The sequence below is a fragment of the Pelophylax lessonae genome (assembly GCF_965119305.1).
Source record: "Pelophylax lessonae genome assembly, chromosome: 3".
Lineage (NCBI taxonomy): Eukaryota > Metazoa > Chordata > Amphibia > Anura > Ranidae > Pelophylax > Pelophylax lessonae.
Genome location: NC_138770.1, coordinates 74161389 through 74449746, shown reverse-complemented (window position 1 = coordinate 74449746; position 288358 = coordinate 74161389). Strand labels below are relative to the sequence as shown.

The window sequence follows — 288358 nt, the reverse complement described above, 5'->3', positions numbered from 1 at the left end:
CCTCCTCCTCTCGTTATGTGACAGCAGAAGAGGTTCTTGGAGCGGAGGAGGATTTCAAATTCCTCTCCTTGCCGCCTAGCATTGGCTCCGCCTCCACCCCTCCATCTTTTTCTGGCTGCTTCGCTGCTCAGCTGAGAGCCAAAGGAAGTAAAGCACGGGGGGGGGGGAGAAGAAGAATGTGTTTGCCCGAGGGGGGGGGAGGAAGAAGATTAGTGCCTGAGGGGGGGAGGGAGGAGGAAGAAGGTTAGTGCCTGAGGGGGGGGGAAGAAGGTGAGTGCCTGGGGGGGGGGGGAAGGTGAGTGCCTGGGGGGGGAGGAAGAAGGTGAGTGCCTGGGGGGGAAGAAGGTGAGAGCCTGGGGGGGGAGGAAGAAGGTGAGTGCCTGAGGGGGGGAGGAAGAAGGTGAGTGCCTGAGGGGGGGGGGGAGGAGGAAGACGGTTAGTGCCTGAGGGGGGGAGGGAGGAGGAAGAAGGTTAGTGCCTGGGGGGGAGGAAGTAGGTGAGTGCCTGAGGGGGGAAGAAGAAGGTTAGTGCCTGATGGGGGAGGGAGGAGGAAGAAGGTTAGTGCCTGAGGGGGGAGGGAGGAGGAAGAAGGTGAGTGCCTAGGGGGGGGGAGGAGGAGGAAGGTGAGTGCCTGAGGGGGGGGGAAGAAGGTTAGTGTCTGAGGGGGGGAGGAGGAAGCAGGTTAGTGCATGAGGGGGGGAGGGAGAAGGTGAGTGCCTGAGGGGGGGGAGGAGGAAGAAGGTTAGTGCCTGTGGAAGAAGGTGAGTGCCTGAGGGGGGGGGGAAGAAGGTGAATGCCCGAGGGGGGGAGGAGAAAGAAGGTGAGTGCCTGAGGGGGGGAGGAGGAAGAAGGTGAGTGCCTGGGGGGGAGGGAGGAGGAAGAAGGTTAGGGCCTGAGGGAGGAGGAAAAAGTTGAGTGCCTGAGGGGGGGGGGAGGAGAAAGAAGGTGAATGCCCGAGGGGGGGAGGGAGGAGAAAGAAGGTGAGTGCCTGAGGGGGGGGGGGGAAGGAGGAAGAAGGTAAGTGCCCGAGGGGGGGAAGAGGGGAGGAAGAAGGTGAGTGCCTGAGAAGGGGAGGGAGGAGGAAGAAGGTGAGTGCCTGAGGGGGGGGGGAAGGGAGGAGGAAGAAGGTGAGTGCCTCAGGGGGGAGGGAGGAGGAAGAAGGTGAGCACCCGAGGGGGGGGGGGAGGAGGAAGATGGTGAGTGCCTGAGGGGGGGAGGGAGGAGGAAGAAGGTTAGTGCCCGAGGGGGGGGGTGAAAAAGGTGAGTGCCTGAGGGGGGGGGGGAGGAGGAAGAAGGTGAGTGCCTGAGGGGGGGAGGGAGGAGGAAGAAGGTAAGTGCCCGAGGGGGGGGAGGGAGGAGGAAGAAGGTGAGTGCCTGAGAAGGGGAGGGAGGAGGAAGAAGGTGAGTGCCTGAGGGGGGGAGGGAGGAGGAAGAAGGTGAGTGCCTGAGGGGGGAGGGAGGAGGAAGAAGGTGAGCGCCCGAGGGGGGGAATGAGGAGGAAGAAGGTGAGTGCCTAAGGGGGGGAAGGAGGAGGAAGAAGGTTAGTGCCCAAAGGGGGGTGAAAAAGGTGAGTGCCTGAGGGGGGGGGGGGAGGAAGAAGGTAAGTGCCCGAGGGGGGGGAGGAGGAAGAAGGTGAGTGCCTGAGAAGGGGAGGGAGGAGGAAGAAGGTGAGTGCCTGAGGGGGGGAGGGAGGAGGAAGAAGGTGAGTGCCTGGGGGGGAGGAGTAAGAAGGTTAGTGCCTGGGGGGGAGGAAGAAGGTGAGTGCCTGAGGGGGGGGGAAAGGTTAGTGCCTGAGGGGGGAGGGAGGAGGAAGAAGGTTAGTGCCTGAGGGGGGAGGGAGGAGGAAGAAGGTGAGTGCCTGGGGGGGGGAGGAGGAAGAAGGTGAGTGCCTGAGGGGGGGGAGAAGGTTAGCGTCTGAGGGGGGGAGGAGGAAGCAGGTTAGTGCATAAGGGGGAGGGAGAAGGTGAGTGCCTGAGGGGGGAGGGAGGAGGAAGAAGGTTAGTGCCTGAGGAAGAAGGTGAGTGCCTGAGGGGGGGGGAGGAAGAAGGTGAATGCCCGAGGGGGGGAGGAGAAAGAAGGTGAGTGCCTGAGGGGGGAGGAGGAAGACGGTTAGTGCCTTGGATGAAGGTGAGTGCCTGGGGGGGGGGGAGGAAGAAGGTTAGTGCCTGGGGGAGAGGAAGAAGGTGAGTGCCTGAGGGGGGGGGGAAGAAGGTTAGTGCCTGAGGGGGGAGGGAGGAGGAAGAAGGTTAGTGCCTGAGGGGGGGAGGGAGGAGGAAGAAGGTGAGTGCCTGGGGGGGAGGAGGAAGAAGGTGAGTGCGGGGGGGAGGAGGAAGAAGGTGAGTGCCTGAGGGGGGGAGGGAGGAGGAAGAAGGTCAGTGCCTGAGGGGGGGGGGGGGAGGAAGAAGGTGAATGCCCGAAGGGGGGAGGGAGGAGAAAGAAGGTGAGTGCCTGAGGGGGGAGGGAGGAGGAAGAAGGTAAGTGCCCGAGGGGGGGGAGGGAGGAGGAAGAAGGTGAGTGCCTGAGAAGGGGAGGGAGGAGGAAGAAGGTGAGTGCCTGAGGGGGGAAGGGAAGAGGAAGAAGGAGAGTGCCTGAGGGGGAGGGAGGAGGAAGAAGGTGAGCGCCCGAGGGGGGGGAGGGAGGAGGAAGAAGGTGAGTGCCTGAGGGGGGGAGGGAGGAGGAAGAAGGTTAGTGCCCGAGGGGGGGGGTGAAGAAGGTGAGTGCCTGAGGAAGAAGGTAAGTGCCTGAGGGGGGGAGGAAGAAGGTGAATGCCCGAGGGGGGAGGAGAAAGAAGGTGAGTGCCTGAGGGGGGGGGGGGGTGAAGAAGGTGAGTGCCTGAGGGGGGGGAGGGAGGAGGAAGAAGGTGAGTGCCTGAGGGGGGGGAGGGAGGAGGAAGAAGGTTAGTGCCCGAGGGGGAAGGGGGGTGAAGAAGGTGAGTGCCTGAGGGGGGGGGGAGGGAGGAGGAAGAAGGTGAGTACCTGAGGGGGGAGGGAGGAGGAAGAAGGTGAGTGCCTAGGGGGGAGGAGGAAGAAGGTGAGTGCCTGAGGGGGGGGGGGAAGAAGGTTAGTGTCTGAGGGGGGGAGGAGGAAGCAGGTTAGTGCATGAGGGGGGGAGGGAGAAGGTGAGTGCCTGAGGGGGGGGGAGGAGGAAGAAGGTTAGTGCCTGAGGAAGAAGGTGAGTGCCTGAGGGGGGGGAGGAAGAAGGTGAATGCCCGAGGGGGGGAGGAGAAAGAAGGTGAGTGCCTGAGGGGGGGGGCGGAAGAAGGTGAATGCCCGAGGGGGGGGAGAAAGAAGGTGAGTGCCTGAAGGGGGGGAGGGAGGAGGAAGAAGGTAAGTGCCCGAGGGGGGGGGGAGGGAGGAGGAAGAAGGTGAGTGCCTAAGAAGGGGAGGGAGGAGGAAGAAGGTGAGTGCCTGAGGGGGGGAAGGGAGGAGGAAGAAGGTGAGTGCCTGAGGGGGGAGGGAGGAGGAAGAAGGTGAGCGCCCGAGGGGGGGGAGGGAGGAGGAAGAAGGTGAGTGCCTGAGGGGAGGAAGGAGGAGGAAGAAGGTTAGTGCCCGAGGGGGGGTGAAAAAGGTGAGTGCCTAAAGGGGGGGAGGGAGGAGGAAGAAGGTGAGTGCCTGAGGGGGGGGAGGGAGGAGGAAGAAGGTAAGTGCCCGAGGGGGGGAGGGAGGAGGAAGAAGGTGAGTGCCTGAGAAGGGGAGGGAGGAGGAAGAAGGTGAGTGCCTGAGGGGGGGGGAAGGGAGGAGGAAGAAGGTGAGTGCCTGAGGGGGGAGGGAGGAGGAAAAAGGTGAGCGCCCGAGGGGGGGGAGGGAGGAGGAAGAAGGTGAGTGCCTGAGGGGGGAGGGAGGAGGAAGAAGGTTAGTGCCCGAGGGGGGGTGAAAAAGGTGAGTGCCTGAGGCGGGGGAGGGAGGAGGAAGAAGGTAAGTGCCCGAGGGGGGGGGGAGGGAGGAGGAAGAAGGTGAGTGCCTGAGAAGGGGAGGGAGGAGGAAGAAGGTGAGTGCCTGAGGGGGGGAGGGAGGAGGAAGAAGGTGAGTGCCTGGGGGGGAGGAGGAAGAAGGTTAGTGCCTGGGGGGAGGAAGAAGGTGAGTGCCTGAGGGGGGGGGAAAGGTTAGTGCCTGAGGGGGGAGGGAGGAGGAAGAAGGTTAGTGCCTGAGGGGGGAGGGAGGAGGAAGAAGGTGAGTGCCTGGGGGGGAGGAGGAAGAAGGTGAGTGCCTGAGGGGGGGGAGAAGGTTAGTGTCTGAGGGGGAGGAGGAAGCAGGTTAGTGCATGAGGGGGAGGGAGAAGGTGAGTGCCTGAGGGGGGAGGGAGGAGGAAGAAGGTTAGTGCCTGAGGAAGAAGGTGAGTGCCTGAGGGGGGGGGAGGAAGAAGGTGAATGTCCGAGGGGGGGAGGAGAAAGAAGGTGAGTGCCTGAGGGGGGGAGGAGGAAGACGGTTAGTGCCTTGTAAGAAGGTGAGTGCCTGGGGGGGAGGAGGAAGAAGGTTAGTGCCTGGGGGGGAGGAAGAAGGTGAGTGCCTGAGGGGGGGGGAGAAGGTTAGTGCCTGAGGGGGGAGGGAGGAGGAAGAAGGTTAGTGCCTGAGGGGGGGAGGGAGGAGGAAGAAGGTGAGTGCCTGGGGGGGAGGAGGAAGAAGGTGAGTGCGGGGGGGGAGGAGGAAGAAGGTGAGTGCCTGAGGGGGGGGAAGAGGAAGAAGGTGAATGCCCGAGGGGGGGAGGGAGGAGAAAGAAGGTGAGTGCCTGAGGGGGGAGGGAGGAGGAAGAAGGTAAGTGCCCGAGGGGGTGGGGAGGGAGGAGGAAGAAGGTGAGTGCCTGAGAAGGGGAGGGAGGAGGAAGAAGGTGAGTGCCTGAGGGGGGAAGGGAGGAGGAAGAAGGTGAGTGCCTGAGGGGGAGGGAGGAGGAAGAAGGTGAGCGCCCGAGGGGGGGGGAGGAGGAAGAAGGTGAGTGCCTGAGGGGGGAGGGAGGAGGAAGAAGGTTAGTGCCCGAGGGGGGGGTGAAGAAGGTGAGTGCCTGAGGGGGGGAGGGAGGAGGAAGAAGGTTAGTGCCCGAGGGGGAAGGGGGGTGAAGAAGGTGAGTGCCTGAGGGGGGGGAGGGAGGAGGAAGAAGGTGAGTGCCTGAGCAAGTCTCCCTGTGTGACTGGATAGGAGGGGCATCCTTGGAATCCATCCACATAAGCTTGTAAAAGACCCCCAATCAGTGGCGGCCGGTGTACAGAGGGCGCAGGGGCGCCGCCCCCCCATCCATGCGTCTGGCCCCCTAATCTGCATGCAGGGGCGCCGGACGCATGGAGTTCAATGGGATTTTTTTTGGCATCACCTGATTAGAGCCAGAGGCTCTAATAGGGCGATGCAAAGGGTGGACCCGGGGCGCAGAGCAGTGCGTCCCGAGCCCACCCATTGCGTGACAATAGCAAATGAAAATTCGCTATTGTCACACCGATCCTCCTCCTGGCCAATCAGGATGCGCGTCCAATACGCGCTTCTTGATTGGCCGCAAGGCAAACCCCTTGCCATTAGCCGAGGAGGAGGCGGAAGCAAAAGGACTCGTGGAGACGCGCCGCCGGTCACCGGGACTCAGAAGAAGCCGCCCGCCGCTGCTGCTGGGAGGATTTGTGGAGACGCGCCGCCGGTCACCGGGACTCAGAAGAAGCCACCCGCCGCCACTGCTGCTCCAGGTAGGTAAGGGGGCACGCACGCTGATCTCTGCATTGGGGGCATGTACGCTGGTCACTACATTGGAGGCACGCACGCTGATCTCTGCATTGGAGCATGTACGCTGGTCACTACATTGGGGGCATGCACGCTGGTCACTGCATTGGGGGCATGTACGCGGGTCACTGCATTGGGGGCATGTACGCGGGTCACTGCATTGGGGGCATGTATGCTGGTCACTGCATTGGGGGCATGTATGCTGGTCACTGCATTGAAGGGGGCATGTACGCTGGTCACTGCATTGGGGGCATGTACGCTGGTCACTGCATTGAAGGGGGCATGTACGCTGGTCACTGCATTGAAGGGGGCATGTACGCTGGTCACTGCATTGAAGGGGGCATGTACACTAGTCACTGCATTGAAAGGGAGCACGCTGGTCACTCTGCATTGAAAGGGGGCACGCTGGTCACTCTGCATTGAAAGGGGGCACGCTGGTCACTCTGCATTGAAAGGGGGCACGCTGGTATCTCTGCATTGAAAGGGGGCACACTGTACCTTAATTACTGAAGACCCCTTTCACACTTTTGCAACCTCAAAGTCACGCAATTTTTTACAGCGTTTTTTGCCGCAAAGCAATGCCTATTACATTTTTCTGTTTGCGCCCCCCCCCCCAAAAAAATTTGGAGCACCAGCCACCACTGTCCCCAATATACCTAGAATAATGTGCACATATTAATCTGCAAGTATTCACAGATATGTATAGGTCAGAGTGTTTAACTGACAAAGAATGATGTGCCATAGAACTGCTGATGTTGATGTATTTTTCTGCTCTGTATCTAATAAATGCATACTTTACACCCCCCTTTCCAGTACCCCCCAGAGCTCTTCAGGCCCCCCCCACCAGTGCTCTTTAGCCCCCCCCCCTCCCCCAGGGCTCTTCAGCTCCCCACAGTGCTTTACAGCTCCCCCCCATGCTCTCCGACTCCCCCAGTGCTCTCCACCCCCCTGTGCTCCCTGGCTCCCCCCTCAGTGATCTACAGCCCCCCAGTGCTCTTCAGTTCCCCCCCTCCCCCGTACTCTCTGTCCCCCTGGTTTTCCCTGCCCCCCCTGCTCTCCACCCCCTTACTTTCTAACCCCCCTGCAATGCTTTCCAACCCCCCCCCTATTTATTTCCAGTGCCCCCCATGCCCTTCAGCTCCTTCTGTGCTCTCCAGCCCCCCTAGTGCTCTTCTATCCTCTATCATGTCTGCAGTCTCTGACCATCCCCTGTACTATGTCCGCAGTCTCTGACCATCTCCTGTATCATGTCCACAGTCTCTGACCATTTCTTGTATCATGTCCACAGTCTCTGACCATTTCTTGTATCATGTCTGCAGTCTCTGACCATTTCTTGTATCATGTCCACAGTCTCTGACCATCTCTTGTATCATGTCTGCAGTCTCTGACCATTTCTTGTATCATGTCCGCATTCTCTGACTATTTCTTGTATAACGTCCCCAGTCTCTGACCATTTCTTGTATCATGTCCACAGTCTCTGACCATTTCTTGTATCATGTCCACAGTCTCTGACCATTTCTTGTATCATGTCTGCAGTCTCTGACCATTTCTTGTATCATGTCCGCATTCTCTGACTATTTCTTGTATAACGTCCGCAGTCTCTGACCATTTCTTGTATCACGTCCGCAGTCTCTGACCATCTCTTGTATCACGTCCACAGTCTCTGACCATCTCTTGTATCATGTCCGCAGTCTCTGGCCATCTCTTGTATCATGTCCGCAGTCTCTGACCATCTCTTGTATCATGTCTGCAGTCTCTGACCATCTCTTGTATCATGTCTGCAGTTTCTGACCATCTCTTGTATCATGTCTGCAGTCTCGGACCATCTCTTGTATCATGTCTGCAGTCTCTGACCATCTCTTGTATCATGTCTGCAGTCTCTGACCATCTCTTTTATCATGTCCGCAGTCTCTGACCATCTCTTCTATCATGTCCGCAGTCTCTGACCATCTCTTCTATCATGTCCGCAGTCTCTGACCATCTCCTGTAGGATGTCTCCAATCTCTTACTCAAATTTAAACACATTGCTAATAGTATCAGCGATCTGTTTATGCCAAAGGTAGGACTGTGCAGGGAAGGCAGAGAGTGCAAAAGGGGGCACTGTGATTAGAGAGATGGGGGGCTGTGAAATGTTTGCAATAAATATTCTTGAAAACATTACAAATTTTTTTGGGTGTTTGTACATTTTTAAGTTTGGGGGTGGGGGGGGGGGGGTGCCAGATATAGGATCTGCCCCAGGTACACCACTGCACAGATGGCTGTGGGTGGGTAACGGAGGGCTGATTTTTGAAACCTTAGCTCATATTAGCCTTTTAACTTAAAGTGGAGTTCCACCTTGGAAATACTTTTTTTAATAAAAATACCCCCGGGACAGTCAGGGCTAGTACATTCCACAATGGCTAGCCTCTGATCTGTCCCGGGTTGCACTTACCTTTTAGGACGAATACTTGCCTTGAAAAAGTATTGTCCAGCGCTGCCATCTCAGGTGTGGGCAGCTTGAAGCCAGTGCGATCCTCTTCTGCATCCTCTTCCGTCTTCTTCGGTCCCACGATGCACTGCACCAGCCCCGCCGTCACTTCCGGTGCGCATGCGTCATTCCTCCACAGCTTCTGGGCATGCCCAGAAGCTGTTTAGAAGGGAATGACGTGTGCGCACCGGAACTGACGTCGGGGCCGGTGCAGGCGCATTGATTCCTGGGAGCGATGACGTTCAGCTCCCAGGAATCATTGCAAAAGCCAGGAAGTGACGAATCGCCGTGGCCGCAGAGGGGAGGAAGAAGGAAGTAAGGTAAGTATATTTTCTCTACGAGGTAAGTAAAAAAAAAAAAAATTGCGATTATCCATTTGTTTTTCAGGTGACCCGGAGCGAGAAGATGGAGGTAAGTATCATTTTAGGGTGGAACTCCACTTTAATTTACTGAAACTGTACAAAGGCACCCTAAACCCTGTGGCAACCAATTAGAATTCATCTTTTGCTAGTGTGATGTCAGATAAGTAAGTGCTGATCGGTTACTCTGGGTTGCCGCATTTTGCACTTAAGATTTTGCTTTGTGCACGGTTTCTTGAAGAAGCCCTTGATGTTCAACTTTCCCAGGAAGTCATAGAGGAGCTGACTCACCATTTTCTGGTTACAGCTACTTTGGAAAGATTTGGTGTTAGTGCTTAATCTAGACTACTGGGAAATAATTTCTCTTGTGTGTTGTGGATGTTCTGGGACCTCTGCTATTTCCAAAATGGCTGAAGAAGTTCCATAGGAGCCTCCAGAAAGGCTTCTACATGGGGCACCCTGATTGCCATAATTGGTGCTCTTAATTGCTTTATGGGAAGAGTTACAAGTAAAAGTGGAGATTAGAAAGTTGACAGATTAACATGCGTGTGGTCACATTTTATAACATTTTATGGTGGGGCATTGGGCAGGGTTGAGGGGAGAGGGGCATTGGGTGGAGCTTGGGGCGGGGCTTACTTTGAAATGTGGGAGGGGTTATCAAATTTACCTTCGGGTTGAAGCCCCTGGTCTTTTTCTCACCTAGCAACAGGGCCGGTGCTAGACTATTCTGCACCCTAGGCAAGACCAGCTACGTGCGCCCCCCCCCCCCCCCCCGCCAATAAATGAAAAAAAAAACTTCAACATTTCCCTATACTCGCACCACACTCCATGCATTCCCCATACTCCCACCCCCCCTATACTTGCATCACTCGCAGTGTGTCAGAGAGGAGGGAGCAGTGTGTCAGGGGGGGGGGAGCAGTGTGTCAGAGGAGGGGGGAGCAGTGTGTCAGAGAGGGGGAGCAGTGTGTCAGGGGGGGGCAGTGTGTCAGAGGGGGGGAGCAGTGTGTCGGGGGGGGGGCAGTGTGTCGGGGGGGGCAGTGTGTCAGAGAGGGGGGAGCAGTGTGTCAGAGAGGGGGGAGCAATGTGTCAGGGGGGGCAGTGTTTCAGAGAGGGGGAGCAGTGTGTCAGGGTGGGCGAGCAGTGCTCTATTAATGCAGAGTGACCAGTGCCCCCATCCAATGCAGAGTGACCAGTGCCCCCATCCAATGCAGAGTGACCAGTGCAGTGCCCCCATTAATGCAGAGTGACCAATGCCCCCATCCAATGCAGAGTGACCAGTGCCCCCATCAATGCAGTGACCAGTGCAGTGCCGCCATTAATGCAGAGTGACCAGTGCAGTGCCACCATTAATGCAGAGTGACCTGTGCAGTGCCCCCATTAATACAGTGACCCATGCAGTGCCCCCATTAATACAGAGTGACCAGTGCAGTGCCCCCATTAATACAGAGTGACCAGTGCAGTGCCCCCTTTAATGCAGAGTGACCTGTGTAGTGCCCCCATTAATGCGGAGTGACCAGTGCAGTGCCGCCATTAATACAGAGTGACCAGTGCAGTGCCGCCATTAATGCAGAGTGACCCGTGCAGTGCCCCCATTAATACAGAGTGACTTGTGCAGTGCCTCCATTAATACAGAGTGACCAGTGCAGTGCCCCCATTAATGCAGAGTGACCAGTGCAGTGCCCCCATTAATGCAGAGTGACCAGTGCAGTGCCGCCATTAATGCAGAGTGACCAGTGCAGTTCCGCCATTAATGCAGAGTGACCTGTGCAGTGCCGCCATTAATGCAGAGTGGCCAGTGCAGTGCTGCCATTAATGCAGAGTGACCAGTGCAGTGCCCCCATTAATGCAGAGTGACCAGTACAGTGCCCCCATTAATGCAGAGTGACCAGTGCAGTGCCCCCATTAATACAGAGTGACCAGTGCAGTGCCGCCATTAATGCATAGTGACCAGTGCAGTGCCCCCATTAATGCAGAGTGACCAGTGCAGTTCCGCCATTAATGCAGAGTGACCAGTGCAGTGCCCCCATTAATGCAGAGTGACCAGTACAGTGCCCCCATTAATGCAGAGTGACCAGTGCAGTGCCCCCATTAATACAGAGTGACCAGTGCAGTGCCGCCATTAATGCATAGTGACCAGTGCAGTGCCCCCATTAATGCATAGTGACCAGTGCAGTTCCGCCATTAATGCAGAGTGACCTGTGCAGTGCCACCATTAATGCAGAGTGACCAGTGCAGTGCCCCCATTAATACAGAGTGACCAGTGCAGTGCCCCCATCAAATCCAGAGTGACCAATGCAGTGCCCCCATCCAATGCAGAGTGACCAATGCAGTGCCCCCATCCAATTCACAGTGACCAATGCAGTGCCCCCATCCAATCCAGAGTGACCAGTGCAGTGCCTCCATCCAATGCACAGTGACCAATGCAGTGCCCCCATCCAATGCAGAGTGACCAGTGCAGTGCCCCCATCCAATGCACAGTGACCAATGCAGTGCCCCCATTATTGCAGAGTGGAAGTATTCCCAAATGTTTACCTTAAACTCCTTTGGCGCCTGATCCTTCCTTAAGTTCCTTTCAATACTGAATACAGCCTCAGAGAGTCTCAGTCCTCTGCAGTGCTAACGGCGCGGAAAGAAGTGGGTGGAGTGGAGGCGGAGCCAAACTGGAGAAGGCGGCGAGGCGGCGACACGGCGGTGTGCAGGAGGAAGGAGTGAGTCACTGGTTGCTAGACGCCAAGCGGCTCTAGCAACCAGTGCTGTGTGTGTGGGCTCCCGCCCGCCTCCGCGGCAGAGAGAGAGAGCGCGGCCACAAGCAGATCCAGCGGGGTCAGATCTGATGCGGTCCGGATGATGATGCATTCCAGAAAGTCTAGATGGTGACAGGTTCGGGTCACTGAATAGCAGGTGAAACACGCAATCGGTTCCACTAAATCCAGACAGCAGTGCGCCCCTAGGCGGCAGTGCGCCCTAGGCAGCTGCCTAGTTCGCCTAGCGGGAGCGCCGGCCCTGCCTAGCAACGCCCCTGAGTGGAACCATGGAGAGGGTGGCCACATTTAAATGTAAACACTGACTCTATACATGTAAACACTATAACTTTTGGCGCAAACCAATTAACCACTTAAGCCTTAGGAGGATTTGGCTGCTCAAAGACCAGGCCCTATTTTGCAATTCGGCACTGCGTAACTTTAACGAATAATTGCGCGGTCGTGCAATGCTGTACCCAAATGAAATTGATGTCCTTTTTTTTCCCCACAAACAGAGCTTTCTTTTGGTGGTATTGGATCACCTGTGCAATTTTTACTTTTTGCGCGATAAACAAAAAAAGAGAGACAATTTTGAAAAAATAACAATATTTTTCACATTTTTTTATATAAAATTCTCAAAAAAAATGTAAAAATCAAATTTTTTTTAACATTTTAGGCCAATTTGTTTTCTGCTACATATTTTTGGTAAAAAAAAAGTCGCAATAAGCGTATTTTGATTGGTTTGCTCAAAAGTTATTGTGTTTACTAACTACGGGAAAGATTTATGTCATTTTTATTGTTTTTTTTTTTAACTAGTAATGGCGGCGATCTGCAATTTTTTTGCGGGACTGCGACATTGTGGTGGACAGATTGGATCCCTGACTGACATTTTTGACACTTTTGGGGGGTACCAGTGACATTACTACAGTAATCAGTGCTATAAATATGCACTGTTACTGTAAAAATGACACTGGCAGGGAAGGGGTTAAATTTATTGGTGATCAAGGGGTTAAATGTGTCCCTAGGGGTGTGATTCTAACTGTCAGGGGGTGTGCCTTGTTAGATCATAACAGAGACATACGATCCTACATAGCAGGATCGCATAGCCTCTGTGATGATCTAAGGGAGAATGTTTATATCAGCCGTCTGCCTTTCTCCCTCTCCAGCGGGAGATTGTGAGTAGCCGGCGGAAATCGGAGCCGCTGGTCACTCGCGCAGTGATGTCAGGGAATGAGCGGGGGCGGGAGCGTGCCGGCGGTGGCGTCTTCTCGCCCCCCACAGGCTCGTGGGCAAGTGACGTACCCATACGTCACTTTGCCAAGGAGGGGCTGACCGCCGCCGTATATAGTCGTGCGGCGGTCGGCAAGTGGTTAAAATACTCTTTTTGGGATTTTTTTTTTACCAAAAATATGCAGCAGAATACAAATTGGCCTAAACTTATAAAAAAAATAATTTTTAAATAATTCCCCAATAATTTCCCAATAATTGTTTTATTGGGAATGTTTTATAGCAGAAAGTAGAAAAATATGGCGTTTTTTTTTTAAAATTGTCGCTCTTTTTTTTGTTTATAGCGCAAAATCTAAAAACGGCAGAGGTGATCAAATACCACCAAAAGAAAGCTCTATTCGTGGGAAAAAAGGACATCAATTGTATTTGGGTACAGCGTCCCATGTCCATGCAATTGTTAGTTAAAATAACGCTGTGCCAAATCGCAAAAAATGGGGCCTGGTCATTAAGGGGGCAAATCTTCCAGTCCAGAAGTCCTTAACCACTTTACCACCGGAGGATTTTGCTGTCTTACGTCCAGGCCACTTTTTGCGATTCGGCACTGTGCGACTTTAACTGACAATTGCGCGGTCATGCAACGCCGTACCCAAACGAAATTTACGTCCTTTTTTTCTCACAAACAGAGCTTTCTTTTGGTGGTATTTGATCATCTCTGCGATTTTTATTTTTTTCGATATTAATAAAAAAATGCGACAATTTTGAAAAAATAACAATATTTTTCTACTTTGACAGTTAAAAAATATCCAATGTATTCGATTTTTGTCATATATTTAGGCCAAAATGTATTTAGCTACATGTCTTTGACAAAAAAATTTTCAATGAGCGTATTTTTAACCGCTTTAAGACAGGAAGATTTTACCCCATTCCTGACCAGGCCATATTTTGCGGGACTGCGACATTGCGGCGGACATATCGGACCCTTGACTGACATTTTTGACACTTTTGGGGGTACCAGTGACATTACTACAGTAATCAGTGCTATAAATATGCACTGTTACTGTAAAAATGACACTGGCAGGGAAGGGGTTCATTTTTATTGGAGAGGGAGGGGTTAATGTTTGCCTGGTGCTTACTGACGTGTGTGGGGGGAGGTGACTGAGTGACACAGGGACAGATCGCAGGTTCAGCTATGCTGAATCCTGTAATCTGTCCCTGCCTGGAGATCCTAAGTTTACACAAGCGGGCGGATTTCCACACTCGATACCCGACGATCGGGGAAGAGCGGTGGTGATCACCGCCGCTCCTCCCCTGGCCCGACTCCCGCTGTGACTGAATACAGTGGGAGCGAGCCTCCGGCGGCGCGCGCGCACCGCTGAGAGACGGGAATTTCTGGTGACGTAGGTCTACGTCGCCAGACAATAACGAACCACTGTGCCGCAGTAGCAGCGGTTAATAAATACAGAGCACTGATTGAATGGTTTGATGGCTGAAGTTTGTTGACCTAAATTGGGTTGCCAAGGACCCTTTATTAGCCATCCAGTGAGAATGGAAGCAGAGCATTGTTGCGCTAATCCCTAATAGTGATCCCTAATATCGACCATCGAAAACACCCAAAACCGCACGTCTATACTAACTACCATAGGTGATGGTGTAATCGGTCAAACCGTTATTATAGGAACCCATATAGCCAAATTGGGCCCAACTAAGCTGAGGTCAACCATATGATCCGTGCCGTGTCAGGAGATAACGTTGATCCTCTTAAGGTCTCACCTTACCGGCAGAGTCCATTTCACCATTGTTGCATCAGTTAATGTATTCCTGGCTCCGCTGATTCATTCAGGAACTCTTACCGCCTCATAAAGTGCTCCCCCCAGCAGGCAACACAGTTAGAACATCATAAATCATCTATGTATGAGTGGAGGATAGAGGAGGGGATGTCTTCCTGGGTGACATCAGCCAAAGTGCCATCATCGTCTGGACGGCACGTCACCCTCCGGGCTCCCCTATATCCTCCCCATCTCTCCAGTGTCGTCATCCCAAGTCTCACAGCATGCCGGGCAAAGATTGCATGCCTATTACATCATTACTAACTTTTTTTTATTTTATTTATTTTTTTCTCAAATATAACTTTATTAAGAAATCGGGAACATATTTTACATTTTGTTCAAATCCAGAAGAAAAGAGAGAATTACAAAAAATCAATACATCATCAAGATTCATACAAATACCGGCTCAATGTATTCTCCTCTTGTGCAAACTACAATATTCTCTCTCTCATAACCATCAGTAATATAAAATGTCTACTACATATTTATTTTTTATTTTATTTTAGGGTGTGTTTTATCTGTTACAGTGCCTTGAAAAAGTATTTACACCCCTTGAAATTTTCCACATTTTGTCATGTTACAACCAAAAATGTAAATGTATTTTATTGGGATTTTATGTGATAGACCAACACAAAGTGGCACATAATTGTGTGGAAGGAAAATGATAAATGATTTACCAAATCTTTTACAAATAAATATGTGAAAAGTGTGGCGTGCATTTATATAAAGCCCCCTCTACTCTGATGCCCCTAAGGGTCCTTTCACATGGGCTTTCCGCATTTGTGAGGCCAGGCACTGATGTTGCACGAGAAGGCCTGGCTCGCAGTCTCTAATTCATCCCAAATGTGTTCTATCGGGTTGAGGTCAGGACTCTGTGCAGCCCAGTCAAGTTCCTCCACCCCAAACTCGCTCATCCATGTCTTTATGGACCTTGCATTGTGTACTGGTACAAATCATTTGGTGGAGGGGGGGTAATTGTGTTGGGGTTGTTTTTCAGGGGTTGGGCTTGGCCTCTTAGTTCCAGTGAAGGGATCTCTTAAAGTGTCAGCATACCAAGACATTTTGGACAGTTTTATGCTCCCAACTTTGTGGGAACAGTTTGGGGATGGCACCTTCCTGTTCCAACATGACTGCGCACCAGTGCACAAACCAGGTCCATAAAGACATGGATGAGCGAGTTTGGGGTGGAGGAACTTGACTGGCCTGCACAACCACAACCCGATGGAACACCTTTGGGATGAATTAAAGCAGAGACTGTGAGCCAGGCCTTCTGTTCCACATCAGTGTCTGACCTCACAAATGCCCTTCTGGAAGAATGGTCAAACATTCCCATAGACACACTCCTAAACCTTGTGGACAGCCTTCCCAGAAGAGTTGAAGGTGTTATAGCTGCAAAGGGTGGGCCAACTCAGTATTGAACCCTACAGACTAAGACTGGGATGCCATTAAAGTTCATGTGTGTGTAAAGGCAGGCGTCCCAATACTTTTGGTAATATAGTGTACAGTCACGGGCCACTTTATTAGGCACACCTTGCTAGTACGGCCGGGTTGGACCCACTTTTGCCTTGAGAACTGCCTTAATTCTTCATGGTATAAACTCAACAAGGTATTGGAAACATTCCTCAGAGATTTTGGTCCATAGTGACATGATAGCATCACGCAGTTGCTACAGATTTGTCAGCTGCACATCCATGAAGGGAATCTCCTGTTCCACCACATCCCAAAGGTGCTCTATTGGATGAGATCAGGTGACCGTGGAGGCCATTGGAGTACAGTGACTTCATTGTCATGGTGAAGAAACCAGTGGTGAGATGATTTGAGCTTTGTGACATGGTGCATTATCCTGCTGGAAGGAGCCATCAGAAGATGGGTACACTGTGGTCATAAAGGAATGGACATGGTCAGCAACAATACTGGTGGTGTTTAATCTATGCTCAATTGATACTAAGCGGCCCAAAGTTTGGCAAGAATATATGCCCCACACTATTACACCACCACCACCAGAATATCCCCCACACCATTACACCACCACCACCAGAATATCCCCCACACCATTACACCACCACCAGAATATTCCCCACACCATTACACCACCACCACCAGAATATCCCCCACACCATTACACCCCCACCACCAGAATATCCCCCACACCATTACACCCCCACCACCAGAATATCCCCCACACCATTACACCACCACCACCAGAATATCCCCCACACCATTACACCACCACCACCAGAATATCCCCCACACCATTACACCACCAGAATATCCCCCACAGCATTACACCACCACCACCACCAGAATATCCCCCACACCATTACACCACCACCAGAATATCCCCCACACCATTACACCACCACCACCAGAATATCCCCCACACCATTACACCACCACCACCAGAATATCCCCCACAGCATTACACCACGACCACCAGAATATCCCCTGTCAGGTTTATTGGGGTGATTAAATAATAGAAAAAAATGGATTTAAAAAGCCATGTATATTCCATCTTATGCATATAGATTTTGAACAGTGCAGCTTCCATCTTGTTTGGAGGTGAATGAAAGTTCATATATGTTCTTTTGCAAAATGTCTCTTACAAAAGAGTCTAGAATTTCAACAGAGATCTTTGTATTTCTCTAAAATCGTAAATAAGTGGTACATGGACATCTCATCAGATAAGACATAATGGTATTGCCAGTCTGTCTGTAAGTATTGCAACAATAGACAATAGCTCAGTGTATTCCATTAGGTTCATTTAAACTATATTTTTTAAAGATACGTTATATCGTATGTAAGAAAATATGAGTAATAATCATGTCATTATATTATGTAAGGCATATACATATTTAGAAATTATCTGTATACCATATGTTGGATTTATATTCTTGCTAAATAACAAATCTTACTTAGGTAAAACTAAGTCCATTTAAATTACTTCATTTTAAGGCATGTGGTAGGAGTGTTTATATAAGAATTGCTTTAGACTGGACTAAGTGATATAAATCCTACAAGCCAGACGCTTTTCCACCACCAGAATATCCCCCACAGCATTACACCACCAGCAGCAGAATATCCCCCACAGCATTACACCACCACCAGCAGAATATCCCCCACACCATTACACCACCACCACCAGAATATCCTCCACAGCATTACACCACCACCACCAGAATATCCCCCACACCATTACACCACCACCACCAGAATATCCCCCACACCATTACACCACCACCACCAGAATATCCCCCACACCATTACATCACCACCACCAGAATATCACCCACAGCATTACACCACCACCACCAGAATATCCCCCACAGCATTACACCACCACCACCAGAATATCCCCCACAGCATTACACCACCACCACCAGAATATCCCCCACAGCATTACACCACCACCACCAGAATATCCCCCACACCATTACACCACCACCACCAGAATATCCCCCACACCATTACACCACCACCACCAGAATATCCCCCACAGCATTACACCACCACCACCAGAATATCCCCACAGCATTACACCACCACCACCAGAATATCCCCCACATCATTACACCACCACCACCACCAGAATATCCCCCACAGCATTACACTGCCACCACCAGAATATCACCCACACCATTACACCACCAGAATATCACCCACAGCATTACACCACCACCACCAGAATATCACACACAGCATTACACCACCACCACCAGAATATCCCCCACACCATTACACCACCACCACCACCAGAATATCCCCCACACCATTACACCACCACCACCAGAATATCACACACAGCATTACACCACCACCACCAGAATATCCCCCACAGCATTACACCACAACCACCAGAATATCCCCCACACCATTACACCACAACCACCAGAATATCCCCCACACCATTACACCACCACCAGAATATTCCCCACACCATTACACCACCACCACCAGAATATCCCCCACACCATTACACCCCCACCACCAGAATATCCCCCACACCATTACACCCCCACCACCAGAATATCCCCCACACCATTACACCCCCACCACCAGAATATCCCCCACACCATTACACCACCACCACCAGAATATCCCCCACACCATTACACCACCACCACCAGAATATCCCCCACACCATTACACCACCACCACCAGAATATCCCCCACACCATTACACCACCACCAGAATATTCCCCACACCATTACACCACCACCACCAGAATATCCCCCACACCATTACACCCCCACCACCAGAATATCCCCCACACCATTACACCCCCACCACCAGAATATCCCCCACACCATTACACCACCACCACCAGAATATCCCCCACACCATTACACCACCACCACCAGAATATCCCCCACACCATTACACCACCACCACCAGAATATCCCCCACACCATTACACCACCAGAATATCCCCCACAGCATTACACCACCACCACCACCAGAATATCCCCCACACCATTACACCACCACCAGAATATCCCCCACACCATTACACCACCACCACCAGAATATCCCCCACACCATTACACCACCACCACCAGAATATCCCCCACAGCATTACACCACGACCACCAGAATATCCCCTGTCAGGTTTATTGGGGTGATTAAATAATAGAAAAAAATGGATTTAAAAAGCCATGTATATTCCATCTTATGCATATAGATTTTGAACAGTGCAGCTTCCATCTTGTTTGGAGGTGAATGAAAGTTCATATATGTTCTTTTGCAAAATGTCTCTTACAAAAGAGTCTAGAATTTCAACAGAGATCTTTGTATTTCTCTAAAATCGTAAATAAGTGGTACATGGACATCTCATCAGATAAGACATAATGGTATTGCCAGTCTGTCTGTAAGTATTGCAACAATAGACAATAGCTCAGTGTATTCCATTAGGTTCATTTAAACTATATTTTTTAAAGATACGTTATATCGTATGTAAGAAAATATGAGTAATAATCATGTCATTATATTATGTAAGGCATATACATATTTAGAAATTATCTGTATACCATATGTTGGATTTATATTCTTGCTAAATAACAAATCTTACTTAGGTAAAACTAAGTCCATTTAAATTACTTCATTTTAAGGCATGTGGTAGGAGTGTTTATATAAGAATTGCTTTAGACTGGACTAAGTGATATAAATCCTACAAGCCAGATGCTTTTCCACCACCAGAATATCCCCCACAGCATTACACCACCACCACCAGAATATCCCCCACAGCATTACACCACCACCAGCAGAATATCCCCCACACCATTACACCACCACCACCAGAATATCCTCCACAGCATTACACCACCACCACCAGAATATCCCCCACACCATTACACCACCACCACCAGAATATCCCCCACACCATTACACCACCACCACCAGAATATCCCCCACACCATTACATCACCACCACCAGAATATCACCCACAGCATTACACCACCACCACCAGAATATCCCCCACAGCATTACACCACCACCACCAGAATATCCCCCACAGCATTACACCACCACCACCAGAATATCCCCCACACCATTACACCACCACCACCAGAATATCCCCCACACCATTACACCACCACCACCAGAATATCCCCCACAGCATTACACCACCACCACCAGAATATCCCCACAGCATTACACCACCACCACCAGAATATCCCCCACATCATTACACCACCACCACCACCAGAATATCCCCCACAGCATTACACTGCCACCACCAGAATATCACCCACACCATTACACCACCAGAATATCACCCACAGCATTACACCACCACCACCAGAATATCACACACAGCATTACACCACCACCACCAGAATATCCCCCACACCATTACACCACCACCACCACCAGAATATCCCCCACACCATTACACCACCACCACCAGAATATCACACACAGCATTACACCACCCCCACCAGAATATCCCCCACAGCATTACACCACAACCACCAGAATATCCCCCACACCATTACACCACAACCACCAGAATATCCCCCACACCATTACACCACCCCCACCAGAATATCCCCCACAGCATTACACCACCACCAGAATATCCCCCACACCATTACACCACAACCACCAGAATATCCCCCACACCATTACACCACCCCCACCAGAATATCCCCCACAGCATTACACCACCACCAGAATATCCCCCACACCATTACACCACCACCACCAGAATATCCCACACACCATTACACCCCCACCACCAGAATATCCACCACAGCATTACACCACCACCACCAGAATATTCCCCACACCATTACACCACCACCACCAGAATATCCCACACACCATTACACCACCACCACCAGAATATCCACCACAGCATTACACCACCACCACCAGAATATTCCCCACACCATTACACCACCACCACCAGAATATCACCCACACCATTATACCACCACCACCAGAATACCCCCCACACCATTACACCACCACCAGTCTGAACCTTTGATTCAAGGCAGGATGGATCCATGCTTTCATGTTGTTTATACCAAATTCTGACCCCACCATCTCATCTAAATGTCGCAGCTGAAATCGAGACTCCTCAGACCAGGCAACATTTTTCCAATCTTTTATTGTCCAATTTTGGTGATCCTGTGCGAATTGTAGCCTCAGTTTCCTGTTCTTAGCTGACAGGAGTGGCACCTGGTGTGGTCTTCTACTGCTGAAGCCCATCTGCTTCAAGGTTCAATGTGTTGTGTGTTCAGAGATAATACTCTGCATACCTTGGATGTAACGAGTGGTTATTTGAGTTACTGTTGCCTTTCTATCATCTGAAACCAGTCTGCCCATTCTCCTCTGACCTCTGACATCAACAAGGTATTTTCCTCTACACAACTGCCGCTGACTGGATATTTTCTCTTTTTCGGACCATTCTATGTAAACCCGAGAGATGGTTGTGTGTGAAAATCCCAGTAGATCGGCAGTTTTTTAAATACTCAGACCAGCCCGTCTGGCACCAACAACCACATTCAAAGTCACTTAAATCCCCATTCTCATGCTCAGCTTGAATTTCAGCAAGTCATTTTCACTGCGTCTAGACAGGGCCGGTGCTACCAGTAAGGCAACCTAGGCAGCCGCCTAGGGCGCAACTTAGCAGGGGGCGCCGGCGGAGCCTGACCTGAGGTAAGTGACCTACCATAAGTCACGGAAGGGTTTTTAACCAGTTGCGGCCGCCCCTTCCATTAGGGGCGCTGTCCCCCCCTATCCATACGTCCGACCCCATAATCTACATGCAGAGCACCGGATACATGGATTCCAATGAGGGTTTTTTTTTTTTTCTATGAAGCACGTGATTAGAGCCAGAGGCTCTAATAGGCTTCAAAAAAGAGGGGGCTCGGTGCGCAGAGCCCACCCAGTTGTGTGACAATAGCAAATTAATATTTGCTATTACCACACTGATTCGACTCCCGGCCAATCAGGAAGCGGGCCCTAGGACCTGTTTCCCAATTGGCCAAAGGAGATGGCATCCATTCCTATTGGTGGAGGAGGAGGGAGGAGACGGCCGCTGAGAGGGGATATGGAGGAGACTGAGGGGGAAGCCGTCGCCGTCTGGAGGAACAAGGTAAGTGAACTGGCGCCCGGAGGGGGTGGGGAGAAATATGGTGTGGACTGGACTCTGGAGTGATGGGGGGGTCCGAGGCCAGGTCCATCTGCCGCCCCCCCCCCCGACTGATGGAGCACTAGCCACCACTGGTTTTAACCCCTTCAGCAACTTGGGAAGGGGGGTGAGAGAGCATATTGGGTGGCGGCAATTTTTATTTTGCCTAGGGCGGCAAAAATCCTTGCACCGGCCCTGCGTCTAGATGCCTAAATGCATTGAGTTGCTGCCATGTGATTGGCTGATTAACAATTTGTGTTACCACGCATTTGAACAGGTGTACGTAATAAAGTGGCTAGTGAAAATATACTGTATATAAAGCGCTGCTTAAATTAATGGCGTTATAAAACTACCTGTAGTAAATATTAAATAAAAACAGATCATTGTAATAACCCCGTCAGTGGTAAATGGTTTGTCTCAAACCTGTAACTGCCATTTTTGATGGACAGCTTGTTCTGTTAAAGGGAGTTGAAAAATAAAAGAGTTAGTGGCAGGATCAAAAGCCTACAAAAAAGAAAACGAATGCAGCCATCACATCTAGGATCTGCTTTTTAGGGTTGTAAATGCTCTATCTGTGTAAAGAATCTGTTTAAAACTCATATGTAAAAAAAAAAAAAAAATATTTACAAATGATTGCAGACAAAATATTGCTTTTTAACCACTTGCCGAGCAGCCGCCGCAGTTATACAGCGGCAGGTCGGCAGGTTCTCGCCAATCGCTGTACATGTATGATGGTCCACGGTAGGGCTCCTGTGGGTGCGCATGCGTGACCATTTGCCAGCGGGGAAGCCGGTCCACGTGGCCGACGGCCGCGATTGCCACCAGGCATCCGCGATCGCTCCCCGGGAAGAGAGAACGGTGGTCTGCTGTTGTAAACACAGCTGACCGTTGTTCTCTCTGGAATCAACACAGAGCCCTGTGATCCTCCTATATAGGAACACAGGTCTCTGTGTTGATTCCACAAGTACATTCCTACCTCCAGAAGTATTGATTTTACAAGTCAATCCCCCCTCACATTTAGAAAACACCCCCTAGGCATACATTTACCCTTTGATTGCCCCTGGGTTAACCCCCTCCCTGTCCTGATTACAGTAACAGTGCATATTTTTAGCACTGATTACTGTAGTAATGTCATTGGTCCCCCCAAAAGTGTCAAAAATGTCAGCTAGGTGTCCGATCTGTCTGCCGCAATGTCGCAGTCCCGATAAAAATCACAGATCACCGCCATTACTAGTAAAAAATAAATAAAATAAATAAAAATGACATAAATCTTTCCCCTAGTTTGCAGACGCGATAACTTTTGCGCAAACCAATCAATATACACTTAGACTCCATTCACACCTGGGCGTTTTCAGCTCCAAAAACGCTCAAAAGAAACGCTTCCAAAACGCCCAACAAGTAAAACCCCATTCATTTAAATGGCCCCTGTTCACATCTGAGCGTTTTGCAAAACGCCTGTAGCTGAAAAAAGTACATGAGCTTCTTTTTGGGCTGATTACCAGCGTTTTTGATAGATGTCAATGAAAAACGCCTGAAAAAATCGCGGTAAAAATCGCGGTAAAATCGCGGTAAAAAACGCTACGCTCAAGTGTGAATGCAGCCTTATTGCGATATTTTTTTACCAAAAATATGTAGCAGAATAAAAATTGGCCTAAAAGGATGGAAAAAATTAGATTTTTACATTTTTTTAATTTTGGAATTTTATATAGCAGAATGTCAAAAATGTTGGGTTTTTTTTTTTTGTTTGTTTTTTTTAGAATTGTCGCTCATTTTTGTTTATAGCGCAAACAAATAAAAATTGCACAGGTGATCAAATACCACCAAAGGTAAGATCTGTTTGTGGGGAAAAAGGACATCAATTTTATTTGGGTACAGCGTCGCATGACCGCGCAATTGTCCGTTAAAGTCACGCAAAAAATGGCCTGGTCATTAAGGGGTAACTCCACTTTCGTTGAGAAAAAAACCTTCCCCTCTGGGTGATCTCTGTACATTACAAGGATTTTAACAAACTTTGTTGCAGATTCCTAACTTTTGTTATTCTGAAGAAATCATTGTTTGTTCCTCTGTGCTGAGTGGGTCTAATGGGAGTGGTTTCATAATTATCTATCAGCTGTGGCAGCTGCAGGGCTCTGAGGAAAGCTGCTGGGTCTGCATCCCTTTAGACGTGTTCCTATTGGAAGTATCTCACCAAAAATGACATTGTTGTTGCAGGGGATGCCAGAAATCTGACTTGTATCTAAGGCAGACTTCTGGGAAAATTGGTGAGCCAATCACACAAGCAGGAAATGATGTTTCTGGGGGTGTGGTCAGTATACATTCTGTGTACAGAACACCTCCAGGTGGCCATATTGCATTGCATATTCAGAAAATTACAACAGCTGCAGATTGAAAAGGAAAGGTCATTTTTAATAACATTCAATTACAATATGATTTGTGTTGCAATTGTATACGCTATATTGTTTTTTATTTATTTGCTGATTTTCCCCCCTACGAAAGTGGAGTTACCCTTTAACTGCTTTACGAACGCCCGCCGCAGTTAAACTGCGGCAGGCAGCTGCTCCCAGGCAAATCGCTGTACATGTACGGCGCTCGCTCTCGGTAGTCTAGGGGGTGAGCGCGCGCGCGCTGCCAGCTGCGCGCTCCTGCTCGTCAGCGGGGACACCGATGCATGGAGCAGGCGGCTCCGATTGCTGCCTGACACCCGCGATCGCTCCCCGCTGAGAGAGAAGATCGGTCAGCTGTTCTAAACACAGCTGACCGTTCTTCTCCCTAGAATGATCATAGAGCCCATGTGATCCTTCTATAGAGGATCACAGGTCTCTATGGTCATTTCAGAAGCCACGCCCCCCCCACAGTTAGAATCACTCCCCTAGGCTCACATTTAACCCTTTGATCCCTTCCAGTGTTATTATTACAGTAACAGTGCATATTTTTAGCACTGATTACTGTAGTAATGTCACTGGTCCCCCCAAAAGTGTCAAAAATGTAAGTTAGGGGTCCGATCTGTCCGCTGAAATGTCACAATCCCACAAAAGAATCTCAGATCGCCGCCATTACTAGTAAAAATAAAAAAAAGAAAACAATAAAAATGACATAAATCTTTCCCGTAGTTAGTAGACGCTATAACTTTTGCACAAACCAATCAAACGACGCTTATTGCGAAAACAAATTAGCCTAAAATGTTAAAAAATTTAGATTTTTTTAATTTTTTTTTTTTTGAAAATGTCATATAGCAGAATGTGAAAAATATTGTTTTTTTTTTTTTTTTTTCCAAAATTTTGTTTATAGCGCAAAAAATAAAAATCGCAGAGGTGATCATATACCACCAAAAGAAAGCTCTATTTGTGGGAAAAAAGGATGGGTACAGCGTCGCACGACCGCACAATTGTCCGTTAAAGTAACGCAGTGCCGAATCGCAAAATATGGCCTGGTCAGGAAGGGAGAAAATCCTTCTGGTCTTAAAGTGGTTAAATTGTGCTAAAAGAATGTAATTTCTTGTTTATTATATGTTTGTATGAAGGCAGAGTGGCCCAGGGCCATTGTTCCCGGCACTGGTTAGAGAGCTTGCTGGATAGATCAGCATTTCTGGATTGATTTTTCTTTTTTCTGATGTTGGTCATAAATGTTTCAATGGCGTAAATATGGACATGGATAGGCAGAAAAATGCCGCATACCCAGCTCCCCCCCCCCCCCCCCATCATAAAAGGAGCTCAGTGTGTATCTAAGTCATTGTTAACTGAATATAAGAGAGATGCTGTGATGGGATTGCTGGCACTTACCACCAGGAGACCTTCACATTGCTGACGGATAGCGGTATATAGAGTTGATCCCAAATTTCAGAAGACAGGAAATTTGGATTGAATTTCATGGATTTCAATGGCCAGATCCTCAGGAAGAAACCTTCAGCTGGAATAGGCAAGCCCTTTCCTCTCCTCCATGGCATCATCCGAACCCCCCTACCTGCCTCTTATGTGATTGTAGACGTCGGGGGTGTGTCCTGGGAAGCTAAATGCACATTCATTCTGTGTGAATGGGGGCAAAAACGAATATTACTAGGCTGTTTTTCCCTCCAGGTCAATGTTTTCCATTCGTGCAAAATACATTGTATCAGGAAAATGCTGCAATATGACCACTAGATGTCAGCACTATCTAATGTCCATTGAATGTCAGCACTATCTAATGCCCATTGATTGTCAGCACTATCTAATGCCCATCAATTGTCAGCACTATCTAATGCCCATCAATTGTCAGCACTATCTAATACCCATCAATTGTCAGCACTATCTAATACCCATTGATTGTCAGCACTATCTAATGCCCATTGATTGTCAGCACTATTTAATGCCCATTGATTGTCAGCACTATCTAATACCCTCTGATTGTCAGCGCTATCTAATGCCCATTGATTGTCAGCACTATTTCTCTATCGCTCATTGACAGACGTAGTCTTCTTGATTCTCAAGAGCTGGGTTATGTTGTCTCCGCAGGAGTAGGACTAGGCAGAATGACAAAAACGTTCTGGCTCCACCCTAGGGGCAGTCCCTGAGGGTATATCCTCCCTCTCTCTGCTACAGGGAATCAGTTTTTTTCTGTCTAGTCAGGAGTAAGGACCTAAGCTCCTTGCTGGGATCTTTTGGTCCTGGCAAGACTTTTTTTCTTTAAGAAAAAGACATTTTTTAGGTAGTTTTCTCCAGTGTTTTTTTCCTGTGAGATCTTCAAGCAAAAATGCCGGACTGGGCGACACTTGTGGTCACCCCAGCCGGCCTATGAGCGCGTGCAGACCATGGCATTGCGCTTGGTCGGCCGCGACATATTCAAGTAAGTATGCGGGGCCGGGCGACGGGCTGGATGTTGAGATCCAGTGGTCACCCCGGTTTCTGCCTAAAAGCGCGTGCAGACCAGTGCGCTGAGTCGGCCGCGACGGAGTCCCAGTAAAGGGACTGACTTTGCGAGTTAAAAGCTCGCTTGGACGCCAGGACCAGAGAGTCGAGGCGTCCACAAACCCCCACCCCGGTGGAGAGGGTATTGTGAAGAGAGGGTGCCTGTCGGTTCGGTATGGTGAGTAAACGTTCCCTTTTTTCCTCATTATGAGGCAGTATATATTACGGGCCCCTCCATATATGGTCAGTATATATCTGATACTTACAAGTCCCCCTTGTAATACAGCATGTGTTTGTGGGAAGTGGACTTGGTTCAAGAGCTAACACTCTACCCAGCAGACTGTAACATTACAGCAGACATAGGAGGTATAATCCTACCTTATGTGCAGTGTATCTCTGTAGATCCATATGTCACCTCTCAGCAGAGTGCAGGTGGATGTGCTGGGAAGACGATATCGGCGGTCCGCCGCCATTTTGCCGTAGACCGAATGCATATATGTCCTCAGGTCACGCCGGCCGCCATGTTTTTGGAGTCTTATGTCTCTTCTATGGGGGCGGCCATGTTTTGTGAGCCCAGCTTCCTCGTGGAGGGCTGGGAACGCCGGAAGGCGTACACAGGGGGCGGAGCCACGCCTTCTGCCCGGGAAAAAGCAAACAGCTCCTTCCAGTCTGTGTAAGACAGACGCTGGCTGCAGTTTGTTGGAAACTGCACTGCATCGGTTGGTGAGCCTTGGGGGTCCCTCTCTCTCTCTCTGGGATCGAGAAGCAGGTACTCTGAGGGGCGCTATTGCGCTAGGGGGAGACACACAAAAAAAAAAAAAAAAAAAAAGTTTTTTTGTTTTTGCTGGCAAAGGTGTCCTGTATTAACATGGACCCTGCCACTCATGTATCTCCTCCGGATCCCCTCGAGGGGTCTGCGGGATCCTCCAGCACCCCATTGACAATTGAATCTTTGTCAGCTATTATGGAAACTTTTGTGTCCCGGGTGGAAGTGGCTTGTCAGGGACAGGGCGCAAGAAAGCGACCCCCGCCTAACCCCTTATTATCTGAAACCTCGGATTCAGACTCTGAGCCTATTTCTGCAGTTGCAGGTACTTCATCTGGTATTGGTGTCTCGGGTCCTGTCTCTTCAGACAGTGAGGAGGATGTTTCGGCATCTGCCATAGCCCGAGAGGAAGCGTTGGTAAACGCACTCATTGTATCTGTTCAAGAGACTTTAAGGTTACAGGGTACTCCATCAGAAATAGCTGAAACTGAGATCCCTTTTGGGACTAAAAAGCGCATCAAAGTGGCAAAGGTTTTTCCATTGCCCAAATGTTTTGGCAATCCAATCGATGAAGAATGGCGTCTGCCAAAACGCACTTTTAATATTTCCAAACGCATTGACAGGCGTTATCTGTTTGAGGAAACCCTTATTAAGAAATGGACAGAACCACCTGTGGTGGATTCACCTATTGCTAGATTGAATAAAGCCACGGTTATTCCTTTAGAAGACGCTCCGTCTTTTAAAGATCCAGTGGATCGCAAGATAGAAGCTATGTCTCGCACCATGTTTTCCTTGATTGGATCAGCTTTCAGGCCAATAATTGCTATTGGTCTGGTTTCGCAGGCTGTAACTGAATGGACCAAGTGGTTACGCCGGGACTTAGAAGAGGTCCCTCAGGCGGTATCAGATTTGTTGGAACAAATGATACAGGGGTTACAGTTTGTATGTGATGCGGCGTTAGACGCCACTCCATCAATGGCGCGAGCATCAGTCTCAGCAGTGGTTCTCAGGCGTACACTGTGGCTAAAAGGTTGGATAGCCGACCAAGGTTCCAAAAAAGCATTGGCTAATATCCCCTTTTCAGGAGAGCGTCTATTTGGAGCCAACTTAGATGAGATCATTAAGGATCTCACCGGTGGAAAAAGCACCTTTTTACCGCAAAATTTTAAAGGTAGAGGAACTCGTCAAAGACGAGGGCCTTCTTTTTCTGCTCACAAGAGGTTTTTTTCGTCCAGCGGGTGAAAAAACTAAGTCCTCCAAAGCTCCTGCAGGAGGCGTCAGGGGTCGTTGGTCGGGCAAGCAAAAGCCCGCCCCCTCCAGACCTGAATATAAACCATCCAAAGCCTGAAGGTGCGCCCCCACCCATAACTGGGGTGGGGGGACGTCTTCGCCGGTTCCCGGATCCATGGCTTTCCAGAATCCCGGACAAATGGGTTTGCGAAGTCATAAAGTCAGGGTACAAGATCGAGTTTCGATCTCTCCCACCGGCGCGATTCTTCCCTTCCAATATCCGACTATCTCCGGATCGTCTAGAAGATCTGCGGAGAGCAGTCACAGATCTACTACAACAAGGAGTGGTAGTCCACGTTCCTTGGACAGAACGGTTTCAAGGGTTTTATTCAAACCTGTTTACAATACCCAGGAAAGAGGGCAAAGTGCGTCCAATTCTGGACTTAAGAGCGCTCAATTCTTTCGTCAACATAAGAAGATTCAGAATGGAGTCCATTCGCACGGTAGCAGCCTTCCTGCATCCAGGGGATGTCCTAGCATCCATAGACATCAAGGACGCCTACCTTCACATTCCCATTTTCGCAGGACATCAGCGTTTTCTACGCTTTTCCGTAGAGGAGAACCACTATCAGTTTGTGGCGTTACCTTTCGGTCTCGCCACGGCTCCGCGGGTCTTCACAAAGGTGTTGGCCCCTATGTTGGCACTTCTGCGCCAAAGAGGTATATCGATTCTAGGTTACCTAGACGATCTTCTGCTTCATGCAGAATCTCCTCAGACCTTGCTACAAAACATAGAAATTACTATGATTTCTTTACAGGAATTCGGGTGGCTGGTGAACCAGCAAAAGTCATTTCTGGTTCCCACCCAGAGGCTCGAATATCTGGGTCTAATTCTAGACACAGTCAGGACGAGAGTTTTCCTTCCGGTAGGGAAACTTCGAAAGATTCAATCAGCAGTCCAGTTGTTACTGTCCAACAGCTGGTCTTCCCTTCGGACGTGCATGAGGGTTCTGGGGTTGATGGTGGCTTCATTCGAAGCAGTCCCATTTGCCCAGTCCCATACCCGAATTCTTCAACAAGAGATTCTTCTCAGATGGTATCGGAATCCGGAATCCCTGGACAATCAGATACGATTGAGCAAACAGACCAGAGAGTGTCTGGTTTGGTGGCTTCGGTCTCCAATGCTCAGCCAGGGAAAGTCATTTCTGCCAATATATTGGACGATAGTGACCACGGATGCCAGTCTATCCGGATGGGGAGGAATTCTTGGTCAGTTATCTGTCCAGGGACTTTGGTCCCCGGAAGAATCCAGATTACCGATAAATGTATTGGAACTGAGAGCGATCAGACTTTGTCTGATTCACTGGACCGAGCAGCTTCAGGGCAGCCCGGTTCGGATCCAGTCGGACAATGCCACGGCCGTGGCTTATGTCAATCATCAGGGGGGCACCAAGAGTGTCCGAGCGGCCAAAGAAGTGGCTTGCATTCTTCGCTGGGCGGAACGATTTGTTCCAGCAATCTCTGCGGTGTTCATTCCGGGGGTGGAGAATTGGCAGGCAGATTATCTCAGCCGTCAGACCCTGGATCAGGGGGAATGGTCCCTCCATCCAGACGTTTTCCACCAGTTGTGCCTACGGTGGGGCACCCCGGATGTGGATCTGTTGGCATCACGATTCAACAGGAAAGTTCAGAGATTCGTGGCTCGCTCCCGCGATCCTCTAGCAGAAACCGCAGACGCACTGATCGCCCCGTGGGGGCAATACCAGCTAATATATGCCTTCCCTCCTCTCGCGTTACTGCCAAGACTTCTTCGCAGGGTAGAGGAGGAAGGAATCCCAGTAATCCTGGTAGCTCCGGACTGGCCTCGTCGAGCTTGGTACGCCGACATGGTCAGACTGGTGGCGGACGTCCCATGGAGACTTCCTCTCAGAGAGGATCTACTGTCTCAGGGACCGATCTTCCATCCTGCTTTACGATCGCTGGCTTTAACGGCCTGGCTATTGAGACCCAGGTGCTGAAGGACAAAGGTTTGTCAGTTATTCCTACTCTAGTTGAAGCAAGGAAAGCGACTTCCAGAAAGATTTATCATCGCACATGGAAGTCCTACATTGCATGGTGTGAACCTTTGGGGTTCCGTCCTCGGTCTTATTCGATTAGTCGAATATTGGCTTTTCTGCAACAAGGGGTTGAGCAGAAACTGGCCTTGAGTACTATCAAGGGTCAGGTCTCAGCATTAGCCATCTTCTTTCAGAAGCCTTTGGCTACTCATTCCTTGGTGCGGAATTTCATCCAGGGGGTGCGACATCTGGCTCCGCCAGTGCACGCACCGTTACCCCCCTGGGATCTTAATTTAGTGTTGTCGGTTCTTCAGAAACCTCCCTTTGAAGATATTAGGGAGATTCCTCTACCCACGTTGTCCCAGAAGGTGGCCTTCTTGGTGGCTATTACTTCTGCATGCAGGGTGTCAGAACTGTCCGCATTATCTTGTCGTTCACCATATCTGGTGGTTCATAGAGATAAGGTGGTTCTTCGTCCGAATCCATCCTTCCTACCAAAAGTGGTTTCAGAATTTCATCTGAATGAAGAAATTGTATTACCTTCCCTGTGTCCTAAGCCCAGTCATCCTCGGGAGTTTGCTCTACACTCCTTGGATGTGGTCCGGGCGATCAGGGTATACTTGAAAACGACAGACTCGTTTCGCAAGACGGATTCACTTTTTGTGATCCCAGATGGACCCAAAAAGGGGTTGCCTGCATCTGCCGCGACCATTTCCAGATGGATCAGACAGACGGTAGTACAGGCTTATCCTATTAAGGGTCGGGAGCCCCCGTTCCCTGTTAAGGCGCACTCCACTCGGGCACTTAGTGCGTCATGGGCCTTTCGCCATCAGGCGTCAATGGTCCAGGTGTGCAAGGCGGCTACCTGGTCGTCGGTGCATACCTTCTCTAAACATTATAAAGTTGATGTAATGGCATCGTCTGATGCCTCATTTGGCCGCAAGGTTTTGCAGGCCGCAATTTGAGGAGACCAGTGGTCTACCTCGAGGGTTTTTTTCCGTTGGAAAATTTTTTCTTTTAGTCTCATTCTTTGTTTATAATGAGCCTTTAAAACTTCTAGTTTGGCACCGGTTGGGCCTACTAGATTGGATTTGATTTTGTCAATCCCACCCCTCATTTGTGGCACTGCTTCTGGATGTCCCAGCTCTTGAGAATCAAGAAGACTACGTCTGTCAATGAGCGATAGAGAAAAATGGATTTTTGTAAGAACTTACCGTAAAATCCTTTTCTCTTAAGCTCATTGACAGACGTAGTACCCGCCCCTCTATCATTGAGTTGGGTTGGGTTAAATTCTCTGTACTGCTTTAAACAGAACTGATTCCCTGTAGCAGAGAGAGGGAGGATATACCCTCAGGGACTGCCCCCTAGGGTGGAGCCAGAACGTTTTTGTCATTCTGCCTAGTCCTACTCCTGCGGAGACAACATAACCCAGCTCTTGAGAATCAAGAAGACTACGTCTGTCAATGAGCTTAAGAGAAAAGGATTTTACGGTAAGTTCTTACAAAAATCCATTTTTAATGCCCATTGATTGTCAGCACTATTTAATGCCCATTGATTGTCAGCACTATCTAATACCCATTGATTGTCAGCACTATTTAATGCCCATTGATTGTCAGCACTATCTAATGCCCATTGATTGTCAGCACAATCTAATGCCCATTGATTGTCAGCACTATTTAATGCCCATTGATTGTCAGCACTATCTAATACCCATTGATTGTCAGCACTATCTAATGCCCATTGATTGTCAGCACTATTTAATGCCCATTGATTGTCAGCACTATCTAATGTCCATTGATTGTCAGCACTATCTAATGCCCATTGATTGTCAGCACTATCTAATGCCCATTGATTGTCAGCACTATCTAATGCCCATTGATTGTCAGCACTATCTAATGCCCATTGATTGTAAGCACTATTTAATGCCCATCAATTGTCAGCACTATCTAATACCCATTGATTGTCAGCGCTATCTAATGCCCATTGATTGTCAGCACTATTTAATGCCCATTGATTGTCAGCACTATTTAATGCCCATTGATTGTCAGCACTATCTAATACCCATTGATTGTCAGCACTATCTAATGCCCATTGATTGTCAGCACTATTTAATGCCCATTGATTGTCAGCACTATTTAATGCCCATTGATTGTCAGCGCTATCTAATGCCCATTGATTGTCAGCACTATCTAATGCCCTTTGATTGTCAGCACTATCTAATGCCCATTGATTGTCAGCACTATCTAATGCCCATTGATTGTCAGCACTATCTAATGCCCATTGATTGTCAGCACTATCTAATGCCCATTGATTGTCAGCATTATCTAATGCCCATTGATTGTCAGCACAATCTAATGCCCATTGATTGTCAGCACTATTTAATGCCCATTGATTGTCAGCACTATCTAATGCCCATAATGCAGTATTGTTCTGATTCACTATGAACTTATAAAGGAATAACATTCATTGTGGAGAGAAAACTGCCTAATAATATTCATTTTTTTCCCCCATTTGCACAGAACAGATGTACATGCATAGAAATTCTTTTTTTTTTTTTTTAATTGTAGCGCCCTCCTAGATAGGTGCTAGTAAGACAAGTATAGTTTTTGGCTCTGTCTGCCTATCAGAGGAGCAGCAGGCAAACCTATATTGTTCTCTGCCTATTAGAGAACAAGATCTGTTAGTGAGGTCTGCTCAGTGTGCTCAGTGTGCGATTCATTGGGTCTAGAGAGTGTTTAACGCTGGTCCAATAGGGAGGCACGTTGGACAGTGGGAGGAAACCTGACAAATGGATGCATAGGCTTTGGTAAAGTCCTGGTGATTGGCGCTGGCAGGTCGCCTCGGTGCATTCTAGGATACTGTATAAAAGCCAGGAGCACATGTGCTGTGGGGTCTTTGGCTGGAGAGCAGAGTCCCGGAGGGAGGTTGGCGGCTGCCTCCTCCTCTGTAGCAGTGGCACGTGGCCTCAGGCGGTTGTCCTGAGGGCAGAGGAATGGAGCTGTTCTCAGAGGTCCTGGAGAACTGACTAAGAGGAAGTCACTGGAGACCACGGAAAAACAGTATTGTGAGTACACGGGATCGTGTCAAGGAGCCTGACCTGAGGGGGGCCACCCCAAGTGTAGGATTGTCAGTGGACGAGTGTCAGCAGTGAAGGAAAGAGGATGCCAGGGAGAGTGTCCTGAAGATAATTTTCAGCAGCTAAGTTCAGCAAGTCATCTTATCAGTAGGAAAGAGACTTAATCTAAATTCACCGTATTGGCAGGGTGATTTAACAGCCTGGCTGTACCTGAAGATCGGAGTCCTCCACCAATTGTGCATAGGTAATTTGGAGTATCCCACTAATCCCTTCTCCCATCCCTAATTTATAAAATAAAATACAAAACATCTACATACCGCTGGATGGATTATTGACAGAGCCAGGAAGTGAAGTGATAGACTGTGAATGTCAAAGTTGTTAACAGTAACCCAGGGAGACTCTTTCATCTGCTGTCTGTGTGCCCCTTTTCCCCCGCAGCGCTGCCAGCTGCCCTCCAATCCCACTGACAGCTGCTGCAGGCACACAAGGGGATGTCATTTACTGGAATGAAGACAGTGAGTGATCAGTACCAATCACTCCTGTGTCCATTCATCATTGAAGCATAGTAATCTGTGTTTACTATGCCACAGTTGGTCTATGACCATCTCCTGCAGCATGTCTGCAGTCTCTGAACATCTCCTGTAGCATTTCTTCAGTCTCTGACCATCTTCTGTAGCATGTCTGCCATCTTTGACTGTCTCCTGTATCATGTCTGCAGTCTCCGACCATCACCTGTAGTATGTATGCAGTCTCTGACCACCTCCTGTAACTAATAAACAGTCTCTGACCATCTCCCGTCACATGTTGTTATTCTCTGACCATCTCTTGTAACATGTCTGCAGTCTCTGACCATCTCTTGTACCATGTCTGCAGTCTCTGACCATCTCCTGTACTATGTCTGCAGTCTCTGACTATCTCTTCTATCATGTCTGCAGTCACTGACCATCTCCTGTAGTATTTATGCAGTCTCCGACTGTCTCCTGTAACTAATCCACAGTCTCTGAAATCTCCTGTAACATGTTCTTAATTTCTGTCCGTCTCCCTTAACATGTCCAGTCTCTGACCATCTCTTGTAACATGTCTGTAGTTTCTGACCATCTCCTGTAGCATTTCTTCAGTCTCTGACCATCACCTGTATCATGTCTGCAGTCTCTGACCATCTCCTGTATCATGTCTGCAGTCTCTGACCATCTCCTCTATCAAATATGGAGTCTCTGACCATCTCCTGTAGTATGTCTGCAGTCTCTGAGCATCTTCTGTAACAAATCTGCCGTCTCTGACCATCTCCTGTAACATACTAACAGTCTTCTTGTAGCATTATGTACATTCAGTATAATGTGAACCTTCCCGGGAATGTTGGGGTCTGCAGAGAGGGCTCCCATAGTTCAGCATCTCGTCACTGTTCTAATGTATCAGGCGTCATCCATAAATAGACTGCTGATCTATAGAAATGACATTAGTGAGTGGTCAGCGCGGGGTTAATTGTTTCCTGAGCTAAATGTATCCTTCCTCCTTTATTTATATCCTCGTCCATCTAACCTTGTCCAATATCAGCCCCGCTCAGCCGAGGTCACCTACCTACACAGGATTACCCCCAGCACAATGGGAGATTGTCCTTCCACTGGTAACGCAGGTAGGTACACACACTGCAATCTACAGCCCTTCATATTCTAGGTGACATCCAGGGTTCTGTATATGCAGGGAAGATTTTTTATGGGATTTGAACGGTGCCATAAATACAGTGAAGCCAGATAGTTTATATTAACCACTTCTGGACCGGAAGGATTTCCCCCTTAAAGAGGAAGTAAACCCTCCTCAGGAAGTTGTACCTATAGGTAAGCCTATGATAAGGCTTACCTATAGGTACTGTAAATATCTCCTAAACATGTACGGTTTAGGAGATATTTACCTTTAATGCAGCCAGTGACGTCACTGGCGCATGCGCTCTGAAGGAACGGCTGGTCGTGCCGTTCCTTCAGAGCCCCGTGCCGTGACCGTCGGCTCCCGCGCGCGTGCGCGGGAGTGACGTCACCGCGGCTCCGGCCAATCAGATGGCCGGATGCCGCGATCCCGGAAGACGGGCGACTGAACATGTCGCTCGTCATACAGGTAAGAGAGCGGCACGGCGGGGGCTCGTTCTAAGGTAAGTATTTCATAATGAGTTAGTATGCGATGCATTATGTCTCATTATGTCTTTCTCTTGCAGGTTGTAAAAAAAAAAAAAAATTTTTGAACGAGTTTACAACCTCTTTAATGACCAAGCCATTTTTTGCGATTCCGCACTGCGTTACTTTAACGGACAATTTCATGGTCATGCAACGCTGTACCCAAATAAAATTGACAACCTTTTTTTCCCACAAATAGAGCTTTCTTTCAGTGGTATTTGATCACCTGTGCGTTTTTTATTTTTTGCGCTATAAACAAAAAACAGAGCGACAATTCTGGAAAAAAAAAAAAAAACAATATTTTTCTACATTCTGCTATATAACATTCCCAAAATGTTTTTTTAAAAATCAATATTTTTTATCATTTTAGGCCAATTTGTTTTCTGCTACATATTTTTGGTAAAAAAAATTGCAATAAGTGTATTTTGATTGAAGTCACTAGTCTACTAACTACGGGAAAGATTTATGTCATTTTTATTGTTTTTTTTTTTTACTAGTAATGGCGGCAATCTGCGATTTTTAGCGGGACTGGGACATTGCGGTGGACAGATCAGACACCTAACTGACCTTTTTGACACTTTTGGGGGAACCAGTGACATTACTAAAGTAATCAAGTGCTAAAAATATGCACTGTTACTATAATGACACTGGCAGGGAAGGGGTTAACAGTGTGGGTGATCAAGGGGTTAAATGTGTACCTAGGGGCGTGTTTCTAACTGTTGGGGGCGTGGCTTGTGAAATGATCATAGAGACCTGTGATCCTGTATAGAAGGATCATATGCACTCTGTGATCATTCCAGGGAGAAGAACGGTCAGCTGTGTTTACAACAACTGACCGTTCTTCTCTCTCAGCGGGGAACGATCGCAGGTGTCAGGCAGCAATCGGAGCCACCTGCCCCGTGCATCGGCTTTCCCACTGGTGAGCGAGGGCAGGAGTGTGCCGCCGGTGGCGTGCGCTCGCCCCCTAGCTCCCTGCACGCAACCGTCGTATACCTACGCCGGGCGGTCGTAAAGTGGTTAAAAAGACACATTTTATTAACACATTATTAAAAATATCTTTCTATAAACAAAAAAGATCGAAGTTTAAAAATAGGCAACTTGTCTCTTTTAGTTCGGTCCCAGAGGGTATTTTCGAAAACGTCAGAAGGAGAAGAGTTTGGGACCATGTGCCTCCATCCGTATTTGTATAGAAGGAGGGGAAGCTTTGGGCCTCTAGATGAGGCACATGATACCATGTGCCTCCATCCCTATTTCATACCACCCAACTATTAATTCGCTATTGTCACACAACTGGGTGGGCTCATGGCGCAGTGCTCTGCGCCCCGAGCCCACCCTTTTTTTAAGCCTATTACAGCCTCTGGCTCTAATCACGTGCTAAAAAAAAAAAAAAACCCATTGGAATCCATGCGTCCGGCGCCCTGCACGTAGATTAGGGGGCCGGATGCATGGATAGGGGGGGCGGAGTCCCCAATGGACAGGTGGCCACTGATAGTTTATATACTCTATATACAGTGCCTTGCGAAAGTATTTGGCCCCCTTGACCTTTTTGACCTTTTGCCACATTTCAGGCTTCAAACATAAAGATATAAAACTGTAATTTTTTGGGAAGAATCAACAACAAGTGGGACACAATCATGAAGTGGAACGAAATTTATTGGATATTTCAAACCTTTTTAACAAATAAAACACTGAAAAATTGGGCGTGCAAAATTATTCAGCCCCTTTACTTTCAGTGCAGCAAACTCTCTCCAGAAGTTCAGTGAGGATCTCTGAATGATCCAATGTTGACCTAAATGACTAATGATGATAAATAGAATCCACCTGTGTGTAATAAAGTCTCCGTATCAATGCACCTGCACTGTGATAGTCTCAGAGGTCCGTTTAAAGCGCAGAGAGCATCATGAAGAACAAGGAACACACCAGGCAGGTCCGAGATTGTTGTGGAAAAGTTTAAAGCCGGATTTGGATACAAAAAAATTTCCCAAGCTTTAAACATCCCAAGGAGCACTGTGCAAGCGATAATATTGAAATGGAAGGAGTATCAGACCACTGCAAATCTACGAAGACCTGGCCGTCCCTCTAAACTTTCAGCTCATACAAGGAGAAGACGGATCAGAGATGCAGCCAAGAGGCCCATGATCACTCTGGATGAACTGCAGAGATCTACAGCTGAGGTGGGAGACTCTGTCCATAGGACAACAATCAGTCGTATACTGCACAAATCTGGCCTTTATAGAAGAGTGGCAAGAAGAAAGCCATTTCTTAAAGATATCCATAAAAAGTGTCGTTTAAAGTTTGCTACAAGCCACCTGGGAGACACACCAAACATGTGGAAGAAGGTGCTCTGGTCAGATGAAACCAAAATCAAACTTTTTGACAACAATGCAAAACGTTATGTTTGGCGTAAAAGCAACACAGCTCATCACCCTGAACACACCATCCCCACTGTCAAACATGGTGGTGGCAGCATCATGGTTTGGGCCTGCTTTTCTTCAGCAGGGACAGGGAAGATGGTTAAAATTGATGGGAAGATGGATGGAGCCAAATACAGGACCATTCTGGAAGAAAACCTGATGGAGTCTGCAAAAGACATGAGACTGGGACGGAGATTTGTCTTCCAACAAGACAATGATCAAAAACATAAAGCAAAATCTACAATGGAATGGTTCACAAATAAACATATCCAGGTGTTAGAATGGCCAAGTCAAAGTTCAGACCTGAATCCAATCGAGAATCTGTAGAAAGAACTGAAAACTGCTGTTTACAAACGCTCTCCATCCAACCTCACTGAGCTCGAGCTGTTTTGCAAGGAGGAATGGGCAAAAATTTCAGTCTCTCAATGTGCAAAACTGATAGAGACATACCCCAAGCGACTTACAGCTGTAATCGCAGCAAAAGGTGGCACTACAAAGTATTAACTTAAGGGGGCTGAATAATTTTGCACACCAAATTTTTCAGTTTTTTATTTGTTATAAAAGTTTGAAATATCCAATAAATTTCGTTCCACTGTATGATTGTGTCCCACTTGTTGTTGATTCTTCACAAAAAATTACAGTTTTATATCTTTAATGTTTGAAGCCTGAAATGTGGCAAAAGGTCGAAAAGTTCAAGAGGGCCGAATACTTTCGCAAGGCACTGTATAATATATATCTATCTCTCAATAGAAAGAGAGTATAAGAAGCCAGTTAGTTCTGACAAGGAGCATGCTGAGCTTATCACTGTGCTGCTTCTCCTTTCACTGCCCAGTTACAGGCTGGGGGTGGACTTATTATGAAATAATGGTTGAATGATGCTGGAGGACATCTAGTAGCAGAAAATAATAATGCGTGGGAAATCTCTGGGATAAATGGTGAATATTGCAGCAAAAGCTGGTTTTGGTATTTTATCTTTTATTAAACTATTCCGAAAATTCTTACCTGGGGGAAAATACTGCTACAGGCCCCTTTCAGTGACACTCACAGGACAAAAGCCTAGGTAGGACCATGCAGTCTCTGATTATGGAAAAACAGAAAACTCCCCCATTGTGGTTGGGACTTTAACCTTCCTAGCGGTATTCCCGAGTGTGACTCGGGGTTAGATTTTAGAGCAAAAAGCGGTAAGGAAGATCGCTGGATGCTGGAGGAGGTTTTACTTACCTTTTCTCCGGGATCCAGCGAAGTATCCCGGCGGTGTGCGGCGGCGGAGCTTCCTCCTGATCATCTGCGAGCCCCTGCTTCCGTCTCCGGCGACGTGACGTCCGCCGGGGGGTGGAACCGGCGGCAAATTTGAATGTAAAACACACCAAACACACTGATGCCGTTCAAAATAAAAAAAAAAATCACATTACATTGCCCCCCAGTGCCCTTTCCTGCAGTTTTACTGTACTTTTTATGTAAATATATGTATATATACATATATACATATATATATATATATATATATACATACAGTAAATATATATATATATACATATATACTTATATACATATATATATATGTACATATATACTTATATACATATATATATGTACATATATATATATATATATATATATATATATACACTGTGTCCTTTCCTCAGGGGTATATAGCAAGGAGATGTATATGTTCAATCGAAGGTGAAAATAGGTTCTGACCAAGTGGTGGTGTATGGAGGGTGAAGTGTTGTCCCCACCTGGGCATGGTGGAATGACGGGGAGAGGGCTTGTGTAGTGACCTCTAATACTTCCACAAAGGTCCCTCCAAGAAAGAGGAGGTTGCTTGTATGCGGATGAATAATCATTTAAAGTAATAGTGGAGGGGAACAAGGGGCGCAGAGAGATTGGAGAATCCCATGTATCCGGAGCACTTTCCAGCTACCTGCTCCCTCAGTAGACCGATCTTACGTTGGCCCACTAGGATATTGTCCTAGGAAAGCAAGGTCCATAAAGACATGGTTGAGCGAGTTTGGGCTGGAGGAACGTGACTTGGCCTGCACAGAGTCCTGACCTCAACTCAATAGAACACCATTGGGAGCGCAGACTACAAGCCAGGCCTTCTCATCCTCGCAAATAGACTTCTGGAATAATGGTCAAACATTACCATAGACACTCCTAAACCTTGTGGACAGCCTTCCCAGAAGAATTGAAGCTGTTATAGCTGCAAAGGGTGGGCCAACTCAATATTGATCCCTACGGACTAAGACTGGGATGCCTATAAAGTTCATGTGCGTGTAAAGACAGGCGTCCCAATACTTTTGGTAATATAGTGTATGTCTAGAGTTCGGATTTCTAGTAAAGGATAAGTGCACTTTCGGAAAAAGGGCACTTATCCTGTCCTTTAAAGTGACCTAATCGATCCCACCCCCCTCCTCAGAGATCCATACTAACCTCAATCTGCTGAAGCCTCTGGGAATTGACTTCCATGGGACTCTACTCTGCAGGCACGGCCAGGAGACAGAGGACTTGTGGAGAAGGATGTGCAGAATCCCTGGAGGGGTCAGATGGAGGTAAGTATGCATCTCTGGGAAAGATGAGGGAGGGGGGGTCAGTTGGGTCACCTTAAAGGGGAAAATAGGCACACTTAGAGCCGGTTCACACTGAGGCGACACGGCTCCTTACTACTTCGGGGGCGACTTGTGCATTACCATGCACCACGACTTCAGAGCGACTTGCAGGGACTTCACATAATGGAAGTCTATGCAAGTCGCTACGAGGTCGACTTGTGCCGCTCCTATTAGAACAGGTCCTGTAGCGGTCAATGGACCGCGAGGGAGCGCGACTTGTCAGGCTGACAAGTCGCCTGACAAGTCGTGCTAGTGTGAACCGACTCTTAATCTTCAACTATTCAGTATCGGTCCAAAATGAAGTTGTTGATAATCTTGCTGTAATGTATAAATTATTGCCACACTAATATTTTTGGGCTGGTAAAGCCAATACAGATCTATACATCAAGCATGAGATAATTGTGGGCAGGAAGACAGGCTGGGAGACTAAAAGAGAGACAGCTGGGAACTGCTGTAAAGAAAAACAAATAATAACAATATTACATCTTCATCTTCTATTTTATAAATAATATAATAATAATAATAATTATTATTATTATTATTATTATTATTATTATTAATAATAATATTAATCATATTATTATTATTATTTTTATATTATATTTCTTCTTTATATTAATAATTACGTAAAAATAATCATAAGGATAATAATAAAATTAATATTGTTATTATTATTATTAAAAAATAATAATAATAATTCTTTTTCTATTTTTCAAATAATAATAATATATTATTATTCATTATTTTTATTATTATTAATATTTTTTTTAGTGAATAATAAAAACATCAATAATATTAATATTTGATAAATCATAATAATATAACTATACATTTTTTTTGGTATTATTATTATTATTGTTATTATTTATTGTTTTTTTTTTTAAATAGTGATAATCATAATGATAATAATGCTGTTATGCAAAAAGTTTATAGTGAACTGTGTGTTAGCTGGGTCTCTTGTACTATATAAACTAACCACCAGATGGAGACAAAGTCCACTATCGTATACATAGACCCGGTAATAATTATAGAAGGAATAAAAATAGAAATTGTTACCTTATGGTGGAGCAGGAAAGCCTGGGGTCATCTTTGGCCAAAATACCTAGGACATTACTGTTGCCTAAAGTCTGTGTTACTCTAATTCCAAACCTCCTTGCAATATGACTTTTTTGTAATCACGCCGATGAAGCATCCATGGGTGTGGGATTATTTTTCGTGGACGAGCAAAAGAGGTCACCTTGCCACTTTTTCTTGTACATTTTCTTGCTGTAATTAATATCAGGATGTTCTGTTCTGCAATATACAAGAGTCTGATTTAAATTATAAATATAAATCGAATTCACACCAGATAAATTGCTACGTTTCGCCATAGATGTCTAAGGCAGGTGGAGTGACTTTAAGGCCTCATGCCCACTGCTGCTCTTAAACTCACATATTTGGAGCTTTTTGGCTTTTTTTTTGCCAAAGCCCTTGAACCCAACTCAATAAAAGCCTATTTGTCTATGCACACACAGGCGTTTATCAGAGTGTAGGAGCAGGAGAGCTCTGAGGCAATTAAGACTCCTGTCCTGAACGCAGAAGAATTGCATTTAGGAGAGGAGCTTTTGTGCATAAAAAAACGCCAAATACACCTAAATGCACCGAAACTCTAAGGGCGTTTAGCAGTTCAGCATTTATTTATTTCAATGGCCAGAATAAATTCAAATTCTGGCCAACGAAACAAATAAACACCCAAACACCAAATGCTGAAAAACTCACCTAAATGGTTTGAAAATACGCTCATGTGAGTTTTTAATGCTGATTTTCCCATCAGGAGAAACAGAGCTTACAAAAAGCCAGTGTGCATGAAGTCAAAAATGCCAATGGATGTAAATTATCGCCTTCATCAGGGCTTGCTACTGTAAACAAAGCTTGTTTACTGTCGACTTTAGGGGGGCCAGTCTGTGGCCATCGGGAGTAAAAAGTGTCCCAGCATCAGTGGGAGTAAACAGTCCCCCATCATTGGTGTCAGTGGCAGGAATTGTGCCCCATCACTGGTATCATTGGGCCCCATTATGGGTGTCACTGGAAGGAATTGTGCCCCATCATTGGTGTCATTGTGTCCCATCATTGGTGTCATTGGGAGGAATTGTATCTTTTATTGTTGTCATTGGGCCTCTTTGTTGGTGTCATTTGGAGGAATTGGGCCCCATCATTGGTGTCATTGTGTCCAATTGTTGGTGTAAAGGAAGAGTAGTGTAGAGTGTAAAGGAAGAGTAGTGTAGAGTGTAAAGGAAGAATAGTGTAGAGTATAAAGGAAGAGTAGTGTAGAGTATAAAGGAAGAGTAGTGTAGAGTAGCGTATAAAGGAAGAATAGTGTAGAGTATAAAGGAAGAGTAGTGTAGAGTGTAAAGAAAGAGTAGTGTAGAGTATAAAGGAAGAGTAGTGTGGAGTATAAAGGAAGAGTAGTGTAAAGTATAAAGGAAGAGTAGTGTAGAGTGTAGAGTATAAAGGAAGAGTAGTGTAGAGTATAAAGGAAGAGTAGTGTAGAGTATAAACGAAGAGTAGTGTAGAGTATAAAGGAAGAGTAGTGTAGAGTGTAAAGAAAGAGTTGTGTAGAGTATAAAGGAAGAGTAGTGTGGAGTGTAAAGGAAGAGTAGTGTAGAGTATAAAGGAAGAGTAGTATGGAGTGTAAAGGAAGAGTAGTGTAGAGTGTAAAGGAAGAGTAGTGTAGAGTGTAAAGGAAGAGTCGTGTAGAGTGTAAAGGAAGAGTCGTGTGGAGTATAAAGGAAGAGTAGTGTAGAGTATAAAGGAAAAGTATTGTAAAGTATAAAGGAAGAGTCGTGTAGAGTATAAAGGAAGAATAGTGTAGAGTATAAAGGAAGAGTAGTGTAGAGCATAAAGGAAGAATAGTGTCGAGTATAAAGGAAGAGTAGTGTAAAGTGTAAACGAGTAGTGTAGAGTATAACGGAAGAGCAGTGTAGAGTGTAAAGGAAGAGTAGTGTAAAGTGTAAAGGAAGAGTAGTGTAGAGTATAAAAGAAGAGTAGTGTAGAGTATAAAGGAAGAGTAGTGTAGAGTATAAAGGAAGAGTAGGGTAGGGTATAAAGGAAGAGTAGCGTAGAGTATAAAGGAAGAGTAGTGTAGAGTATAAAGGAAGAGTAGTGTAGAGTATAAAGGAAGAGTAGTGTAGAGTGTAAAGAAAGAGTAGTGTAGAGTATAAAGGAAGAGTAGTGTAGAGCATAAAGGAAGAATAGTGTCGAGTATAAAGGAAGAGTAGTGTAAAGTGTAAACGAGTAGTGTAGAGTATAACGGAAGAGCAGTGTAGAGTGTAAAGGAAGAGTAGTGTAAAGTGTAAAGGAAGAGTAGTGTAGAGTATAAAAGAAGAGTAGTGTAGAGTATAAAGGAAGAGTAGTGTAGAGTATAAAGGAAGAGTAGGGTAGGGTATAAAGGAAGAGTAGCGTAGAGTATAAAGGAAGAGTAGTGTAGAGTATAAAGGAAGAGTAGTGTAGAGTATAAAGGAAGAGTAGTGTAGAGTGTAAAGAAAGAGTAGTGTAGAGTATAAAGGAAGAGTAGTGTAGAGTATAAAGGAAGAGTAGTGTAGAGTATAAAGGAAGAGTAGTGTAGAGTGTAAAGAAAGAATAGTGTAGAGTATAAAGGAAGAGTAGTGTAGAGTGTAAAGGAAGAATAGTGTAGAGTATAAAGGAAGAGTAGTGTAGAGTATAAAGGAAGAGTAGTGTAGAGTATAAAGGAAGAGTAGTGTCGAGTATAAAGGAAGAGTAGTGTCGAGTATAAAGGAAGAGTAGAGGTAATAAAGCCTTTGTGGGTTTAACCAATCTTTTTTTATTTCCGTATAATTCTCCTTTAAGGGGGCATAGTAGGGGGTGTGTGCTTTGCCTACATAGTTTTGCTAATAGGTGTCCCTCGTTCCCATCGTTCAGACACTGCAGAACACAGTTTGAGGTAAAGAGGCAATCAGCGGCTCCTTACCGCATGTCCAATCACAGCTGATCATGTTGTCAACAGAAACCAATTACCAGCTCTCTTCACCTCTCCGTCTCACGCTGTCTGTGTGGAGGAGAGGAGAAAAGAGCTGATAATTGGTTTCAGCAAAAGTGGGTCCACCGCTGCTGCCAAGTAGTGGCCACCACTGCTGCCAATCAGTGCCCACCAGTGCCTCCTCATCAATGTCACCTATCATTGCCGCCTACCAGTGCCCATCAGTGCCACCTACCAGTGACGATCAGTGCCGCCTAACAGTGCCCATCAATGCTGCCTACCAGTGCAGCCTCATTAGTGCCTCTTCATCAGTGCCCACCAGTGCAGCCTATCAGTGACCATCAATGCCGCCTCATCAGTGCCCATCTTTCCCCCCTTAATCAATGTCACCTATCAGTGTCGCCCACCAGTGCCCATCAGTGTTGGCTACTAGTGCCTATCAGTGCCCATCAGTGCCGACTATCAGTGCAGCCTCATTAGTGCCTCTTCATCAGTGCCCACCAGTGCTGCCTCATCAGTGCCCATCAGTGCAGCCTATCAGTGCCCATCAATGCCTCCTCATCAGTGCCCATCAGTGCAGCCTATCAGTGCCCATCGGTGCAGCCTATCAGTGCCCATCAATGCTGCCTCATTAGTGCAGCCTATCAGTGCCCATCAGTGCTGCCTCACCAAAAATTACCTGTTTGCAAAATTTTATAACAAACTATGAACTTTTTCAAAATTTTTGTTTTTTATTTGTTTATTTAGCAAAAAATAAAAACCCCAGTGGTGATTAAACACCACCAAAAGAAAGCTCTATTTGTGTGAAAAAAAAACCTATAAAAATGTCTTATGGGTACAGTGCTACATGACCGCGCAATTGTCATTCAAAGTGAGACAGTGCTGGAAGCTGAAAATTGGCCTGGGCAGGAAGGGAGTGAATGTACCCAGTGGGCAAGTGGTTAAGCTAGGCTGTGTGTAGAAGAGCAAATGTAATAAAAGAGTTTTATTTTTTATATAATGAGTGTGCTGAGGTTTATGTGTGTCTCTTACGCTCTGGCCTGTGGCACAGTCATTAAAGCATATTTTGTAGATACATGGACTGTGTATATATGGGAAGTAGGTTTTATTTACCCATGCCTCATTAAGCTCCTCCCAATGTTAATGCAAGGTGGCCCCTCCCATCTAATTTGTGTGTATGGGTTTGGGTTATCTGTCAAAATACATGAGTGGCCCTGGGAGCCAGATTAGCTAAGCACAGCAGATATGCTGGGTACTTACCTTTTCCCCACCTTCCACCCACAGTCCCTAGGCCAGCTCTAGGAAGGGTAAAGCACTCTAAACCATATGGAGAAGACTATCCCAGCACTGTGTGACAGCGTCTTCTCCCAAGAATATGGGTGCTCACCATTGGGGATCTTACTGTTAGGAGGATGATGTCACTTCCCTGTTTGTCCCCAGAACAGGAAGTGAAGGTAAATCATTCCAATAGAACACAGACGGCAGTACATAAACACAACAGGGGTTTACCAACAACCAAAACCAAAAGTTTATAATAGGACTTTACTGGTACACTTTATTATGTTAAAAATCACATTTTTTTTTTTTTTTTTAATAAAATAAAAAACTTTGATCACAAGGCCCCACATAAAGTGAGGGACCAGCATGACACACTTGTACTACTCATTTATCGTATAGACCCCATAAAAGGGGGGTTGACCAGGAGATCAGAAGCGTTTCGATTTGACAGCTTCCTCAGGGCTCAGTGCTCCTCCTGGATATAGGGGGTGAGTAGTAGTCAGTACAAAATCATCTTTATAACAATCAACAGCAAAAATGACATGTCTATATTATAAGACTATTATATGCATATGTTAAGAGGCGCACATACACTATATTGTTTAAAGTATTGGGATGCCGACCTTTACTCGCACATAAACTTTAATGGCATCCCAGTCTTAGTCCGTAGGGTTCAATATTGAGTTGGCCCACCCTTTGCAGCTATAACAGCTTCAACTCTTCTGGGAAGGCTGTCCACAAGGTTTAGGAGTGTGTCTATGGGAATGTTTGACCATTCTTCCAGAAGCCCATTTGTGAGGTCAGGCACTGATGTTGGACGACAAGGCCTGGCTCCCAGTCTCTGCTCTATTTCATCCCAAAGGTGTTCTATCAAGTTGAGGTCAAGTTCCTCCACCCCAAACTCGCTCATTCATGTCTTTATGGACCTTGCTTTGTGCACTGGTGCACAGTCATGTTGGAACAGGAAGGGGTCATCCCCAAACTGTTCCCACAAAGTTGGGAGCATGAAATTGTCCAAAATTTCTTGGTATCTTGACGCCTTAAGAGTTCCCTTCACTGGAACTAAGGGGCCAGGCTCAAACCCACACCACAATCCCCCCTTCTTCAAATGATTTGGACCAGTGCATAAAGCAAGGTCCATAAAGACATGGATGAGCGAGTTTACAGTGGAGGAACCTCACTGGCCTGCACCTCAACTTGATAGAACACCGTTGGGATGAATTAGAGTGAAGAGAGTGCTAGCCAGGCCTTCTCTCCAACATCAGTGCCTGACCTCACAAATGCGCTTCTGGAAAAATGGTCAAACATTCCCATAGACACACTCCTAAACCTTGTGGACAGCCTTCCCAGAAGAGTTGAACCTGTTGTAGCTGGTCCCTTTCACATCAAACCATCTAGGAATAAAATCGAAATCAGCATACCCAGATCCAAGTATTTATACTCCATCTCTATAGAATACATATTTACCATGTGTTCATCCAAGATTCATAATCAGTAAGGCAGCCTTAGGCTTAGATATATCCTGCTCCAGGTTCTAATGTTCTTCAGATATACTGGCAAAAAACTTCATAGATACACGGGATCCTACTTGGTATCCCCATAAGTATAATAACCAGATAGTAGAGCCAATTTCACCTCAAAACGGGCCCCGATTGAAAGGATATCAAAAGAGAGCCCAATTGGAACCATGTAAAAGGATTATATCCAGCCCTTCTTAGCACTCAACAATTGAATATATTACCTCTTGGGTACCATATTTTCTGCGTCCCCCACTGGCCGAGGCACACAATGCACAGCACCACAGATCAGCTATAAATAGCAGTAATTGGTGCCCAAAATTTCATCAAACGCTTGCCTTGCAGCGCGTATCAGCCAGTGACGTCAGCAGGCCACGCCTCCTGGCTTCTCCTTTCCTAAAATGAAGGGTCTGTCCAATCTGTACCAGTAAAGTCCTAATATAATATATATATATATATATATATATATATATATATATATTGTGAGGGGTTAGCTCGGTAGCGAGAGAGGGTGACCCCTTGGGGGGGGGGGGGGTTCGTTTACACAGAGAGATAGCCGAGGAGTAGTTGAAAACAACAGTCTATGGTTTATTCTTGCAATTTTCTTCACACAAGTGCAAGCATCAAAAACAGCATAATTCAAAATAAACATAAAATAAAATAAACCCTGGCCACTGTGGGCGTCTACCTTCACACACAGGAACCTACCTAGGGAGTCTGTCCCAACCTACTGCTGGGCAGACACTGCTGGTCTTACAGCAGACAATCAATAGTCCATTTGTTTTCCTTTCACACAGAAAAAGTCCATGACCTCACCTTCAGAAGTCTTCAGCTGACTGCTCTCCTCAGCGTACATCGCTTCAGGAGGCAGCAATCAGTAGTCATCCTCTGGAAAACTTATAGAGGCCTTAATTGCCTCATCCTGAACAGCTGAAGTCTTTTCAACATCCTTACACCTTTCTGGCTACCTCTGCAGCCGACACCCTATAGTAATTGGTGAATTTTCTAAACCAGGTGGAAATGTATCTCCTGTCTGTGACAACACCCACAGATTTACCTGACTTCCTGTCACAATATATATTATAAATATATATATTATAAAATATATGTATGTAGTACATTTACAAGCAGACAGATTTTTTGCATAGTTTAACAACGGGGGCTTAGCCATTTCATACTTTATACAAAACAACAATAACAAAAAAAGTTGGCTGTAAACCCTAAATCCAGAGATGCCAATTTAAAGTTTAATTAAATAACTTTTTTTTTTTGGTTTTCCTGAGCAAAAGGATGTCTTTTCAAAATTAGGGGAATTCCCCTTGGAAAGCAAAGATTTCCCATAACTTACAGTTCTGGGGCAACTACTAAAATTTGGATGTCCTATCATTTGCTGTCCTGATGGTAACTGGAAACCTTTGGATTTTCTAACACTTTCTGTCCTGTTAAAAAACTGTAAAATTTTGTATCTCCAAATATTTTCTGTCCTGGAGACAACTAAAAATGTTGGATTTCCTATCACTTACTGTGCTGATGGCTACTGTAAAAAATGAAGATTTCTCTTCATTTTGTGTCCTAGAACAGCTGTAAAATTATGGATTTCCCATCACACACTCTCCTGGTGACAACTGTAAAATGTTGGATTTCTCTTCATTTTGTGTCCTAGAACAGCTGTAAAATTATGGATTTCCCATCACATACTCTCCTGGTGACAACTGTAAAATGTTGGATTTCTCTTCATTTTGTGTCATAGAACAGCTGTAAATTTTTGGATTTCCCATCACTTACTGTCTAGGTGACAACTGTAAAATTTGGATTTCCCATCACTTACTGTCCAGGTGACAACTGTAAAATTTTGGATTTCCCATCACTTACTGTCCAGGTGACAACTGTAAAATTTGGATTTCCCATCACTTACTGTCCAGGTGACAACTGTAAAATTTTGGATTTCCCATCACTTACTGTCCAGGTGACAACTGTAAAATTTGGATTTCCCATCACTTACTGTCCAGGTGACAACTGTAAAATTTTAGATTTCCCATCACTTACTGTCCTGTTAAAAACTGTAAAAGTTTGGATCTCCAAATATTTTCTGTCCTGGAGACAACCAAAAAATGTTGGATTTCTTATCACTTACTGTGCTGGTGGCAACTGTACAATTGTGGATTTCTCTTCATTTTGTGTCCTAGAACAGCCTTAAAATTTAGGATTTCTCATCACTCACTCTCCTGGTGACAACTGTAAAATTTTGGATTTCTCTTCATTTTGTGTCTTAAAACAGCTGTAATATTTTGGATTTACCATCACTCACTATCCAGGTGACAACTGCAAAATTTGGATTTCCCATCACTTACTGTCCAGATGACAACTGTAAAATTTTGGATTTTTCATCACTTGCTGTCCAGGTGACAACTGTAAAATTTTTAATTTCTCTTCACTTTGTGTCCTGGTTACAACGGTAATATTTGGGATTTCTCTTCACTTTGTTGTCCAAGAACAACTATCAAATTTTGGATTTTCCATTGTTTACTGTCCTGGTGAAAACTAAAATTGTGGATTTCTTATTACTTACTGTCCTGATGACAACTGTAAAATTTGGGATAACTCTTCACTTTTTGTTCTGGTGACAACTGTAATATTTGGGATTTCCCATCACTTACTGTTCTGGTGACAACAGTAAAAATGTGGATTTCCAATCACCTACTGTTCTGATGACTATAACATTTTGGATCTCTAATAATTTTCTGTCCTGGAGACAGACACACAATGTTGGATTTCCCTTCACTTTGTGTCCTGGTGACAAATGTAAAATTTTGGATTTCTCTTCACTTTGTGTCTTGGTGACAACTGTAATATTTGGGAGTTCTCTTCACTTTTTTGTCCAAGGACAACTGTAAAATTTGGGATTTCCCATTGTTTACTGTCCTGGTGATAACTAACATTTTGGATTTCCTATCATTTACAGTCCTGATGACAACTGTAAAATTTGAGATTACTCTTCACTTTTTATTCTTATGACAACTGTAATATTTGGGATTTCTCTTACCTTTGTGTCTTGGTGACAACAGTAAAAATATGGAATTTCTCTTCACTTTGTATCTTGGTGACAACAGTAACATTTTGGGATTTCTCCTCACTTTGTGTCTTGGGGACAACTGTAAAATTTTGGATTTTTCATCACTTGCTGTCCAGGTGATAACTGTAAAATTTTGAACTTCTCTTCACTTTGTGTCCTGGTTACAACCGTAATATTTGGGATTTCTCTTCACTTTGTTGTCCAAGAACAACTATCAAATTTTGGATTTCCCATTGTTTACTGTCCTGGTGATAACTAAAATTTTGGATTTCTTATCACTTACTGTCCTGATGACAACTGTAAAATTTGGGATTACTCTTCACTTTTTGTTCTGGTGACAACTGTAATATTTGGGATTTTCCATCACTTACTGTTCTGGCGACAACAGTAAAATGTTGGATTTCCAATCACCTACTGTTCTGATGACAACTATAAATTTTTGGATCTCCAATAATTTTCTGTCCTGGAGACAACCACACAATGTTGGATTTCCCATTACTTTCTGTCCTGGTGACAAATGTAAAATTTGGGATTTCTCTTCACTTTGTGTCCTGGTGACAATTGCAAAATTTGGGATTTCTCTTCACTTTGTGTCTTGGTGACAACAGTACAAATTTGGAATTTCTCTTCACTTTGTATCTTGGTGACAACTATAAAATTTGGGATTTCTCTTCACTTTGTGTCTTGGTGACAACTGTAAAATGTGGGATTTCTCCTCACTTTGTGTCTTGGTGACAACCGTAAAATTTTGGATTTCCAATCACCTACTGTTCTGATGACAACTATGAAATTTTGGATCTCCAATAATTTTCCGTCCTGGAGACAACCACACAATGTTGGATTTCCCATTACTTTCTGTGCTGGTGACAAATGAAAAATTTGGGATTTATCTTCACTTTGTGTCTTGGTGACAACAGTAACATTTTGGGATTCCTCCTTTCTTTGTGTCTTGGTGACAACTGTAAAATTTGAGAATTATGTTCACTTTGTGTGTTGGTGACAACTATAAAATTTGGCATTTCTCCTCACTTTGTGTCTTGGTGACAACAGTAAAATTTGGGATTTCCAATCACCTATTGTTCTGATGACAACTATGAAATTTTGGATCTCCAATAATTTTCTGTCCTGGAGACAACCACACAATGTTGGATTTCCCATTACTTTCTGTCCTGGTGACAAATGTAAAATTTGGGATTTCTCCTCACTTTGTGTCTTGGTGACAACTGTAAAATTTTGGAATTCTCCTCACTTTGTGTCTTGGTGACAACTGTAAAATTTTGGATTTCCAATCACCTACTGTTCTGATGACAACTGTAAAATTTTGGATTTCCAATCACCTACTGTTCTGATGACAACTGTAAAATTTTGGATTTCCAATCACCTACTGTTCTGATGACAACTATGAGATTTTGGATCTCCAATAATTTTTCGTCCTGGAGACAACCATACAATATTGGATTTCCCATAACTTTCTGTCCTGGCGACAAATTTAAAATTTGGGATTTCTCTTCACTTTGTGTCCTGGTGACAATTGCAAACTTTGGGATTTCTCTTCACTTTGTGTCTTGGTGACACCTGTGAGATTTGGGAGTTTGTCTTCACTTTGTGTCTTGGTGACAACTGTAAAATTTTGGATTTCTCTTCACTTTGTGTCTTGGTGACAAATGTAAAATTCGGGATTTTTCTTCTTTTTGTGTCTTTGTGACAACAGTAACATTTTGGGATTTCTCTTCACATAGTGTCTTGGTGACACCTGTAAGATTTGGGAGTTGTCTTCACTTTGTGTCTTGGTGACAACTGTAAAATTTGGGATTTCTCTGTACCGGGACAGCTGTAAAATGTTGGATTTCCTATCACTTACTGTAAAATGTGGGATTTTCCATAGCTCCGGAGATCTCACTATAGAGTCCCAGGGACATAGAATAATCTGTCAGCTGGTTTACCTCTCCAGCATCTGCTGAGATATCAGCTCTTGGTGGACTGACCCTGTAAGCAGGCTCCCGCTATGTCCTCCAGTCCCCCTCCTTCTTCTTCTCAGTATATGAATGCAATTAGCTGTATGTTAAGCAACAGGATCCACTTATGTGATTTAAATCCTCCTCGTCCCCCCACCTCCTCCACCTCTAACGAAATCCTTCTGGAGGATCGATAAGAAGAGTTTCTATTCCCTCTTCTGATTCCGGAGGAGGCGGACAGGTAATTAATGGCTTAACCCCTCCATTGCCTCTCTGAGCAATAAAGCCTTTATTTAAAGGACCCTGCCAAGAGACAAATGAGGGGTATACCATTGTTGGGGGGGAAAAGCCTCAGTGCCGACATCCTTAGTGATGAACAAATCTGTCCAATCTGAATAGGTTCATAAAATTGGTGAATGATGACAGGCTGGATTCCTAGAATGCCTCATTCATAGCAGATTGGGCAAGTCTACTTTTTAATATTCAGGAGAATAGAATAGCGATGAATTGGCTATTCTCCTGATTTGACCATCTCTAGTTATTACTATGCTTCCTTGATTTCTTGGTCACTGGTCACTGACCCAGCAAAATGGCTTGTTCAGATCAGGAGCTAGTGTGGAATGTTTGTTTTTTTTTTTCATTTGTGCCTAACTAAGGAGACTTCCCTCCATAGCCTGGCCTGTAGACATATCAAGAAGTAAGCAGAAATCTCTCCAAAGTGAAGGAAATCTTTTGTAATGGCCCATGCACACGATCAGAAAATCGTACACAGCTTTCGAGAGCCGATCAGGAATGGTCGTGTGAAATTTTCCAATGGGACAAACACGAAAATACGATAGCATAGGTATTGAATTTGGCCTAGGTGACTATGGTCATGCAAATTGGGTGAACAGACTGGAGAATGCCGATGCCAAGGTGGCAAGCTGGAAAGTTTGGCGGTCTTCCTTGAGGGAAAAGGTTGATCTGATCAAGGCTTACCTGATTCATATTTTTCTGGATGTCAGTTTTGTTTGCGTTTTGCTAGTGTCTCTCTATACCAGGATCTATAGTTTTTTCTTCCAGTTGTCCAATAAAAATTGTCAAAGGAGTGTGACTTACCTTCCTAAGTGGGAGGGTGGTCTAGGAACTATCAACCCTGTAGTATTTTTCTGTCTGATGTTTGTAAAGTACAACCTTGGTAACATGTTTATATAAAGACCACCTGGATAGGTGGGTATTCTCCAGTCCTGGTTTAGGCCTTTTTCTGCGAAACTGGGAAAAGGGTGGGCCAGGGAAAAGCTTGAGGGTCAAGCATGAAAAGCTCCCGGCTTATGTTGCCCCGTGTTTGAAAATACTTCGGCAGTGGCAAGTAATGGCAGGGGAGGTCAGATCTCTTCCAAGGAAACTTCTTGAGAAGCGGATTATGAGCTCAGTTTTTTGCGAACCACTGGCCTTAAGGGATTGCCCAAGCCTGGTTTTGGGGGAGGGTTTGTGATTGATTAATTTGGAGAGAATTCTGATGAAGTTTAGGGATCAGGCTTGGTTCGCTTTCCATGGAAAACTATTTGTGAAGGGCAACCTGAAGTTTCTTTCTATGAGTGATCAGGGCTGCCCGAGAGTAGAGTGTGGTGGAATCCATGGATGAGTGTACCCTTCCTCCCCCATATGATTTATGCAGAGTGGGTGTATGGGGCATTCCAGACTCGTCCGGATTATGATTTGGAAACACTTTTTTTAGTTAGTCTAGTAGTCCGTTATTTCACGTGGAATGCATGGTGCCAGGTATCCTTATGGAGTAAAATCCTCCCTGTCGAGGTGGTGGTGCAGGACATTCTGTGTGAGGTTGGGAAGATTCGGGGTCTTGAGAAAGACAGGTGGCAGCAGGAGGCCTGGATAAAGGCGTGGAGGAATATCAGGACTCTGTAGCTGCTGCCTGTTGATCTTGGGGTGTGCGGCTTTTCTTTCTGTCCTTGCTTCACTCCCCTAGATTTTCAGATAAAATATATTTTTGATAAAAGGCTACATGCATGGTGACGGTGATGTTCCTTAGTCTGGCTCTCTCGTAGGGTTTATGCTGTGCACAATTCGGTTTATTTATTATGTTCTTGTTTGTTTTGTTTTTTGGTTTGTATAGTTATATTCAATCATTTTGTAAATATGTTATTTATTAATTTATTTATTATGGTTTTATTGTATATAAGTTGTTGTTTGTAAGATTTTTCAATAAACAAAATTAATCCCTCATAATGGGCACAACAGGTGTACAGACCTGGGAACTCAGCACAGGGATGACGGAAACCCCTCATAATGGGCACAGTAGGTGTACAGACCTGGGAACTCAGCACAGGGATGGTGGGAACCCCTCATAATGGGTGCAGAAGGTGTACAGACCCAGGAACGTAGCACAGGGATGGTGGGAACCCCTCATAATGGGCACAGGTGTACAGACCTGAGAACTCAGCACAGGGATGGTGGGAACCCCTCATAATGGGCACAGCAGGTGTACAGACCCAGGAACTCAGCACAGGGATGAAGGGAGCCCCTCATAATGGGCACAGCAGGTGTACAGACCCAGGAACTCAGCACAGGGATGGTGGGAACCCCTCATAATGGGCACAGAAGGTGTACAGACCCAGGAACTTAGCACAGGGATGGTGGGAACCCCTCATAATGGGCACAGAAGGTTTACAGATCCAATAACTCAGCACAGGGATGGTGGGAACCCTTCATAATGGGCACAGAAGGTGTACAGACCCAGGAACTTAGCACAGGGATGGTGGGAACCCCTCATAATGGACACAACAGGTGTACAGACCCGGGAACTTAGCACAGGGATGGTGGGAGCCCCTCATAATGGGCACAGAAGGTGTACAGACCCAGGAACTTAGCACAGGGATGGTGGAAACCCCTCATAATGGGCACAGCAGGTGTACAGACCCAGGAACTTAGCTCAGGGATGGTGGGAACCCCTCATAATGGGCACAGTAGGTGTATAGACAAAAAGCCGCACATCTCTGCACCCAAAAAAAAGGCACAGGAGCTTTTTTGGAGCATTTGCCACGCGTAGGGCAGTCCATTAAAAAAAAAAAAAAAAAAACCTCACGAACAAATGCACGCGCCTATGCAGGTGCAATGGTACACGCGCGTCTTTGCGTGTTTTTTCACTCTTAGGGCAGCCCTTTCGTTCCTACGAGTTGTACAGTATATTTGTGGAGCATTAAAATGCATGGGGCTTTGTTACCTTGTGTTTTGGCAATGGCGGAAAATGCGCACAATAGCAAGGTGCATTGGGATGCCATTAGGAATTAATGGAATGGAAATAATGGCTGCACTGTGTGTGCGCGTGCAAAAGGGGATGCGTGTTTTATGCATGTGATATATAATATTCCCATCGCACACGCTTCTGGAAAAGGCGTAATGTAAACGGGTGCCATCATTAAAGTCATGTCCAAGTATTTATTCGGTGATCACATCATGGTGCGACTATTCAGGGGCACGCAAGACCCCTTTACATGCCTGGCGTAGAGGTCCCGTGTGGCCCCAAAACGCACTTTACCACGGTGACCATACAATAGACATTATTCCAATGATCCTTTGGTGTGCTAGCTTTTTTTTATAGCATTGCAGAAATGCGCTCGATGTTGCATGCATTTCCCGGACGCACAAATGTGAACCTATCCTTAGTCTGCATTTATAGGCGGGAACGAGCACAAAATTACTCGCCATACTTGCGGCGCTATTTATTATTAATGGTCAGCAAGACACACACTTTTGCACTCAAAAAACGCATGGCTCAGGGATCATTTACACCACAATCTCTGCGTTCACTGTGTGTTTCCGCATGCGCACTTTTAGTGCATTTATATGTATTTGCATTGCTTTTTTTAATTTATTTAAATTTATTTTTTACAAAGTTGCATTTACACGTGTTCAAGTGTGTTTTTGGTGCGTTTGTATGCATTTTCGCACACTTGCGATTCGTTCCAGTGCAGGAAAAATGCAACATACTGTACTTTTTTTTTTTTAAATGCCCATTCAAGCACTGCTATGATGTAAGCTAGGCTCATTGGAATACATTCTTTTTTTTTTTTTTTTGCATATGCGTTTGTATTGCGTTTATGCTGCGTCTATGACTGAATCTGGTCTGGTTCACATCACAAAAACGCACTGCAGATCAGTTGCCGGATGCATTTCTGCATGCACATTTTTAACACGTTTCAATGCGTTTTTTGATGCGTTTCCGGGTGCATTCCAGATGCTTTATTTATTCTTTTTTCCTTTTTTTTTTTTCCACTGTACTGGATCTAGTGCATTTTTTGATGCGTTCCAGTGCATTCTAGTTGTTGATGCGTTCCAGTGCATTCTAGTTGTTGATGAGTTCCAGTGCATTCTAGTTGTTGATGCGTTCCAGTGCATTCTAGTTGTTGATGCGTTCCAGTGCATTCTAGTTGTTGATGCGTTCCAGGGCATTCTAGTTGTTGATGCGTTCCAGTGCATTCTAGTTGCTGTTGCGTTCCAGTGCATTCTAGTTGTTGTTGCGTTCCAGTGCATTCTAGATGTTGTTGCGTTCCAGTGCATTCTAGTTGCTGTTGCGTTCCAGTGCATTCTAGTTGTTGTTGCGTTCCAGTGCATTCTAGATGTTGATGCGTTCCAGTGCATTCTAGTTGTTGATGCGTTCCAGTGCATTCTAGTTGTTGATGAGTTCCAGTGCATTCTAGTTGTTGATGCGTTCCAGTGCATTCTAGTTGTTGATGCGTTCCAGTGCATTCTAGTTGTTGATGCGTTCCAGTGCATTCTAGTTGTTGATGCTTTCCAGTGCATTCTAGTTGTTGATGCGTTCCAGTGCATTCTAGTTGTTGATGAGTTCCAGTGCATTCTAGTTGTTGATGCGTTCCAGTGCATTCTAGTTGTTGATGCGTTCCAGTGCATTCTAGTTGTTGATGCGTTCCAGTGCATTCTAGTTGTTGATGCGTTCCAGGGCATTCTAGTTGTTGATGCGTTCCAGTGCATTCTAGTTGCTGTTGCGTTCCAGTGCATTCTAGTTGTTGTTGCGTTCCAGTGCATTCTAGATGTTGTTGCGTTCCAGTGCATTCTAGTTGCTGTTGCGTTCCAGTGCATTCTAGTTGTTGATGCGTTCCAGTGCATTCTAGTTGTTGATGAGTTCCAGTGCATTCTAGTTGTTGATGCGTTCCAGTGCATTCTAGTTGTTGATGCGTTCCAGTGCATTCTAGTTGTTGATGCGTTCCAGTGCATTCTAGTTGTTGATGCGTTCCAGGGCATTCTAGTTGTTGATGCGTTCCAGTGCATTCTAGTTGTTGATGCGTTCCAGTGCATTCTAGTTGTTGATGAGTTCCAGTGCATTCTAGTTGTTGATGCGTTCCAGTGCATTCTAGTTGTTGATGCGTTCCAGTGCATTCTAGTTGTTGATGCGTTCCAGTGCATTCTAGTTGTTGATGCGTTCCAGTGCATTCTAGTTGTTGATGCGTTCCAGTGCATTCTAGTTGTTGATGAGTTCCAGTGCATTCTAGTTGTTGATGAGTTCCAGTGCATTCTAGTTGCTGTTGCGTTCCAGTGCATTCTAGTTGTTGTTGCGTTCCAGTGCATTCTAGTTGTTGTTGCGTTCCAGTGCATTCTAGCTGCTGTTGCGTTCCAGTGCATTCTAGTTGTTGATGCGTTCCAGTGCATTCTAGTTGTTGATGAGTTCCAGTGCATTCTAGTTGTTGATGCGTTCCAGTGCATTCTAGTTGTTGATGCGTTCCAGTGCATTCTAGTTGTTGATGCGTTCCAGTGCATTCTAGTTGTTGATGCGTTCCAGGGCATTCTAGTTGTTGATGCGTTCCAGTGCATTCTAGTTGCTGTTGCGTTCCAGTGCATTCTAGTTGTTGTTGCGTTCCAGTGCATTCTAGATGTTGTTGCGTTCCAGTGCATTCTAGTTGCTGTTGCGTTCCAGTGCATTCTAGTTGTTGTTGCGTTCCAGTGCATTCTAGATGTTGATGCGTTCCAGTGCATTCTAGTTGTTGATGCGTTCCAGTGCATTCTAGTTGTTGATGAGTTCCAGTGCATTCTAGTTGTTGATGCGTTCCAGTGCATTCTAGTTGTTGATGCGTTCCAGTGCATTCTAGTTGTTGATGCGTTCCAGTGCATTCTAGTTGTTGATGCTTTCCAGTGCATTCTAGTTGTTGATGCGTTCCAGTGCATTCTAGTTGTTGATGAGTTCCAGTGCATTCTAGTTGTTGATGCGTTCCAGTGCATTCTAGTTGTTGATGCGTTCCAGTGCATTCTAGTTGTTGATGCGTTCCAGTGCATTCTAGTTGTTGATGCGTTCCAGGGCATTCTAGTTGTTGATGCGTTCCAGTGCATTCTAGTTGCTGTTGCGTTCCAGTGCATTCTAGTTGTTGTTGCGTTCCAGTGCATTCTAGATGTTGTTGCGTTCCAGTGCATTCTAGTTGCTGTTGCGTTCCAGTGCATTCTAGTTGTTGATGCGTTCCAGTGCATTCTAGTTGTTGATGAGTTCCAGTGCATTCTAGTTGTTGATGCGTTCCAGTGCATTCTAGTTGTTGATGCGTTCCAGTGCATTCTAGTTGTTGATGCGTTCCAGTGCATTCTAGTTGTTGATGCGTTCCAGGGCATTCTAGTTGTTGATGCGTTCCAGTGCATTCTAGTTGTTGATGCGTTCCAGTGCATTCTAGTTGTTGATGAGTTCCAGTGCATTCTAGTTGTTGATGCGTTCCAGTGCATTCTAGTTGTTGATGCGTTCCAGTGCATTCTAGTTGTTGATGCGTTCCAGTGCATTCTAGTTGTTGATGCGTTCCAGTGCATTCTAGTTGTTGATGCGTTCCAGGGCATTCTAGTTGTTGATGCGTTCCAGTGCATTCTAGTTGCTGTTGCGTTCCAGTGCATTCTAGTTGTTGATGAGTTCCAGTGCATTCTAGTTGTTGATGCGTTCCAGTGCATTCTAGTTGTTGATGCGTTCCAGTGCATTCTAGTTGTTGATGCGTTCCAGTGCATTCTAGTTGTTGATGCGTTCCAGGGCATTCTAGTTGTTGATGCGTTCCAGTGCATTCTAGTTGCTGTTGCGTTCCAGTGCATTCTAGTTGCTGTTGCGTTCCAGTGCATTCTAGTTGTTGATGCGTTCCAGTGCATTCTAGTTGTTGATGAGTTCCAGTGCATTCTAGTTGTTGATGCGTTCCAGTGCATTCTAGTTGTTGATGCGTTCCAGTGCATTCTAGTTGTTGATGCGTTCCAGTGCATTCTAGTTGTTGATGCGTTCCAGGGCATTCTAGTTGTTGATGCGTTCCAGTGCATTCTAGTTGTTGATGCGTTCCAGTGCATTCTAGTTGTTGATGAGTTCCAGTGCATTCTAGTTGTTGATGCGTTCCAGTGCATTCTAGTTGTTGATGCGTTCCAGTGCATTCTAGTTGTTGATGCGTTCCAGTGCATTCTAGTTGTTGATGCGTTCCAGTGCATTCTAGTTGTTGATGCGTTCCAGTGCATTCTAGTTGTTGATGCGTTCCAGTGCATTCTAGTTGTTGATGAGTTCCAGTGCATTCTAGTTGTTGATGCGTTCCAGTGCATTCTAGTTGTTGATGAGTTCCAGTGCATTCTAGTTGCTGTTGCGTTCCAGTGCATTCTAGTTGTTGTTGCGTTCCAGTGCATTCTAGTTGTTGTTGCGTTCCAGTGCATTCTAGTTGTTGATGCGTTCCAGTGCATTCTAGTTGCTGTTGCGTTCCAGTGCATTCTAGTTGTTGTTGCGTTCCAGTGCATTCTAGTTGTTGTTGCGTTCCAGTGCATTCTAGTTGCTGTTGCGTTCCAGTGCATTCTAGTTGTTGATGCGTTCCAGTGCATTCTAGTTGTTGATGAGTTCCAGTGCATTCTAGTTGTTGATGTTGCGTTCCAGTGCATTCTAGTTGTTGATGCGTTCCAGTGCATTCTAGTTGTTGATGAGTTCCAGTGCATTCTAGTTGTTGATGCGTTCCAGTGCATTCTAGTTGTTGATGCGTTCCAGTGCATTCTAGTTGTTGATGCGTTCCAGTGCATTCTAGTTGTTGATGCGTTCCAGTGCATTCTAGTTGCTGTTGCGTGCCAGTGCATTCTAGTTGTTGATGCGTTCCAGTGCATTCTAGTTGTTGATGCGTTCCAGTGCATTCTAGTTGTTGATGCGTTCCAGTGCATTCTAGTTGTTGTTGCGTTCCAGTGCATTCTAGTTGTTGATGCGTTCCAGTGCATTCTAGTTGTTGATGCGTTCCAGTGCATTCTAGTTGTTGATGAGTTCCAGTGCATTCTAGTTGTTGATGAGTTCCAGTGCATTCTAGTTGTTGATGTTGCGTTCCAGTGCATTCTAGTTGTTGATGCGTTCCAGTGCATTCTAGTTGTTGATGAGTTCCAGTGCATTCTAGTTGTTGATGCGTTCCAGTGCATTCTAGTTGTTGATGAGTTCCAGTGCATTCTAGTTGTTGATGCGTTCCAGTGCATTCTAGTTGTTGATGCGTTCCAGTGCATTCTAGTTGTTGATGCGTTCCAGTGCATTCTAGTTGTTGATGCGTTCCAGGGCATTCTAGTTGTTGATGCGTTCCAGTGCATTCTAGTTGTTGATGCGTTCCTGTGCATTCTAGTTGTTGATGCGTTCCAGTGCATTCTAGTTGTTGATGAGTTCCAGTGCATTCTAGTTGTTGATGCGTTCCAGTGCATTCTAGTTGTTGATGCGTTCCAGTGCATTCTAGTTGTTGATGCGTTCCAGTGCATTCTAGTTGTTGATGCGTTCCAGTGCATTCTAGTTGCTGTTGCGTTCCAGTGCATTCTAGTTGTTGTTGCTTTCCAGTGCATTCTAGATGTTGTTGCGTTCCAGTGCATTCTAGTTGCTGTTGCGTTCCAGTGCATTCTAGTTGTTGATGCGTTCCAGTGCATTCTAGTTGTTGATGAGTTCCAGTGCATTCTAGTTGTTGATGCGTTCCAGTGCATTCTAGTTGTTGATGCGTTCCAGTGCATTCTAGTTGTTGATGCGTTCCAGTGCATTCTAGTTGTTGATGCGTTCCAGGGCATTCTAGTTGTTGATGCGTTCCAGTGCATTCTAGTTGTTGATGCGTTCCAGTGCATTCTAGTTGTTGATGCGTTCCAGTGCATTCTAGTTGTTGATGAGTTCCAGTGCATTCTAGTTGTTGATGCGTTCCAGTGCATTCTAGTTGTTGATGCGTTCCAGTGCATTCTAGTTGTTGATGCGTTCCAGTGCATTCTAGTTGTTGATGCGTTCCAGTGCATTCTAGTTGTTGATGCGTTCCAGTGCATTCTAGTTGTTGATGCGTTCCAGTGCATTCTAGTTGTTGATGCGTTCCAGTGCATTCTAGTTGTTGATGCGTTCCAGTGCATTCTAGTTGCTGTTGCGTGCCAGTGCATTCTAGTTGTTGATGCGTTCCAGTGCATTCTAGTTATTGATGCGTTCCAGTGCATTCTAGTTGTTGATGCGTTCCAGTGCATTCTAGTTGTTGTTGCGTTCCAGTGCATTCTAGTTGTTGATGCGTTCCAGTGCATTCTAGTTGCTGTTGCGTGCCAGTGCATTCTAGTTGTTGATGCGTTCCAGTGCATTCTAGTTGTTGATGCGTTCCAGTGCATTCTAGTTGCTGTTGCGTTCCAGTGCATTCTAGTTGTTGTTGCGTTCCAGTGCATTCTAGATGTTGTTGCGTTCCAGTGCATTCTAGTTGCTGTTGCGTTCCAGTGCATTCTAGTTGTTGATGAGTTCCAGTGCATTCTAGTTGTTGATGCGTTCCAGTGCATTCTAGTTGTTGATGCGTTCCAGTGCATTCTAGTTGTTGATGCGTTCCAGTGCATTCTAGTTGTTGATGCGTTCCAGGGCATTCTAGTTGTTGATGCGTTCCAGTGCATTCTAGTTGTTGATGCGTTCCAGTGCATTCTAGTTGTTGATGCGTTCCAGTGCATTCTAGTTGTTGATGAGTTCCAGTGCATTCTAGTTGTTGATGCGTTCCAGTGCATTCTAGTTGTTGATGCGTTCCAGTGCATTCTAGTTGTTGATGAGTTCCAGTGCATTCTAGTTGTTGATGCGTTCCAGTGCATTCTAGTTGTTGATGCGTTCCAGTGCATTCTAGTTGTTGATGCGTTCCAGTGCATTCTAGTTGTTGATGCGTTCCAGGGCATTCTAGTTGTTGATGCGTTCCAGTGCATTCTAGTTGTTGATGCGTTCCAGTGCATTCTAGTTGTTGATGCGTTCCAGTGCATTCTAGTTGTTGATGCGTTCCAGTGCATTCTAGTTGCTGTTGCGTTCCAGTGCATTCTAGTTGTTGATGCGTTCCAGTGCATTCTAGTTGTTGATGCGTTCCAGTGCATTCTAGTTGTTGATGCGTTCCAGTGCATTCTAGTTGTTGATGCGTTCCAGTGCATTCTAGTTGTTGATGAGTTCCAGTGCATTCTAGTTGTTGATGCGTTCCAGTGCATTCTAGTTGTTGATGAGTTCCAGTGCATTCTAGTTGCTGTTGCGTTCCAGTGCATTCTAGTTGTTGTTGCGTTCCAGTGCATTCTAGTTGTTGTTGCGTTCCAGTGCATTCTAGTTGTTGATGCGTTCCAGTGCATTCTAGTTGCTGTTGCGTTCCAGTGCATTCTAGTTGTTGTTGCGTTCCAGTGCATTCTAGTTGTTGTTGCGTTCCAGTGCATTCTAGTTGCTGTTGCGTTCCAGTGCATTCTAGTTGTTGATGCGTTCCAGTGCATTCTAGTTGTTGATGAGTTCCAGTGCATTCTAGTTGTTGATGTTGCGTTCCAGTGCATTCTAGTTGTTGATGCGTTCCAGTGCATTCTAGTTGTTGATGAGTTCCAGTGCATTCTAGTTGTTGATGCGTTCCAGTGCATTCTAGTTGTTGATGCGTTCCAGTGCATTCTAGTTGTTGATGCGTTCCAGTGCATTCTAGTTGTTGATGCGTTCCAGTGCATTCTAGTTGCTGTTGCGTGCCAGTGCATTCTAGTTGTTGATGCGTTCCAGTGCATTCTAGTTGTTGATGCGTTCCAGTGCATTCTAGTTGTTGATGCGTTCCAGTGCATTCTAGTTGTTGTTGCGTTCCAGTGCATTCTAGTTGTTGATGCGTTCCCGTGCATTCTAGTTGTTGATGCGTTCCAGTGCATTCTAGTTGTTGATGAGTTCCAGTGCATTCTAGTTGTTGATGAGTTCCAGTGCATTCTAGTTGTTGATGTTGCGTTCCAGTGCATTCTAGTTGTTGATGCGTTCCAGTGCATTCTAGTTGTTGATGAGTTCCAGTGCATTCTAGTTGTTGATGCGTTCCAGTGCATTCTAGTTGTTGATGAGTTCCAGTGCATTCTAGTTGTTGATGCGTTCCAGTGCATTCTAGTTGTTGATGCGTTCCAGTGCATTCTAGTTGTTGATGCGTTCCAGTGCATTCTAGTTGTTGATGCGTTCCAGGGCATTCTAGTTGTTGATGCGTTCCAGTGCATTCTAGTTGTTGATGCGTTCCAGTGCATTCTAGTTGTTGATGCGTTCCAGTGCATTCTAGTTGTTGATGAGTTCCAGTGCATTCTAGTTGTTGATGCGTTCCAGTGCATTCTAGTTGTTGATGCGTTCCAGTGCATTCTAGTTGTTGATGCGTTCCAGTGCATTCTAGTTGTTGATGCGTTCCAGTGCATTCTAGTTGCTGTTGCGTTCCAGTGCATTCTAGTTGTTGTTGCTTTCCAGTGCATTCTAGATGTTGTTGCGTTCCAGTGCATTCTAGTTGCTGTTGCGTTCCAGTGCATTCTAGTTGTTGATGCGTTCCAGTGCATTCTAGTTGTTGATGAGTTCCAGTGCATTCTAGTTGTTGATGCGTTCCAGTGCATTCTAGTTGTTGATGCGTTCCAGTGCATTCTAGTTGTTGATGCGTTCCAGTGCATTCTAGTTGTTGATGCGTTCCAGGGCATTCTAGTTGTTGATGCGTTCCAGTGCATTCTAGTTGTTGATGCGTTCCAGTGCATTCTAGTTGTTGATGCGTTCCAGTGCATTCTAGTTGTTGATGAGTTCCAGTGCATTCTAGTTGTTGATGCGTTCCAGTGCATTCTAGTTGTTGATGCGTTCCAGTGCATTCTAGTTGTTGATGCGTTCCAGTGCATTCTAGTTGTTGATGCGTTCCAGTGCATTCTAGTTGTTGATGCGTTCCAGTGCATTCTAGTTGCTGTTGCGTGCCAGTGCATTCTAGTTGTTGATGCGTTCCAGTGCATTCTAGTTGTTGATGCGTTCCAGTGCATTCTAGTTGTTGATGCGTTCCAGTGCATTCTAGTTGTTGTTGCGTTCCAGTGCATTCTAGTTGTTGATGCGTTCCAGTGCATTCTAGTTGCTGTTGCGTGCCAGTGCATTCTAGTTGTTGATGCGTTCCAGTGCATTCTAGTTGTTGATGCGTTCCAGTGCATTCTAGTTGCTGTTGCGTTCCAGTGCATTCTAGTTGTTGTTGCGTTCCAGTGCATTCTAGATGTTGTTGCGTTCCAGTGCATTCTAGTTGCTGTTGCGTTCCAGTGCATTCTAGTTGTTGATGAGTTCCAGTGCATTCTAGTTGTTGATGCGTTCCAGTGCATTCTAGTTGTTGATGCGTTCCAGTGCATTCTAGTTGTTGATGCGTTCCAGTGCATTCTAGTTGTTGATGCGTTCCAGGGCATTCTAGTTGTTGATGCGTTCCAGTGCATTCTAGTTGTTGATGCGTTCCAGTGCATTCTAGTTGTTGATGCGTTCCAGTGCATTCTAGTTGTTGATGAGTTCCAGTGCATTCTAGTTGTTGATGCGTTCCAGTGCATTCTAGTTGTTGATGCGTTCCAGTGCATTCTAGTTGTTGATGAGTTCCAGTGCATTCTAGTTGTTGATGCGTTCCAGTGCATTCTAGTTGTTGATGCGTTCCAGTGCATTCTAGTTGTTGATGCGTTCCAGTGCATTCTAGTTGTTGATGCGTTCCAGGGCATTCTAGTTGTTGATGCGTTCCAGTGCATTCTAGTTGTTGATGCGTTCCAGTGCATTCTAGTTGTTGATGCGTTCCAGTGCATTCTAGTTGTTGATGAGTTCCAGTGCATTCTAGTTGTTGATGCGTTCCAGTGCATTCTAGTTGTTGATGCGTTCCAGTGCATTCTAGTTGTTGATGCGTTCCAGTGCATTCTAGTTGTTGATGCGTTCCAGGGCATTCTAGTTGTTGATGCGTTCCAGTGCATTCTAGTTGTTGATGCGTTCCAGTGCATTCTAGTTGTTGATGCGTTCCAGTGCATTCTAGTTGTTGATGCGTTCCAGTGCATTCTAGTTGCTGTTGCGTGCCAGTGCATTCTAGTTGTTGATGCGTTCCAGTGCATTCTAGTTGTTGATGCGTTCCAGTGCATTCTAGTTGTTGATGCGTTCCAGTGCATTCTAGTTGTTGATGCGTTCCAGTGCATTCTAGTTGCTGTTGCGTGCCAGTGCATTCTAGTTGTTGATGCGTTCCAGTGCATTCTAGTTGTTGATGCGTTCCAGTGCATTCTAGTTGCTGTTGCGTTCCAGTGCATTCTAGTTGTTGTTGCGTTCCAGTGCATTCTAGATGTTGTTGCGTTCCAGTGCATTCTAGTTGCTGTTGCGTTCCAGTGCATTCTAGTTGTTGATGAGTTCCAGTGCATTCTAGTTGTTGATGCGTTCCAGTGCATTCTAGTTGTTGATGCGTTCCAGTGCATTCTAGTTGTTGATGCGTTCCAGTGCATTCTAGTTGTTGATGCGTTCCAGGGCATTCTAGTTGTTGATGCGTTCCAGTGCATTCTAGTTGTTGATGCGTTCCAGTGCATTCTAGTTGTTGATGCGTTCCAGTGCATTCTAGTTGTTGATGAGTTCCAGTGCATTCTAGTTGTTGATGCGTTCCAGTGCATTCTAGTTGTTGATGCGTTCCAGTGCATTCTAGTTGTTGATGAGTTCCAGTGCATTCTAGTTGTTGATGCGTTCCAGTGCATTCTAGTTGTTGATGCGTTCCAGTGCATTCTAGTTGTTGATGCGTTCCAGTGCATTCTAGTTGTTGATGCGTTCCAGGGCATTCTAGTTGTTGATGCGTTCCAGTGCATTCTAGTTGTTGATGCGTTCCAGTGCATTCTAGTTGTTGATGCGTTCCAGTGCATTCTAGTTGTTGATGAGTTCCAGTGCATTCTAGTTGTTGATGCGTTCCAGTGCATTCTAGTTGTTGATGCGTTCCAGTGCATTCTAGTTGTTGATGCGTTCCAGTGCATTCTAGTTGTTGATGCGTTCCAGGGCATTCTAGTTGTTGATGCGTTCCAGTGCATTCTAGTTGTTGATGCGTTCCAGTGCATTCTAGTTGTTGATGCGTTCCAGTGCATTCTAGTTGTTGATGCGTTCCAGTGCATTCTAGTTGCTGTTGCGTGCCAGTGCATTCTAGTTGTTGATGCGTTCCAGTGCATTCTAGTTGTTGATGCGTTCCAGTGCATTCTAGTTGTTGATGCGTTCCAGTGCATTCTAGTTGTTGATGCGTTCCAGTGCATTCTAGTTGCTGTTGCGTGCCAGTGCATTCTAGTTGTTGATGCGTTCCAGTGCATTCTAGTTGTTGATGCGTTCCAGTGCATTCTAGTTGTTGATGCGTTCCAGTGCATTCTAGTTGTTGTTGCGTTCCAGTGCATTCTAGTTGTTGATGCGTTCCAGTGCATTCTAGTTGTTGATGCGTTCCAGTGCATTCTAGTTGTTGATGCGTTTTACCATATTCCAGTACTGTCCAGTGCAGGAAAAATGCAGCATGTGCTACTTTTTTTTACTGGAACTGGAACGCCTTGGAACTCACCACACTGGTTTGAACTATGTCATTGGAAACCATGTAACCTACTTTCCATGCGTTTTTGATGCAGATGATTTGATGCATGTTGTGTGAACTGGCCCTAAATGAGCCCTAACAACAAGCAAACCCGAAAAAAAAAAAAAAACTACAGTCAAGGCCAGTACAGCACACGCAGATCAGTGCATTTTTTTTTTTGCATCAAAAATGCATAAACAGTATGAAAAGTAGGTTATCTTGTTTCAAATGGCATAGTTCGTACTAGTGTGGTCAGTTTCAGGGCGTTCCAGTTCCATTAAAAAAAAGTAGAACATGCTGCATTTTTTCTGCACCGAACTGTACTGGAACATAGTAAAGTGCATCAAAAATGCACTGTAATGCACCAGAATGCATCAATAAACAGGAAAAAAATAAGAAAAAAGCATCTGGATGCATCTGAAAATGCATCAAAAACGCACTGGACCCCAGTACAGTGGCAAAAAAGAAAAAAAAAAAAAAACAGGAAAAAAGAAAAAAAAAGCACCTGGAATGCATTGGGAAATGCATAAAAAAAGCATTAAAAACGCATTAGACCCTAGTACAGTGGAAAAAAAACAGGAAAAAAAGAAGAAAGAAACCACCTGCAATGCATCTGGAAATGCATCAAAAATGCATCAAAAACACACCTGAAATTCCAGTACAGTGGGAAAAAAAAACAGGGAAAAGGAAGAACGAAACCACCTGCAATGTATCTGGAAATGCATAAAAAACAATGCATCAAAAATGCACTGGACCCCAGTACAGTGGGAAAAAAACTGGAAAAAAGAGGAAAAAAAGCACCTGGAATGCTTTTGGAAATGCATAAAAAATGCATCAAAAACGCACCGGACCCCAGTACAGTGGGAAAAAAAAAGAGAAAAAAAAGCACCTGGAATGCTTTTGGAAATGCATCAAAAACGCACCGGACCCCAGTACAGTGGGAAAAAAAAGAGGAAAAAAAGCACCTGGAATGCTTTTGGAAATGCATCAAAAACGCACCGGACCCCAGTACAGTGGGAAAAAAAAAGAGGAAAAAAAGCACCTGGAATGCTTTTGGAAATGCATCAAAAACGCACCGGACCCCAGTACAGTGGGAAAAAAAAACTGGAAAAAAAGAGGAAAAAAAGCACCTGGAATGCTTTTGGAAATGCATAAAAAATGCATCAAAAACGCACCGGACCCCAGTACAGTGGGAAAAAAAAATGGAAAAAAGAGGAAAAAAAGCACCTGGAATGCTTTTGGAAATGCATAAAAAATGCATCAAAAATGCACCGGACCCCAGTACAGTGGAAAAAAAAAAAAAAAAAAAAACAGGGAATAAGAAGAAAAAAAGCACATGGGATGCATTTGGAAAGCATTAAAAAAAATCAAAAAAATGCATCAAAAATGCACCGGAACCCCAGAACAGTGGGGAAAAAAAAAAAAACAGGAAAAAAGAAGAAATAAGCACCTGGGATGCATTTGGAAATGCATAAAAAATGCATCATAAACACACCGGACCCCAGTACAGTGGACAAAAAAAAACGCAAAAAAAAAAAAGGAAAAAAAGCACCTGGAATGCATTGGGAAATGCATAAAAAAAGCATTAAAAACGCATTAGACCCTAGTACAGTGGAAAAAAAACAGGAAAAAAAGAAGAAAGAAACCACCTGCAATGCATCTGGAAATGCATCAAAAATGCATCAAAAACACACCTGAAATTCCAGTACAGTGGGAAAAAAAAACAGGGAAAAGGAAGAACGAAACCACCTGCAATGTATCTGGAAATGCATAAAAAACAATGCATCAAAAATGCACTGGACCCCAGTACAGTGGGAAAAAAACTGGAAAAAAGAGGAAAAAAAGCACCTGGAATGCTTTTGGAAATGCATAAAAAATGCATCAAAAATGCACCGGACCCCAGTACAGTGGAAAAAAAAAAAAAAAAAAAAACAGGGAATAAGAAGAAAAAAAGCACATGGGATGCATTTGGAAAGCATTAAAAAAAATCAAAAAAATGCATCAAAAATGCACCGGAACCCCAGAACAGTGGGAAAAAAAAAAAACAGGAAAAAAGAAGAAATAAGCACCTGGGATGCATTTGGAAATGCATAAAAAATGCATCATAAACACACCGGACCCCAGTACAGTGGACAAAAAAAAAACGCAAAAAAAAAAAAGGAAAAAAAGCACCTGGAATGCATTGGGAAATGCATTACAAAATGCATCAAAAACGCACTGGACCCCAGTACAGTGGGAAAAAAAAAGAGGAAAAAAAGCACCTGGAATGCTTTTGGAAATGCATCAAAAACGCACCGGACCCCAGTACAGTGGAAATAAAAAAACAGGAATCCCAAAACTTCTAGGCTTATTACCATAGCTTTTAACAGTGAAATTGACTAAGTTTATTTGATAAATGGCAATATGTAACTGTTTTCATGTTTTACCTATTGTATTTACGCTGTATGAAGTCATGTATCTGTACCTGTTATGTTTTGTATTTTTTTCAATAAAAGTTGTTATGGATAAATAAAAAAAAAAGCATCTGGAATGCATGGGAAAATGCTGAAAAAATACATAAAAAACGCAGAGAACCCCAGTACAGTGGACAAAAACCAGGGGAAAAAAAAAAGAAAAAAGCACCTGGAATCCAGAAAAGCAACAAAAGCGTAAAAACGCGCATGCAGAAGGGATTGGGAGTGCGTTTTTTTGTGGCGTGAACCGCCCCTTAGGTTGCACGTTATGAATCGATTCTGCTTGCGATTTTAAAACGCCCAGGTGTGAATGACAAATCGCACAGCGCACATTTCAGATGCCATTCCTTTGAATGTACAGTTCTGCTGCGATAACTGTGAAATCCTGAACCTAGAAAAGGTAACAAAATAAAAGCTACTTGAGCTCCTTGGCTGCTGAAATGATTGGGTGTGCGAAGAAGACGCGCATAGGCGCGCCGTGCCGCTGTGAATGGTGGCTCAGTCGGTGGCAGGCCAGCATGGCACGGGTTACAGGTCTGTGTTTTATGAATGAGACTTGTACCCTGCAGGGTTTGCAATCACTTTCTGCCCTGGATGCTCCCCCCCCCCCCCCTCACCCCAGGGCGGAGCGCGGAATAGCATCTCTGAAAGGAACGATCCCAGTGGAGCGATGGAGTGAGTGGGAGAGGAGGGGGGGGATGGGGGTGGTGCCTCCCTCTACTTGTCCTGTAGAGAAATCTATGAATGTAATCCAGCAGCTCGCTGGGAGCGCAGGAAGCATGGCACAGTGCGGAGCAGATGGTTCCCCCCGCCGTGCCCGGATGGTGACGGTGCTGCCATCCCTGGTGCTGATGCTGCCGGTGGCGCGGGAGGTGGCGTGTCTGGATCCCTGACTTTCTGCACTTTTCTTTTTTTTTCTCTCTTTTTTTTGGGGTATGCCGGATCCCCGGAAGCGCCATGGAGAAGATAACCGCCGGCGTGTCGGAGCTGGGATGGAGCTCGGTGTCCTTACCCCTGGACGTCGTTGTTAGCAAGTTCCGTCTGCCCACCCTGGTGAAGCTCGGCAAAGGTACCCCTTGTGTCCCTTCCTGGGATTATTTCACCCCCTTCACAGTCACCCTAATCAGCCACTTCTCTGATTTGGACTACAAAACTCATCCCTCCTCATTATAACATGGGTGGAGGTGTTCTGTAGTTCACAGAAGAGAAGGCTGGTAACGCCGCATGATATTTCATTGTAATACCCTTCTTTTTCTAGAGTTATGAATCTCACTCACCGTACTGTATCTATGGAGGAGCACCCTAGGCTGGGCTTCTTATTTGGACTACAATCACCTCCCCCTTACTACTCTTTATAGCACGTGGTGAAGGTGTTCTGTAGTTCACAGAAGAGAAGGCTGGTAACGTCACGTGAGATTTCATTATAATGCACTTCTTGTTCTAGAGATATGAATCTCACTCGCCATACTGTATCTATGGAGGGGCACCCTAGGCTGGGCTTCCTATTTGGACTACAATCACCTCCCTCCTTGCTATAACATGGGTGGAGGTGTTCTATAGTTCACAGAAGAGAAGGCTAGTAACACTGCTGGAGGTTTCAGTTCAGTGCGCTTTTGTCTGAGGGTGACAGCTCTCACTAACCATCCTGTCAGTGAGAGTTCTCTTCTGATGTGGACTACAAACACCTCCCTTCCCCGTTCTCCAATTTATAGCACGTGGTGAAGGTGTTCTGTAGTTCACAGAAGAGAAGACTGGTAACACCGCTTGAGATTTCATTTCAATGCACTTCTTATCCTTGGGTTATAAATCTCACTCACCAGACTGTATCTATGGAGGAGCACCCTAGGCTGGGCTTCTTATTTGGACTACAAAACACCTCTATCTTCGTTATACCATGGGTGGAGGTACTCTATAGTTCACGGAAGAGAAGGCTATCAACACTGCGAGAGGTTTAAGCTCAGTGCGCTTTTGTCTGAGGGTGACAACTCTCACTGACCATCCTGTCAGTGAGAGTTGTCTTCTGCTGTGGACTACAAACACCTCCCTTCCCCGTTCTCCTCTTTATAGCACATGGTGAAGGTGTTCTGTAGTTCACAGAAGAGAAGGCTTATGACACTGTTTGAGATTTCAGTTTGGTACACTTCTTGTCCTAGGTTGACAAATCTCATCCTGTATTGTTGAAAGGAGCACCCTAGGCTGGGCTTCTTATATGGACTACAATCACTTTCCCCTTCCTCCTCTTTATAGCACGTTGTGGAGATGTTCTGTAGTTCACAGAATAGAAGGCTGGTGACACCACTGGAGATTTCATTTCATTGCACTTATACCTCTTACTCACCATACTATATCTATGGAGGAGCACCCTAGGCTGGACTTCAAATTTGGACTACAAAACACCTCCACCCTCGTTATGACATGGGTAGAGGTGTTCTATAGTTCACAGAAGAGAAGGCTGTCAACACTGCTAGAGGTTTTAGTTCAGTGCGCTTTTGTCCGAGGGTGACAACTCTCACTGACCATCCTGTATTGTTGGAGGGGCTTCTCTTCTTATGTGGACTACAAACACCTCCCATCCCCATTCTCCTCTTTATAACACAAGGTGGAGGTGTTCTGTAGTTCACAGAAGAGAAGGCTGGTTATACCACTTTTATTTTCAATGCACTTCTTGTCCTAAGGTTATACCTCTCACCCACCCTCCTGTATTGATGGAGGAGCACCCTAGGCTGGGCTTCTAATTTGTGCTACAAAACCCCCTCCTCCTTTTAAAAGTACAGGGGGGAAGGTGTTCTGTAGTTCATAGAAGAGAAGACTTCTTGAGACCGCTTGAGATTTCATTTCAAAGCACTTCTCGTCCTAGGGTTATAAATCTCACTCACAGTACTGTATCTATGGAGGAGCACCCTAGGCTGGGCTTCTGATTTTGACTACAATCACCTCCCCTTTCCTCCTCTTTATAGCATGTGGTGAAGGTGTTCTGTAGTTCACAGAGGAGAAGGCTTGTAACACTGTTTAGGATTTCAGTTCGGTACACTTCTTGTCCAAGAGTGACAAATCTCACTCATCGTTCCTATGTTGTTGGAGGAGCACCCCAAGCTTCTCTTCTGATGTGGACTACAAACACCCCCCCTCCCCCATCCCCACCCTCTTCTTTATAACACAAGGTGGAGATGTTCTGTAGTTCACAGAAGAGAAGGCTGGTGACACCGCTTGAGATTTAATTTCAATGCACTTCTTGTCCTAAAGTTATACCTCTCCCTCACCGTACTGTATCTATGGAGGAGCACCCTAGGCTGGGCTTGTGATGTGGACTACAAGCCTCTCCCTATATAAAAGCAGGGGGGGGGGAGAAGTCTTATAGTTCACAGAAGAGAAGGCTGGTAACACTGCTTGAGATTTCATTTCAATGCACTTCTTGTCCTAGGTTTATAAATCTCACTCCCCCTCCTGTATTGTTGGAGGAGCTCCCTAGGCTGGGCTTCTGATTTGGGCTGCGAAACCCCCTTCTCCTTTTAAAATTACAGGGTGGAGGTGTTCTGTAGTTCACAGAAGAGATGATTGATAACACTGTTTAAGATTTCAGTTTGGTACACTTCTTGTCTGAAGGTGACAACTCTCACTGACCCGCCTGAATCTATAGAGAGGAGCACCTTAGGCTGTCCTAATGAAGCAGACTGCAAAAACACCCTCCTCGTAAAAGCACAGGGGGGAGATGTTTTGTAGTTCACAGAAAAGAAGGCTGATAATACTGCTTGAGATTTCATTTTAATCTACCCCCTGTCCTAGGGTGAAACTCACACTCACCGTCCTTGATGTATAGAGAAGCACCCTAGGCTGTTCTGATTTGGACTACAAACACCCCCCCTCATCTCTATAACACAGGGAGGAGATGTTCTGTAGTTCACAGAAATGAAAGCTAATAACATTGAGATTTCATTTAAATCTACTTCCTGTTCTAGGGTGACAGCTGTCACTCACTGTTCTGTATCTATGGAGGAGCACCCTAGGCTGCTCTTCTGATTGGGGCCACAGACACCCCCCCCCCCCTTCCTATCCAGCCACCACATGGAAGGACCGGTAAGCTGTAATATATTACATTTGTATTCTTGGGATTACATATCCTTTAGCCCAGAGGTCTCCAAACTTTCTAAACAAAAGGACAAGTTTACTGCCCTTCTGACTTTAGGGGGTCGGACTATGGCCAGTGGGAGAAGAAAAGGTCTAGACGGCAGTGGGAAAAAACAATGCCCCATCATTGGTGTCAGTGGGAGGAATTATGTCACATCACTGGTGTCATTGGCCCCATTGTTGGTGTCATTGGGAGGAATTGTGCCCCATCATTGGTGTCATTGGGCTCCATTATTGGTGTCATTGGGAGGAATTGTGTCCCCATCATTGGTGTCATTGGGCCCCATTGTTGGTGTCATTGGGAGGAATTGTGTCCCCATCATTGGTGTCATTGGGCCCCATTGTTGGTGTCATTGGGAGGAATTGTGCCCCATCATTGGTGTCATTGGGCTCCATCATTGGTGTCATTGGGAGGAATTGTGTCCCCATCATTGGTGTCATTGGGCCCCATTGTTGGTGTCATTGGGAGGAATTGTGTCCCCATCATTGGTGTCATTGGGCCCCATTGTTGGTGTCATTGGGAGGAATTGTGTCCCCATCATTGGTGTCATTGGGCCCCATTGTAGGTGACATTGGGAGGAATTGTGCCCCATCATTGGGAGGAATTGTGCCCCATCATTGGTGTCATTGGGCTCCATCATTGGTGTCATTGGGAGGAAATGTGCCCCCATCATTGGTGTCATTGGGCCCCATTGTTGGTGTCAATGGGAGGAATTGTGCCCCCATCATTGGTGTCATTGGGCCCCATTGTTGGTGTCATTGGGAGGAATTGTGTTCCATCATTGGTGCCATTTAACTTTACATTTCCGAAAACTGTGTTTTATGAGGACCTATCTAATCTATCCAATCAATTTGTATTCAATCGGGCAGGCCCTTGTATTACATAGCTGTTGGTAGATTAAAGGAGATTGTGCAGTCAGATTTGAACCTGTGGTGGTGGGCTTGAGATGATGGTTTTAGTTCTTGGCCAATCATTTTTCGTCCCTTCTTAGATTGGTTTCAGGGACTCACGCAGGGGCAGACTGGCAACTTTTAGCCCAGGGGGCAAGTGCAAACCAGAGGCCCATGGTGCAGCGACTCGGCCCCCCTCCCACTCTCCCTCTTCCTGTCCTCCTCCTGAACCCCATTCCGGGCTGAAGCCCTGCTCCAGGTACTCTCTACTCACCGGCTGAATCGAGGTTCCCAACTTGGCCAGCAGGGGGCGGTTGGGGGGGGGGGGGGCTGGGACAGCTTAATTGGGGCTGGCCAGGGGAGGAGAGTCTCAAGTGGGGCATGGAACCGGCCTCTGCTCAGACAGTTTACACCACCCATGCTGGGGAGGGAGGCCTGGGCTCTGTTCTGGTTTTCATCCCGCACTCAGTAAGTCAGTGGCAGAGACTTTTTGCTTCTCTTCACCAGGGATCCTTTAGGCATGTCTGTGGCAGAAGCGGTGCAGCCTTTTTACAGGACATCAGAGTGGCCCAGAGGGCAATTGCCCCCCTGCCCCCTGGCCCAGTCCTCCCTCTGGACTCATGCTACCCATACATATACTGTACCAATCCGATCATGCAGGGATACACAGAAACTTTGTAGCAGGTATAGCAATACCTCAAGTCTTTTGGCCATCAAAACATTGATGACAAGAGCTAGAAACCCCCCGACGAAGCAAAATAAAGAGTATAATTGGATGTAAGACTTGTAAAATATGCCTCTTCGTACCTATTTATTTGACCTGTAATGCCTGTTTGTGGGGGATTTACTGTTATAGTGTTAGTTGAGGCTTCCCAATGGCCGCGATGTATCATTTATGTGCTCTTCAGACTGGAAGGAGCCAGTAATAGCTACTGTAGGTGACTTCCTCCTGGTCAGCTATCTGTGGTTCTGATCTTGCCTGTAATACCCGTTTATGGGGATTTCATGTTATGGTGTTAGTGATGGGTCCTCTATGAATGTAATGTATAATGTATGATATGTGCGCCCTCCAGGCTGGAAGCAGTCAGTAATAGCAGTGGGACGTCCTTGCTGTCCGTGGTACTGACACAGCTGGTAGCCTCACTCAATGACAGTCTGCTACAGTGAATGGTCTCCAGCTCTATTGCCTTGTAAAGCTGGAGACTGTATGAAGACCAATGTCATTGATCACTATAATAACCAATACATAGATAACCAAGATGGAAAAACCTCAACAACGTACAAAACCTTCCGTGCCCCAACAGAAAAAAAGAAAAAAAAAAATTATACTCACACAATAAAAGTATGGGATTGCAAAATATGTATTGAAATTCTGGAAGACTCTGGGTTGAGCTTGATGTCACTGTGGGGGGGCTGGAGTTTCTGGGGGGGATTAGAGGACTCTGCAGCAGACTTGGTGGCCCAGTGGGGGATGAGGATTCTGTAGGAAGCTTGGTGGCAATAATGGAGGATGAGGTCTCTGGAAGGGGCTGAGGGTCTCTCCAGAGGGGGTTTGCAGGGGCATTGTGGGATAATGTTGGGGGCACTATGGGGGGTGGAGCCTCTCCATCAAGCTAGGGGAGGGCTGGGGGCACAGAGAGGCTGGCAGGAACTGTAGAGACTGAGGGCTCTTAGGAAGCCTTGCGGATACTGTGAGAGGTTGGGGGGGCACTATGGGCAAAAATGGGAGGTTAGGTGGTACTAGACTTAGAAGAGAGAGAATCTCTTCTAATCACCAAACTCAGAAATGCAGGGCACCCTCTACTGATCAGAAAACTCAGGAACACAGAGCGCTCTCTGTCGATCATCAAACTCAGGAACACAGGGCGCTCTCTGCCGATCATCAAACTCAGGAACACAGGGCACCCTCTGCCGATCATCAAACTCAGGAACACAGGGCACTCTCTGCCGATCATCAAACTCAGGAACACAGGGCGCTCTCTGCCGATCATCAAACTCAGGAACACAGGGTTCTCTCTGCCGATCATCAAACTCAGGAACACAGGGCACCCTCTGGTGATCATCAAACTCAGGAACACAGGGGGCGCTCTCTGCCGATCATCAAACTCAGGAACACAGGGCACCCTCTGCCGATCATCAAACTCAGGAACACAGGGCGCTCTCTGCCGATCATCAAACTCAGGAACACAGGGAGCTCTCTGACGATCATCAAACTCAGGAACACAGGGAGCTCTCTGCCGATCATCAAACTCAGGAACACAGGACGCTCTCTGCTGATCATCAAACTCAGGAACACAGGGTGCTCTCTGCCGATCATCAAACTCAGGAACACAGGGAGCTCTCTGCCGATCATCAAACTCAGGAACACAGGGTGCTCTCTGCCGATCATCAAACTCAGGAACACAGGGCGCTCTCTGCCGATCATCAAACTCAGGAACACAGGGTGCTCTCTGCCGATTATCAAACTCAGGAACACAGGGCGCTCTCTGCCGATTATCAAACTCAGGAACACAGGGCGCTCTCTGGTGATCACCAGACTCAGGAACACAGGGCGCTCTCTGCCGATCATCAAACTCAGGAACACAGGGTGCTCTCTGGTGATCACCAGACTCAGGAACACAGGGCGCTCTCTGCAGATCATGAAACTCAGGAACACAGGGCACCCTCTGCCGATCATCAAACTCAGGAACACAGGGCGCTCTCTGCCTATCATCAAACTCAGGAACACAGGGTGCTCTCTGCCGATCATCAAACTCAGGAACACAGGGAGCTCTCTGCCGATCATCAAACTCAGGAACACAGGGTGCTCTCTGCCGATCATCAAACTCAGGAACACAGGGCGCTCTCTGCCGATCATCAAACTCAGGAACACAGGGTGCTCTCTGCCGATTATCAAACTCAGGAACACAGGGCGCTCTCTGCCGATTATCAAACTCAGGAACACAGGGCGCTCTCTGGTGATCACCAGACTCAGGAACACAGGGCGCTCTCTGGTGATCACCAGACTCAGGAACACAGGGTGCTCTCTGGTGATCACCAGACTCAGGAACACAGGGCGCTCTCTGCAGATCATGAAACTCAGGAACACAGGGCACCCTCTGCCGATCATCAAACTCAGGAACACAGGGCGCTCTCTGCCTATCATCAAACTCAGGAACACAGGGTGCTCTCTGCCGATCATCAAACTCAGGAACACAGGGCGCTCTCTACCGATCATCAAACTCAGGAACACAGGGCGCTCTCTGCCGATTATCAAACTCAGGAACACAGGGCGCTCTCTGCCGATTATCAAACTCAGGAACACAGGGCGCTCTCTGCCGATTATCAAACTCAGGAACACAGGGAGCTCTCTGCCGATTATCAAACTCAGGAACACAGGGCGCTCTATGCTGATCATCAAACTCAGGAACACAGGGCGCTCTCTGGTGATCACCAGACTCAGGAACACAGGGCGCTCTCTGCCGATTATCAAACTCAGGAACACAGGACGCTCTCTGCAGATCATCAAACTCAGGAACACAGGGCGCTCTCTCTGGTGATCACCAGACTCAGGAACACAGGGCGCTCTATGCTGATCATCAAACTCAGGGAGTCAGGGTGCTCTTGGCTAATCAAATGTAGGAACACAGGGTGCTCTCTGCCGATCACCAAACTCAGGAACACACTTTGTGATGTCTGGAAGGGTTAACAGCCTCTGACCCTCAGCTGGCTGGTATGGCATGTAGTTCCTCTAATCTAAATTTCCTAGTAGCGATGGATGCAGAGCCTCAGATCGAAGTAACGGCCCGGATCATTGACTTTTCTGTCAGCTTCAGGAAACGTAGAGCAAGCTGATTAAATATGACCCATCCAGCTGTGTGACCAGAGGCGGCACTGAGCACTCTGCGCGATGATGGTCCCAGCAGAGTTGGTTGTGCTGAATGAGGATGAAAAATAACTTTGGGAGGTCGCCAATCAGATTATTGGGGGGATCCCCAAATGAACTAAGATCAGCCAGAAAGTTCCAAATAAATCTGTCTATCTATCTATCAATCTATCAATCTATCTATCTATCTATCTATCTATCTATCTATCTATCTATCTATCTATCTATCTATCTATCTATCTATCTATCTATCTATCTACATTGAATATAATAGAAATCGTAGCTTCGAGCATTGACGTGCTGCTGATAAAGCTTCAAATTGCTCAGGTGTGAACAGAGCCGCATTGACTAAGCCATCACCATCACCAAAGAGGAAGTTTGGGTCTGTTCAGAGGCAGAATAGAAGTTGGGGAGGACCAAAATATCCAGGAGACTGAAAAGATTCATATTGTTCTAAGCCAGGGGTCTCCAAACTTTCTAAACAAAGGGTCAGTGTACTGTCTTTCAGACTTTAGGGGGGGAAGACTGTGGTCATTGGGAGTCGAAATTGCCCTGGCATCAGTGGAGAGAACAATGCATCATTGGTATAAGGGGGAGGAAGAGTGCCCCATCATTGGTGTCAGGGGGAGAAATAGTGCCCCATCATTGGCGCTAGTGGGAGAAATACTGCCACATCATTGGTGTCTAGTTGGAAAGGAATGGTGCCCCATTATTGGTGTCAGGGGGAGAAATAGTGCCCCATCATTGGCGCTAGTGGGAGAAATACTGCCACATCATTGGTGTCTAGCTGGGAAGGAATGGTGCCCCATTATTGGTGTCACTGGGAGGAATAGAGCCACATCATCTGTGTCAGTGGGAGAAATAGTGCCCCATCATTGGTGTCAGTGGGAGGAATACTGCACCATTATTGGTGTCAGTTTGAAGAATAGTGCTCCATCGTTGCTGTCAATGAGAGAAATATTGCCCCATTGTTGATGTCAGTAGCAGGAATATTGCCCCATTGTTGGTGTCAGTGATTTGTATCAGTGAAAGTAAAAGTGCCCCAAGGGCTGGATAAAGACAAGCAAAGGCCCTCACCTGCACTCAGGCCGCAGTTTGGAGACCACTGTTCTAAGCGATGGTGAGAAACCCTCCGAGGTCAACCCTTCTGTAGAACACTTTATTGAGTAACAGTGGGCAGAAAGCCATTAAACGCAAGTTGATGCTTGGACCTAGTACTTGAAGATCTACATTTGAGTCTAAAGCCCCATGATATAGTAATTTCCCATTATTTGGACTGGGTTTCAGGGAAGAAAATTCTTACAGGACCCATTCCTCCTCCTGATCTGTTGGACATTGTGGAGTTATGTAACTTTTCTCCAAGCTGCTTATGATGCCAAGCGACTTGCAGATTCCCGGCTGGTGTCCAGAGACCTGTCAGGGTTTTTGTCACCAGTAGCTGAGTGTAGAATGGACTCCTAATGGAAACTAGCAATGGCTCCTTGGATGCCTCTCCTGTCTAGCAACTTTCAAGTGGTGGGTTGTTGATATACAGTATTATTAACCTTTTTTTGGGGGTATTTTGTGCCTTTCTGAACAAGCCATTGCAGATAAGCTTTAAGTGAATTCAGAATTTCTTTCTCGGACAGTTTTATAGTTCTTGCAAGCCATGTCCCCTCTTTGCCCCCTAAGAGTAAGGAGAGGAGAGAGACATTTTTATGAAACTGTGGTGTTTTGGTGACATTGGTGTATCAGGTGATCACTGTCACAGGATGGTGATCACCACACAGGAACAGTTATGATTGTTTCATTGCTGCTGTGTTGTGGTCATTGTTGAGTCACAGAATGCATGTGAACATTTCAAACTTAACAAGCATCTCCTTCCTGATCCTTGGCTTCCATTTGCTCCCCTGCTGCTCCATTTGACTGCCAGAGCCCCTTAGGATACCTGGTACTCCTGGGTATGGGGTAGAATGCAATCTTCTATTCTTCCTACCATGATGTGTTTGGTGTCTGAGTGGTCATTTGTCCCCGGGTCAGATATTTAGCCTTTTTAAGGTTCATTTGCATATGGTTTTCTATGCCAGGCAAGGTGAGTATCGATGGGAGGAGAATGGACTGTCAATTTGCCCTGCATGGCATTAACCTGCATGGTGAGACTAGGTTGCTGCCTGCAGCCAAGATCACAGAGCAGCTGCCAAGACAGAGTTTACCTAAAGTGCATCTAAATCCAAAAACAAAAATGTAATATGAAGTGTATCTCTAAGGCTTATAAAGCAAATTGGTGTTGGGGCTTCTGGTGCCAGCACTGTGCCTACTGATCTAATGGGAACTGGGGCTTCTGAAGCTAACTGGAGCCAGCTCTGGTCTACTGGTCTAATGGGAACTAGGGCTTCTGGAGCTACTGAAGGCAGCAGTGAAGCTTCTGGAGCTAACTGGAGCCAGCAATGGGGTTTCTGGAGCCAATTGAAGCAGGTGTTTATGCTTCTGGGGCTAATTGGAGCCACTGGCACTGAGGCTTCTAGAGCCAATTGGAGCAGGTTTCTGGGTTTCTGGAGCTAACTAGAGCCAGAAGTGGGGCCTCTGGAACCAATTGAAGCAGACACTGGAGCATTTGGAAGCAACTGATGTAAGCACTAGGGCTTCTGAAGCGAGCACTGTTTGTAGATTGAGTGAAAACTAGAGATTCTTGAGCCAACTGGAGCCAGCTCATGGGCTTCTGGAGCCCACTGGAGAAGGTGTCAGAAGTTCTGGAACTAAATAAAGCCAATGCTAAGGCTTCTGAAAGCCAATTTGAGCAGATTCTGGGGCTTCTGGAACTAACTGAAGCCAGCAGTGGGGCTTCTGGAGCCACCTGGAGCAGGTACTAGGGCTGCCTGCACTAACAAAAGCCAGAACTTAATTACGAAGAGCGTCTGCAATCGCTCGATTTATTCTCCCTGGAGAAGAGACGCCTGAGGGGGGACATGATAGCAATTTATAAATATCTCAATGGGGATCCCAACTTAGAAAAAAAGCTGACAGTCGAAGGGATTCCATGAGGACAAGAGGGCATACAATGCGATTAGAGGAGAAGCGTTTTAACCTCAGGCAACGTGGGGGGTTCTTTACTGTTAGGGCTACAATTGTGTGGAATTCTCTACCACAAGAGGTGGTTTCTGCGGGAAGTATGGTGGCTTTCAAAAGACTCTTAGATTTACATCTCAAGGATCAGGACATTCAGGGCTATGTGAGATGATTACAGCCACACACACCTACACAGGTTGAACTGGATGGACTATTGTCTTTATTCAACCTCAACTACTATGTAACTATGTAACTAAGAACTTGGGATTTGGGAGCCATTTGGAGAAGGTTCCAAGACTTCTGTAGCTAACTAATGCCAATATTAAGGCTTCTGGAGCAAATCTGAGCATGTTCTGAGGCATCTGGAGCTAACTGATGCCACAGTAGGACTTCTGGTGCTGGTTGGAACAGGTACTGAGGATTCTGGAGATAACTAGAACCAGCACTGGGAGTTCTGGAACCAACTGGAGAAGGTGCTGGGGGTTTAAAGCTAACTGGGGACAGCAGTGGGGATTTTGAAGCAGGTTCTCAGGCTTCTGAAGCTATTAGAGCCAGAAGTTGGTCTTCTAAAGCCAATTAGGGCAGGAACTATCAGGAAGCAAAGACGAAGAGCCACTAGGGTGGTAATGTGGAGGCTCATCTTGCATACAGTTCCACAGTGCCAAATCCCAGTTTTAGAATAATAATTAAAAGTTTTAAGAAACATGGACTTTTTAGGCGCTAACCACAAAATCGTAAAAAGATACATTTTATTGATACAGATTCTTAAAATCAGTTAAAAATTAGCCATGAACATCATTGACAATGTACTCCTTTAGCTTAGAAGGAACCACCCCCTTGGAAAAGGTATTTGTTTACATATTATTAGTGCAGATGTTGGGGCTTCTGGAGCCAGCTCTGGGGCTTCAGGAACCAACTGGACCAGGTGCTGTGGCTTCCAGAGCTAACTGAAGTCAGCACTGGGGGTTCTAGGGCCACCTGGAACCAGCACTAGGGTTTCGGGAACTAACTGGAGCTTTAGGAGCCAAGTGGGGGCCAGCTCCTACTTACAGCAGACACTTGTGCCTTGAAACCACCTACAGCAGGCACTGGGACCTCTAGAGCTGAGGGTTTTTTATTTTTGAAGCTATCCTAGAACTAGGGCTTAACTGTTACAGCCATCCTGGAGCAGGAGGGTGTAGGCATGGAGGAATGCGGACAGTCACAAATAAATAGTCACAAATATGCTACCTTTAAATTCTCCTCTTGGGTATTTCATTAGTATCAAAAACAAACAAAAATTCCCAGCTCACTTTACCAGCCAGCCTGCAACAAAACCGAATTGTCCCGTCTTAACAGTTCACGTTAAAAACAAGGGGGTTATTTTGCGCACATTTGCAAATATATGTGTAAGCCGCATTGGCCACGTCACGGTATCCCAAAGTACTGTAGTCCTCTCAAATTGGAGCACATATAGCAGTGGATAGATTAAGGCTAGATATGCCTAGAGGGAGCCCACCCCTTCTTAAAGGTACAGGGACGCACAGGACACCCAGCAAGAGCACAATGGCAGCTGAAGGTATCCTGTGCATCCCTGCACCAATTCACCATCTATTTTAACAAATGGCAACCACCCCAACCTATAACTATTGTTTGCAGCAAGGTGCACATGGAAGGGCAGCGCACATCAAAAACAAACAAAAATTCCCAGCCAGCCTGCAATAAAACCGAATTGAGTCGCCATTTGTTTGTATTTAATTAGTACAAGAAATGTTTTTTTGGAAGTTGGACCCCAACTTAAAGCGTTTTAACCTCAGGCAACGAGGGGGGTTCTTTACTGTTAGGGCTACAAGATTGTGGAATTCTCTACCACAAGAGGTGGTTTCTGCAGGAAGTATGGTGGCTTTCAAAAGACTCTTAGACTTACATCTCAAGGATCAGAACATTCAGGGGTATGTGAGATGATTACGGCCACGCACACCTACACAGGTTGAACTGGATGGACTATTGTCTTTATTCAACCTCACCTACTATGTAACTATGTAACTATGTAACCCCCATGGGCAATGCTTCCATTTTTTCTCTGCACATTCTCTAACATTTTATGAAAAACAACAAGCGCCGAAGCAGACCCCCAGCCCAGCGCTCCAGCGCCGCAAGCAGCTCACGTTCCAAAGAGTCCTCCAACTGAAGCCGATTATAAATGAGTCACTTGCGCTGAATAGGAGAATTAGTCAGAATGTGGCCTGTTTATACAGCCGACGAGCACAAGGAGACTGAACGACTAATAACTGATAGTTAGAGGCAAGCCGGGCGGGCACATATATATCAGCTATTTTATGCATACTGTACATTTCCATTGAAACCTTGCTACTTATTTTGTAGGCTGAGATGTGTATAATTAAACCATAATCCTTCTTCACTCTAAACCCCAATCACCCCCCACACACCAGCTGGATTATTAAAAATGATGCTGACCATGGAAGACCCTGCATGGGGTCACCAGAGGGGGCAAATAATGGGTGCAAGCTGTATTTCCAGCCTCTGGAGTGGGCTGTAAGAAAAGGTGGGGAAGAAGGGGGGTTCTCACAGTACAGGAAGGTACAAGTAGCATTGCGAAACATCTAACCCTTCTCCACTCTTCCACAAATGTACTTTTGTCTATGTGCCCGTTGAAGAGATTTCCCATCACTTCCAGCCAAGACAGGAGTTGGGTCTTCAAACTGAACTCCATAACGCCACTGCCACTGATGGGTTGGCACTTGCGCAGTACAATGTGTGTGCTACGCCACCAGGCGGCCGGGGCGCATGTTTACTTGGGACAGAAATCTCAAAATGCCGATTGTCCTTAGGAAATGGAAACGGGAATATAGGGTAACCATATTCAGGGCCGGATTGGGCCGGGGGGCAGATGCCCCCTGGGCTGCCCTGATGCTCCGTAAAAAGGCTGCTACGCTTCCACCACAGACATACCTAAGGGCGAAAAGTGTAAAGAGTCCCTGCTGCTGTCCTACTGAGTGCAGGATGGGGACAAGGACAGAGTGCAGGCTGCCCCCCCCCACCCCCCGGTGAAAGCCATGTCCGAGCAGAGGCAGGCTCTGTGCCCCACCGGAGGCTCTCCTCCCCTGGCCAGCCCAGACCAAGCCACCCCCGCTCCCCCCTGCAGCTACTGCATGCCCCCTGCTGGTCAGTTCGGGAACCCGGAGTTAGTGCAGTAGGCACTGTCTGACCCGGTAAGTTTTTTTAACGAACCAGAAAAGGCAAAAAATAAACAGATTCATTCTGAGGACAGATCATACCGGGGTCATTCACTTCAGGAAAAGCTGGCAATGAGCGATGATCAAATGGGGAAAATTATTATTTTTTGCAAAATTTTGGTCATCCTAAATATTTAAACATAGCCAAATCTACAGGCAATCAGGAATTGTATGATTCTCTGCAGGCTGCTGAAATCCGTGTGCCCATTTCCCTTCAAATAAAAATGCCAAAAGTCAATTCACTAGTTTCTACCGGCTTCGATGCCAACAACAAAACTTCAGAGTCAGATTCTGTTTTAGTGGCACAGAAACTGTTATGAAACAGTGAAGGGGGACCCCCCCGTATTCCAGGACCTCCCTGCGGACATCTGATGCCCGCTGTGCCCTCCATCCCCCAGCACAGAGGTTCATTGACATGCAGGGTGGCAAGTGCTGCTGGCAGAGCTGGCGATTCTTCACAAACACAGCAGAGCCTTTCTCACTCCCCTCCCCCCCCCCCCCCTAAACTCATCGACCCCCACCAGATCTCATGTGGAAAATAGAGGCTGATTAACCCCTGCCGTGCCAGCTCATGTGGAGCAACACAACAGAAATTAAAGTTTTATGGAGTATCCAGAGAGCTGACTTGTAAGCCGCTTTCGGCAAAAACCATACTAAGAATAGTTCAATTAATTGTAACTTTGCAATTTATATCTTTGTATTACGGTGCCCTGTGTTCTCCAAAAATGTTGCTTGCTGCAGTTTTGGTAAAGCCCAGGTTGAACGGCGCGACTCTTAAAAGCAAATTAACGGTGTTAGGGCTGCACAAAAAACGCATTCAAAATGCATACCTGCTAATTATTAGTAGCTGGCGGGACTGGCTCCCATTCATGTGACCACTGCGACAGCCAATCACAGTTGTCAGCTAATCCGTCATCCCCCCTTCCTCGGCATAAAGACCATGTTAAAGGGATGTCAAAACTGGGCAGGAAGGGGTTAAAGAATGCATTAGAAAACACACTTAGGCTAGGTTCATACATGTGCGGTTCGGGAACGCATGCCTTATTGTGTGAGTCCCAACCCGCACAGAAATGCGCCACTCTTTAGCCGACGTGCTGGGGCACCGTCAATTCTTAATGGCCCCCGTGCGCAAAACCAAATGGTGCCAACACCAAGCATTTTCGGGGGAAGCGAAGGGTCGAGGATTTGTTTCCCTGTGTTTCTCGTGGGCACACCAGACCCCCCCCCGACATGTGCGCACAAATGGGCACGCACGTATGTGAACCCAGGCTTAAAGCGTTCGTGAATTCTAACAATAAATTTCCCTTATTTTCTCCCTTTACGATCCAATAAATATACAATTGAAAGTGTTTCTTTATATCTGTTCAACAAGTGTAGAAAAAAAATATCTGTTCATCCAGCCAGAAATCTTGTAAGCTGCCTCTGCACTGGTATCAGCTAACATTGTTCCCTGCTATCTCTGTAGACTCTAAAACACCTCCTCTGATGTTATGAAGATGGGAAGATGTTATATATTCATAACACATTCAATAAATCTATAAAAAGAATACACTATGTGCTTAAATTATAAAATAACAAAGTGCCTAGAGTCTGTCGTAGTCTGAGGCCCCTTGGAAGACGTCCCGTAGGACAAAACACGTAGGGAAGAGCAATGCACTGACGTCATCCATCCATCTGGTATTGGAGCATTTCTTACAGAGCACTATGAGACCTCCTCTTAAGTGAGATCTAATGTTCAGGTAAGCAGTCTGGTTTGTTGGTGGTTGGAGCCCTGGAGTTGGGGTGGCACAGTCCTAACACATTCCCTTCCTAGGGTGACAACACTGCTTCCCCTAAATACAGTACGGTTGTCACTCTTGGACTGGAAGTGTGTTCCTGGCAGGATCACTAAGTTAAAATAAAGAAAAAATTAGTGAAAAGAAAAAGACATCTAAGGATACATTTTTAGCTTGGATAGAGTAGGGGAAGACCCCTGTGTCTCCTGTCTTGCTCTTTGGACAGCGCATCAAGTGCCAAGATTCATGACTAGAAAGTGATCTTCCTATTATTAAGTTATTAAAGTAATTTATTTAGAGCCCACAATTTACACATAAATCCCACCAGCTTTATTGTGAAGCAGCTCACAATCTAAAGTCCCGATCCCACACTGGGGCCATTTTAGACAAGAGTCAATTCCCTACTAGCATGTCTTTGAACTGTAGACATAAATCAAGGCAATCACAGGGAGAATGCCAGGCTGGGATTCAAACCGAAGAGCTCAGTGCTGCAAGGCAGAGGTGCTAAATATTAAGCCACTGTGCTGCCCTAGTAGGGAGCATATCCTATGTATACTGAGCCAGGATTACATATTCTTTGACAGGTAACACAATAGATGTACAGTTTATGTATTAGAATTGTGTGTAGGCGGGTGTTAGTGTAGCCCCTGGTAATCTGATGGGCGACACTGCTATTAGGGCTAGGAGGGGATGCAATGATTGCATGACTGCTAATGTTAATTACTGGACACTAAAGAAGAGCCTGGCATACCTGGCATAGGACTAATGTGTCCTCTGCCATGGACTCGGGTTCCATCTTGGCAGAGCCTGAGTTTCATTGGACACAGAGCTCTCTTGAGACTTGGGCAGGCACCTTGGATTCATAAGAGATTATATATAGGCCAGCAGACCAATGTGTCTCCTGCTATGTGCTTGGGTGCCATCTTTGGAGAGCCTGAGTTTCATTGGACACAGAGCTCTCTTGAGACTTGGGCAGGCACCTTGAATTCATAAGAGATTATATATAGGCCAGCAGACCAATGTGTCTCCTGCTATGGGCTTGGGTGTCATCTTGGGATAGCCTGAGTTTTATTGGACACAGAGCTCTCTTGAGACTTGGGCAGCAATTTTGGACTCATCAGGGGTTATATGTAGTCCAGCAGACCAATGTATCTCCTGCCATGAACTCAGAGGCCATCTTGGGAAAGTCTGAGTTTCATTTGACCCAGAGCTCTCTTGAGACTTTCGGCAGCTATCTTGGACTCATAAGGGGGTTATAATATGACCTTTTCTGGGTCACTTGGGTGACACCTGCAGTGGGGGAAGTTTGAGACAGATACCTGATTGTGAGGGAGGTGTAGGCCTAGCATTAGGGACAGGTTCCTGTCAAGTAGGAATGTTCACAGCAGGGGCGTACCCACAAGGGGTCGCAGAGGTTGCAATTGCAACCCAGCTCCATGCGCCAGGGGGCCCATGTGCCCCCCCAGTACACCTGGATAGGAGGGGCGGGGGCATATAGAGGAATGGGCTGGGCTGACATGTTTTGAGGGAGGACCCTCTTCCTCAGAGCACATTTTGGCTCTGAGGTAGAGGGTCCTCCCTCGAAACGCATCAGCCCAGTCATACAGTTGCTGACACAGTCACGTCATCCAGTACAGGGGCACCCTGGATACTTTGAAGATGACCGGTTCCATTGTATTTTTATGTGTCATATCATCACTCGTATGTGAGTATAATATATGTTGTCTTTGGATCTTAATAAACCTTTTTTTGTGGTGTAGCACCCTCCATTGTAGGTATTAGGTAAAGTATAGTGAGCCTTGTCTGCTTATGGGCCAATTTTTTTTTTAGCTAGGCTGGCATGTGTTCCCAGGTGTGCCTGTTGTGTTGGGAAGTCTCCCCACTGTGTCCCAATGAGGGCTCTCATTGGGCAGTGGAGGAAATCTGACCAATAGCACATCAGGGCTTGTATCCATCCTGGAAGGGCAGATTCTGTCGCACAGCATTCTGGGAGGGTGTATAAGTCTGTGGGGAGCAAATGACAAAGTCCCAGGAGGGAGGTGACGGCTGTCTCTCCTTCTGTCAGGAAGAATCGGGTGTCCCAGGCGGCTGGCCAGAGTGGACACAGGGCTGAGCTGAGCTGCAGTGAGGATCCAGGTGTGCTGAGGACCAGTGGAGCGTTGGGGTCGAGTTTCAGGAAAGCATTCCGAGCTGTGAATACTGCAAACTTCATCTGGGGGTCTGCCTAGCAGAGGGGACCACTCTGGAGAAGGTCAGAGGGATCCAGGCACTAGTAAAGGGGGTTGCCAGTGATAACCCAAAACGTCAGCCTTGAAATCGCTTGGAGAGGATCTGCAAAGAGGAGTGGGACAAAATCCCTCCTGAGATGTTCAAACCTGGTGGCCAACTACAAGAAACCTCTGACCTCTGTGATTGCCAACAAGGGTTTTGCCACCAAATACTAAGTCATGTTTTGTGAAGGGGTCGAATACTTATTTCACTCATTAAAATGCAAATCAGTTTATAACTTTTTTGAAATGCGTTTTTCTGGATATTTTTGTTGTTATTCTGTCATTCACTGTTAAAATAAACCGACCATTAAAGACTAATAGACTGACATAAGTACAAAATCAGTAGGGGATCAAATACTTTTTTCCCTCACTGTAGGTTATATGGGTTCCATCATGGGCATCCGCAGAACTTTTTTCAGGGGGTAGGCATCATTTTAAGGTCGCCCCATGTTCCGCTCCTTTTTTAACAATGTCATGAAGGGGAGGGGCTTAGTCATTATACTTATTTTGAGTATTTATTTTTTAAGGGCAAACGGCAGCATTTATTTTTAAAGCATTTGTTACCTAAAAAAAAAAATGATCCTGTTCCCTTAAAGCATGTTATACAGCACAGTGCTTTGCTGTGTAATTTGCCCCCCGCCCCGTATCACCTAAAATACGTGGCTGATCCTGCCTGGCTATGTCCTTCTCTCTGTAAACTGACCACGGTATACCATGGCTGCTGAGCCCTGAAACGGTGGTCAGTTTGCGTGCCTTCGTCATCCGCAGCCCTCCTGCCCTCCTCTGTTCTGTCTCCCCCCTCCCACCCTGCCTGTCTGTTCCTGTGTCAGTGGCCCTCCTGCTGCTGTAGTTTCATTTAAAGTTTCATCTCCTGTCTACAGTCTGTTTAATAATCCTGTGTGCCCCTGTGTCTGTGTTTATAAAGCCATTCTTTACAAGTTTTAAGACTGCCAATCGCCGCTCACGTGACCCGCCGCCTCTCCCCTCCTCTCCCCCACCTGACTGATGACAGCGATGAATCCTTGGCCCCACCCACTGCAAGCAGCTGTCAGATGGGGAGAGATGAGAGCAGACAGGTCACGTGAGCGGTGCTCGGTGCTCTGAAAACTGGTAAAGAACTCCTTATTTTTTTAAAACACATACACAAAGAGGCACACAGGATTAATAAACAGACCAGACAGGATGGTATAAAGTGGCTTAACAACCACTTTAAAGGGGAAGTTGAGATTCCAGAGGGGGGCATTTGCCCCCCCCCCCCTGCCCCTACCTGCGGACACCCATGGTTCCAATGGCATAGTTCACAACAGAGCAGTAATTTTCAGTGTGTTACAGTGCAGAAAAAAAAGTAGACCATATAGCATTTGCAGCACTGGCCACGCAGGAACTGCTGGATACTGACTCTGCAGGCTCCCCTGGTTACCAACACACGGTTATAAGTAAATACAGTTCCTACATTCCTCTTCACTGCAATAAACATTCCAGGGGTATTGGGTTTTTTTTCATTATTTTGTGATGGGGATAAGAGAAGGGAATAGTGGGATACTCCAATTTAACTATTCACAATATCTGAGGACTCCTATCTTCACAACTCTGCTTGTAGATATGGAACAGCCAGGTTGTTACTTCATCCTGCCACTTTAGATGAATGGGGTTAAGTCTCTTGCTTTCTTTATCCTCTCTCACAAGACAACTTAATGAACATTATTTTATCTTTAGGATACTCTCCCTAGGATCCTCTTTCTGCTGACACCCATCCACTGACTATCCTAGGAGCAGGGGTGGCCCCCCTCAGGTCAGGTCCCTTGACACGAGTTCCTGTACTCACGATACTGCAGAAACAGGACTTCCGGTGTCTCCACTCTCAGTCAGCTTCCCTGGACCTCTGGGTTCAGCTCTTTTCGACCGGTCCTCAGAACGACCTCCTGAGACCGCATGGCACAGCTACAGAGGAGGAGGCAGCCGCCCCCTCCCTCCGGGACTCCGCTCTCCAATGAAAGACCCCAAGCACATGTGCTTCGGCTTTTATACAGTATCCCAGCATGCTCCGTGGCGACCTGCCCTCTGCCAATCATCACGACTGTATCAAAGCCTATGCACCCATTCATCAGGTTTCCTCCCACTGTCAAACATGTCTCCCCACCGGACCAGTGCAAAACACTCTCTAAACTGAACGAATCGCACACTGAGCACAACAAGCAGACCCCACCAACAGATCCCGCTCCTTGGCAGGCAGAGAACAACATAGATTCACCCGCAGCCCCTCTAGTAAGCAGACAGAGCTCAAAACTATACTCTCTCACTAGTACCTACCTAGGAGGGCGCTACACATTTTTTCTGCACATAACTGTATTGGAATGCGACAAAACGCATCAAAAACACACTAGAATGTACATAAACGCATCAAAAACACACCGGTCCCTATTTAAGATGAAGAAAAAGAGAAGGTGAAAAAACCCCCGAAACGCATCAAAAATCACGTTAAAAAAAGCACATGCAGAAAAGCATGTGGAATGCACCGGACTGCATTTCTGTGGTGTGAAACGGCCCTCAAAGACATGCGCATATTTAGAAAGGGTTAAGCTGTGTGATGATGTACAGAAGCCTGCGATTTCTTGTAGAATTCTGTTATTTATTGATAAAGCGAAAACAATAGAATCTTATAGAGCCATTGATATAGAAATGTATAGCTGCAATTAGCCTCATTAACTGCGCAAGATTATATGTGTGGCTGTGTGGTTATAGGGGACCCTGTAGTGAATTATAGGGGGTATAGTGATTTATAGGGGGTATAGTGATCTATAGGGGGTATAGTGATTTATAGGGGGTATAGTGATTTATAGGGGGTATAGTGATCTATAGGGGGTATAGTGATTTATAGGGGGTATAGTGATTTATAGAGGGTATAGTGATTTATAGGGGGTATAGTGATCTATAGGGGGTATAGTGATTTATAGGGGGTATAGTTATTTATAGAGGGTATAGTGATTTATAGGGGGTATAGTGATTTATAGAGGGTATAGTGATTTATAGGGGGTATAGTGATTTATAGAGGGTATAGTGATTTATAGGGGGTATAGTGATTTATAGGGGGTATAGTGATTTATAGAGGGTATAGGAATTTATAGGGGGTATAGTGATTTATAGAGGGTATAGTTATTTATAGGGGGTATAGTGATTTATAGAGGGTATAGTGAATTATAGGGGGTATAGTGATTTATAGAGGGTATAGTGAATTATAGGGGGTATAGTGATTTATAGGGGGTATAGTGAATTATAGGGGGTATAGTGTTTTATAGGGGGTATTGGGTTTTATAGAGGGTATAGTGATTTATAGGGGGTATAGTGATTTATAGGGGGTATAGTGATCTATAGGGGGTATAGTGAATTATAGGGGGTATAGTGATTTATAGGGGGTATAGTGATTTATAGAGGGTATAGTGATTTATAGGGGGTATAGTGAATTATGGGGGGTATAGTGATTTATAGGGTGTATAGTGATTTATAGGGGGTATAGAGATCTATAGGGGGTATAGTGATTTATAGGGGGTATAGTGATCTATAGGGGGTATAGTTCTCTATAGGGGGTATAGTGAATTATAGGGGGTATAGTGATCTATAGGGGGTATAGTGATTTATAGGGGGTATAGTGATTTATAGGGGGTATAGTGATCTATAGGGGGTATAGTGATCTATAGGGGGTATAGTGATTTATAGGGGGCATAGTGATCTATAGGGGGTGTCTTTGCTCTTCCCCCTTTTAAAAATGCCTGTAGATCAGGGATGGCTATCCATGAAATCAGACCTGTTTTGAGTTTTGAGGGATGAATTATTTGCAGGTCAACCAGCAATGAAATGACCCAGACCATCACCCTAATATCCTGAGTTGTAGATATAGTCATTTTTAGCCGAGGTTTCCTGAGACTGGAAAGTTATTTCAAGGGTTCCCCTGTGTTGAAAAAGTTGGGAAAGTCTGGTCTAATACTGTATATAAAGATGGTGTTAATATAATTCCTCTTATTTAGAATAATTATAAGGCTTTGAAGCTTAAAGCAGAGTTCCGGCCTCAAAATCGAGATAATCGATTTTGGGCCATCCTCTTGCCCTAGGTCACCTGAAAAAGAAATGGATAGTTACGATTTTTTTTTTTCTTTACTTACCTTATTATAGAAGAAAATATACTCACCTTTCTTCCTCTTCCTCCCTCTGCGGCTGCAGCCGCGCCATCACTTCCTCCTTGCATTGATTCCTGGGAGCTGATCGTCATCGCTCCCAGGAATCAATGCGACGGCACCGACCCCGCTCGTCACTTCCGGTGCGGCGCCTCATTCCCTGCTAAACAGCTTCTGGGCATGCCAAGAAGCTGTGGAGGGATGACGTGCCGCACCGAAAGTGACGAGCGGGGCCGGTGCAGGGCATTCTGGGAGAAGAGGACACGGAAGAGGACGCGCTGGCTTCAGCTGCCCACATCCGAGATGGCAGCGCTGGAGAAGAAATTTTCAAGGTAAGTATTTCTTCTAAAAGGTAAGTGCGACCCGGGACAGTCCAGAGGCTATCCATTGTGGAATGTACTAGCCCTGGCTGTCCCGGGGGTATTTTTAGCTAAATTTCACCCCCGAGGCCGGAACTCTGCTTTAAACGTTCCCAGCTCACCGATTGGCGTAGATCAGGGCCGGTATAATGGGTGGGCAGGAGGGGGCGGCTGCCCTGGGCGCAATGGTTCATTGCAGGGATGGGGGGTGCCCTGACCCTAACACTAAGGGAAGGGGGGGCGCAGTTGGGCATCTTTGCCCTGGGAACTGGATGACCTTGTCCTCCTGACACTGGAATAGATTGCCCCAAACAAAATCTATAATCCAGTATCCATAGATTGGAATAAACTCCAAATCACCATTCCTAGCATACCTCCCCAAATTTCCCCTCCTAGAACAATTCTTACCCCTACCACCCCCCTCCCAACACAAATCCACCCCCAATCTCCTCGTGGTGCCCCCCACCTCACATGATACTATCCCCTAAATCTCCCCTCCTAGCACAAGTGCCCTTCACCCATCCCAACACAAATCTCCCCAAATCATCATTCCTAACACACCACCCCATATTTCCCCTCCTAGAACAATTCTTACCCCCTGCCACCCCCTCCCAACACAAATCCCCCCCCCATCTCCTTGTGGTGCCCCCCACCTCACATGATACTATCCCCTAAATCTCCCCTCCCAGCACAAGTGCCCTTCACCCACCCCAACACAAATCTCCCCAAATCACCATTCCTAACACACCACCCCAAATTTCCCCTCCTAAAACATTTCTTACCCCCTGCCACCCCCTCCCAACACAAATCCCCCCCCATCTCCTTGTGGTGCCCCCCATTTCACATGATACTATCCCCTAAATCTCTCCTCCTAGCACAAGTGCCCTTCACCCATCCCAACACAAATCTCCCCAAATTACCATTCCTAACACACCACCCCAAATTTCCCCTCCTAAAACATTTCTTACCCCCTGCCACCCCCTCCCAACACAAATCCCCCCCATCTCCTTGTGGTGCCCCCCATTTCACATGATACTATCCCCTAAATCTCTCCTCTGAGCACAAGTGCCCTTCACCCATCCCAACACAAATCTCCCCAAATCACCATTCCTAACACACCACCCCAAATTTCCCCTCCTAGAACAATTCTTACCCCCTGCCACCCCCTCCCAACACAAATTCCCTCCCCCCATCTCCTCGTGGTGCCCCCCACCTCACATGATACTATCCCCTAAATCTCCCCTCCTAGCACAAATACCCTTCACCCATCCCATCACAAATCTCCCCAAATCACCACTCCTAACACACCTCCCCAAATTTCCTCTCCAAGAACATTTCTTACCCCCTGCCACCCCCCCCCCCCCCTAAATTCCCCCTCCCAACACAAATCCCCTCTAATCTCCTCATGGTGCCCTCCCACCTCATCTAATACCACAGTGCCCAGGACAGCCGTCCCTCCTGCCCACCCCTTGTCCCGGCCCTGTCTTTCACTCTTGATGAGACCTATATACAGGACAAATAAAGAGGGGGAATATCCCTAACGGCGACACAGACAGCAATAAAAACCTCACACCTGTTCTATTCCCTCTCCACTCTATCCAAAACTAAAAAGTTATACTTTAATTATAAATAGCCTGGAAAGAGTTGGCATATATGTCAGATTTTTCTTCTCATCCTGTTCTGGTGACACCCAAGGCAGTTAGGGCAAATCTCCCCAGCGGGGACACAGACAGCAGAAAGCTGCGATAGAGGATCTAACGCTTCCCTGCTCTATCCAAAACTAAGGAAGAAGAATTTTGGCGGGCATTCAAAGCGGTTGTCAGTAGTCGGTTCACGTGCACACCATGGGAAATACACACAAACGCACAATGCGACATTAAAACAACACGGCGCGCTGCGAAGCTGGCATTGCCATGGACAGCTTGGAAAATAGACTTTAATCTACGTAGACAGGGAAAAGCTGGGGATCACCTTTGTTACATGGTGTATGTTTATCGCCTGCCTGTGAAATCGCAAATCCTTCTCTGCCCCCCCCCCTTTTTCCAGGCTCCACGCTAGCAGAGATGATGGCTCTTCTGGGATCGCCGTCTAAACAATGACAGGGGCCCCCAGGCTGGTTGTAATTCCCAGCAAGAAATACCGCCAGCCAACGTCGTGCCCTAATTGTTGTTATCCTCTCCTCCAGATGCATCATGTGACACCATTGCAGTGAAAAACAACCTTTCATCAATCTTTAAAGGGCCAATCAAGAACAAAAAACTGAGTTTAACCCTTTTGCTACCAGGGCTGTTTTTGGACATGCGTTTTTGGGTTTTGCCCATGTTAAAAATAATAATTTTATTGAAAGTGCTACTAAACTCACAGCATCAACTTTTTTTTGTATTATTATTTTATCCCTTACTCTTACACAAATTATTCTAATTTTTACTTTTTAGATCTTTTTTTTTTTTTGCGCTGCAAGGCATAACTTTTTGGATTGTGTCCTAGGCCAGGCTCCGCCACCACATCACAGCTAAAGTGCCATGAAAAAGTATTCACACTAAGGGGCCAAGCAAGCCCAATCCCTGAAAAAAAAAAAAAACACACCATAATCCCCCCTCCACCAAATGATTTGGACCAGTGCACAAAGCAAAGTCCATAAAGACATGGATGAGCGAGTTTGGGGTGGAGGAACTTGACTGGCCTGTCCTGACCTCAACCCAATAGAACACCTTTTGGATGAATTAGAGCGGAGACTGCGTGTCAGGCCTTCTCATCCAACATCAGTGCCTGACCTCACAAATGTGCTTTTAGAAGAATTGTCAAACATTCCCATAGACACACTCCTAAACCTTCTGGACAGCCTTCCCAGAAGAGTTGAAGCTGGTGTAGCTGCAAAACTCAATATTGAACCCTACGGACTAAGACTGGGATGACATTAAAGTTCATGTGCATGTAAAGGCAGGTGTCCCAATACTTTTGGTAATATAGTGTAAGTGAACCAAAAACCCAGTGACAATAACTAACTACTGGACCTAACAAACAAAAACCTACTATAACTAACTATTTACAATATATACAAAAATGGGGAACACAGAAAAGCAGGGAGAAACTGGGGGTGCAGGGAGCAGATGGGAAGGGGGAACAAAAAGTGGGATCAGGAACAAGGGGGAGCAGGTACAAGACAGCAGGGTACAAGGTACAGGACAGGAGCAAGATCAGGAACAATGACAAACATAATCTGGCAGCAGAAAAACACTGGAGAGAGAGACACTAGTAGGGGAGGGCCTAAACACTCTCCCAGCAGCCAGCATCAGGTGGAAACTGATAACTGGAATATGCTAGGAGACACATGCTGGTGGACACCAGAACTACAACCTTCTGCTCTGGGAAACACAATGCCACCAGTAGGGGGTGCAGGTTCTGACAACAGGTATATGGGGTTATGTGCATGAGGCTTCAAAAATATAAAGAGAGACAATGTAACTCCATGTCTACCATACTCATGCAGCCAGCTTTCATGAGCCATGTGCTAATGTGTGCTTATGTCATGCTCCAGGTGGACATGCTAACTTATTATCTGTGCATAAAAAAAAAAAATTCCTATTGACATGAATTTGACACAGTAGCACACAATTGTTCGGCTTTGGCACTGCCATGATGTTATACTATCACCCCCCATGTTTCTGAAACCTCACTAAAAACATTGTTTGCACTGAAGTATTATAAACATTATGTAAGCCACATACAGTGCCTTGAAAAAGTATTCACACCCCCTTGAAATTTTCCACGTTTTGTCATGTTACAACCAAAAACATAAATGTATTTTATTGGGGTTTAATGCAGGGCCATCTTTACCACAGGGCAAAAGGGGCAGCTGCCCTGGGTCTTGTCATTGTTGTGGGGCCCAAAGCAGCTACCCTTTGAGCCCGCACTGCCTGCAAATAGTTGATAAGTGGATTTGGGAGGGCCCAAGAAAATATTTGCCCAGGGTCCAATCAATATTAACCACTTCTGGACCAGAAGGATTTGCCCCCTTAATGACCAGGCCATTTTTTGTGATTCGGCACTGTGTTAATTTAATGGACAATTGCGCGGTTGTGTGACGCTTCACCTAAATACAATTGATGTAGTTTTATCCCCACAAATAGAGCTTTCTTTTGGTGGTATTTGATTACCTCTGCGATTTTTATTTTTTGCGCTATAAACAAACAAAAAAAAGCGACAATTCGGGAAAAAAAATTCTCCTACATATTTTTGGTAAAGAAAATTGGTTTGCGCAAAAGTTATCGCATATACTAACTACGGGAAAGATTTGTCATTTTTATTGTTTTTTTTTAACTAGTAATGGCGGTGATCAGCGATTTATAGCGGGACTGCGACATTGCGGCAGACAGATCGAACCCCTAACTGACATTTTTGACACTTTTGGGGGGACCGGTGATATTACTAATAACACTGGCAGGGAAGGGGTTAACACAGTGGGTGATCAAGGGATTAAATGTAAGCCTAGAGGAGTGTTTTCTAACTGTATGGGGGTTGGGCTTTTGAAATGATCATAGAGACCTGTGATCCTATATAGAAGGATCACAGGCACTCTGTGATCATTCCAGAGAGAAGAACGGTCAGCCGTGTTTACAACAGCCGACTGTCCTTCTCTCTCAGTGGGGAGCGATCGCGGGGGGCCAGCAGCAATCAGAGCTGCCGGCCCGCGACCGACGTAGACCTAGGTTGGTTCGCGCAGGAGGACCAGCCTACTGCAGTAAATCTGCGGCGGGTGGTCCTTAAGTGGTTAAAAACAGCCCTGGTTTTATGTGATAGACCAACACAAAGTGGCACATAATTGTGAATTGGAAGGAAACTGATAAATGGTTTTCAAAATCTTTTAAAAATCAATACTTTGTAGAAGCACCTTTCACTGCAATTACAGCTGCAAGTCTTTTACGGGATGTCTTTGATAACGCCCCTTGTAGGCGGGCGAAACGCGTCAACGCTCTTCTGGTGAACGGCTACCGTGATACGTCACTTCCTGGATCCCGTGGAACGCATGCCGGCTGCGCTCCGGGAGTGGAGCTGTGTTTGCGGTTAATGGGATTACTCTTCTGCCAATTATTTTATGCTTTATTGTGAGTAGTATTTATCTTAATATCAATAAAATTTTATATTACGGGCTTCACTATGTTTCACCCCCCGCCCCCCCCCCCCCTGAAACAATACTTTGTAGAACCACCATTCACTGCAATTACAGCTGCAAGTTTTTTTGGGGATGTCTTTACCAGCTTTGCACATCTAGAGAGTGACAATTTTTGCCCATTCTTCTTTGCAAAATAGCTCAAGCTCTGTCAGATTGGATGGAGAGCGTCTGTGATCAGCAATTTTCAAGTCTTGCCACAGATTCTTAATTGGATTTGGGTCTGGACTTTGGCTGGACCATTCTAACACATGAAAATGCTTTGATGAAAACCATTCCATTGTAGCTCTGGCTGTATGTTTAGGGCCCTTGTCTTGCTGGAAGGTGACCCCCCCGCCGCAGTCTTAAGTCTTTTGCAGACTTTTCTTCTAGGATTGCCTTGTATTCGGCTCCATCCATCTTCCCATCAACTCTGACCAGCTTCCTTGTCCCTGCTGAAGAAAAGCATCCCCACAACATGATGCTGCCACCACCATGTTTCACGGTGGGGATGGTGTGTTCAGGGTTAGTTTTCCCCCACACGTAGCATTTTGCTTTAAGGCCAAAAAGTTCAATTTTGGTCTCATCTGACCAGAGCACCTTCTTCCACATGTTTGCTGTGTCCCCCACATGGCTTCTCACAAACTGCAAATGGGACTTCTTATGGTTTTCTTTCACCAATGGCTTTCTTCTTGCCACTCTTCTATAAAGGGCAGATTTGTGGAGTGCATGACTAATAGTTGTCCTGTGGACAGATTCTCCCACCTGAGCTGTGGATCTCTGCAGCTCCTCCAGAGTTTCCATGGGCCTCTTGGCTGCTTCTCTGATGAATGCTCTCCTTCTGTCAGTTTAGGTGGACGGCCATGTCTTGGTAGGTTTGCAGTTGTGCCATACTCTTGGATGGAGTTGAACATCTGTGAGATGTTCAAAGCTTTGGATATTTATTTATAACCTAACCCTGCTTTAAACTACTCCACAACTTTATCCCTGACCTGTCTGATGTGTTTGTTGGCCTTCATGATGCTGTTTGTTCACTAAGGTTCTCTAACAGACCTCTGAGGGTTTCACAGAACAGCTGTATTTATACTGAGATTAAATAACACACAGGTGGACTCTATTTACTAATAAAGTAACTTCTGAAGGCAATTGGTTCCACTAGATTATAGTTAGGGGTATCAGAGTAAATTATGTGCCACTTTGTGTTGATCTATCACATAAAATCCCAATAAAATACATTTACGTTTTTTGGCTGTAACATGACAAAATGTGGAAAATTTCAAGAGGTATGAATACTTTTTCAAGTCACTGTAAAAGTCAGATTTTAGGCACTCCCTTCAAGAAAAATGAGAGATACTGCCCAAAGGTTAAATACTGCAAAAAATGATGCAGACCCTGCAGATTTGCTTATTGGAACACTAAGAGTTGCACCTGGTGATTAATAATGACCACCCCATAGCCAATTTACTGCTACAGGGCGGCCATACTGTGCAAAATCTCGTATATATATATGGGATTCTGCACTTCTGCCTAGGAGGGCGCACACGGGCGTGCACATGCGCGCACGGGGGCGCCACCAGCGCCCAACTTTTGCTCACAGCAGAAGCTGATTTGCGGGTGCAAGACACTGGATGTCTGCTGGCACCTGCCGATCGTCGGGAAGAGAGGCAAGACAGAGCTCCGTTCTCAAAGGGGGAAAGTGATGGATTTTCTTTCCTTGCACAGCAGGGAATAAAACCCATCACTTCCCTTAGTAAAATCAGCTCACAAAAACACTGGTTAGGCACACAGTTAACCCTTTGATCGGCCTAGATGTTAACCCCTTCCCAGCCTAGATGTTAACCCCTTCCCAGCCAGTGTCATCAGTTAGTGTCAGACTGTCTGCCGCAATATTGCAGTCCCCTATAATTTATTTATTATTATTATTTATTTATTTGTTTTTTTTTTATTTATTATTATGTTTTATTTTATTTTTATTAATTTATTATTATGTTTTATAGCAGAAAGTAAATAATATTGTTTTTTTTTTTTTGCAAAATTGTTAGTCTGTTTTTGTTTTTTAGCGCAAAAAGTAAAAACCGCAGATGTTATCAAATACCATCAAAAGAAAGCTCTATCAGTAAAAAAAACTGTATAAATTTAATTTGTGTACAATGTTGCATGACCGCGCAATTGTCAGTTAAAGTAACGGAGTGCCGTGTGGCAAAAAATGGCCTGGTCATGAAGGGGGGTAAATTTTCCAGAGGTCAAGTGGTTAAATACTGCTAAAAGGATGCAAACCCTGCAGATTTTCTAATGAGAACACTGAGAGTTGCACCAGGTGATTATAATGAGCCAGACCCTCCTCTTACCAATGTGTCTGCAAACAGTGTAAGCCCTGGTTCACATCAAATTTATTTGTGTGCAATGTCGCACAACCGTGCAATTGTCAGTTATAATAACGCAGTGCCGTATGGCAAAAAATGGCCTGGTCATTAAGGGGGTAAATCCTTCCGGTCCAGAAGTGGTTAATTAGGTTTTTGCTCCGTATAATACAGCGGATGGTGCTGTATACTGTGCGCTGTCCAGAGTGCTGAATATGGCGGCTGTGCCGGCTATTAGTAAAATCTAGTAACATAGCTGATCGCCATATGAGTAAATATATCATATCTGTCATTGAGGAGCGTCATGAGCGCCCCCTTCTGCTGACTTGTCCTGGGCGCAGGAGGCTGCGGGTCGCCATTAACCCTTCCGCCTCCAGGTATGACCACTTCAGCACTCCAGAGATTCAGTGCTTACAGAACGGCCACAAATATTGGAAGTAGATCTAAAACCAATCACTAAAATCTGATACCAGCTGTAACTTCAGGCCGCATCCGCATTTTGCGTTCTATAAACGTGTGCTGCGTTTTTTCTCCATATGCATAGGGCTGTCCATTGATGTCAATTGGCTGCCCCACACGCGGCAAACGCAGCGAAGTAGCCCACGTAGCTTTGAGATCGTTGAGCTTTCTTCTCTTTTTTTTGCAGCATCGCCGTTCATTGTTTTTATTTTTAATCGCCGTTCATTATTTTTTTTTTTCTTCCAAAAAAAAGTTTATTTGAGGCTGTTAATTTTTAATGGCCGTTCATTGTTTTTTTTTTTTTTTTTTCCTAATCACCATTCATTGTTTTTTTTTTTTTTTTTTTCCTAATCACCATTCATTGTTTTTTTTTTTTTCTTCCAAATAAAGTTTATTTGAAGCTGTTCATTGTTAATGAACATTCATTTTTTTTTTCCAAACGAAATGTATTTGAGGCTGTTCATTGTTAATGGGCGTTCATTGTTTTTTTTTTCTTTCCAATCGCCATTCACTGTTTTTTTTTTTCCATTGCCGTTCATTGTTTTTTTTTTTTTTTTTTTCCAAAAAAAGTTTTTTTGAGGCCGTTCATTGTTTTTTCTTTTTTTTTTTTCTTCGAAAAAAAAGTTTATTTGAGGCTGTTCATTGTTAATGGCCGTTCATTGTTTTTTTTTTTTCCCCATTGCCGTTCATTGTTTTTTCTTTTTTTTTTTTTTCTTCGAAAAAAAAAAGTTTATTTGAGGCTGTTCATTGTTAATGGCCGTTCATTGTTTTTTTTTTTTTTTTTCCAATCGCCGTTTATTGTTTTTTGTTTTCTTCCAAAAAAAGTTTATTTGAGGCTGTTCATTGTTAATGGCCGTTCATTGTTTATTGTTTTTGTTTTTTTCCAATCACCATTCATTTTTTTTAAATTCTTTTTTTCCAAAAAAAAGTTTATTTGAGGCTGTTCATTGTTAATGGCATCCACTTGCATTGACTTCTGAAATCGCATGTACAAATCGCACTGTACTGCGGCTTTGAAATCACCGTTCAGGAGATATTCCCATCGACAAAAGCCAATGACCCAGTGCCGGGACAAGCTCATCTACAGCCAAGGGCAAGCATGCTAAATTGCCCCCCCCCCCCCACCCAAGATGTATCCATCAAACAGACCCCTCCCCTTCCCAAATCCTCTTTCTTCCCATATGCACCTAGCACAAATCCCCCCCCCCCCCCAAAAAAAAAGAAAAAAAAAGCCTTCCCCCTCCTAGCACAAATCCTCCACCCCTCAAATTTCCGCTCCGAGCACAAATCCTCTTCCCTCATTCCAAATCCCCCCCCCTCCTAGCACAAATCCCCCCCAATCATCCCTACTAGCATAAACCCCAGCCACAGAAAAAAAATTCTGATCTTAGCACAAATCATCCCCCTACCATATTACCTTTTCTAGCAAAACCCCCCCTTCTAGCTCAAATCACCTTCATCCATTCCCCCTCCCAACACATATCCCCCCAAATCACCACTCCTAGCACACCTCCCCAAATTTCCCCTCCTAGAACAATTCTTACCTGCTGCCACCCTCCTAAATTTTCCCTCCCAACACAAATCCCCCCCAATCTCCTTGCGGTGCCCCCCCCCCCCAACTCACATGATACTATCCCCTAAATCTCCCCTTCTAGCACAAATCCCCTTCACCCCTCCCAACACAAATCCCCCCCAATCTCCTTGCGGTGCTCCCCAACTCACATGATACCATCCCCTAAATCTCCCCTTCTAGCACAAATCCCCTTCACCCCTCCCAACACAAATCCCCCCAACTCACCACTCCTAGCACACCTCCCAAAATTTCCCCTCCTAGAACAGTTCTTACTTGCTGCCACCCTCCTAAATTCCCCCTACCAACACAAATCCCCCCAATCTCCTTGTGGTGCCCCCCACTTCACATGATACCATCCCCTAAATCTCCCCTTCTAGCACAAATCCCCTTCACCCATCCTAACACAAATCCCCCCCAATCACCATTCCTAGCACACCTCCCCAAATTTCCCCTCCTAGAACAATTCTCACCCCCTACCACCCCCCTAAATTCCCCCTCCCAACACAAATCCCCCCCATCTCCTTGTGGTGCCCTCCCACCCCACCTGATACCACAGTGCCCAGGGCAGCCGCTCCCTCCTGCCCACCCCTTACCCCGGCCCGGCGATGACCTCACCTGCACATGTGCAGTGAAGCTCTGCATTTAGGGCACACAGTATGCCGTTGTAAGCAGAGTGCCGTGCCGTGGCTGGAGTGACATCATCGTGGCCCTGCCCATTCAGATGGCCAGGGCCTGTGAACCCAGAAGGAAGTCCGGGTGAAGATGGAAGTGCCGGGGGAGCCGTGACAGCGCTGCGCTGGAGGGCTCAGTGTGCAGGTGAGTGCTTACCATCAGGGGACCCAAATTATTCTTTTTTTTTTGTGTGTACTACCGCTTTAAAGGAAAACCTTGACGAGAAAAATACCATGTCGTTGCCGATCTGAAAATGCTAGTTGCCTGGCTGCAGGGATGGGCTGGCATTGGGAGGGGGCATTTGCTGCTGTCAGATGCTATCTGACTTGTGTTGCTGTCTGTGTCCCCTTAAGGGAGATTTTCCCCTGACTTCCTGCCCAAGGAGCAGACGCTCATGTGGGAGATAGCGCTGCAGCCAGCAGTATTCCTCCAGCTACCCTCACTGCTACCATTGATGGGGCGTGACACTCCCACAGCATGGGAGAAACCATATAACCTACTTTACATGCGTTTTTGATGCAGAGGAAACAAAAATGCACTGGACTGCATGTGGTGTGAACTGGCCCTGTATATCCTTTGTGGAAAATATTTAAAGAATCGTTTTTGTGTCCGGAGTTGAGCTTTAAATGTTGCATTGTGTGTGAAAGCTGGATATTATATAGAAGACATACTGACCTCTAAAAATGTACTGTACATACAGGATCTCACAGAAGTAAGTACACCCCTCCCATTTCTGTAAATATTTTATTCTATAACAACACTGAAGAAATGACTCTTTGCTACAATGTAAAGAAGTGAGTGTACAGCTTGTATAACAGTGTAAATTTGCTGTCCCCTCAAAATAACTCAACACACAGCCATTAATGTCTAAACCGCTGGCAACAAAAGTGAGTACACCCCTAAGTGAAAATGTCCAAATTGGGCCCAAAGTGTCAATATTTTGGCCACCATTGTTTTCCAGCACTGTCTTAACCCTCTTGGGCATGGAGCAGTGGCGGCCGCCCCCCCCCATAAAAAGAAAAAGAAAAAAAAGATTAAAAAAAAAAAAAATTTTTGCCCACAAGGGGCGCCCGCCTCATTGGTGCCTATGGGGGGTGGGGTTTTCCACCCGCAGAGGCGCCGATTGATGGCCTTCTGGGGCGTAACTGTAGCGCAGAGCACTGCGCTACACCACCCCCCTTTTGGCGCCCGCCTCATTGGTGCCTATGGGGGGTGGGGTTTTCCACCCACAGAGGCGCCGATTGGCGGCCTTCTGGGGCGTAACTGTAGCGCAGAGCACTGCGCTACACCACCCCCTTTTGTGATGTCTTGGATCATGATTGGTCCAGACTCCAGCCTGGACCAATCATGATTCAGGACATCCATGCTGACCTCGTTGGGGGCGGTGCCGGTGCGTGCATCAGTCACTCACCGTCACCGCCCAGTCAGAGAAGAGGAGAGGTCGCCCGCCGGTTCCCGCCGCAGAGGAGAGGCCGAGACGAGGGAGAAGGACCCGCCGCAGAAGAGTAGGTATCGAGGAGGGAAGAAGCCGCCGCTGGAGCCGAGCCGCTGCCAGGTAAGTTTGAAGGGAGCACGCACGCTGGTCTCTGCATTGATTGGGGGACAATGCTGTGGGCACTCTGCAATCATTGGGGTACAATGCTGTGGCACTCTGCAATCATTGGGGTACGATGCTGTGGCACTCTGCAATCATTGGGGTACAATTCTGTGGCACTCTGCAATCATTGGGGTACAATGCTGTGGGCACTCTGCAATCATTGGGGTACAATTCTGTGGCACTCTGCAATCATTGGGGTACAATGCTGTGGCACTCTGCAATCATTGGGGTACAATGCTGTGGGCACTCTGCAATTATTGGGGTACAATTCTGTGGCACTCTGCAATCATTGGGGTACAATGCTGTGGCACTCTGCAATCATTGGGGTACAATGCTGTGGGCACTCTGCAATCATGGGGTACAATTCTGTGGCACTCTGCAATCATTGGGGTACAATGCTGTGGGCACTCTGCAATCATTGGGGTACAATTCTGTGGCACTCTGCAATCATTGGGGTACAATGCTGTGGCACTCTGCAATCATTGGGGTACAATGCTGTGGCACTCTGCAATCATTGGGGTACAATTCTGTGGCACTCTGCAATCATTGGGGTACAACGCTGTGGCACTCTGCAATCATTGGGGTACAATGCTGTGGGCACTCTGCAATCATGGGGTACAATTCTGTGGCACTCTGCAATCATTGGGGTACAATGCTGTGGGCACTCTGCAATCATTGGGGTACAATGCTGTGGCACTCTGCAATCATTGGGGACAATGCTGTGGCGCTCTGCAGTGATTGGGGACAATGCTGTGGCGCTCTGCATTGAAAGGGGCTCGCACGCTGAACTCTGCATTGATGGGGGCACGGAACAGTGTTCATTGCATTGAAGGGGGCACAGCACAGTTGCATTGAAGGGGGCACGCACGCTGAACTCTGCATTGTGGGGGCACAGCACCGTGTTCATTGCATTGAAGGGGGCACAGCACAGTGTTTATTGCATTGAAGGGGTCACAGCACAGTGTTCATTGCATTGAAGGGGGCACAGCACAGTGTTCATTGCATTGAAGGGGGCACAGCACAGTGTTTATTGCATTGAAGGGGGCATGTACGCTGGTCTCTGCATTGAAAGGGGGCATGTACGCTGGTCTCTGCTTTGAAAGGGGGCATATACCATCTCCTGTACCATGACCTGTGACATGCCTATACCATATCTGTGCCATGCCTATACCATATCTGTGCCATGCCTATACCATATCTGTGCCATGCCTATACCATCTCCTATACCATCACCTGTGCCATGCCTGTACCATGACTTCAAAGTCACGCAATTTTTTACTGCGTTTTTTGGCGCGAAGCAAAACCTATTACATTTTTCTTTTTGCGCCCCCCCAAAAATTTTGAGCACCAGCCGCCACTGGCATGGAGTTCACCAGAGCTTCACAGGTTACCACTGGAGACCTCTTCCACTACTCCATGATGACATCACGACGCTGGTGGATGTTAGAGACCTTGCGCTCCTCCACCTTCCATTTGAGGATGTCCCACAGATGCTCAATAGGGTTTAGGTCTGGAGACATGCTTGGCCAGTCCATCACCTTTACCCTCAGCTTCTTTAGCAAGGCAGTGGCCATCTTAGAGGTGTGTTTGGGGTCGTTATGTTGGAATACTGCACTGCGGCCCAGTCTCCGAAGGGAGGGGATCATGTTCTGCTTCAGTATGTCACAGTACATGTTGGCATTCATGGTTCCCTCAATGAACTGTAGCTCCCCAGTGGCGGCAGCACTCATGCAGCCCCAGACCATGAAATTCCCACCACCATGCTTGACTGTAGGCAAGACACACTTGTCTTTGTACTCCTCACCTGGTTGCCACCACACACACTTGACACCATCTGAACCAAATACGTTTATGTTGGTCTCATCAGACCACAGGACATGCTTCCAGTAATCCATGTCCTTAGTCTGCTTGTCTTCAGCAAACTGTTTGCGGGCTTTCTTGTGCATCATCTTTAGAAGAGGCTTTCTTCTGGGATGACAGCCATGGCCACCATGCTGTAGCTCAGTTTCAGGGTCTTGGCAATCTTCTTATAGCCTAGGCCATCCTTATGTAGAGCAACAATTCTTTTTTTCAGATCCTCAGTGAGTTTTTTGCCATGAGGTGCCATGTTGAATTTCCAGTGACCAGTATGAGAGTGAGAGCGATAACACCAAATTAAACACACCTGCTCCCCATTCATACCTGTAAAGATCTGGTGAACTCCATGCCCAAAATAGACACTTTGGGCCAAATTTGGACATTTTCACTTGTTGCCAGCAGTTTAGACATTAATGGCTGTGTGTTGAGTTATTTTGAGGGGACAGCAAATTTACACTGTTATACAAGCTGTACACTCACTTCTTTACATTGTAGCAAAGTGTCATTTCTTCAGTGTTGTCACATGGAAAGATAGAATAAAATATTTACAAAAATGTGTGGGGTGTACTCACTTTTGTGAGATACTGTATATGACAGAGTTTCGTATTCTCACAGCATTTAATAGAAACAAAGCCAGATGCTTTCAGACTGATTGCAGCGATGAGTCACCGGAACTGGGCACCGGCCGCGCACTGCGAACGGGACGAACGTGCGCGTGACGCAGATCAGCTGGTAGTCCAGATGGCCGGTTCCATTGACCACATAGGGCCACGGAGATGATTGGCGGGTCCCCTGAGTCATAGCAGGACAAACAGACTGAGGGGGGGGGGGGGGCAGTAATGGAGACATTAGTAGATGTCAGTACACGGAGCGCAGAGGAAATCACTCCTCTTCTCTGTCACACTGACGTCTCAGAAATGCAGCTGGGAAAGAAGAAAGAGACATGAAAAAAATAATCACTTTATAGGGAGGAGGGGAATGGAGACAGTCTATTTTTTCGGAAAAAAAAAAAAAATGTTGGCATAATTTTGCCATTATTGCTAAATGCATTGGAGTCAATAGGGAGGGTAAAATTAGGGTTTAATGGGCTTTAAATGTTTCCTGAGGGTTAAGGAAGATGGTGTCCTCAGTCTGCTGCAGGTAGAAGGAAGCATTTCCCCAGTCTCTCCAATGATCAGACTGCAACATTATACCATTCATAGCAAGTCGAGGGACTGATCTGTGTCAGACACTTTTGGACTTAGAACACATGTGTCAAACACAAGGCCTGAGGGCCAAATCCGGCCCTCCAGATCATTTCATTTCACCGCCTGTCTCAGCAGTCCGCAGCAGAGAGGAGGACAGAACTCTTCCTTCAAATCCTGCTCCTCTCTGTGCAGCTGCACCTTGTCTCCGCCTCCCCTGGTCTCAGCATTCAGAAGACTCCAGCCCTCCTCTGGTCCTCCTCCAGACCCTGCACTTTCTGCTTCCCAGCTCTGTTCCCACTGTGATGTAAGGAGAGTTGGGGGGACTCTTGACTTCTGATGGTGGGGGGGGGGGACTTGACTTCTGATAGTGGGGGGTCTCTTGACTTATGATGGTGGGGGGACTCTTGACTTCTGGTGGTAGGGGGACTCTTGACTTCTGGTGGTGGGGGGACTCTTGACTTCTGGTGGTAGGGGGACTCTTGACTTCTGATGGTGGGGGGACTCTTGACTTCTGGTGGTGGGGGGACTCTTGACTTCTGGTGGTGGGGGGACTCTTGACCTCTGATGGTGGGGGGGACTCTTGACTTCTGATGGTGGGGGGGACTCTTGACTTCTGATGGTGGGGGAACTCTTGACTTCTGATGGTGGGGGAACTCTTGACTTCTGATGGTGGGGGGGGGGGGGGCTCCTAGCATCTGATTGGGGGAGGGTGCTCTGAACATCTAGTCTTACAGATACAACTGGTCCTTTGAGGGCGACCATCATGCTGATGTGGCCCATGATGAAATCGAGTTTGACACCCCTGGCCTAGAACTTCATAGGCACCAGAATTTCCTTGATTGTGTCATCTCTGGGTTGGCATCTTGGTCCAGGAAAAAGACCATGGCCTGGGATGATGCCTAAACTAATATGGTGCCATACTTCTGGAGAGATAAGCAGATAAAGCCATTGTCGCGTGGGGGGGGGGGGGGGGGGTGATTGTGGTTCCCACCAATGTCAACCCGCTTTTCTGCCATGTATCTGCCTTGTCACCCTGAGAATAACTTAAATAAGAAAAATCAGCCATCTTTCCTTTGTAAATTACTAATCCCATCTGCCCCCATGTAATGGCGATGAACAAAGACAGACATGTTTGAAGTCCATTCTGTGTGCCAGAATGGACCATAAACCCCCACATATACCCAGTGAAGTGACTGGCTTCAGGTGATGCACAGAGATGAAGAAATTTTCCTGCATAAGTTGTACCTGTTTATCTGCTGTCTTATCCTCTCTATAGCCACTCAAAGTCCATAATGTTTAAAGCTTATCTGAGCTTTCAGAAAGCAGGGGGTGGCGAGCTGAAATTACACTCTGCATAGCTCAGTAAGGAGAGCTCTGAGAGCTGATTGGAGGGACTGGACACCACCTCCACCTTCACAGAACACACAGGAACAGAGCTGAGGCTGTCAATCACAGGCTGTGTGCTGGAGCTCCCTCCTCATCACCTTTTTAGCTCTTGGTGTCAGGAGAATGTGTCAGAAGTGACTCATGCTGATGGCAGAGGAAGGAAGCAGCAGACAGAAGTGACACTTAGTACTCAGGATATAGACAGGGGGAATGCTTTGTTCATATTTCATGTCTGAGGTGTACAATCACTTTAACCACTTCTCGCCCACACTAGAGCCAAATGACGGCTACAGCGCAGGCTCACATCAACTCTGTACCATGTGACCAGCTGTGTCCAATCACAGCTGATCACAGTGTAGACAGTATTTGCCGGTTATCTGTGGTCCTCTCCTCACACTGATATCGCATGAGGAGAGCGGATAACCAGCAAATCCACACAGGGGACATCTACACTGATCATCAGTCTCTTGTTTATAAGAGCAGCCCCAACAGTGCCCACCAGTGCTGCCAACCAGCCCCTGTTAGTGCCACTTATCATTGTCGCCTATCCATGCCCATCAGTGATGCCTGTCAGTGCCACCTATCAGTGCCGCCTACCCATGCCCATCAGAGATGCCTGTCAGTGCCACCTATCAGTGCCACCTACCCATGCCCATCAGTGATGCCTGTCAGTGCCAACTATCAGTGCCACCTACCCATTCCCATCAGTGATGCCTGTCAATGCCACCTATCAGTGCTGCCTACCCATGCCCATCAGTGATGCCTGTCAGTGCCGCCTATCCATGCTTGTCAGTGCCACCTATCAGTCCTGCCTATCCATGTCCATCAGTGATGTCTGTCAGTGCCACCTCTTAGTGCTGCCTGTCTGTGCCCATTAGTGATGCCTGTCTGTACCCATTAGTGGTGCCTGTCTGTGCCCATTAGTGGTGCCTGTCTGTGCCCATCAGTGTTGCCTGTCAGTGCCCATCAGTGATGCTTGTCAGTGCCTATCAGTGATGCCTGTCAGTGCCACCTATCAGTGCCTATCAATGATGCCTGTCAGTGCCCATCAGTGATGCCTGTCAGTGCCACCTATCAGTGCCCATCAGTGCTACATATCAGTGCAGCCTATCAGTGCCACCTCATTAATGCCACCTCAGTGCCCTCTAGTGCAGCCTATCAGTGCCCATCAGTGCAGCCTATCAGTGCCCATCAGAGCTACATATCAGTGCCGCCTATCAGTGCCATTACGTGCCGCATATCAGTGCACCCTTATCAGTGCCCATCAGTGCTGCCTCATTAATGCCGCCTCAGTGCCCTCTAGTGCAGCCTATCAGTGGCCATCGGTGAAGTAAAAAAATGAGTTATTTTGAATTTTTGTTAACAGAAGCTAAGAAAAAAGAAAGCTCTATCTGTCTCCAAAAATAATGATAATAATGTCATATGGGCACAGTGCTGCATGACCGCGCAATTGTCATTCAAAGTGTGACAGCGCTGAAAGATGAAAGTTGGCCTGGTCAGGAAGGGGGTAAAAGTGCCAGGTAATGAAGTGGTTAAGGACCGTTAATCTGCAGTACAATACATTTTCATGTTGGGGTTTAGATATGATGTATTCCTGCAATGTTAAAGCTGAAGTTTATTCTGCTTATATGTTGTACTTTGCCAATGAAATTGTTACATAAAACCTTTCCATTGTCATGACATTCCTTATATTAGGCTTAGTGATGTCATCACTGGGTCTCTGTCCTCCTCTATGCAATGCAGGCAAATCATGGCTGGTGGGAGGGGCCAGCAAAGTGCTGTACATAGCTTCCAGAAAACATCAGAGTCCCCTGCCTCAGTACTCCTCTCAAGAGCCCTCAGCCCTCATGGAAACAGTGGGTGGGCTCTTGGGAGGAGTTATGCAAATACCAAAATGCCTTGATAGGTGGCTGTAAGTCAGAGGAGTGGGCTTTCCTAGGCAGGCTGTGTTTGCATGAAGACTGACTAGGTAATGCCCACATGTGACTGCTGAGCCTCAATGATTTAGAAGAACTGAAATCCAATGAATGAAAGGAGCGGGCCAGAGAAGAATAGGCTAGATGATGATGGACGTCCTCCAGCCAGGAAATAAGGCGGGATCAACCTAACTTGCTGCAGCTTCTGATGCACATTGTGAGAAGCTCACAGTGTGCAGTGAAATCAAAACAAGCCAGTCCAGGAGAGGAGCCGGTACAACTGAAGGGAAGAATTAAAGGGCCCTTATACCATCACACAGGAGGTCCTATCCAGGGATTATTTTGGTGTCAGACAAGGACAATCCAGTAGACAGGTGGAAACCCAGATTAAACGTTCTCATCACTCTCTATGCGTCTCGCCATACAATGCTGAGTCACAAGGAAGCACCTTGATGTCGGTCCGAGCTGAGCGGGCAGAACTCTGATTGCTGGATGATGGACGGGTAAAGTGCTTGTGGGTCCATTACTGGGAACAGGGAGACCACTGCGGCCTGCAGCCTGCTAATAGAACAAGTAAATTCTTTATAACTTCCTCACTGACATCCTCACTCGTCTGTCAATCGGTTTCCCGGTAAAGATCCATTTTATTATAATAACAGCACACAAAGACTTTGACCATTGTGATGGTATACATTTCCCCTTCAAATTTAGGGTTGGCAGTTAGGCAAGGGGGCTTGTCCGGGATTAAAGTGGACCTGTCATCAGATATATCTTTTCATGTCAAGTATGCAATGTAACAATTCCAGAGTCTCAGAGTTCCCAGTACTCCCCCCAAACAATGCCATCTTCTGCTTGCCTCTACAATAGGACAGAGCCATCTTTTGTCAGGACCTGGATCACCTGCTGGTGGCATTGTGCTTTCCAGAGCAAAAGGTTGTAGTTCAGGTGCCCACCAGCAGGTGTCTCCCAGCTAATCGAATTAATTAGTTCCCCCCAATGCTGGCTGCTGGGAGGGTATTTAGTCCCTCCTCTACAATTCACTCTTGCTGAAGTGTTTTGCTTTGCTGCCAGATACTGCTAGTTGTTTATCTTATGTCCTGCTCTTGATCCTGCCCTGCATCCTGTACCCTGCTGCCTTGTACCTGCTCCCCTTGTTCCTGAGGTGTGAGGGCTTGTCCGGGATTAAAGTGGATCTGTCGTCAGATATATCTTTTCATGTCAAGTATGCAATGTAACAATTCCAGGGTCTCAGAGATCCCAGTACTCCCTCTTGACAATGCCATCTTCTGCCAATATGACAGAGCCATCTTTTGTCAGGACCTGGATCACCTGCTGGTGGCACTGTGCCTACCAGATTGGAAGGTTGTAATTCGAGTGTCCACCAGCAGGTGTCTCCGAGCTGATCCCTTTAATTAGTTCCCCCAATGCTGGCTGGTGGGAGGGTATTTAGTTCCTCCTCTTCATTTCACTCTTGCTGCAGTGTTTTGCTTTGCTGCCAGATACTGCTAGCTGTTTATCTTATGTCCTGCTCTTGATCTTGCCCTGCATCTTGTACCCTGCTCCCCTTGTTCCTGAGGTGTGAGGGCTTGTCCAGGATTAAAGTGGACCTGTCATCAGATATATATTTTCATATCAAGTATGCAATGTAGCATTTCCAGGGTCACAGAGATCCCAGTACTCGCCCCAGACAATGCCATCTTCTGCTTGCCTCTCCAAAAGCACAGAGCCATCTTTTGTCAGGACCTGGATCACCTGCTGATGGCACTGTGCCTTTCAGAGTGGAAGGTTGTAGTTCCAGTGTCCACCAGTGGGTGTGTCCCAGCTGGTGGACACACCCTGGGACAGATCAGGCCATCCCTGCTGCTGATTGCTGACATATTTGTTCAAGCATAATTTACGGGTCACTATCTACTTCCTGGGCTGAGAGGTTGGCTCAGAGATGGCACAGTCATGGAAATCATTTGCTGTGTTCACAAATGTCTGACACAAATCAGCCCCTGCTGCTGTTACTTTACCTTGTACAATTCTGCAGGGAGAGAAGACTGAAGAAATGCTGCAGAAGACTGATCAGAAAAGTGGAAAGATAGTGCTAGACTTGTAGGGTTATATTGCTGGTATTGCTATCTTAAGATATTGATGTTGTTGTGAATGGTTTGGTTCTACACCCCATAGGGTCTCCCTGGTCTCCTTGGTTTTTAGTGTAATGTCACAAAAAAGTGAAGTGCCACGCCACTACTAAGAGGTCCGGATACAACTTTTGTCTCTATATTAAAAGTCAGTTATAGAACAATGCAATCCAGAAGCGAACTGGACCTACAATGGTCATTTTAAATACGTGTGAATTGCAAGCACAGGTCTGTGCTGACGAAACATGTTGGATACTCTTGGGATTGACTTTTAATGGAATAACATTGTACCTGGACCTCTCACCAGTGATGTGGCGCTTCAATTAAAATTTTTGACATCATCTCAGTCTTTATTTGATGTTTTTTTTTTTTTTTTAATGAATTTAATTATTAGAAGTGTACTGTTGCTTCACAATTTTTATTTTACTAATGAGGGGGCTGTTTCTTGCCGTAAGAACAGGTCCAGGATTTTTTTCTAGGCTGGGTCACCAGAGTATAGCTCCATGCTGGCTTTGCAATGATAAAAGCCTCTTGTAGATGCGCGCCTGGGGCTGTATGTTGTAAAATTTCTCCATCCTGGACCTATAGGTGCTGTGTACAGCCACCAATGGAAACCAATGACTGTATTTATTTATTTCAGGTACTTATATAGCGCTGTCAATTTACGCAGCGCTTTACATATACATTACACATTCACATCAGTCCCTGCCCTCAAGGAGCTTACAATCTAAGGTCCCTAACTCACTTTCATACTTACATAGTAGGGCAAATTTTTTTATACAGGATCCAATTAACCTATCAGTATGTCTTTGGAGTGTGGGAGGAAACCGGAGTACCCGGCGGAAACCCACGCAGCTGTATGTGGGCGTACTCTGGTACTTCACACACATGCAACGGGAAGTCTGTTCACGTGTGAGTTTATGCAAGAACCAGCTTTATTTATTTATTATTTACCTGTATTCATTTTATTTATTACTTTACTATATTTAATATTAAATATTTTTTTTAATATGAATAATTACTTTCATTAATATAAATATATTAAATAATAGGTACAATAATTCATATTTAATATTATATAATTTTAATAATATTTCTATTGTATTAATAATTACTTTATTATAAATATTGTATTTAATTCATACGTTAAGTCATATTTAACATTACATTCTTTTAGCAATATTTAATTAGTACAATAAAAAAAAAGATGCATTCAGCTGAAAATATGTGAAATAAAAGAAAACTGCTGCAATCAAACACTCTTTGAGTAGTGAGGAGAAAAAGACGTTGTGAAATAAATAAGATGCGCTGTTTTTCTCAAAAAATTATAATCCTAAAAATGATCCTAAAAATAATATCTCAGTCAAAAACAGCGCTTATTTTATCACAACAGTCTTATTTATTTCATATTAGTTACATAGTTTGTGAGGTTGAAAAAAGACATCAGTCCATCCAGTTCAACCTATGATGTGTGTGTGTGTTTGTTGTTAACCGTACATTGTATACCCCTGTAAGTTGTGGTCTTTAAGGTGCCCATCTAATAGTTTTTTGAAACTATCGATGCTCCCTGCTGATACCACTGCTTGTGGAAGAGAATTCCACATCCTTACTGCTCTGACAGTGAAGAACCCCTTACGTATTTTAAGGTTAAACAGTTTTTCCTCTAGTTTTAGTGAGTGGCCACGTGTCTTATTGTATTCCCTTTCTCTGAAAAGTTTGTTCCTTATGCTAGGGTTGCCAGTACAGTATTTGTACATTGATATCATATCCCCCCTCAAGCATATCTTCTCCAGAGAGAATAAATCCAGTGCTTGTAGTCTTTCCTCATAGCTGATGTCCTCCATTCCCCTAATTATTTTTGTTGCCCTTCTCTGGACTCTCTCCAGTTCCAGCATATCCTTCCTGTGGACCGGTGCCCAGAACTGGACAGCATACTCCAGATGTCGCCAGACCAGAGTCTTGTAGAGTGGGAGAATAATCTATTTCTGGAGTGAATCCTCTTTTTTATACATCCCAGTATTCTGTTGGCTTTGCTTGCAGCAGGTTGGCATTGCATGCCACTGCCAAGCCTGTTGTCTACCAGTACCCCCAGGTCCTTTTCCATCCTAGACTCACCCAGAGGTTCCCCCCCTAGTGAGTAGCTTGCTTTCTGGTTTCTGACGCCCAAGTGCATTACTTTACATTTTTCAACATTAAACTTCATCTGCCATGTAGTTGCCCACCCCATTATTGTGTTCAGGTCCGCTTGTAAGGTTTCCACATCCTGCATAGAAGATATTGGTATGCTTAGTTTAGTATCAGCCGCAAATACTGAGATTGTACTAGATATCCCCTCCTCTAGATCATTTATGAATAAATTAAACAGGATTGGCCCCAGGACAGAACCTTGGGGGACCCCCAACCAATCCGAGTACTTCCCATTTATCACCACCCTCTGGACTCTCCCCTGGAGCCAGTTCTCTATCCAGGTACTCACTTTATGGTCCATACCTACCTTCCTTAGTTTGTACAGTAAGCGTTTGTGGGGAACGGTGTCAAAGGCCTTTGCGAAGTCCAGATACACCACATCCACAGGCTTTCCTTTATCTAGGTGGCAGCTCACTTCATCATAGAAGGTTAATAGATTGGTTTGGCAAGAACGATTTTTCATGAAACCATGCTGATTACTACTAATAATACCGTTTTCATTACTAAAGTCTTGTATGTGGTCCCTTAACATCCCCTCCAAAATCTTGCAGACTACTGATGTTAGGCTGACCGGCCTATAGTTAGTTACCCGGGATATATCTCGGCCCTTTTTTAAATATTGGTACCACGTTGGCTTTTTTCCAATCAGCTGGCACCATACCCGTCTGTAAACTATCCTTAAAGATTATATACTAAAATAATTTCTTGGGGTTCTTTTTACTCTCCTCCGCTATATGTCTCTCGTGTTCTATTTTAGCCGCCTTGATTTTGTCTTTACATTTCTTATTACACTCTTTGTAATGCTTGAATGCTGCCAATGACCCCTCAGTCTTGTATTTTTTGAAGGCCTTTTCTTTAGCACTAATATGCATTTTTATGTTGGAGTTTAGCCACCCAGGGTTTAGTTTTGCTCTTTTAAATTTACTTCCCTTTGGAATACACTGGCCAATCCCTTTGTTTAGTATGCTCTTGAAGCACTCCCATTTTTCCTAAGTGTTCTTTATTTCCAGGGTTCTATCCCATTTGATATTTTCTAGCAAAGAGCGCAGTTTTGGGAAATTGGCTCTTTTGAAATTTAATGTAATTATTTAATTAGTATTAATAATTACTTTAATATAAGTAATTTAATGAATACATTGTTTAAGTAATATAAATAATTTAATTAATACATACTTCAAATATTATTAAATATTACATTAATCTATTAATATTTAATATTATTTGTCACTTTAAATATTATAAATAAGTTTAATAGTACATACTTTAATTCATACTCAAAATTGAATTATTTTAATAATATTTAAAATTTGTCACTTTAATTAATATAAATAATTTAAATAGTATAGACTTTAATTCATACTCAAAATTGAATTATTTTAATAATATTTAAGATTATTTGTCACTTTAATTAAAATAATTTAAATAGTACATACTTTAATTAATATTTAAAATTAATTTAATGTATACATTTTTAATTTATATGTATAGTTACCATAATAATAATAATAATAATATGTTTGATAATTACATACTTTAACTTTTAAAATGAAATTTTTTATTAATTTTAATATAATTAATGAATCTAATATAAATAATATAATTAAGACATGCTTTAATTTGTATAGATTAATGAATGAATACATACTTTAAATATTATTTAATATTACATTTTTTTAATATTTTTTATTATTATTAGTCACTCTAATATAAATAATGCAAATTGTAAGTACTTATATTTAATAATACATTATGGTATTAATATGTAATTAGTATTAATAATTACTTTAATAATAATCAGTTTGATTATTAAATACTTTAATTAATATTTCAAAAACATTATTTGATTACCATTTAATTAATATAAATAATTACTTTAATATAAATAATTTTATACATACTTTAAATATTTAATAATAATTGTAATACTATTTAAATATTAAATAATAATACATTGAATTAATTCATACTTTAAATAATTAATAGGTACTTTAAATAAAGTGGTAATAAACCCAAAACCAAAAATGTAATATATTGCAGCCTGCCAAACCTTATATGTAGTGACTGCATTTGTTTTCTTTTTTTTTTAGGCTTTTTTACTTCTATTTTCACCTGGGGATCTGGCCAGTAATACACCTCCTGTTTTAGAGCACCCCCACTCTGGATGAAGAAGCAACTTAAACACCTTTAAACAACAGCATTGTCAGTCTGGGGGGAAGGTCTTAGATGTACTAGCATATTTAGATACACTAACAAACAGAAGCTAATACTTTATAAGCAGTTACAGCAAACAGTCTTTTTCCTTTCAAAATAAAATTTTGGCATAATAAGGTATAATCTGATCATTGTATATGGTTTGTCTCAACCCTCTAACTGCAACATCTGTAGGAGAGCTGGTTATGTTAACTGGCTGGATCACCAGGTGAAAGTAAAGGAAAGAAAGTCTAAAAAATAAAACAAATGCAGCCATCACATCTAAGAATTGGCAAGCTGCAATATAAGAAATATTTGTTTTTTGGGCTTATTACTGCTGTAAAATGATTAATCCTTGTTATACTGCTCTGAATTTCATCTCATGCTTGCCTGTGGTGTGGCGTACATGGAGTATCCTGAGCAAGACGCTCAGGAATCGGATACTCCATGTACGCTGTAGAAGGAAGGTTACGGGTCCCGGCAGCCTACACACGCTGTCTAAGAAGCCTTTTCAGGTTGGATGGGTACCATGTAATGAGACATCCGGAGACGTGTGTAGGAGGAGAGGAGCCTGGTACACAGCTGGCAGGAAACTGTCATTTGCTTGGATAAAGCCATAATACTGTAATATGTGCGCCAGGAAAACACGCTCTTCTCCCCGGCCTCAGTGTTACGGATCGGGGGAAGATGTTTTGTAGTCAGTGATTTTGAATAACAAGAATGGTTCACCTTAAATAATCTTCAAGTTTAGGAGAAACCTAAAAGGGAGTGTAAACCTTCCAAGGTTTCAGTAAGGATGTGAGTGGAATCATCGCAGTGTAGACCAGTGGTGATCAACATGAAAATTATAGAGGACCTCAAGTCCTTTTTATACATTGAGTTGCAAAGCGTCAAGATAGTCAGTCCATTCGAAATAAACAGGCTATAAAGAAACTCAACGCCCAAAAGTTCCAGTCCTTCCCCAGCAATGGTGTCAGTGAGTACAATAATAACCCCAAACACTGGTATCATTGAGTGCAAAAAAAAAATACAGCATTGGTGTCAGTAAGTGCAATAATAACCCTCAGCATTGGTGTCAGTGAATGCAATAATAACCCTCAGCATTGGTGTCAGTGAATGCAATAACAACCCCAGCATTGGTGTCAGTGAATGCAATAATAACCCTCAGCATTGGTGTCAGTGAATGCAATAACAACCCCAAACATTGGTGTCAGTGAGTGCAAAAATAACCCCCAGCATTAGTGTGAGTGAATGCAATAATAACCCCCAGTAGTGTCAGCGAGTGCAATAATAACACCCAGCATTGGTGTCAGAGAGTGAAAAACCCCCAAACACTGGTGTCAGTGATTGCAATAATAACCCCCAGCATTGGTGTCAATGAGTCCAATAATAACCCCCAAAATTGGTGTCAGTGAGTGCAATAATAACCCCCCCGCATTAGTGTCAATGAGTGCAATAATAACCCCCAAAATTGGTGTCAGTGAGTGAAATAACAACCCCCAGCATTGGTGTCAGTGAGTGAAATAACCCCAAACACTGGTGTCATTGAGTGCAAAACTAACCCCCAGCATTAGTGTCAGTGATTGCAATAATAACCCCCAGCATTAGTGTCAGTGATTGCAATAATAACCACCAGCATTGGTGTCAGTGAATGCAATACTAGCCCCAGCATTGCTGTCAGTGAGTGCAATAATAACCCCCAAAATTGGTGTCAGTGAGTGCAATAATAACTCCACCATTGGTGTCAGTGGCCGCAATAATAACCCCCAGCTCTGGTGTCAGTGAGTGCAATAATAACCCCCCAGCACTGGTGTCAGTGAGTGCAATAATAACCCCCAGCATTGGTGTCAGTGAGTGAAATAATAACCCCCAGCATTGGTGACAGTGAGTGAAATAACCCCAAACACGTGTCAGTGAGTGTAAAAATAACCCCCAGCATTAGTGTCAGTGATTGCAATAATAACCCCCAGCACTAGTGTCAGTCAGTGCAATAATAACCCCCAGCACTAGTGTCAGTCAGTGCAATAATAACCCCCAGCACTAGTGTCAGTCAGTGCAATAATAACCCCCACAATTGGTGTCAGTGAGAGCAATAATAACTTCACCATTGGTGTCAGTGACCGCAATAATAACCCCCAGCACTAGTGTCAGTCAGTGCAATAATAACCCCCAGCATTGGTGTCAGTGAGTGCAATAATAACTTCACCATTGGTGTCAGTGACCGCAATAATAACCCCCAGCACTGGTGTCAGTGAGTGCAATAATAACCCCCAGCACTGGTGTCAGCGAGTGCAATAATAACTTCACCATTGGTGTCAGTGACCGCAATAATAGCCCCCAGCACTAGTGTCAGTCAGTGCAATAATAACCCCCAGCACTGGTGTCAGTGAGTGGAATAATAACCCTCAACATTACTAACCCCCAGCATTTGTGTCAGAGAGTGCAACAATAACCCCCACACTTTGGTGTCAGTGAGTTCAAAAATAACCCCCAACATTGGTGTCAGTGGTCACAATAATAGCCCCCAACATTGTTGTCAGTGGCCACAATGATAGCCCCTAGCACTGCTGTCAGAATTTTTAACCTCTCCCCCCAGTGGTGGTCACTGGCAGTGAAATGTAATCCCCCACCCTCCTCTTCATTAGTGGTCAGTGTTATCCCCCAAAAAATCTCTATCTCCTCCACCCCAAACTCGCTCATCCATGTCTTTATGGACCTTGCTTTGTGCACTGGTCATAATCATTTGGTGGAGGGGGATTGTGGTGTGGGGTTGTTTTTCAGGGGTTGGGCTTGGCCCCTTAGTTCCAGTGAAGGGAACTCTTAAGGCGTCAGCATACCAAGATATTTTGGACACTTCATGCTCCCAACTTTGTGGGAACAGTTTGGGGATGGCCCCTTCCTGTTCCAACATGACTGCGCACCAGTGCACAAAGTAAGGTCCATAAAGACATGGATGAGTGAGTTTGGGGTGGGAGAACTTGACTGGCCTGCACAGAGTCCTGACCTCAACCCAATAGAACACCTTTGGGGTGAATTAAAGCGGAGACTGCGGGCCAGATCCTCTCATCCACGTCATTGCCTGACCTCACAAATGTGCTTCTGGAAGAATGGTCAAACATTCCCATAGACACACTCCTAAACCTTGTGGACAGCCTTCCCAGAAGAGTTGAAGATGTTATAGCTGCAAAGGGTGGGCCAACTCAATATTGAAAACCCTACGGACTAAGACTGGGATGACATTAAAGTTCATGTGCGTGTAAAGGCCGGCGTCCCAATACTTTTGGTAATATAGTGTATATGGGGGCAGCCACATTTCCTGATTACATCTAAATACCATGCTTCCTTCTTAAAACCAAAATCTGGGCCAAACTTGGAACCATCCCATTTGTTTTCTCCCCCAACGATCCTATTAAAACCTCCCTAAGCCCCCAGTACTGTGGGTTTTCTGCAGACATTTCCACATGCTCAGCTGAGGCATCTTCCAATACCTTCTTAGGAAGCACTGCTTGATTTATCGGTATGATTATTGGCGTAATGTTATTATGTGATTTCATCCTTCCGCCCAGCTTTTAACCTATTGATCCATGGACGAGTTGCTGCTGCCATTGACCCTGCTGAGGAGTCAGAGATAATTAAATAGCCTACAGGACCCTAACTATGTGTGTGATAGCCGGGCCCCACAGCAAAACTATTACGGGACCCCTCAAATCTCTAATGCCTATTTGAATGGCAACTTCACCAGTACCAATTGCTTTCATGGCAATCTTATAGTCCCTAAACTATATAGATATTCATTTCATAGACATTATATAAAGTTCATATTCCAAAAGCAGACCTCCCAACTTTTTGAGATGGGAACGAGGGACACCTATTACCAAAAGTATGGACACACCCGCTTCCATGCCCCTTTAACTACTTGCCACTCGTAGGACGTCCATGGACATCCTCGAGTTTCGTTAGTTATACTGAGATCATGCCTGCACCTACAGGCATCATCCCAGTGTGGATCTTTTCAGCCGTCAATTCCCGGTAAGGCAGAAGAGGTTAGAGTGGCTGTCACCGCCTTTCCCGGGCTCTACCTCCCCATTATGGATCCTGGGAGCGATGCAGCCAGCGGTAATGGCTGCCCTGAACAGAGAGACCTCGTTCCTCTCTCTCTGTAACCCCGGAAACGACGAGTATTTTGTCACTTCCGGTTCCGCCTCTTTGTTTACCTCTTTGTTTGCCACAGAGAGACCTCCTTCCTCTCTCTCTCCGTAACCCCGGAAACCGGAAGGGACGAGTATTTTGTCACTTCCGGTTCCGCCTCTTTGTTTACCACAGAGAGACCTCGTTCCTCTCTCTCTCTCTCTCTCTCTCTGTAACCCCCGAAACCGGGAGCGACGAGTATTTTGTCACTTCCGGTTCCGCCTCTTTGTTTATCACAGAGAGACCTCGTTCCTCTCTCTCTCTGTAACCCCGGAAACCGGGAGCGACGAGTATTTTGTCACTTCCGGTTCCGCCTCTTTGTTTACCTCTTTGTTTACCACAGAGAGACCTCGTTCCTCTCTCTCTCTGTAACCCTGGAAACCGGGAGCGATGAGTATTTTGACCGGTTCCGCCTCTTTGTTTACCTGGCCACCAGCGGCCAGGAAAGCAGCCAATCAGACCGATCTGTGTCTGATCAGCTGCATGGGAGGCTAGAGGTGATGTTTGGGGTCCCCAGATCTGGGTAAAGAAATGTCACCAGTCCACCAAGGATTTCTCAGAAGGGTACAAAGCTTTATTCACATGGTCACACGGTACACATACGGCAACATTTCAGGGCCACACAGGCCCCCTTCATCAGGTATTGTCACTTGCCGGACGAGGGGGCTCTGCATGGCTCCGAAACGTTGCCGTATGTGTACCGTGTGACCATGTGAATAAAGCTTTGGAGCCTTCTGAGGAATCCTTGGGTCTTTTTAGCCGGCGATTCCCAGTAAGGCAGAAGTGACTTGATTGGCCACCGCCACCTTTCCAGGGCTCTACATTCCCATCACGGTGCCTGGGGAGTGATGCGGCTAGCGGCAATGGCTGCCCTGAGCAGAGAGAGAGGAACTTATGCTGTTCCTCTCTCTCTGTAACCCTGGAAATTGAGAGCAACAAGTATTTTGTCACTTCTGGTTCCTCCTCTTTGTTTACCTGGCCACCAGCAACCAGGAAAGCAGCAGATCAGACCGATCTGTGTCTGATTGGCTGCATGGGAGGCTAGAGGTGACATTTGGGATCCCCAGATCTGGGTAAACAAATGTCGCCAGTACACCAAGGATTCCTCAGAAGGGTTTAAAGCTTTATTCACATGGTCACACAGTATACATACTGCAACGTTTCAGAGCCACGCAGGGCCCCTCATCTGGCATCATCATTTGCCTGACAAAGGGGCTCTGTGTGGCTCTGAAACATTGCCATATGTGTACTGTGTGACCATGTGAATACAGCTTTGGACCCTTCCAAGGAATCCTTGGATCTTTTTAGCTGGTGATTCCCAGTAAGCTAGAAGTGATTTGAGTGGCCACCGCCGCCTTTCCAGGGTTCTATATTCCCATCACGGTGCCTGGGGGGGTGATGCGGCTAGCGGCGATGGCTGCCCTGAACAGAGAGAGAGCAACTGATGTTGTTCCCCTCTCTCTCTGTAACCCTGGAAACCGGGAGCAATAAGTATTTTGTCACTTCTGGTTCCTCCTCTTTGTTTACCTGGCCACCAGCGACCAGGAAAGCAACAGATCAGACCGATCTGTGTCTGATTGGCTGCATGGGAGGTTAGAGGAGAAATTTGGGGTCCCCAGATCTGGGTAAAGAAACGTCACCAAGGATTCCTCAGAAGGATTCAAAGCTTTATTCACATGGTCACACGGTATACATGCGGCAACGTTTCAGAGCCACGCAGGGCCCCTTTATCAGGCATCGTCATTTTCATGACAAATGGGCTCTGTGTGGCTCCGAAACGTTGCCGTATGTGTACCGTGTGACGATGTGCATACAGCTTTGGACCCTTCCAAGAAATCCTTGGTGTGCTGGCAAAGTTTCTTCCCCTTGATCGTCTGCGGTTTCCAGACGGTGGTAATTACAGCACCAAGCATTACTAAAGCCATTTCCATGAATGTGTGCGTGGGGAATATTGTGTTTGGCCCAGAACCCAGATCTCTCCATAAAGAGGACCTGTCACGGCCCATGCTATCAGAAGGGATGTTGTTCATCCCTTGTGATAGCAAAAAAGTTAAAACCAAAAAAATAAAGTGTAAGAAAAAAATAATAATAAATAAATAATATATTTTTTTTTTAACCAGTTACTACCCGCCCCCCGTCAAATGACGGCGGAGCGGTGTAGCTATTATCCTGGGACGCCGTCAGATGACAGCGCACCAGAACAGCCTCTCTCGCGCGCCCCCGGGGGCAAGCGGAGCGGCGATCGTGACCGGGCCGTTTGCTAGGACCCGGCGCGATCCCGATCTCGGTAAAGAGTCAATGACATGACTCTTTACCCATGTGATCGGCTGTGTCCAATCACTGCCGGTCACATGTAAATGAGGAAGTGCCGTTATTCGGCTCTCCTTGGCTCACACTGTCAGTGTGTGAGGCGAGGAGAGCCGATCAGCGGCTCTTCCTCATAGGGGACACAGGGAAATGTAATCAGGGCACTGATCACCAGTGCCCTGATTACACAAGTGTGAAATAAAATGCCATAACTGCCCACCATCAGTGCCCACAGTGCCCACCATCATTGCCTGCAATCAGTGCCCACAATCAGTGCCCATGGTGCTGCCAGTCAGTGCCCATCAGTGTCTGCTCATCTAGGCACTGATGGGCACTGACTGGTAGCACTATGGGCACTGAGTGTGGGCACTGATGTGGCTGCCCATCCGTGTCCATCAGTGCCACCCATCAGTGCTCACCAGTGCCACCCATCAGTGTCCATCAGTGCCACCCGTCAGTGTCCATCAGTGCTGCCTGTCAGTGCCCATCAGTGCCGCCCATCAGTGCCGCCTCTCAGTGCCCATCAGTGCCACCTCTCAGTGCCACCTATCAGTGCTCATCAGTGCCGCCTATCAGTGCCACCTATCAGTGCTCATCAGTGCGGCATATTAGTACCTCCTCATCAGTGCCACCTCATCAGTGCCACCTCATCAGTGCCCATAAGTGGCACCTCAGAAGTGCCCATCAGTGCAGCCTATCAGTACCCATCAGTGCCGCCTCATCAGTGCACATCAGTGAAGGAGAAAAATTTATTTATTTTCAAAATGTACTCACAGAAAATAAGAAAAACTTTTTTTTTTTTTCAAAATTTTCTGTCTTTTTTCTTTTTTTTTTGTAAGAAATAAAAAACCCAGAGGTGATTAAATACCCCCAAAAGAAAGCTCTATTTGTGTGAAAAAAATGATAAACATTTCATATGGGTACAGTGTAGCATGACCACGCAATTGTCATTTAAAGTGTGAGAGCGCTGAAAGCAGAAAATTGGCCTGGGCAGGAAGGGGGTGAAAGTGCCCTGTAGGCAAGTGGTTAAATGAAAGCGCCCCCCGTCCCACTGTGCTTACCCGCAAATACAAACACATACGGTACCCCTGTACGCAAATGTAAACAGTGATCGCACCACACATGAGGTATTGTCGCGACTCGCAAATGCCAGATAATTCTATCACCAGACCTCCTGTGCCACTCTAAACTGTCAACCTGTAAAGGTGTTTAAAGCATCACCTATGGAGAATTTTAAGCACCTTAGTTTGCCGCCATCCCACGGGCAGACGCAATTTTAAAGCGTGACATGTTAGGTATCTATTTACTCGGCATAAGATCATTTTTTTCATTTAAAAAAAAATTGAGCTAACTTGTTTTTGTTTTTTTTTTTAAATTCATGAAGGTGTTTTTTTTTTTTTCAAAAACCGTGTGACATAAAAAAATCACAACACCCACCATTTTATTCTATTCTGCTAAAATATATTTATAATGTTTAGGGGGTTCTAAGTAATTTTCTAGATTTTTACATGTGTTAGCGAAGTGTCAGAATTGGCCCGGATACAAAGTGGTTAAAGGTAAATTATACAAAATAAAATGATTAGTTAAACCCACAAGTGCTTTTTTTTTTACCACTACTTTTCCTTTATACTGACTTTTGAAATGTAAAAATTCTGCAATTTAGAAATTGGATAAAAGGTTGAGCACTGGCAAACACTTTTATGAAAGATAAGTAGTGCATTTTATATACAACGATAAAGATCAGACAAAAATGAGGGACAAAGGAGGAGGAAAGAGGGACAAAGGGACATTGTTCCAAATCAGGGACAGTTGGGAGCTATGCAAATGGTTATTACTGCCTAAACCAATGTGTCACCAGGCAATGCTGGGCTTTCCATGTGCTTCTGGGCCCCATTGCAGTTGCATAGTCTGCTATTGCTATAGTTACACATTATAACTGCAGCATTATCCATTTAAAATAGTAAGATCAGGAAAACGTTGATCAATTATATATAAAAAAAAAAAATCTGCAACTAATTTTAAAAATAAACTTTTTTTTTTTTTTTTACAGTGTCCATCCATGTTTGAAGAGCATGCTTTTTCGATAAGATATCCCAGCAATAGCTTTACATTTTTAATAGACACTGTTCATCAACTGGTTATGAGGTTGCCATTTTTGCTATCAGAGAGAAAGGGATAGATCATTCTGATCCAGCTCCACCTGCTGGCTAAAAGCAATAAATGTGAAATAGATTAGGGTAGTTCTTGGGTGAATGGAGTAAAATGAGAGCCTGTGGATATGAAATCTCAGCTCCCTATCTATCCAGTGAATCAATTACTCACTTTAAAACTGAAGGTTTATGTATGGCAAATTGCACATAGTTACTGTACATTGGTCCAGTTTGGATCAGGGTCAGTTTGTATGAGTCATACCTGTGGGATACCTGTAGAAGCAGGAAATCATTGCTACTCCAGTGATCTCCACAAGTCATCTCCTGTGCCGACCAATATGCATGTGCCATACTTGTGGAAAGCCCAGTGAAAGCTGGAAATCCCTGTAGTAACCACAGCTACAATTAGTCCCCTGGTCGCCTGACAGGTCGCCGTAGGTCGCCTTCCATAGAGAAGCTGCGGACCCGTTCTAATAGGAGCGACACAAGTCTCTCCGACTTAGAAAAAGGGTCCGGAGCTTCTTTGGGGCGACCCGGAGCGACCTGCATAGACTTCAATGTTATGAAGTCCGTGCCGGCCGCTCCGAGGTCGCGGTGTGAGGTCGCCCCTGGAAGTCGGATCGCCCCAGTGTGAACGGGGCTTGATTGCCACTAGCTTCTGGGTCTCGTGCCATGTGGCTGCCCTGCTGCTTATTGAAAACAGAAGGTTTCTCACTCGGCATGGGAGCCTTCAAGGAGCACTTTACATTTTCACAATTAATGCAAAACATTCTCTGATTTGACAAGGTGGAGAGGCCTGATGTCTCAATCTCTACCTTGTCCAATCGGAGAACAAGGCAGCTGCTCAGAGGAACCAGGAGCTACCGGCGATTACTGGGGTAGCTTCCACCAGGATCCCACAGGTATGGAACATACTGTACTGTACTTATGTTGGTCCAGATTGGTAAGCACAGGAGATGACTATTGGAGATCACTGGAGTAATGATTTCCAACTTCCACCAGGATCCCACAGGTATGGAACATACTGTATGTTGGTCCACATTGGTCAGCACAGGAGATGACTAGTGGAGATCTCTGGAGTAATGATTTCCAGATTCCACCAGGATCCCACAGGTATGGAACATACTGTACTTTGGTCCACATTGGTCAGCTTAGAAGATGACTAGTGGAGATCACTGGAGTAGTGATTTCCAGATTCCACCAGGATCCCACAGGTATCCTGGTGGAACAGGTATGGTTACAGGGGACACTGAAAAGGCAACCCCGTTTAATGCTTTTTTCTCCTCAGTCTTTACACAGGAAAAGGAGGGGTACACTGACCATGACTGTATGGTTAGCAGTAATTCACAGGACTTGCCGCTATGGCTAACAGAGGGTGAAATCAGGGAAAGGCTGGATAAAATTAACACAAATAAATCACCTGGCCCGGATGGCGTACATCCAAGAGTACTCAAAGAACTTAGTAAAATTATATCTAGACCACTGTTCCTGATCTTTGCTGACAGTATTATGACAGGAATTGTACCGGGGGATTGGAGGAAGGCTAACGTGATTCCAATATTCAAAAAAGGGCAGAGGCATGTCCCGGGAAATTATAGGCCGGTCAGTGTGACATCGATAGTATGTAAACTTCTGGAGGGGATGATAAGGGACTATAACATAGAGTTTGCTAAAGACAACAACATCATCAGCAGTAATCAGCACGGGTTTACTAAAGGGGGTTCTTGTCAAACCAATTTCTTAACATTCTACGAGGAGGTGAGCTGTGAGCTAGATAGGGGGAGACCAGTGGATGTGGTGTACCTGGATTTCGCTAAGGCGTTTGATACAGTTCCCCACAAGTGCTTGATTTATAAAATAAGGTCTGCAGTCATTGACCACAAGGTTTGCTCTTGGATACGGAACTGGCTAAAAGGGCGTGTCCAAAGGGTGGTAATAAATAGTGCATATTCAGACTGGTCTGGGGTGGTAAGTTGGGTCCCCCAAGGCTCAGTCCTGGGACCAACCCTGTTAAATTTATTCATAAACAGCATTGAGGACGGGATCAGTAGTTCTATATCAGTTTTTGCAGATGACACAAAATTGGGCAGGGCAATAACTGCACAGCATGAGGCAGATATCCTACAGGATGACCTGGACAAAATAACAGAGTGGGCAACAACATGGCAAATGAGGTTTAATGTGGAGAAGTGTAAGGTTTTGCACTTGGGGACTAAAAACATAAAAACACAATACACTTTAGGGGAGTCAAGAATGGAGAAAGATCTGATAGTCTTGGTAGAGGATAGACTAAGCAATAACATGCAATGTCAAGCAGCAGCTGCCAAAGCCAGCAGAAAATTAGCATGCATAAAGAAAGGGATGTATTCCAGAGATAAGACTATAATCCTTCCACTTTATAAAACTCTGGTCCGACCACATCTGGAGTATTCTGTCCAGTTCTGGTCGCCAGTCCTCAGGAGGGATGTGTTGGAGCTGGAGAGAGTCCAGAGAAGGGCAACTAAACTAATTAGGGGATTGGAGGACCTTAATTATGAAGAGCATCTACAATCGATTAATTTATTCTCCCTGGAACAGAGGTGTCTGAGAGGGGACATGATAGCAATTTATAAATACCTCAATGGTGATCTCAGCATAGAAAAAAAGCTATTCAGTTGCAAGGATTGCATGAGGACTCGAGGACATACAATGTGATTAGAGGAGAAGCATTTGACCTCAGGCAACGCAGGGTTTTTTTTACTGTTAGGGCTACAAGATTGTGGAATTCTCTACCACAAGAGGTAGTTTCTGGGGGAAGTATGGCTACTTTCAAAAGACTCCTAGACGTAAATCTCAAGGATCAGAACATTAAGGGGTATGAGAGATGACTACGGCCACGCACACCTACACAGGTTGAACTGGATGGACTATTGTCTTTATTCAACCTCAACTACTATGTAACAATGTAACTATGTATGGAACATACTGTACGTTGGTCCACATTGGTTAGCACAGGAGATGACTAGTGGAGATCACTGGAGTAATGATTTCCAGATTCCACCAGGATCCCACAGGTATGAAACATACAGTTGTACTGAAAAGTTTGCATACCCTGCCAGAAATCGTGACAATTTTGGCATTGCATTTGAAAATATGAATTACCAAAATACAGAAAAAAATTACTGCGCTAACTTAAAAGGAGTGCAAGCAGCTGACACCAATCACTAGACTATAAAAAGTGATAAACTATAAAATTACAAAAATATGTGCAGCGCTAGGAAGAAATAATAAAGTCCAACAAAGTAAATTGTCCAATCACAGGAAAACATTCTACACAAATGTGAAATTGACAGTGGTAATGAAAAAAGTCCAACATATAGAAATGATGCAAATCAAATAAGTGCAGCAAATCCCATCACCAGTGAAGGTAAAAATATGTTGCGCTCACCAGATGGATGGGACCCCAAATACCTTATGGTATAGGAGTCAAACAGGCTTAGAAATGATGGAGTGTCCCCACAGATTTTCACCGATTCCAATGCAAAAAGGACGTCATCTATATAGCGCCATAAGAGAACCAATTGGGGTCTCTGGTGGGCATAGATGACATCCTCCTCCCATTTGGCCATGAACAAGTTTGCCATGCTTGGCGCAAATTTTGCGCCCATGGCTACTCCCCAAAAGTCTGTAGCCGTTTGTCCGGTTTGTGGGTTCCGCTTTGTCACTGTTTCCGGCGGTTCCAGGGACATGAGCCAAGTTGTGCTATACTGTTTCCTGTTCGCTTGCTTACGTTATTGTGGCAGGTGGAACGCACGTAGTGCCTGCTTCCTGCTATGTCACTTCTGGGCGCCAGGCTTTTAATAAGCGTGCTCGCGTCATTTAGCCACGCCTCTGACGAAGTCACAAGTTTGACGATACGCGTAAGGCGGACGTATCGGTGTGGAGCACACCACACACCGCGGTCTTTTCAAATACAATGCTGTTGATATGACGATTTACATGTAAGTGCATTACTTCTAATAAATCCTGTATGTTCATACGTACTTCACTATTGGCTGTCCTTTGTCTCTCTTTGAGCCCACTCTGCCAGAGACAGCGTTACATGATTTTGAGAATCATCATTTATCATAATTTATTCATGTTAAGAAGTCTTATGTCTGCTGTGGAATTGAATTAGGATTCACCAATCTCCTCAAGTTTCTTATCACCTGATGCCTGTTTGACCGCTCTGTGAAAAGAGGGTCAAATTTTTTGGTAAGGAGCCATGAGTGTCAGCACAGGGTGTAATTAGGATTTCCTGCTACGCACTGGTGATTGGCTGGCCGGGATCTGGTCTCTTCCTTCTTTTCCAGCTCTATTTAAAAGACTGTTTTAGACTTTATTGTTTTACTATTTTCTTTGCATACATTTGGCGCAGCTCCTAATCTTTTTATTATCTCATAGTTGTTTGGCTCCTTTTTAAATCATAATGATAACATAAATCACCCTAATGGCCCTGATGAAAAGTTTCTATACCCTGGAAAGTTTGGCCTTGATACAGACACACAAGGTAACACACACAGGTTAAATTGGCAATTTTAGGTTAATTTTCCACATCTGTGGCTTTTGAAATTGCAATTAGTGTCTGTGTATAAATAACCAATGAGTTTGTTAGCTCCCATGTGGATGCACTCAGCAGCCTAGATACTGAGCCATGGGGGGCAAAAAAAGCTGTCAAAAGATCTGTGCGTGTAACCGTGTGCCTTTACACGCACATTAACTTTAATGGCATCCCAGTCTTAGTCCATAGGGTTCAATATTGAGTTGGCCCACCCTTTGCAGCTATAACAGCTTCAACTCTTCTGGGAAGGCTATCCACAAGGTTTAGGAGTGTCTATGGGAATGTTTGACCATTCTTCCAAAAGTGCATTTCTGAGGTCAGGCACTGATGAGAAGGCCTGGCTTGCAGTCTCCACTGTAGTTCACTCCAAAGGTATTCTATCTGGTTGAGGTCAGGACTCTCTGAAGGCCAGTCAAGTTCCTCCACCCCAAACTCGCTCATCCATGCCTTTATGGACCTTGTTTTGTGCACTGGTCCAAATCATTTGATGAAGGGGGGATTATGGTGTGGGGTTGTTTTTCAGGGGTTAGGCTTGGCCCCTTAGTTCCAGTCAAGGGAACTCTTAGGGTTAGTTTACACTTGCTTCAAAACAAGGCTTTGGACACACTTTGTTAACGCTCTCTGAATGCCAGACCTGTCACTAAATAAAATGGTTAGCTTACAGTCCTGTTTACACCTTGCTTTTGCTTTACTTCAGCCTCACTTTAAAAAATATACCCCATGTTGCTTTAGTTGTGCTTCAAAACGTCTTCAAACCCTCCATAGAAGTCTATGGTAAAGCTCGCTTGAAGCACCACCGAAGCATCATCGAAGCACCACCAAACACATAAAAATAAGCATGTTGAAGCGGTAGGCACTTTAACGTGTGTTGAAGCCGAAGCAAGTGTAAATGAGCCCTCAAGGCGTCAGGAGACCAAGACATTTTGGACAATTTTATGCCCCCAACTTTGTGGGAACAGTTTGGGGATGGCCCCTTCCTGTTCTAACATGACTGCCCACCAGTGCACAAAGCAAGGTCCATAATCCATGGATGAGTGAGTTTGGGGTGGAGGATCTTGGCTGACCTGCACAGAGTCCTGACCTCAAACTGATAGAACACCTTTGGGATGAATTAGAGCGGAGACTGTGTGCCAGGCCTTCTTGGCCATCATCAGTGCCTGACCTCACAAATGCACTTCTAAAAGAATGGTCAAACATTCCCATAGACACACTCCTAAACCTTGTGGACAGCCTTCCCAGAAGAGTTAAAGCTGTTATAGCTGCAAAGGGTGGGCCAACTCAATATTGAACCCTATGGACTAAGACTCAATGGTGTATTTTGGTTTTGTGCTGCCCTAGGCAGGAATAAAAATGGGCGCCCCCCCCCCCCCCCCATGTAAATCTGCCCCACTCCTTTTTTTAACGGATGTGACTCCCTCCAAAATTGAAGGACTACAAGTCCCAGCATGAACCTCTGAGATCTCACGAGAGGGGGGTGTGAGGGGGTGGGAGAGGGAGGTGGGTGAGGGAGGGAGAGAGAGAGAGGGGGGATGAGAGAGAGAGGGGGTGAGGGAGAGAGAGGTGGGGGATGAAAGAGGGAGGGGGTGAGAGAAAGAGAGAGAGAGAGGGGGGATCAGAGAGTGAGAGGATGAGAGTGGGGATGAGAGAGAGAGGGGGAGATAATAGAGAGAGGGGGATGAGAGATAGAGCGAGAGAGGGGGGTGAGAGAGAGAGAGAGAGGGGGGGATGATAGAGAGAGGGGGATGAGAGAGAGAGAGGGGGATGAGAGAGAGAGGGGGGATGAGAGAGAGAGGGGGGATGAGAGAGAGAGAGGGGGGGTGAGAGATGAGAGATGGGGATGAGAGAGAGAGCGAGAGAGGGGGGGTGAGAGAGGGGGATGAGAGAGAGAGGGGGTAAGAGAGAGAGGAGGAGAAAGAGAGAGAGAGGGGGTGAGAGAGGCGGCTCTAGCAACCAGTGGACAATAGAGTCTCAGGTGGAGTGGGGGGTGGCTTTTTTGCTGCCCCCCTGAAAAGTGCTGCCCCCCCCCCCCCATGTAAATCTGCCCCACTCCTTTTTTTAACGGATGTGACTCCCTCCAAAATTGAAGGACTACAAGTCCCAGCATGAACCTCTGAGATCTCACGAGAGGGGGGTGTGAGGGGGTGGGAGAGGTAGGTGGGTGAGGGAGAGAGAGAGGGGGGTGGGTGAGGGAGGGAGAGAGAGAGAGGGGGGATGAGAGAGAGAGGGGGTGAGGGAGAGAGAGGTGGGGGATGAAAGAGGGAGGGGGTGAGAGAAAGAGAGAGAGAGAGGGGGGATCAGAGAGTGAGAGGATGAGAGTGGGGATGAGAGAGAGAGGGGGAGATAATAGAGAGAGGGGGATGAGAGAGAGAGCGAGAGAGGGGGTGAGAGAGAGAGAGAGAGAGGGGGGGATGATAGAGAGAGGGGGATGAGAGAGAGAGAGGGGGATGAGAGAGAGAGGGGGGATGAGAGAGAGAGGGGGGATGAGAGAGAGAGAGGGGGGGTGAGAGATGAGAGATGGGGATGAGAGAGAGAGCGAGAGAGGGGGGGGTGAGAGAGGGGGATGAGAGAGAGAGGGGGTAAGAGAGAGAGGAGGAGAGAGAGAGAGAGAGGGGGTGAGAGAGGCGGCTCTAGCAACCAGTGGACAATAGAGTCTCAGGTGGAGTGGGGGTGGCTTTTTTGCTGCCCCCCTGAAAAGTGCTGCCCCCCCCCCCCCCATGTAAATCTGCCCCACTCCTTTTTTTAACGGATGTGACTCCCTCCAAAATTGAAGGACTACAAGTCCCAGCATGAACCTCTGAGATCTCACGAGAGGGGGGGTGTGAGGGGGTGGGAGAGGGAGGTGGGTGAGGGAGGGAGAGAGAGAGAGGGGGGATGAGAGAGGGGGGTGGGTGAGGAAGGGAGAGAGAGAGAGGGGGGATGAGAGAGAGAGGGGGTGAGGGAGAGAGAGGTGGGGGATGAAAGAGGGAGGGGGTGAGAGAAAGAGAGAGAGAGAGGGGGGATCAGAGAGTGAGAGGATGAGAGTGGGGATGAGAGAGAGAGGGGGAGATATAAGAGAGAGGGGGATGAGAGAGAGAGCGAGAGAGGGGGGTGAGAGAGAGAGAGAGAGGGGGGGATGATAGAGAGAGGGGGATGAGAGAGAGAGAGGGGGATGAGAGAGAGAGGGGGGATGAGAGAGAGAGGGGGGATGAGAGAGAGAGAGGGGGGGGGGTGAGAGATGGGGATGAGAGAGAGAGCGAGAGAGGGGGGGTGAGAGAGGGGGATGAGAGAGAGAGGGGGTAAGAGAGAGAGGAGGGGAGAGAGAGAGAGAGAGAGGGGGTGAGAGAGGCGGCTCTAGCAACCAGTGGACAATAGAGTCTCAGGTGGAGTGGGGGTGGCTTTTTTGCTGCCCCCCTGAAAAGTGCTGCCCTAGGCCTGGGCCTTGTTGGCCTAGGCCAAAATACAGCACTGCTAAGACTCGGATGCCAATTAAAGTTCATGTGCGTGTAAAGGCAGGTGTCCCAATACTATTGGTAATATAGTGTATATGCTTGGAAGAAGTGGGGGATTAGAGCAAACCTGTAGCATTGCCTTGAATGGGTTCACTTTATTTCGGGCTCCTGGATGTTGGCTTGGTAAGAATAATTGGCTTTTTCCTATAGAACCTGACATCTATGACAGAACAGCACAGTGAAAGGCCGCCCATCCCAGACCGAGCGGTTATAATCAAAATATTAGACTGTATCCTGAGCTGTGACCTACTTAGAGCATCAACCCAGTAATTACATCTTATCCGGATATTCTGGGGTCTGACACTCTCCTGACAACCGAGAGTTAAAGCAAATCGTCGTCACTAATTATATCCCCCTTCCCACATATAGCCTCTACACCATATATTCATAGAGCTGTCAGCCCCGCTGTACATTGTACACTGTCAGCCCATTGGAAAACTCCAAAAATAGAGCCTACTGTAACTGTGTCAGAGCAAAATCAGCACCCCAACCACAGAAAAATCTACATATAGCAATGGGGGACCTCCCTGAAGATTGATAGGTGGACGAGGCTACGTTTTTCACAAGCCTCCACCAATCAGCTGATTAGAAGTTGCATTTTTTTGGATAGGGTGGGGAAGAGCTACAGCTTTTGTCGGCCTTTTTTTTTTTTTATGTCTGTGACCACATTGGGGAGATTTTTCCCACTTCCTGTATCTATGAGAAGAAATAGGGACTGTGGGTGTCACTGAGACAGGAAGGCATGGAAAGCAATAAAATATTGTCAGATATTCTAACTATAGGCCTACGCAGGGGGTGTGCCAGGTGTGCCTGGGCACACTCTCATCACTATGTGCAGTGCCCATTGCCCCTACTGCCTGGGCTCCCCCCTTTTGTTGTCTGCCCTGCCCCGCCCCGCAGTGCTGCTGGCTTCCCTCCTCTCCTCTCCCCTGGCTGCTGGGGGGGGGGGGGGATGTTTCAGGATAGAGAGCAGGGGAAGGGGCTAGTAAATATGTAATTTACTGATGCCTTTCTTCCAGTAAACACACTCACTGTTCATTCATAACGGAAGCATAGTAAACTGCAGGGCTTCTTTTCTTAGAGAATAGGAGCTGGAACTCCCCAGGATCGCTGATAGGGGGGGACCACCAGTCCTCCTCTAGGGGGCCCAGCCACACAGGGGGGCCCGAACAGCCAGTGATGTATTTTGGTTTTGTGCTGCCCTAGGTAAGACTAAAATTGGGTGCCTCCCCCCCTCCTATGTAAATTTGCCCTACTTCTTTTTTAACTGATGTGACTCCCTCCAAAATTGAAGGACTACAAGTCCCAGCAAGAACCCCTGAGATCTCAAGAGAGTGAGGGGGGGGGAGTGAGAGAGAGGGGGATGAGAGATGCGGCTCTAGCAACCAGTGGCCAATAGAGTCTCAGGTGGAGGGGGAGTGGCTTTTTTGCTGCCCCCATGCAAAGTGCCACCCTAGGCCTTGGCCTTGTTGGCCTAGGCCAAAATACAGCACTGCGAACAGCTCTCTGCACCAGCTAAAAGCCCATTTCTCACCCTCCTACCAGCTTTAAGCTGCTGCAAGGAAAGACACAGACACAGGGCATCGTTCCCTTTCCTGTAAAAAATAATAGCAAATTGTAAAAAAAAAAATAATAATAATAATTAAACATTGTAATAAAAAAAGTCAAAAAATTGTATAATAAAATAATTGTAAACATTTAAAAAAAAAAATTATATATATATATATTTTTTTTTTAATGTAAAAAACAATTAATAGGGCTAATTTACACGGGTTCTCCGTTATGTTTGTGTCCGCTAATAATGATTTTAGTGTATTTTTAGTGAAACTATTTATTGTCTTGATATGTTCGGAGGGGCCCCATGATTTCTAACAGCAGCCCTGTCTCCGCCCATACCCACCTCCTTGCCCCGTTTCTTGATTCCACCCCCTACCCACCTCCCAGTGCCACCCCTTTAGAGAATGCAGAAACAAGTTTTGTGGTTATGGAATTTGTATGGAATTTGATACTGATAACAAGAAAAGCAGTAAAATAGATCCCCGCAGCTTGCAAAAATAGAACCCCCCCCCCCAACAAAAATGGACCAAAATACTCACTCAGCAATAATAGATCTCTCCGCAGCCAGCATCAATAGACCCTCCAACAGCCAGCAACAATAAATCCCCTCCCCAACAGTAGATTCCTCCCAAAAACAATTGACCCCCCCATCAACAAAGGACCCACCTCCAGCAACAATAGATCCCCCCCACCAGCAACAATTGAACATCTAGATAAATATATCACCTCCAACAACTACAACTGATTCCCCCCCCCCCCCCCCCCCAGACAGCTTCAATAGACTTTCCAACACACCCCAGCACCCCTTGCCATTATATACAGAGTTGGAGGTACCGAAACGGCGTTCCCCCGCGTCCACCTCTTCCCGAAAAAAAGCCCTGGTAAACTTCAGTTTGTGAATGAACAGGAAGCTGCTCAGCACAGAGCATTAACCAATCATTCACTGTCCGGTGCAGCTGAGGCGGCAGAGAAAGGCGTGTCTTTGAGCATTGTGGTGCACACCCGAATGTAATAGGCTGCGCACACCTATGGTTATAATGGCTGCTCTACTGAAAGATGGAATTTCTCTGTGACCCCCTTGGAGAGTTTTCTTATAACTTCATGTCCTTAAGGCTGGGCTCACATATATGTGAATTGGATGCGTTTTTAACCACATCCAATTCACATACCATGTGAGTGTGAAGAGCTTTCAATAGAGCCGGTTTACACATGTGCGGGGCGGGTGCGATGCGGTTTTGAAAAGGGTCCTGTGCGTTTTTGGGTCTGGTTCAGGTGTGAATTCAGGGAAGAATTTGCACCTGAATCGCACCTGAACTGGTGAAGAGAAATGCACAGGACACCGGACTGACAACCGCAGCTGCAAATATGTGAACCCGACCTAAAGGAAGGGAGGGGAAATTCCAACAACAGGGGCATTTATGCCAATAGCAAAATTGGCAGGGTTTCTCTCCCTTCCCTTCTCCATCTATAATGAGATAAAAGGGGCGTGGCCGGATGTGAGCGAGGCTAGACGTGTCTGCCCGGAGCTCCCTGGATTATCCTGAATATCTCCGTTTTCGGTGGGCGGGCGACCCCCCTTTTTCACCCTGGTCGGTGGGTGAACCTCCGGGTGTGCCGGCGATGCCATCCTCGACCCCTAAATCGCAGCGGAAGCCGCCTACGGACCAGCGCCAGACCCGCTCTGCTAAGAGCTCGGGCTCCGCCTCCGCCATTTTGGCGCCGCCGTCCACCGCGAGGTGCTGTGGCGCTTGTGCAGACATGGAGGATCGTCAAGCTGCGGATGTGCGGAGTCCCGGAGCGTCCCCACATACTGCCCCGGCTCCGGATACCGACCAGAGGGCGATTACCACACCAATCCTGGAGGCTATAGACGCATGCAAAGCGGCGCTCATGGTCAGGATTGATCATCTGGCATCAGAATGTACTCTCATCCGCCATGACCTTGACAAGATCAGGGGTCGCCTCACTACAGCAGAGGATAGGATCTCTGAGGTGGAAGACTGTTCTCATGCCCACTCTGCCCAATTATCGGAACTACAGGGCATAGTGAAGTCCCTGCAACACCGCGCTGATGATGCAGAAGACCGTCAGAGGAGGAATAACGTAAGAGTGGTGGGGCTCCCTGAAGGGGTGGAGGGGAAGAAGCCTGCTCCTTTTGCTGAACAATTCTTTAAACAGCTGCTCTCCCTGGAGGATTTACCCCCTACTTATGTGGTTGAAAGGGCTCATCGGGTCCCGGCCGGGGCCAGGCCGCCGGGAGCCCCCCCACGGCCATTCCTGGTTAAGTTCCTCAACTACAGGGATCGTGACATGCTCCTCTCGGAGGCGCGGAAACATCCTGAGCTGCGCTTTGAAAATGCCCGTGTGATGTTGTTTCCTGATTTTTCTGCGGAGACCCAGCGGAAGAGGCGATCGTTTACTGAGGTCAGGAAACGCTTGCGAGCCAAAGAGATCACCTACAGCATGCAGTACCCTAGCAGGCTCCGGGTTCAACATAATGGCTCGGTCAAATTCTTTGATTTTCCGCAGGAGGTGTCGGAGTGGTTGGATGGCCTGCGTTAACATCCTTATTGCTCTGTCTGGCTGCTATGATTCTGGTTTCCTACGTGGCTTCTATATGCTTTCCTGAGACTCCTGGCCCTATTTGTGCTACTGTCACTGCATACCTCCTGAGTCCTTACCCTTGTTTGTCTTTCCCTATTTTTTTTTTTTTGGGGTTCAGATCTTGTTTCTTTTTTTTTTGCTAACTGGATGCTGGCACACCGTCCCCCTTATGTGCCCTGGGTTGCCTGCGACGGTGGGGTTGTTCTGCTTGGACGGCCCACTGCACTGATCACCATCCGCCAGGTCCAGGGGCTCCATGTGGGACAGTGACTGTCATCTAACTTGCCGAACTGTTGTTCACACTGGAGGACCATTGCACTTGTCGTTTTTTTGGGTTGTTCGGGATTCAAGCCACGTACCGGACTGTTTTTTCTGCTGTTTGGTTTTTTTTTTTTCTTGTTTTTTTTTTTTTTTTCTTGTTTTTGGGGTTTTTGGTATGATGGCACGGGTTATGTTACACCAGCACCTGAACTTGAATGCTCATTTATGTCTAGAGGTCATTATCAGTATTTGCTATATTTTTCTGCAGTACCCCCTAGTGTTCTTATTGCATTGGGCCTCGCCTCGGGTCCCACACCCATGTTTTCTCTATGCTCATGGCTGACAATGTTGGGTTCCTCTCCTGGAATGTGAGAGGTTTAAATAATAAGTTCAAGAGGGCCAGGGTCTTTCAGTACCTGAAATTGATTAAACCACATATCCTCCTCCTGCAGGAGACCCACTTGGACGGTAATATGATTCTTGCTCTTAGGAGACCGTGGATCCAGAGGGCGCTGCATGCCACCTATTCCACCTATGCCAGGGGGGTCTCCATCCTCATAAGTAAATCTTTGCCCTGCACGATCCAAAGGGTGATCTCCGATCCAGGGGGCAGATATGTGGCGGTACTACTAGATATTTACTCGGTCACAATGCTGCTGGTGGCGATCTATGTGCCTCCTCCTTTTGGGATACAATTATTGTATGATTTGATGGACAAATTGATTGATTATTCTCATCTTCCGGTGTTGTATATGGGAGACTTCAATGCCATCCTGGATAGTACGATGGATTCTTCCAACCCCAACCGCTCTGCCTCGGTGGACCTGTCCGGGTGGGCGTCCGCGGTGGGTGTACTTGAGCTTTGGAGGTGGAAGAATCCTATGTTGCGGGAGTACTCCTATCTCTCCACGACGCACAAGTCGTCTTCCCGAATTGACTTGGCGTTTGGGAATGCCTGCTTTCAATCCCTCTTGGTCGGAGCGGAGTACCTATCGGGGGGGGGTGTCTGATCATAACCCGTTGCTCTTGACAGTGAACCTCCAATTGGGGGCTAGAGTGCGGGGTTGGCGCCTGGCGGCTGGCTGGCTCCAACAGGATCAGGTCGCCTCCCACCTGGGTGATTCGGTCCGATCATACTGGGAAGAGAATGAGGATTCCGCGGACCAGCGGATGGTCTGGGATGCATTCAAGGCAGTGGCGCGGGGGGAATGTGTTTCAGCCATTAAGACGGCCAGGAAGGATCATAATAGCGAGGTCAGGGAGCTTCAGGAGGCGGAGAGACTGCGGGCGAGGGAACATGCGGACTCGCCATCTGATGCCAGCTACGTTGCGTTGCTGGAGGCGAGACGCCTTCTCTCCCTGCATGTCTCCGATCTTGCTCATACTGCGATCAACCGGACCCGGGAGTCGGTTTTCGCTCAAGGGGATAAAAATGGTAAATTATTGGCGATGCTGGTGGCCGACCAGAGGACCCCTGTTAACATCCCGCTGATCAGGAATAGGGATGGGGTTGTGCAGACTGATCCCCGAGACATACTGGCTACATTCCATGACTACTTTGAGACCCTGTATGCCCCGTTGCGGGATGTTGACCCCTCGGTGGCTGATGGGCTGCTGGGGAGTGTTGCCCTTCCAACTTTGACATCTGAGGATAGCGCCATGTTAGAAGCACCGATTACGTCCGCGGAGGTGGAAAAGGCCATTGCGGCATTCCCGCCACATAAGGCTCCAGGCCCTGACGGCTTCCCTGCAGACTTTTATAAACAGTTCTCTGAACAGTTAGCACCCAGACTGAGCTCTTTACTACAACATTGCTTGGAGAGCGAGTCTCTCCCTCCCTCTATGCTTGAGGCATATATGGTCCTGTTGCCTAAGCCTGGTAAGGATCCTATGGACTGTTCCTCCTACCGACCCATAGCTCTACTGAACATGGATCTCAAGATCTTGACGAAAGTCCTGGCCACCAGACTGGCGGGAGTACTTCCTTCCCTGATCGACCCTGACCAAACGGGCTTTATGCCCGGTAAGTCGGTTGACACGAATATCAGACGACTGTTCACTCACCTTCAGATCCCAGGGGGGGACTCAGGCTCACGGGTGGTGGTCTCTATCGATTTTGAAAAGGCCTTCGACTCGGTCGACTGGTCCTTTATGCTTAAGACTTTGGAACTTATGGGCTTTGGGACTAACTTCCGGACGTGGATTAGGCTTTTGTACACCGGTCCTAAAACGGCTATCCGTTTGGGATTTCTTACGTCTCCCTACTTCCGGGTGGGCCGGGGAACGAGACAGGGGTGCCCCCTGTCACCGTTCCTGTTCGCCCTCACGCTGGAACCTATAGCTATAGCGTTGCGCAGCTCCCCGGCCGTCAGTGCCATCAGAGTGGGCTCCATTAAAGAATGCCTTGCCCTATACGCAGACGACATGTTATTATTCCTGGACGATCCGGGCCCCTCTCTTCGAGTGGCCCTGGCTGTGTTGGATGACTTTGGCAAGTGCTCTGGCCTTCGGGTCAATTGGGGGAAGTCCGCTATCCTGTCTGTGGATTATGGTGCCCGCTCTGCTGCGGCTGGGGACCTGCCCCTCTGCTGGGTTGATAGCTTTACCTACCTGGGGGTCAGGGTGACAAGTAGCCCTCAGGACTATTACCATCTTAACCTCCTACCCTTGTTGTCTAGACTACAGCAACATGTACAGTCTTGGAAGAAGCTCCCGCTGTCCCTCTTGGGTCGTATTAGTGTCCTTAAAATGAAATTTTTGCCAGTTGTATTGTACTTTCTCCGTAATTCCCCCTTATGGGTTCCCATGTCATTTTACAAAAAACTGGACAGTATCATCAGTTCCTTCCTTTGGTCACCGGGGGCTCCCAGGATTGGCCTACGGGCCCTCAGGGAGCCCTGGGGCAGTGGTGGTCTGGCACTCCCTGACTGGCGTAAGTACTACCTGGCGGGTCAGATGGTGTTTGCAAGACGATGGCTGCGGGCGGATGAAGGGGATTCGGCCACGATCCTGGAGGCAGCTCATCTGGGCTCATTTGAGACTCTCCGGTTGGCCCTGTTTAGGGGACTTGGCTCGGATCTCCCGTTAACGTTGACCATGAAAGCCACGGTGAGAGCTTGGGCGCAGTCATTGCGCTTGACCTGTCCTAGCTATGTTGGCTTCTCTCCGTCTACCCCCCTGTGGATGAATCCTACCCTCCCCCACTTCCATAAGTTTCTTGACCCGGTGGTATGGGCGGTGAAAGGGGTTAAGACCTTGGGGGTCATTACAGCAGCGGGGGATCTTCTTCCTTTTGACCGTTTGAAAGAAAACTTTGACCTGCCCAATCATTATTACTTTAGATATCTCCAACTGCGACATGCTTTCCGAAGCCAGTTTGCCACGTCTCACGTGGAAATGTGCCGTTCGGATCTTGAGTGTGTGTTAACTTGTGACACCTCGCTCAAGATCCTTTCGACTGTGTATAAGGATATGTTTAGACTGACCCCCCCTAGCATTACTAAATGTAGAGACAGATGGACGTTGGAGGTGCCCGACCTGCAAGGTGACGACTGGGATGAGGTCTGGACTGAACCCTTTAAATATCTGGTGTCCGCTAGGGACCGGCTCATACAATTCAAATTCCTGCACCGGATCTATTACACTCCGGCCCGCCTGGCCAGGATTTATCCGACCTCGCCCGCTGAATGCTGGCGTTGTTCTACTTCTCCGGCAGACGCGACTCACGTCTTTTGGGACTGCAGCCAGATCCAGATGTTTTGGGGGGCTGTGACTGACTGTATTAACGAGGTGTTGCTGACCCCGATTCCACTGACCTCGAGGGTCTGTCTCTTGGGTTTGGTGGAGGAGGTGGTCCCTTCGGTGGCCCACAGAACGTTGCTCAGTATACTGCTGTTTTATGCCAGGAAGGCGATCCTGCTCCATTGGAAGAAGGAGGCTCCTCCCTCGCTTTCTTTCTGGAGGGGCTTGGTCAATGCTGGCTTGCCGCTCTATAAGGCGACATACTTATCTAGGGGTTGTCCCAAAAAATTTGAAAAGGTCTGGAGGGCGTGGGTTGACTCATCTTCATCAATTGGTTAACTTTGCACTTTTTGGGGGAGGAGGCTTGACGCTGGCCCTGCGTCCTGTTATTATGTTATGCCATTTGCATGTTGATTTGCTGGATTTATGTACTTTATTTTATATTGCTGCCTAGCCTGAACTATACTGCATGACAGCTGTGTTTTGGGTGTGCACTGAGGGGGGTTTGATTGGGTGCTACTGAGGGGTGCTCTTCTCTCTGGATCGGAGCCGGCCTGCGTTTGTTTCTGGCGTGGGCCGGTGCTGACCCTGCTGGCCTCGGTCATCCGGGATGATGTTGGGGTGCTGGTGTCTGTTTTGGGGGGGGGGGGGTTTCTGGGGTTGGGTAGATGTTTTTGTTTGATGTCTGCCTTGTCTTATTGTAACCGTTGTTACTGTTTTCTTTTTGTATGTTCTTGAAAACTGAATAAAAATAATTTTCCATCTATAATGAGATAAATCATTTTGGCTGGAGTTTGGCTTTAATGTGTTGCAGGGATTATGAAAAAGGTTCCTGCACTACTTCTTTCTGATTTAATTGCGACTTGTGTAGACTTCTGTTAAATGAAGTTACAAGATGCAATGAAATCGGCAGTGCAAATTGCACTGATCTGCGGCTTTGAAAGTAGCGTGACTTCAAAGCCACACCAGTGTGAACCGGGGCTAAAAGTGATACCCAGCCCACAACAGTAAAATCAGTCTGTATATGCAGTAAAGCATGCTTGTTATACTCACTGTGGAACCTAAGGGGTTAATCCTCATGCATTGTGTAAAAAGGCTGTTTGATCCTATCTTTTCTGATTCTGATCCTCCCCTTCTTCCACTTTCCCTAATTCATCTCCTGATAAGAGACAGCCTTAAAGTCACTCTGCACATGCTCAGTTTGGTGTGTATTGCTAGAGAGTGCATGTGATCAGTACAGGGCCAATCAGCATTATCCAGACAGAGTGTCAGGGGTTCTACAGCCTCATAGGACAATCAGAGGAGAATAAAAATTCCTCCTACAAGCTTTAACTAGACACTGATAGAAGTCACAAGACTGCTATACTGCTATATAGAAAAAAGAGGACTGAGTTATAAGTGACCATACACCGATCTCAATCACCCAGGTAATCATTAATGAATAATCATTTGATCATTATACTGCTATATACTGCTGATGAGAAAAGGTATTTAGCAGTTTATATTTATTGAAACGATTGCATCTCCATGTTCTGTGTAATGTGGGAGACCAGATATAGTGAATGCAGGGGCCTGGGTTTAGTAACACTTTAAAGAAGGAAGTTTAACCGTACTATATAATTTTTATTGCTTTGAAGATGAAACGTTTCACCATCCCATATATATCCTATTTCTTCTAAAAATAAATGTTGACTTGCTATCTTTATGTTAATATTTTGTTTGTTCTATTCTAATCCTTTTGATGTCTTTCGCAAAGGAAGTGAATCATTAATATCATTACGCAGGTACAGTGTATGTGGCACATATACTATATTTATTCTCATGCTTTGACCCTGGGAGGGCCTATCAAAGGCATATAAAGGGAAGCAAATATATTCTACCTACTGATTAATGAAGGTTTAATCTAGAACTCCAGAATTTATTCTAAGGCATTATCTGGTTCCCTTTCCCTGCATAAAATAACAATTATGTGGCCCAGCCCCACTTCCCATCTCAACGTCAACGAATGCCTGTCGTTGACACACCTTCTGGGGTACATTATCATGCAGCCTTGGCTCACAGTATCCCCAGAATGAGCAGAAATCATTACTTGATGACTGATCAGTCCAAGAAGGACCACAGCCACCTGGGAGTAGAAGACTCGAAGACTGCAGGAAATAAGATAGTGTATATGGTGTTGTAACGCTACCCCTGGATGGGCCACTAGATGATTGGGTTCCCTGGTTTCTATGATAATGGCTCCTCACGCAATGCCATACACTCTGACACACCAACGCTGGAGGAAAAGTTCTTTATATAAACAGTATACTCTCTCTCTCTCTCTCTCTCTCTATATATATATATATATATATATACTGTATATATATATATATGTATATGTATATGAATATATACATATATATATATATATATATTAGGGATCGATCCATTATCGGCAAAGCCGTTATATCGGGGACTGATATGCACTTTTCCCAAAATATCGGAATCGGCCCCGGAGGTTACCGATATTGCCGATATTTTGCACCGGAGTGATGCCTGCAGCTAGAGGCATCACTCCAATTCCGGCGTCCATAGCAGACCATCGGCTGTCTTGTAATGACAACCGATGCGGCTGAGAAGCCACTCGGTTGTCATTACAAGGAGGGGGAGGGGACGTCCCCCCCTCCAGCCGCCTTCTGCGGCTCCACCGGGAGACCCGAGCAAGCAGCCTGCACGCCCGCCGAAGACCCGATCAAAGCCGCATTCGGCTCTGATCGGGTCTTCATGCAAAAACCCGGAAGTGATGTCATGAGTGACATCACTTCCGGGTACTGTCTGGCGCCAGATTAAAAAAAAAATGACAGCATTCAAAACAGCCAAACTTGGCGTTTTGAATGCTTTTAAGTGCAGAGGGGGTGGGGGTTGGGGTCTTTTAGACCCCCAGATCCCTCCACAAAAGTACCTGTCAAAGAAAAAAAAAAAAAATGTTTTTAAAAGTACAAAAATATCAGCCAATATCGGCCGATACCGATATGCATTGGCCAAAATCTCTGTATCGGCAAGGAAAAAACGATATCGGTCGATCACAAATTTATATACTGAAGAGCTAAAGTCACAGTTCCTCCTTATTACTTCCCACTGGCCAGTGGTATACCTGTTGGGGCCCAAAACTATGTTGGTGCACTCTTAAACAGAGTTTTTGTTATTACACTGGAAAGAGCAGTATTCTTTAAACAAATCCCTGGAGGTGCAAAAAAGGGTTGGTGATACTGTCTCAGCAGCAAAGATGGCGGCCAGTGGCCTCTCACCTCTCAGAAGTTCGCTAAGTGGTCTCCTCTTACTTCTTTGTGTCTGAAACACTGGATATTTGCTAAGGTTGCCTCCTGCAGTCTGAGGATGATGGTAGTGGCCCTGACAACTGTTACAGCAACCCCTAGTAGAGCTACAGATGTGCAGAAGTCCCCTCCTGCAACTCACTGGGTCTCTCTGCTCTGGAGCACAATCCCTGTGCCAGCTCAGAGGTTCCTCCAGCAACAGCAGCCTGTGGAAAGGTGCAGTAGTGCAGCCGCAGTCCCACAACACGGTATTATGCCAGCATTTAGCAAAGTTAGAAACGGGCTCCACAATGGATGCTTCTGATTTCCCTATACGTGGAAAACTAACCTAGAGCCCATACTTTCCAGTCCTTTTCCACCTCTCCCTAGCACTGTTCTCCTGGGACTTGTAGTTTTACAAATATCTTCCTAAACAGAGACGTGGGTGGGACTTTCCCAGGCTGCAGCTGTAGCCAATGACAGCACCCTCTCTCTAGGTGAGTTAGTGGGCAAGGTTCACCATAGAAATGGCTACATATATATGGCAGCCAAAGCCATGAGGCTGCCATGTACAGCAGTGCTACAGCTGGGCTAAAGTGTTTTTGTAAAAAATTGTTGGGGGAGGAGGTCTTTGGGCTTTATGTGCAGTTGTCAATAAGAAAAAATGAGAGCTGTGACATTGGGGCACTTTTTTACTTGACAAATAGGGGGTTTGAGGGTTCAAGAAAGGCAAGTATAATGGTTGGGTGGCCAATGAGCTATTTATTGGACCTGTTATTTATCTCTGAATTAGGGTTGCACCGATAATGGATTTTTCTCTTACGTCCTCTGACAGTCGCCGCCCACTCATACAGTCTTCACTTATGGGTATTGACCTCTTATCCACAGGAGCAAGCTAGGCATAAGATTTGTTAAAACACAAAACACTTTGCATAGACACGCCTATAGGCGGCTGTCCCTCTGGTCCAATACCCCCCTGCTAGCAGCATTCTCAAATCAGTTTGTCTTTTGCCTAGTCAGGAGTAGGCAGGCTTCCCTTGGCTGGGGCTACAGCCTTTTCTTCTGTTTTCTTAATTTTTATTTCTGCTAAGTGTTTTTGCTTTACACTGATAGCTTTTTATTTCATCCTGCGCTTAGTTAGTCAGACTTCGGAAGACTACAGCGTTTGCGGAGCTGGGAATCGGACTGGTTGTACTGGAGCCTTACGGAATCCCAGCCCGCCATTGAGCGTTTAACAGGCTATGCGTACACCCTGGCCTCGCAAACGACCTGTCCCTGTCCTCAGGGACACTGCCCGCGAATGTGGCCACTTCGTTAGGATGTCTCAACTGCGGTACGCCGCGTGTTGCTAGAATCCTGTTTGGCTGACGGCACCCCCACCCGGGGTGGGAGGCTTCCTGTCGAAGAGAGGCGCCCACGCTTTCGCTGGATCGGTACGAGTACTGATGTGGTTTCCTGCACCGTTCCTGTGTGAACCCAGGTGGAAGTCACTATGACAAGCTTGGGTTAACACAGGAGCAGTGTGGGAAACCACATTCCTGTTCAAATCGCATGGAATTCTTTGCAGTGCGATTTGAGCCCATTCATTTTGTAAAGGTATCAGTTTCAGGTATCGTAGCATTTGCACAAGTAAGAGTAGTCGTGCAAATCGGTATCCCCACAGATACCGATACTGGTATCGGTATCGATGCAACCCTACTCTGAATAAGTAACGTAGAGGTACACAGTAAATAAGTATGACCGTTCATATAAATCCATATCAGGGGTCCAGAGTAAATCATGAGAGCTTTCTACTCACATCATGTGGTTGTCCATTAATCTGCCTTTACAGAGGCCCTGCCACTGTATTGATTTATGTGGTCTCCTCACCATAGTGGATATATTGTATCTGATTGACGCACATTGACCCGTTATTTTTGGCCCTGTCAGTCTGAGTGCATCAGAGCCATATCATGATCTGATTTATTACAGGCTAGTGATACTTTGATATAAATTAATTCACTATAATGCAGCTTCAGAGGAAGGACAGTATATTCACATTAAACAGAGGAGGCACATTTGTGGTTTATGTACATTAACCCCTTTCCTCGCTATAAATAAGACCATAGCTGGACTTGGCTTGCAAGGTCAACTGCTTAGTTATCAACATGCAAATACTCTCTGCAGTGGAAGGAAGGACTTCTGGGTAATGTACCCGGATGTAATGAACGCTCTACTCATTAGATTAGCCTTTCTTAACCATGGTTCCTCCAGTGGTTGTAAGGCACAGGTGTCAAACACAAGGCCCGCGAGCCGAATGCGGCCCCCCAGGCCTTTTCATGTGGCCCTCACACCTCTCCTGCAGCTGCGGCATCCCCCCTTGTCTATGCCCCCACCTTGTCTCTGTAGTCGGCAGCAAAGAGGACAGAACTCCTTTGCCAGATCCTGCTATCCTCTGTGCAGCTGCAGAAAGGGTCATCTTTGCCCGCCCCCCTTCTAAGCAGTCCACAGCAGAGAGAAGGGCAGAACTCCTCCTACAGATCCTGCACCTCTCTGTGCAGCCGCAACACCACCTTGCCTCTCCCTCCCCTGATCTCAGCATTCAGCAGACTCTGGAAGCTGACTCCAGCCTTGCTCTTGTTCTCCTCCAGACCCTGCACTTCTTCCCAGATCATCTTTTAGGCAGCACCACAAGGTAAGGGGGTGCATTGTGATGTAAGGAAGGGTGCGTTGACTCTTGACTTCTGATGGTGCGGGGGGCTCTTGACACCTCATGTAAGGGGGCGTGGAGTGCTCTGGACATCAAATCCTACAGATATAACCGGCCCTTTGAGGGCAACCATAATGCTGATATGGCCTGCTATGAAATTGAGTTTGACACCCCTGTTGTAAGGGGTTCCATCAGCAATAGGCAATGCCTGCCTTTCAGATAAGTAACCACTGAAGCCAGTGATCTTTTTAGGTATCTGTAAGGTAGCGGGTGGGGGGGGGGGGGTCATTCCCAATGACCACAAATATAAGGAGCATTCTTTTCAGTGACCATCATGTTAACCACTTAAGCCCCGGAAGATTTTACCCCCTTCCTGACCAGGGCCTATTTTGCGATTCGGCACTGCGTGACTTTAACGGACAATTACGCGGTCGTGCGACGCTGTACCTAAACTAATTTGGCGTCCTTTTTTTCCCACAAACAGTGCTTTCTTTTGGTGGTATTTGATCACCTGTGCGATTTTTTGATCATGCGCTATAAACAAAAAAGGAGCGTCAATTTTGCAAAGAGAACAATATTTTTCAAATTTTTTTATATGAAATTCCCCAAAAAAATGTAAAAATCAAAATTTTTTAACATTTTAGGCCAATTTTTTTTTATTACCATATGTTTGGTAAAAAAAATTGCAAAAAGCGTATTTTGATTGGTTTGCGCAAAAGTTATTGCGTTTACTAACAAAGGGAAAGATTTTTGTCATTTTTGTTGTTTTTTTTTAACGCGTAATGGCGGCGATCTGCAATTTTTTTTGTGGGACTGCGACATTGGGGCGGACAGATCGGACCCTGGACTGATATTTTTGACACTTTTGGGGTTACCAGTGACATTACTACAGTAATCAGTGCTATACATATGCACTGTTACTGTAAAAATGACACTGGCAGTGAAGGAGTTAACTGTATTGGAGAGGGAGGGGTTAAGTGTGTCCCTAGGGGCGTGTTTCTAACTGTGATTGGCTGTGGCTTGATGTGTAAGAACAGTGATCAACGGTCCTACATAGTAGAACCGTTTGATCACCATTCTCACACAGGGGAGACTGACAGGCGGCTTTGTTTACACTAGCCGCCTGCCTTTCTCCCGGTGTAACGGAAGATCGCGAGTGCCCGGCGGACATCGGGTCCGCCGGGCACACGCGCGGGGGGTCCGTGACCGAGCGGGAGCGCGCATTCGGCGGCGCGCGCTCGCTCCCAAAACCCTTACAGGCTAGCGACGTAGCCCTACGTCGCTTTGTCTGTGAGGGGCTGACTGCCGACGTAAATAGTCGTGCGGCAGTCGGCAAGTGGTTAATGTACTATGAGCTGTAGATATAGCAATTATTAGTAGTGAAACACACTTACAAACCTTAACACCAGGTGCATAAAAAAGTTCACAGGGTCCTCCTCTTAAAAAGAAAGAACCCTGGCCCTGATGCCCCAGAGCGCAAGGTTCCTGACAGGGACTGGGGTACTTGTGGTCAACCCAGCCAAAGCCGGGCGGACCCCTTTCTTTGGAAGGCCTGCCAAAGCAAGACCTGTCCAAGTAGTAGATGGAGCTCCCCCCGAAGGGAGATCCAATGGGAGGGGGAGAACCTGACCAAAAGGCCATGTGCTGCCCCCCCCCCCCCAAGAATTTAGGGACAAGTCCGAGGGCCGATACTGTACCAGTTGGAGTGGGTAAGTGCCAAAACTGTGTACGTGCATTGTGAAGTACAATGGCGGGCTATTTGGCCAGAAATAAAAATTCCTCGGGTCCTAGCCAAAAGGCCCGGCCCAGGAGGCAGGTGTGAGAAAAAATATGCAATGGTGCAAATTATTAGTAGGGGTTCCCTGAGCCTGGAAAGTTATTTCAAGGGTTCCTCCATGTTACAAAATATGAGAAAGGCTGCATTAGATGTTAAAGTGGACCTTCATATGGAACGATAGGGTACACATTCACATCTCCAGATCACGTTGTTGCCTCTTTCTTGCCACAAATAGGGAAAAAAAAATCCCCTCCAGACAGCTTTAGTGTCAACCGGGCCATTATCTGTGTCATTTCTGCGTATTAAGTAAATTACTGCATAGCACAGCGAAAGCTTCTTAGAAGAGAACATCTCATTCCATCACAAATCCCCAAAATAAGGAGATTCTTCTTTATATCAGGATAGTGGAAGGAGCCATGCAAATAATTCCTTTATGGTTTACTATATATCCAGACCCGCCATATCTATACGATACATAGGCAGTTCCGGATGTACAGTTACCCAAGAGATTTATAGGAATAATTTGCATGACTGTCCTGAAATAAGGAAGAATCCCCTTATTTTGGGGATTTGTTACATAGTTACATAGTTACATAGTAGGTGAGGTTGAATAAAGACAATAGTCCATCCAGTTCAACCTGTGTAGGTGTGTGTGACTGTAATCATCTAACATAGCCCTTAATCTCCTGATCCTTGAGATGTAAGTCTAAGAGTCACCATACTACCTGCAGAAACCACCTCTTGTGGTAGACAATTCCACAATCTTGTAGCCCTAACAGTAAAGAACCCCCCACGTTGCCTGAGGTTAAAACGCTTCTCCTCTAATCGCATTGTATGTCCTCGAGTCCTCATGCAATTCCTTCGAATGAACAGCTTTTTTTCTAAGCTGAGATCCCCATTGAGATATTTATAAATTGCTATCATGTCCCCCCTCAGACGTCTCTTCTCCAGGGAAAATAAATCGAGCGATTGCAGCCGCTCTTCATAGTTCTTCATTTGTGATGAAATGAGACATGAATATATTCTTTTTTTGGATTCTTAAGGCCATACCTGGGCAGACTGCATCCCCAGGGCCACATTAGGCACTTTGGCTGTCCCTATCTGGCCCTTGATGCCTCCAACGGTGCTACCTGGTCAAGTTCTTCCTCTGTTAGCGCCTGCAGACTGCAAACCCCAGGAGCCATGTACCTAGTCTTCACTCCAGGTCAGGATCAGCAGAAATCCCCACTCAGGCTCTCTCCTTCCAGTCACAGTGCTTTTCAGAGGGCATTTGACAGGTGGTGAGGGTGTGCTATAGCACCTCTTCACCGCCTGATTTAACCCTATAATGCCACTTTACACACGGTTGTGGCGCAGTCCCATTGAGCTCAACGGGTACGTTGGACATGCGGTCTCGCTTGTCGGACTCTGCTCCCCGAGTTAAAAATGCTGCGAAGCAAAGCATCTCAGGCTGGGGGGGGGGGGCACCATAGCTTAGCCACCTGGTTTTTAACACCCCCCAACTGCCTGTCTGAAAGAGCCCTAGTTCATTACCTAGTTCCATGCCTATTATTCCTAGTGTCAGATGTTTGTTTTCTATATGTTTATGTACTAATGGACTTTCCCAGGTCCAAAATTAATATTGAGCAGAATTATTTTTGGCTCTCAACAGTCCTGGTTTCTCATGTGGCCCCTTAGGAAAACAAATTGCCCAGCACTGCTTTAGGCTTCTCATTACCATAACTTGTTGGGTTATACTTTCTCGTAAACTCAGGGAATGGAACCTGGGATCAAACAGCCAGACCAGTTCTGGCTCTGCCCTACACCATCATTATTGGGCATGAGGAAAGATGGAGGTTCCTGAAGGACGCTATGTGGACACTGTGGGTCTTACTCTGGTGGACATCTAATGCTATGTTCACACCTATGCCTCTGGTTGCGGGTTCAGGAATTGCATCTGTTCCCGCACCCACAGCCAAATCACGCTGCTCTTAGAAGACGCGCGGTTCTGCCATTTGTTCAAAATGACACCCCTATGCATCTCAGCCCGCAGCGCTGGTGGGGGAACTGCAGGGAAATCAGTCGAAGATTTTTTAAAAGATGCCTACACTTTTTATTTTTTTTATTTTTTAGGAAACGCATGTACGGCAGCCCATTCATGTGAATAGGCTGCCATGCCCCCGCAAATGGGGGCCGCAAAGATGCTAAGGTGTGAACCTAGCGTTAATAGTGAATTATCTTCCTTTTAGGCTGCTTTCAAACTGAGGAGTTTTTAAAGCGCTTTTGCATTAAATAATAAAGAGCCAGAAAAGCTCAAGAAAAATATTTCCCTTTAAATTCTACATACGTGTTCACACTCGGGCGTTGCGATTTCATTGCGGTGTAAAAAATCCTGCTTGTCTCGTTTTTGGAGCATGTTTGGCCAGTAAAAAAAAACACACCAAAATGTTAATTTACCTCCCCATTGAAAGCAATTAAAAACGCTGCAAAAAACTCGCCGATGTTTGAAGTCACATGTCTTTCAAAAAAATGCACCGTAAATGTGAAAAAATCGCAGTAAAAATGTGTTTCTTTCTTCGTTTCTGCGGCGGATCAGTGTGAAAGCTAGCCCAACCTATTTGAGTAGTACTGACTTTATTTTTCTAGTTTGGTGCAGAAACTTAGCATACTCCTGTCTTATGCCTCGTACACACACAACGATTATCGGCCGACCGATCGGTCGACTTTTGTCCAGTGTTGTTGTGTTGGTTGGAATGTGCTCTAGACTGCACACGAATTTTCTTGGCCAACAAAAATCTACTTCAGAAGTGATGTCATGTGATGGTTTACTTTCCGTGTGTTTTTTCTTCTCTGAGCATGCCCAGTCTTGCTCATCAGATTTTTGTCTGCCGAAATCTGTACTGACTGATGGAAAATCGTTGTGTTGACGGCCAACAAAAATATTATAGCCTGCACACCAGATTTTTTTCGGCCGAAAAGTCGGAGTCGGTTGTCGAAAGCATCATACTAACAAGCCGAAAATCGGCCGATCGGACGCTGGCCGAAAATTCATGGCCAACTATCGACGCGTGTGTACGGGGCATTAGGCTCTGTTCACACCTGAGCAATTTTCTACTTGAAGCTTGTAGCTCTAAAACGCTCAACAGGCCAAATCTCATTCCTTTTTAATGGCCCCGGTTTACATATGAGCATTCTGTCACCAGAAGCAAAAGGCCTGTCACTCGAAAAAGTACATGAGCTTCTTTTTGGTAGATTGGTCCCATAGGCTTCAATAGAAATTCCTGACTTGAGCATTTCACGAGCGTTTTACAAGCGTTTTCTGCTCAAATAGCGGCTCTCAACCCCTAATTTCCTCTCCTCCTTTCCTAGTGCTTTCTATTGGCTAAACAAAAACCCCTAAAGCTGTAAAACTCTTGTTAGGCCCCTTTCACATGGGCTTTCCAATCAGATCCGCCTGTCAGTTTTTCAGGCCGACTTGATCGGATGCTCCATGCACCCCTATGGAGCGGCAGATGTCAGTAGTGACATGTCCACTGACACCCGCTGTTATCCGATCCGATCCTGTCCGTGAAATCCAGATGGATGGAAACCCTATTTTCCATTTTTCTGAAGGATCGGATCGGATAAGATCGGATGAAAACGGACAGGCGGTCCATTTTCATCCGATCTCCCATAGAGCAGAGCGGGGATCGATCCCCGCTGAGCAAAACGGAGTCCGCCAGGCGGAAAGCCCGTGTGAAAGGACCCTTATACACTTCTAAAACACTTTATAAATGCTTGCAAAAAAGCTGAAAAACACTTTAAAAAATGTCCGAAAAACGCCAGTAAATCGCTACGCTCAGGTGTGAATGAGGCCTTGTTGAACGAATGTAATCATGAACAAAAAGTGTATAAAAAGGAGAACTCAGTCATGGCTTTTTTTTTACTTGGTATAACTTTTACTTGAACTTCATATTTTAGCCTTGAAGTGCGGCAGGCCGCTGTATACATCTCACTTAGGGATCAGTAAATAAAATCTCCCCCTTAACAACCTTCAAGGAGAAGGAGACTCCACTGCCTGATGGGGCCAAGCTGACTGAAGCAGCCTGTGAGCGTTGCCATGGAGAGGCTCTGGAGTAGGCCTCAGGCCTTTCTAAAATAGAAAATCAATAGGAATCAAATCCATTTAGACTAAAACTAAAAGCGAGAGTGCTAATCCGCCGGATATCAAATCAAGCCTTGTTACACAGCCCAGAAATTAGGACTAAATTTCTCTTCACTTATCTGCATTCAGCACTTTGCCAGCGCCTGGCCTGCAAAAATGTCTTTATTGATCACTTTATGGAGGTAATTTACCAAAAACTGGAAGTTTCTTCACAAGACAAAATTCCTTCAGAAATGAAAACAACGGCACTATTGTGGGGGGAAAAAAAAATGGTTTACGATTTTACCAGTCACATGTGTCTGCTGGTCGTTAAATTTTATATAATAAAGTTATATCTTATATCATATATAATTACGTAAATGGGTGAAGTGCCCATAGGGGATTTATGTAAAGAGTATTGTATTCGTTCAAAAATATGAATATTTAGTTAAAGTGTATGTATTTTAACCCCTTCACGCCGACAGTATGCAAATATGCGGCCTCTCAGCGAGGGGCTTTGGCTTATGGTCATTTGACCACTGTGATCCGATCCTGTCCGTGAAATCCAGACAGGAAATCCAGGCAAATATGCGGCCTCTCGGCGAGGGGGTTTGGCTTATGGTCATTTGACCACTGTGATTGGCTGTCACATGGTTGGAAAGCTCCCGATCGCTCCTTGCCTTTCCGTTAGCCATTGGTAGCTGTTGGCGCGTGCTCCCGGGAACAGCTGCGCATGCAGTTTGGTACCCAAATATGTGGCCTCTCAGCAAGGAGCTTTGGCTTATGGTCATTTGACCACTGTGATTGGCTGTCACATGGTTGGAAAGCTCTCGATCGCTCCTTGCCTTTCCGTTAGCCGTTGGTAGCCATTGGCGCGTGCTCCCGGAACAGCTGCGCATGCAGTTTGGTACCCAAATATGCGGCCTCTCGCGAGGGGCTTTGGCTTATGGTCATTTGACCACTGTGATTGGATGTCACATGGTTGGAAAGCTCTCGCTCGCTCCTTGCCTTTCCGTTAGCCGTTGGTAGCCATTGGCGCATGCTCCCGGAACAGCTGCGCATGCAGTTTGGTACCCAAATATGCGGCCTCTCGGCGAGGGGCTTTTGCACCGAGCTACTTCTCTACAATCCTCCCTACTGAAACTTCCCAGTCCTCCAGACTGACACTCTCCTTGCTCCCATGCTTCCAGGATAGAAGTCCTCCTTGCAGAGGGTCTTTCCAGCACCCGAGCCCCAGGCCTGAGGTCAAACCCTCCCCCCCCACTCATGGCATGACTCATGAGTATTTAACCACTTACCGCATAGTAACGTACCGATACGTCGGTACACTTTGCGGGTTTATACCGGGATGATGCCTCTAGTTAGAGGCATCATCCCGGTACCGTGGTTTGAAGCCGACGGTCGGCTTTCCGTCGGTAACGACCGATGCGGCTCGGGAGCCGCTCGATCGTTACCCGGGGGGCGGGAAGGGACGTCCCCCCCCCCTCCCGCCGCCTTCCGTGGCTTTGCCCGGGGCTCCCGTCCCACCGGGAGCCCCGAGCACCCAGCCGGCACGTCCGCCGGCTGGATGGAGTCCTGATGAATGCCAGAAACGGCATCGATCGGGGCTCCGATGACGTAACCCGGAGGCAGCGTCCATGACGTCACTTCCGGGTTACTGTGCTGCAAAAGGCGGCAAATTTAAAAAACGGCTGTATGCAAAAATGCCGTCATCCAGCCTCCCTGAGTCACTCAGCCCTGACCCAGATTCAACCCAGGCCTGGCTCTCAGCCAGGCCAATATACCTACTCTCACAACTATTTACACTAGCACCTAGCTAGAGGGTGCTACACACACATGGACATGTCTGCTTCTGATAGTTCCATTTCTAGTCTACAGAATATTCCTGCTGAACACCTAGGCTCATGTGACATGGGAGTCCCAGGTACTAGCACATGGAATCATAGGCTGACCAATTTTTCCACGGGTAGACAGGTTGACTCTCCTAAACTTGGTCACTACCTGCTTCTCAATTGGTATCGGTCTTAGACCCCGTTCACACTGGGGCGACCTGGTCGCCTGACAGGTCGCCTGCCATAGAGTAGCTGTGGACCCGTTCTAATAGGAGCGACACAAGTCGCTCCGACTTAGAAAAAGGGTCCAGAGCTTCTTTGGGGCGACCTGGAGCGACCTGCATTGACTTCAATGATATGAAGTCTTTGCCGGCCGCTTCGAGGTCGCGGTGTGAGCTGCGCACCGCGACTTCACAGGTCGCCACCGAAAGTCGGGGCGCCCCAGTGTGAACAGGGTCTTAAAGTTGCCACTGCCCAGGTGATAGCTTGTCAAGATATGCAAAGTAATGAAAGAAGACCCAGTCCGATTCTCACTTGTAAGACAGTTTACTTTAACGGAGGACTTCAGAGAATATAGTTTGTTTTTACCAATTTTTGGAGTACAGCCTTTCCTTACTTAACAACCAGGTTCAGTTCCAGAGACCAGGTCCTTAAACGAATTTGTCATTGAATAAGGAGCCACAAGTAATCAATATTTTAAGCATTCTTAACTACTGTACTGTACTGTATTCTGAAAAAAAGGTCTAAACACAAAACTCCAACTCAATAACATTCTTTTATTTTGCATAGGTACAGAACACAAAAATATAAACTATAAAAATCCTGTACTGTACTGTACAAAACAATGATGTACAGTGCCCAAAAAGTAAAAGTAAGAGCTGGTCGTAAGTCCGAGTGGTCGTTAAATGAGGAGAGTCTGTAATTCGCTTTTCCTTATCTTGTCTTGGCCAGTGTTAATTTCATTGAGGAAAATAACACTAAGAGTCGGTTCACACTATGGCGACACGACTTCGGGGGCGACTAGTGAAGTCCATGCAAGTCGCGCCGAAGTCGTGTCGCCATAATGGAAGTCAATGCAAGTCGCTCCGACTTCTGTCAAAAGTAGTGCAGGAACCCTTTTCTAAGTCGGAGCAACTTGAGTCGCTCCTATTAGAACGGTTCCCATAGCACTGAATGGACCGCGACTTGTCAGGCAACCAAGTCGCCTGACAAGTCGCGGTAGTGTGAACCGGGACTTATACTGGTGATTTTGGTCGATTAAAATACAACTAAAACTAAAACAATTCCCATGATTAAAATGCAAATAAAACTAAAACAATTCCCGTGATTAAAATACAACTAAAACTAAAACAATTCCCGTGATTAAAATGCGACTAAAACTAGAACAATTCCCGTGGTTAAAATGCAACTAAAACTAAAATGGCATTTTAGTCAAAAGACTATGACTAAAACTAAATCGAAATTTGACGTCATAATTAACACTACTCGGCTGCCCTTTTCTAAATTGGCAACCCAACTCCATCCCCAGCCTATAATAATAGCACATTAAAGCAGTGTTTTTCAACCTTTTTTCAGTCAATGCACCTATTTAAAAATGATGGACAGTCTCGAAGCAACCCATTCTAAAATGTAAAAATGATTCTAACAGTTTTACATAATGCAGAAACATCCACACACATTAGAGGTGATGTATTCTTTCAAAGCAAATACACTTTTGAAAACTTATAGGGACTAGTATTCCATTGTTTCTCTTCTCCCTCAGTTTTTCTCCATCACTCAGCTAATGTGCCCCAACGCTGATGGGGAGAGGCAGGGGAGGGTCCAACAAGGATGTTATGTAGACATTTCGCCGAGGCACCCCTGAAGAAACCTCAAGGCACCCCAGGGTGCCTGGGCATCCTGGCTGAAAAAGGCTGCATTAAAGTTTCAACATGTATTGCACTATTGCACTACCACATAATAATACGTAGGGGGCATCTACTAAGCTGCTGAAAGAAAGTAAAAATTAAGAAAAAGGCTTTTTTTTTCCTTAATATTTAATGTTGGTAATATATACAGTAATATGTGCTATGGCATTACAGCAAATAGAGTTTACAGTTTTGTTTTTATATATATATATATATATATATATATATATATAGCATATATTTTTTTTAAAGTTGCACTTCTGGTTATAAAACTTTTTTTTTTTTTAAAGATGATTAAATATCACAACGGCTAAATCTGTGTCTGTAGTGCATCTTCAAACCTTAATACCATAAATAATAACATGTTATTAGATTTTGACTTAAGGAGTATATAATGAATGTGGCAATTCAGGAGCAACGCCTAACCACTTCTGGACCGGAAGGTTTTGCTCCCTTAATGACCAGGCCATTTTTTTGCGATTCGGCAATTCGTTGCTTTAACGGACAATTGCACGGTCGTGCGACGCTGTACCAAAATGAAATTGATGTCCTTTTTTCCCACAAATAGAGCTTTCTTTTGGTGGTATCTGATCACCTGTGCGATTTAAGTATAAGCCGAGTTTTTCAGCACATTTTTTTGTGCTGAAAACGTCCCCCTCGGCTTATACTCGAGTCAAAAAAAAAAAAAAAAAGTTCCCGGCCGCAAAAATGGCGCCGCCTATACATGTCACCGCGCATGCGCCGCCACCGCTCGGGACAGGTCGGGAATAGCCGAACGTATACCAGCTTTCCCGAGCGGGTATGGCGGCGCGTGCGCAATGACGTGTTGGCGCCGGGCGGCGCCATTTTTAAAATGAAGGCGCCTCTGGAACAGGTAAGTGAAACACAGCCGCACTAGTATGCCCACAACCCCGCATCCTCTTGTACCATGCTTGCCACCCTGAATTCTCCTGTACATGCCAGCCACACTGCATTCTCCTGTACCATGCTTGCCACCCTGAATTCTCCTGTACATGCCAGCCACACTGCATTCTCCTGTACCATGCTTGCCACCCTGAATTCTCCTGTACATGCCAGCCACACTGCATTCTCCTGTACCATGCTTGCCACCCTGAATTCTACTGTACATGCCAGCCACACTGCATTCTCCTGTACCATGCCACCCTGCATTCTCCTGTACCATGCCAGCCACCCTGCATTCTCCTGTACCATGCCTGCCACCCTGCATTCTCCTGTACCATGCCTGCCACCCTGCATTCTCCTGTACCATGCCTGCCACCCTGCATTCTCCTGTACCATGCCTGCCACCCTGCATTCTCCTGTACCATGCCTGCCACCCTGCATTCTCCTGTACCATGCCTGCCACCCTGCATTCTCACCCTAGGCTTATACTCGAGTCAATCATTTTTCCCATCTTTTTGTGGTAAAAGTAGGGGCCTCGGCTTATACTCGGATCGGCTTATACTCGAGTATATACGGTATATATTTTTCACTTTCAGGGCAACCATAATGCCGATGTGTCCCACAATGAAATGGAGTTGGACACCCCTGCTCTAGAGCAAACAACTGTCCTCACTTCACTCCACAGGTCACAATCCTCCCATAACTTCCCTCTTTATTTACCCTGACTCCACCAAGGTAGTCCCAAAGCTATAGGGACAAAGAGTGGCCATCCAACCAATTGCACCACAACCCAGAAAGAAGACAAAGGCAACCTTGTACCTGGTACTAGGGTAAAGTTTAAGAAGTTTGTAAAGGGGAAGACAAGAATCATTTATTGGATGTGTAAATTAGAATAATGTTTAAATTAAAGCTGGCCAGAAGGCCAGCTATCAAGCCTATTAGATAGGCAGCCCAACAGACAACTTAACCACTTAAGCCCCGGAAGATTTTACCCCCATTCCGACCAGGGGGTATTTTGCGATTCGGCACTGCGTGACTTTAACGGAGAATTGCGCGGTCGTGCGACGCTGTACCTAAACGAATTTGGCGTCCTTTCTTTCCCACAAACAGAGCTTTCTTTTGGCGGTATTTGATCACCTGTGCGATTTTTTGATCACGCGCTATAAACAAAAAAAGAGCGTCCATTTTGCAAAAATAGCAATATTTTTCCCTTTTTTTATATGAAATTCCCCCCAAAAAAAATGTAAAAATCAAAATTTTTTAAAATTTTCGGCCAATTTGTTTTATGCTACCTATGTTTGGTAAAAAAAATCACAAAAAGCGTATTTTGATTGGTTTGCGCAAAAGTTATTGCGTTTACTAACTAAGGGAAAGATTTTTGTCATTTTTGTTGTTTTTTTTTTTAACGCGTAATGGCGGCGATCTGCGATTATTTTTGCGGTACTGCGACATTGCGGCGGACAGATCGGACCCTTGACTGACATTTTTGACACTTTTGGGGTTACCAGTGACATTTCTACAGTAATCAGTGCTATACATATGCACTGTTACTGTAAAAATACACTGGTAGTGAAGGGGTTAACTTTATTTGAGAGGGAGGGGCTGTGTGTGTCCCTAGGGGCGTGATTCTAACTGTGATTGGCTGGGGCTTCAGCTGTATGCAGAGTGATCAACGGATCTACATAGTAGATCCATGTGATCAGCTCTCATACAGCGAGGAGAATGACAGGCAGCTTGTTTACACAAGCTGCCTGACTTTCTCCCTCTCCCCCGCCGATCGCAGAGTGGCCGGCGGACATCGGGTCCGCCGGTCACACGCGCGGGGGGGTCCGTGACCACTCGGGAGCGGGAGCGCGCCTCCGGGGGCGCGCGCTCGCTCCCTAGACCCTCACAAGCTAGTGACGTAGCCCTACGTCACTTTGCCTGTGAGGGGCTGACCGCCGACGTAGATAGTCGTGCGGCGGTCGGCAAGTGGTTAAAGAACTCCCACATATTTATTATGGCAGTGTACACTTGATGTTTATCCTAGCCCTGAAGACATTCAAGGACCCCCAAAATGTGTTGGTATGTTTTATGGCTCGTTTCCACTGAGCTTTCTGGTACGGTTCGGTACGGTACGCTATTTATGCCGTTTCCATTGTGAATGGTACCCTAATTCCGAACCGTACCACTTTTTTGGTACCCTTTCGTTGGGGTACCAAGCACATTAGTACCGTACCAACTGGGTGGAGCTACACTCTGCAGAACTTTGATTGGTTGACAGAGAATTCTCTATCACAGCTTTCCTGCTACACCACGCCTATCATGAAAGGGTACTATTGGCAGTGGAAACGCAATGTGTACCATACCGAACCGTACCGTACTGAACCGAACCATACCGTACCACTCAGTGGAAACGAGGCATTACTGATTTTTTTTTAACCAAATAAGGGACAAATTTGCAAATATCATGCCTCCAGATCTTTTAGATGAGCCTCTTGCAAACTTTGACTTATCTTATATCTGGCCTATCCTATATCTGACCAGGAGCTTCTATCTACATCTTGCAGCTCGCTGTGTCTTTAATAAGAGAGAAAGTCTTGTTCAGAGGCTTCATTCTACAGACATCAGTCTGAGTATTAATGAGCTCAGGAAGTTATCTGTACTGCCAGATCTGATGGGAACATCACAAGTATCTGCATGTTCTCTATATCTCATTGATGATCTCCCCAGCCTGACAGCTCGTCTTCTTAATGCAGATGGCAGGAAAGAAAGTTGTCCATTAAGTGACCAATCACTTTACTAGTAAAAAAAAAATTCTCAATGGGCACTACAAGAAAGTTCTACTTGGAGAAGTTATTCTTTCTTTTTGTAGATTTTTATAGGTAGATCACAATATTTAGCAAAACCAAAGTTAATATTTCATTATTCTAGGTGCATGTTTATATGCAGTGGGTGGCAGTGCCCAGCTCTGGTCTTTCTTGACCTTAAGCTGGAAGTCTGGCTTATTAGATAAACTCGAGGGTAGGCACCTTGTACCTCATCAGACACTGGCTGTGGTCTTCCCAATGGGCTTCCACTCATTCCTTCCCTATAGTTAGCCAAAACACATACCTGTATGGACAGTCACTGTCTGTCTATAGCGCTCACCCCCAGAGGGGCCATTGAGATTATGACAAGGTCTCCCTTGCTGCCACAGACACGGTGCAAAACACACCAACAACACAGGCTCAGTCTAATGGATGGCTTTTTGTGGATTTGGAGAAACTCAAACTGGAGGGGATTTAACCACTTAAGCCCCGGAAGATTTTACCCCCATTCCGACCAGGGTTTTTTTTGCGATTCGGCACTGCGTGACTTTAACGGACAATTGCGCGGTCGTGCAACGCTGTACCTAAACGAATTTGACGTCCTTTATTTCCCACAAACAGAGCTTTCTTCTGGTGGTATTCGATCACCTGTGCGATTTTTTGATCATGCGCTATAAACAAAAAAAGAGCGTCAATTTTGCAAAAATAACAATATTTTCACATTTTTTTATATGAAATTCCCCCCAAAAAAATGTAAAAATCAAAATTTTTTAACATTTTCAGCCAATTTGTTTTATGCTACATATGTTTGGTAAAAAAAATCGCAAAAAGCGTATTTTGATTGGTTTGCGCAAAAGTTATCGCGTTTTCTAACAAAGGGAAAGATTTTTGTAATTTTTGTTGTTTTTTTTTTTAACGCGTAATGGCGGCGATCTGCGATTTTTTTTTCGGTACTGCGACATTGCGGCGGACAGATCGGACCCTTGACTGACATTTTTGACACTTTTGGGGTTACCAGTGACATTTCTACAGTAATCAGTGCTATACATATGCACTGTTACTGTAAAATTACACTGGCAGTGAAGGGGTTAACTTTTTTTTGAGAGGGAGGGGCTATGTGTGTCCCTAGGGGAGTGATTCTAACTGTGATTGGCTGTGGCTTGAGGTGTAGGAACAGTGATCAACGGTCCTACATAGTAGAACCGTATGATCACCATTCCTACACAGGGGAGAATGACAGGCGGCTTGTTTACATCAGCTGCCTGCCTTTCTCCCTCTGCATCGACGATCGCCGAGTGACCGGCAGATATCGGGTCCGCCGCTCACACGCGCGGGGTCACCCTCCGGCGGCGCGCGCTCGCTCCCTAGACCCTTACAGGCTAGCGACGTAGTACTACGTCGCTCTGCCTGTGAGGGGCTGACCGCCGCAGTAAATAGTCGTGCGGCGGGCGGCAAGCGGTTAAGAGGTAGGGTTCAAGATACTTCAAAACAATAGCATAAGTCAACTGGAGGACATACAGGTACTTATCACAAAATCCTCTTGAGACAGCCTTGACTGGAGGTAACGGGGAATGACCAGTAATTATAGGCCTCTGTGAAAGCAGATCAGTCCATCCAGTAACCTCTGGCCCTCAATTCCCTCTAGCACATGCACACTTGAGAGTGCAAAACAAGGTCTTACTCACAATGTCCTAGGACAGCTGTCTGACACCCAGCTTCCACGTGACATTCTTCAGTGAGGGAGACAGTGATCCTTATCCAGACCAAATCCCAAGATGATGGCCTCCAGAAAAAAATTATTACCTGCTGAGGCCCACACAGAAACTCCAGTACACAGTCCGCATCCCAGGGGCAGCCTCCCCAGGACAAGAACACTCTGAGCAGGTCTCCCAAACTTTTATCACCTCCCTCAGCCACCTTCTGGTAGCCCCCCTCCCCTAGGGATTGGCTAAAATCTGATAGATATTGATAACTTTGTGGTTGATCCTCCTACACTATATTCTGAAAGCTTCTTACAGAAGCAAGCAGGAGTAATCAACCACTGACCTTAGGGAAACTTGACCAGACCAAAGAAGCAGATCACTACTCCACTGAGTACAGTGGAACCAAAAAAATAAATATAGCCTGACTTTTGGCAGCGCTCTACACAGTTGTGCAGACCCAGGAACTCAGCACAGGGATGCTGGGGATCCCTCATAATGGACACAGCAGGTGTGCAGACCCAAGAAATCAGCACAGGGATGCTGGGGACCCCTCATAATGGACACAGCAGGTGTGCAGACCCAGGAACTCAGCACAGGGATGGTGGGGACCCCTCATAATGGACACAGCAGGTGTGCAGACCCAAGAAATCAGCACAGGGATGCTGGGGACCCCTCATAATGGACACAGCAGGTGTGCAGACCCAGGAACTCAGCACAGGGATGCAGGGGACCCCTCATAATGGACACAGCGGGTGTGCAGACCTGGGAACTCAGCACAGGGATGGTGGGAACCCCTCTTAATGGACACAGCAGGTGTGCAGACCTGGGAACTCAGCACAGGGATGGTGGGAACCCCTCATAATGGACACAGCAGGTGTACAGACCTGGGAACTCAGCACAGGTATGCTGGGGACCCCTCATAATGGACACAGCAGGTGTACAGACCTGGGAACTCAGCACAGGGATGCTGGGGACCCCTCATAATGGACACAGCAGGTGTGCAGACCTGGGAACTCAGCACAGGGATGGTGGGAACCCCTCATAATGGACACAGCAGGTGTGCAGACCCAGGAAATCAGCACAGGGATGCTGGGGACCCCTCATAATGGACACAGCAGGTGTGCAGACCCAGGAACTCAGCACAGGGATGGTGGGAACCCCTCATAATGGACACAGCAGGTGTGCAGACCCAGGAAATCAGCACAGGGATGCTGGGGACCCCTCATAATGGACACAGCGGGTGTGCAGACCTGGGAACTCAGCACAGGGATGGTGGGAACCACTCATAATGGACACAGCAGGTGTACAGACCTGGGAACTCAGCACAGGTATGCTGGGGACCCCTCATAATGGACACAGCAGGTGTGCAGACTTGGGAACTCAGCACAGGGATGGTGGGAGCCCCTCATAATGGACACAGCAGGTGTGCAGACCCAGGAAATCAGCACAGGGATGCTGGGGACCCCTCATAATGGACACAGCAGGTGTGCTGACCCAGAAAATCAGCACAGGGATGCTGGGGACCCCTCATAATGGACACAGCAGGTGTGTTGACCCAGAAAATCAGCACAGGGATGCTGGGGACCCCTCATAATGGACACAGCGGGTGTGCAGACCTGGGAACTCAGCACAGGGATGGTGGGAACCCCTCATAATAGGCACAGCAGGTGTGCAGACCTGGGAACTCAGCACAGGGATGGTGGGAACCCCTCATAATAGGCACAGCAGGTGTGCAGACCTGGGAACTCAGCACAGGGATGGTGGGAAGTGGGAACCCCCCATAATGGGCACAGAAGGTGTGCAGACCCGGGAACATCAATTTAGACCCTAAGAGATAGAACAGACTGTCAAGGGGTTTAATTCTCTAGGATGTGCAAATCACTGAGATATCCATTCTGTCTGGACTGGCCCTTAAAGTTAATAAACCATGTTTAGTGAAATAAAGCAGTAGCAAATCTGCAGTTACTATTTTTCCAGGCTCAGATGTCCCAGATTTCTCTACTTCTTGGCGCAGTGTGTGGGATCATAGGCGTGCGCACAGAGTGTGCCGGGTGTGCCTGGGCACATCCTAATCACCTAGGGCACATTAGCATTATCGCTCTGTTTGCCAGTGAGGAGATGGGAAAGATCTCCCTCGGACCTGCTCTGCCATAAGAGAAGTGCCACACACTTCTATTTCACTTTGCCAGCAGGGAGAGTAATGTACCGGGGCCATATACATGTAGGCAAACAAATGCATGTGTATTTAAACTTTGGGGTGCACACCCTAATGCAATAGGCTGCGCACACCTATGTGTGGGATTCAAAACAATTCTCTCTGATTAACCACTTAAGCCCCGGAAGATTTTACCCCCTTCCTGACCAGGGCCTATTTTGCGATTCGGCACTGCGTGACTTTAACGGACAATTGCGTGGTCGTGCGACGCTGTACCTAAACGAATTTGATGTCCTTTTTTTCCCCCACAAACAGAGCTTTCTTTTGGTAGTATTTGATCACCTGTGCGATTTTTTGATCATGCGCTATAAACAAAAAAAGAGCGTCAATTTAGCAAAAATAACAATATTTTTCACATTTTTTTTTATATGAAATTCCCCCCAAAAAAATGTAAAAATCAAAATGTTTTAACATTTTCGGCCAATTTGTTTTCTGCTACATATGTTTGGTAAAAAAAATTGCAAAAAGCGTATTTTGATTGGTTTGCGCAAAAGTTATCGCGTTTACTAACAAAGGGAAAGATTTTTGGAATTTTTGTTGTTTTTTTTTTTAACACGTAATGGCGGCGATCTGCGATTTTTTTCACGGGACTGCGACATTGCGGCGGACAGATCGGACCCTTGACTGACATTTGTGACACTTTTGGGGTTACCAGTGACATTACTACAGTAATCAGTGCTATACATATGCACTGTTACTGTAAAAATGACACTGGCAGGGAAGGGGTTAACTGTATTGGAGAGGGAGGGGTTAAGTGTGTCCTAGGGGCGTGTTTCTAATTGTGATGGGACATGGCTACTGGTGTAAGAACAGAGATCAACGGTCCTACATAGTAGAACCGTGTGATCTCCATTTTTACACAGGGGAGAATGACAGGCGGCGTTGTTTACATCAGCCGCCTGCCTTTCTCCCTTCCCGGCGAACGATCGCGAGTGACCGGCAGACATCGGGTCCGCCGGTCACACGCACTGACTTGTTAGGGAACGAGCCGGGGCGGGTGCTCGCCTCAGCGGGCGCGCGCTCGCCCGCTATTGGCTCACAAGCGAGTGACAGGCTAGTGACGTACCGGTACGTCACTTTGTCTGGCCGGGGCTGACCGCTGCAGTATATGTACTTGCGGCGGTCGGCAAGTGGTTAACCAGCTTACAACCAGAGGTGCTCATCCTTCAGCTGGCAAAAGACACAAATTCCTGGTCTGGTTTAATTGACATGGGCCTACACAGGCCCAACCCAGGAGTATCCCAAACCACCCCCACCCAATTACACAATGAATAATGTAGGGAATTCCCTACAAACATCACCTAATAAAAAAAGAACAGCAACTGCATATTGCCTTTTGAGGTTCTTTGCCAACCACATTGGAATACATGGATGATGATTTAATAAATTAACAGAACAAAAGATTTAAGAGTGAATTCTATGTAATGCAATGAATTCCTTTAGCGCCCATTCAGACTGGCGCGACACGATTTGCTGGGGCGACCTGTGATGTCGCGGTGCACGCTGTGCACCGCGACCTCGGCGCGACTTGCAGGGACGGACTTCATATAATTTAAGTCAATGCAAGTCGCCTCCAGGTCACCCCAAAGTAGTACAGGACCCTTTTTCTAAGTCGGAGCGACTTGTGTCGCTCCTATTAGAACGGGTCCTGTACTATTCAATGGCGAGCGACCGACTGCGACTTTTCAGGCGACCAAGTCGCCTGACAAGTCGCGCTAGTGTGAATGGACCCTTAAAAAAATAATTGAAAGGGATTTTGTTTTTTTACATACAGCTAGCATAAGTACCTACATTTCACATTCAGATCCCCCTCTGTCACCTCAGCAGCACTTAGACTGGGAGAAGGCAAGGCAGCACTGGGAGCCATTTAGAGTCTGCTAGTCTGCTACATGTACACCTTTGTATTGCTTCTTTGGAAAATATGTCCACTGAGATGTTCACACTGCAGTGTTGGCGAGTAACTGTCTGCCATTGGTGATACACTATATTACCAAAAGTATTGGGACACCTGCCTTTACACACACATGAATTTTAATGCCATCCCAGTCTTAGTCCTTAGGGCTCAACATTGAGTTGGCCCACCCTTTGCAGCTATAAAAGCTTCAACTCTTCTGGGAAGGTTTAGGAGTGTGTCTATGGGAATGTTTGCAAACAACAAGAGAAGGGCGCACTGACCTTGTGCATTACCACTTAAAAGTTTATTAAAATCAAAGAAGGAAGTTTATTAAAATCAAAGAAAGAAATTGCAAATTTTGGCTCTGAGGAAGAGGGTACTCCCTCGAAACACGTAAGCCACATCAGGTTTTGAGGACGCCATCACGCTAGCCAGCAGTAGAGAAGTGTCCTGGAAGTGAGCGGTGCCCATTTCCTATATGCTTGTTCATATGCTATGTTTGTGAGTATATTGTACGCTACCCTTCTTTGATTTTAGTAAACTTTTAAGTGGTAATGCACAAGGTCGGTGCGCCCTTCTCTTGTTGTTTTCTTGTAGTGCCTTTTGGATACCCTTGGTCCTGAGGGGGGCAGCAAGACCACTTCATTTGTGTCATAAAACCGCCTAGAAGATTCACCTTCCCGCATACCACTTGAGCGCAGGAGAGATATTGTTGTTTTATGGGAATGTTTGACCATTCTTCCAGAAGCGCATTTGTGAGGTCAGGCATTGATATTGGAGAGGACTCTGTGCAGACCAGTCAAGTTCCTCCACCCCAAACTCACTCATCCATGTTTTTATGGACCTTGTTTTGTGCACTGGTCCAAATCATTTGGTGGAGGAGGATAATGGTGTGGGGTTTTTTTTTTTTTAGGGGTTGGGCTTGGCCTCTTAGTTCCAGTGAAGGGAACTGTTAAGGCATCAGCATACCAAGACATTTTGGACAATTTCATGCTCCCAACTTTGTGGGAACAGTTTGAGGATGGCCCCTTCCTGTTCCAACATGACTGCACACCAGTGCAAAGCAAGGTCCATAAAGACCTGGATGAGCGAGTTTGGGGTGGAGGAACTTGACTGGCCTGCACAGAGTCCTGACCTCAACCCGATAGAACACTATTGGGATAAATTAGAGTGGAGACTGCGAGCCAGGCCTTCTTGTCCAACATCAGCGCCTGACCTCACAAATGGGCTTCTTGGAGAATGGTTAAACATTCCCATAGACACACTCCTAAACCTTGTGGACAGCCTTCCCAGAAGAGTTGAAGCTGTTATAGTTGCAAAGGGTGGGCCAATTCCATATAGAACCCTACGGACTAAGACTGGGATATCATTAAGGTTCATGTGTGTGTAAAGGCAGGCGTCCCAATACTTTTGGTAATATAACGTATCTGTGCACCAACATGTTTCACCATGTAAGCCATCACTTCTTTGTCCATACAAGGCTTGCTTGCCTAACCCTCTGTTCCACTTATACTGTCCTCTTTTTATTCAGCTATCCATAAGACCCTTGAGGCACTTTTCCTTCCACTGATACAAGACACTATTCTTTCAACTGCCACCAACAATGGGGCACTATTCCTGCTACTGACATCAACAGTGGGGCACTAGTTCTCCCATTGACGCCAACGATGGGGAACTATTCCTCAAACTGACACCAATGATGGTGCACTATTAATCGCAATGACACCAACGATGGGACACTATTTCTCCCACTGACACTAGAGATAGGGCACTATTATTCCCACTGACACCAATGATGGAGCACTGTTATCCCCACCGACACCAATGAGGGGGCTCTATTCCTCCCACTAACACCAGCGGTAGGGCACTATTAATCCCACTGACACCAATAATGGGGCACTATTCCTTACACTGACACCAGTGATAGAGCACTATTCCTCCCATTGATATGAATGATGGGGCACTATTCCTCCCACTGACACCAATGATGGGGCACTATTCCTCCCACTGACACCAATGATGGAGTACTATTCCTCCCACTGACACCAATGATGGAGTACTATTCCTCCCACTGACACCAATGATGGAGCACTATTCCTCCCACTGACACCAATGATGGAGCACTATTCCTCTCACTGGCACCAGTGGTAGGGCACTATTCCTCCCACTGACACCAATGATGGAGTACTATTCCTCCCACTGACACCAATGATGGAGTACTATTCCTCCCACTGACACCAATGATGGAGCACTATTCCTCCCACTGACACCAATGATGGAGCACTATTCCTCTCACTGGCACCAGTGGTAGGGCACTATTCTTCCCACTAATACCAAAGGTGTATTATTTACTCCCACTGATGCCAGGACAATTTCTACTCCCAATGGCCACATTCCGGCCCCCCGTAAAGTGTGGAGGACAGTTAACTTGCCCTTTGTTTAAAAAGTTTGGAGATCCCTGGTCTAGGGCCCTGGTGACCATCCTGCGGCCCTAGGGGCTGCATGCAACCCTTTGGTATTTAAAGTGTGGCCCTCGGATTTCATTTTGTAGTGGGAACATTAATTAGGGTGCATTGTTCTCTACTAGCCTAATATAATGTTCTTAGTTTGATATTGTCTTCTGCAGTATATCCCCGGCCAAAAATGTATCCTGTCCACAACCTCTGACCTTCATTTCCTCCACCAGGTCTGTAGTTTCTGACATTCCTCTTAGGTATTGCATACTGTATATTGAACAGCATGTGTGGCCCTTTGGTAATGTCAGGGGCAACATTTGAAGCCACCTTTAGCTCATAAGTTGACAAGCACTGGTCTATGGGACAGTAACAGCAGTTTAACTTACATGATCCTCCCCCCCAAGCTAACAGGGCTCCCCGGGCCAGGGCCATCTTACCGAATGGGCACACTGGGCAGTTGCCCAGGGGCCCCACTTGCCCGGGGGGCCCTACCTGCCCAGCGACCCATTCCCAGCCAAGCATTAGTCCCAATTCCCGTGTGCATCCCGCTGCCGAACTTAGCAGATGGCAAGCACCTGTCAGCCCTGCGCTGCTGTCAGGCCACTTGGGCCGTGAACGGGAACAGGCACACACAGTTGAGTCTGACTCCCGTCCGTGTGTGTGTTCACTGGACCCAGACACCCAACTTGGAAGCTGTCATTACCCTGGCACTGCTGTACCAATAAATATCGCCTTATCTATAATTTGCATTTTTATTCTCGTGGGTGATTGGGTAGGCAGGGCCCCAGTGCACTGCATTGCCAGGGGGCCTTTAACGCTCTTAAGATGGCACTGCCCCGGGCTCCCGCAATAGATTGTCCCTCAGCATCCTCATGTCCAATGTAGAGCTATGGACCCTTCACCAGTGATGTTATGGGGATCTGACCACCAAGGTGCAGTGGAGAAGAGGCTGCAGAGACCAGTCTAGCAGCACAGAGGATCAGGTAAGTAAAACTGAATTACCCCGGTCCCCCTAGACATAATCAAGCATTTAACCCTTGCAGAGGGGGTGGAGGCAAGGGAGGACCTTTACTTTTCCCATAATACGGAAATGTAAGGATAGCAAAGAAGAAGTTTAATATTATTGTCTATGTATACCATAAATCATTGATAACCATAGGTGTATCTTCCTTCCCCACTCATTTCCCATGTTACATATAGAGGAGACGATTGATTGATTGATTGATTAATTGATTGATGCTTTCTTGCAGGGGAATACGTAGAGGGGGTCAGTGACCAGGACGTCATCCTAATTCATTCCTGTCGGCAGTGGACAACGGTGACGGCTCACAGCCTTGAGGAGGGACACTACGTCATCGGGCCCAAGATAGACATCCCACTCCAGTATCCAGGTATGGCAGGGATCTGATTTCCTAAATTCAAATATAATTATACCTCGAGGAAGTTTGTCGGACATACTCTTCCTTATATCTGCATGACACAAAGTCAGCAGCTTGCAGCTTTAATGTGAAACTAAACCCATCGATTTAACAGTTTCAAAAAACAGTTACAACAGTTGTCATGTCAAATTGCATGACAAGTCGCATCGGTGGGAACGGTGGCTTAACCGTATTTCAATTCATAACCTTTCCCTTTACATACCTCTCAGCTCTTTGAGATAGCAACGAGGGACACCTATAAGCAAAAGTTTGTAGGTATAGGACACACCCCCTGCTACGCCCCCTTTACTGCACTTTCGTGGGAAAAAAAATCAGCAAACAAAGAAAATACAATATAGCGTATACAATTGCGACACAAATCATATTGTAATTGAATGATATTTAAAATTTACCTTTCCTTTTCAATCTGCAGCTGTTGTAATTTTCTGAATATGCAATGCAATATGGCCGCCTGGAGGTGTTCTGTACACAGAATGTATACTGACCACACCCCAGAAACATCATTTCCTGCTTGTGTGATTGGCTCACCAATTTTCCCAGAAGTCTGCACTAAGATACAAGTCGGATTTCTGGCATCCCCTGCAACAAAAATGTCATTTTTGGTGAGATACTCCCAATAGGAACACGTCTAAAGTGATGCAGACCCAGCAGCTTTCTCATTAGTGCTCTGCAGCTGCCACAGCTGATAGATTATTATGAAACCACTCCCATTAGACCCACTCAGCACAGAGGAACAAACAATGATTTCTTCAGAATAACAAAAGGTAGGAATCTGAAACAAAGTTTGTTAAAATCCTTGTAATGTACAGAGATCACCCAGAGGGGAATGTTTTTTTCTCAACAAAAGTGGAGTTACGCTTTAAAAGAGAATTATACAAAAAATTGATTAGTTAATCTCACAAGTAATTTTTTTTTCCACTACTATTTCTTTATACTGGCTTTTGATATTTACAAATGCAGTGATTTAGAAATTGGACGAAAAGTTTAGAACTGGGAAGCACTTTTTGAAAGATAAATATATGCATTTTATATACAGCTATATAGATCAGTTCAAAATGAGGGACAAATTAGGAGGAAAGAGGGACAGAGGGACTTTGTTCCAAATCTGGGACAGTCCCTCGAAATCTGGGACAGTCCCTCAAAATCAGGGACAGTTGGGACGTATGTTTTAGTTTTAGATAGAATGGACAAGGCTCTGTCAGTTTTCTGTCAGCTCTGCTCTCTGCGGCTGGCCCCAGGAAGGAAGCGCATGCTCCGATAACGCGCTGCCTATGTCATCGCGTCCTTGCGTCACAACCGGGAGAGTGTCGCCGTAAGTCTACCTCTGTGTCCCCAGTGTTCAGGAAGTGCCGACATCCATCAGCTACAGCGGATAACTGCAGCGGACCATTTCAGACTGATTGAGGCACCCGGACGGACCTACCGCTTGGACGGACCAGTTTACATGTTATACACTGCCGTTTCTCACCTACTCTATTGTGAGTATTTGGTGTACATTGATTTACCTTATTAACCACTTAAGCCCCGGAGGATTTTCCTGCTAAAAGACCAGGGGGTATTTTGCGATTCGGCACTGCGTGATTTTAACGGACAATTGCGCGGTCGTGCGACACTGTACCTAAACGAATTTGATGTCCTTTTTTTCCCACAAACAGAGCTTTCTTTTGGTGGTATTTGATCACCTGTGCGATTTTTTGATCACGCGCTATAAACAAAAAAAGAGCGACAATTTTGCAAAAATAGCAATATTTTTCACATTTTTTTATATGAAATTCCCCCCAAAAAAAATGTAAAAATCAAAATTTTTTAACATTTTCGGCCAATTTGTTTTATCCTACCTATATTTGGTAAAAAAAATTGCAAAAAGCGTATTTTTATTGGTTTGTGCAAAAGTTATTGCGTTTACTAACAAAGGGAAAGATTTGTGTCATTTTTGTTGTTTTTTTTTATAACGCGTAATGGCGGCGATCTGCGATTTTTTTTGCGGTACTGCGACATTGCGGCGGACAGATCGGACCCTTGACTGACATTTTTGACACTTTTGGGGTTACCAGTGACATTTCTACAGTAATCAGTGCTACACATATGCACTGTTACTGTAAAAATACACTGGTAGTGAAGGGGTTAACTTTATTTGGGAGGGAGGGGCTGTGTGTGTCCCTAGGGGCGTGCTTTCTACTGTGATTGGCTGTGGCTTGAGCTGTAAGGACACTGATCAACGGATCTACATAGTAGATCCGTGTGATCAGTGTCTTTACACCGAGGAGAATGACAGGTGGCTTGTTTACACAAGCTGCCTGACATTCTCCCTCTCCCCCGACGATCGCCGGGTGACCGGCGGACATCGGGTCCGCTGGTCACACGCGCGGGGGGGTCCGTGACCGCACGGAAGCGCGCCTCCGCGGGCACTCGCTCGCTCCCCAGACCCTCCCAGGCTAGTGACGTTAATTAACGTCACTCTGCCTGGCAGGGGCTGACCGCCGCAGTAAATCTACTTGCGGCGGTTGGCAAGCGGTTAAACTTGTCTTACTGCACTTAGAGTGGCACATGTTTTAATGTAGACTAGTTTTTTTTTTATCTATCTATCTATCTATCTATCTATCTATCTATCTATCTATCTATCTATCTATCTATCTATCTATCTATCTATCTATCTATCTATCTATCTATCTATCTATCTGTATGTATATATATAGATAGATATAGATATATATGTATATATGCAAAAAAGTTTGCAAGACACAGTCCTGCTAGTGGTGGATTTTAATGGCACTCACATGAGACATATTTGTTATATTATAAAAACATAATCTTTTATTTTAACATCATTTAAAAACACAATGGGCGCCCAAAACGGCTTTATTTTAAAAAACACACACACACAAAGTGCACAAAAAGCGTAATACAGTATCCTTAGGATTTTTTGTGAACACCTATATACATTCAATCCATTGATTGAGGTATGTGCTCCTTGTTGCTGGTCGACGTGTTTCGCAAAGTGCTTCCTCAGGACCAACAGCAGGTGTGTCACAACTGAATGATATGTACTAACGTGAGAGACATACATCTGAGAGGACACAGGGAATTGGTGGTTTCCTATCATCTATTTGTCTTATTGGTGGTCATGTTTCCGGATTTTTCCTGTGGAGGCAGAAGGCACACACATAGGAGGACATCCAGGGGAATATATCCGCTTTAAGAGGTCCGCTTTAAGGCTTGACAGGATGTGTATCTACAGTATAAAATTGGTTTATGTGCCGGAAAATTACCTTTATTGTATTTTTTTACTGAAATGTTGTGATTGTGATAATACAGTATCTTCAACCATTATAAGTTGAAGCCACCACTATTTTATTCTCCAGGGTGTCTTTTTTCATAAAATATAGAATGTTTCGGGGTTTTAAGTAATTTTCAGGCCTAAAATTATTTTTTAAAAATATGTGTGCAAAAAAATGAAAAAATGGTTTAGGGACTGAAGTTTTTTTCTTGGAAGCTTGGATATTACCTTTTCTCCCCTGTCCTCATTAAATATCATTTTGGGTCCTGCCGAACTTATCACACTTTTTCCAGAACTCAGGCTCCTCGCCGGTGACTCTCTTTTGACCTTGCTGCTCGCTGGCTGACATTAATAGCTGAGACGGCGGATCATGATCAGTGCGTTCAGCTCTTTTTGTCTTCTGATTCATTGGATGGGAAAACCACACAGTGACAAAAGCTTTGTCTCCTCCAGGAACCTCCAGCTCTCTGTGACATATTAATTACAACCTTTCTCTGGCAGCCAGAGCGCACGCCTTCAATAATTAGACCTTTCAGCTGTGACATAATAAAAATCATATTACCGCTCGTTACCACTCGCTCTGGGAGCACTTCCTATTGAAGACGGGATCTGTGCAATAAATTCCAGGGTGCTCTGCTGGGGATACCACCATGCCCAGATCCATAGTGACTCCATCTTGTACTGGGCCAAATGTGTCCTTCAAAGTAAAGGCTTAAAGCGTATCCAAGCCTAAAAACATAAATGTAAGACTTTGCAGCTTACTAGTTCTTAGAAGTGATGACTGCATTAGTTTTCTTTTTTTCTTTATTTTCAACTGGTGATCCTGCCAGTAACACACTTCCTTTACGCCTTTTCTCCACTGTGTCTATGGAGGTAGCCACAAAGGCTGCACCTCAAATATATATATATATAATCAGGGCTTTTTTTCTCAGAGAATAGGTGCCGGAACTCCCCTTTTTCAAGTCAACCCTTGTCTCCGCCCCTAACCACCTCCGAGCACTGTTTCTTGGTTCCACTCATTACCCACCTCCGAAGACCACCCCTTTTAGATAATTCAGTAACATTTGTGGTACTAACTAATTTGTATTGAGCTTGTTAATGATAACAAGAAAAGCAGTAGAATAGATCCCCTGTAGTCAGCAACTATGGACCACTCACAACAAAACACCCCCCTCCCTAGCAGCAACAACAGATCTCCTCGCAGCCAGCATCAGCAGACCCTCTGGAATAATAGATTCCCCCCCCCCCAGCAACAATGGACCACCTACAAGAAAATACCACCCCCTTCCTCAGCAACAATAGACCCCCGGAAGCAACAATAGACCTCTTCCTGAACAGTAGATCCCTCCCAGAAATGACTGACCCCCCAGCAACATAAGACCCACCCTTAGCAACAATAGATCCCCTGCCAGCAATAACAGATCTCCCCAACAACAGACCCCCCTGCAATAATAGATTCTCTCCAGTGCCAGTGACAATAGATCCCCAGCAATCAGCATCAACAGACCCTGCAGCACACCTCCAGCACCCCTTGCCATTACATACATTCAGTCCTGGAGGTGCCGGAACTGCGTTCCCCCGCGTTCCCGCTGAAAAAAAGCCCTGTATATAATAAATATATGGACAGGCAAACAAATTCTCCTGTGCTTAAAAGAGATGTGGTGGTGGTAAGTCTCTATGGCTCCAGGAATATGCACAGATTTTGCTTCCCTCCTGGGGTCAGGGGAAACCCGATGAGAACACTGTATAAAGAACAAAAAGAGGGCGCACCGACCTTGTGCCCATTGGCTCTGAGGAAGAGGGGATCTCCCCTTGAAAAGTGCCAGCCATTCAGAGGGTCCTCTGGCATGCTGGTCACTGTCCTGGAGACCTGGTTGCTTTGGGTCCATTTTGTGGATCGATATGCTTTTATCTAATTTTATGTTTGTTAATATAACTTTTCTTAATTCATTTTAATAAATTCTACTTGGGTAGTGCACGAGGTCGGTGCGACCTCTTTTTGTCTTTATACAGTGCACCTCAAACATGCCTGATTTTGTTTATTTCCATTACATGGTGGATTTATGGGTCTAGTAGTTTACACAATAAAGGATACATTGATGTCTAAACCACTGCCAACAAAAGTGAGTACACCCCTAAGTGAAAATGTCCAAATTGGGCCCAAAGTGGCAATATTTTGTGTGGCCACCATTATTTTATAGCACTGCCTTAACCCTCTTGGGCATGGAGTTCACCAGAGCTTCACAGGTTGCCACTGGAGTCCTCTTTCACTCCTCCATGACGACGTCACGGAGCTGGTGGATGTCAGAGACCTTGCGCTCCTCCACCTTCCGTTTGAGGATGTCCCACAGATGCTCAATAGGGTTTAGGTCTGGAGACATGCTTGGCCAGTCCATCACCTTTACCCTCAGCTTCTTTAGCAAGGCAGTGGTCGTCTTGGAGGTGTGTTTGGGGTCATTATCATGTTGGAATACTGCCCTGCGGCCCAGTCTTTGAAGGGAGGGGATCATACTCTGCTTCAGTATGTCACAGTACATGTTGGCATTCATGATTCCCTCAATGAACTGTATCTCCCCAGTGCCGGCAGCACTCATGCAGCCCCAGACCATGACACTCCCACCACCATGCTTGACTGTAGACATGACACACTTGTCTTTGTGCTCCTTACCTGGTTGCTGCCACACACGCTTGACACTATCTGAACCAAATAAATTTATCTTTGTCTCATGAGACCACATGACATGGTTCCAGTAATCCATGTCCTTAGTCTGCTTGTCTTCAGCAAACTGTTTTCAGGCTATCTTGTGCATCATCTTTAGAAGAGGCTTCCTTCTGGAACGACAGCCATGCAGACCAATTTGATGCAGTGTGCGCCGTATGGTCTGAGCACTGACAGGCTGACCCCCCACTCCTTCAACCTCTACAGCAATGCTGGCAGCACTCATACGTCTATTTCCCAAAGACAACCTCTGGATATGACGCTGAGCACGTGCACCCAACTTCTTTGGTCGACCATGGCGAGGCCTGTTCTGAGTGGAACCTGTCCTGTTAAACCGCTGTACGGTCTTGGCCACCGTGTTGCAGCTCAGTTTCAGGGTCTTGGCAATCTTCTTATAGCCTAGGCCATCTTTATGTAGAGCAACAATTATTTTTTCAGATCCTCAGAGAGTTCTTTGCCATGAGGTGCCATATTGAACTTCCAGTGACCAGTATGACAGAGTGAGAGTGATAACACCAAATTTAACACACCTGCTCCCCATTCACACCTGAGACCTTGTAACACTAACGAGTCACATGACACAGAGGAGGGAAAATGGCTAATTGGGCCCAAATTGGACATTTTCCTTTAGGTGTGTACTCACTTTTGTTGCCAGCGGTTTAGACATTAATGGCTGTGGGTTGAGTTTTTTTAGAGGGGACAGCAAATCTATACAGTTCTACAAGCTGTACACTCACTACTTTACATTGTAGCAAAGTGTAATTTCTTCAGTGTTGTCACATGAAAAGATAGAATAAAATATTTACAAAAATGTGAGGGGTGTACTCACTTTTGTGAGATACTATAAATATATATATATATATACTGCTCAGAAAAATGAAAGGATCACTTAGTATAGATATTCAGCAAGATACTTTCTGATGTGTTTACAGATATGGACTGGCTAATGTGTTAGGAACTAAAGGATGCCACATTGTTTGATGGAAATGAAAATGATCCACCTACGGAGGGCTGAATTCAAAGACACCTCGAAAATCAAAGTGAAAAAATTTTGAAGAAGGGTAGTCCACTTTACTGAAATTTCATTGCAGCAACTCAAAATGTTACTCAGTAGTTTGTATGGCCCCCACGTGCTTGTATGCATCCCTGACAATGTCGGGGCATGCTTCCAATGAGACAACGGATGGTGTCCTGGGGTATTTCCTCCCAGATCTGGACCAGGGAATCACTGAGCTCCTGAACAGACTGAGATGCAACCTGGTGGCATTGGATGGACCCAAACATAATGTCCCAGAGGTGTTCTATTTGGTTTAGGTCTGGCGAGCATGGGGGCCATTCAATGGTATTAATTCCTTCATCCTCCAGGAACTGGTTGCATACCCTCGCCACATGAGGCTGGGCATTGTCGTGCACCAGGAGGAACCCAGGACCCATTGCAGCAGTGTAGGGTCTGACAATGGGTCCAAGGATTTCATCTTGATACCTAATGGTAGTCAGGGTGCCATTGTGTAGCCTGTAGAGGTCTGTGAATCCCTCTATGGATATGCCTCCCCAGACCATCACTGACCCACCACCAAACCGGTCATGCCAAAGGATGTTACAGGCAGCACAATGTTTGTCACATGTGCTCAGGGTGAAATTTAAGTCATCTGTGAAAGGCACAGGGCACCAGTGGCAGACCTGCCAATTCTGGTGTTCAATGGCAAATGCCAATTGAGCTACACGGTGCCGGGCAGTGAGCACAGGGCCCACTAGAGGACATTGGGGCCTCAGGCCACCCTCATGAAGTCGGGTTCTGATTGTTTGGTCAGAGACCATCACACCAGTAGTCTGCTGGAGGTCATTTTGTAGGGCTCTGGCAGTGCTCATCCTGTTCCTCCTTGCACAAAGGAGCAGATACCGGTCCTGCTGATGGGTTAAGGACCTTCTGCAGCCCTGTCCAGCTCTCCTAGAGTAACTGCCTGTCTCCTGGAATCTCCTCCATGCTCTTGAGACTGTGCTGGGAGACACAGCAAACCTTCTGACAATGCCACCTATTGATGTGCCATCCTGGAGGAGTTGGTCTGTCTGTGCAACCTCTATAGGGTCCAAGTATCGTTTCATGCTACCAGTAGTGACACTGACCCTAGCCAAATGCAAAACTAGTGAAAAACAGTCATAAAAGATGAGTAGGGAAAAAAATGTCAGTGGCCTCCACCTGTAAAACCATTCCTGTTTTGGAGGTTGCCCATTGTTGCCCATCTAGTGCACCTGTTGTTACTTTCATTAACACCAAAGCAGCTGAAACTGATTAACAACCCCCTCTGCTACCTAACTGACCAGATCAATATCCTAGGAGTTTAATTGACTTAATTCTATACTCTAAATAAAAAGTGTTGCTTACATTTTTTAGAGCAGTGTATATCATATATACCACTACGGATTTAACTCCACTTTTAAGCTGAGTATTATTCTGCTCATATTTTGCCTTCCCTGGTTCCTCCGTCCCCCTCATCAACACGCTAAAAAATGTTTTAAATAAATCCATTCTGTTTCCATTCCATACCTTTATTTTAGATTCAGTGGTGTCATCACTGGGTTTCTGTGCTTCTCTATGCAATGCAGGTAAATCATGGCTGATGGGAGGGCTGTAAGAGTGCTTTACATGACTTCCTGCAAACATCACAGCACCCTGCCTCAGTCCACCCCTTAGCCCTAATGCAAGCAGTGAGATGGCTTTTGGGAAGAGGTATGTGAATATCAAAATGCCATGATGGGTGGATGTCAATGTGAAAGAGGAAGGCTGCATTTGCATGCAGTAACACCTACATGGAATGCTAAGCCTCCATATTTGAAAGAACTGAAATTCAATGAATGAAAGGGGTGGGCTATGGACAGTCAGGCTGGGGAGGAAAGGCCTCTAGCCAGGAAATAAAGCAGGCTCTGTCTGCCTTGATGCAGCTTCTAATGCCCATTGTGAGAACCTCACAGTGTGCAGTGAAATCAGAGCAAGCCATTTCGGCAGTCAGCCCCTCACAGGCAAAGCGACGTAGGGCTATGGCGCTAGCCTGTGAGGCTCTGGGAAGCCAGCGCGCGCCGCCAGAGGCGCGCTCCCGCTCGCTCACGGACCCCCCCCCCGCGTGTGTGCCTGGCGGACCCGATGTCCGCCGGGCACTCGCGGTCGTCCGTTACCCTGGGAGAAAGGCAGGCGGCTGATGTAAACAAAGCCGCCTGTCATTCTCCCCTGTGTAAGAATAGTGATCATACGGTTCTGCTATGTAGGACCATTGATCTCTGTTCTTACACACACAGTCACATCCAATCACAGTTAGAAGCACACCCCTAGGGACACACTTAACCCCTCCCTCTCAAAAAAGTTAACCCCTTCCCTGCCAGTGTCATTTTTACAGTAACAGTGCATATGTATAGCACTGATTACTGTAGTAATGTCACTGGTAACCCCAAAAGTGTCAAAAATGTCAGTCAAGGGTCCGATCTGTCCGCCGCAATGTCGCAGTCCCGCAAAAAAAAAAAGCAGATCGCCGCCATTACTCGTTAACAAAAAAACAACAAAAATGACAAAAATCTTTCCCTTAGTTAGTAAACGCAATAACTTTTGCGCAAACCAATCAAAATACGCTTTTTGCAATATTTTTTACCAAACATATGTAGCAGAAAACAAATTGGCCTAAAATGTTAAAAAATTTTGATTTTTACATTTTTTTTGGGGAATTTCATATAACAAATGTGAAAAATATTATTTTTGCAAAATTGACGCTTTTTTTTGTTTATAGCGAATGATCATAAAATCGCACACGTGATCAAATACCACCAAAAGAAAGCTCTGTTTGTGGGTAAAAAAGGACGTCAAATTTGTTTAGGTACAGCGTCGCACGACCACGCAATTGTCCGTTAAAGTCACGCAGTGCCGAATCACAAAATAAGCCCTGGTCAGGAAGGGGGTAAAATCTTCCGGGGCTTAAGTGGTTAAAAGCAGTGCTCTTTCCATGTACTGCCAGAGAGCGGAAGAAGTGATGAAATCCCGGTCATCGTCTGATCATGGTAATTTTATCTGGCCACATACTGAGTGACTAATAGGTCAATCACACTATCACTTCCCATCAGTCGGCAGATCCATCCAGATTATTTCCATGGCAGCCGTCACCGTCACTGGTCCATATGATGCAATACTTCCAGCCTTGTGTGAAATGAGGGTGAAGGATTTCTCGGAAACTTGTGACAGGCGATTATTCATTCGTTATTTTTATTCGATAAGTGGAGGTGATAAGGGGACAAATGGACTTTCATTCAAAGATACAACCTGCTTATTTATAAATTATGGAGCTCTGACACATAACTCAGGATATCGATCTCTTCCTATTGGTGCCTGTCACCCCAAAGAGATTACAGTCCAAAATTCTACAGTTGGAGAAAATTTTGGCGCAATTTACATACTAGAACGTTGCAGATGATAGAAGGAAAACGCCCACAGTCCTCAAATGCATTGGTGAGCATACAAACTCTGTGCTTCTAGTGTGGGAAATGAGCTGATGACCTCACCCTCTTCAAAGAATTAAGAATAAGAGAAATCAAGAGTTTCCACTTTGACAAAAATTTGTAAAAATTGATACATTTTAGTAAAAATTTTTTATTTTTTTTTAAATTTTATTGAAATGCATTGGAGGGGATGGAAGCTAAATTAAGGTGGTGTTTAACCTTGTGGCGATCACATAACACATGTGTGCAGTGGCAATGAGAGTGGGCCTTGAGGCCCATACAATGCACATATGCGTCCATGGTGGCTGAGTTTTCTTTCCTCAGAGCACGCTTGTCGCGTGCTTTAAGCCTCGTACACACGCAACTATTATCGGCCGACCGATCGGCCGTCTTTTGTCCAGTGTTGTTGTGTTGGTTGGAATGTGCCTAGACTGCACACGAATTTTATCGGCCAACAAAAACCAACTTCAGAAGTGATGTCATGTGCTGGTTTACTTTCCGTGTGTGTTTTCTTCTCTGAGCATGCCCAGTCTTGCTCATCTGATTTTTGTCTGCCGAAATCTGTACTGATTGACGGAAAATCGGCCGTTCTGTTGACGGCCAACAAAAATTTTATAGCATGCACACCAGATTTTGTTTGGCCGAAAAGTCGCAGTCGGTTGTCGGAAGCATCATACTAACAAGCCGACAATCTGCCGATCGGACGTTGGCCGAAATTTCACGGCCAACAATTGTTGCATGTGTACAAGGCATTAGGCACAGTGCTTGGGCTGTCACCAACAGCTCCCGGTCTCTAGGTATGGTCGAGCATTGTGGGGGCTGACTCCCAATCATGTGACCACTGTAATAGCCAATCACAGTGGTCAAGTGATCATCAAGTTCATCCCGTTCCCCCCCCAGTTAAACATCCAGGCAGTGGGAAGGAGTTAAGAGTGCAATTAAATTTTGGAAGCTGCCATTGCTGGGCCACATTTGACAACGCTAGTGGTCTAGCTGTGTCTGGCAGAACAAACATGTAGTAAATGATTTTTAGAAAAGTGTTGGAATTCCTTATCTCTATAGTTGCACTGGATCAGAAATTTAAAGGAAGCCAAAGCCAAAACTAAAATTCTTAAGGAAGAAGTAATGGCAACCTCCATATATTTCTCATGATGGAGCCACTTTAAGTTGCTCCTAAGGGTGAGGAAAGATCCTTTAACCACTTTACCACCGGAGGATTTTGCTGTCTTACGTCCAGGCCACTTTTTGCGATTCGGCACTGTGCGACTTTAACTGACAATTGCACGGTCGTGCTACGCCGTACCCAAACGATATTTACGTCCTTTTTTTCCCACAAACAGAGCTTTCTTTTGGTGGTATTTGATCACCTCTGCGCTTTTAATTTTTTGCAATATTAATAAAAAAATGCAAAAATTTTGAAAAAATAACAATATTTTTCTACTTTGACAGTTCAAAAATATCCAATATATTCAATTTTTGTCATATATTTAGGCCAAAATGTATTTAGCTACATGTCTTTGAAAAAATTCTCAATGAGCGTATTTTTAACCGCTTTAAGACCAGAAGATTTTACCCCATTCCTGACCAGGCCATATTTTGTGATTCGGCACTGCGTTATTTTAACAGACAATTGCGCGGTCGTACGATGCTGTACTCAAATTAAATTGATGTCCTTTTTTCCCCCACAAACAGAGCTTTCTTTTGGTGGTATTTGATCACCTGTGCGATTTTTACTTTTTGCGCTATAAACAAAAAAAGAGCGACATTTTTTAAAAAATAACAATATTTTTCACATTTTTTTATATGAAATTCCCCCCCCCCCCCCCAAAGAAAAATGTAAAAATCTAAATTTTTTAACATTTTAGACCAATTTGTTTTCTGCTACATATGTTTGGTAAAAAAAATCGCAATAAGCGTATTTTGATTGGTTTGCGCAAAAGTTATCGCAGCTACTAACTACGGGAAATGTATGTCATTTTTATTGTTTTTTTTTTTTTACCTGGTAATGGCAGTGATCTGGCGGCGATCTGCGATTTTTTTTTGCAGGACTGCGACATTGCGGCGGACAGATCGGACCCTTGACTGACATTTGTGGGGGTACCAGTGACATTACTACAGTAATCAGTGCTATAAATATGCACTGTTACTGTAAAAATGACACTGGCAGGGAAGGGGTTAATTTTTATTGGTGATCAATGGGTTAATGTATGCCTGGTGCTTACTAACGTGTGTGGGGACTGAGTGACACAGGCAAAGATCGCAGGTTCAGCTATGCTGAACCCTGCAATCTGTCCCTGCCTGTCACTTAGGAGATACGCCCGCTTTGTTTACACAAGCGGGCGGATTTCCACACTAGATCCCCGACGATCGGGGAAGAGCAGCGGTGATCACCGCCTCTCTTCCCCTGGCCCGACTCCCACTGTGACTGAAAACAGCGGGAGCGAGACTCCGGCGGCGTGCGCGTAGGTCTACGTCGCTGGACGATATCGAGCCACTTTGCCGCAGTACGGTCAACGTGACCGGTCGGCAAGTGGTTAAACTATCCTGGACCTGCTCATTTGTCAAAAGATGTTCTTGTGACAAGATTTTAGATATTGAGGAACAGAGGAACCCTAATCCTAAACCTTAACACTAACTTAAATGCTAACCCTAACAGTAACCATAACCCTTCATTTATTAACAGTCCTGCCATGGTAATGACATGGGTTTGTTAATAAATAAAGCCACGTGAATTTATTTCAAGCAAATTTGAACATTCTTATAGTGCAAATGTAGATCTAACCGTCTGCCCTTAATATTCTATATACCTAGATTTTGGCCATCATATACAGTACACTTCCCCTAATCTAGAGCGGATTGTACGTTACAGTCTGATTGTACAATCTTCTTTAGATCTTCCAACCGTGTAGTATATGGACCTGCCTGAGTGGATACAAATTGAAAGGATTGTTTCGGTAGGCCTGTTTTGGTAAATCTAGAGAAGATTGTGTAGAGATTGTAGAGTTAAGCCCCGTACACACGCGTCGATAATTGGCCGTGAATTTTCGGCCAACGTCCGATCGGCCGATTTTCGGCTTGTTGGTATGATGCTTCTGACAACAGACTCCGACTGTTCGGCCGAAAAAAATCTAGTGTGCAGGCTATAAAATTTTTGTTGGCCGTCAACACAACGGCCTATTTTCCGTCAGTCAGTACAGATTTCGGCAGACAAAAATCTGATGAGCAAGACTGGGCATGCTCAGAGAAGAAAAAACACACGGAAAGTAAAACAGCACATGACATCACTTCTGAAGTAGATTTTTGTTGGCCGAGAAAATTCGTGTGCAGTCTAGGCACATTCCAACCAACAAAACACCACTCTGGCCAAAAGTCGGATGATCGGTCGGCCAATAATCATTGCGTGTGTACGAGGCATAAGATTATAACATCTATGGACAACTTTAGGCTGTACAACATCCTCTAGATCAGTGCTCCTCAACCAAAGTGCCGCGGCACACTGGGGTGCCCTTTGAGTTCCCTCAGAGTGCCACAAGCATTAGACTCAGTTTTCCCTGGAGCAGAAATGGATGAGAAGACTTTGGTGGGACCTCTTTGGTGATGAGGGAATATGATATGAGGGGGGGACTCTGATGTGATGGGGGACCCCTGATGTATAGGGGGAACTTTGTTGTGATCCAGGGACGTGTAGGTGGACCTCTGATATGATGGGGACTTCTAATGGCTCGTTTCCACTGAGCTTTCTGGTACGGTTCGGTTCGGTACGGTACGCTATTTATGCCGTTTCCATTATGAATGGTACCCTTATTCCGAACCGTACCGTACCACTTTTTTGGTACCCTTTCGTTGGGTTACCAATCACATTAGTACCGTACCAACAGTGTGGAGCTACACTCTGCAGAACTTTGATTGGTTGACAGAGAATCATCAATCACAGCTTTCCTGCTACACCACGCCTATCATGAAAGGGTACTATTGGCAGTGGAAACGCAATGTGTACCGTTCCGAACCGTACTGAACCGAACCGTACCGTACCACTCATTGGAAACGAGGCATAACATGAAGGAGTAACTCTGATGTAAAGGGTGGGCATTAATTCCATCATGGCGGTCATGTGCATTGTCCCAGGCTCAGGTTTACTATTGATAAGTAACATTTTCTAAATTTTCGACTGGGATGCCTTGAGGAACAATGCTATGCCTGTACCAACAACTATGTACTACAACAGTGATCTCCAAACTGCGACCCAAGGGGCCAGATGTAGCCCTTTGCTTGCTTTTATTTGGCCCTTGGGACACTATTTAATCTACTGATACCAACAATAGGAATTCATTCCCCCCACTGACACCAATAAAGGGGCACAATTCCTTCTAATGACACCAACAGTGGAGCACAATTCTTTCCATTGACACCAACAGTGAAGCACAATTCTTTCCATTGACACCAACAGTGAAGCACAATTCTTTCCATTGACACCAAAGATGTTTTTTTTACCTTGATGGGACCTTTCCTACTCTCAATAGCTACAGCCCGGCCCCTCTAAAGTCTGAAGGACAGTAAACTGGCCCTTTGTTTAGAAATTTTGGAGACCCCTGTACTACAAGAATCAATACACATTGGACAGTTATCTTAGAGTGGTCCTCACTCCTTATAACTTTGACAGAGGCCGTGCATTATGATAGTAGGGTGTAAAACCAGCTTAAGACAAATGAACACTCCAGCGGGAATAATGGGCCCAATGGTATTTGTTTCAGAAGGCATACATGCCTCCTTTAAGTTCCTGAAAGTTTTCTACTTGGCATCCTTGAAAAGCTGAAATATCACTTTTTGTGTGTAATGAGCCTTTCAAGATTTCGATGCGGCCATTTTGTGTGGGGGACGGGTGGAAGTCAGGTCTCTGCCTCCCCTTTCCAGTTGCAAGTTGACCACAAAACCACAGAACGGGGTAAGACGAGGCCACTCTGATATCATAATTGCAGACTCATCTTTTTCTCCCCAGGATTACTTAGCTCAGATCTTGGTCATGGCTCTGCGCTGGTATTTTAAGGGCTCTGAGATCATCGCCATTGAGTGGAGACTTAATGAGTCTTTCATTGTGACATTGATTCACCCTCGTGAATTAATAATGTGAAATGTATCCAGGATGAGATGGTCCATCTCTCGCGGAGCTGCAGACTGGAACGTGTTAACCTCACTTACCATCTCCATTCATAAAGCCGTCTCACTGTGATAAATGGGTCTGTGTCTCTGCACATTTCTCAGCAGCCAGGCCGCGCTGGGGCCGCATTCATCGCACCACTTTCTGCCGCCTGTAAGATTCCTGTATACTAACAATGTTCATTAGGGAGCTAAAGACCAGAGCCTGCTGAGTTCAAAGTTATGTTTCAAATGCCACTTTACGTATTGACATACTTCCACACACTCAGTATAATCCATATGGACAGTATGGTCACCTGCTGACTTGGCACCATCCACAGGCAGCTTAACTCTTTAATAAAACACAGACGATGAATCCAATGCAATTTAACTTCAGACAAGTGCAGTAACAAGTGCAGTAACAAGTGCAGTTTTTCCAGTCATTCTTGATGTGTAAGAAAAACAATAACATTCCTAAGTCCTGTCTCTGTGAAGAACTAACAATGACTGAGAGAACATGGAATAAACAAGGGGTGCATAGCTAGAAATTAACAAACTGAAAATAAACAGGAGGGAAGGACAGAGGGAAATACCAAGTCACATAAGTAAGCAAGTTGTAGTGGCCCTAAACCACCATTAGATTTCAGCATACAACAGAACAATAGTAAGATGATACTGTTCAATACAACAACAACAAAAAATACATATAGGTGGGACAGAACATTCAGCTTATTCCATTTATAATACTGTTGTATCAATGTTGATCCAGAAAAAAAGGCAAAACACCAAATTGTACTCTTTATAGTATTCCCATTCCTTAAAAGAACATCAGTCTTAACTGGACTTTTGCAAGGATCTGAACATTCAGGCCTGATCTATCATACATACGCAGGCTTATATGTAAAAGTAATATATGCTAACATTATTTAGGTTAAAAACAAACGTTATGGATTTTGTATTAAAATGTATTTCATAACACAATATTCTAATTCTTCAATTAATATTTTATCTGTTATACACATACATACTTTAATATGAAGATTGTATACATGATAAAGGATTCCCAGAGCATTGTGGGTTTTCAAAAAAGATATCACGACAACCAACTTCCTGCCTGGCTTTCCTTAGACGAACCATTCGATAAAGGATGATTCACTGCTTTGACCTTCATATGTGAAAAACTTCAGCATGAGCTATTGAGCTCTGTGAAGAAAAAATAAGCTCTTTACAACAGAGGAGAAAAGGGAGAAGCTTGAAGGTGAATGTGCAAGGGGGTTTGGTCAAACTCGACTTGGGTTCAAGAGTCAGTCAAGCCAGAGCTGATAGGTCGGTTTTGTGTAGGTGCCAGAGTGTTAAGTCAACCTCCATTTCTTGAGAAATGCATGTCTAGTAACAACTGTGCACATGGATTCTCAGCTCCCCTACATCAAAGGGAGTCTGATTCTACATTTTTTTTCATATATTTACATGTTGAATAAGGCGGCAAGAAGATTTGAACATCTCGGGTGTTAGTGGGAAGCCAAGAGTGGAGTGTTAATTGGCTCTGAGCGCCCACAATTCCCAAGAGAACAACAGTCTTCATTGTACATTTACATAACAGGCACTTGCTTCATATCTTCTAATTCTAAGCTAATCAATAATCCTTAGCCAATACTTCAACCTTTCATTTGTCCTTGTCAATTCTGAATAGCTTGTCTGGACGAGGGGTTCATTAGGTGTTCACATTCTGAACTTTGGGTGAGCAGCAGGTCCGCCATTCCAGAAATAGATCAGGCAAAAGAATTATTGATTCCAATGACCAATGATACATCTTGATGAGGGGCTTATTGATAAAGGTAAACTTCCCTAGCCAATTAACAATACCTACATTTTGGGCCACCTACCCAGCTACCATGGAAGCCTTGAGCAATGTAGTCTACAGGATAAGTATTACTAGGCTTCTTTTTATCATAAGGGGCTTATTGGTAGAGGTAAACTTCCCTAGCCAATTAACAATACCTAAGCTTTGGGTCACCTATCCAGCCACCATGGAAACCTTGATCAATGTAGTCTACAGAATAGGTATTACGAGGCTTCCTTTTATCATTTATTACTTTGTAGCACCCTCCTTGCATAGGATGCTAGGTAAATTCAGTTTTTGGCTCTTTCTGTAATCAAGGTAGCAGTGATCAATTGTGCTGGAATTTCACAGGCTGGGAGTTTGATTGATTTCCCCTGCCTCTGGAAGAAGCTTACATAGCTTAGGGAGACAGATGCAAATAACCAGCCTGAATATTTATCATGCCCAGCCAATTGCTGGAGAGGAGTGTCCAACAGGGGGCTGGAAAGGCGATAAATAGTCTAAAGCACTAGAGAGATGGGTTCTCGCCCCACAGGAGGATTCCATTGCCCAAGGGGCTGCTGCATTCAGGCAGCCCATGGACTATGCAGCTGTTTAGAGGCCTCAGGGGTATCAGGGCTGAGGGCCTGAATGGACATTGTTAGAAACTGATTGCAGGACCTGACCACAAGGGACCTGGTCTGAAGAAACACTGTCTCACGCACTGGACCTTGTCCAGAGGAAGTTGAAAGGTGACAGCTGTCCTAAGGACTTGTAAGTAAAATTGACTCTGAATTGATCCCTGTGGCATTGTAGTGTTCTGGAGATTACACTGGATTCTGTACCAGCAGTTGTACCTTGGCGCAAGGTAACCAGATGCCAAAGAGACTTACCAAATTACCTTTAGCTGTGAGACCTTAGACTGCTCAGAGACTTATAATTCAAAAAGCTATCAGCGCAAAAATGTGACTCATCAAATTATATGATCTCTGTGCATAAAAGTGCAAAAATTTGCAGAAATACAATATAATATACAGTGCACAAATAATATTCCTCAAATCCGGCTGCTCACACCAAACTGTGCTCACACCCAGTGGTGTATTTAGGTTTTGTGCTGCCCTAGGTCGGACTAAACTGGTGCACCCCCTAATTTAAATATGATGCACCCCTTCCTGCAAAGGCCACACCTCTTCCTGTTTATTACCCGCCCTGTCATCTGTAAACCACAGACCACAATCACAGTCTATCAGTGCACATCAATGTAGCCTCATCAGTTCCCATAAGGTCAGCCTCAGCAGTGCCCAGATCATACCATCATATCATACCATATCATACCAGGAGGTAGCAGTAAGACCGCTTTATGGGGGTGCCAGACTGATTTGCCTCCTGGACCCTGCCCTCCAGCCCAATTCGCCCTATAAGACTGGCACTATACTAAAAGTGTGTAGCGCAAGCCAGCAGGGACCCTTTTTAGTGGGCGAGCCGGGAGGAGGCCTAGGCCAAGATACATCACTGCTCACACCTCACGATCAGAATCAAATAGCTAACAAAAACAGTGTTGCGCCAGAAAAATATATATACACACCACAATGAATAAATAAATGTGATATGTGATATGAGTAAAACAATAAAAAACTTTCAAAAAAAATGTGTCAAAATTAATATTGACTGTGCAAATCTTCAATAGTGCAAATAAAGTGACTAAAAAATGTCCATCAAACGAATCCCATACTCCAGATAAGAAAACACCTTCGTGAATGTGATATGGTTCGCTTCACCATATAGAGTGGCCTCTCACCTTGTTTCTAGACCCGGAGATCACGGGTCAGTAACAGCTTTTACCCTCAATGGGGAAGATGTTAATCCGAAAACAAGAGGGCTGATCCAGGGTTCCACCTCCGGTCTGATGGTCCTCGGTAAGGGAAGTCACCGCTGGGTAAGCATTGACGTAACGTGTATAGGGGGTGGAGCCTGCATACCCAACGTTGTATCTCTCCCTGAACTGTCACAAACAGCTCCACAAGGATGCACTGCCGAGTGCCTTTTATGTAAGTGCGGCTATGTATTTAATAAACGATCCTATCTAATAAAGCACAGAGCAATAGATCTTTTCCCTTTTGCTCCCTCTATATACCATCTGTGACCGGAGGTGGAACCCTGGATCAGCCCTCTTGTTTTCGGATTAACATCTTCCCCATTGAGGGTAAAAGCTGTTACTGACCCGTGATCTCCGGGTCTAGAAACAAGATGAGAGGCCACTCTATATGGTGAAGCGAACCATATAACATTCACGAAGGTGTTATCTTATCTGGAGTATGGGATTCGTTTGATGGACATTTTTTAGTCACTTTATTTGCACTATTGATGATTTGCACAGTCAATATTAATTTTGACACATTTTTTTTAAAGTTTTTTATTGTTTAAGTCATATCACATATCACATTTATTTATTCAATGTGGTGTGTATATATATTTTTCTGATGCAACACTGTTTTTGTTAGCTATTTGCTCAGAGACTTGCCTCATGGTCCTCAGCTGTAAAGCATTAGACTGTTCGCCACCCACTCTAATTGCTAAGTACTATTAGTTTTGGAGTATTCCATGCCCTAACCTAAACCCTTCTACTATTAAAGTTTCTTCAAGCAATAAATCTTAAAAAGGCCTTCCCTAGCCGGTTGCCGACTGCGCACAGTATATTTACTGCGGCAGTCAGCCCCGGCCAGGAAGAGTGACGTAGATCTACGTCACTCGCCTGTCACTGGAATTGGAGCCAATAGCAGGCGAGCGCGCGCCCGCCTCGGCTCGTTCAGGGAGGAGTGCGGGCGTGTGACCGGCGGACCCGATGTCCGCCGGTCACTCGCCGATCATCGGTACAGCGGGAGAAAGGCAGAGCGGCTTATGTAAACAAGCCGCCTGTCATTCTCCCCTGTGTAAAAATGAAGATCAGACGGTTCTACTATGTAGAACCGTTGATCTTTGTTTTTACACCAATAGCCATGTCCCACTACAGTTAGAATCATGCCCCTAGGACACACTTAACCCCTCCCTGTCCAATACAGTTAACCCCTTCCCTGCCAGTGTCATTTTTGCAGTAACAGTGCATATGTATAGCACTGATTACTGCAGTAATGTCACTGGTACCCCCAAAAATGTCAGTCAAGGGTCCGATCTGTCCGCCGCAATGTCACAGTACCGCAAAAAAAATCGCAGATCGCCGCCATTACTCGTTAAAAAAAAAACACCAAAAATGACAAAAATCTTTCCCTTTGTTAGTAAACGCGATAACTTTTGCGCAAACCAATCAAAATACGCTTTTTGCGATTTTTTTTACCAAACATATGTAGCATAAAACAATTTGGCCGAAAATGTTAAAAAATTTAGAATTTTAAATTTTTTTGGGGGGAATTTCATATAAAAAAATTTGAAAAATATTGTTGACGCTGTTTTTTTGTTTATAGCGCGTGATCAAAAAATCGCACAGGTGATCAAATACCACCAAAAGAAAGCTCTGTTTGTGGGAAAAAAAGGACGTCAAATTTGTTTAGGTACAGCGTCGCATGACCGCGCAATTGTCCGTTAAAGTCACGCAGTGCCGAATCGCAAAATACCCACTGGTCTTTTAGCAGCCAAATCCTCCGGGGCTTAAGTGGTTAAAAAAGGCCTTCCCTAGACTGCTATTGGAGATGGCGTGAATGGACTGGTGCTTGTGGGGACAGGCAACCTCTGTACTTTTAGGGAAGAACCAGTTAATATCTGCTGCTCCTACAGGGGGAAGTGCTACAACTTTAAGGGGAATTTTAGTCTCAGGTTTTTTTAGCACTAGATTGAGGGTTAAGTGTTTTGATCAACTAGGGTTCCATGAAACTCCAGGGTTCCTTCAGAGGTTGCTCTGGGTTCCTTGAGCTGTGGTTCATTGGCCTTTCATCTGATGGTGCCTATGTAGTTTTATGCCTCGTACACACGCAACGATTATCGGCCGACCGATCGTCCGACTTTTGTCCAAGTTGTGTTTTGTTGGTTGGAATGTGCCTAGACTGCACACGAATTTTCTCGGCCAACAAAATTCTACTTCAGAAGTGATGTCATGTGCTGGTTTACTTTCCGTGTGTTTTTTCTTCTCTGAGCATGCCCAGTCTTGCTCATCAGATTTTTGTCTGCCGAAATCTGTACTGACTGACGGGAAATCGGCCGTTATGTTGACGGCCAACAAAAATTTTATAGCCTGCACACCAGATTTTTTTTCGGCCGAAAAGTCGGAGTCGGTTGTCGAATGCATCATACTAACAAGCCGAAAATCGGCCGATCGGACGTTGGCCGAAAATTCCCGGCCAATAATCGATGCGTGTGTACGAGGCATTAGGTCCAATGCCACTTGGCAGAGCCTGCAGCATGACACCAATGATGTTTTTCGCTGTATGTAAGGGTGTCATTCTTTTTTGTGATACAACCTCGCAACCTTAGATTTACTCACCACCCTACTGGTACACAAGATCTCTTTATTACTGGTTGTTGTTTTGTTGATCCCACCTACACATATATAACACCCCAGTTCCCTGAGAACTGAAGTTTAGTAAGCTCTCATGCTTCAAATATTTACTAAATTTGTGACTGTCCACCACTTTGCAGGTATGTTGCAAGCGACAGTTCTGTCAGAGTTGTGACGTTTTTCCAATACATCATTCCAACACGTACAATAATCTGTCACTTCCTGTGACATATTTCACATTACCGAAAGATGAACATCTGTGGAGTATCTAGGACACTCTTTATTAATCCCCCATGTGTCAAAGACTTGGGTAAGATTGAATTTTAATAGTTACACTTGGATATTGTAAAGGTTGTGACGGCGGCACACTGCTGACCAAACTCTGGTAAACACTGCCTGGGTGATTTTCTCATCAGGCTGCCCCTGGTCCAGAAAGGTACCCGCCTGGATCCGGTGTCCCTGATTCTGCACACTCTGGAGCCGGAGATGCTGCATGCTGCTGGAGGAATCCTTGTGTTCTGGGAAGAGTGAATATTCAGCGTGTTTCTCAGAGGATGTGAGCTCAGTAGAATTCAATATTTGCTCCGGAAGGAAGACAAATGATAGCCTGAATTATTGCTGGCGTACTCCCCAGGGGAACAGCAAAAGATAATTGCAAGTGCAGGTATAGGGGAATAGGGGAGGGGGATACAGAGTCATTGAGAAGAAATACTATAGAGGGATAATATACAATTTGTACATGAGGAGGAAAGAAACATCCAACATCCTTCCACAAATATGCACTCATGTTGAAGTTATATATGACATAATTGACAAATCTAAATAAGATTGGACAGAGAATATACAATCAGATTCCAACATGTAGGTTAACCACTTTACCACCGGAGGATTTTCCTGTCTTACGTCTGGGCCACTTTTTGCGATTCGGCAATGTGCGACTTTAACTGACAATTGCGCGGTCATGCAACGCCGTACCAAAACAAAATTTACGTCCTTTTTTTCCCCACAAACAGAGCTTTCTTTTGGTGGTATTTGATCACCTCTGTGCTTTTCATTTTTTGCAATATTAATAAAAAAAAGCGACAATTTTAAAAAAATAACAATATTTTTCTACTTGACAGTTAAAAAATATCCAATATATTACATTTTTGTCATATATTTAGGCCAAAATGTATTTAGCTACATGTCTTTGACAAAAAAATTCTCAATGAGCGTATTTTTAACAGCTTTATGACCGGAAGATTTTACCCCATTCCTGACCAGGGCCTATTTTGCGATTCGGCACTGCGTGACTTTAACGGACAATTGCACGATCATGCGACGCTGTACCCAAATGAAATTGACGTCCTTTTTTTTCCCACACAGAGCTTTCTTTTGGTGGTATTTGATCACCTGTGCGATTTTTACTTTTTGCGCTAAAAACAAAAAAAGAGCGACAATTTAAAAAAAAACAATATTTTTCACATTTTTTTATATGAAATTCCCCTCCAAAAAAATGTAAAAATCTAAATTTTTTATCATTTTAGGCCAATTTATTTTCTGCTACATATTTTTGGTAAAAAAAATTGCAATAAGCGTATTTTGATCGGTTTGCGCAAAAGTTATTGCGTTTACTAACTAAGGGAAAGATTTCTGTCGTTTTTGGTGTTTTTTTTAAACGAGTAATGAAGGCGATCTGCGATTTTTTTTGCGGGACTGCGACATTGCGGCGGACAGATCGGACCCTTGACTGACATTTTTGACACTTTTGGGGGTACCAGTGACATTACTACAGTAATCAGTGCTATACATATGCACTGTTACTGTAAAAATGACACTGGCAGGGAAGGGGTTAATTTTATTGGAGAGGGAGGGGTTAATGTATGCCTGGTGCTTACTGACGTGTGTGGGGGGAGGTGACTGAGTGACACAAGGACAGATCGCAGGTTCAGCTATGCTGAACCCTGCAATCTGGCCCTGTCTGTCACTTAGGAGATCCGTCCGCTTGTGTAAACACAAGCGGGCGGATCTCCAGACTCGATTCCCCGATGATCGGGGAAGAGCAGCAGCGATCGCCGCTGCCCCTCCCCTGGCCCGACTCCCACTGTGACTGAATAGAGCTAGAGCGAGCCTCCGGCGGCGCGCGCGCGCCGCCGAGAAGGGGGAGTGTCTGCCGACGTAGGTCTACGTCGTCAGACCTACAAGAGCCACTTTGCCGCGGTACAGCTCTAGTGAGCAGACACCAAGTGGTTAAAGCGGAGTTCCGGCCACGGGGGTGAAATTTAGCTAAAAATACCCCCGGGACAGTCAGGGCTAGTACATTCCACAATGGATAGCCTCTGTACTGTCCCGGGTCGCACTTACCTTTTAGAAGAAATACTTACCTTGAAAATTTCTTCTCCAGCGTTGCCATCTCGGATGTGGGCAGCTGAAGCCAGCGCGTCCTCTTCTGCGTCCTCTTCCATGTCCTCTTCTCCCAGAATGCGCCTGCACCCGCCCCGCTCGTCACTTCCGGTGAGGGCGCGTCATCCCTCCACAGCTTCTGGGCATGCCCAGAAGCTGTTTAGCAGGGAATGAGGTGGCCGCACCGGAAGTGACGAGCGGGGCCGGTGCAGGCGCATTGATTCCTGGGAGCGATGACGTTCAGCTCCCAGGAATCAATGCAAAGAGGAAGTGACGGCACGGAGGGAGAAAGTGGAAGAAAGGTGAGTATATTTTTCTTCAATAACAAGGTAAGTAAACAAAAAAAAATCGTAACTATCCATTTCTTTTTCAGGTGACCAAAAGCAAGCGGATGGCCCAAAATCGATTCTGTCGATTTTGTGGCCGGAACTCCGCTTTAAGGAAATTATACAAACATTGCACAATCTTATTGTTATGTGTATGGCGAGCTATACAGCGTGAGTCGCCTGCTGGTCCCACAGTCCCATCAATTATATGTTATCACCCACCTTGAGGTCTTCATACTCCTCCTGTAAAGAGCAACAGGAGGGGTCTTCCTATATTTAACAGGACGTGCCTAAACAAAGACTTTCATTGCATGACCAGATAATGAAAATTGCATATTTAAAAAGATTAAAAAACTTTTGAAATCAGATTAACACGCTATACTGTATATTCAATGAGATTTTAGTGATTGGTTGAAGGTCAAAGCCCTAGGAATACTGTTTAGCTCCTTTTGGACTTGGCGGGATATTTGGTGGGGCTCCAAAATACAGTATCTCACAAAAGTGAGTACACCCCTCACATTTTTGTAAATATTTTATTATATCTTTTCATGTGACAACACTGAAGAAATGACACTTTGCTACAATGTAAAGTAGTGAGTGTACAGCTTGTATAACAGTTTAAATTTGTTGTCCCCTAAAACAAACTCAACAAACAGCCATTAACCACTTTACCACCGCCCACAGTAATATTACTGCGGAAGAGTGGCTCGTTATCGTCTGACGACGTAGTACTACGTAGTACTACGTCGTCAGACACTCCCCCTTCTTGCGCGCCGCCGGAGGCTCGCTCCCGCTGTTTTCGGTCACAGCGGGAGTCGGGCCAGGGGAGGAGCAGCGGCGATCGCTGCCGCTCTTCCCCGATCGTCGGGGATCTAGTGTGGAGATCCGCCGGCCTGTGTAAACAGAGCGGGCGGATCTCCCAAGTGACAGGGAGTGACAGATCGGAGTGTTCAGCATAGCTGGACATGCGATCTGTCCCTGGCTCACTCAGTCACCTCCCCCCCCACACGTCAGTAAGCACCAGGCATACATTAACCCCTCCCTCTCCAATAAAATTAACCTCTTCCCTGCCAGTGTCATTTTTACAGTAACAGTGCATATTTATAGCACTGATTACTGCAGTAATGTCACTGGTACCCCCAAAAGTGTCAAAAATGCCAGTCAAGGGTCCGATCTGTCCGCCGCAATGTCGCAGTACCGCAAAAAAAATCGCAGATCGCCGCCATTACTCGTTAAAAAAAAAAACACCAAAAATGACAGAAATCTTTCCCTTTGTTAGTAAACGCAATAACTTTTGCGCAAACCAATCAAAATACGCTTATTGTGATTTTTTTAACCAAACATGGGTAGCAGAAAACAAATTGGCCAAAAATTTAAAAAAAAATTGGTTTTTACATCTTTTTTGGGGGGAATTTCATATAAAAAAAATGTTAAAAATATTGTTATTTTTTCAAAATAAACGCTCTTTTTTTGTTTATAGCGCAAAAAGTAAAAATCGCACAGGTGATCAAATACCACCAAAAGAAAGCTCTGTTTGTGGGAAAAAAAAGGACGTCAATTTCGTTTTGGTACGGCATCGCACGACCGCGCAATTGTCAGTTAAAGTCGCACAGCGCCAAATCGCAAAAAGTGGCCTGGACGTAAGACAGCAAAATCCTCCGGTGGTAAAGTGGTTAATGTCTAAACCGCTGGCAGCAAAAGTGAGCACACCCCTAAGTGAAAATGTCCAAACTGAGTCCAAAGTGTCAATATTTTGTGTGGCCCCCATTATTTTCCAGCACTGGGTATGCTGTGCGAGTTTGCCAGCGCTACACAGGTTGCCACTGGAGTCCTCTTCCACTCCTCCATGATGACATCACAGAGCTGGTGGATGTTAGAGATCTTGCGCTCCTCCACCCTCCATTTGAGGATGCCCCACAGATGCTCAATAGGGTTTAGGTCTGGAGACATGCTTGGCCAGTCCACCACCTTTACCCTCAGCTTCTTTAGCAAGACAGTAGTCATCTTGGAGGTGTGTTTGGGGTCGTTATGTTGGAATACTGCCCTGCAGCCCAGTCTTCGAAGGGAGGGGATCATGCTCTGCTTCAGTATGTCACAGTACATGTTGGCATTCATGGTTCCCTCAATGAATTGTAGCTCCCCAGTGTCAGCAGCACTCATGCAGCCCCAGACCATGACACTCCCACCACCATGCTTCACTGTAGGCAATACACACTTGTTTTTGTACTCCTCACCTGGTTGCCGCCACACACGCTTGACACCATCTGAACCAAATAAGTTTATCTTGGTCTCATCAGACCACAGGATATGGTTCCAGTAATCCATGTCCTTAGTCTGCTTGTCTTCAGCAAACTGTTTGCGGGCTTTCTTGTGCATCATCTTTAGAAGAGGCTTCCTTCTGGGATGACAGCCATGCAGACCAATTTGATGCAGTGTGCGGCGTATGGTCTGAGCACTGGCAGGTTGACCCCCCACCCCTTCAAACTCTGCAGCAATGCTGGCAGCACTCATACCTCTATTTCCCAAAGACAACCTCTGGATATGACGCTGAGCACGTGAACTCAACTTCTTTGGTTGACCATGGTGAGGCCTGTTCTGAGTGGAACCTGTCCTGTTAAACTGCTGTATGGTCTTAGCCACTGTGCTGCAGCTCAGTTACAGGGTCTTGACAATCTTTTTATAGCCTAGGCCAGGCCAGGGATTCCCAGCTTTTGCACAACTACTCATCCCTTGAGGCATTGTAAAACTCTGACATTCACATACATGACTAGGCATGATGGGAATTGTAGTTCCTGAAAAGCTGGAGGCCCGTAGTTTGGGAATCCCTGGCCTAGGCCATCTTTATGTAGAGCAACAATTCTTTTTTTCAGATCCTCAGAGAGTTCTTTGTCATGAGGTGCCATGTTGAACTTCGAGTGACCAGTATGAGAGAGTAGAGTGATAACACTAAATTTAGCACACCCGATCCCCATTCACACCTGAGGCCTTGTAACACCAACAAGTCACATAACACCGGGGAGGGAAAATGGCTAATTGGGCCCAATTTGGACATTTTCACTTAGGGGGTCTACTCACTTTGTTGCCAGCAGTTTAGACATGAATGGCTGTTTGTTGAGTTATTTGGAGGGGACAGTAAATTTACACTGTTATACAAGCTGTACACTCACTACTTTACATTGTAGCAAAGTGTCATTTCTTCAGTGTTGTCACATGAAAAGATATAATAAAATATTTACAAAAATGTGAGGGGTGTACTCACTATTGTGAGATACTGTATGTACTAAACACTCTCTTTTTGCTATCCATGTGAACACTGCTGTAACTAATAAGGACTCTGGTGGGTCAAAAAATCCAAAGTGGGTGGGAAGAGGACCATGGAATCTGACCACTGGAGAGGCTGCTGGGTAAATAAACCTACCAGACTCCACCCACCAAAATACAAGTTCTGGGTGGACCAATCTATTGATGTAGAAAAATAACTAACTGTGATTCAATGAACATTTCTGATTGCTATGGAGGTTCAGTGGGCGAGGCTTAAAGCTTGAGCCTACATACAGAGTGTAGGGTTCAGCTGTATGTAACATACAGAGTGCAGGTGTCAGGAATATGAAACGTACAATGTGCAGGGGTCATGTGTATATAACATACAGAGTGCAGGTGTCAGGAGTATGAAACGTACAGTGTGCAGGGGTCATGTGTATATAACATACAGAGTGCAGGGGTCATGTGTATATAACATACAGAGTGCAGGTGTCAGGAGTATGAAACGTACAGTGTGCAGGGGTCATGTGTATATAACATACAGAGTGCAGGTGTCAGGAGTATGAAACGTACAGTGTGCAGGGGTCATGTGTATATAACATACAGAGTGCAGGTGTCAGGAGTATGAAACGTACAGTGTGCAGGGGTCATGTGTATATAACATACAGAGTGCAGGTGTCAGGAGTATGAAACGTACAGTGTGCAGGGGTCATGTGTATATAACATACAGAGTGCAGGTGTCAGGAGTATGAAACATACAGTGTGCAGGGGTCATGTGTATATACAGTATCTCACAAAAGTGAGTAGATCCCTCACATTTTTATGAATATTTTATTCTATCTTTTCATGTGACAATACTGAAGAAATTAGAAATTTGCTACAATGTAAAGTAGTGAGTGTACAGCTTGTATAACAGTGTACATTTTCTGTCCCCTAAAAATAACTCAACACACAGCCATTAATGTCTAAACCACTGGCAACAAAAGTGAGTACACCCCTCACTGACATGGCTAGCTTCTTCTTCCCTTCTCCTATTTAGGTAAAACATGTCCTTTTTAGGTGTATTTGAACTGCAGGCAAAGCAGGTAAAATGAAGCCTTCTTGTCATACTCTGTGTTTGCCAATAGAATGCATGCATTTGTATTTAAATACACATGCAGCGTTTAAAAAGAAAAACCATCAACTTAAAGTGGTTCTAAAGCCTCAAGGTTTTTTTTTTTACCTTAATGCATTCTGTGTCAATGGACATAGCAGTGGAGCTCAGGAGCGAGCATGCACGATGGAGCCCCCATGGGAAGCAGCTTCATGTGGGGGGCACTGAACAGATAGGAGGAACCAGGAGCACCAGTGGGGGACCTAAGAAGAGGAGGTTTGGTGCTGCTCTATGCAATTTCATTGCACAGAGCACATAAGTATAGAGATGTTTGTTATTTAAAAAAAAAAAAAAACCCTTTACAATCACTTTAAGCCCTTAAAGCGGTTGTAAACCTGAAAAACAAAAAAAACATGCAAGACAAAGGCATAATGAGCTAGTATGCATCGCAAACTAGCTCATTATGTATTACTTACCTTAGAACGAAGCCCGACACGGACCCTCGGACACCGCTGTGGGAGCTGACATGATCCCTCGGCATCTCTTCCGGGTTCGGCGGCACGCGGGAGTCATTTTCCGGCAAGCTCCCGGTATGGAAAGCTGAAGGTCTGCCGGACCTTCAGAGCGCATGCGCCGCTCGCGTGAGCGGCTGCATGCAGTGCAAACATCTCCTAAACCGTGCCGGTTTAGGAGATATTAATTGTACCTACAGGTAAGCCTTATTATAGGCTTACCTGTAGTTAAAAGTGTCAAAAAGCGGGATACTACCGCTTTAACATACATGCAGTATATTGCAGTATATGTGAACCAAGAATCCCTGTGGTTAGGCATAATTATTAGGATTACATGTTGACCTGCTTCTGAAAATAGTGCTTGCTTATCTGTCCTGCTGATCCTCTGTCTTCATCCACTGACCTAGACCAATTATAAAGACTTGGGACATAATTACAGACCATAGGGGGCCCCTTAGAAAAATTCTCATGCGGCCCCCCACTGACCTCCCCAATGTCATTAATCTCAACATAAGATAGGTCTATATCGGTGAGAGGTAGCAGGAGAGCTGTCAGCATAGGCAGTACAGTGCTAAGGACCAGAGCAGTGCACAGAAATAGTGAGGGAAGAGGGGGGGGGGGGGGTTCAGTAGTGTAGTAAACTAACTTTTATCTTTTTAAACCTAATTTTCCAGATAGCTGCTCTGTCCTCAGTAGCTCACCAGTATTTTTTTGAATGTGTAATCTTGAGGCCATATCGTAAATTCAATTGTTCTAAAAAAACAAGAGTCGTTGCTGTCCTCCTGCACAAAGTAATGACTGGAATACACAATAAGAAAATTGGCCGAAAATTTCCGTTCAGCAAGCGATCGGCCGTTATTCTACTCGTTAATGTCCAGCCATCAATGAGCGATATCGATATTGTGAACGAAAAATACCGTTTGAAAAACCCGAAAAATTCTGTCGTCTCGTTGGCGAATGAACGATATTCTATCCGTCGGTGTTGAGGTCGTTCATTTGAAATCTGTATAACCTCATCACGCATGACCGGTAATATAGTAATCGATTGGTCTGTAACATTTTTTTTTTGGATCGTTAATGTTGGCAACGTTTTTGACTGACGAGCACTGTTTCGATGGTCGGTGGGCAACGGTCGAGCGATATTCGGACCGTGGATGTTGGCAACATTTTCGACCGACAAATACTTTTTCAAAAGTCGGTGGTCGAATGACCGGGCGATATTCTAATCGTGTATTCAGGTCATTACTCTATAACCAGGGCCGTTCCTACCATGGGTCCCTCTGGGTCTATCAGACCCAGGCGGCACTTGGAGAGGGGCAGCAAATTGACTCCCAAGATTTTTTTTTTCCAGCAGTTTTGTGTGTCATTAGTTTGCGGTACATTACGGGGGGCATTTCCCTATCTCATACTGCTGCCCGCAGTGCAAACTGATGAGTATGAGGAGGCAGAGCGTCTCCTCTGGGGAACGTCCCCCCAAGTTATCATGGTGTGCCCAACGACGTCAGACATCGGCCATAGGCATCCACAGAACTTTTTTCAGGGGGGGGGGGCATCATTTTAAGGTCACCTATGCTCCACCTCTTTTTGCCCCCATAGATCCCCTTAAGAGCAGGCCAGGCCAGGGTCTCCCATAGAACCCCTTTAGAGCAGGGTCCCCAAAGATCCCCCTTTAGAGCAGGCCAGGGTCTCCCATAGAACCCCTTTAGAGCAGGGTCCCCAAAGATCCCCCTTTAGAGCAGGCCAGGGTCCCCATAGATCCCTCTTTAGTCTTACCTTTTCACCTATATTCCCCGTGCTACCGGGTTTTCCTGCACCGCCAGGTACTCCAGGCATTTCCTGCAAAGAATATATATATATAGCCAATATGACCTGCTTTAGAGCAGGCCAGAATCCCCATAGATCCCCTTTAGGGCAGGCCAGGGTCCCTATAGATCCCCCTTTAGAGCAGGCCAGGGTCCCCCATAGATCCCCCTTTAGAGCAGGGTCCCCATAGATTCCCCTCTTAGCGCAGGCCAGAAAATTTCCAGGGGGAGGCACTTGCCCCCCCCTTGCGGACGCCCATGACATCAGCGCACTCCATCTCATGCAGGGCAGGCTGGATCTTCTTGGGGGGACAGGAGGACCGGTCCAGTGGTGAGTTATGGAGGAAGATAACAGTATATATTGTATTTTCTTAATTTTATATTCATATAAAATAATGAATGTTGGGGCCGTTTGGTGGGCGTTATTTTTTTTCGGGGGGGGCCAGCATTTCATTCTTGTACCCAGGCAGCACAATGCCTTGGGCAAGCCCTGACTTTAACCCTCCTACTGCTATTCTACCATAATCCTACTACATGCAGCTGTATTGCCAAAGCTCTAGAGCTGCACACTTGTTTCCAGTCAAAAAGTCAAAAGCAATGAAGGCAGAGGACCAGCGTGAAAGCCAGACAACTAGCATTTTTAGAAGGAGATCAGCAGTTGTTGCTCCATAAATCATTTATGGCAGTATAGTAGACTGCAGGTCAACAGATGGAAGGAAAAATCTGGCCTGGATTCAGCTGGCATCATGGTCCTTTCTCTGCATTTCTTCTGTGCCGTTATTACCATGAAACACGCCATGCTGAAAACAAGATCAATTAGCAACACGTTAGCAGCACAGAGCTGTGACCGCTTCAGAGGAAGAATGGAAATTAATTGTATCTTTTCTTTTTAAACCTAACTTCAGCCAATCCTTTTTCAAATATTTAGTTATGGGTACAGCGGAGAACAGTTAATTGTTCGGTCAGCTTTTTATTTTGGTCTGGTGGCCCCATTGGGGAAGAACTTCCTGTCCCTATGACACCAATGTAAGAAATTAGCAAAAAGGACCAGAAAGACAGAGGTTGCAAAAAAAACACTTTTTATTTTATTTTTTTTTTACACATATTAGTTATTGAATATAATTTACTATTTATATAGGTTCTCTTTAGGTCCATATTTGTATCAGAATGTAGTATTATTATTATTAATAATATATATTTTTTAATATTTTACCCAATTGATGAACTTAAATGGTATGGTTTATTATTCATCTGAGGTTTTTTTACATTGATTATATGTTCGATGTTACCTGACATCAACTTTTATACTTTCAATATCATTGGCTATTGGGTATTTGGTTTTAAATATGAGGAGGGGATATTGGGGTTGATTTACTAAAACTGGAGAGTGCAAAATCTGGTGAAGCTCTGCATGATAGCCAATCAGCTTCTAACTTCAGCTTGTTCAATTAAGCTTTGAAAAAACAACCTGAATACTGAATTGGTTTCTTTATAGAGCTGCAATAGATTTTTGCATTCTTCAGTTTTAGTAAATCAACCCCATTGTATTGATATTGGAATGATATGGAAATGTCCTTACGTTTTTTCTAGCCCTGATAAAGGGAGTCTTGGACCCCTAAAACACGTTGGCTACCTTTTGTATTGCCCCCCTGACTTTTGTTGGAATAAAGTTGTATCTTGACATCTCAGCAGTGGTTGTGGCCAGTGGTGTATTTTGGTTTTGTGCTGCCCTAGGCAAGACTAAAATTGGGCGCCCCCCCATGTAAATTTGCCCCGCTCCTTTTTTAACGGATGTGACTCTCTCCAAAATTGAAGGACTACCAGCATGAACCCCTGAGATCTCACGAGGGGGGTGAGAGGGGTCGGAAGAGAGAATGAGGGGGGGTGGGTGGGGGAGGGAGAAAGGGGGGTGGGTGAGGGAGGGAGGGAGAGAGAGAGGGGGATGAAAGAGAGAGAGAGAGGGGGGTGAGAGAGAGAAGGGGGGTGAGAGAGAGAAAGAGAGCGAGAGAGAGGGGGGATGAGAGAGAAAGAGAGAGGTGTGAGAGAGGGAGGGGGAGAGAGAAAGGGGGGATGAGAGAGAGGGTGAGAGAGGGGGATGAGAGAGAGTGAGGGGGGGGTGAGAGGGGGGATGAGAGAGAGGAATATAAGAGAGAGAGGGGGGTGAGACAGAAAGAGAGAGGGGGGTGGGTGAAAGGGGGTGAGAGAGAGAGGGGTGAGAGAGGTGGCTCTAGCTACCAGTGGCCAATAGAGTCTCAGGTGGAGGGGGGTAGATTTTTTGCTGCCCCCCTGCAAAGTGCCGCCTTAGGCCTGGGCCTAGGCCAAAATACAGCACTGGTTGTGGCGCTAGAGTTTCTGTTATTTTACATTACATTGTCAAACATTGTCAATTGGGATGTTGAGTTTGCCTGGAGGCAAGATTTAGCACAATTTGACCCCCCCTCCTGTATATGCCCCAATGCATTTCACCTAAAGGGGCTCAAAAATGTTGCTAAAGGCCAACGCCATGTCACCGAGATACTTTAAATATACAAATGTGAGGACAGCAACTATACTAAAACTCTTCTAAAATGTCATGGCTCGTTCTTGCTTCTAACCCTTCTCCACTGTGTCCCCTGATTGGATTTCACATCACACTCTGTTCCTAGAGGGGAAACCTCCCCAGTAGAGACATAGACAGAAATAAAAAACTGCAAGAGGCTGTAGCCCTACCTCGCTCTATCTCAAATAGAATAAACAGTGTTGGCTAGAGTTGGGCTATTGCACTCCTGGGTGACTTCCTCACTGCACTCCCAGTATGACTTGAATATACTCAGATGATTGCTCTAAATCAATATTTTTACTCAATGAATTTTCTAGATAGGATTTAACTGGAGTGTGGAAATCAAAGGTCATCCATTAAAACAAACTGAGACCATTTGGGTGTAGTCGTTGCCAGCTGCACTCCTCTGGTGACAGTATGGTTAGACATTGTTAGGCAGTCACCTTAATTGAGTTATCTCAAAAGAAAGTAATTCAATATAATTCAATTGAATTGTAACTTGTATAATGCTCTCCCCCAAAGGGGCTGCTGAGAATGACCAGGTTTCCCCTGCTAGAGTACAGAGGTTGCCAGACCCAGACATGTTCCAAGCACACAGACAAACTTAGGCTCGGTCCAGGGGATGTCATTTTGCGGAAAGGGATAAGGGTGCAGGATACTCCAAAATGTCAGGAGGACTTTAGACTGAATCCTCTTGTAACAGTCTAGGGTATAGGGGGATGTGTAGCTAATCTAGGACTCTATGCGAGCAGTCCCAATCCTTACTGCAACCACTGGAACTTACATCCCCAAACACATGCACACCAGGAGTCTTTAGCAAGGGTCCTATTCACAATGTCCAATGACAGATGTTGCTGACCAGCTTCCATGCATTGTCTAATTTTGATGATAAGATCCCTCATTAGGTCAGCCTCCACAGATGATGCCCTCCAGCAAATATTTAATCTGGATTTCTTTAGGCCCTGAGCCAAGTACATGCCAAGGCCCAACATCAGCTCTCTGGTACACAGGCTGCATCCCAGGGGCAGCAGTCCCAGGACAGGACTCCTCTGAGCATGCCTCCCAAACATTTATCTTCTCCCCGAGCCACCTTCTGGGTGAACGTCCCAGGGATTGGCTGAGAATAGATAAATAAACTTAACTTCAGTGGTTGACCCTCCTACTCCATTCTCTGGGAGCTTTTTCCAGAGACAGGCAGGAGTAATCAACCACCAAGCATAAGGAGACCTAACCAGACCTAGAAAACAGATCACTACTCCCCTGAGCACAGTAGATCCCAAAAACTAAGATTTGCTTAACTAGGGCAGGGCGCTACACTTGGACTTTTATTTGCAGTTCTAGAGGGACAATTTGGATAGGTATCAGTGGCAGGAGTCTTAGGGTTATGTCACACTAACGATCCCGTAAGGAGAACTCGCAGAGACAGGATCGCTAGAATATGCAGGGAAGACACATGTCTGCTTTGTATGTGTTGCCCACTTTTTGGCTTCAGTAGCAAGGCGTCCTTGCCAAAAACTCTACAAAACCTACATTGCTGGTGACAGAACAACACAGGCAAGCAGGTGAGATTTTCATTGTCTGCATGTATCCTCCAAAGTGGTCCTGTCACTGGCACGTTCTTGACAGGATCGCTATTGCTAGGGTTCCCCCAGTGTGACACGGGTCTTGGGAAATCTGAACTTGAGAAAAATATGAGGGATGCCGGTATTAGCCCCTTTCTGAAAATGCAAGTTGTTTGATCCCATGCTGATCCTCTGGCTTCAGAATCAGATCCCTCAGTGTCTCCCCTTTCAGTCAGCTTTTCAGGACCTCTGGGTTCAGTTCCTCTCTAGCTCTTTGGACCCTCAGGTCGACTACCTGAGGCCACATGGCACCTCTACAGAGGAGAAGGCAGCCGCCCCCTCCCCTTAGGACTCCGCTATTCAGAGTAAAGTCCCCGAGAACATTATTATTATTATTATTATTATACAGGATTTATATAGCGCCAACAGTTTGCGCAGCGCTTTACAATGTGAGGTAAGACAATACAGTTACAATACAGTTCGAAACAGGAGGAACTAGAGGACCCTGCTCGTTAGAGCTTACAATCCCCCTCCCCTTAGGACTCCGCTATTCAGAGTAAAGTCCCCGAGAACATGTACTCCTGGCATTAATACAGTATCCCAGCATGCACAGGGGCACTTTCCTCTGCCAAATCACCAGGGCTGTACTACTGTTCCTCCCACTGTCCAACATGCCTCCCTATTGGACCAGTGTGAAACACTCAACAGACAGACTAAGTTGCACCTGAGCACAATGAGCAGACCTCACTAGCAGATCCTGCTCTCTGGTAGGCAGAGAACAATATAGATTTACCTGCAGTCCTTCGGTAAGCAGAAAGGATTCAAAACTATACTCTCTCTCTAGCACCTACTTAGGAGGGTGCCACACTGGGATATCTTATACCTCTAAAACAAAGAAGCCCCTCAAATGCTGTAGGTGCTGTTAGCAAGCATTGTAATAGACTTCTATACAGGGTTTGGAGATGCTTTGAAGCTCTGAGAAAGCGACATTGGGTCAAATTTTTTAAGCAAAGCAAACACAACAGTATGAACAGGATCGTAAGCTAATCATTTATTTAGTGAGAGGGGCCTTGATTGGCATTCAAAATGCTTTAAAAAGCATGTCAAATGCCACATTTTGAAGCAAGTCTGAATGAAAAAAAAAAAACAGACATTGTAGTTTTCACAATGTACTGCAAAGCTGAGATGGTAACACACACTATCTTTATTATGACGATCCATAATATTAAAAATGAAACAGTGTTTTATAAAATAGGCATGGTGATATAAACAATTCAGTACAGCTAAAGGTGGAGTATCCCTTTAAAATCTTCCAAGGATTAATGCTCTCCAGAGTATTTCGTGATTGCCCGCCTGACCCCACAATTGCCGCTAACTGACAAGTGGTTTAACACTATCACTAGAATTCAGAAAAGTCATTTGGGCACGCTCCCAGATGTCTCCCATCTCATCTGATTAATTTGAAGAAGTTGTGATGATAATGTAAGGTCACCACCCCCAGCTCCCCCCACCACCACCTCCCGTCCTCAACCCTCACCAAACCTTCAATTGGGTCCAACTCCAGGACGGCGCAGCATGTGGTCATTTGCTGCCTTGAAGCCATCTGTTGACAGAGCGGACCTGGGGCTCTTTAACTCATCCAGTTCATCAATAGTGAATGAAGGGTAATAAATAAATGATAATGTGCACTCTGTGCAGGGATATGGGGATGTGCAGACCCAGCTGAGCACACACACCGCTCTGGTGGGGAACATATGGAGAGTAATAGAAAGAGGGAAGCTGTGATTTGTAGACCATCTAGCGGTACAGCAAGCCTTAGAGGAGTTTCACAAACATTAAGATAAAACTCTACAATCTAAACCATTGGAGCTGTTTATTTAAATATCTTTATTCTGGGGTTAGGATAAGAAAGCAGCTGTCACTGCAATACCCAACTTCTTTCTGGCATTGGCTCCCCAAAAACACATGTGCCAGTCATCCAGTTCATCCCTTTGCCAGGTTAAATGACGCCCAGGATCATTCAACCCACTTCCTGTGAGCTCAGGGAGTCAAGGACCCATAACCAGGGTTGCTTCATCAGTCCACCTACCATGGGTTCACTTAAGAATACCACAGAGCCATGGTGCCCAACCTGTGGCTCAGGGGCCACATGACTCTTTTTGTGGAGCCCTCATGTGTAGCCACTAATTTGTGTTTCCCTATTGCCCTATTGCCCTGTTACATCAATGATTTTTAGCAGTCTGTAATATGTCTCTGTCTCCTAAAGCATGTTCCAGTATCCAACAATTCCTATGACATGTTCTCTGAAAGTATCCTGCTGCATGTTCGCAGTCTCTGATGATCACTTTCATCATGTCTCTGACCATCTCCTGTATCATGTCCACAATCTCTGACCATATCTTGTATTATGTCCACAGTCTCTGACCTCTCTTGTATTATGTCCTCAGCCTCTGACCATCTCTTGTGTCAAATCCACAGTCTCTGACCATCGCTTGTATCATGTCCACAGTCTCTGACCATCTCCTGTATTATGTCAACAATCTCTGACCATCTGTTGTATCATGTCCACAGTCTCTGTCCTCTCTTGTATTATGCCCACAGTCTCTGACCATCTACTGTATTATGTCAACAATCTCTGACCATCTCTTGTATTATGTCCACAGTCTCTGACCTCTCTTGTATTATGTCCTCAGCCTCTGACCATCTCTTGTGTCAAATCCACAGTCTCTGACCATCGCTTGTATCATGTCCACAGTCTCTGACCATCTCTTGTATCATGGTATCATGTCCACAGTCTATGACCATCTCTTGTATCATGGTATCATGTCCACAGTCTATGACCATCTCTTGTATCATGTCCACAGTCCCTGACCATCTCCTGTATTATGTCAACAATCTCTGACCATCTGTTGTATCATGTCCACAGTCCCTGACCATCTCTTGTATTATGGCCACAGTCTCTGACCAATCATGTATTATGTCCACAGTCTCTGACCATCTCTTGTATTATGTCCACAGTCTCTGACCTCTCTTGTATTATGTCCTCAGCCTCTGACCATCTCTTGTGTCAAATCCACAGTCTCTGACCATTGCTTGTATCATGTCCACAGTCCCTTACCATCTCTTGTATCATGGTATCATGTCCACAGTCTCTGACCATCTCTTGTATCATGTCCACAGTCTCTGACCATCTCTTGTATCATGTCCACAGTCTCTGACCATCTCTTGTATCATGTCCACAGTCTCTGACCATCTCCTGTATTATGTCAACAATCTCTGACCATCTGTTGTATCATGTCCGCAGTCTCTGACCTCTTTTGTATTATGTCCGCAGTCTCTGACCAATCATGTATTATGTCCACAGTCTCTGACCATGAACCAGATATGGCCATTTGCTTGTCTTTATCTGGCCCTTGGAGCACTATTCCTCCCACTGATACAAGATTCTCCTCTACCAATAGACATCAGCAATGGATCACCATTTCTCCCACTGACACAAACCAAGGGGGAACTATCCCTCCTACGGACACCAATGATGGGCCACTCTTGCTCTCCCTAATACTAAATGTGGCAATGTTTACTCCCGCTAAGGCCAGTATAATTTCCTTCTGCCAACAGACATCAACAATGGGGCACCATGTCTTCCACTGACACCAACAACGGGGCACTATCCCCCCCCCCCCCCTGACACCAATGATGGGGCACTATTCCTCCCCCTAATACTAAATGTGGCAATGCTTACTCCCACTAATGCCAGGATATTTTCCACTCCTGCTGGCTACAGTCCCGCCCCCCCCCCTAAAGTCTCAAGGACAATAAACTGGCCCTTTGCTTAGAAGGTTTGGAGACCCTGGCCATAAAGCTTCAGAAACATTAGGTTAGAAGGCCATGCCTTTACATTTTGGAGAATGAAGCAGAAGAAATGCTAAGCTGTTGTATATGAAAAAAGGCTTCCTTTGCAGCTCAGAGAGTGAGTGAATGAGTGCAGTGGTGTATTTAGGTTTTGTGCTGCCCTAGGCCTGACTAAACATGGGCACCCCATCCTGTAACCACCCACCCCTTCCTGTAAAGGCCACACCCTTTCCTGTTTATGACCCACCCTGTTATCTGTAAACCACAGACCACAACCAGAGTGCCCATCAGTGAAGCCCCATCAGCTCCCATAAGTTCAGCTACATCAGTGCCCATCAGTGCAGCCTTATCAGTGCTCATCAGTGCAGCCTCATTACTGCCCATCAGTGCAGCCTCATCGGTGCAGCATATCAGTGCAGCCCCATCAGTGGCCATCAGTACAGCCCCATCAGTGGCCATCAGTACAGCCCCATCAGTGGCCACCAGTGCAGCCTCTCAGTGCCCATTAGTGCAGCCTATCAGTGCATCATATCAGTGCCCATCAGTGCTGCCTTATCAGTGCAACCCTATCAGTGCAGCTTATCAGTCCTGCCTCATCAGTGGCCATCAGTGCAGTCTATTAGTGCAGCATATCAGTGCAGCCCCATCAACTTTTTTTGCTGCCCCCCAGCAAAGTGCTGCCCTAGGCCTGGGCCTTGTTGGCCTAGGCCAACATACAGCACTGAATGAGTGAGTGCAAGAGATGCCAAGCAAGCTGATTCTGGAAGATGTGACAACAGGTGTCGTAAGAAATCATGTCCTTTAGGCACACCTACCTTTACTGTGCCTACAGTAAAACTCACTGAAGCACCATGGCACACTTTGCACGGCACACATTCTTCAGCCCACAGAAAGTTGTCCTTACCATAAAAGACCCAGTTGGTTGTGTTTGCCCCCCTAGGCCAAATGTCCTTAGTCTTCCTATGCTCCTGCCAATCCACAAATGTTTGAAAATCCAACTATTGCAAGGTGATCAGTCCAATCCCAATGAGACGTAAAAACAACTGGAAAGTTAGATGAGACAAATTTTGCCAATATTCAATGTTTTTTTGGAAAAGGGACATTACTGATGCCTAATGGTATATGAAACTATTAGTAGTAGACATGATACATATGATAATATAAAAGCATGCTAAGTGAATACAGCCCTCTGTATTCCCAGGGCTGCGATCGCATGTCAGGAATAGGGGGATGTTGTGTAACTGGACCCAGCTCTTCCCTCCCCCATCATTTTCTGTAAATGGGAGCAATGTGCCCTCTGGAAGCTGCAGCCGGGATAAATCAATGTTTAAACAAGGCCTGATCAATAGAGGCTGGCGGCCTGCTACCGTTATCTTTATAGACTCAGGGCTAACACAACTTAGGCCTCCTGTGTACAAACAAAAACGTTCGACTATTTGTTAACCCTTGAGTCTGTATGTACAGCCAGGGCCAGATTAACGTAGGGGCTATTGGAGCTGCAGCTCCAGGCCCCTACCTTTTATATAGGCCCCGGGTTGGCCATATTCACTGTTACCGCTCTTCTGTCACTTGTAAACACAGAAGTCTGGCTTCTATGCTCGCTTCCCCAGGCAGCACCCTCAGAACCTCCCCACACAGCGCGAAGGCCGGACAAGGAGGGACAGTTGCCGATGCATGGATGTGTTTATGGGCTTCAGAGACAGCATCCCATGTTGAATTAGGCATGCATGGCTGCACCCTTCCTCCTCTGGGTGCATGGCAAGGCACGGCCCTTAAGGCCCTTCAAAATCCTCAGCACCAAGCCCATGATGCTCTTAATCCGGCCCTGTGTACAGCCATTGGGGCGAGAAAACACCATCAGTATTCTTTCTAACGCAGTCCGCGGTACGCAAGTAGAGAATCAGGAATCATAAAACATGGCTAATAACAGAAAATGGGCAATATATAATAACCCAAGAGTTGGGGATGTGCTTTAATGCTATATGAAAATCCAATCACTAAAATTACAAATAATCACATACATGTCATTTTCAACTTGTTTATATGTGCAGCTTACATTAAAGTATTCCCTGAGGATCCTGCCATGAAGTTCCTTCTTCAGGCATTTCCTGTCGTAGGGTGACAACACTCTATACCTGTCTCCCAATGGTGCGCCCGCCTTATCACCATGTCATGATCCTGCCATGAAGTTCCTTCTTCAAGCATTTCCTATTGTAGGGTGACAACACTCTATACCTGTCTCCCAATGGTGCTCCCGCCTTATCACTCTGTCATGATCCTGCCATGAAGATCCTTCTTCAGGCATTTCCTGTTATAGGGTGACAACACTCTATACCTGTCTCCCAATGGTGTTCCCGTCTTATCACTCTGTCATGATCCTGCCATGAAGGTCCTTCTTCAGGCATTTCCTGTTATAGGGTGACAACACTCTATACCTGTCTCCCAATGGTGTTCCCGTCTTATCACTCTGTCATTATCCTGCCATGAAGGTCCTTCTTCAGGCATTTCCTGTTATAGGGTGACAACACTCTATACCTGTCTCCCAATGGTGCGCCCGCCTTATCACTATGTCATGATCCTGCCATGAAGATCCTTCTTCAGGCATTTCCTGTTATAGGGTGACAACACTCTATACCTGTCTCCCAATGGTGTTCCCGTCTTATCACTCATGATCCTGCCATGAAGGTCCTTCTTCAGGCATTTCCTGTTATAGGGTGACAACACTCTATACCTGTCTCCCAATGGTGTTCCCGTCTTATCACTCTGTCATTATCCTGCCATGAAGGTCCTTCTTCAGGCATTTCCTGTTATAGGGTGACAACACTCTATACCTGTCTCCCAATGGTGCGCCCGCCTTATCACTATGTCATGATCCTGCCATGAAGATCCTTCTTCAGGCATTTCCTGTTATAGGGTGACAACACTCTATACCTGTCTCCCAATGGTGTTCCCGTCTTATCACTCATGATCCTGCCATGAAGATCCTTCTTCAGGCATTTCCTGTTATAGGGTGACAGCACTCTATACCTGTCTCCCAATGGTGCTCCCAACTTATCACTATGTCATGTTCCTGCAATGAAGGTCCTTCTTCAGGCATATTCTGTTGTAGGGTGACAACACTCTATACCTGTCTCCCAATGGGTCTCCCGCCTTATCACTCTGTCATGATCCTGCCATGAAGGTCCTTCTTCAGGCTTTTCCTGTTGTAGGGGACAACACTCTATACCTGTGTCTCCCAATGGTGCTCCCGCCTTATCACCATGTCATGATCCTGCCATGAAGAGCCTTCTTCAGGCATTTCCTGTTATAGGCTGACAACACTCTACACCTGTCTCCCAATGGTGCTCCCGCCTTATCACTCTGTCATGATCCTGCCATGAAGGTCCTTCTTCAGGCATTTCTTGTTGTAGGGTGACAACACTCTATACCTGTCTCCCAATGGTGCTCCCGCATCACTCTGTCACAATGGAGGTTACAAGTGGTCGTTTCAACGCACATCACAGGGGCATGGTCCACTGTTGCCACCATCAGGAAACCCAGCCTGAGAAATGCCATGTAGCCATCTTTGCAATGTATGTAGACAGGAAATGGTTTCAAAGAGGCTGCAGGAGATCAGTAGCACTCTGATGTAACTGAGGGGAAAAAAAGTTAAAAACAAATATTTTGTTGAAAAAGCATTTTTTTATGATACACAACAGGGTTGATTTACTAAAGGCAAATAGACTGTGCACTTTGCAAGTGCCGTTCCACTCTACAAGAGCATCTGCTCCAAAGCTTAGTAAATTAAGTGAAGTTCTGCTGACTTCCATCATCCAATCATGTGCAAGCAAAAATGCTTTTTTTTTTTTCCTTTCATGTGATTGGTTAATTCTTGCAACGTGAAGCTTGGCCTTATTTACTAAGTTCTGGAGCAACTGCACTTGCAAAGTGCACAGTTTACTTGCATTTAATAAATCAACCCCAATGATTTAGCAAGCCAAATCTTATTCAAATAGGGAATAGATATATTTTAGATTGAAAGCTCTTATGAGCAGGGCCCTCTGATTCCTCCTGTATTTAATTGTATTGTAACTGTACTGTTTGCCCTAACATTGTAAAGCACTGCGCAAACTGTTAGCGCTATATAAATCCTGTATAGTAATAATAATAAGATTTCAAATCTGAACTCCAGTCCGCTGTAAAAATTTACCTTTACAGTGACTTGCATTCGTTGTCTAGGGTCCAAGGAATAAGCAGCAATGATTTGATGTGGGGGTGAAAAAGTTGGAAACGGCGCTACCTAACGTTAGGTAGTGCCGTTTTCAACTTTTTCACCCCCACATCATATCTCAGCCCCTAAGTTCCTTAGGGGTCGGTTGGTGGCTGCAACCTATTTATCTCATAGACCTGGTAGTTCTCATCCATAGCGCTGGTTTTCCCCCCCCCTGTACTAAAGCAGCAATGATTACCTTACCCTTACCTTCCGCCAGCTTCCTCCCCTTTGTGCAAGCTGTCCCATGAAGCTGCTTCTCTTTGCTGCAAGATTGGTCGTGGCTTCTCCATGGGTCATCACTTCTATCATTGTATGTGAGTACAATAAGGCAGGAGTGCCCCAAACCTTTAAAGAGTGAGGGCCACTTAAGCAACTTGGTATCTAGTCATGGGCCACAATGAGCGGAGCGGGCATATGACAGGTCCGTATCCCCTCTGCATATGCACAGCGGACACAGACACAGCACGCTCTACTCTATGGGCCCTCCGATCTGCCCAGATGGAAAGGGATGGGTTCCCCTTTTGTTTGTTTTTAGCAGATTAGATTGGAGGTAGGTGGGTATAAACGGACACAAGTCTGTTTATATCTGTCGCTCCATAGAGGTGAAGGGAGGGTCCAATTGGGTCCGCTGGAAAAATGAACAGGCGGACCAGATCTGACCAATCGTGTGAAGGGGGCCTAAGCTGCGGTCGACCCACACCGTGGGTACAGCGCAGTCAGGGCCGGTGCTAGACTATTTTATGCCCTAGGCAAGACCAGCTACTTGCGCCCCCCCAAAAAAGGGAAGGGGTTAAAAACTCCTCTATGTGACCCTGATCTGATGGTTCCTCCATGTTATGCTGTCATACCCAGTGACCCCCATATTCCTCCATTTCACACCCGGGGACCCTAATGTCCCTCCATGTCACACCAAGGGACTTTGATGTTTTTCCATGTCACACCCTGGGACCCCAATATTACTCCATGTCATGCTGTCATACCCACTGACCCCGATGTACCTCTATGTCAGATCCTGATGTTTTTCCATGTCACATTTGGGGACCCTGATGTTCCTCCGTGTCACACCTGGGGACCCTGATGTTCCTCCGTGTCACACCTGGGGACCCCAATCCCCCATGGCATACCCAGGGACCCCAATTGCTCATGGCACACCTGGTGACCCTGAACCCCTGTTAAACGCGGTGGCTCCTGATGGAGGAAAAAACAGCAGTCAGAGAGCTCTGCACGTCCTTCATCACCAACCTCCTCAGACCATTCCGGTGCCTCGTTGCTTCTGCCCCAGTAAAGGTTCTGCCCTCCAGTGCCGAGCTCTGGCTCAGGTTCAGCTCTCCTCTGCTCCCTGCTTAATACTGACCCAGGGAAATAAACGGCTGCCCACCAGCTCAGTGCAGAAAGTCACTTCCTGCCCGGGGCCACTCAGCTCCACCTGAAGAGGATCATCATGCAGGCAGCACTCTGGGGGGCTCCCTTCTTGCCTTTTGGGGCCCCTCCAACAGTGGTAGAAAGCCAGGGCCTGGTAGTTCCGCCACTGCCCAAGACACTTGGCATCTTCCGCTGTCCCTTTCCCCCCCCCCCACCTCCGCCCCTCGCCTCAACTCACAGTAATCATTCATGATGGAGAATTCATGATGGAGAGAGTGCCGACTCCTGGCTGCGCCCCTAGGTGGCAATGCGCCCTAGGCGGCTGCCTAGTTTGCCTAGTGGAAGCACCGGCCCTGAGCGCAGTGCACCTGTGGCTTTCCTGCCGGTTAGCTGCACTTTGCCATAGACTTCTAATATATATGATGAACGTGTGGTGCACTTCCTGAAAGTGTACCAAAACTCCTACATTCAAGAGTTTTGGTGTGCTTTCAGAAAGTGCACCAAACCCACAGGTAATAAAAGAAGTCTATGGCTCAGTGCAGTTAACCTGCAAGTGCACTGCAGTGCACCTACGGATCATTTAGAAAGCAGCCTAGTGACCACTGCAGAAGAGATATGCCCACATATACACTGTGATTTTATCATATAAATTGACCTTTATTAATAATCCTTCATTCAGTCCCTTACTACAGTTATTGCCGGTTGTTGCTGTCCTAGGCGGAGTATAACTGGTATCACTCCGCCTGTGATAGGAGCTGGTGCTATACTGGAAGCATCAGCTTATGTGGCTCTGCTCCCTCCGCAGCCGTGCGTCTTCTAGTGCCGGCTCCACTCACAACACTGATGCTCTGGGTGGCATGGTGGGTCGGAAACCTGTGATCTGGGGTGGCCAACCCGCCATCCCAGAGCAGGAGGTCGCAGGCCATATCCGAGGACATCCCTGCATTAAGGGCTGGCCTATATTTGTTTCTCAACCTTGATATCCAAGATTAACCCTTGAAATAGTTTCAGGTCCTGGGGAACGCTCACTAAAACTAAATATTTGTGGTCAGAGAGAGGAATGTCCTGTGCATTGGTGGACAGTGAGAAGAATGCTCCTCTTACACTGGTGTTCAGGCCCCCTTACATGAATTAGATGTCATGCCTTTGGCTCTGCCAAGTAGTGTTGGACCCGGAATTATTCAGGTACCATCAGCAGAAAGGTGAATTAGCCACAGAGCAAGGAACCCTTTGCAATTTATGGAGGAACCCTAGTTAATAATGGCTGCCCAAACATTTAACCCTTCTACAATTTAAAGCTGAACTCTTGGCATCATTTTTTTTAATATACATGCTTGTTTTATTGTCTATTTACCTTGCTTTTCTGATAGTTTTGTGTGTTAGTACAGATTGAGATCATAGGCGTGCGCAGGGGGTTTGCCAGGTGTGCCTGGGCACACCCTAATCCCTATGTGCGGTGCCGATTACCCCTACTGTCTGTGCTCCCCCTGTTGGCCGCCCCGCCCGGCAGTCCTGCTGGCCTCCCTCCTCTCCTCTCCCCGCCTGCTGCCGGGGATGTTTCAGGATAGGGCGCGGGGAAAGAGGCTAGTAAATATGTAATTTACCGATGCCTTCCTTTTCTAAATTAAAAAAGTGAACACACTCACTCACTGTGTTCATTCATAACTGAAGCGTAGTAAACTGTGTTTTTTTTTCTTAGAGAATAGGTGTTGGAACTCCCTCTTTCTGTCTCACCCCTGTTCTCCGCCCATACCCACCTCTGAGACCCATTTCTTGATTCCACCCCCTACCCACCTCCCAGTACCACCCTTTTAGAGGATACAGAAACAAGTTTTGTGGTTATGAAATTTGTATGAAATGTAATACTGATAAAAAGAAAAGCAGTCAAATAGATCCCTTACAGCTAGCAACAATGGACCCCCCCCCCTCCAACAACAATGGACCACTGCAACAAAATACCCATTCAGCAACAATAGACCCCCCGGCAGCAACAACAGATCTCCCTGCAGCCAGCATCAATAGACCTTCCAGCAGCCAGCAACAATAAACCCCCTCCCCAACAGTAGATTCCTCCCAGTAAAAATGTACCCCCCCAGCAACAAAGGACCCACCTCCAGCAACAATAGATCCCCCCACCAGCAACAACAGACTATCTTGGTAAATCTATCACCTCCAACAACAATTGATCCCCCCACAGCCAGCATCAATAGACTTTCCTGCACACCCTAGCACCCCTTGCCATTACATACAGTGTTGGAGGTGCCAAAACGACATTCCTCTGCGTTCCCCCTGAAAAAAAGCCCTGGTAAACTGTGTTTACTATTCTTCCGTTTGTGAATAAACAGATAACCCGCTCAGCACAGAGCATTTCCCATTCCATCACTGTCCGGTGCAGCTGAGGCTGCAGAGAAAGGCGTGTGTCTTTGAGCTTTGTGGTGCACATCCTAATGCAATAGGCAGTGCACACCTATGCGTGAGTTGTACTTCTGCCTCCTGGATGACACCAGCGCTGCAGCTGTGATTGACACCACCAATGGTGTCATGTCTCTGTCTTGCATTTGCTTGGCCATTTACAAAACACAGCTTGGTTTGAACCTGTGGCCAAGTGGATGGTCAAAAGTGAATGGGCAGTCGACACAGGGATGGACGCTAAACACCAGCACTGGGGACAAAAGTACCTGCAATTGGAGTCAGTCAGGGGGTAGAAGTATATACCAAGCTGTACTAACTATCAGATCATTTTTAACCACTTAAGCCCCGGAGGATTTGGCTGCTAAAAGACCAGGGTTTTTTTTGCGATTTTTTACTGCGTGACTTTAACGGACAATTGCTCGGTCATGCGACGCTGTACCTAAACAAATTTGACGTTCTTTTTTCCCCACAAACAGAGCTTTCTTTTGGTGGTATTTGATCACCTGTGCGATATTTTGATCATGCGCTATAAACAAAAAAAGAGCGTAAATTTTGCAAAAATAACAATATTTTTCACATTTTTTTATATGAAATTCCCCAAAAAAAATGTAAAAATCAAAATTTTTTAACATTTTCGGACAATTTGTTTTATGCTACATATGTTTGGTAAAAAAAAATCGCAAAAAGCGTATTTTGATTGGTTTGCGCAAAAGTTATCACGTTTACTAACAAAGGGAAAGATTTTTGTCATTTTTGGTGTTTTTTTTTTAACGCGTAATGGCGGCAATCTGCGATTTTTTTTGCGGTACTGCGACATTGCGGCGGACAGATCGAACCCTTGACTGACATTTTTGACACTTTTGGGGTTACCAGTGACATTACTGCAGTAATCAGTGCTATACATATGCACTGTTACTGCAAAAATGACACTGGCAGGGAAGGGGTTAACTGTATTGGAGAGGGAGGGGTTAAGTGTGTCCTAGGGGCGTGATTCTAACTGTATAGGGACATGGCTATTGGTGTAAAAACAAAGATCAACGGTCCTACATAGTAGAACCGTCTGATCTTCATTTTTACACAGGGGAGAATGACAGGCGGCTTGTTTACATAAGCCGCTCCGCCTTTCTCCCTTCACCGGAGCGATCTTAGTGTGACCGGCGGACATCGAGTCCGCCGGTCACACGCACTGACTGGTCAGTGAACGAGCCGCGGCGCGCGCGCGCCCGCCCGCAATTGGCTCTCAAGTCAGTGACAGGCGAGTGACGTACCGATACGTCACTCTGCCTGGCCGGGGCTGACCGCCGCAGTATATAGTCGTGCGGCGGTCGGCAACCGGTTAATGTGGTAGATTAAAGAAAAAATGTAAATAAGTAATAACACATACTGTATATGCATAATTAAAATAATGGTACCTGAAGTTAAGCATGTGTCTTGGGTAAAAAGTTGAGCTCACTAACTGCCACTTGGAGCAGCTCTTTGAAATCAGTACACTACAGTCAAACACGAATGCTTTGAATTTTTGAGTCACTCAAGGGACGTAACCTACATGCCGAGTGTTTGATCCTCTTCTAGGATGAAAATCAGAGTGCTCAGCAAGGTATGATATGTACCCTGAGGAAGCTGTAATACAAAATGTTTCTGCTTGAGTGAAACAAAATATTAAAGAACCCAACTGTCGCCAATCCAGAGCAGGCGGTTGCGGGCCACATCAGAGGGCTCCGGTTGGGCACCCCTGATCTAGGTGCACAATCTCCTTTAGATCTACCAACAAGTATGTAGTGCAATGACCTGCCTTATTGGATGCAAACTGAGTGGATAGTTTAGGTCCTTATTTTACATAGTCTTGGTAGATCTAAAGTTGATTGTACATAGATTGTGAGGTCAGGTTGTATCATGCATAGTGAGCAGGGGAGGACTGGGCAAGGGGGCAGGGGGAAAACCGCTCTGATGTCCTGTAAAAAGGTTGCACCGCTTCTGCCACAGATGTGATCAAAGGATTCCTGGTGAAGAGAAGTAAGAAGTCCTCGTCACTGACCTACTGAGTGCGGGTTGAAGACAAGGACAGTGCAGGCACATACTGACGTCACAGCACGTACTGACATCACATGCATGCATTCGCCTGCCTGCACAGACCCAAAACAGAGAGGGTCAGCTTTGCTTTTGCATCAGGTTTCTAAAATCTTGAAATGTCTGCGCTTTATGTGATAATGACTAAGCTCCTCCCCTTCATTACATTGTTGAAAAGGGGCGGAGCATGGCTGACCTTAAAAGGATCCCCCCCCCCCGGAAAAAGTTCTGCATACGCCCATGCTATTAAACATAATTTTCCTATTATATATTTCCATACAATGTTATGATTTATATATACTTACATATGCTGTTATTATATGCGAATATTACTTTCTGGCTGGGCTCACTGCATCCCTGTTCACCATTTCAGGTCCAATTTCAGTCCGAATTTGTGGCTGAAATTGGACCTAAAACAGACCAGAAGACGTACAGGACTCCTAAGCAATTCGTGCTAGAGCCGCTTCAGAAATATGTGAACTGGCTCCATTGAGAGCCAGTCCCAATCTCCTGACATGCCAATTGGATGCGGAGAAACCTGCATCCAATTCGCAATAGTGTGAACCCAGACTCTAACTGTAGAAGTTAGTTATTACTCAATTTTTGTTCTGTTCAACTTCTAATAAAGATTTGATTGTGAAAAAAAATAATAAAAACAAAATAAAAATTTAGCAGGAAAATATTATTTAAATGGAGAAGGAGAATAAGTAGTTAATTAAGGCTGATTAGCATACATTTAGGGTTAATAAGGGGTTGAACAGAGGAATCTGTAATAAAATAAATAAATAAATACAATTTTCACTTAACAGGTTGCTTTAAACTGACTTCATCTTAGGTCAAAGTTCATCCCTTTATTCTGTAGATGTTAAAATAAATAAATAAAAAAATAAATAGAAAGATACAAAAAATAAACAATGTTTCATTTTATCTTTGTGTTTCAGCAGCTGAGCAAAGTTGGTAATAAATATTGCCTGACTGCTTTTTTTTTTTTTTTACAACCCCAATTGCCAGGACTTTGTTTACACTTCCATCAGCTGTCAACAGGGGAACCTCACTGGCAGCTGAATGAGTCATCGGTTGTTAGGGATGCGGCGGCTCCGCTCCTTAACCACTTGCCGACTATGCACTGTATATTTACGTCGGCAAAGTGGCTCTCCCAGGCAGAATCACGTTAATAAACGTGAATCTGCCTGGGAGTAGCTAGGGGGCGAGCACGCGCCCCTGATCGTCAGCGGGGAAGCCAGTGCGGGTGTCAGGCGGCTCCGATTGCTGCCTGACCCTGGCGATCTCCCCCCGCTGACAGAGAAGGACGGACGGCTGATGTAAACACAGCCGTCCGTCCTTCTCCCTCGGATGATCACAGAGGCCATGTGATCCTTCTATATAGGATCGCATGTCTCTGTGTTCATCTCACAAGCCCATCCCCCCCCCCACAGTTAGAATCACTCCCCTAGGCTTACATTTAACCCCTTGATCACCTATACTGTTAACCCCTTCCCTGCCAGTGTCATTATTACAGTAACAGTGCATATTTCTAGAACTGATTACTGTAGTAATGTCATTGGTCCCCCCAAAAGTGTCAAAAATGTCAGTTAGGGGTCCAATCTGTCCGCCGCAATGTCGCAGTCCCGCAAAAAATCGCAGATCGCCGCCATTGCTAGTAAAAAAAGAAAACAATAAAAATGACATAAATCTTTCCCGTAGTTAGTAGACCGGTAACTTTTGCGCAAACCAATCAAAATACGCTTATTGCGATTTTTTTTTTTTTACCAAAAATATGTAGCAGAAAAAAAATTGGTCTTAAATGTTAGAAAATTTAGATTTTTAATTTTTTTTTTTGGGAATTTTGTATAGCAGAATGTGAAAAATATTGTTTTTTTTTTTTTTTTTTTTTGCAAAATTGTCGCTTTTTTTTGTTTATAGCGCAAAAAATAAAAATCGCACGGGTGATCAAATACCACCAAAAGAAAGCTCTGTTTGTGGGAAAAAAAGGACGTAAATTTTATTTAGGTACAGCGTTGCACGGTCGCGCAATTGTTCGTTAAAGTATCGCAGTGCCGAATCGCAAAATAGGGCCTGGTCATTAAGGGAGAAAATACTCCGGGCTGAAAGTGGTTGACAACCGATAATTGCTGGCTTTTTTTTTTTTTTTTTTACATTTCAGCTGTCAGTGGGGGAATCCCACTGACAGCTGAAAGAACCGAGCCTGAAAGTATCAAATATCAAGTGCAAATGCTTAGAATCGGCACTGATACCGATACCGGTATGAGTGCAATCCTACTTTGTACATTCACGTCAGTCCCTGTCCTCAGGCACTGCCACGACTTGGGATCCAACATGTAAGACCCCAAGTAGCATAATGTGAAATCTCATGTTAGTCAATGAGAGCTGTCTTCATTAGCACTACTGAAGTCATTCCGACTTTTGAAAAGGTTCCTGTACTACTTCAAGGTGACTTCTATCTCACTTGTGCCCAAAGACTTAAACCACTTTACCACCGGAGGATTTTCCTGCTTTACGTCCAGGCCACTTTTTGCAACTTGGCACTGCGCGACTTTAACTGGCAATTGCGCGGTCATGCAACCCCGTACCCAAACTAAATTTACGTCCTTTTTTTCCCACAAACAGAGCTTCCTTTTGGTGGTATTTGATCACCTCTGCGCTTTTCATTTTTTGCGATAATAATTAAAAAATAGCCATTGACATTTTCTAATTTGACAGTTAAAAAATATCCAATATATTCAATTTTTGTCATATATTTAGGCCAAAATGTATTTAGCTACATGTCTTTGACAAAAAAATTCTCAATGAGCGTATTTTTAACTGCTTTAAGACCGGAAGATTTTACCCCATTCCTGACCAGGCTCTATTTTGCGATTCGGCACTGCGTTACTTTAACGGACAATTGCGCGGTCGTGCGATGCTGTACCCAAATTAAATTTATGTCCTTTTTTTTCCCCACAAATAGAGCTTCTTTATTTTGGTGGTATTTGATCACCTGTGCGATTTTTAATTTTTTTAAAAAAAGAGCGACAATTTTGAAAAAAAAAAAGCAATATTTTTTACATTCTGATATACTGTATAACATTCCCAAAAAAAAATTTAAAAACCAAAATTTAACATTTTAGGGCAATTTGTTTTCTGTTACATATTTTTGGTAAAAAAAATCATAATAAGCGTATTTTGATTAGTTTGCGCAAAAGTTATCGTGTTTACTAACTATGGGAAAGATTTCTCATTTTTATTGTTTCGTTTTTTTTTTAATAGTAATGGCGGCGATCTGCGGTTTTTTTTTTTTTTGCGGGACTGCAACATTACGGCGGACAGATCGGACCCCTAACTGACATTTTTGACACTTTTGGGGGTACCAGTGAGATTACTACAGTAATCAGTGCTATAAATATGCACTGTTACTGTAAGAATGACACTGGCAGGGAAGGGGTTAACTTTATTGGTGATCAAGGGGTTAAATGTATTCGTCATGCTTACTGACGTGTGTGGGGGGAGGGGATTGTGTGACACAGACAGAGATTGCAGGTTCAGCTATGCTGAATCCTGTAATCTGCCACATAGGAGATCCTCCCGCTTTGTTTACACAAGCGGGTGGATTTCCTCACTTGATCCCCGACGATCGGGGAAGAGCGGTGGTGATCACCGCCTCTCCTCCCCCGGCCCGACTCCCGCTGTGTCTGAATACAGCGGGAGCGGGCCTCCGGCGGCGCGCGTGCGCCGCCGAGAGGGGGCGTTGGACAGGTTGAACTGGATGGACTGTTGTCTTTGTTCAACCTCACCTACTATATGTAACTATGTTGTCCAGCGACGTAGGTCTTCGTCGCTGGACAATAACGAGCCACTTGCCGCAGTACCAGCTCAGTGAGCGGTCAGCAAGTGGCTAATGGAAGTCCACAATGTGGACGCTGCAGATGAGCCAGTGGATTGTTGCCACAGCAAACCAGGAAAGCAACTTACTGGCAGAATCAGTAGCTATTTTCACCAAAATTCTAATTATATTACAAAATCCAAAGACAAAGATAGTTTTAAAAATTTAACTGGGAGGTTTCCATTTAAATCTGTTTTTATTTTAGTATGGAAAAAAAAATAAAAGATTCCCTTTAAATCGCCAGGCTAGGTCTACAGCTAGTAGAACACCCTTCATTTTATATTTTGCTGCTCCATGTGATTGAATCTCAGTGGTCCAATCATCCTTCTAAGCCTCAGCCTAGCCATCACCATGGTCACACAGCACTAGAAGAGGCCTAGCCACCAAGCCAATCTCATTTTCCAAAATGGAGATCCTCAGTTGCCTTTTGTTTAAGCCATAAAACATTTCATCTTACACAAGGCTGAGTCAACACAAGTCACCGTGGAGCTGCACAAACATTTGTAAAGAATATGAGTGTGTTCAACAGGAATATGACGAGGGAGTTGAAGGAAAATCATCACGAGTATGGAGTGTAGTCATGGTATCTCCTAGTCACAAACCCTTTAAGCCTTCCAAATTCTTTTTTTCTTTTTTTTTTTAATAAACTTTGTGGTGAAAGTAAATTGAAGAATTAAATGGTACGGAGCAAGACTGATGTCATAGCAACAGAATTCTTTATTAGCTTGTCTGGTACAGGCTCCATCCTTTCCACTAATGACCCAACATTCCTAAAGGGTGTGTAAATCCCTACAGTTAAAGCGGAGTTCCGGGCACAAAATCGATCTTTTTTTTTTTGTGCCCGTCCGCTTGTTCTCCTTCACCTGAAAAGGAATTGGTTAGTTAGGTTTTTTTTTTTTTTTTTTTTTTTTACTCACCTTGTAATTGTAGATTGAATATACTCACCTATTCTTCACTTCCTCCCTCTGCGCCGCGGCTCCGCCGTCACTTCCTGGCTTGCAATGATTCCTGGGAGCTGAACGTCATCGCTCCCAGGAATCAATGCGCCTGCACCGGCCCCGCTCGTCACTTCCGTTCCCCTGCTAAACAGCTTCTGGGCATGCCAAGAAGCTGTGGAGGAATGCGGCGCCGCACCGGAAGTGACGAGAGGGGCCGGTGCAGGCGCATTCTGGGAGAAGAGGACGCGGAAGAAGACGCAGAAGAGGACCGCGCCGGCTTCAGCTGCCCACAAGAGAGATGGCAACGCTGTGGAAGAAATTTTATAAGTGAGTATTTCTTCTTGCAGGTAAGTGCGAACCGGGACAGATCAGAGGCTAGCCATTGTGGAATGTGCTAGCCCTGACTGTCCCGGGGGTATATTCACTGAAATTTTTTTTCTGTGCCCGGAACTCCGCTTTAACTTCTCTTATTTGGTTCCATTTTGGTCAGTTAAACATAGCATTAAAAGTGTTTTGCTTTATCTATTCTATTAGAGCATAACATTTCTGTTAGTGCCGGTTCACACTAATACGACTTGTCAGGCGACTTGGTCAGCCTGGCAAGTTGTGCACCGTCGCGGTCATTGAGTAGTACAGGACCGGTTCTAATAGGAGCGACACAAGTCGCTCCGACTTAGAAAAAGGGTCCTGTACTACTTCGGGGCGACCTGGAGGCGACTTGCATTGACATTCATTTTATGAAGTCCGTGCAAGTCGCGCCGAAGTCGCGCTGCACGCGACTTCACAGGTCGCCCCCTAAGTCGGAGCGACCTAGTGTGAACCGGCACTTAATCCTGACAAAAATCTGGTGAACTGGCAACATTCCGTGCCCTCTGCCTTTTTGGCACTCTTTTTAGTTAGCATTGTTCTCAGCTATCTCTGTGGACAACAAAACAACATCCCCTGTTGGAGAAAAGGAGAGGGGGTGTTGTATGAAGTCCTATCACCCACCTGTGGGCAGTACCCAGGCTGACTCTCATCAAGAGCAGCTGGGTCACCCCTAAGAATTAAGATTGCAGGGCTCCCCAAGTTTTTCAGCCCAACCAGATACTGAGTCGTACATGGATGATGACCAGAGGCCTAAACTTTTCTTCCCAGAAGTACTCGCAGCCTTGATCCAAGCCTATACCTTCAGGACCTGAATGGCCAGGATTGCACCAGTAAGCACACCTCTAACTCTATTTCCCAGACATTGACTGTAATAGACACTTCTCAACATAGTCATATGGAGGCTTCAGAGTAGTAAAATAAACTTATTTTACTTTCTTAGGGTATAGCAATAAAACATAACAGTCCAGATATTGGAAATGCCATAGCCCAGATATTTGTTTACATTAGATAGGATTGCAGAAATTGGGAGGCATGAAGTGTCTTGTGGCTCATCCCCAATAATGCTCAGTCTTTCTCTTATACTCTAGATCCAAACCCCTAAAAATGGTGCACTCCACTCCCCAGAAGGTAGAGTCAGGGGAAAAAAAACAAATCTTCTCTACCAGATAGCTCCAAGCATGGTACCCCCAGAAGAGACCTTCCACCGAAGGGTAGAGCATGAGCACCCTAGCAGGCCTTTCAATCTTTCCAGAAGCAGAGGACCTAGAGTTCTGGCTCCACCACCCTTAAACAGAGCTACCCATAGTACTCCACCAGGAAGATGAGTAACCCCCTAAAGGGGACTCCTGCCTAACTTTACCTTATTGATGTCGGCCCCGGTGAGGTACTCTGCAAATTTTTCAGTGATAGCCCAGACCAGGGTGAGCAACTAGAGCTTAAAAGGACTGTAGTTGTGGGGGTTATTCTCAGTGGTCCATAAGCTTGTGCTGGTGTGGGCAATCACCATCTCTTAGCCATCCTGTACTTGGGCCAGGACAGCCTCAGACCCTGGAGGCTCCCATCCATATATCAACAACAAACAAAATGGCCCCTGCCCCCATCTATAACTGGCCTTCACAGCAAGGAGCACTTGGAAGAGCTGCGCATGCAAAATAAAATTCCCAGCTCAACTCACCAACCAAATGCAACAATATGCATTAAAAACAGGGGTTTAGTTAGCACACATTTGCAAATGTATGCTTAATCTGCAAGGCCACTTCATGGCACCCTGTATGACCTGCAGTTCTAACTTCTGTACATTTATGAGAGTCTCCACAATAGAAGCACATGCATTCTAATGGATAGATAGAGGGCAGGTGGGCTGGAGGTAGCCCAGTCCCCCTTAAAGGCACAGGGGCACCCAGCACATAGCACAATGGCAGCAAAGGCATCCAGTGTGTCCCCTCACCAGTATACATTAACAACAAACAAAATGACCCCTGCCCCCATCTATAACTGGCCTTCACGGCAAGGAGCCCATGGAGGGGCTGCGCATGCAAAACAAAACCAGAAAAATTCCCAACTCAACTCCCCAACCAGTCTGCTTAACAACCAAATGAACCTGTCTAACAATATTCATTAGAATGCATGTTCTTCCAGCTGGGCATGCACAGTTTCCAATGACGTAAAGTAGCAGGTTTCAGCTGAACTGACAGTGTCTGTTGGGAGGGGACAGAATGTGGCCTGGTTGTCTCATGCCCAATCGAGAAGGTGTCCAGAGAGATGCGACCATACTCTTTCCCTCTTCGTCCGGAACCTTTCCCTATCGCTAACACTGTCCCTAACAGACAGGGTACCTTTCCCTACACTATCCACTTGCATAAAGCGTGCCAAACCCAGGGGCCAGGGTCTTATATAGACTCTGCCACACCTAAGATGACCATCAGAGTCACATGGGTGACTGGCATCTAATCAGGTCACTGCCCCAGTGACTCAGGAAACCATAGAGGAACCCTAGTTATCTCTATGGATGACAGAACACATTCTACCTATGTAATGGAGAAGAGGAGAGGGAAAAATGTTCTGTGGACTTAACACTCTTCCTGTACTGGAGTGACAACACTACTTCTCCGCGTGAGAGTGAGAGTGATCACTGTCACCCCAGGACCAGAAGCATGTTACTGGCAGGATCACAAGATGAAAAATGCCTGAAAAAAATCACACACACATCTAAGGACTTCTCAACCACAGCACTGCCTGCATGGAGTTTCCATGTTCTCCCTGTGCCTGCATGGGTTTCCTCCAGGTACTCCAATTTCCTCCCACACTCCAAAGACTACTCAATGCTAGTAGGCTAATTGACTTCTGTCTAAATTGGCCCTAGTATGTTTATGTATGAATGTGAGTTAGGGACCTTAGATTGCTCCTTGAGGGCAAGGACTGATGTGAATGTATAATATATACTGTATATATGTAAAGCACTATGTAAATTGAGGGCAATATAAGTACATGTAATAAATTTTAAAAAATATACATATATATTTTATGGGAACAGATATATTTGTCAAGCCAACTGTATAAAATAAATGCTGGAATGAAAATCAGTGAACGGCCATGTCATCAATTAATTGTGAAAACAGTGTTTGGCTTGAATTTATCTTCCATATCCTTAACCATAGCAACTGCTAAGCTACATCTGATGTCAGCTGGTGGCCTTTTGTTGCATACCACCATTGGCTGGTCCCTCCTATGCAAAATATAGTGTCCGGTCTCCGGTGTGCATTGAAAACTAAAATATATTGAACATTTTTAGAAGCTCCAGAAAAATACCCAAGGCTTTCAGACAGCATGGCTATTGTGGGTTGTAGAATAGCTGTAATGTGTTTCCCAGTCTTATATTTCACCCCGACTGACACTAAGCACAATGGCAGCCAAACTCTCTGGCAGTAAAATGGCGCTGGACGCAAGAACTGGGGGAATATAATTCTTCAGGACCTAGTGAAGGTCTAAGGGGGAAATGGTTGTCGTGGTTTATTCATCGAGGCTCAGGCTCCGATGACTTCTCCATGAACCTGGCAGGCTGGATTTAGGGGGTTTAGTGCCAAGGAGCTACAAATCAGTCTCAAAAGGTTCATTATCAGCCTGTGAGGTTCAAGCCACACGTACCCATGTATTCTAATCATGCCATGTTTATTTTTTTATATTCATAAAAATCGGTGGAAAATTTGGGGGCTGCCAAAAGGTTTCCTGTACAGTGATCCTGACTTCCTAAAAGGCATCTAACAATGGTGCTCACTTCCAAGGACTTTTGGTACTTGCATACACCTCTGCGAAGATCTGTACACATGACCAGAAAATTGTATGGAAAATACCGCTTTTGAAGCGATCATATTATAATCTGATCGTTAGTACACAGCTTTCCAGAGCCGATCAGGACAGGTTGTGCGAAATTATCCAATGGGATACGCACAAACAATTTTCTCGTATGACACTAGATGGTACAATTTTCATTTAACCACTTGCCGACCGCCGCAAGTACATATACTGCGGCGGTCAGCTCTCACAGCCAGAGTGACGTATGGGTACGTCACTAGCCTGTGAGGCCCTGGGGAGCGAGCGCGCTCCGCCGGTGGCGCGCTCCCACTCCCGCACGGTCACGGACCCCCCCGCATGTGTGACCGGTGGACCCAATGTCCGCCGGTCACTCATCGATCGTCGGTGGAGAGGGAGAAAGGCAGGCGGCTAGTGTAAACAAGCCGCCTGTCATTCTCCCCTGTGTAGAAACAATGATCATACGGTTCTACTATGTAGAACCGTTGATCATTGTTCCTACAGCTCAAGCCACAGCCAATCACAGTTAGAATCACGCCCCTAGGGACACACACAGCCCCTCCCTCTCAAATAAAGTTAACCCCTTCACTGCCAGTGTAATTTTACAGTAACAGTGCATATGTATAGCACTGATTACTGTAGAAATGTCACTGGTAACCCCAAAAGTGTCAAAAATGTCAGTCAAGGGTCCGATCTGTCCGCCGCAATGTCGCAGTACCGCAAAAAAATCGCAGATCGCCGCCATTACGCGTTTAAAAAAAAACAACAAAAATGACAACAATTTTTCCCTTTGTTAGTAACTTTTGTGCAAACCAACCAAAATACGCTTTTTGCGATTTTTTTTACCAAACATATGTAGCATAAAACAAATTGGCCGAAAATGTTAAAAAATTTGGATTTTTACATTTTTTTTGGGGGGAATTTCATATAAAAAATGTGAAAAATATTGTTATTTTTGCAAAATTGACGCTCTTTTTTTGTTTATAGCGCATGATCAAAAAATCACACAGGTGATCAAATACCACCAAAAGAAAGCTCTGTTTGTGGGAAAAAAAGGACGTGAAATTCGTTTAGGTACAGCGTCGCACGGCTGCGCAATTGTCCGTTAAAGTCACGCAGTGCCGAATTGCAAAATACCCCCTGGTCTTTCAGCAGCCAAATCCTCCGGGGCTTAAGTGGTTAATCAATATAGTTTTAGTCCGACAATACAATACAATAAATTGCATCACTTCCGAATTTTTATTCTGTCGTACGAGAATTTTCGTAACTTTAGTAACCTCTTCATTTTCGATATGAGACTAGCGTGCAAAAAAAAAAACAGACATGCATTCGTCTGATAATCTCATCGTGTGTACCAGGCTTTGGTCTTCTGATAGATCCTTGCATCACCATGGGGCCCGGTGGATCCCAGGCCCATTATTCCCAAGTCAATCATGAAAACTTGAAAATTAATTGCTCAGTTAATCTAGGGGAGAGTAAAAACAATACTAAAGGACAGAAAAGAGTGGGGCTTTACGGGCCAGTGGGAGGAGAAGGATCACACCAAAACCAATATATGTAAAAATTACATTTTATTGAATTTACAAAAAAAAAAACATGGGCAGTCAAGCGCATGTTCGCAAAGAAAGTATAATACATAAAGGAATTATATAAAACCAACTAGTAAGAGTCAAAGGAATAGAATTGCATCCCAGTAAGGGAGAAACCAAAGCCTGTGTAGGATGATATGTGGGTCTCAGATGGAGCGTGGTCAATGTCGGTCCCCAGCAAGCCGACGTGTTTCGCTCAAGGCTTCCTCAGGGTCAGAGAGACCATGACAGACCGGTATTTCCTTTTTGTGACTCAGGAGGTGGCAGATTGTGGCAGAACGTAGAACAAAAATAGCGATAAACTCAGTAATCATACATAGCATCTGAAGCTCATATCTATTCTCATATTGTATGTAGATATGTATCCATCTCCCTATTCCAAGCCGGGGCGCGGCTTGATATATTTAAGTGGGTGGTATCCCATCACAACCAAGTAGGAGGGAAGCCACTGCTAAAGCCAATTATCCAGAGGATCCAGTAATCAGATCTCTAGCGGCACCACTATATATTTAATTTCTCCTTCATAACCAGTCAAACAGATCAAAGGTAATAGTTTTTGTGCAGAGGGAGATGTCAAATAATTACAGCCTATCTGCAGTATATAACTGGCCCCAGGCAGGTGCAACACACCATCACAGCATCCAATATTGTGGATAAGGGGGTACTAACATGTACCAGGCCAACTATTGGTGTACCAGGCCACCAATAGTCCTTAGGTGTATCCCATGCTGACGCGCCTGCCTGAGTAAAAGCACTTTTACACACCTGATCCTCTGCTCCCTTAGTAGTCAGCACTCCCCCACGATCTGGTGATGGACTGTCCCTTGTTGGCGACATCATGACCCTGCATTGGTCTTGATGATATCAGTACCTTGTACTGCTGGAGTATAGGGGAGAAGACCCTGCAGGGACTGGTCTAGCATTGCAGAGGATAAGGTAAGAAGATCTACTTTAACGAGTCCTCTAGACCAGGGGTCCTCCTCAACCCTCGGGCTGAGGACCGGTGCTGACCCACGGCCTGTTGATGACCGGGCCAAATTCATTCGTATTCACTTGTTTCATTCGGATGACATGATAGAATAATTTGGGCCTTTTGGTAATGTTTGAAGCATCTGAAATTATGTAATGACATGACAAATGATCTGAATTGATTCGGATCCATTTGTTTTTATCCTAGTGAGCGCAGCGTAAATATTCAATTCTTTTTTTATTGGTTTGAACTTGAGAGACCATTCGCTTAATTTGTATGTGCACGGCCCAACAAACTAATTATATAATATGGGAATGAGGCAATGAATTCAACTTAATAATATAAGAAATTAATATTTAAGTTTCGGATGAGAGCTGTGCAGTAGTCTTTGACTCTTAGGTAATTAGCCGATTCTTTTTACGTTAACATTTTTCATTATTATAAATAATGCACTGCATATGAAGTGGAGAGACATTAAAATGAATACAGTATTGTATAAAAGTGAAACAATAATACTTATACTGTTTGGGTTGGATGGAGGTAGATCCATCAGAATCTCAGAATTATAACGTAACAAGTGAATCTGAAATTAATTTAGTTACTTTTGGATGCACATGACTCCAGTCGATATCGTCCAATCAGCTCATTGCATTTCACTTCGTGGGTTGGACTAGCAGGGATGACTCAGAGTGCATGCGTAATCTCCCGAAATACGGAATGAACACGTTAAAACAAATAAAGCCAATCTTCTGAAATAACTGCCAAAAATATGAATCGATTTGGAACAATGAATATACGAAACAAATTCAAATATCCAAAACAATTTACTGAAAATGAATCATTCTAACATATTGAATATGAAGAAACAAAATTAGTTACTTATTGAATGAATCCAAAATGAAACACATTTTTCTGTTGTGCGAATCTCTAAGGGAAATAGTTTGTTTGAGCCAGCTTGGCCAGAATGAACTATTTTAAGTAACACAATAAAATGAATCAATGAGCTAGTAGTTTATTACAGGTATTTATCTAGAACCAACTATTTTACAAATTGTATACACTTTATTACCAAAAGTATTGGGACACCTGCCTTTACACGCACATGAAATTTAATGGCATCCCAGTCTTAGTCCGTAGGGTTCAATATTGAGTTGGCCCACCCATTGGCGCTTTAACAGCTTCACTTCTTATAGGAAGGCTGTCCACAAGGTTTAGGAGTGTGTCTATGGGAATGTTTGACCATTCTTCCAGAAGCACATTCGTGAGGTCAGGCACTGATGTTGGACAAGAAGGCCTGGCTCACAGTCTCCACTCTAATTCATCCCAAAGGTGTTCTATCGGGTTGAGGTCAGGTCAGTCAAGTTTCTCCAGCCCAAAAGTTCTCATCCATGTCTTTATGGACCTTGTTTGAGCATTAATGTGCAGTCATGTTGGAACAGAAAGGGGCCATTCCCAAACTCTTCCCACAAAGTCGGGAGCATGAAATTGTCCAAAATGTGTTGGTATGCTGACGTCTTAAGAGTTCCCTTCTTCGGAACTAAGGGGCCAAGCCCAGCCCCTGAAAAACAACCCCCACACCATAATCCCCCCCTCCACCAAATGATTTGGTTCTCAACCCGATAGAACACCTTAGGGATGATTTTGAGTGGAGACTGTGAGCCAGGCCTTCTCGTGTACATTAATGCCTGACCTCACAAATGTGCTTCTGGAAGAAAGGTCAAACATTCCCATAGACACACTCCTAAACCTTGTGGACCACCTTCCCAGAAGAGTTGAAGCTGTTATAGCTGCAAAGGGTGGGCCAACTCAATATTGAACCCTACAGACTAAGACTGGGATGCCTTTAAAATTCATGTGCGTGTAAAGGCAGGCGTCCCAATACTTTTGGTAAGATAGTATATGTCCTGGCTGGGTTTTAAACCAAACACCCTAGAGCTGCAAAGTAGAAGTGCTAACCACTATGCTACTGTGATGTAACTAAAAAGAACCAAATCAGAGAGGGGCACAGAATTGAATTTTCTGACTAATTGCAAGGCATCTTGTCATGTCTGCTTTTAGTAGAATTTTTACTTTAAGGCCCCGTGCACACAGGACGCTTTGACCATGTCTCCTAGACACCTTTCTTTCTGGCAGAAAAATGCTTGACGCTTGTAAACTCGTGTAACACGCTTAGGCACGTCAATTGCTTGGGAGTTTGTTCATTTAATTGGTCAGAATAATAATTTATTCTTGCCATTGAAATCATATAACGCCCAAGCTCTACACACGCCTAGTGTCAGTGCACATTTCCACGCGTCAAGCGTTTTTTTCTGCCAAAAGGCCACTGCTCCCGGACGCACTAACAGTGAGCTTTTTTTTTTTCTGCCACTAAACTTCTCTAAACACCTACCAAAGGCCCATACACGCGATCAGAAATTCGTACGAAAAATACCGCTTTCGAAGCAATTGTACAATAATCTGTTCGTTAGAACACAGCTTTCCAGAGTAGAATACAACAGTTCATCCGATATTATCCAATTGGACAAGCACGAAAATTTTTCTCTTATGATACCAGCTTGTGCAATTTTAATTTAATCATTACAGTTGTCGTTCGAAAATACAATACAACACATTACATCACTTCCAAATTTTCATTTTATCACACGAGAATTTTCGTCACTTTAGTAAACTCGTCACTTTCGATATGAGACTAGCATGCAAAAAAACTGGACGATCATTCATATGTTATTCACATCATACATCTAAAATAAGTTCCTTTTTTTTAATCACATCTTTTTTATTGGTAGTTTTATACATAGACAAATACAAAAACATACATACATCAACTATACATATTAATACATGTATTAAAGATCAAATATATCAACTACTCATAAAACAAACAACCACAAAAAAAAAAAAAAAGGGGGGAACCCCCACCGTCACCACCCTTTATTCAATATCTTACAAAAGTGAGTACACCCCTCACATTTTTTTAAATATTTAAATATTTATCTTTTCATGTGACAACACTGAAGAAATGACACTTTGCTACAATGTAAAGTAGTGAGTGTACAGCTTGTATAACACTGTAAATTTGCTGTCCCCTCAACACAGCCATTAATGTCTAAACCACTGGCAACAAAAGTGAGTACACCCTTAAGTGGAAATGTCCAAATTGGGCCCAAAGTGTCAATATTTTGTGTGGCTACCATTATTTCCAGCAATGCCCTAACCTTCTTGGCATGGAGTTCACCAGAGCTTACAGGTTGCCCCTGGAGTCCTCTTCCACTCCTCCATGACGACCTCACGGAGCTGGTGGATGTTAGAGATCCTGCGCTCCTCCACCTTCCCTTTGAGGATGCCCCACAGATGCTCAATAGTGTTTAGGTCTGGAGACATGCTTGGCCAGTCCATCACCTTTACCCTCAGCTTCTTCAGCAAGGCAGTGGTCGTCTTGGAGGTGAGGCAAAAATATTCTCTGAAAACTCCATGTCTACCATCATACTCAAGAGGCATATACCAGGGTCTTGTGGCAATTCAATTTTAAAAACCAAATTAATAATAGAAATTACCCCTTTGCCAGTATCGATGAAGTTTCGGACATCTCCACAGCATATGTATTAAATTGGCTGACCCCTGATTACACCTAGAGCATAATAGTGAATCTCTACGCTGCCACTTAAATAACTTCTCTGGGGTGTAATAAGATCTGTGTGTTATAAACAGTTGAGTTAATTTTTGTGTGGGGGATAGGGAGACCCAGGGCTTTTTTTCAGCGGGAACGCGTGGGAACGCAGTTCCGGAACCTCCAGCACTGAATGTATGCCATGGCAAGGGGTGCTGGAGGGTCTACTGATGCTGGCTGCTGGGGGATCTATTGTTGCTTGGTGGAGGATCTTTTGATACTGGGGGTTAACTGTTGCTGGAAGGAGTCAACTGTTTAGTGAGGGGTCTACAGTTGCTGGCTGCTAGAGAGTCTATTGATGCTGGCTGCTGGGAGATCGTTTGCTGCTGCTGGGGGTGGGGGTCTATTGCTTCTGGGGGGGGGATCTATTGCTACTGGCTGTGGGGGGTTCTATTTTATTGCTTTTCATGTTGTCATAACCAAATTCCATACATTCCACTACAAAATTATACTTGGCTCTATATTTTCTAAAAGGGGCTGTACTAGAAGCTGGGTAGGGGGTGGAACCAAGGGTCGGTGCTCGGAGGTGGGTATGGGTGGAACCAAGGGTTAATGCTCAGAGGTGGGTAGGGGTGGAGACACTGAGTAACTTAGAAGGGGGAGTTCCTGCACCTATTCTCTGAGAAAAAAAGCCCTGGGGAGACCGTAGGAAGTGTAGATAATACATCTCCCATTGATCATCTGATATAGGCACTAAATCTTGTGCCCACTGAACCCTTGATGGTATTGGTACCAAGTCTTGAAAGTTCTTATATAGAATGTTATATAATTGCAATGTTAACCCTTTCTTACAACCCCCTTTAGTAGTGTTGAGCGAACACGGACTGTATTATTCGTGTTCGTACCGAATAATTGGATTTTTTTTACCCGAACACGGACACGGACACTTTACTGTATGTTCGGGTAAAAATCCGTGTTCGGTCGTTTTATTTCCAGGTTTTGCATGCTTTGGCGCTCTTTTCATGGCGGGCTTTCAACAGCCAATCAACAATCGTTTAACTGGTGTGCCTTAAGCCATCCCAGCCATGCCTGCAAATGTCTTAGTAGCTGTGATTGGCCGTCTGAAGCATGTGACCAAGTCTTTATAAGTTCGAGGCAGCCGCCGCAGCAGCGTCATTCTGCTGCTTAGCTAAGGGACAGAGCACACATCAATGTGCTGGCTGCTGATTAGGGACAGATAGGCAGGAAAAAACCATTTGTGTCCGGATAGAATTGAGGGACAGGTCGGAGTGTTTAGGCAGGGCGAGTTGTAGGCATTTTAGGGATAGAGTCTGCTGAATTATAGGGTCAGTGTCTTCTACAAACTACAATCGATATTGCTGTGTGGGGGGTGGGGTGAATCTGCACTCAATCCTGATCTACGATCTCTTCTCAATCCTGTTAGGGACAGAGTCTGCTGAATTTTAGGGAAACTGTGTTCTACAAACTACAATCGATATTGCTGTGTGGTGTGGGATTGGAGATAGGCAGGTGTCAGTGATCCACATCCATTTTTCTGTGTGTGAGCTGCAGTGAACACAATCTTTTTGGGCTGCAGTGAACACAATCTTTTTGGGCTGCAGTGAACACAATCTTTTTGGGGTGCAGTGAACAAAATCTTTTTGGGGTGCAGTGAACACAATCCTTTTTGGTGTGCAGTGAACACAATCTTTGTGGGGTGCAGTGAACAAAATCCTTTGTGGGGTGCAGTGAACAAAATCCTTTGTGGGGTGCAGTGAACACAATCTTTTTGGGGTGCAGTGAACAAAATCCTTTTTGGGGTGCAGTGAACAACATCCTTTTTGGGGTGCAGTGAACACAATCTTTTTGGGGTGCAGTGAACAAAATCCTTTGTGGGGTGCAGTGAACACAATCTTTTTGGGGTGCAGTGAACACAATCTTTTTGGGGTGGAGTGAACAACATCCTTTTTGGGGTGCAGTGAACAAAATCCTTTTTGGGGTGCAGTGAACAAAATCATTTTTGGGGTGCAGTGAACACAATCTTTTTGGGGTGCAGTGAACACAATCTTTGTGGGGTGCAGTGAACACAATCTTTTTGGGGTGGAGTGAACAACATCCTTTTTGGGGTGCAGTGAACAACATCCTTTTTGGGGTGCAGTGAACACAATCTTTTTTGGGGTGCAGTGAACACAATCTTTGTGGGGTACAGTGAACAGAATCTTTGTGGGGTGCAGTGAACACAATCTTTGGGGGGTACAGTGAACACAATCTTTTTGGGGTGCAGTGAACACAATCTTTGTGGGGTGCAGTGAACACAATCTTTTTGGGGTGGAGTGAACAAAATCATTTTTGGGGTGCAGTGAACAACATCCTTTTTGGGGTGCAGTGATCAAAATCCTTTTTGGGGTGCAGTGAACACAATCTTTTTGGGGTGCAGTGAACAAAATCCTTTGTGGGGTGCAGTGAACAGAATCTTTGTGGGGTGCAGTGAACACAATCTTTGGGGGGGTACAGTGAACACAATCTTTTTGGGGTGCAGTGAACACAATCTTTGTGGGGTACAGTGAACAGAATCTTTGTGGGGTGCAGTGAACACAATCTTTGGGGGGTACAGTGAACACAATCTTTTTGGGGTGCAGTGAACACAATCTTTGGGGGGTACAGTGAACACAATCTTTTTGGGGTGCAGTGAACACAATCTTTGTGGGGTGCAGTGAACACAATCTTTGGGGGGGTACAGTGAACACAATCTTTTTGGGGTGCAGTGAACAACATCCTTTTAGGGTGCAGTGAACACAATCTTTGTGGGGTGCAGTGAACAACATCCTTTTAGGGTGCAGTGAACACAATCTTTGTGGGGTACAGTGAACAGAATCTTTGTGGGGTGCAGTGAACACAATCTTTGGGGGGTACAGTGAACACAATCTTTGTGGGGTGCAGTGAACACAATCATTGTGGGGTGCAGTGAACTCAATCTTTGTGGGGTACAGTGAACACAATCTCATACTTCTGAAGATTTGAGGGTGCTGCCTGTTCCATACTCCCCCTACTCCTCATCTAGCCTTTTAGGGGTACAAACAATAGTAATTGGGGCCTAGTGTGGTTGTGTACGTGTGATATACATACACTTTTTTTGGATCATATTTTCTATTCCGCTATTTAATCAAAAACCTTTGGGGATCAGTTAAATTGGGGGATAGTCTGTGTTGGTACGTGTGAGAGAGATCCACCTTTCCAAGTTGTTGGGGTTCATCTCATACTTCTGAAGGTTTGAGGGTGCTGCCTGTTCCATACCCCCCCTACTCCTCATCTAGCCTTTTAGGGGTACAAACAATAGTAATTGGGGCCTAGTGTGGTTGTGTACGTGTGATATACATACACTTTTTTTGGATCATATTTTCTATTCCGCTATTTAATCAAAAACCTTTGGGGATCAGTTAAATTGGGGGATAGTCTGTGTTGGTACGTGTGAGAGAGATCCACCTTTCCAAGTTGTTGGGGTTCATCTCATACTTCTGAAGGTTTGAGGGTGCTGCCTGTTCCATACCCCCCCTACTCCTCATCTAGCCTTTTAGGGGTACAAACAATAGTAATTGGGGCCTAGTGTGGTTGTGTACGTGTGATATACATACACTTTTTTTGGATCATATTTTCTATTCCGCTATTTAATCAAAAACCTTTGGGGATCAGTTAAATTGGGGGATAGTCTGTGTTGGTACGTGTGAGAGAGATCCACCTTTCCAAGTTGTTGGGGTTCATCTCATACTTCTGAAGGTTTGAGGGTGCTGCCTGTTCCATACTCCCCCTACTCCTCATCTAGCCTTTTAGGGGTACAAACAATAGTAATTGGGGCCCAGTGTGGTTGTGTACGTGTGATATACATACACTTTTTTTGGATCATATTTTCTATTCCGCTATTTAATTTAACTGGGCCTCCATGCGAGACCTGTGTGCCTTGTTGCGCTGTTTTGAGTACTCCACCAACATGGCCAGTGGCAATGACGCCGTTCTCAGCTTAACTATCCCACTTCTATGCCTCCTTGAAAAAACAATTCGGGCGATGATGGAAGAGGATGTGGCACAGGATGAGGAGGAGGAGGAGGATGAAGAGGTAACATTTCCAAGGCTTTCAGGGCAGTCATTCGCAAGGGGCTCCGAGGGTGGGTTCCTGCACACGCAAACGCCAGGGACGCAATTGTCCAGCAGGGGCACAGTTCTGGAGGATGAGGAGGATGAGGAGGAGGAGGAGCTGGAGGAGGAGATGGAACCATGTTCACAGCAGGGTGGCACCCAGGCCAGCTCATGGCCATCACTGGTGCGTGGCTGGGGGGATACAGAGGACACGGACGATACACCTCCCACAGAGGACAGCCTTTCGTTGCCTCTGGGCAGCCTGGCACACATGAGCGATTACATGCTGCAGTGTCTCCACAACGACCGCCGAGTTGCCCACATTCTAACTTGTGCTGATTACTGGGTGTCCACGCTGCTGGATCCCCGTTACAAGGACAACGTACCGTCCTTAATTCACTCACTGGAGCGCGATCGCAAGATGCGCGAGTACAAGCGCACGCTGGTAGACGCCATGCTGCTGGCATTCCCATCTGACAGCGGGGCCACAGTGGAAGCACAAGGCAGAGGAGGAGGAGGAGGAGGTCGCCAACGCAACCAGGGCACCGCCAGCACCTCAGAAGGCAGGGTTAGCATGGCCGAAATGTGGAAAAGCTTTGTCAGCACGCCACAACAAACAGCAGCACCAGCAGCTCAGATGGAACGTCTTAGCAGGAGGCAGCATTTTACCAACATGGTGGAGCAGTATGTGTGCACACGCCTACATGTAGTGAATGACGGGTCTGCCCCCTTCAACTTCTGGGTCTCCAAATTGGGCACATGGCCTGAGCTTGCCCTTTACGCCTTGGAGGTGCTGGCGTGCCCTGCAGCCAGTGTATTATCTGAACGGGTATTTAGCACGGCTGGGGGCGTTATAACAGACAAGCGCAGCCGCCTGTCCAGAGACAATGTGGACAAGCTCACGTTCATTAAAATGAACCAGGCATGGATCCCACGGGACTTTTCCGTACCTTATGCAGAATAGCAATGGATACCGACCTTACCCACCCATTGTTCCATTTTTGCTCTTTCTCACTCTTTTGGGGTGTACCCTCATTTAAAATTTTTGAAAAGAAGCAGTGTTGGCTACCTCGTCCTCCTCCTCAGGGCCAGATTAATGTAGGGGCTATTGGAGCTGCAGCTCCAGGCCCCTACCTTTTATATAGGCCCCGGGTTGGCCATATTCACTGTTACCGCTCTTCTGTCACTTGTAAACACAGAAGTCTGGCTTCTATGCTCGCTTCCCCAGGCAGCACCCTCAGAACCTCCCCACACAGCGTGAAGGCCGGACAAGGAGGGACAGTTGGCGATGCATGGATGTGTTTATGGGCTTCAGAGACAGCATCCCATGTTGAATTAGGCATGCATGGCTGCACCCTTCCTCCTCTGGGTGCATGGCAAGGCACGGCCCTTAAGGCCCTTCAAAATCCTCAGCACCAAGCCCATGATGCTGTTAATCCGGCCCTGGTCCTCCTCCACCGCCGCTTCCACCTACACCGCCCATAGGTGTGCGCAGCCTATTGCATTAAGGTGTGCACCCCAAAGTTGAAATACACATGCATGTGTTTGCCAGCAGGGAGAGTAATGTATCGGGGCCATGTACCTGTAGGCAAGGAGAAATAGAGCAGAGCAGGTCCCAGGGAGATCTTTCCCATCTCCTCACTGGCAATGCTATGTGCCCTAGGTGATTAGGGTGTGCCCAGGCACACCCAGCACACCCTGTGCGCACGCCTATGTCACCGCCACATCCACCACCACCTCAACCTCCCTCCTACTCCATATGGGCCTCGTCCTTCAGAGATGAAGAAGAACATTGTTTTATTTTTCTGTTTTTTTTTGTTGTTTTAAGTTATTTCCCTATCCACATTTGTTTGCAGAGCACTTGCCATGCTCTTAATTACGTTTTGCTGCCATTTGCAGCACTCTAGCCCTTTCCTTTGGTGTTTTAGAGCCATTTTAGTGCCTTAAAGTTCGGGTCCCCATTGACTTCAATGGGGTTCGGTGTCCGGGAAAAGTTCGGTAAAAGTCCGGGACACGGACCCGGACTTTTTTTTAAAGTTCGGCCGAACCCGTCGAACACGGACATCTAGGTGTCCGCTCAACCCTACCCTTTAGTCAACAGCGCAGTTAGTTGGGAGCGGGCTTGTGCCCGTAAGGCATGTCTAAACTGGAGATTCTGAAAATATCTTTGTTTAGGTATCCCGTATTTAATACACAATTGTGAAAACGTTTTTAACACACCTTTGTGATACAACTGTGATAAATAACGTACTCCTATATTATTCCAAGACTCAAACCCCTCTAATTTCTGTACTTCTCTATAACTTGAGTTATTCCATAATGGGGTAAACATTTTATATCCCCTAACATTGGTAATATTTTTCATTTCCTGCCATATTTTATCAAATAGTTTACCCAACGGAAAACCCTTCAGCCTTCACAAATTTCTTGATTCTAATAATAAAGCCATTAATGGATAATCACCATAAAATAAGCACCTTTTGAGACCTCCACATCCAGTGGTTCCTTGTATGCAGTATGGAAATTTGCGTGAATGTCAACTACAAAAAAAGACAATTATCAAAGACTTAATAAAGTGCCATTTTCTCCTGATGCCCTGCCAGGAAATGTATGTTTCTCGACACCGCTGACCTAGACTGCGTGTTCATTGCTAACGGGTTTATTGCATTCAGGTCTGGGCCACTTACTGGTTCTGATCATTTTTTCACAAGCGTCCTCAGCCCCCCTCATAAAATAACGTATTTATTTCCAAATGCAGGGCTGTCTGGCCGCAAGTATAACACAATTAATGCAGCACAGATGCCAATCGCTCCCTTCTGCTGCTGTTGAATCTGTCTATCTGCAGTAGAGGGGCTAACAGCCCTCAATAAAAATAAGTGGTCATTTTCCTGTCCCGAGAGGACACTTATTACCACGAAATGTATCAGTAGATTGCCGGTAATAAGGCCAAACCCTCCCCCCCCCCCCTCTCCTGTCTCAGGCTTGCACACACAGCAAAGTGTAAGAAGCACTAAGATATACATCCTTCTGGGTAAGTAAATCATAGATGCTTAAAGCCAAACTCCGGGCACAAACATTTTAATTTTAATATATTCCTCAATAGCCTTAAAGAATATAAATGATCTTTGTGTGTACCAAATGTCTCTGCAAATCCAGATATTACCTTGTAATAGTGGCAGTGATATTATTGCTGTGCTGTGCTGTACTTAGTAGCGATGTGGGAGTGGCCCAGAAGCCCCACCCACTAGAAGCTGCCTGCAGTAATCTACAGGAGAGGGCGGAGACAAGACCAGAAATCTCACACAAAGAGAGAGAGCAGCAATGACTGGTCTTTATTACAGGAAGCTCCTGCACAGAGGCAAATGGGTTGATTTACTAAAACTAGAGCACTCAGAATCTGGTGCAGCTGTGTATGGTTGCCATTCAACTTCTAAATTAATTTTGTTTAATTAGGCCCCTTTCACACACTGTGTCCGTCAAACGGACTCCGCTTTTCTCAGCGGGGGATCGAGCCGCCGATCCCCTGCTGAGCAGAAGGATGACAGCTATGTCTCCGCACTGTGTGCGGAGACACAGCTGTCAGTTCCCCATGCATCTCCATGGGGGAAATCGGATGTCAACGGACCGTCGGTCCGTTCTCATCCGATCCCGTCCGATCCGATCCGCTGGACGGATGGAAAATAGGGTTTCCATCCGTCCAGATTTGACGGATCGGATCGGGTCGGATGTCAGTGGACATGTCTCCGCTGCCATCCGATGCCCCATAGAGATGCATGGGGGGACCGTTCAGATCCGCCAAAAAAACAGACAGGCGGATCTGAATGGTCCGCCTGTGTGAAAGGGGCCTTAAGCTTTGATAATAAAACCTTGAAGCTGATTGGTTTCTATGCTCATCCTCGGGGTCGAGCAGCTCCAGAAACTTCTAACTATAGCTCCAACAGGCTCTATAATCTCTCAGCTCCAAACTTCTCCAAAAACTCGGAGCTCCAGCAGGCTCTGGCTTTTTTTCTGCAGTCTTTTAGAGCTGGATGTTTTTAGAGCTACATAGGTATGAAGCCAGATAGAACCAGTGTTTCTGGAGCTGGAGCCAAGAGCTTCTGGAGCCTGTTGGAACATGGTGTTTCTGGAGCTGAGGTATCATAGAGCCCGTTGGAGCTAAAGTTATGAGTTTCTTGAGCAGCACTAAATCTGAGGGTTTCTGGAGTCTGATGCAGCTAGATGTTTCTAGAGCTGCCTGGAGCTCAGGGTTTCTGGAATCTAATGGAGCTGGATTGGTCTTGGCTTCAGCTTCAGAAAACCTCAGCTCCAGAGACGCACTGCTTCTTCTGGCTCCAGAAGCCCTCAGTTCAAAGCAACACTAGATACATCCAACTTCATCAGCCTCCAGAAACTAATGGCTTCAGAACTGCTCCAGAAACTCATAACTCCAGCTTCATGAGGCTCTAAAAACCCTCAGCTCCAGAAATTATAAACTCCAGCAGGCTCCAGAAGCTCTTGGCTCCAGCTTCAGAGTGCATCAGGAACCTGAGTTCCAGCAACACTCAGCTCAAGCGTCATCATTCTCGAGAAGCCATGGACTCCAGAAACCTTGGCATACAGCAAGCTTCAAAATGAAAATGCAATGCCATAGCACCTTTCTCCTGCTCTCAGAGACAGGGCCCCCTGTCCGACCTGTTTAGAGATGTTATTGCACGTAACTCAAACTTGGTTTCCCAAATAGCAACGGCCTTGCTGCCCTTTAAGAACTGGGTTTGTCCAAAGGCATAAAAAACAAACAGAAGGGCGCACCGGCTTAGCGCTTTATCCTTAATATCAGGCTTTATTAATATAGAAGTATATATACTCACAAACATAGGTAAAAAGCAAGCTTCAGAAGCTCTTGGCCCTACCTATAGACATGCAGGAAACCTCAGCTCCAGCTTTATCTAGCTTTATAAGCTCTAAAAACAACAACTCTAGCCCTTGCAGGCTCTATGATCCCTTAGTTCCAGGCAGCTTCAACCCTAATCACCAGCAGGCACCAGAAGCCCTTGGCTCCAGACAGCTTCAGTAAACCTCAACTCAGAAACACTCAGCTCCAGCTCCATCAAGCTCCAGAAGCCCTCAGCTCAAGGCAGCTCTAGAAATCCTAAACTCCAGCAGAAACCAGAAGCTCCTGGATCTAGCTCCAGACAGCTTCAGTAAACCTCAGCTCCAGAAACCCTCAGCTCCAGCTCCACTTCTGGACCAGAAGGATTTGCCCCCTTAACGACCAGGCCATTTTTTGCAATTCGACACTGCATTATTTTAACGGGAAATTGCGCAGTCGTGCGATGCTGTGCCCAAATAAAATTGATGTCCTTTTTTTTCCCACAAATAGAGCTTTCTTTTGGTGGTATTTGATCACCTGTGCGATTTTAATTTTTTGCACTATAAACAAAAAAAGAGCAACAATTCTGAAAAAAAAAAAAACAATATTTTTCATTTTGCTATGTAACACCCCCCCCCCCCCCCCCAAAAAAAAAAAAATTAAAATCAAATGTTTTCATCACTTTAGGCCAATTTATTTTCTGCTACATATTTTTTGGTAAAAAAAAATAGCAATAAGCGTATTTTGATGGATTTGCGCAAAAGTTATCCCGTCTACAAACTAGGGGAAAGATTTATGTAATTTTTATTGTTTTCTTTTTTTTACTACTGATGGCGGCGATCTGTGATTTTTAGCGGGACTGTGACATTGCGGCGGACAGATCGAACTCCTAACTGACATTTTTTACACTTATGGGGGGACCAATGACATTACTACAGTAAACAGTCCTAAAAATATGCACTGTTACTGTAATAATGACATTGGCTGGGAAGGGGTTAACACAGTGGGTGATCAAGGGGTTAAATGTAAGCCTGGGGAGTGTTTCTAACTGTGGGGGGATGGGCTTTTGAAATGACCATAGAGACCTGTGTTCCTATATAGAAGGATCACAGGCGCTCTGTGATCATTCCAGAGAGAACGGTCAGCTGTGTTTATAATTGCTGACTGTTCTTCTCTCTCAGCAAGGAGCAGATGACCGGCGACAATTGGAGCTGCCTGCCCCATGCAGCGGAGTCCCCGCTGCCGAAAGGGGGCGGGAGTTCGCCCCCAGCGGCGCACGCTCGCCCCCTAGCAGCAGGCGCACGACCGACGTAGGGCTACGTTGGTTCGCGCAGGAGGGGCTGCCTGCCGCAGTAAAACTGCGGGGGGCGGTCCTTAAGTGCTTAAGCTCCAGAATCCCTCAGCTCCAGGCAGCTATAGAAACCCTAAAGTTTTAGCAGGATCCAGAAGATTTTGTTTCTAGCTCCAGACAGCTTCAGTAAACCTCAGCTCCAGAAACCCTTTAGCTCCAGCTCCATCAAGATCCAGAAGCCCTCAGCTCCAGGCAGCTATAGAAACCCTAAACTCCAGCAGGATCCAGAATATTTTGACTCTAGCTCCAGACAGCTCAACGCCAATTTTTTTCTATTTTCTTCTAGCTCCAGACAGCTTCAGTAAACCTCAACTCCAGAAATACTCAGCATTAGCTCCAGAAGCAATCAGCTACAAGCAGCCCTAGAAATATCAAGCTCCATCAGACTCCAGAAACCCTAAACTCCAACAGGCCTATTGGCTCCATCTCCAGAAACAGCTCCAGCTCTATCAGGCTCCAGAAGGGCTGCAAGGGCTGTGACAGTGTTAATAATGGGGGATTTTAACTACCCAGGCATTGACTGGAGTAATGGCACTGCTGGAACAGTTAAAGGGCACAAATTTATAAACCTATTACAAGACAATTTTATGGTGCAGTTTATTGAGGCCCCCACTAGAAATGATGCTCTGTTGGACCTGGTAATCTCAAGCAATGCAGAGCTTATTAAAAATGTTCATATAAAAGAACATCCGGATAGCAGTGACCATAACATGATTTCATTTAATGTTAGCTGTAAGCAAAAAACACATACAGGAAATACAAAAACACTTAATGTTAAGAGAGCAAATTTTCCAAGGATGAGGGCTGCTCTCCAGGATTTAGACTGGGAGGGAATATTGGCATCGATGAGCACAGAACAAAAATGGGAAGTTGTCAAAAAGACTTTATGCAAACTCACTGCAAAGTATATTCCCATGGGTAATAAGTTTAAAAGGCTAAAAATAAAACCTATGTGGCTCACGGCAAACGTTAATAAAGCTATAGATAAAAAGAAAAGAGCTTTTAAAAAATATAAAAATGAGGGAACACTATCATTGTTTAATTGTTACAAAGAATATAACAGAATATGTAAAAAGGAAATCAGGGACGCAAAAATTCAAAATGAACGACAGATTGCAAAAGATAGTAGGACAAACCCCCAAAAATTCTTCAAATATATTAACAGTAAAAAGGTTAGGTCTGAGCATTTAGGCCCTTTACAAAATAATCAGGAGTGGGTGACTGGGGACAAAGAAAAGGCAAATGTATTAAATACTTTCTTCAGCTCTGTATATACAAAGGATCATGGGGGAGCTCATCACCATAATGAGGACGGTATTGACACAGCCTCAAATGATCCACAATGGCTCAAAAGTGATATGGTCCAGAAATATTTAGACAGAATAAAGGTGGATAAAGCGCCTGGACAGGATGGCATCCACCCACGCATCCTAAAAAAATTGAGCGCTGTAATTTCTAAGCCTTTGTTTCTAATTTTTAGGGACTCGTTAAGGACTGGAATAGTACCACTGGATTGGCGTAGGGCCAATGTGGTGCCTATATTTAAAAAGGGATCAAAGTATTTGCCAAGTAACTATAGACCTGTTAGTTTAACTTCTATAGTCTGAAGATATTGGAGAGTTTAATAAAAGAACACATAGATGAGTTCTTGCTGGAAAAAATATTTTAAGCAACAGACAGCATGGATTCATGAAAGACAGAAGTTGTCAGACAAACCTGATTTCTTTTTATGAGGAGGTAAGTAAAACCTTGGACAGAGGGGTGGCTGTGGACGTAGTATACTTGGATTTTGCAAAAGCGTTTGACACAGTTCCCCACACACGGCTAATGTGTAAGGTAAAGTCTACTGGCTTGGAAAGATCAGTTTGTAATTGGATAGAAAATTGGCTAAAAGATAGAATTCAGAGAGTAGTGGTTAATGATTCTTACTCTGAATGGTCTAAGGTTATCAGTGGTGTACCCCAAGGTTCAGTGTTGGGACCCTTACTTTTTAATATCTTTATAAATGATATTGGGTCTGGGATTAAAAGTAGCATTTCAGTCTTTGCAGATGACACCAAGCTTTGCAGTGGAATAACTTCTTTACAGGATGTCTCCAACTTACAAACTGACCTCAGTGCACTGTTTCATTGGGTAACTATGTGGCAAATGAGGTTTAATGTTGATAAATGTAAAGTTATGCACTTGGGGGCTAAGAATGTGCATGCATCATACATACTAGGTAGAGAAGAACTGGGGGAATCCATAGCGGAGAAGGATCTGGGTGTTCTGGTAGATCATAAGCTTAATAATAGCATGCAATGCCAAGCTGCTGTTTCCAAAGCAAGCAAAGTCTTTTCTTCTATTAACAGAGGCATGGACTCCAGAGAGAGAGATATCATTTTGCCCCTGTACAAATCATTAGTAAGACCTCATCTGGAATATGCAGTTCAGTTTTGGGCACCAGTTCTTAAAAAGGATATCGGGGAACTGGAGAAAGTGCAGAGAAGGGCAACCAAACTGATAAGGGGCATAGAGGACCTCAGCTATGATAAAAGATTCGAGGAATTGAATTTATTATCTCTTGAGAAGAGGAGATTAAGGGGGGGATATGACCAACATGTATAAATACATAAGGGGTCCATATAGTGAACTTGGTGTTGAGTTGTTCACTTTAAGGTCAACACAGAGGACAAGGGGGCACTCTTTACGTCTAGAGGAAAACAGATTTCGTCTCCAAATACGGAAAAGTTTCTTCACCGTAAGAGCTGTGAAAATGTGGAATAGACTCCCTCCAGACGTGGTTCTGGCTAGATTGCTAAAATTACTAAAACATTTTTTAGGTAAAGTTGACCCAGGGGATATCTGATTGCCTCTGGGGGGATCAGGAAGGAATTTTTTCCCCTGCTGTAGCAAATTGGATCATGCTTTGCTGGGGTTTATTTTCGCCTTCCTCTGGATCAACAGCGGGTATAGGATTGTGTATATTGGATTGTATGGTTGGGTTTTCAATACTGTTTTTTTTTTTTGTTTGATCCGGATGGACTTGTGTCTTTTTTCAACCTGACTAACTATGTAACTATGTAGAAGCCCTCAGCTTCACAGCTGCTGCAGAAACTCCTAACTCTAGCTCCAGGAGGATCTAAAACCCCACAGCTTGGGGCAGCTCCAAAAACACTGAGTTCCAACAGGCTCCAGAAGCTCTTGGCTCCAGGTCCAGAAACTTTAAGACCTGGTTCCATTTGGCTTTGTATGTCCTCAGCTCCAGGCAGCTCTAGAAACATCCAGCCCCTGTAAACTGCAGAAGGCCTCAGCTTCAAAGCTGCTCCAGAAATAATTACTCCAACACTAAACCTCATTTGAAGCAGCTCTGCACTTCTCTAGTTTCAACTTTGCAGGCACGAAAGAAGTCCAAGCATAAATATGTGACTTTTACTCTGGTACACATATAGCATTCCAGGTTCCTATGTCATGGAAAGTACATTATACATTTAGCTCACATAGGAAAATACATATTTTCTCCCAAGTGATTCAGTTTTATTTCACAACCCAAAATCATACCGCCAGGTTGATTGGCTTTCTTCTTAAATTATCTTCAATGTGTAGAGTCCTGCTAGTGAGACATCAGATTGTGAGCTCCTTTGCGAATAAGGTCTGAAGCTCCAGTTCCAAAGCCTATCTAAAAAGGTCACAGACCACCTCCAGGTTCCAGAGCCTTGTCAACCCTTCATCATTCATGGCAGCCACTGACATTCTAGAGAAAGTTGGCAAATCTAAAATGAGAAGCGGAAGAAAAGGGAATTACATGTCAATGACCAGGATACTGTACACCACACACATGTAACAGGTGAAATGAAAAACATAAAACTTTCCCAACTGAAAGAGCGACCAAAATGAGAGATGTTCCATTATTTCCCTAGTTCATACTTTCTCCTCCAGGGGTCACCAGGGGTTCCTTGAGCTGTAGCTGATTGACCTAGCATTTGGTGGTGCTTTCATAATTCTGGGTCCAAAACCATTTGGCACAGCCAATGATGCCAATAATCTTTCAAATGTCTGTAAAGGTGGCATTCTGAACACCACTGTAGGGGTGGCATTCTTTCCACTGACTTCCAATTAATTCATTGTTGCAGGGGTTCCCCAAGAGCTCAAAATTTTTTTCAGAGTTTCTCTGGGGTAAAAAAGGCTGAGAAAAGCTGCCCTAGTCTAAGCAAAATATAAAAAAAAAAGGTTTTTGAAGGTGCTGGTTGCACGGTTTGGAGGAGTTTACATAAGCTGCTCTGAGATAAAAGATCAGTCACATGTGGAGTGCATTGTTTTCATGAGTCCACTGACTCATAGACTTGTATTGTGAGATGGAGTAGTAAAGCAAAACCCCAGTGCAATGCTGCAAAGCAGAGATTGAGATTTTGATGAGCAACACATATTGATACAATCAAGCTAGCCTCTTTTATATATACAGCATACAGCGTATATAAATATATATATACACAGTCCCCGGGTTACGGACAAGATTTGTTCTTAAGTTGGAGCTGTATGTAAGTTGGAACAGGTACATTTTTTAAGTGTAACTCCAGCCAATAATTTTTAAGTTTTGGATAGTGTATGAAAGGGTTACCTGGCCATGCAGTAATGTGGGATTGCTGACAGGTCCGCCGAACAGCAGGCTGCAGCATGTGGTCAGCAGCAAGATGGCGGCCTGGCGGTTTCCAGATCCAGCGTAAGTATGTGTCATATGTAAGTCGGATGTTTGCAACTCGGGGACTGCCTGTATATAAATATATATATATATATATACAGTTAATATATACAGTGTTCAGCATAAATGAGTACACCCCTTTTGAAAGGTAAGATTTTAATCAATATCTTAATTTAAACACTAGAACAATTTCCAAAATTTGACAAAACTGAGTTTTATAGAAAAATGTAAAACAAAATTATAGCAGCGCTCAACACCTAAAGTGCTAAAAAAATGTGAAGTATGATATGCAGCTGCTGTGCATCCAAAACAATATTGGAAAAAGTATGTGTTACCAAATTAAAACAGCGCTAGCATAAAAACAAGATAAATATAACAATATACAAATATAGACAATAAAACTAATATAATTTGTTATCCTTTTGGTTTAAAAAAGTCCTTCTTGATAAATATGGTGACTCTTAAAGTGCTTAAGTGCAGATCCTTATTCCTGGTGCAAAAGATATTAAGGTGCTCAGGTGCAAAACCGTCCAAACAAATTAGTGCTCTTGTGAGTGGCCCTCCAGGTCCCCTACTCACCACAATGTAGATATATCAGCGCGTGTAATAGTGAAGCGACTTGAGATATACAGGCCCCAGTACTGGTTCCAAATGCCCTTGATGGGATCGCTCCGATATGGCGGTGATCGTATAGCCAAGATATGTAATAAAAAGAGGGGCCAATAGTGTAATACGTTCTAGTATTTATTACCCCAAAAATTACATGCTATACTTACAAACAAAGGTATTAAAAGCACATTGGATACAGGTCGGAACGCCGCAACAGCGTGCGTTCCACGGAATCCAGGAAGCCGTACCGGAAGTGACGATGCGTGGTTCATGCGCCGGAAGTTACGTTAACGCGTTTCACCCTTAGTGTGGGCGTTTTCAAAACGCCTTTTTTGAAAACGCCCACACTAAGGGTGAAACGCGTTGACGTAACTTCTGGCGCATGAACCACGCATCGTCACTTCCGGTCCGACTTCCTGGATTCCGTGGAACGCACGCTGTTGCGGCGTTCCGACCTGTATCCAATGTGCTTTTAATACCTTTGTTTGTAAGTATAGCATGTAATTTTTGGGGTAATAAATACTAGAACGTATTACACTATTGGCCCCTCTTTTTATTACATATCTTGGCTATACGATCACCGCCATATTGGAGCGATCCCATCAAGGGCATTTGGAACCAGTACTGGGGCCTGTATATCTCAAGTCGCTTCACTATTACACGCGCTGATATATCTACATTGTGGTGAGTAGGGGACCTGGAGGGCCACTCACAAGAGCACTAATTTGTTTGGACGGTTTTGCACCTGAGCACCTTAAAGCGGTAGTATCCCGCTTTTTGACACTTTTACCTACAGGTAAGCCTATAATAAGGCTTACCTGTAGGTACAAATAATATCTCCTAAACCGGCACGGTTTAGGAGATATTTACAGTGCATGCAGCCGCTCGCGCGAGCGGCGCATGCGCTCTGAAGGTCCGGGGGGACCTTCAATTAACCACTTAAGCCCCGGAAGATTTTACCCCCATTCCGACCAGGGGGTATTTTGCGATTCGGCACTGCGTGACTTTAACGGACAATTGCGCGGTCGTGCGATGCTGTACCTAAACGAATTTGGCGTCCTTTTTTTCCCACAAACAGAGCTTTCTTTTGGTGGTATTTGATCACCTGTGCGATTTTTTGATCACGCGCTATAAACAAAAAAAGAGTGTCAATTTTGCAAAAATAGCAATATTTTTCACATTTTTTAATATGAAATTCCCCCAAAAAAAAATTTAAAAATCAAAATTTTTTTACTTTTTCGGCCAATTTGTTTTATGCTACATATGTTTGGTAAAAAAAATCGCAAAAAGCGTATTTTGATTGGTTTGCGCAAAAGTTATTGCGTTTACTAACAAAGGGAAAGATTTTTGTCATTTTTGTTGTTTTTTTTTTTAACGTGTAATGGCGGCGATCTGCGATTTTTTTTGCGGTACTGCGACATTGGGGCGGACAGATCGGACCCTTGACTGACATTTTTGACACTTTTGGGGTTACCAGTGACATTTCTACAGTAATCAGTGCTATATATATGCACTGTTACTGTAAAAATACACTGGTAGTGAAGGGGTTAACTTTATTTGGGAGGGAGGGGCTGTGTGTATCCCTAGGGGCGTGCTTTCTACTGTGATTGGCTGTGGCTTCAGCTGTAAGGACACTGATCAACGGATCTACATACTAGATCCGAGTGATCAGTGTCTTAACAGCAAGGAGAATGACAGGTGGCTTGTTTACACAAGCTGCCTGACATTCTCCCTCTCCCCCGCCGATCGCCGAGTGACCGGCGGACATCGGGTCCGCCGGTCACACGCGCGGGGGGTCCGTGACCGCGCGGGAGCGGGAGCGCGCCTCCGGGGGCACGCGCTCGCTCCCTAGACCCTCACAAGCTAGTGACGTAGCCCTACGTCACTTTGCCTGTGAGGGGCTGACTGCCGACGTAGATCGGCGTTAGGCAGTCGGCAAGTGGTTAAGTTGCCGGGAGCTTGCCGGAAACATCACTCCCGCGCGCATGCGCGGGAGTGACGTCATCGCGGCTCCGGCCAATCATCGCGCCGGAGCCGTCTCTTTCGGCCAATCAGTGCGCCGGAGCCGCCGAACCCGGAAGAGACGACGAGGGATCATGGCAGCGCCCGCAGCGATGTCCGGGGGTCCGTGTCGGGGCTTCGTTTTAAGGTAAGTTACACATAATGGGCTAGTATGCGATGCATACTAGCTCATTATGCCTTTGTCTTGCAGTTTTTTTTTACTTTTTTTGTTATAGGGTTTACAACCGCTTTAATATCTTTTGCACCAGGAATAAGGATCTGCACTTAAGCACTTTAAGAGTCACCATATTTATCAAGAAGGACTTTTTTAAACCAAAAGGATAACAAATTATATTAATTTTATTGTCTATATTTGTTTATTGTTATATTTATCTTATTTTTATGCTAGCGCTGTTTTAATTTGGTAACACATGAGTTTTATAGAACATTTGTTTGTCTCATTATATGAAAGTAGTGTTAATAATGTAACTTAGAATACAGAATCTTCAGTTTTATGCAAATTAGTTGATGCAAAAATGAATGCACCCCACAACAAAAACTCCTCCATCTAGTACTTTGTATGACCTTCATGATTTGTAAGGACAGCACCAAGTTCTCTAGGCATGGAATGAACAAGTTGGGGACATATTGCAACATCTATCTGTCCACTGACATCCAATCTGATCCGTCAAATCTGGACGGATGGAAACCCTATTTTCCATCCATCCAGCAGATCGGATGGGATTGGATGAGAACTGACAGACGGTCCGTCCCCATCCGATTCTCCCATGGAGATGTATGGGGACCTGACAGCTCTGTCTCCGCACAGCACAGAGAACAGCTGTCATCCTCCTGCTCAGCAGGGGATCGGCGGATCGATCCCCCCGCTGAGAAAAACAGAGTCTGTCTGATGGACTCAGTGTGTGAAAGGGCCCAAAAGGCCCGTACACACGATAAGAAAATCTGAAGGGAAATTTCGTCCGACGACCGATCTGTCGATTTTCGGATTGTTAGTATGGTGCTTTCGACAGCCGACTCCGACTTTTCATCAAAACAATGTCCGATTTTCGTCTCATTAGTACAGATTTTCGACGGAAAAAATCTTAAGAGCAAGACTAGGCATGCTCAGAGACGAAAGAACACATACAAAGCAATCCAACACATGACATCACTTCTGAAGTAGAATTCTGTCGTATGAGAAAATTCGTATGAAAAAAACCTCTTCACTTTCCACATCAGACTAGCATGCCACAAAAAACGGATGACAGATCGTTTCGATAATCTCATCATGTGTACGGGGCTTAAGACTTTCATTGGGGTGTATAAATTTCTGCAACATGGTCTTGAATGAATTTGTTAGGAAAAATACTTGTTTGTATGTGCAAATTAACAAATCTTGGTTGCAATCAATGACCTGCAATTGTGGGAGTATTTTGTAGTATAGCGTCCCATAGAAAATTTTGATTCTGAAAGGAAAGTAAAGTTTCTCTGACAAATCTGTTGAGGTGTACTTGTTTATGCTGGGCACTGTATATATAAATATATATATGTAGCCGTGACCGGACTAAATATAAAGTGTATAAATCTATATTCGGGCTTACCGTTATTGTTGATGTTGCAAGAGTGCCCCTTTAAGGCTGCATTCAGAGGAGGATCGGCTTCTCGCAGGAAGTGGAAGAACTGGATTGTGGGAGATGTAGTTCTATACTGGATGCAGACTGGTATTTGGATTACCGAGGGAACTATATTCCCAGAAAACATTGAGGAAGTGAAGGACCGTGGGAAAGACTATAAAACTATCTGCTACACTGTCCACGCACTCTCTTGCTTCCAGAACCCAGTGAGTGCAGACCAGCCTGAGTGGCGCATCCAGACACTGCCAGTTATTGAGGCCCAGTACACGTGGCCTGGTGAGTGCGGAGCTCATCTTCAGCAGTGCAGAGGCTGGTGACTGCACAGAGGTGGCTGTTCCAGTGGAGCTGAACGGAGGATGAGTGGAGGCTGAATCGACTGACCGGGGCAGCAGAGTACCAATCACTCCCAGATGTAGGAGCGTGGGAGGGCGCATCACCTGTGTTGCAGGATCCACAAATATGAACATCAGAGAACGGAAGGGTGCCTGTGTGAAATCCTAATCGCAAGTATAATCCTCATTCACCAACACACTGACCACAGACAGTATTGCACATATCACTACTTTGGGATTACAAATATCACATTGGACAGTGATAAGAGCTCCAACTGCCCGCGAAGACTTAGCAAGGCCTTGCTATGTGAGGGGACCTAATATTTGCTTTGCCTTAAAGGGGACAGGTTCACATGACTTTGAATTGCTATTAGTTAGAACAAATTCCATCTTTGGTAAAATTCCTAAGACCTTTCTTCTAGGCCATAGTCAGAACATTGTCATAAGTATTGACCGTCCTTGTTTGAGACCATGTTTAATTGTGTTATCAATGATCCTTGATATTTTCTATTAACCATTTACATTCATATTGTTGTCATTCTGTTGAATCTCATTGAGTTTGGTGGGGTTTAACCGACTGATGTTGGTATATTCTTAAATCTTAAAGTTATACCTGTTCACCTTTGAGTTATATCTATTCATCTCTTCAGTAAAATAACAAAACGTTACTTCAATTGTGTCAGTGTGTCTTTGAATATACTTGCCATGTCAGAACCTAGAGTGTCAGGTGGGTTGGATTGTTCACAGGGTTAGGTGAGTGCCGAGCAACACCTGTTAACCAGCAGCCCTCAAGGGGGCAGTGGTACATATATATATATATATATATATATATATATATATATACATATGTATGTATATATATATATATATATATATATATATATATATATATATATTTTTTTTTTTAAAGGTTATACATCCCCTGTAAGCTAAAAAGTTGTCTCGTATAGCACATACTTTTTTTTTTTTTCTTAAAAATGGAACTAAACTTAAGTAGTAAAAAACCGTGAGGAGCCAGCTCTTTATTTCTATGTCTACTCTGCAATAACAACTCACAGTCACAGTCTTTTATTAAACGTACACTGAGCTGCGCTGCTCGCTGGGGGGGTTGTAATTTTTAATAAAATCTTTTCGGTCCGGTCAGTCTGTTACAAGCCATGACTGACCCAAAGATCTCAGACAGTTGAAGCGTTGCCAGGAAAAGTTCCCAGACACTTCTCCAAGTCTTCATAAAACTCCCTAGCCCCGCTCTTTTGTTCCCAGGACAATCCCAGGACATGCTCATTGTCTGCGGGGTATAAAGGCTATGTTTGAACAATGGGCCATTCAGCCACAGGCGTATACTCTCATCATAAGCCTCAGATAAAAGAACATTCTACCGTGTATTGGCAGAAGTCACAATGTACAGCTAAGCTGTGGTAATGCCTGGTGCATAGGCCGTAGAGGGGTACACTGGGGTATGACCACTCCTGGCTCATAGAATCATTCAAAGCACACATTTCTGGTGTTCAGATTACTACTTTTATATATCACTTGCAGTTTTCATTCTGTAAAATATCTCAGGGTTAACATCTTTTCATGTACTTTTTTCCTAGAGATAAATAAGTGTATACATATAAATTACTTTAGAAGAAGATTGTACAAACCAAAAACATGCACAGTGTGATATATAATATAAGAGCTATAAAAGGATTATGGCATGTAATAAATTACATAAAATATACTATTCATTTTAATTGTATTGGGACATTAATACATGATGGATCTAAATTATTTGCTAGAAGATAGATAGATAGATAGATAGATAGATAGATAGATAGATAGATAGATAGATAGATAGATAGATAGATAGATAGATAGATAGATAGATAGATAGATAGATAGATAGATAGATAGATACGTAGATGATTGTTAGAGGAAGGGTAGATGGATAGATATGGAGAAGGAAAGAAAGAGAGAGAAAGAGAGAGTGAGAGGGAGAGAGAGAAAGAAAGAAAAGGAAAGGAAGGAAGGAAGATTTTAACTTATTAATTGGTTGTTGATAGTTAAAAGATGGAAGCAAGGAAGATCAGACAGAGACATTGGGGTTGATTCTCTTAAGGCAAATAAAATGTGCACTTTGCAAGAAAGAAAGAAAGAAAAAGAGAGAGAGAGAGAGAGAAAGAAAGAAAGAAAGAGAGTGACAGAGAAAGAGAGAGTGACAGAGGGAGAGAGGGAGAGAGAGAGAGAGAGAGAGAGAGAGAGAGAAAGATAAAGAGAGAGAGAAAAAGAGAGAAAGAAAAGAGAGACAGAGAGAGAGAAAGAGAGAGTGACAGAGGGAGAGAGAGGGAGGGAGAGAGAGAGAGAGAGAGAGAGAAAGAAAGAAAGAAAGAAAGAAAGAAAGAAAGAAAGAAAGAAAGAAAGAAAGAAAGAAAGAAAGAAAGAAAGAAAGAAAGAAAGAAAGAAAGAAAGAAAGAAAGAAAGAAAGAAAGAAAGAGTGAGAGAGAAAGAGAGTGAGAGAGAAAGAAAGAAAGAGTGAGAAAGAAAGAGAGAAAGAGTGAGAAAGAAAGAAAGAAAGAGTGAGAAAGAAAGAAAGAAAGAGAGAAAGAAAGAAAGAAAGAAAGAGAGAAAGAAAGAAAGAAAGAAAGAGAGAAAGAAAGAAAGAGAGAAAGAAAGAAAGAGAGAAAGAAAGAAAGAGAGAAAGAAAGAAAGAAAGAGAGAAAGAAAGAGAGAAAGAAAGAAAGAGAAAGAAAGAGAGAGAAAAGAAGACAGATATTGACTGATTGATTGGTTGTTGATAGGTAGAAAGATGGAAGGAAGGAAGATCAGACTGATCTTGGGGTTGATTTACTTAAGGCAAATAAAATGAGCACTTTGCAAGTGCAGTTGCTCCAGAGCTTAGTAAATGAGATGAAGCTTCACTTTGCAAAGAATAATCAATCACATGCAAGGAAAAAAAAAAAAAACAGCACATGATTGGATGATGGAAGTCAGCAGAACTTCCCCTTATTTACTACGCTCTGAAGCAACTGCTTTTGCAAAGTGCACAGTCTATTTGCCTTTAGTAAATCCACCTCATTGACTGATTTATTGGTTGATAGATGCAATCCTATACATATAGAGTGATATAATGGAATATTGAGTCCAGCAGATACTGGTGGATGATCTGTCAGGCCCAGTGATGTCACAGTCATCCTATGAGTCTTAGCCTTACTCCAGCTACAAATACTTGGGGACAAAGCAGTAATTAGTGGATGACACAATGGGGCTCATTGTCCTCCTGCTGAACACTGAGGCTTGCACTCCTCCAGCTGAGCAGCATGTAAAAAGACGGATGGATGGTTTTCCTGGAGTTGGGCAGTCAGTGCAGACCCCCCGGACAGACAGACAGATCTTTCCAGGATTTGGCCTTGGACATGGTAGTGTTGAGCTGCTGGTGCTGAAGGACAGCGAAGGTTGTCTCTGGATCTGGACTCTTGTGCCCTCTAGTGGAGACATTAGACATTTATAAATGGACTCAGGAGAATAGACTAAAAGACCACTCCATGGGTAGAACATATATGAATGCTGCATAGGCTGTTTTTTAATTTGCTTCTCATTAAAAATGTAACAAGCTTGATGAATGGTGTTTGTAACATAAGAGCAGCAGTGCTCAGCTGTGGTCCATAAGGGCTGCCAACAGAGCGTGTGTTCTCAACAAGCAGGTAAAGGCACGACTGCATTAATAAGTCATTAGGAAAACATTCGATTATCTCACCTGTGACTTAAGGAAGGGAGTGGAGATTTGAGGACCAAAGCTGGTTTTTGGATCTTAAACACAAGGCAATTGTTTTATCTTTGCTTGTAAACACTAGTTTAACCACTTCAGTACCTGCCTGTAATAGCCCTCCATTACCAGGCCATTTCCAGTTTTCTGTGCTGTGATAGTTTGACTGACAATCACTCCATCATTCATCACTGTATCCAAATGATTTTTTTAGTCATTTTTGAGATGGTGGTATTGGTGGTAGTGGCTGTATTATTTCCATCGGGCCATATATATATATATATATATATATATAATGGAAAACAGAAAAAAACTATTTCCCTTACTTTCTGTTATGAAACATATTAAATAAATATGCAAGTACAATATAAACACCCCAAAAGTATTCTTTTTTTTTTTTTGGAAATAGACATTTCAAAGTGACCTTAGTTTTTGCCACAATTTTTTGACAATAAAGAATCATGATGCTATTGAGGGGGTTGAAAAATGGAGATTAGTAATCATTAATGTAAAGGGCATTAGCAGACTGAGGAAGAGGTAAAGGGATTAATGTACAGGTTGTAACAGTGGAGGGATGAGATGAGGGGGTTAATGTGCAAGATGAGTAAAGTGAAGAGGATAATGTACAGGCACGGCAGACAGGTTGGACAGGAGAGAAGGGGGAAGTAAAAGGCTTAAAAAACGATCCCCCAATTGGATTATTAACCCCCCACCTTGAATCTGCTGCTGCTTACCTCTCTTCCTACCATCAGTTCAATTGTTCCTCCTTTCTTCATACATTGGAGGAAGGGGAGGACTCTCAAGTGTAAATAAAGGCAGTGTTTACGTTTATGATCAAAATGATTGGCCATTACAGGAAACATAAGGCACAGAGCCCCCCAGATTGGCTCTATGTATTCTGTCTGTGATCTGCACTATCTAAAGACAGCTCAATCAAAGGCATTCAATAGGCATCCTGCAGCGCCATTTATAAATGCTGCTCCCCTACCCATTGTTTTATTTTACAGGTGAATCTCATAAAATTAGATTATCATCAACAAGTTCGTTTATTTCAGTAATTCGATTCAAAATGTGAAACTCCTATATTTTATATATATGTGTTACACACAGAGTGATATATTTCAAGCATGTCTTTCTTTTAATTTTGATGATTATGGCTTACAGCTGGTGAAAACCCAAAATTCAGTATCTCAGAAAATTAGAATATTACATAAGACCAATAACAAAAAAAAGGCTTTATAATACAGAAATGTTGGCTTACTGAAATGTTTGTCCATGTACAGTATATCAATATACTCAATATACAGCACTCAATACTTGGGTCAGGGCTCCTTTTGCATGAGTTACTGCATCAATGTGACGTGGCATGGAGGCAATCAGCCTGTGACACTGCTGAGGTGTTATGGAAGCCCAGGTTTCTTTGACAGTGGGTTTCAGCAAATCTGCATTGTTGGGTCTGGTGTCTCTCATCTTCCTCTTGACAATACCCCACAGATTCTCTATGGGGTTTAGGTCAGGCATTTTTCTTTGTCAATCAGTGATACCATGATCAATAAACCAGTTATTGGTACATTTGGCAGTGTGGGCAGGTGTCAAGTCCTGCTGGAAAATGAAATCAGCATCTCCATAAAGCTGGTCAGCAGAGGGAAGCATGAAGTGCTCTAGAATTTCCTGGTAGAGGGCTGCACTGACTTTGGACTTGATAAAATACGGTGGACCAACTCCAGCAGATGACATGGCTCCCCAAATCATCACTGACTGTGGAGACGTCACACTGGACCTCATGGCAACGTGGATTCTAAAGCTCTCCACTCTTCCTCCAGACTAATTTTCTGAGATACTGAATTTGGGGTGTCACTAGCTGTAAGCCATAATCATCAAAATTAACAGAAAGGAATGCATGAAATATATCACTCTGTGTGTAACGCATCTATATAAAATATGAGTTTCACTTTTTTAATTTAATTACTGAAATAAATTAACTTTTTGATGATATTCTCATTTTTTGAGATGCACCTGTATATGGCAATAGTAAGGTGCACCAAAAATGTCACCAAGCATTTACAAAGGATCCGGCAAGCAACTTTTATGAGGCCATTAAAGCACCCTACAGCAATAGCCAGTCTACAGGTGCTTAAAGTGAACCGGTGCTTTGCCAATGCAGGACAAACAATGGGGTCACTAACCACCCCCCTTCCCTAGCAGCACATACTCAACTTTCCTACACTTCCCCACTTTTCCATTCATTGTTTTGTATGTGTAAATACAAGGGATCAGTGTCCTGTGTGTCTGGGACCAAGTTATCATGAAAGCAGTGGTTAATTGGCCCAGCACTGTCACATTAGGGTGTGAAGAAAGTCTAGAGAAATGAGAAAGCTCCAAGTCTAACTTGGCCTTTACATTAGGGTGTGGAGAGAGTCTAGAGACCTGAGAAAGCTCCAAGTCTAACTTGGCCCTTACATTAGGGTGTGGAGAGAATCAAGAGACCTGAAAAAGCTCCAAGTCCAACTTGGCCTTTACATTAGGGTGTGGAGAGAGTCTAGAGACCTGAGAAAGCTCCAAGTCTAACTTGGCCCTTACATTAGGGTGTGGAGAGAATCAAGAGACCTGAGAAGGCTCCAAGTCTAACTTGGCCCTTACATTAGGGTGTGGAGAGAATCAAGAGACCTGAGAAAGCTCCAAGTCTAACTTGGCCTTTACATTAGGGTGTGGAGAGAGTCTAGAGACCTGAGAAAGCTCCAAGTGCAACTTGGCCCTTACATTAGGGTGTGGAGAGAGTCTAGAGACCTGAGAAAGCTCCAAGTCTAACTTGGCCCTTACATTAGGGTGTGGAGAGAGTCTAGAGACCTGAGAAAGCTCCAAGTCCAACTTGGCCCTTACATTAGGGTGTGGAGAGAGTCTAGAGACCTGAGAAAGCTCCAAGTCTAACTTGGCCCTTACATTAGGGTGTGGAGAGAGTCTAGAGACCTGAGAAAGCTCCAAGTCTAACTTGGCCCTTACATTAGGGTGTGGAGAGAGTCTAGAGACCTGAGAAAGCTCCAAGTCTAACTTGGCCCTTACATTAGGGTGTGGAGAGAGTCTAGAGACCTGAGAAAGCTCCAAGTCCAACTTGGCCCTTACATTAGGGTGTGGAGAGAGTCTAGAGTCCTGAGAAAGCTCCAAGTCTAACTTGGCCTTTACATTAGGGTGCGGAGAGAGTCTAGAGACCTGAGAAAGCTCCAAGTCTAACTTGGCCCTTACATTAGGGTGTGGAGAGAGTCTAGAGACCTGAGAAAGCTCCAAGTCTAACTTGGCCCTTACATTAGGGTGTGGAGAGAGTCTAGAGACCTGAGAAAGCTCCAAGTCTAACTTGGCCCTTACATTAGGGTGTGGAGAGAGTCTAGAGACCTGAGAAAGCTCCAAGTCTAACTTGGCCCTTACATTAGGGTGTGGAGAGAGTCTAGAGACCTGAGAAAGCTCCAAGTCCAACTTGGCCCTTACATTAGGGTGTGGAGAGAGTCTAGAGTCCTGAGAAAGCTCCAAGTCTAACTTGGCCTTTACATTAGGGTGCGGAGAGAGTCTAGAGACCTGAGAAAGCTCCAAGTCTAACTTGGCCCTTACATTAGGGTGTGGAGAGAGTCTAGAGACCTGAGAAAGCTCCAAGTCTAACTTGGCCCTTACATTAGGGTGTGGAGAGAGTCTAGAGACCTGAGAAAGCTCCAAGTCTAACTTGGCCTTTACATTAGGGTGTGAAGAGAGTCTAGAGACCTGAGAAAGCTCCAAGTCTAACTTGGCCTTTACATTAGGGTGTGGAGAGAGTCTAGAGACCTGAGAAAGCTCCAAGTCTAACTTGGCCTTTACATTAGGGTGTGGAGAGAGTCTAGAGACCTGAGAAAGCTCCAAGTCTAACTTGGCCTTTACATTAGGGTGTGAAGAGAGTCTAGAGACCTGAGAAAGCTCCAAGTCTAACTTGGCCTTTACATTAGGGTGTGGAGAGAGTCTAGAGACCTGAGAAAGCTCTAAGTCCAACTTGGCCCTTACACAGGAAGGTATGTATGAACTGCTGGAGAAGGGGAGATCTTAGAGAACCTGTCACTTTACCCTCCATTGAAAAACTACAGGTTCACTTTAACCCTTCAATGCTTCAGATTGGTTTCTATCAATGCTCTCTGCATTGACATGCTAAAATAAACCTAAAATGACAATTGATGAGGGGGTCACAGGACCCATCGGGGCTGCCTTTATTATTCTCTAGTCTTACAATTGCTGAAAATTGTGTGATAAGGTCTCTCAGGCTAGAAGAGGTTCATGAAAATAACTTTTCTTCTTAGACTAGGGATGTTGCCTAAAGTGTATCAAAAGCAAAAAACTTTCTAAGTGTTTGGAGGGCTGAGAAGCCCTGTTGTCTTATTAATGCTGCCCCAACTGGGGAAATGTGCCTTCTCTATTTGTCCTGGTGGTGATTGTCATACAGAAAGTAAGGGGAAATCCAAACATTTGTGTTGTCTGTGCAACAGGAATAGAGGGGAACTTATCTAATGGGGACCTATACAATGGGAAGACAAAAAAAAACCTCTCAACAAATGAATGGAATGACCAAACATAGAAAGGGAAACTCTACAGGCCAAGAATCCGCAGTATTTGAAGGACAGTGAAGTTCACCAACCCCACCTTAGCATACTATAATCCTACAGCATATGGAACGATGACAGTAGCAACACTCAGAAGACCTTCTAGCCAGGCAACTTATGTTATAACATTTGAAGAGAAATTTTCTTTTTTTCCTTTAATCCTTAACCAGATTCTCTCCTCTCTGATTCTTCAGGAAAGTTCAAGCTGTTGGATCAGGACCGGGATGTGCGGGAACCTGTGCAGTATTTCAACAGTGTAGAAGAGGTGGCAAGCGTCTTTCCAGACCGAGTGTTCGTCATGGAAGCCATCACCTTCAGTGTCAAGGTCAGAAGTTGGAAAGCCTGCAAGGATATGTGTGTGTGTTTAGGTGTGTGAGCCCACGAGGAGAATGAGCAACGTAAATTGTGGCCTAATTGTCGTACGGTAGTCCTGTAAAAGCAATTGTTAAATCAAATTTATGGCCATTACCACCACAGAACGCTGCTGGTGCCATAGCAGCATAGGCACCTCCAAGTGGCAGCCCCAACATTTTTTTCGTTTTTGGACAGAGTGGCAATGGAATGGCATCTGTGTAAGGTTTTTACAGCTATACCATCTCTGTTACCATGTCCGGATCAAGGGGGATGCTTTAGGTGCTCCTCTCCCCCAGATTCCATTCATTTAGAGTTAAGCTATGGCAGTAGAATAATTGCTCTCACTGTAACATGTGTGGCCATTTGCTTTTACACTTTACACATGCATGCCGGACCTACGTGTGTGTGCGTTTGCATTTGTGTGTAAGCACAGGAGGACTGCAGTGCTTTTAGATTTTTTTTTAATTTTATTTCAATGTATTTTTTTACACTTTTTTAAATTAATTTTATTGCTATTACAAAGGTGTAAACAAGCCCCTTCGTGATAGCTTTGGACAGTGATAGGTACTCTTTATGGAGACATCAGGGGTCTATTAGACCCCTGATGTCTCCCCTACCTTCCAAGGCAGCTGATCCAACACAGATCTGTTAGATCAGCTGCTTCCATGGCTTTAATGGCCAGAGAAAGACAGCTCTGAAACCAAAAGTGACGAAATCTTGATCACTTCCAGCTTAATTCATCACAGAGGAGATCAGGGAATGAATGTATCTTCATCTCCTCTGTGGGCAGCTGACCTAACCACTTACAGCAGTCCTTGGCTCCTCTGGTGGAATGGGAGAGCCTGAGAAGGGCAGCAGGAGGGGGAGGCTCCACAGTGATGTAAAAGTAATCACAGCTGCCCAGACCAATTTTACATGAAAGCTGTGATAGTTGCAGCCATGATCTTGGTTTAATCACTTGCTGTCCAAGACGTATATATACACAATATTACCAAAAGTTTTGGGACGCCTGACTTTACACACACATGACCTTTAATGGCATCCGAGTCTTAGTCCATAGGGTTCAATTTTGAGTTGGCCCACCCTTTTCAGCCATAACAGCTTCAACTCTTCTGGGAAGATTGTCCACAAGGTTTAGGAGTGTGTCTGTGGGAATGTTTGACCATTCTTCCAGAAGAGCATTTATGAGGTCAGGCACTGATTTTGAACGAGAAGGCCTGGCTCGCAGTCTCCACTCTAATTCATCCCAAAGGTGTTTTATCAGGTTGTGGTCAGGACTTTTTGCAGGCCAGTCAAGTTCCTCTACCCCAAACTCACTCATCCATGTCTTTATGGACCTTGCTTTGTGCATTGGTGCGCAGTCATGTTGGAACAGGAAGGGGCCATATTCCTAAACTCTTCCCAGAAAGTTGGAAGCATGAAATTGTCCAAAATGTCTTGGTATGCTGACACCTTAAGTGTTCCCTTCACTGGAACTAAGGGGCCAAGCCCAACCCCTGAAAAACAACCCCACACCATAATCCCCCCTCCATCAAATGATTTGGACCAGTGTACAAAGCAAGGTCCATAAACACATGGATGAGCGAGTTTGGGGTGGGGGAACTTGACTGTCCTGCACCTGAACCCAATAGAACACCTTTAGGATGAATTAGAATGGAGACTGTGAGCCAGGCCTTCTTCTTCACATCAGTGCCTGACCTCTCAAATGCGCTTCTGGAAGAATGGTCAAATATTCCCATAGACACACTCCTAAACCTTGTGGACAGCCTTCCCAGAAGAGTTGAAGCTGTTATAGCTGCATAGGGTGGGCCAACTCAATATTGAACCCTACAGACTAAGACTGGGATGCCATTAAGTTCATATGGGTGTGTAAAGGCAGGCATCACAATACTTTTGGTAATATAGTGTACATATGCTGGGCGGCAAATGGTTAAAGTATGGTAATGATTCTAGCTGTACAGTTAGAGGTTGGTTTACTAAAACTGGAGAGTGCAAAATCTTGTGCAGCTGTGCATGGTAGCCAATCAGCTTCTAACTCCAGCTTGTTCAGTAAAGTGATACTAAGGCCCCTTTCACATACGGTCCGTTCAGTTCATCAGTTCAGTCACGTCAAATGTATCAGTTTTCCATCCGTTTTTCATCCATTTGTCATCTGTTTTTCATCCATTTTTCATCCGTTTTTCGACAGTTGTCATCCGTTTTTCATCAGTTGTTATCCGTTTTTCATCCGTTTTTCGTCAGTTGTTATCCATTTTTCATCCGTTGTCATCCGTTTTTCATCCGTTGTCATCCGTTTTCATCCGTTGTCATCCGTTTACATCCGTTTTTCGTCTGATCCGTTTTTTTGACGGATGAAAAATAGGGCCTTCATCCGTTCAAAAAAACGGACATTGACGGAAGCGGATGAAAACGGATGTTAACTGATGATCATCCGCTGTCATCCGTTTTTACATAGAGATACATTGATGTCCAAAGGACTCCCACTGCTGTCTCGGCCTATGGGCTTCTACTGCTGTCTCAGCCAATGAGGAGGAAGAGTCCACATACAGTCCAGGCTATCATGAACATCACTGGATCGGAGGACACTCAGGTAAAGATCGGGGGGATGGGGAGGGGGGGGGAGAGCACTGCACACAGAAGGTTTTTTACCTTCATGCAAAAAAAAGGTAAAAACCTTCAGCCCTTTGAACCACTTTGAGCTTTACCCTGGAAGCTGATTGGTCTCTATGCAGAGCTGCACCAGATTTTGCACTCTCCAGTTTTAGTAAATCAACCCCTTAGGGTCTATTCATAACTCACACAAGATTCACATATTTATCACCAATGATTAACTAATTTTCCTAACTGGATTAAATTAGAAAAATGTGTGAATACTGGGAAAAAGCTGTGTGAATCTTACGTGAAAACATTTATACAGTATATAGACCAATTAATCATTTTCTAAACTGGTGCATAACTGGTTAAAAGGGTTGTATTTTTTTAATATGTACAAGGAATTTTGCTTTCACCTAACCTATAACCTAACCTCCTAGAGGTTGTCACAATACTCAAATTTGAGTTTCAAACAGAAAAATATTTTTGGAGGTTTTTTTTATCTTTTCTATTTCTTTTCTTTCCAGGTGGTGTCTGGGGAGTTTAGCGAGGACAGTGAGGTATATAACTTCACACTACACACAGGAGATGAGCTGACTCTCATGGGTCAAGCAGAGATCCTGTGCGCTAAGACGGTAAAGGAAAAGTCCCGTTTTAACACCATCTTGAAGAAACTCGGCAAGACTGGCACACTGGGCAAACAGGTGAAAGGTAAAATGCCCTGCTTGATATGCATGAACCATCGAACAAATGAGAGCCTAAGCCTTCCATTCCAGTGCAAGGGAAGTTTCAGCACCAGGAGCCCATTGGAGCTGCAGATGCAGGAGGGTGAACACACCATCCGGAGTATTATTGAGAAGGTTCGTCTGCCTGTTAACGTCATAGTGCCTACTCGCCCTCCTCGCAACCCCTATGACCATCACATTATCCGTGAAGGTCATAGGTACAAGCTGGTCAGCATTATCTCCAAAACTGTGGTTCTTTGTTGTCTTCTACGTAAGGAAGAGGTCAACCCCTTCCATTTCTTGCTGCTCACAGACATGCCCCGTTTTTCACTCCCTGAGGGTCTTCTTTGTGGAGATCCCCATTTTGACAAGTTGGTAAAAGACTGTGCTCTTTACTGTCAGGAACAGAAGTTTAACCCAGATGAGTATTCCAAGGCTGTTCGAGAGACAAAGACTGATTTTGGTGAGGAATGCGCCAGCCCGCGTAAGATACGGGTTTGCTTACAAGGTTTCTCAGCTGGCTCAATAAACTACACCCGTGAAGAGCTGAGTCAGGGCCTACAACGCTTATCCTTGTGTGTTTACAGCGGGACAATCTCCAATGATACCAGTCCCCAGGATTGTCGAGAGGCCCTACGCCAGGGACTGGGATCCTCATCTGACAACTCAGACTTAGATCGGGAGTATATGACACCAGATTGGGTGGAACATGATTTTAGGACTCAGGAACAGCTGGAGATACCCTATGAAGAACTTTGGACAAACCAGAATGTTGAAAATTACTCTGAGCCCAGCAGCAAGCCTGTTGGGCTAGAGAGTGGCAACAAGACCCAACATGACCTTATCTCCTTTGTGACCTCCCCATCTCCTCTTGAGAGCAAGTCATGTTCACCACCTCCACCAGCCTTAGCTATTAATGAAGTAAAGACAGAAGCACCTCCACCAGTACCCCCAAAATCCGAAGCAGTAAGTACAGAATTGTTTTTTTTTTTCCTAGTCTTATACCTGAGGCATCGAATTTTTGATAGACGTATGATATACATTTTACATACATTTGCTCACCAACTTGTTTTGTAGTAATGCACCTGTGTTAAAGGACAGGCCTTTAGAGAATCATTTCAAGGCTACCAACTAGATATTTTTTTTTCATAAAAGTTTGAATGTTTTGTGCAAGTGTTGTAATCACACTGTGGATATAGACAAGCCACACAATGTACAGTATGGAATGGGTAAGTCGCGCTAATGAATGATGTTGTCAAATATTTACATAAATGTCAAATCATATAAATCGTGAAGAAGTGTCCATATAGACTATTAATGGTCAACTAAATGTCCCAAAACTCAGAAAATCTTCCAAAATCTTCTACTTGAAATATGAGCCACCAGATGAGTGATCTCCTTACCAGATGGATAAAGAAAAATAGCCCTCAGAACACCAGATGAAGTGGATCTGCAGCCTCGAATCCAAAATTGAATCGGTTCCCGGATATTGTTTGCATGTGGAGAGAAATTAAATATCCATAGTGTGACACTGTATGACAATCTCTCAAACACCCAAAAAGTGAACCTTCATTATGAAAATGAAAGGAATGGCCACCACACCAGTGCAATCAACACTGCCAACGGCCAGGTGATAAGTGAATGAGACAACCCAATAGCCACCAAGAGGATAAGAACCACCACCAAACTCACTGCCTCTTACCAGAGTCTGATTAATACAGGCCAAACAAGCAATCTAAGACTTCGGTATGTGCCAAACACCATATGGAAATGGATGCAGAAATGTGAGGAGACACTCAGAGGTCTGATGATCTAGACCAAAATCACTGCCGCTTACCAGACTGTGACAGGTGACAAGCTAAGGGTCTCAAACAATCCTCTGGATACCGATATCAATTGCTCCAAGTCCAGCCGACCAAGCCAAAAAGGGAGACAAAAAGGCACTCCATAGTGTAAAACCAAACAAACTTTAATTCAAAAAAGGAGAGCAACTTACAGAAATGTAGATGGAAAAAGCGTGGATAGGATGCGAGCCGCCGGCCGGTCGGCTCCTTCGCCCGTCCTCAAACTCAAAGCAGTGACGTCAGCACGCCGCGACCGACGCACGTTTCGTCAGATATGACGTTTTCAAGGTACCTTGAAAACGTCATATCTGACGAAACGTGCGTCGGTCGCGGCGTGCTGACGTCACTGCTTTGAGTTTGAGGACGGGCGAAGGAGCCGACCGGCCGGCGGCTCGCATCCTATCCACGCTTTTTCCATCTACATTTCTGTAAGTTGCTCTCCTTTTTTGAATTAAAGTTTGTTTGATTTTACACTATGGAGTGCCTTTTTGTCTCCCTTTTTGGCTTGGTCGGCTGGACTTGGAGCAATTGATATCGGTATCCAGAGGATTGTTTGAGACCCTTAGCTTGTCACCTGTCACAGTCTGGTAAGCGGCAGTGATTTTGGTCTAGATCATCAGACCTCTGAGTGTCTCCTCACATTTCTGCATCCATTTCCATATGGTGTTTGGCACATACTGAAGTCTTAGATTGCTTGTTTGGCCTGTATTAATCAGACTCTGGTAAGAGGCAGTGAGTTTGGTGGTGGTTCTTATCCTCTTGGTGGCTATTGGGTTGTCTCATTCACTTATCACCTGGCCGTTGGCAGTGTTGATTGCACTGGTGTGGTGGCCATTCCTTTCATTTTCATAATGAAGGTTCACTTTTTGGGTGTTTGAGAGATTGTCATACAGTGTCACACTATGGATATTTAATTTCTCTCCACATGCAAACAATATCCGGGAACCGATTCAATTTTGGATTCGAGGCTGCAGATCCACTTCATCTGGTGTTCTGAGGGCTATTTTTCTTTATCCATCTGGTAAGGAGATCACTCATCTGGTGGCTCATATTTCAAGTAGAAGATTTTGGAAGATTTTCTGAGTTTTGGGACATTTAGTTGACCATTAATAGTCTATATGGACACTTCTTCACGATTTATATGATTTGACATTTATGTAAATATTTGACAACATCATTCATTAGCGCGACTTACCCATTCCATGCTTTTTTTTGATTGTTTGTCGCAATTTAAGTCGCTGCTTGAACACAATAGTTAGCGCAGTTATATTCTATACACGATGTACAGTGCATTGCGAAAGTATTCGGCCCCCTTGAACTTTGCGACCTTTTGCCACATTTCAGGCTTCAAACATAAAGATATAAAACTGTAATTTTTTGTGAAGAATCAACAACAAGTGGGAAACAATCATGAAGTGGAACAAAATTTATTGGATATTTCAAACTTTTTTAACAAATAAAAAACTGAAAAATTGGGCGTTCAAAATTATTCAGCCCCCTTAAGTTAATACTTTATAGCGCCACCTTTTGCTGTGATTACAGCTGTAAGTCGCTTGGGGTATGTCTCTATCAGTTTTGCACATCCAGAGACTGAAATTTTTGCCCATTGCTCCTTGCAAAACAGCTTGAGCTCAGTGAGGTTGGATGGAGAGCGTTTGTGAACAGCAGATTTCAGTTAATTCCACAGATTCTCGATTGGATTCAGGTCTGGACTTTGACTTGGCCATTCTAACACCTGGATATGTTTATTTGTGAACCATTCCATTGTAGATTTTGCTTTATGTTTTGGATCATTGTCTTGTTGGAAGACAAATCTCCGTCCCAGTCTCAGGTCTTTTGCAGACTCCATCAGGTTTTCTTCCAGAATGGTCCTGTATTTGGCTCCATCCATCTTCCCATCAATTTTAACCATCTTTCCTGTCTCTGCTGAGGAAAAGCAGGCCCAAACCATGATGCTGCCACCACCATGTTTGACAGTGGGGATGGTGTGTTCAGGGTGATGAGCTGTGTTGCTTTTACGTCAAACATAACGTTTTGCATTTTTGCCAAAAAGTTCAATTTTGGTTTCATCTGACCAGAGCACCTTCTTCCACGTTTGGTGTGTCTCCCAGGTGGCTAGTGGCAAACTTTAAACTACACTTTTTATGGATATCTTTAAGAAATGGCTTTCTTCTTGCCACTCTTCCATAAAGGCCAGATTTGTGCAGTATATGACTGTTTGTTGTCCTATGGACAGAGTCTCCCACCTCAGCTGTAGATCTCTGCAGTTCAGCCAGAGTGATCATGGGCCTCTTGGCTGCATCTCTGATCAGTCTTCTCCTTGTACGAGCTGAAAGTTTAGAGGGACGGCCAGGTATTCGTAGATTTTAAGTGGTCTGATACTTCTTCCATTCCAATATTATCGCTTGCACAGTGCTCCTTGGGATGTTTAAAGCTTGGGAAATCTTTTTGTATCCAAATCCGGCTTTAAACTTCTCTACAACAGTATCTGTCTGGTGTGTTCCTTGTTCTTCATGATGCTCTCTGCGCTTTAAACGGACCTCTGAGACTATCACAGTGCAGGTGCATTTATACGGAGACTTGATTACACACAGGTGGATTCTATTTATCATCATTAGTCATTTAGGTCAACATTGGATCATTCAGAGATCCTCACTGAACTTCTGGAGAGAGATTGCTGCACTGAAAGTAAAGGGGCTGAATAATTTTGCACGCCCAATTTTTCAGTTTTTTATTTGTTAAAAATGTTTGAAATATCCAATAAATTTCGTTCCACTTCATGATTGTGTCCCACTTGTTGATTCTTCACAAAAAATTACAGTTTTATATCTTTATGTTTGAAGCCTGAAATGTGGCAAAAGGTCGCAAAGTTCAAGGGGGCCGAATACTTTCGCAAGGCACTGTAGTAAAAAAGGAAAGTAATTAGGATTAGTTAAAAACATGGAGTGATTATTATTCTTTTGATTAGTAACTTCCACCAAAACTCAACAATTACTGCAAAGGAGACCCAGGGCTGTCAGTAGAGTTGTCACTAGAAGAGGAATTTTAAATCCTCTGATGGGGACACTTGTTCTGGTAACCACTGTCTTAGAAGATATATCCCCCATTTTTTTTTTTTTTTTGCATGCTAGTCTCCATATGAAATTGAAGAGGTTACTAAAATTACGAAAATTCTCGTACGACAATAAAAATTCGGAAGTGATGTAATGTATTGTATTTGTGTTGTTTCTTTAGACGAAAACTATACTGAGTAAACGAAAATCGTACGATCTGGTATTGTATGAGAAAAAATTTTGTGTTTGTCCCTTTGAAAATTTTCACATAAACTGTCGTAATCGACTCTCGAAAGTTGTGTACCAACGATCAGATTATCGTACGATCGATTCGAAAAAGCGTTATTTTTCGTAAGATTTTCTGATCCTGTGTACTAGGCTTTACTTTGTAGAGTTCTTCTAGTTTTGTGATCTGTCTACATGGCAGCAAGTTAACAAAAATGACCCCAGTGGGACACTGGGTTTTTTCTATATTCTATGCTTTTATTTTTGTCCTGTAGGTAAAACATGAATGTCGCCTTCTGAATGCCCCACCAGTGCCCCCAAGGGATGGCCGGCTCTTCTCTTCATCATCCAGCCCTCCTGTCCCACCACGGCTTCCGAAAGTCCAACTATCCCATACACAGTCACCCAGCCCCAGCCTTTCCTACTACTCATCTGGGCTGCATGACATGTAAGTAGCTGCTGGCCATCCAAATCAAACCACATTCTGTCATAGCTTTAGGAGGACCTGCCATCACTGAGATTAAGATAAAACTGGAATGCTTATTTTAAAGTTATTGTATGTGTGCAGGATTATTTATAAAAAAACAATATGAGGGTCAATTTACTAAAGTCTAATAGACTGTGCTCTTTACTAGTGCATTGCACTCTCCAATAGCAGTTGCTCCTGAGCTTCACTTTACAAAGAATACCCAATCACATGCAAGGAAAATTTAAAAAACAGCATTTTTGCTTGGACATGATTGGATGATGGAAGTCTGCAGAGCTTTGCCTTATTTATGTAGCACTACTCCCTGAGGAGCTGCTTGAAGCGGGTTCCCCTGGGTTACCCATAGCAACAACATGGTAATTCAAGGTACTCTAAGTGCTTGGGTCAGTCAGAAAAGAGTCCAGGGGATTTGGTTTTGTTGTTTCTATTGAGAACTGGGATAGGAGAAGGGATGAGTGGGATACTCCAACTGGATAAACTATGCACAATTTCAGGACCTCTAACTGTAGTTGAATGCGGCGTAGCCACTGCTTCACCTTGCCACTGTAGGGAAGTAGTTAATAAGCGAACTGTAAAGTGAATCACTCTTCAGTGCCCCGCTTGACACCCCCTTTACCCCTACTCTTCAGGGTTCTACTTGGCACCCCCTTTACTCTGACATGCTGTGTGAGCTGACCTTTATCCTCTGACTTCATTGGAGTGATCCCCCTTCCTGGGCAGACCCCTTGGCAAGCCCCCTGGTACTCACGGACACTGTTTTTCCCAGATGACTCTGCCAGCAGTTCCACTGTCAGCTTTACAGGATCCTTTTTGGCTTAGCTCCACACCTGGCTCACTAGGCTGATTGCCTGTGACCACCTTCCTCAGACTGCAGGAGGAGAGACAGCCGTCACCCTCCTCTTGGGACTCTGCTTCCTGCCAAAGACTGCCCTGTCAAATGTGCCCTCAGCTTTTATGGTCAATCCCAGGATGCACTGCAAGGGTGCCCTCCCACTGGGACTGCCACAAAAGCCTGTTTGCCACTGGCTAGGTTTCCTCCACTGTCCAACAGGCTCCCCTATTGGATACAGTAGGTACACTCCCTCAGACCAAGTGACTCACACCTGGACACACGTAACAGGCATAACTAACAGATCAGGCTCCTCTGATAAGCAGATGGAGCACAATAATGCCTTTATCCTAGCACCTATCTAGGAGGGTGCAACATCTACTAAGCTCTAGAACAACTGCACTTGCAAAGTGCAAACTCTATTTGCCTTTAGTAAATAAACCACATTGCATCATTATTTCGATTATTTTGTCTGAGCATGACTCATGATCGGAGAGGCCCTCCCAGGCCTGACAATTGCTACACAAAATCTTGCTATCCTTGGTTCCTTAAGCCAGCTAAAGATGGTTCAAGTCTCAGCCGGATTCAGCAGGGACTAGCTGAGATTGGAACCATGTATGGGCAGGCTGATTGCACCCAAGTTGATCGATCGATCAGTTTGGGTACAACCAGCCTGTCGGATTTGTCATGCGAATATGGCCGCTAGCAATAATCACTGCATGTTCTCCTGCCCAGGACGCTCCCCTCCCCCCAATGGGAGAACACAATAGCTCTGCCGGAAAGGGATTCCCCCATCAAGGCTGACTGTGTTGATGGGGGAACCGAGTGATTGTGTTTCCTGCAACTCACGGTTGCAAGAAAGAAAATTGCACAATCTATGGCCGGCTTAAGGGTACATAACAGTATCTAATAATAAGGTCCTGTAGTTGTTTATGTTCCTTAAAGTACAGTGCACTGTTTGTTTCATACAAGGAAGCTTGCTTGGCTCACATATTAAATAGTTCTCTAACTATCCCCTGTGACTGGAGGCAGTCTTTATCAGATTCTTGTGATATGACAGCAGTCTCTAAAGCCTCGTACACACGCGTCGAAAATCGGCAGGGAATTTTCGTCCAACGACCGATCTGACGATTTTCGACTTGTTAGTATGATGCTTCCGACAACCGACTCCGACTTTTCGGCCGAAAAAAATCTGGTGTGCAGGCTATAAAATTTTTGTCTGCCGTCAAAACACATCCGATTTTCGTGCAGTCAGTACAGATTTCTACAGGGAAAAATCTAATGAGCAAGTCTGGGCATGCTCAGAGAAGAAAGAACACAAATAAAGCAAACCAACACATGACATTACTTCTGAAGTAGAATTTTGTCGGGCGAGAAAATTCGTGTGCAGTCTAGGCACATTCCAACCAACAAAACACCACTCTGGACAAAAGACGGACGATCGGTCGGCCGATAATCGTTGCGTGTGTACTAGGCTTTAGAGTCCTTTGGAGTGTGGCAGAAGTTTCTTACATTACAGTCTCTTGCCCTGAACAGTATTTTCTTGATGGCTTTTTTGTTACCTGGTATCCGAAAGGATTTAGGGAGTATTTCATATACAAACTCTGGGGAATGGATCTGTTCGTAGGCCACATCTATAGACCCATGGTTTTGGAAAGGGATGTCCAACACGCACATTTATGTGTGATGGTCAGGTGTCCACAAACTTTTGTTTACTGTAATTGTATGTTTATATTCACTTTATTGTAAACCTTATGTATATTCTTTTATCTTCACAGATCAGGAAATCGTAGTGGCAGTTGTTCACCCTCCCCAGATTCCTATTCGTTATACTGCTACCCTTGTACCTGGGGAGACTGCAAGGCAGGAGATGCATCAAACCGGCAGATGTCCAACAGCATGGCCTCCACTGCCCAGCCCACGCAGACATCCTGGTCAGATTCTTGGGCCTATGCGGACACCGGTCCAAGTGTGGCCAGCGGTCGCTCTACCCCTCTACTGAGCACGGACACCACTATTAAGACTTACTACAGCTGCCCCAGGTTGAAGCCCCCACAAACTCAAAAACGCTTTGCCCCTTTTGGAGCCTTGAACCCTTTTGCCAACCCAGCCTTTACCTCTACTCCTTCTTCCTCTGGAGAGTGGGTAGATCCTCTCGAACATGCTAAATCCTCTTCATCTTCCGTCTCAGATGTCCTGGATCCCTTCGATGTCAGTAATAGTCAAAGCACATCCCCGGACTGCTCTTCCATTGGGTCAGAGCTGCGATTCATTCCCGAGCCTGTATTTAAAAGTGGAGGATCAGGGACATCTCCTGCTCCACCACCCCGACCAGCAAAAGGTTTTGAGACTGAAAATATTGTAATTAGGAGCACGTCCCCTCTATCACCTACCATTGTAAGAGGTGCAGAGGGAGGGATCACTAGAGTTTATCTTACTCAAGGTGTCATTGAGGTGCCACCAATCTCATCCAGGAGTAGCATAGATGCATCCTCCTCCCACACTCCCGGTGCCCCCAGAGCCCCTGGAGACCCTACAGCATGGCACCCACCACCTGATCTATCAGCTCTGTCAGTGGAGGAAGTCTCAAGGTCCCTCAGGTTCATTGGACTGTCTGAAGACGTAGTGACATTCTTTGTGAGGGAGCGTATTGACGGCAGCATCTTCGTCCAGTTGACAGAGGAGATTCTTTCGGATGATTTCAAGTTGACTAAACTTCAAGTTAAAAAGATTATGCAGTTCATCAAAGGATGGAGGCCTAAGATATAGATGGCAACGGGGACTGGGCTCTTTTTAGCCTACATAAAGAAGACCATAAGATGTAGATAACGTTGCAGGGCACAGACTGGGTTATTTTTATCAAAAGACTTCCAGACTTTTCAATTTTTCCATATTTTGCGGACAATATTTGTTTATAACTAATAGGTCCTCACAAAACGATATACATAGCACAATTTGCACAAAAATGTAACACAATGTTAAAAGCAACAACAGCTAAAGGTTTAATATTGGAGCTGTGTATTAAATATTGAAAATGGCACAACTACTGCAAATGTACTATATTTTGAAGATAATGTTGCATGAGATGATTTGGTTCCTCTTTGAGGTCAGACTTTTAGAGTGTATTACAAATACAAATAATAAGCGATTAGGGCCTGTACTCTGGTCATTTTCCTTGGTCATGTGTTGGATCTTGGACACAAAACATCAAACATATAGACATGGTATTGGTGACAGACACATTTTTGCTACAGTGAGGAAGGTTTAGAAGTTTGGATAATGTTTGGACATTTATTGTACAACTGTCACGAGACCAGGAGGAAAATCCCCCAAATGGGGTCACAGAAGAACCTGGCAGAGATTTTAACTCTTCCCCATCCATAGCTAAAAAATAAAAATGTTGGCTTGAGTTACACTTTAAATTCCAATTCAAATAAATCAATAGAACAAATTTCAGCAAAAAAGCAAATAATAATAAAGCATATCTAAACCCAAAATCAAAAATGTAATATAGTAGAGTTTACCAGACTTTAGATGTGGTGGGTTCAATACTTTTATATTTTTAGTTGTTTCCTCTATTTTTACCTTATTGATCCTGCCAGTGATACTTTTCTGGTTCTAGGTTGAGCACATTTACTCACAACAATGTATCTATGGAGGAGCAGCAATGTCACAGAGAGGGATGTGAGCTGTCAGCAGACAGGGGCACAGAGAGGGATGTAAGCTGTCAGCAGACAGGGGCACAGAAAGGGATGTGAGCTGTCAGCAGACAGGGGTCACAGAGAGGCATGTGAGCTGTCAGCAGACAGGGTCACAGAGAGGGATGTAAACTGTCAGCAGACAGGGGTCACAGAGAGAGAAGTGAGCTGTCAGCAGACAGGGGTCACAGAGAGGGATGTGAGCTGTCAGCAGACAGGGTCACAGAGAGGGATGTGAGCTGTCAGCAGACAGGGGTCACAGAGAGGGATGTGAGCTGTCAGCAGACAGGGGTCACAGAGAAGGATGTGAGCTGTCAGCAGACAGGGTCACAGAGAGGGATGTGAGCTGTCAGCAGACAGGGGTCACAGAGAGGGATGTGAGCTGTCAGCAGACAGGGTCACAGAGAGGGATGTGAGCTGTCAGCAGACAGGGTCACAGAGAGGGATGTGAGCTGCCAGCAGACAGGGTCACAGAGAGGGACGTGAGCTGTCAGCAGACAGGGTCACAGAGAGGGATGTGAGCTGTCAGCAGACAGGGTCACAGAGAGGGATGTGAGCTGTCAGCAGACAGGGGTCATAGAGAGGGATGTGAGCTGTCAGCAGACAGGGGTCACAGAGAAGGATGTGAGCTGTCAGCAGACAGGGTCACAGAGAGGGATGTGAGCTGTCAGCAGACAGGGGTCACAGAGAGGGATGTGAGCTGTCAGCAGACAGGGTCACAGAGAGGGACGTGAGCTGTCAGCAGACAGGGTCACAGAGAGGGACGTGAGCTGTCAGCAGACAGGGTCACAGAGAGGGAAGTGAGCTGTCAGTAGACAGGGGTCACAGAGAAGGATGTGAGCTGTCAGCAGACAGGGTCACAGAGAGGGACGTGAGCTGTCAGCAGACAGGGTCACAGAGAGGGAAGTGAGCTGTCAGTAGACAGGGGTCACAGAGAAGGACGTGAGCTGTCAGCAGACAGGGGTCACAGAGAGGGATGTGAGCTGTCAGCAGACAGGGTCACAGAGAGGGAAGTGAGCTGTCAGCAGACAGGGTCACAGAGAAGGATGTGAGCTGTCAGCAGACAGTGTCACAGAGAGGGATGTGAGCTGTCAGCAGACAGGGTCACAGAGAGGGATGTGAGCTGTCAGCAGACAGGGTCACAGAGAGGGAAGTGAGCTGTCAGCAGACAGGGTCACAGAGAGGGATGTGAGCTGTCAGCAGACAGGGTCACAGAGAGGGATGTGTGCTGTCAGCAGACAGGGTCACAGAGAGGGATGTGAGCTGTCAGCAGACAGGGTCACAGAGAGGGATGTGAGCTGTCAGCAGACAGGGTCACAGAGAGGGAAGTGAGCTGTCAGCAGACAGGGTCACAGAGAGGGATGTGAGCTGTCAGTAGACAGGGGTCACAGAGAAGGATGTGAGCTGTCAGCAGACAGGGTCACAGAGAAGGATGTGAGCTGTCAGTAGACAGGGGTCACAGAGAAGGATGTAAGCTGTCAGCAGACAGGGTCACAGAGAAGGATGTGAGCTGTCAGCAGACAGGGGTCACAGAGAGGGATGTGAGCTGTCAGCAGACAGGGGGTCACAGAGAGGGATGTGAGCTGTCAGCAGACAGGGGTCACAGAGAGGGATGTGAGCTGTCAGCAGACAGGGTCACAGAGAGGGATGTGAGCTGTCAGCAGACAGGGTCACAGAGAGGGAAGTGAGCTGTCAGCAGACAGGGTCACAGAGAGGGATGTGAGCTGTCAGTAGACAGGGGTCACAGAGAGGGATGTGAGCTGTCAGCAGACAGGGTCACAGAGAGGGAAGTGAGCTGTCAGCAGACAGGGTCACAGAGAGGGATGTGAGCTGTCAGTAGACAGGGGTCACAGAGAAGGATGTGAGCTGTCAGCAGACAGGGTCACAGAGAAGGATGTGAGCTGTCAGTAGACAGGGGTCACAGAGAAGGATGTGAGCTGTCAGCAGACAGGGGTCACAGAGAGGGATGTGAGCTGTCAGCAGACAGGGTCACAGAGAGGGATGCGCTAGTTTCTATTTCATGCTGAAACACAAACTGGAAAAAGTGTGCCCTAGATAACCCTGAAACAGGTCTATCTGCTATGGTAATGTGCGGCACACCACTTCTGAAAGTTTCCTGCTCCATTATAATGGCATAATGAATTCACTGGTATATGTGCGGACAGCAGCAGTACAACCAGCTTTGTACCCTATACAGATCACAACTGGTGCTGCCGCTGTTTGCACTTAAACACTTATCTAAGTGGTCACATGCTTATTATGGGCTCTGACCGGCCCTGGACACAGATGGTTCGCCTTCAGGGATGATGTTTCTGGCAGTACACAAACTGAACCCAGCTAATCGTCCAGTTAGTATGCGGTCCTAGCAGTGTGCTGCTGCATCCAGATGTGGTGTTTAGCTGTATTTGAAAGCTGCAGTCCAGCTTTTTCTAGCAGCTGATTTGAGGCCAGGCTCACACTGGTGTGTATGAAAACATAGCATGTGATTCCAACAGTAATCGCACCCTATTCCTGTGCACATCACATGCGATGTCTCTGCGGTGCGAACTTTAGTCATACATTTTGTATGGCTAAAATCGCATTGCATCAACATCAAAATGGTACAGGACCCTTTTCTCCCGCACCTGAATAACATTGCATGAGTATTAACACATATGGGATTCAGGCAATGGCACTGCGTTTTGCCATCTGTTTCGGGTTGTTGTTAAGATAACATTGACAACCACAGCAGACTGCATGGACGCCATGCGATTGCTTGGAGTGCGATGCGGGGAAACGCAGCAAATCTTGTGCGTTTACCGCATCACATTAGAGTGAACCAAGACTGAATGAGCTCCTGACTGTGCATACAGTGGGGACAATTATTTAATCCCCTGCAGATTTTGTAAGTTTGCCCACTTACACCCATGATAAAAATTATAGACCCTTCATTTCTTTGTATTTTATATGATAGAGACAGAATATCAACCAAAAATCCAGAAAAAAAAACCACATAAAACAAATGCTATAAGTTAAGTTGCAGTTCAGTGAGTAAAATAAGTATTTGATCCCCAAGCAAAACATGACTTAGTACTTAGTGGAGAAACCCTTGTTGGCAAGCACAGCGGTAAGGCCTTTCTTGTAGTTGGTTACCAGGTCTGCACACATCTCAGGAGGGATTTTGGTCCACTCTTCTTTACAGATCTTTGCTAAATCCTTAAGGTTTCATGGCTGTCGCTTGGCAACTCGAAGTTTCAGCTCTCTTCATACATTTTCTATAGGATTAAGGTCTTGAGACTGCCTAGGCCACTCCATGACCTTTATGTGCTTCTTCTTGAGCCACTCAGTCTCATCTGACCACAGCACTTTCTCCCAATCCTTCTCTGAATCATTTAGATGTTCATTGGAATGGCAGTACATGTGCCTTCTTGAGAGGGGGGACTCGCTGTGTTTGGAGGAAGAAAAATGCTGACTATGACCCTAAGAACACCATCCCTTCAGTCAAGCACAGAAATGGAAACATTATGCTTCGGGGCTGTTTTTTTGCTAAAGGTACAGACTGATTTTGCCACCATGAGGGCCAATGGACGGGGCCATGTATTGTAAAATCTTGGATGAGAACCTTCTTCCCTCAGCCAGAACAATGAAGATGGGTCATGAATGGGTCTTTTAGCATGACAATGACCCAAAACATACCACCAAGGCAACAAAGAGTGGCTCAAGAAGAAGTACATTAAGGTCATGGAGAGGCCTAGTCAGTCTCCAGACCTCAATCCTATAGGAAATTTATGGAGAGTGAAATAAATGTGGGGTGGTTTTGAACCTCCCTTATTTATTATAAATATGTATTATCTTGTCTATGATAGTCTACCAAAGCTCTGATAAGGTTAATGGTGAGGATAATAACAATGCTAGCTATACAAATAAACACACTGCTTAAATATGCAAGGATCTAATTTGATATAAAGAAAGTAGAAATGCTAACATAAAACACTAAAAGGATACTACAGAGCATATAAAACAAAACAAGCACAGATATTACTTTACATATGGTCGTCCTGTGTATTCGGTATCTTTCAGCTGGGCTCAATGGGAAAGAAGAGCAAAGAGAAATAAATCTATCTGGCCACTGCTTTTAAAGTCCACTCAGTCACCACCCACAGAAACACCCACTGTCTGCTTTTCAAAGGACAATCCATAAGAGGCCATCCTTCCTAATAAACAGGAAGTATCTCATCTTTCCAGGAAGAGTGTTGCAGTCCCCACTAGGGGCGCCATTTGTCCAAGAATCACTGTTTTTGACCCGGGTCATCTTTCAGTAACAGCTGGCCTTTGGTGTTGGTAAAACCTCCCCAGGAGGTCTTATCTGATGCTCCTCTACCCCCATGCCTCTCAACAGGAGGCCTATACGAGAATGTCCTGTGAGGATATGAATTCCCATTTATGACTCCTTGTCACGAACACCCTGCTGGGTAAACTTGCTCTGTTGGCATTCCAGGCCAGGTGTAATCAGGTTTCAACCATCCAGAAACATCTGATATTGAAAAAAAGAAAAACATGTTGCCTTCCAACAGAGGGAGCTGAAACTTTGAGTTGTCAAGCGACAGCCAAGAAACCTTAAAGATTTAGAGAAGATCTGGACCAAAATCAAAAGAAGAGTGGACCAAAATCCCTCCTAAGATTTGTGCAAACCTGGTCACCAACTACAAGAAACATCTTACCTCTGTGCTTGCCAACAAGGGTTTCTCCTCCAAGTACTAAGTCATGTTTTGCTTTGGGATCAAATACGGTACTTATTTTACTCACTACACTGCAACTCAGTTTATAACATTCGTATCATGTTTTTTCTGGATTATTGGTTGATGTTCTGCCTCTATCATTTAAAATACACCTATGATAAAAATTATAGACCCTTTATTTCTTTGTAAGTGGGCAAACTTTCAAAATCTGCAGGGGATCAATTATTTTCCCTACTGTATGTTTGGAGTGTTTGATGAAACATGTTTGATGTGTCTCATACAGTGGTAATTCTGTCTCATGTCTAGTGGTAAATCTGTTTTGTATCTGTGCAAATCTGTACACATTTTCTACCCAGTATTACAAGCACAGCTTCTGGTATTATTAACCATTAGGTTATACTGCCCCCTACAGGAGTAGGACACTAGGTAGAAAAAAACATTTTGGCTACACCCATGGGCAGTCCCAGGAGGTATACTCCCTCTCTCAGCTATAGCCACTCAGTTTTGCTACAAGCAGTGTCTCCACAGAGGGGTGGGTGCTGTGTCCGCCAATGAACATGACAGAAATGGATTTTACGGTAAGTCAAAAATCCCATTTTCCATGTGAATCACCAGATAAGGCGAACGACAGGATAACGCTGCCAGGTCCGACACCCTGCACGCAGAGGTGATAGCCACCAAAAAGGCCACCGTCTGAGACAGTGTAAGCAGGGGAAATTTCCGAAGATTCCCAAAAGAAAACTTCTGGAGAACCAAAAGCACCAAATTGAGGTCCCAAGGCAGCAAAGGAGACCACACCGGAGGGACCAAGTGCCGAACACCCTGAAGAGAGGTACGCACCAGAGATGAAACCAAGGGTCGTTGGAAGAAAAAATTCCAAGGCAGACACCTGACCCTTGATAGTACACAAGGTCAACTTCTGTTCAACCCCCCGTCGAAGGAAGGTCACGATCCGAGCCACCGAAAAACAGCGAGGAGGAACCCCAAGGGATTCACACCACACAATGTACATCTTCCATGTACGATGGTAGATCTTCCAAGAAATATATTTCCTAGCTTTTAACAGCATAGGAATCACTGATTCAGACAATCCCCTATCCTTCAGCACCTGGCTTTCAACAGCCAAACTGTCAAAGCCAGCGACTGTAAAGCAGGCTGGAAGAATGGCCCTTTGGGACAGCAGATCCTCTCTGAGAGGAAGCCTCCAAAGAAACGCCGACAACCAGCTGCACCAGATCGGCGTACCAGGCCGGCGGGGCCAGTCTGAGGCCAATAAAATGACCGGAATCCCTTCTGCTTTGAGCCTGTAGAAGTCTTGGCAGAAGCCTGAGAGGAGGGAAGGCGTAAATCAGATGATACTGACCCCACAGGGCCACCAGCTTGTCTGTGGCATCCGCCAGAGAATCCCATGACCAAGCCACGAACCTATGTACTTTACTGTTGAGCCGAGACGCCAACAGATCCACCTTGGGAATGCCCCACCGGAGAAACAACTAAGGAAACACTTCTGGATGAAGAGACCATTCTCCCTGGTCTAACGTCTGCCGACTGAGATAATCCTCCTGCCAATGTGCCACTCCGGGAAAGTGAACGACAGGGAGGGCTGGAACAAAACATTCTGCCTACCTGAGAATGCTGGCTACCTACAGTGCCGCCAGGACTCTTCTTGTGCCCCCTTGGAGATTGACATAAGCCACGGCCGTGGCACTATCTGACTGAATGCGCACTGGACAGCCTTGTAGATGATTCATCCAATGTTCCAGACACAGCCTGATCGCATGTAACTCAGGACATTGAGCGGTAGTCTGGATTCTTCCAGGGTCCAGACCCCTTGAGCAGATCTTCTAAAACTAAGCCACCAAATTAGGGACTTTCTCATACCCTGGCTCAGCTGGATTTGCTTCTCCAGAGACTACGGATTCTTGATCCATGTGATGAGAATCTCCCATTGCAGGGACCACGCATTGGAACTGCGCAAACTGGCCCGACTCTAAGGTTGACTCCATCATGCCCAGTACCCGCATACAAGTCCGGAAGGATGACCATCTGCTAGTCAGCAGGAGACGAACTGCGACCTGCAGTGTCTGAAGTTTGACTGGAGGAAGAAATACTCTGGCTAAGGCCGAGTCCAGAGTCAGCCCCAGATAGTCTAGTTTCGTAGAAGGGACCAAGGCTGACTTCTGAATATTCAGAATCCAGCCGAACTCCTTCAGAGTTTGTATGGTGATCTCCAGGTTTTCTGCCAGTGCAGCAAAAGACTCTGCTCACAGAAGGAGATCATAAAAATAGCCCAGGACCGTGATCCACCGCTGACGTAACAATTCCAGTACTGGGGCCAACACTGTAGTGAAGACCCGGGGAGCGGAGGCGAGAAAAAAAATGGTAAACGCCCCAAACTGATAAGCGGGGGAAGCGTTGGTGACCAACACATATTGGAATGTGAGGGTAGGTATCGTTGATGTCCATTGAGGCAAGAAAATCCCTCTGATGTAGGGAGGCCACCACTGTGCGAATGGACTACCCCCCCTCACACAGCTGATCACCTCGTTCGCTGACGGCGCACCCCCAATGCCTCCATCACTAGCAACAGTGGAGAGGGGGGACAGGTGGGGGGGGTGCCAGGAAGGAGGAGAACCTGGGGGTCCAACCTTCCCATGGAGGGGCCCACATCCACCCCAAAACCCTCCAGGGAAAGAGGGGGGACAGTTACCATGAAGCAGTGGGGCAACGCTCCAGACAGATCCCCCTCTCCATTGAAATGGGGGGGGGGGGCTGTCTGCCAGGAGGAATGCTGCGACTCAGGCCGAGGCCAGGTCATATGCGACCTTGTGAGATGTTTAACTCTCAGGGCCAGCCCCCGTTCAGTAGGGCTATGTCGCGGCCGACCTAGCGCAGAGCTGAGGCCTGCACGCGCTTGCTGGCCAGACTGGGTTGACAACTGGATCTAGATTATACAGGCAGTCGCCCAGTTCGGCAGTTGATTGTAGATCTCAAAGGAAAAATCCAGGAGGAAAAAATCCAGGAGGAAAAAATCCATCTAAAAATTTTTTGCCAGAACCAAAGATCCCAGCAAGAAACTAAGTCCTTACTCCTGACTAGGCAGAAAAAAACTGAGTGGCTATAGCAGAGAGATGGAGTATACCCCCTGGTACAAGTCACAAAATGAAATCCAGGGCCCACCAAATGATGATGGTGCAATGAACAATGGCTGACTGATCCTGAGCTGCTGTAAGAAAAACTCCTTGGGATGGAGACATCAGACAAGATCCACACAATGATCAGAAAAAGCGCTGGCAGAAGCAGGCTAACAGATACCAGTATCCACTACAGTGCCCTAACCAGGGAGCACTAGGGGACTTTGTCATAAAAAATAGCCAAGTTTATTGTAAGAACCAAAAATAACAATTACAACAGTGAAAGTCAGATCAATTGGCAGGTTGCAATGATGCAATATGCAGGGGGTAGAGTACCTGTGGAAAGGAAGCCTCACTCCGTCCTCCACAATGGAGTCTGCACTGGGGCCATGGTGTGTGAAGCAGACAGGGGAGGGCTCTCTCCAATGGAGGGGGAGGATGAGGACTGGGACTGCCCATGGGTGTAGCCAGAATTTTTCTCTGCCTAGTGTCCTACTTCTGTAGGGGGCAGTATAACCCAATGGTTAAGAATAACAGAAGCTTTGTCTGTCAATTAACGAAAGAGGAAAAAAGGACTGTCACATAGATCTTGTTAACTGACAGACAACTTGCTTTGCTCTGATTTTGTCACTAATTTATTTGATAAATGTCCTCCATTGCATTCCCTGTCAATAGACTACAGTCTGTTGTTTTTAATCAGAAAGTCCCTTGTCTTGTAGACTTGCACGAGCGGATCAACAAAGCACAAGCATTTGTTCAACACTGCTAGGCAGGAAGTAGCGCCTGCATATGTATCGAGCAAATATTAAGGCCCCCCCGTGTGTGCACATAGAATTACAAAGTATACAAATAGTTTTTAGTGGATTAACAAATATTGACAAGATTTGCATTAAACTGATCTTAAATACATTAAGAAGACAACCTTTTCCCGTATTAAGGACTATAGGCAAATCATCATCCAGCAATAAAACGCACCATGAATGTCTTAACACGTAACACATCTGCTCTTTGTTATTGAATGTGTGCTTTTATTTGAACAAAGTTTTCAGACTGCAGCAAGGACTCTGAACAGTGTTCCTATTGTGGGTGCCTGGCAAACAATCCATTACATGCTGTATACTGCAATGCCATCCAACAGCACATCCTCTCCATCCACATAGGAATACTTCACTAGGAAGGATTTAGTTAGTAAAGATTAGAACTAGCTCTGGTACTGCTGCCACAACCTAAGAACTTGGTGATTTAATAGCCCTGGTTCACACTGCTGTGACCTCTCAGGTGGCTTGCTGTGACGTGCGACACAAAGTCGCATGGCAAGTCAAAACACATTATTTCAATGGGTGCTGTTTTAAATGCTGCAACTCAAGTGGCAGTGACAAAAACAATAGTCCCTGCACTACTTTTCTAAGTCTTCCTTGTGACATGAGTGCCATAGACTGCAATGTTAAAATAGAAAAAGTCGCAAGGAAGTAGTCTCTTTGTCTTATGTTTGTGACTTCAAAGGTTTTTTTTTTAACCTTATACTCCACTCCCATACCAAATTATAATGTGTACCTGTGGCTATGCCCATTCCTGCAGCTCAAAATCTCCTAGGAAGCATTGTCACCTCCCAAAGCACACTGTATAGCTGTTTTCACAGTGCAGAAAAATGGCCTCCAAGAGACTGAGGATTCCTCTCAACAACAATCAACTCAACCGACTTCTAGGATCGTCCTGTAATTTTTTTATACAAGGAACCCGACCTTTAAAGACCAAGGCAAGGGAGACCGAGCATGGTTAGAGGTAGGATTGGGAGAGCATTTTGGCTACAGAATAGTTCAAAAAAGTAAGTTCAATAATATGC

General features: G+C 45.4%; 1 protein-coding gene across 2 annotated transcripts; it reads left to right on the top strand.

Moving 5' to 3' along the window:
- The first annotated feature begins 70871 nt into the window (after positions 1-70871).
- On the top strand, positions 70872-278241 carry GAREM2 (GRB2 associated regulator of MAPK1 subtype 2). Of its 2 annotated transcripts, XM_082251146.1 has the most exons (6): positions 70872-71222; positions 172233-172373; positions 265051-265181; positions 268330-269493; positions 273925-274097; positions 276744-278241. In XM_082251146.1, the coding sequence occupies exons 1-6, from the start codon at positions 71111-71113 to the stop codon at positions 277732-277734; spliced, it is 2712 nt and encodes a 903-aa protein (XP_082107272.1). In that variant the 5' UTR covers positions 70872-71110; the 3' UTR covers positions 277735-278241. The 2 variants fall into 2 exon arrangements, with proteins under 2 accessions (XP_082107272.1, XP_082107273.1); XM_082251147.1 differs by lacking the exons at positions 70872-71222; positions 172233-172373 and having other exon boundaries at positions 265115-265224; positions 276744-278240.
- Positions 278242-288358: the final 10117 nt, after the last annotated feature.

Coding starts and splice junctions, on each gene's coding strand:
- GAREM2 (XM_082251146.1), top strand. CDS start 71,111: ATGGAGAAGATAACCGCCGGCGTGTCGGAGCTGGGATGGAGCTCGGTG. Junction 172,374..265,050: donor CATCCCACTCCAGTATCCAG/GTATGGCAGGGA, acceptor CTGATTCTTCAG/GAAAGTTCAAGCTGTTGGAT. Junction 265,182..268,329: donor CCATCACCTTCAGTGTCAAG/GTCAGAAGTTGG, acceptor TTTTCTTTCCAG/GTGGTGTCTGGGGAGTTTAG.